The following is a 202,172-nucleotide window of genomic DNA, read 5'->3' as shown; positions in this document are numbered from 1 at the left end:
GCAACAGGAACATTGTCATCATGTGAAGGATAAAGTTTTTGTCCAAGAAGAAAGTATGATTTTTTTTTCTGTCATATTTTATGCTGGATCTTATTTGTAAAGCTTACAGTTTTTTTCTGCATTAAAGAATTATCCATCCACTCTGTATATTACAATGCTTCAGGGAGGAATCAGGACAAGGTATGTGTGAATGTCAAGTTAAATCATATTTATTAATTATTCAGCTTCGGTCAGTAAAGTGTTGAATAAGATTTGTTCAATAACTGTGCAAAGTTTAACTACAAAAAAATGTTAAATTCAGAAATAAGAAGCTTAGTATAGACTTTCATTATTCAGCACATTGTAAGCACTTTCTTTAATATTTTAAGAAATGTTGAAACTCAAAATTATCATATTTCTCCAAAAATATTTACAATATTTATTTTATTGGTCAACAATGTCTTTTTTTTTTTCTTCAGCAAGTCAGATTTAAGCATCAGGCTACAACAGAAACACACACAGGCTATAAACTGATATACAAAGCTCAATTAATAATTTACAGCTATAAGAAATATTTATATTTTTTAGATCAATTGTAAACTTTTTTTTTATTGTATGCATATAGTTTCCTTTAGACCTGAAAGTAACAAAAGCTATAATATATGTACTGCTGCAACAGTAATGAGTGAATCTTTTATCAGCAGCTCATTCTTTTTCTCTCTCCTCAGAAAAGTTACGATCACGAGAAAAGAGGGGAGAAATAAAATCATGTTTTTTGGGGGGCTTCTGTACAACTATGTCACTGAAATTATGACTCCTTATGAGATTTTTAAAAAGGAGAACAAAGATGATTTAATACAGAATAAAGTTATAAAATATTTATATCCTACACTCTTATATCATCTGTTCTGTTTCAACTTGTTACCTGACAAAGATAATTTCCCAAATCTGGCTTTCTGAAGTCCCTCAACTGTAAGAACATTTCAATTTATCCAGATCCTCTGTCAGAAGACTGACTTTGCCTTTTTTTTTTTTTTTTAAGTTTGGGTATTATACATTACATTAATAATAGAACACTGCACAGTATACACTTTACATTATTATTATTTGATCTCCTTACATTGCAGCAAGTGGAATCTATTACAGGATTCTCTAAATAAAAATGGTTTTATAAGATGGCTTTGTAAAACAAAAAACATTTGTTAATTTGTCTCCAAGTACCCTTTTTGTACCATTGTTTGAGGGAGCTGTTTATTGGTGCATATTGCAGAATGTTGGTTTGATGTTCCGTGCTGAAAATCCAATCCAACAGAAGAATTTTTAAGTAAAAGCTAAGTTCTTCGTTAAATGAAGTGCTAGATAGGCCTACTATAAAATACACAGCCCAACTAAGAATCAAAATAATGCACTCCACTGTGGAGAGAACCAGTTTTACCTGTTCATGCAAAGAGTGTGTTTACACAGGTGCCAGCAGCTTTAACACAGCCACTATGTAAAGAATGTCTTGGATAGTTCACCAAAAATGAAAATTTTATGTTTATCTGCTTACCCCCAGGGCATCCAAGATGAAGGTGACTTTGTTTCTTAGTAGAACACAAATTAAATTTTTTAACTTCAACTGTTAAAGAGAGCGATGATGACAGGGTGCAGGCAGCGATCGCGGAGTAGCAAGTTGATAGCCAAGCTGAGAGTCAAAAAAGCATACACAAACAAAATCAAATTAAACTCAACGGCTCATGACGATACATTGATGTGTAAAGACAAGAAACAGTCAGCTTGTGTAAGAAACTGAGAAGTATATATATGTATATATATATATATATACACTCTAAAAACTGCTGGGTTGAAAACAACCCAATTTGGGTTATTTTGACAACCCAGCGCTGGGTCAAAAAGGGACGAACCCAGCGCTGGGTTGTTTTAACCCAACCAGTTGGGTTATCATATTTAACCCAGCCTGCTGGGTTGCCTTTTTTATGGTTTAAAATGACTATATTGCAGGGTTTAAAAAAACAGAGCGGGTGTTTTTTTATCACTGTATTTCATAAGGAAAACTACTGTATTTAGAAAATGTTCGATATCATTTCGCATGTGCTTGATAAGGCAGCGTTTGTGAGCTCAGCACCGCTCTGCAGCCGTTACCGGAGAAACCTACCTCTCCCGCTCTTAGCGCCTCCTGCTGGCAGAACATAAACTCGCAGAGTGCAGCCATGTGGGGAAACAATGCATTTCTACGTTAAAATTAACCCAAATTGAGCTAGGCATTAAACCTACAAATGTTGTTCATTTTAAATATCACTTTTACACACAAATAATAATTACCAAAAGGAAAATATTTATTAAAAACAAGAGAAAAGTCAAAAAGTAACATGTTAGAAGAAATGCAGAAAAGGATGGCATTAACAGCTACAGAGTTCATAAACAAAGCATTGAACATTTGATGAATATAACTTAAGGTCAAATTGGACTTTGTTCAATTGTATATATTGTATAAAAATATACGAAAACACATACAATAAATTTACAATTAGTTAGTTTTTTTTCCAACTATTCTGGCATGACAGTACACAAATAAATCACAACATTAACTTTGATATTATAACCTTTAACAGACGCATGTGTGTGTGTGTGTGAAAGAATGTGAGCAGGTGTATGAATGACAGAGTGTAAACTTTTCTACTAAACAACACAGAAAAAGCATTTAACTTTTTTTTTTTTTTACAAATTATAGACTTACAGTTTGTTTCATAGTCCATGAATACAGATCATGCATCACGGTCAATTTTCATGATCTCTTTAGCATAACTGATGTAATCATGAAGAAACCCCATCAGCACAGCATCTGACATCTTCTACATCATCCAGGGCAGCGTCCTCCTTTAAAACCACCGCTGTTTAGGGAAAAGAAGATTCTCCTCTCTGACCAGCATTCATCCAGTCGCCGCCTGTTCTTCATCAGTGGCCTAAGAGAAACACATTTGAAAAAATTAAACATTTAATTAAACTATCCATTTTCAGGTAGAGGTGTATTCACATCCGTAAGGATAGGTAAATAATCGGTTTTAAAGTTTCAACACTTTGTGTGGTTGTTTAATGTCTGTCTATCACAGCTCTCATGAAGTCTATAATGGCAGCACTAGTGTGAGGACATGCGATATTGTTTGAATAAATATTGCTTTCAGAAAGCTTCTTTACTGAAACATTAAAACAGACATGACATTCACATACCTCACAATATTCATGTACATGGAGGGCTGCTCTTCAAACCGTTAGTTCACCAAATAATTAAAATGTTTATAATTTACTCTCCCCATGTTTTTCCAGACTCATACAAACTCTGTTCATTTTTTGGAAAACATATGAATATATTTAATATTCTCTTTTTGTGTCCTCCATTGCTGGTCTGGGAGACCAATATTTTATTTTGAACATACATGTTTGCTATCATATAATTTAAGATGTATTCATATATAAATATCAGAATTTACTTCTACAATAACTCTATATTTATGAAGCTTGAAAATACTGATTATCTAAACTATAAATGGATTAACAAATATTATGAGAAAACTAAAAATATATTAATTTATGTTGTAAAGACAGACAAAAGTCTTATAGGTTTGGAATGACTTGAGGGCAAGTAAATGATTTTTTGTGTGAACTTTACCTCTAAGAGCGAAGACCAAGAATAATGACTCTCCAAATCAGACAACTCCAAAGTTGGTTTGAGTTCTGTAATAAAAAACACAGACATCAATGGTCTTAATGAAATGAGCACATAATCACACTGTTGTTGCATCAAAATGTGAAGTAAACTGGCAGGAGACAACAGAAAAATTTATTTTCTAAAAATAACTTACATAAAATCTCAAGGGAATGATGATCTCCCATGTCTCTTGCTTTTAACATCTACAAAAACAAAAAACAAACATTATTTTACTCTTAGTAAAACACAACAACAACTGATAACATGAAATTATGAAGTTTACTTGCCTTAAACGATCTTTCCCTCTCTTCAGAAGAAGCTGAGAAAACCACCTCCTCACACAAGCACTTGTGTGTCCTTAACTCCAGTTAGTTTGAGTTCTGCAAAGAGGGACATCAATGGTTTCAATAAAATATTAACATATACATACATACATATATATATATAAAATCACACTGTTTTTGCATCAAAATGTGAAGTTAACAGGCAGGACACAACAGAAACATAAATTTTCTTAAAAAAAAAAGTAATAATAATTTAACTTACATCAGTCTCAAAAGAATGAAGTTATCTTGTCTCTGGATTTCAACATCTAAAAAAAACACACACATTATTTTAGTCTTAGTAAAAATAAAGATAACTTGATGTTATTCTGAAGTTTACTCTCCTTAAACCGTCTGTCCCTCTCTTCAGAAGAACACCTCCTCCTCATCCTCACACAGGTCTGTGACTCCTCACACAAACAGCTTCTGTGTCTTTAACTCTCAGCGCGAGGACAATGAAGACAGGAGCTGGACAAGTCTGAAATATTACATGTAAAACATACTTTTAACAGTTACCACTTCAACAGCCTCAAAATAATTATGCTAGTCTTTACTACACAATGCCGTTTCCTTTAGGAGACAAACATACATTCAGTTTAACCGCGAAAAAAAAAGACAAATTCACATGAGCGTAACCGTGACCATAACCGTCTGTTAACGCCTCAAAGAGAACAGATAATGTAAAATCTTATGTAAATATGACAAAATACATTCACAGACGTTATATTAAAAGTACATCCTCCGTTCAGTAACGTTACATGAGGCAGTTAAGACCTCCGTGTCCGAGGCGAAAACCGCGTCCGTTTTTTTTATATAACGTTAGATATAACGTTAAGCTCCTTTGTTTCCGCCTTTCATAAAACCTTCCGCCTTTCATACAACCGGGTAAACAATAAAAGATAACTTTACATTTTCAATATTTAACGTTACTTACCATAGTCTTTCACTCGCTTCTCGCTTCTATCACGCTGAGAAAATGGCGGCTGCTCGCACTGGAGAGACGTACGATTTTGACGTGACGTGCGTGCTCTCCTTCACGTCCGCGTCCTCAACCCACCCCCGCTGGGTTAAAAAAGATAGTTATTTTCAACCCAAACTTGGGTTAAAACATCCCAAAGTCCTATCCAACGGCCTCAACCCAGCAGTTGGGTTGAAAAAACAACCCAGCGTTTTTTAGAGTGTATATATATATATATATATATACATATAATTTTTTTTTTTAACCATCTCAATGTCCAAACTGTGCTGACAATCAAACATCAAATTAGAATTTTAGGGTGAACTATCCCTTTAATGGTTTAGTGTTTTATGGTTTTCTAAGGATGACCATTTAATGGGAAACTTTGCACATTGCGTTTATATTCTGGCTTCATCTGCTTGCCTGTAAAAAAATATACATAATCAATTAGGTGTTTACTAAATTGCACCTTTTCATATCTGTGTTTTACTACATTACATTACTACTTAATTCAAACTGTGTAAAAATAAAAGCTTAATTTTGCCCTCCAGGTGGGCGTTCCTATAAAGGAGTGAGAACTATATGTGAGGAACACAAAATATACAAAAGATTGTAATCATCCATAAATGAAAGGATCTTGTTTTGGCTTGCATAAATATTTTCAGTGTAGATAAGCCAGTTGTGTGAGACTGACATCATTCTTCTCTCTCACTGGATGTGTTTTCTTTTAGTTTCTCTCAGAAGAATGGCAGCGAGAAGTGGCTGTAAGTTCTCTTCAAATAATTCACATCTGCTTCCTTCATTGTTTTGTTCAGCTGTTAATCAAATGTGGACTGTGTGAATTGTGAAAGTTTAAAACATCTTATGTTGTTATAATTGTAGGTCATTCCTACAGTGTATGTGTGTGTGTTCTATAAACATACATCACAAATGATATTTTTAATCTCTCCGTGTCTCTTTTCCCTCACAGATGACTTTCAGCTTGTTATTCCTGAAAGTGGTAAAAGAGTAAAGATTAATTCGCGATCTACTCTCACTGTGTCATGTCACTTGTCTCCTGCACTCAGTGCCGTTGACATGGAGATTACTTGATTTAGTGAGAGGTCTTGTATTTGCACCTATAAGAACAGAGAGATGACAGCGGGTGTTGACTATGAGGGCAGAGCGAGTCTGTTCATTAATGACCTGAAGAAAGGGAATGTGTCCTTAAGAGTGGCAGACTTCAGAGAGTCAGAACTGGGAGTTTACATGTGCCGAGTCTCCAGTAGAAATGAAACACAGCAGATAACAGTAAATGTGGCCGAAGAAGGTGAGTAATTAATAACTGCACCCAGGATTAGGAATATGGTTGTGTGCATTTCCAAAGATACCTATATTAATAAATACATTTAATGAACTTCAGTGAATAGCATCTAATTAACAATCTTATTTGATGACATATGCAGTCTCTGCCATCTCTAAGGACCAGCGCTTCTTTACAGTGGTAAGATGACACCATTTTTTTTTTAAATAACATACTATATAGCATAAAATATACATGACAATGTAGAGGCAGAAACCTCTATGATCAAAAGGGACAAAACTGTCTGGAAGATACATTGTGTTACCTGATTCAATAGCCATAGCATTTGAGATGCATGTACACACAGTATATATATATATATATTACAAAGTTTAGATAAATTACAACCACTGGAGAAAGGAAATAAGGCCTTTCGTTTGGCCAGTTCATACTGTATGTCACCAATAGATGCATTGCAGCACATCATTAATGCATATTGTTAAATATTAAGGAAATATTAGTCAGTTGCAAGATTCAGAAGAAGAATTTTAAATAAGGTCGCACACTGTACAAGAAAAGCAGTGCTGTTTATAATCCTGCCATACCACTTATATAATTTTACATTAAATTACATTATATTTGTCTCACATTGTTAATGAACATAATGACTTCATCTTAGGTTAGAAGAGTGTGATTGAAAAGTGACATTGAAAAATGTGAAAAAGAAAAGGTCTAAATTTTCAATAGTAGGCTATATGCTACATACAGAGAGATAATAACCATTGCCCTTGCTGCGCTGCAAAACTCATCAACACATCAAGAGTTTCTTGTTTATTCATTCTTGACATTGTACCTGTATGGGGATTGATTTTGGATTGTTTCCTTGAACCTAAAACATGTGTCTGGTGTGTGGCACTGTCATGTGGAGGGTAAGGAGGAACTCACTTGCAGACAGGAATGCACAAAACACAGGTTTTATTCTCAACAAAAAGGGGAAATCAAAACCCACGAGGGGGAAAACAATGAATAGGGCAGATACTAAATAACAAGACTGGGTAGACACGATAAACGAAGACTCAAAACACAAGAACACTAACTACAAATAAACAATAACAGGTCTCACAACGTCTTCTTCCAAGAGCAACACCGAGTAACACTATATCACAGGAACATGTAGAAACACATATCACAATGTGGAACAATCACAAAGAACCGACAAAAGACACTGCACACTAGGGGATCTAAATAGGAGAACTAATCAAGACACAACAGGTGGCACAGGTAAGGCAATCACGACAACTAGGATAACAAGGGGGGCGGACAAGGGAACGAGACAACACAAGCACATGGCCCAAAGACAAGGCACAAGACACAAAACACGGGTCTGTCATGATCCTGCCTCAAGACTAGAGAAAAGTCAGGACATGAAGGCAGAATCATGACAGGCATAGGAAGGAAGAAACGGTATGTTTTGGAAATCATTTACTCATTGTAATTTTTAATGTTTACATTGCATATATAAAAACTAGCATTTAAAATAATATTTGTTTTTAAACTTTTTTTTATTTTATATTTTTCTGTTCATAGAATTAACACCACAGGTTGTGCCATCACATCAAAACCTTCAACACAACAGGCTGCCTGGGGTATGTGTGCACTTTAATAAACTACAGCATTATTTATGCATATTGTGTGTGTTTTGAGAGTAGGCTACATCAGTTAATAAAACTTAATTTGTTCTGATCTAAATTAGGATAACAGAACTGGCACCAAAAGCAGAAGTAAGCTACCTTGAAATCATTTGTGCATTGTTATTTAGAAAGTGTCAAAATTATTTTTGTCATATGGCGTTTTAAAAATTACTTTGTAAGATACAAAATAAGTTCTCTATAAATATAAATAATGTTGGTAATACTGTGTCTACTTTAAAAGAGCATTATTATAAATCTTTATTACTTGTCATAGATTACAATGTTCTCCCTTTATATGCATATTTACATACGGTATGGAGATTTAGATTGTTTTATTTTGCACACGTCTCTCATATTATGTTTAATGCATGAACTTTATTTTTGAAATAGCACTCTTTTTTCTCTTTCTTTATTTGCTGTGTAGTTTTTAGCCAAGCTTCATATAAAAATGAATCAAACAAGAGCCAGCAAGAGGTAACTGTACACATTAATAGTATATGTGACTAGTTAATGAATAAATAAATAAAGAAATAAATAAAAGTTTTATAATTTAATAAAGACTTTAAATATTAAACTTAGAAATGACAAAAAAATATTTGGGTATTTGCTTTCATCTCAATTTGGAATTCCAAGAAGGAAGACTTGAGAGACGGTAAGTTTAAAATCGTTTATATATTCATATATTTCTTTGGTGTCAATGTACAATAAGAATGAGTCAATCTTTCAATCTTTTCCTCACAGAGAATTTTCAGCTTTTAGTTCCCAGTACATCAGAAGAACCAGAGGTTTCTTTGGGGTCTGATTTGATCATTCCATGTTACTTGTCTCCTGAAATCAGTGCAGTTGACCTGGAGATCAGCTGGTCTACTGATACAGCTTGTGTTTGCCTGTATAAGGACAGGCAGGTGACTGAAGGGGTTTTGTTCAAGGACAGAGTGAGTCTGTTCACTCACAAGCTTAGAAAAGGAAATGTGTCCTTACGACTGAAAAACTTCAGGCCGTCAGATATCGGAAATTACCATTGTCAGGTCAGCAGTAAAGACAGAAGAGAGAAGGTAACAGTTAGAGGTTAGTAGTGTTGTGACACCGCCACAAAATAAATAAATAATGTCAATTTCAGATGTTTAAATCAATTCAAACATTTCTAATAATGCAGTGATAATTGTTTTGTTTTGTTAAGGTTATTTACATGTGTCTATATTATTTGTTTTGTGGATAGGGGAAGATGATATATTGAGTTGGAATATGAGGGACTTTTATTCTAAAAGGCCCGGGTGAAGGAAGAAAAGGGGTGGCCATTTTGGGGTTTTTTAAGGGGTGATGGCACATGGAGTGAGGGAGGGAGCTTGGAGAGGCTGACAAACAAAGGGTCTGGAAAATGGCTTGCTCTGACGAGGGCCAGCACCATGGCTTTAAGATATATCGGGTCATTGTTTGGAGGAGTACTTGGATTGAGGTTTTGAGGCCTAAATCTCAAAGAACAAGGATGTTTTCTCAGAAGGGGATAATTTGTGGATTATTTTTCCCTTTTCCTGGAGCCTTGCAGGTGGGATCTAGAGATCCTTAAAAAGAGAACTTGGATGAGACTGGACCAGTTTTTTGTCCTCTTTTACTCTTTCCTTTTTGTGGGGATTATAATATATTTTTTGACTATTTCTTTGTTGTGGACTAGATGGTATTGGGATATCTGTGCTTTGATAAGACTCTTGGACTGATATGCCTTTTTGGATTCAGATCAATTATGTACCTCATTGTAGTGTTTATTGGGCTGTGAGGTTGAACAATGTTTTTCGAAGAATACATGTTAAGTAATACATGCTTTCACCATCAAGAGTCTTATGGTTTGCACATTCTTTATTGAATTGATTGTGATTAAACTGTTTATACCAAGATTACCCTTCAAAAAATAACTCTGTGGTAACAATAGGTCTTAAAGTAAGACCGGTTTAATTTGTTACAGATGGTGGCCAGTATGTGGAAATCTTGTGAAATGTTAATTGATTTTCAGCTTTATTATTTCATTAAGGGCATATTGTTTTATATTCATAATGGAAACTGATCCTTCTAATCCAGAGGGTGAAGTACTTTCAGTAGATAAATGTGGGTGTAGCAGAGTCCCTTCCTGTGGAGCCTGCTCCATTTAGAGACACGTACCGACATCCATGATCTCCATCGGTAGTGGAGATAAGCTCCTTATTAAGTGGAATTTATATTGACAGTCCAACTGAAGACAATGAGGATGATGCTCCACCAGTTGTGACTCCTGTAGTGAGTAATATGGGAAGAAGGACTTCTGAAACATCAAGTCTAGCTCAGTCAGTCCAGGCATTATGCGCTGAAATCAATACCTTGAAAGAAAATCTTCGCACAACTAATGAGAGTGCATTGAACTATGAAGCTGTTTGCAGAGATGCAATGAATCAACGTTTTGAAGACGGTGGAAAATTTTATGCAAAGTTCTTTGGTTAAACATGAACAAGGAGTTATAGAGTGTCTTCGAAGGCAGGATGAGCAGTGGGAAAAGGTAGTTGCTCGCATCATGAACACCAGCACTCCCAAGGCCCGTTTTTCAATTGGAATGGTCCGTTCAAATAGTGAGAGAATGACTGTAGCTGTACCAGCGGCTTCCTATGCTAAACCTCCAATAAATTTAGAATTTCCTCGGTTTGGAGAAATTAGAGGAACACATGATGTAATGGAGTTTGTGGAGCATGGTGAACATTTTTTTGACACTCAGACTCTTGTCAGACATCGAACTGGTTGCCACTTTAAATGTGGTTCTTACTGGCCCTACCAGGAGTTGGTTGCTGGCAGAAAGGAACAAAACCATAATTGGGTTGAGTTTAAAAGGTTTTTTTGGGGGGCATTCCTTCCCACGGATTACCTCATTGAGGTGGAGGAACAGCTTAAAGATATGATCCAGGGTCCAGATCAATGCATTCGAGATTTTGCCTATGACTATAGGGCATTGTGCTTGAAGTGGAAAGCTGACCTTCAGGAAGAAGATGTGGTTCAAAAAATTCTGAATAACTGTAACCCTTTTCTTGTGGGAAGTTAAAGAGGTGCTGTGCATACTGTGGAGCAGTTAGTTAAAGTTGGATCAATGGTAGAAAGATTTCTTAAGTCAAACTGGAGTACGGTTTCAGGTGGGGGAACATAGTTACAAACTAGGTGTGAATGGACGAATGGCAGTGTTTCTCTTTCTACACCAGCCACTAGGAAGGCAATTGTGGAGCCAGCAGAGGGAAAAGGTAGCTAATGTGTATATGGCTTTACCCCTTGATTCAGAAGTGATTGAGCCACTAACTGGGTTGGTGTCATCAATCAAGGATGATGGGCTGCATAAATATCCTGAGGGGATACAACAGCTTTTGCAGGCATGGCCATATCTCTGTTCTGATAAGTTGGGGAAAACCAATGTGGCCACTCATCAGATCATAACCACAGATATTATTCCAGCAAGGTGCAGAGCTTATGGAGTCTCACCTCTAAAGAAGGAAGTCATGCGAGAAGAGATTGAAAGGATGCTCCAATATGGAGTTATTGAGCCTTCACAATCTTCTTGGGCTTCTCCAGTTGTGCTTGTGCCTAAACCAGATCAAAGCCTACAATTTTGTGTTGACTATAGGCGTTTAAATACCAAAACACCTCAAGATGCATATCATATGCCTCTTATTCATGATATTCTAGAATCTATGCATGGAGCCCAATATTTTAGCACTCTGGATTTGAAATTGGGATATTGACAAGTGGAAATGGAGAACTGTAGCCGGGACAAGACTGCATTTATTACCACCTTTGGCCTATATAATTTTTGTACTATACCTTTCGGCCTTAAAAATGCAGGAGCTACTTTCCAGAGGCTTATGGAGAGAGTATTGGGAGAGTTGAGAGGCAGTATATGTTTTGTGTACATTGATGATATCAATGTGTACTCACCATCTAAACAGCACATCTGCGAGATCTTGAAACATTCTTTTGTAGACTCCATAATGCAAACTTAACCCTGAATTTAAAAAAAAAAGCCATTTTCTCAAGACTGGGCTACGATTCTTAGGCCATGTGGTTTCAGGAAAAGGGGTAGAGGTGGACCCAGAAAAGACAGCTGCTATTACCACCTATCCCATTCCTTGTGCTCTTTCTTCATTACAGAGGTTCTTTGGCCTGATTCAATGGTACCATAAGTTAATTCCGCATTTAGCTGAGCTTGCAGCTCCTTTGTATCATTTGCAAAGAAAAAAATGTTGCCTGGACCCAAAATAACTCTTTGGTAACAATAGGTCTTAAAGTAAGACAGGTTTACTTTGTTACAGTGTATATAATAACAACTTACCACACCTCATATTCATACTCGTATACTTTTAAAACCTCTCACTAGAACATTCATTTGAAACGCTATTCTACACGAATAGTATGATTCTCTGAAAAACACAACCAGTAATCATCAGAATTATTTAAGATTTTTAATAGCAAAAGCACTTTGGAAATCATCAAAGGTCCATAAGGTTAAGTATCAAAGAATACATCTGCAAAAGGTAATGAGTAACACCTGTTCTCCTTAGTGAGGATAAATCCTGGTGTCCAAACTGTGAATCAATCACCAATATACCAAGATCGAAATGTTTCATCAAGTCAAGTCATGTCAATGCTACATGAGGTAAGAGAATATAACCTCTACCTTCACAATATTAGTAGTAAATTATCTTTTGATTTCAGTAATGTTAAACTAGACTTTTTGAATTCGGTTTTGAAAGAATCAAAAGACAAACTGCACTAATCAGCTCTCTTCTGATATTTCTTTAGATATCTCTTTCTCTTTAAAATACAAAATTGCTATAACATATTATTATGATTATTATGACTTAAAGGGTAGTTCACAACTAAAGGAAGATTAGCCCATAAATTACTCACCCTCAAGTCATCCTAGGTGTATATGACTTTCTTCTTTCAAACAAATATAGTCCGAATTATTTAAAAAAATTTGTCTTTGGTTTTTCAAGCTGTTTAATGGCACTCAGCGGGTTAAATAAAGTTAAATAAAAGCGCTCATCCATAAAAATAAAAAAAACTACTTGGAGTGAACAAATGCCTGCTAGAGTGAATCTACGCATTTTTTTGTAAGAGAAATATCCACATTCAAAACTTAATAATCACTTTAATGTAGCTTGCGCTCACTGTTGTACACGGAAGTAGCTCCGGGAGGATGACATATGAGGTTAGTGTTGAGCATGCGCCACTCAGAATTGCACAAGTGGAAACGCAGCAGAAAGATCGAATATAAAACAATGGTCACTAATTACAAGTACAAAATGAGGATTTGTAAAGAAGAATGTCGGAGGATTTTGTATAAGCCAAGAGGAGACTGGTTTTCCTTTGCTAAAGTAAGGAAACTTTGCACCTACATTTAGTAGACGTTTTAATCTAAAGCGACTTACAATGCATTCATATATATATATATATATATATATATATATATATATATATATATATATATATATATATTAGTGCTGTCAATCGATTAAAAAAAATTAACAAATTAATCGCACAATTTTTTTAAATTAATCGCGATTAATCGCAATTAAAAGACTGAAACTTTTTGGATATGTAAATGTAAAATCAAATGTAAATAATTAATGTAAACTCAAGACAAAGAAACTATTTAAATTCAAAATATGATTGTTTATTGGAATTTTTGTTTAACTTGTAACACAGATTTTCTCATGTAAACAACATACCTGCAATAAACCATCAATATCCTCCAAATTAACTGTTGGCTTGAAAGCCATATTTATTACAGAAATAAAAACACAGGCATGTAAGTACCATTTGAATTTCAAAACAATCAATGCCAATAATAGACAAAAATGATTTCCATGTTGAATTCTAAGTGGACTGCAAAAAAATTCCAAAGTATAGTCATTGCCCAACCCGTTCTCATCAGTCTGCGTATAAATAACACGACTTTACACTTTCTATTTGCGTGTAATGCATACGCCAAATGCCATTTTTGCGTGCATATGATACGCCAATCCTTCCCATTAATTTCGGTGGAGAGCAGATGCGTCCAAATAACACGCATCATCTTCAGCGGCAGTGACGTCACTAGCGAGGCTCGTTCAGTTCACCTGATGCGCGTACACCTTCAAACAGGTAAGCAAGGGTAAATATATTTTTGTATTCTTCTTTTTGTAATGATATCACGTGGTTAAGCGTATTGTTTTAATTATTTCAGTATTTCTGCATCACGTTAGACAGGGCCGTGTTTTTAAAGGGCAGTTTATGCTCCAATTATGGGTCAGTGGGCTGCTCAGCTAGCCTACCATTGTCATTAGCCTAAGCTAACCTGTACTGTTTATAGACCTGTTGCAGTTTTAAATACATTTATGATTTGACATATGGGTCTTCAGCTTTTAGACATGACTAATACAAGCACAACAAAGCACCCAACCCAATATCGCGTGATAATCGTGATCGTGTAAAAAGTCCACACATTTAGCATATTTTTACAATACTAGCCTAACTTTTGCTTGACCACGTCATGTGTAGCCAATACACACACAGTAACTACAGCATATTTACCATGCTTCTCCTACTGTAACCGTAGTTTTACTCTGGACTTTGTAACGCACATAACCACGACATTTACTATGGGTTTACCATAGTAACCATAGTTTTACTCTGGTATTTGTATTTACTAACACACAATAACCACAACATTTACTATGGGTTTACCATAGTAACCATAGTTTTACTCTGGTATTTGTATTTACTAACACACAATAACCACAACATTTACTATGGGTTTACCATAGTAACCATAGTTTTACTCTGGTATTTGTATTTACTAACACACAATAACCACGACATTTACTATGGGTTTACCATAGTAACCATAGTTTTACTCTGGTATTTGTATTTACTAACACACAATAACCACAACATTTACTATGGGTTTACCATAGTAACCATAGTTTTACTCTGGTATTTGTATTTACTAACACACAATAACCACAACATTTACTATGGGTTTACCATAGTAACCATAGTTTTACTCTGGTATTTGTATTTACTAACACACAATAACCACAACATTTACTATGGGTTTACCATAGTAACCATAGTTTTACTCTGGTATTTGTATTTACTAACACACAATAACCACAACATTTACTTTGGGTTTACCATAGTAACCATAGTTTTACTCTGGTATTTGTATTTACTAACACACAATAACCACGACATTTACTATGGGTTTACCATAGTAACCATAGTTTTACTCTGGTATTTGTAGTTACTAACACACAATAACCACGACATTTACTATGGGTTTACCATAGTAACCATAGTTTTACTCTGGTATTTGTATTTACTAACACACAATAACCACAGCACTTACCAGGATTTTACCACAGTAACTGTTTTTACTCTACACTATTTGTAAAGCACAGTAACCACTAAGTTTGCCATGCCTTTAATATCTTTTTGTGATGTAATTGTAATTCAGTGTTTTTTCTGTCTTGCAGTTACGTCGGATTACATACTCCACAACAACCTGTAATCCAGCAGATCTTTAAAGAAGCCATCTCTTGTAAAATCTCTCTCTCTCTCTCTCTCTCTCTCGCTCTGCTAGAATTAACAGGGAACTTCAACTCCACGCTCCCAATGCTGATATTGAAGAAGCTGTCAAGGGGGCTGAACAAGTCCTTCAAAGGATCAACCCTTCACAGGTAATGTTGAAGACTCTTAGTTATAACTGATTTGCTTTAATGAACGCATCCTTATATTATGTGTTAATCAAATATTTTGGTCACAGATCATTTTAACACACTGTCTCAACATGTTTATATTTCAGGAAGGCCTGTCATGAGATTTGAATTTGACCATCTTGTGCATTTATGAAGAAGACCAAAAGCTGCGAAGGCAAACACTTCCAATGGTACGTCAGATACATTTTTCTCAGCATTTGATGTTTCTTAAATTTTGGTTCACTTAGCCCATCAGGAAGAACACTCAACAAAGAGCATGTTGTAGTAGTAATAATTCATCCAATAATCATATTATATTGCACAAGCTTACTTGTACAAAATTCTACAACTTTTACTCCTACTGCTGTTATTGGCCATTACCACAGCTCCCATCAGATTGTGCCCATTTATATCATGAAGTTTAAATGAAGTCCATTGTATTCTTTATTAATCTTTACAAATTGGTGCCGCCTCTTCCTGTTTCAACAGTACATGATATCTGTCCACACCTCATAGTCTGCCTTTCTTTCTATGGTGATGTTACTGAACACATCTGTCTTAGAAGCAAGAGAATGGAAATCCTAGTTTAACTTTTCAAGTGCTACACATCAGATCTTCAATGAATTTGGGCAATCAGATCACTTAAAGTTGTTCACACAAAGACCAATAACTATAATGAGAAGTATTTTAGCATCCACACCAACAGACAATACTGTACAATTACTGCTATGCACACTGCAGTTACAGTATGTTGTATTCTGCCATTTGTTGTTGTCAGTGTTTTTGTTGTTCATAATGTGATAAATTATCTTTGTTTCTTCTTGCAGGATTTCTCACAGATTACTTAATCATTCTTCATCAACTCTTCACAATATCAGCCCATTCAAAAGCTTCCAGATCTTCCTCTCTTGTGTGACACATCTGCTCTCAGTCCTTTACTGCCAACCTCCAGTCTTAGCATTTCTGCTTGTATTCATTTTTCCTCTACATTCATCACTCCAATCTCTACTATAAGCACTCCTGTATATATATATATACTCATAATAATTATTATTATTATTAACCATTTATTTGTTTTGCATTTATTCACAATAGAAGCAAACAATGATTACAGGATATATGTTTTTAAAGGTGATAATTGTAAAATATTGGAGCATTGTTCTTAATCATTTTTGCCTATTTGGTTGATAAAGGGAAGAAAACAATATATTTTCAACTGTAGCCTTGATTATTCTTTGGCATCTTTTGTCAGGATTTCTGTAAACAAATTCCCTTTTTATTTTTGAATATTAAACTTATGTTTTTTGAAGGGAGTTTCTGTTGCAATTTTGTTTGTTTGTTTTCACTTAGTTACCTCTATGCATTTTTTTTTTTTTTTATCAACTTTTCTTTTTTTTCATAGTGGAATAAACTGGAGAGAGACTGTTCTGGGCACTATGTTTATCTGCGAAAAGTTTGACATATCAATAAACACTGTAAAATGACTAGACAATGAGTGATTGATGTCATGATGATGTTTGTTTGTTTGTTTTCTATTCCTATAGTTCAACTGGTGGATCTAAGAATGGCAAGTTTTTAGGGTCCATTTCCATGAAACGTAGATGTGATAAATTGTTTACCTTTAATACACTATAAATACATTGTAAATATTACAGAAGGAAAATTGAGTAGTAGAAAAATATTGTGTTTAAATAATCTTCAGAGGTGTTTTTTTAAGCAAATAAAACATTTTGACATTTATTTTTCACACAGTATATGCAAACTTTTGAGTTTAAGTACTGTACACTAATATTAGTGTAAACAATGTAGCCTATTCAATACAATGGGAATCATTATACCCTCGTTAAAACACAAAACAAAAAAACACCTTTAATCAACGTATTTCTTGCTGCATAAGGGTAACTGCAGCTTCTGTCCATTCACTACAGGAACCCGGAAGCTCCCGGCATAAATGACCATATATGTACAAGTTAGTGTGACGCCTCTGCTCAACTGGGTTGCCATTGGCTTTGACGTTCCCTTGGCTCGAGAGGGGGTTCAGCGAAAAATCGGCAGCTGTCAGCAGGAAGTGGCTGTCACTGGCAGCAGGAAGTGGCTGCCAATAAAACCGGATGGCAGCTGTCGCTAATACCCGGAAATTGGAGGAGGCTGCCGGCGGCAACAAGACAAATAAATAATTATATACGCTTATGATTATGTTTAATACTTTTTAAAATAAGTATAAAGGTCAGTATTGTATATTATTTGATTTAAAATATTGATCAAATATAAACAAAGAAATAAGATCATTTTGCTAAACGTTAATTTCCAGCTGAATGTTTATGCATGCATGTATCATTGTTTGTGTGAAATAAAACAATTTGTATTTATATTTATTTATATACGAGAGTGGCACTTACTGGGTGTATGTTGTATATTTATTATAGGCTATATACACAAATGACTGAAAAGAGAGAAGTCTCAGAGACCTTTATTTAAAATCATAATTTGCGGTTATATTTGTAGTATTTCAAGAAACAACTATATATATATATATATCTAGTATAAAGTAGCTTTTAAATTTGTAACTGGGTTAGTAAGTTGTCAAAGTCAGTGCTTTACAATGTAAACAGTATAAAATATATCCAGTAAGCAAGCAGACTAAAATATCAATCAGAATCACTAACAACAATCCGGAGGGATTTTCAAGACTCTTAGATCAGAACTGAGGAGTTCTGATGGAGTTACTTCTCCAGCATCTTGCACCAATCACTGTAAAACCCAGGGTGGATGTGCATCTCTCCTCATTTTCCTCTTGCAACATGGTCAAGTCAAGCATTGTTTATTTATATAGTGCTTTTAATAATACAGATCAAAGCAAAGCAACTTTACAGTATTAAATAGGAAAATAGTGTGTCAGTCAATAATGCAGAAGGACATTAGTAAACTCAGTTTGTAGTCAGTTTAAAAGGCAGTTTATCATTGAATTCAGTGAAGTCATCCTTCAGCTCGGTTCAGTTTAAATAGTATCTGTGGAATCATTTGCAATCATGTCAATGAGATCGCTGTAAATGAAGTGACCACAACAAAGCAAGCCAGAGGCGACAAGGAACCAAAACTCCACCGGTGACAAAATGGAGTAAAAACAAGGTCTTTACAGGGGATCTGTATCTGGGGCTCTAGTTGTCCTGGTCTCCGCTGTCTTTCAGGGCTGTAGAGGTCCTTTCTAGGTGCGATCCACCATCTGGTCTGGATACGTACTCGATCCGCGTGACTGCAGTGACCTCCGAATAAAAAAGAAACAGATTAATATAATTGAAGATGTTAATATCTATACGATGTTTGATAGGGAGCCAGTGCAGTGTTTACAGAACTGGGCTAATCCGGTCATACTTCCTGATTCTAGGAAGAACTCTAGCTGCTGCATTTTATTATTCATAAGAAAATGGTGACATTAATACCTAAATTGCTTTATTAACAGTAGACATGCATGCACAGCCATATTAATGATTATTCCCATTGCATCTTGTCATCATGTACAGAGCAGTGATTACATTTTCATGCATAATTTGCACACCTGGTAAGCAGTTGATGTAAACCTCGTCGCAGTGTCTGCAGGGTGTACATTTTGTTGAATTCCTGACATGGCTTAGACTTGTTCTCCATTTTGTTCCACCTGTATATTGAGATGAGGAGTATGAAAACAGCATTATTACAAAGATAAACATTCAGACATGGCAACTGAGAAATGTAATGTTATGGCACCTTTTTAAACCTCTAATCAAATATGTAAAAGAAAATACTCAGTCAAGCCAGCTGGATTGTGCCCTCTTTCGAAAGGAGTCTGTATACAGTACAGCAGACTTCTGAATTTGGAACAAACCAAAGACAGACTTAATATTGTAGCATCACCCTCCTCCAGGATCACGTAAAGAAGAATTTCCAACAGGACAGCATCTGGCAACTATTGGGTATTACAAAAAAAAAAAAAAGGTGTCAATGCCATGGTTTTGTCTCAAGATACACATCAGTAATGTTTTTTTTTTTTTCTTTTCTAGATGCATGTTTACAAAAGCTACTTCAATGTAAAAATTATAGTTAAAAAAAAAAAAAAAAAAAAAAAAATTAATTGTTGTGCATTCACATGCTTACAACTTCAACTGGTACACAGAACAGTTCTGCACATGCATAGTATTAGAGAAAACACACCTCAATAGTGTAAAAAAAAAAGGGATTCTTCTTTTAAGAACTCTTAAGTTAATGTATATCACACAATCTCCTGAAAGACTTAACATGCAAAAATATATGGTTAGTGTTGCACATTTATCTTCTATCATTCCAGTCAAACAACATTCTTTTATATTATTCAATAGACTGTTAACACGCTAACAAACGTTCAAATTTAATGGTAACTTACGTCAAACGGTAGGCCCCAAACAAGGTACACAAACAACGTTGCTACCACTAATTAGATTTTATTGAACAATTAAACCAAAGTAGGCACCAAGTCTACCAAGTCGTTCACCAAGATAACAATTAAAATCAAACTTACAACGCAAAAAAAAACATTAATTACTCCGATGACCAATTTCTGAACTTACCGTTTGATCAATCGCAACCATTACTGAAGCGTTTGGGTGCAGTTATATCTGATTGGTTGCGCCCACGTTGGTCGATACTGATTGGCTCCCACCGATCGGCAGGTCCCGCCTACCATCCGGCTGCCAGTTACTGCCTTCCGGCTGTCAGTTACTGCCTTCCGGCTGTCAATGGCAGCCACTTCCTGCTGCCAGCTGCCGATTTTTTATCTGAACCCCTGCTGCTTGGCTCTCGCAGAACTCGCTGTGACTGGACTATCTTTTAACCCAAATTATAAACCGCTTAATGTTGCAAAGTCCGTTTGACTGTAATTATTACGTCAGTAACACCTTCAGTTAACAATGCAGTGTTGCTATGTCGTGAGAAATTACCTCTTTACCGAAATCGTAACCCTAACCCTAAGCACAACTCCAATAAACTCCAAATACCAGCGCTAATATTACTCGCGTTCAAACGATAGAATGGCAGAGACTTATGGGTAATGTAGTTTAAAATGTTGAATAATTAAAAAAATGGGAAAATGCAATCTTGTTTAACAAAGGGTAATCTAAACATGTTCATTGTGCAAACATTAATGACATATTTAAGAGGCAGGCTGAAATTCGATATTTTACTAAGTGCACTTTTTTAAACACCTTTATACCACCTTTCCATATATGATTGAAAACTCTGTCCAACATTATTTAATTAGCATAGCATAAGTAGTTGTCCTGCCAATTTTTTCTTTGACACTATAATCAGACTTTGATTTACAGCCATTTGAAATTTAAATTTTTTTGCTCTTCTAGGGGACTCTACTGGGCCCTTGAAGATGGAAGGGCAGTAAAACATACACATACCTTTTCTCATCATGGACAACAGACTGTGCTGAGTCATAATTTTTAAGTTTTTCTTTTCAACAAATTGCCAATATGTAAGTTGTAAGTCATGTTTATCTTAGAATAAGAATAGAACCATAAAAATATACATCAGTGCCTATTTGGAATAGGCTCCAAATATTGAATTTGAATATTGAAGTAAACAAAGACACCAATTTAAACAACCAATACATACTGTGACACTTCATTGTACTTTCACAGTGTCAATGTGTCATTCATTAAGACAAGGTACAGAGAGTCTGTAGTTTATAGTGCAAAGCCATACAATTCATGCAATGCAAAGAATCATAATATTAAGAGCTAATTTGTGTCTCTGTGTAAAATACTCCTCATATTTGTCCTCCTCGGGTACTAAACATCAGTAATGTGCATGCTCATCTTGCTTATTATACAGTACTGGATTCATGTTGATCTTTCCCTTGTCCATCACCTTCAGTTGTACATGAAATTCCTGCAGCATTATAGTCCATGCAGTATCTTCTAATGCAGCTTTCAGCCTGCCCTTCATCTAACTGAATGTCATTAATGTAACCAAATGTTCATTTCTTAATTAAAACACATTTAACTATTGTTTACAAAATTAAATGGTGTATTTACCAAACACCATTCTTAATATAGAATATTCACCCTACTTTATTATCCAACACCATGTGCAGTACTTTACTGGAGGATACAACATAAAGACAACTAAAGTAGTGTATTAAGACAAATGATATACAATTTTTAACAATATTAAAAATGGGTTATGTTAAAACCATGTTTTTCTAATCAGATGAAACCATGCAAATGCATGCATGGTGAAATGTCTTGAGCCCCAAAGAATCACATCAAGTTTTTAGAGCTCTCCTGCTTTTCTTCCTCTTCTTGCTTGTCCATGTCCTGGACATATCATAATCTTCCATGTCATACATTTTTTTTTGCAGTTGTTATGCAGCACCCTACAGCACAACTGATGAACAAAAGACATGTAACTAATTTAAATCAAATATCTTTGTCAAAATACAATGAACACAAGTATACAGGTGATGAAAGTCTTGGGTGCAGACTGCAGCGTGACAGTATGGATGACAAATGAATTAATTCATGAATATATATGAAATACAAATTCTGAATATATATATATATATATGCAACACACATATATAAGGGACTCAATTCAGGTAGATAACAATATATGTTAAAAATTATGCTATACAAAGAGCATGAATTGAAAACAATAATAATCACAGTACACATACATCTCTGCAGTAAAGCACGGTATGAATTAGTGCAAACAGAATGTCAGGGTGCATAATAATATTGAGTCCAGTCAGCATAACTGATAAGAGTGCAGGGCATATGAGGTTGGTGGGGTGTGTATGGTTTTACTGGTATGAGTTCAGTTCAGTCTGATTGCCTGTGAAAGGAACTTGTCTCACTGTCTGCTGGTGTAGGTTCTGTGAAGTCTGCCTGATGGTAACAGTGAGAGCAATCCATGGCTCGGCTGGCTGGAGTCTCTGACGGTCCTCCTCACACTCCACCTGGTCTAGATGTCCTGGAGGGCCAAAACATGTATTTAGGTTATGGTAAATCAATAAACAATATATTGTATTTTTATTTATAAGTGTTGCACTGGACTTAACATTGATTCTTGTTGGGGATATTGGCCAAAAGAATCCCACCACAACTAGCTCTCGTTGTTTAGCTGTGATGTTTACTTTGCAGGCCGTAACATCTGAGCTGTCGCAGTAGAGCGGTTTGTGAATGCAGTCTTCACAGAAGATAACTGATGGGTTCAGGTAGCAGTGATGCACTCGGTGGCCATTCAATTGATATCTTCATCAATTGGCTTCATCTTAATTCAAACAAACAAACAAAACAATAAGTCAGCAATAACCATTCTAGAGTAATAGTGTTGGTGAATACAGTTGCAGGTGTCAGTACTCACCATATTCAGTCATTTCCTTCCCAAATTACAGAGATGATGCACAGCTTATTTGCTCATTTTAGGAGCTATAAAAAAGATGTATATGTGAAAAACTATAACTGCGGACTTGAAAAGTCTTTTGAGAGATCAACATCAATGTTGTACCACACATAACTGCATTGAATTCAGACATACAAATTGAAATGTGAAACTTTTCACCTTTCTGTCTTTTCTTTTGGGGCACAAGAAGTCCATGTTCATTCCTCATTTCTTTAGGACTGGTTTGACTGATTTTCTTTGCGTTTCTGGTCTTCAGCTGTAAAACAAGAAAATATTTATTGACCCCATGTTTAATCATTATTGTTGTTTAAAAATATAAATAAAGCAGATATCATTATATACTTCAAGCACAAGTTCCTTGGCAACTCTAGTAGGCTCCTGAGTTCATCTGTACACATCAGATTCAACGTCTGAGAAAATGCCATCATGCAAACTCTCAGTTTCTGCCTTACAACAGAGCATAAAAGAATGTGTGAGTGAGGGACTACAGCATGAAGATGAAGTGAAAAAGGCAGAGAAAGGCAGAATTTTGTGTATAAATTTAACAGAATGAGGGGAACATTTAAGAGATTTAAGAGAACAGTACTGTCTGTTGGTGTGGATGCTAAAATACTTCTCATTATAGTTATTGGTCTTTGTGTGAACAACTTTAAGTGATCTGATTGCCCAAATTCATTGAAGATCTGATGTGTAGCACTTGAAAAGTTAAACTAGGATTTCCATTCTCTTGCTTCTAAGACAGATGTGTTCAGTAACATCACCATAGAAAGAAAGGCAGACTATGAGGTGTGGACAGATATCATGTACTGTTGAAACAGGAAGAGGCGGCACCAATTTGTAAAGATTAATAAAGAATACAATGGACTTCATTTAAACTTCATGATATAAATGGGCACAATCTGATGGGAGCTGTGGTAATGGCCAATAACAGCAGTAGGAGTAAAAGTTGTAGAATTTTGTACAAGTAAGCTTGTGCAATATAATATGATTATTGGATGAATTATTACTACTACAACATGCTCTTTGTTGAGTGTTCTTCCTGATGGGCTAAGTGAACCAAAATTTAAGAAACATCAAATGCTGAGAAAAATGTATCTGACGTACCATTGGAAGTGTTTGCCTTCGCAGCTTTTGGTCTTCTTCATAAATGCACAAGATGGTCAAATTCAAATCTCATGACAGGCCTTCCTGAAATATAAACATGTTGAGACAGTGTGTTAAAATGATCTGTGACCAAAATATTTGATTAACACATAATATAAGGATGCGTTCATTAAAGCAAATCAGTTATAACTAAGAGTCTTCAACATTACCTGTGAAGGGTTGATCCTTTGAAGGACTTGTTCAGCCCCCTTGACAGCTTCTTCAATATCAGCATTGGGAGCGTGGAGTTGAAGTTCCCTGTTAATTCTAGCAGAGCGAGAGAGAGAGAGAGAGAGAGAGAGATTTTACAAGAGATGGCTTCTTTAAAGATCTGCTGGATTACAGGTTGTTGTGGAGTATGTAATCCGACGTAACTGCAAGACAGAAAAAACACTGAATTACAATTACATCACAAAAAGATATTAAAGGCATGGCAAACTTAGTGGTTACTGTGCTTTACAAATAGTGTAGAGTAAAAACAGTTACTGTGGTAAAATCCTGGTAAGTGCTGTGGTTATTGTGTGTTAGTAAATACAAATACCAGAGTAAAACTATGGTTACTATGGTAAACCCATAGTAAATGTCGTGGTTATTGTGTGTTAGTAACTACAAATACCAGAGTAAAACTATGGTTACTATGGTAAACCCATAGTAAATGTCGTGGTTATTGTGTGTTAGTAACTACAAATACCAGAGTAAAACTATGGTTACTATGGTAAACCCAAAGTAAATGTTGTGGTTATTGTGTGTTAGTAAATACAAATACCAGAGTAAAACTATGGTTACTATGGTAAACCCATAGTAAATGTTGTGGTTATTGTGTGTTAGTAAATACAAATACCAGAGTAAAACTATGGTTACTATGGTAAACCCATAGTAAATTTGTGGTTAATGTGTGTTAGTAAATACAAATACCAGAGTAAAACTATGGTTACTATGGTAAACCCATAGTAAATTTGTGGTTATTGTGTATTAGTAACTACAAATACCAGAGTAAAACTATGGTTACTATGGTAAACCCATAGTAAATGTTGTGGTTATTGTGTGTTAGTAAATACAAATACCAGAGTAAAACTATGGTTACTATGGTAAACCCATAGTAAATGTCGTGGTTATGTGCGTTACAAAGTCCAGAGTAAAACTACGGTTACAGTAGGAGAAGCATGGTAAATATGCTGTAGTTACTGTGTGTGTATTGGCTACACATGACGTGGTCAAGCAAAAGTTAGGCTAGTATTGTAAAAATATGCTAAATGTGTGGACTTTTTACACGATCACGATTATCACGCGATATTGGGTTGGGTGCTTTGTTGTGCTTGTATTAGTCATGTCTAAAAGCTGAAGACCCATATGTCAAATCATAAATGTATTTAAAACTGCAACAGGTCTATAAACAGTACAGGTTAGCTTAGGCTAATGACAATGGTAGGCTAGCTGAGCAGCCCACTGACCCATAATTGGAGCATAAACTGCCCTTTAAAAACACGGCCCTGTCTAACGTGATGCAGAAATACTGAAATAATTAAAACAATACGCTTAACCACGTGATATCATTACAAAAAGAAGAATACAAAAATATATTTACCCTTGCTTACCTGTTTGAAGGTGTACGCGCATCAGGTGAACTGAACGAGCCTCGCTAGTGACGTCACTGCCGCTGAAGATGATGCGTGTTATTTGGACGCATCTGCTCTCCACCGAAATTAATGGGAAGGATTGGCGTATCATATGCACGCAAAAATGGCATTTGGCGTATGCATTACACGCAAATAGAAAGTGTAAAGTCGTGTTATTTATACGCAGACTGATGAGAACGGGTTGGATTACAATAGGAGGTGAGTCCATTCTATCAAACCAGAGTGTGAATTAACATTTTTTTGTCAGAATGAAGTAAACTGAAACCACTGGATCATAGGATCCATTTTTAATGTTTTCTAGCAGTGCCGCTTAAAGAAGCCCAATACTAAATGACTTAGTGTAGTTGGGTGAGGTATCTAAAAACAGATTTTACACAAACCTATTCACGCTTGAGTTATCATCTTCTTAGTGAGGATAAAAACTGAAGTCCAACCTGTGAGTCAGTCACCAACATTTCAAGGCCAAACTATTCAGCTAATGCTGTTTGAGGTAAGAAAGCCTCGATGTTAATTCATTTAAAATGACCACACTGCTCCTTCAAATGTGGTTCGACTGGAATATATATTAATGAAGGCTGTCTGATATAGTTATCACCAGATATGTCAAGAATAAATATGGCTTAAACGTGACATTAATAAAACAATAGAATTAACATTATACATTTTAATTTGTTAAATAAAAAAATTATTATAAAAAATAAAGTTCATATTATGTCTTAGTCTCATAAAAGAACAAAAATAAAAATGAAATGAAGAAATTAGTTTTCAAATCTAGTTTGTATAACTCTTCACCTTACAGATAGACAAAATATGGATCGAAGAGGAGACAAACAAAATGGATAAATCTGCTCTAATGGCTGGTGAGTGCAATTAGAAAAAATGTTCATGAAAGGTTATACCCAAGAACAGATGATTCTGGCAGATACAGGAACAACTGAATATTAATACATGACTGTAAACATAATTTTTTTTTCTTCAGAGATGAACGTGAACACTGATCAGGAGCTTCAGGATATGTTGATTAAGGCTTACTTCGAAAAAGTCAGACGGCTGGAAAGAGCTGAGCAGGAGTTGAGAGAGACCAAAATGAACTTAAGACTCAACCCTCATCCTCAGTGCTTCGACAGAGACAAATCTAATCCCTTTTCATAACTAAAAAAAGTTATGAAATTTCAGGTTGATGCTAAATGTCATCTCCTAAATTCATCAGAGCTACAGTTAATATTTCAGATCTTTTTTCCCCTCATATTAAGTATTCTTTAAATAAGGCATATTATTATGAAGAAGATTACAATGAATTTACACTTTACCTAATATTTACTTCCACAAACTAAAATAAAGCAGATTAAATTCTCATTTATTTATAAATATTCATAAATGACCATGGCCTTATAATAGTAGAATCTCTTTAGTTGCCAGCTGATTAGCAACATATTCCTTTCAATCAACAATTCAGCAATACTGGTCAAACGTCATGTAACATATAATTCATATTTATGAGTAAAGTCTTTGCCTTGCAAATAACAGAGTACAGACTCTTGTCATAATTTTGAGGTAGTCATCTCTGTGCCATACTGACTCCCCACAGAGTTTTCAGTGTGGCTAGGCTAAGGTTTAAGTGTGAGACCAATAAAGTGAATTTACATTTATGTATTTAGTAGACTCCTTTTATCCAAAGCGATCCAAAGTGCATCAGAAAAAAGAAAAAAAAAAAAGAAAAAAAAAAAAAAAGAGGGTGGGGGTATTTGAGGTCAAAGGATCTTTATTTATTTATTTATTTATAGGCGAAATACAGTAACTGTTTAAATAAACATTATTGAGATCAAGATAATAGAACAGCAAATGCACTACATCCTCCTAATGGCTGATCATTGTTGAATTTAAATTATGTCGGTGGTGTTGGCATAGTGGTGTTGCCTTTTGTCCCGAGACCCGGGTCTGAATCCACTGTGAGACACCAATGTCTCCCTGAGCAAGACACTTAACCCCTAGTTGCTCCAGAGGCATGCGACCCCTGACATGTATATATAGCAGTTGTAAGTCGCTTTTATCCAAAGCGTCAGCTAAATGAATAAATGTAATGTTCATGACTGTTATGGGTTTTATTTTGTCTACTTCTAGCTACGCCTTGAACTGAAACAGGCAATAATATTACTATTCATTCTATAGCTTTACAATGCATGTCAACTGTACTTAATCATATAGTGTGTCTTAAACGCTAATTTAATTCTAAAATGAGGCTACAAGGCTCGATCGCATCATTATAACGGGACTGCAGCGCCCCCGCGTGGACACAGTGGTCTAGTGCAGCATCTCACACTCGTAATGGTAAGTGCACTGGATAAATGCGTATAAAATACTTAGTCTTGTCAGACTTCACTTCATGGCAAAATTATATCATAACCATTATCCAATTCGAGAGTTCGAATGTTGGAATATGATTTTAAAATGTGAGAATAAAACTAAAGTATTAACGTTTCTGGGAATAGGAAGTGTGTTTTCATGCATCCGTAATAAATAATGCGGTTATGAAGATCTTAAAGCAGACAAACTATTTAATCTATGTGTAGAGAAATCCTTATAAAGTGTCAGGAGGTAGGAGTAGCCTACCATAAAACGGCTCTTTAATGAAATCTCTCTCGAACTGATAAAATATGTAATAATGCCGACATTTAAAGTAGCATATTCTGTTTACACTAATATTTATTTACTATACGAATAGCATAACGTTCAAAAGATATCTGCAGCTGACCCTAGATCAGTGACAGTCACTCAAAGCTTTTCTTGACTTCCTTCACAGCTAGGTCGATCACCTCTGGTGTTTGTGGTGTCTGTCTCTCTGTGTGTGTGCGTGAGAGGCAGTGAGACAGAATGGAGGAGCTGGCAGAGTATCACGGGCACATCAGCAAGAGGCAAGCAGAAGAGATCCTGAGTAAAGCGGGCAGAGACGGCAGCTATCTGATCAGAGACAGCGCGAGCACAGCGGGGTCTTACTGCGTGTGTGTGCTGTGAGTAACATTACTGCATCTGTGTTCTCTGGACTGGTGTATAATCTGTAACATAGTGCCGTGGTGCACATCTGGTGGGTTATTGTGACCATAAATGTGTTACTGTCTGGTCTGATTTAGGCATAGAGGGCAAAAACAATGATAAATACAAATAATACAACGCAACTGACTGACAATTTTAGCACATTTTTTCACATTAAGGAGTCCCTCCAGGGTTTCGCGGAACTGTTTTTCAGATTTTTGCGTCCTAAAATAACTGATTTTGCTGTGGCTTTTTTCAAAATTTACATATACCACAGACAACACTCTTCTAACACTATCATGACTTGGAGAACCACTGTAGGTCTCCAGACTAACGTTTGAGGACGCCAGCTCTAGTGCCTTTAAGTTCTACAGAAGGTGGCTCCAGCACCTGACAGTAAAGCACTCACCCTAATCTCACATCTAATATCTGCATTTACATATGCAAGATGTATTTTTAAGAGTGCTTGTTCATCTACAGTACGTCTCTAAGATGTTTCCTGTCAGATGTCAAATAGACATTTATTAGAAAGCATGCAAAACTGCTTCTGAGGCGTTTATCAGAGTAGCTGCAGATGTTTCCCAGATCTTTAGCAGACGACTTACAGATGTAATAAACATTTTGATCTACATCTGATAAAATGTACTTTGTATTACTGCCATTCATAATTTCTAAATATAATTTAATGAATACAAAAATATATAGGCTATATTAGGTAGTGGAAATGGCCTACTACTTCTCTGCAGCCGTCTATAGTGGCCATGTAATATATATTTTTTATTTTTTAATAATTGTTTGCTTTCCTACATTATGAAATGTTTAGCTTTATTTATGGGTGAAACATATGAAGGATGAACAAAAATCGTCAAATTAAAAATAATTTTCAAATTGGGTAATACTTAAAGCTTTGAAGTGCTGGAGATTTGTGTTTATTGAACAATGTTTTTCATGGTTTCCACATCAGTGGTGTTTTTATTATATCTGTAGCTTTAGCAGAATTCTGCGCCGAATTTAAATAGTTCTCACAAGATTTCACAGAGATGTTACGGATCACGTGGCGAAGGCGACTGCATTCTTCACTGTATCTTCAGGCTCTGTGTGTATCAGTGTCGTGTGCCTCGAGATCAGCCCACGCCTCCGGCTCGAGCAGATAAACCAGTGCGCCTATATTACCTTTATTACACAGCTACTCATCAAATAAACAAATATGGACATAAGATACTGAACTGAGTTTTTTAATTATATAATCTTACATGATGTATAATGCCTAAAAACAATAGACCTAACAATAAGAGGAACTCTAGTACAAAAATACAGTAAAACCGATACTCAGACACTATGAGGTTACTTTTTTAATACAATAACTGAGACTCAAGATGGAGTAATGTGCATTTGTATGAAACGAGAGTAGTTGTAGTTAAGTAGATTTGTGTTGTTGTGATATGAAAGTAGTGCCGGATTCATCACCGGGATGAGCAGAGTGACCAGTCAGAATTATGCATATTGAATTAAAGATAATCCGTAGTTCTACAGTGTTTTTGTAAAATGTGAAATTTTTTAAAGATTGTTTTAATGATCTGCACTTATAAATTTAATACCAGGTGTCATTACAGAACTAATCTTTAAAAAATAAAAAAGATAAAACAGGTATCTCAAATAGTTTACTTTAGTCAGGGGTGTCCAAACAGGGGTCCACTGTCCTGCAGAGTTTAGCTCCAACTCTAATTAAACACACCTGAATCAGCCAATCAGTGTCTACTTGAAACTTCCAGGCAGGTGTGTTGAAGCAAGTTGGAGCTAAATTCTGCTGGACACCAGCCCTCCAGGACTGAGTTTGGAAACTCAAACAGGGTGGTTCCAAATTTAAATACTGTGCTGCGAATAACATTATGACTGTGTGTAAATCTTCAGGTGTGATGGATGGGTTTACACCTACAGAGTGTTCAAACGAAAGGATGGCCTCTGGACAATAGAGGTACGAATAGATTTTTGGACCTTTGTGCTTGAAACCTGAATATTAATGTCTTAATATAAATGCATACTTCTGTCTTGGCATATGTTTTGTTTGATGTTCGGAATACAGTACAGTATGTTTACTGTGACTACTTCTGGTAGTACATTAATGACTCTGATACTTTTGAAACAAGAAGAGAAGCACTAGACTATTTACTGTAGCAGTGCACAGCAGATTTTTTTTCTCTCTGTGGTCAGTGTGTTGCACGTATTTATAGCCGCACACCACACAAATGAACAGCCAGAGAATCGCCATATACATCTGTTATTTTTCAGCATCACCCACATCTCGTTTTGAACACACCAAGGAAATGGCAGGATGTGCAACTTGTAAACACACCCCAGAGATGTCGAGAAACATTTGCATTTTGGTTCATAACCCAAAATAGTTTAGACTGAAGTCCAATCATCCACAATAATTAAAGATCAAGTATCTTATAACATTAGAATGGCATCTTTAAACCGTTTTAAACGGGCATTGCCACAGTTTATATCAGTGTGGATAAGCTTTACATTTTGTTTTATCTGCCTTCATTGTGCTTCCTGTAAAAGATCAGCATCAACCACCAGCCACACCAGCAAAATATCTCACAAATATTTCTATAAAAAGAAACAAACTGGCTCAACGGAAATGGAAGAACCACCTTAACATTTTGCGTCATCATTATAACCATTATTAAATTGTACACTTTTACAGTAAAGCATATTGCCCTTTGCCTCTTTACAGGAAGAATATTTTTGAGAAATTCTGTTTTCTCTCTCTCTCTCTCTCTCTCTCTCTCTCTCTAGGTGGCTCCTGGGATGAAGGAAAGGCTCTTTAGGAAAGTTGGCAACCTTATTGCTGCCTTCAAGATCCCAGACCAAGGCATCTCTGTTCCACTTTTGTATCCTGTAAACAGAGTGAAATAATAGCACACAAGCCAAAACAAACACATCAGAGCAGTTTCACATGCCGTAGATGTGTGCAAGAGTATCTTCTCTGGGGTCTCTTTATACAAGGGGTAAACTGGAAATGTTATAAATGCTGTAAATTGTAAAAAATTTTAAAAGTATATTTAAGTGTATTAGATTCTTCTTTTGAAGCAATACGGCTGCTACATTTATAATCAAATGAATACAGAAGCAGTTGCAAATAATCTAGTATAAAGTGCCCCTATTATGGGTAATGAATTTTCAAAAATCCATAATAGGGGAACTTTAAATAATTGTCCACCTCTGTTACAGTACACACCTTGTATACTTCAGTTTTTATGTAGACTTTAATTTGAGATTTTTTCCTTTTTTTGTTGTTGTTTATGAATAATCGTCTCATGTTAACTATACATTCTGTAATCCTCACCTCAGATAGTATCAGCAACACAAATACAGCCAGTTACAGATCACTACAGATACAATGAACCCATGAGAGAAGTAGGCCTTGAACTAAATGTCAGATCTGTTCTTAGCTTGATTGCTATCTTGTTTTCAGTCTAGAAAAGGGTTTGCTAACCAAGTGTTTCTGTTTAAAAGTTGTTTTAGAAGATACGACTGGAAATTGAACAAGAAACAACTGTTTTGTGCTCACATTTTTTCATTAAACTTAATTGAGCATCACAATTCCTGCAATAATACTATCACATTAATAATAATAATTAAAAAAAAACATAAATTGGTCTTGCGTGTAAGGGAATTTAGAGCCCCTTTGATGTTGAAAATTTAACCAACAAAATTATATGCATAATTTACTTTTTCTTCCAAGAATATTGATATAAATTCTTCAGTGTTTGAATGCTCTGCTGGTTTGAGAAACAAATGAGAAGGGGAAAAAAAGGTGCAAATAATGCATATAAAGGAAATCATGTGCTTCATCCATCCTGTGCAAATACTCACACACAGAAGAAAGGGTTACATTTGTGGTTTTATTTATAAAAATGCCACTGGCCAAAGTACTTTGTTTTTAAATAGGCATGTTTAACAAACTGTGTACATAAAGCCTATCCGCCAAATATACACCACAGGAACTTGTTTGGCCAAGGAGAGGACACTGAAGTTTTTTAGTACTTGACTTTTGAGAGAGGAAGATGATTCAATCATGGAAAAAAAGTTACATATTCCTTTTCACTTCAGCAATGATTGTGAATATGACAAAGCTGCAAACTAAGATAAAAAGAAAAATATTTTCCGCCACAATTTATTTTCTTCGTGCAACATAATCATACTTCGATTGAAATGAACATCTGCAAAATGTTGGAAACGTAACGTGCCTTCAGAGCACCTCTCACACAAATTTGTTCATATTTGCACGCTCTTAAAATTCAGTCTAATGCATTTATCTCTTCACCTTTATGTGCAAATATATATATATCTCAGATTAAGATTACAAAGCTTGATGGTACAGCATATCCACAGAATTCACAAGAAAATACATTTACTCCTAATTCTCTCGAATGTCATGTATAAATAGTCCAGTATCTATAAACAGTCTACAATAGTCCATTAATGATATACAAGTCCATATCAAGAGTCCTACACACAGAACGTCTACCCACAGTGCTGCAGACTTTAATAGTTTGGAAAAGACAAAAATACCGTTCTTCAGTAGGTGATTCTTTCATTTCCTTATGTATCTTCCTCATCAGGCCTCCTACTAGTTTCGAGAGGGATCAGAAAAAAGCAAAAGAACCTGTCAAAGTACTGGAAAAATCCAAAACGTTGGTGCTTTGACACTTGTTTAGAAACCGAAATGACCAACACGTAATGTGTGTTTCACATTAAGTGTACAGCAAAAGCGAAAGCAACAGAAAAGAGTGGAATCACATGAGAACAAATAAAAAAAGAGCAGCATATTAACTGTAAACTGGGACAGGTTTATATCCTGGGGTTAATGAATTCACCTCGCAGGCATATTAGCATTCATGTCTTTGGCTCCTGCTAGCCAAACCCCTCCCCAGCAAAAATAAATAACAACTAAAATAAAAAAATAACTGCATGTAACTAAGGCTTGTGACGAATACTGAAGTTGAGTATGTACGATATGTCTAAGCCCGTTTCGTGTGATCGTTTCTAGCAGACCAGGAAGGCACAATTTCCACATACATAATTTTTTGATTTCTACATTTGAAACAAAAAAAGTTTAACTGTACACTTTTAGCAAAAAAGAACAAATTTGTCTTCCACAGCAGCTGCGTAATTCTCTCAGCTTCGTCAACACTGATTAAGCAGAAACAACACAAGATGGTGGTGAGCTCTTGCCAAGACTGCAAACACTGTGACTCTCTTGCAGCCCAGGGGTTAAGTTTGTGACAGTTTTGAGTCAGATGCTTCTCAAGGACTCCAGAAAGCTGTTGCGATATGACAGTTCTTAGAGTTCTGCTGAAAGGTCGGGTTTCTGGAAGGTCATTCGAACTTCCGAGGGCTTGAAAAACCATCTTTGTGAATCCTGGAATGCAGATCGACTGAAAATTTGGAGAGAAATGTTTAACACAGAGCTCACAAGGAAACCCCTTAGGTTTGCAAGAGTTAATGCCATAACCAGTTTGAATGATTACTGTACACGCTCAAGTGAGAGAATCAGCATGTGTAGAGATGAAGACTCTTTAATGTATGCCGAGAACAGTCACAGGTGAATGGTTCTCTGTGCCCTCCAATTGGCAAGAAAGGCTTGTTCTTCTGTAAGAACTGTTAAGCCACTGTAAAACAAGAAAGATTTTCAACAAAATCTACCTAACGAAACCGAAAAACAGGAATCCGAACTTGCTAAGAGTGCATAAATGAATGCAAAATCAAAAACAATACCATCATTTGTCACATTTTAAAGGCAATAGAGTCTTTCTCGCTTCGTTTGGTTGGGGTTCTAGAAAAAGCTGAAGAGATATGTGGTAGCTTGGAGTGTATAAAGGGGCGTGTAGGCATGTAGAGGTGTGCTGAGGTGCCGCTGTTACCTGCGACCAGTCTCCACATGTCTGATCAGGTGAATGTTGAAGGGGCTGTCTGCAAGCTCAGGGTGTTGTTCAACAGGTAGAGCGTAGAACCCATCATACCCTGAGACACGGCCCTCTGCAACCAGCTCATCCTTTTCTTTCTCAGTCCATGGCAAACTTCCGCTCTCCCCCTCCAGGACCCTCTTCTGCTCCCACAGCCACGCCCCCTGCACAGCTCGTATTCGTGCCGCCTCTAGAACGCGAGTACGCTCTTCTTCCTGCGTTGCTCCGTAACGAATGTTAAAGCTAAGTGCCCCCTGTTGGAGAACAATGTCAGCGAATCGCCGCATTTCCCCTCCGACCATAGCACTTATCTGGGACACAGAGACGTTTACGCCGTTCTCTAACACTCTGACTCCGCCTCCAGCTCCGCCCCCGGCCACTCCCAGATCTGCCTCCAGTGGGCCGGACTTGGTGAAATAGTGTGTGTCACGCCCCTCAACGGTGAAATGGAGGCCACGCAGGTATATAGCACCATTCAGTACGGCTGCGACGCGACGGCTGTCCTCGCTCGCCACGCCGATTATCTCAGTCGCCACCACTCCATCACTGATGGCAAATTTTACACCTTTGCCAAAGATCGAAGAAAGGGCAGAGAAAATTGGCCTGCGGCCTTGGCGACCTCCGATTTTCCCATTTGCTGGCGTCATGGGTAGGCGATCCAATGAAATGAAGTTTTTCAAGTGCTTCTGAAGGTCGCACTGGATGCCGAGTACAATCTGAGGTGAGGAGAGATGTTATGAAATAGTTACATTGAGTGTTGTTTGATGCACTAAAGGAATAGTTTATCAACAAATGTTGAGTCGGTGAGGTAAACCCGATAAATGTATTTGGGAACATTTCATTCAGGTTTTGTGACCTGAATCAATCAGTTAATTAAAAATATTTGTTAAATTTGTTCATTTGATTTATTCACCAGTCTGACATTGCCGACACTTTCATCAACGTGTCAAGAAGATGTCTATCATATGGCTTGAGAATAGTTGGAACATATAGCATAAGCATAACACATAGCATAATACTTTTAAGACACTTTTATGGTGCTTTTTGTTCATATTGGAACATGAAAGCCCTAACCCCGTTTAACAAATGATGATGAATCCTTTTTAAGAAAATATCTTTAACCCTTTAAGACTAGACTAAAAAGGAATTTTAAGTAATTGTGTTAGCAATAAAAACCATGTTGTGGGAAACCTCAGCTCACCTTGCTGGTATCCCAGGTCTGTGTGCGAATCTGTGTGGCCATCATCTCGTATGTTTGCTCGGTGTTCTCCACCTTTGGTTTGGGGAACCCTGGAACCACATTATGAAGCTGGAACCCAAAGAGCTGCAGCCAGCTACTGATATCTGCACAGAAACATGCAAAAATGTTATCATGAAAGTTTCAAGTTAAGTTTTAAACTTAGTCATGGTAAACAACTACATAAGGAAATATCCTGTTTGTGTAAAAAAAAAAGAAAAAAAAGGTGACAACTGCGTTTAATGCAGTGTGACTGTGATAAAAAAAAAACATTTAGCATGAGTTCCCTGTATTCAGTGAGACTTATGTAATGTGATATATGGAAAACATTGACATTAAACAATTATTTTTGTTTTGTGGCTCATTTTGCATTCAACAGTACACAAGTAATTTAACAGTTAAAAAGAGCAGGCCCACTCTAAAATGGAGTTGACCCTGTGTTATGGAGATCTTGGTGCAATGCCAACGTAGCCTTGAGCAATACACTTGACCCTAGTTAGCTTGAGGAAGACCACCCTAGTAATTAGTCTACAGCACGTTGCTTCGGCTCTAACTAATGAATCTCAGTTCTGCCATGTGCTATTTCTCTGCTGTTAATTTTACCTTAGGGAAGTGTTACTGGGACAAAAGCACAATCACAGCTCACAAAGCCAAACCAAAAGCATGACATTTGTTTCACCTGACTCACTGTGACTTCTACTTTCAACACAAACTAAAAGTGAATCTGTTGGACATGAGAGTGAGTAATTAATGACAGAATTTCAATTTTGGGTGAACTTTAATGGTCACAAAACAAAACTTACCAGTTGTGAACTTGGTTACATCCTGTAGCTCGCCCAGAGGATAGTTGTTCCTAAATGCATACAAATTAAATGGTTTCGGATTCACACTCAGCTCCGCCCACAATTCATGATTGGGTGTCGTCCATCTTCCAGCTACCACATCATAGTCACGTCGACCGAGATGCACCAACCGTGTGAAAGAGTCATAAAGGCCACCCTGAAATCCAAAGATGAGCGGAAAGGTGGGATTGGAATCTCTGTAAACGTCTCCGTAGGGTGTGTACCGAATTTCCTTCACCACATGGCCACGGCTACTGAAAATCGCAAGAGGCGTTCCGGCGTTGTCACATGCTATGTAGAATTCCTCACCGCTGCTCATCTCCATTGCGATGAGGTGTCCCTGAAGATCGTAATAGAGGGAGGTGATCTCCGAACTACTGTGGTTGTATAGGTGTGTCACCCGTGTTGGTTCCATCAAATCGGCATAGAAGAACTGCAGCTGTGATCCATCACTGTTGCGGCTGGCCACTCTCCTCCCGAGCCCATCGTAACGGTACCATACCCTCTGTCCACTGTCTCGGTCGTAGGCACCCAAAAGAAGTCCATTCGAACCATAATCAAAGAGCAGGTTGCCTCGGAGGCGCAAGAACCCATCCTCATCAGTGCGATACTGGATCTCTCCGAGGCGTGTGATCCGGTCGCGGAGATCGTAGCGTAGCGGTGTCAAACGGGCACTGTTACCATGACTTAGTAAGTTGATGTTTCCGTTAAGGTCGTAGCTGTAACGCCACTGTGGCCGGTCATTTATGGCGACTGTTTGCAACTGCCCATCTGCGTCATACTCGTACGCATACCTTGTGATGTTGTTGTCCACGCCGATGCGAATATCGCAATTTGTGACGCGTCCCATGCTGTCGTACTGCAGCGTCATCCAGTAGGCAATGGCTTTCAGAATCTCATACTGAACCTCGATCACTTGCCCGTCTGGGTTGAAGATTTTAGTGTGCTTCATTGCATGTGTGGTGATGACCTGGTTCAGGTCGTAGTTGATAACGCTGAACTTTCCAAACTGCTCAATTCGTCCTGACACATCCACGTAGCGGTAGAGGTCAATCGGAAGTGGCGTTTCGTTGATCATCGCTTGCATGCTGGTGACCCTGAAGTTGTTGTAGCTGTAGTCGAAGCGAGCATTTACCAGTCCTTCTTCACTGAAACGATATATTTGTCTACTCACCAGAGGACCTGAATCCAGAAAATAGAGAGAGAATGAGAAGTAAGCAGAGAGCCACAGAGGTAAGGTAAAACATGAGCCAGCTCTGCCACGATAGAATGAACTCTCCCACTGTCAGATGACTGATTGTGATTCAAAGCGCTTTTAGATCAGCCAAGCAGGAGGCGAGTGCAAGTGATGTGACAAAAGGAAGATTAAACGTCAGACTGTGTGTTTATTGGTGCAAGAGTATAACCTGTTTACCTGTCCAACTGCTCACCCATCTAACTTGTCTTTCTGTCTAATGGGATTATCAACTCACCTGTTTATTTGGGCAAAGATGCCATGGTGCTACCTGTCTCTCTGCTAAATGATCTAACCATTTTGCCTAGTTACTGGCTACAGCAAAACTTGTTAAATATGTGGAAAAAATCAAATTAGCTGGCTTTCTGTCAATTAGCGCTGACATTATGTATAATGTGATGGCAGAAACATTCCAGCCAGTAAAGATTGTACTACACCATTTACACTGTAGCAGATATATTTGATTAGCTATTAGTGTACTGTATGTCCTTTTTAATGTATTTCAACCAAAAAGGGCACCACATTGTTATTAAAATAAACAAAGAATTATTGTTGAATTTACTACGAAAATAATTATAGCATAATTAAGAATGGGAATTTTTAAAAATTAAATTTTATGAAATAAATATTTTGAGTAAAATTGTAATTCCATTAACCATATGACAGTTTCATTTGAATTAAAATTAAACAACCAGTCAGTTTGATTAACTAAAACAGAATCAACTCATAACAGTCATTTGTTTAGGAATCAAACTATATTGCCTTTTCTGCATGTTATTAATTCACTAAATGAATTAACTAAATTAATTATTGACCCAAAGTAGTCTTTGGTTGGTAACATTTGTGTACGTAAAAAAACAAAAAAACAACAACACTGATATTGATTGACAATGGTTCAAAATGATTTGTCAGACAAGAATCAGTTCTTGGTTTCCATGAGTTCTCTCATGATATACCATTATATAACATTTCTCACACTGTGATACAAGATTTTGGTCACCCAGCAGTAAAAGTGTTGTACCTGTCTGTCTGTAGCGGATGGTGCAAACGAATCCTTCATGCATCAGGTGGATGGTTTTAACAGCACCTGTTGCCTCGTCGTAAGTGAAGGTAACAAGTGTTGAGTCATAGAGGATCTCAGCCAGCCGGGCCACTCGGCTATATTTGTAGATCACATGCCTGCCTGTGCCCAAGTACAGACTCTGGAGCAGGCGCCCATCGTGGGCATAGTCCTGCGTGAAGCTGGAGGTGGGCGAGTCGGGTGGGGTGTAGGTGTTTCGGTAGTAGCCCACAGATAGCGAGGTCTGCAGGCTGTGTCTCACCATGCTGGGGAGGGTGACCGACAGCAGACAGTCTGTCTGATCGTACTCGAATGTATAGCGCCGCTGACTGTGTAACAACAGCTGGACAGACTGAAAGCAGGAGAAAAACCGGAGGAAAAAGACAGAGAGACCATTTAGAGATTAGATTTAAATGTACCAGTTGGCAGGTGAATCTCATAAAAACATGTCACATTAAATGGTTTTTGAATAGTAGAACCAGGGAAGAAAAGAGAAAAGAGAAAGACCACTGAGACTTAAACAAGTACCAGTTGGCTGGTGAATCTCACGAAAAATAAATTAACAATAAACCCCAAAATCAAAAGAACACATTCAATAAAAAGAAGAAACAAACAAAATCGAACTTTCTTTTGCTTAAAAAATAAAATCTTAACCATAAAGCATCTGTAAAATTTACATTTTCAATTAATACATAAATAGATGAATGAATTTATAATAGGATAAAATGAATTAATAATAATAATTCAAATCTAAATAAAACAAGTTGTTCTAAGAAAAATTATAAATTTTTTTTTTTTTTACAAATGTAAAATATTAACATTGATTATAAATGAATTAATAATCAAACAAACAATTAAGTTATGATTTCTTACATCCCATTTTTGGTGTCAAATATGACCTAGACATGTTCTAAATTTTGAGATTCACACAGGCGCAGATGCAGCTCTTACACACATGCAGTACTGTACACACCTTCTCCAGAAAGGTGTAGCTCCAGATCTTTCCATTGGCCCAGGTCCGTGTGATGATGCGTCCGTTATCATAGTCTCTGCGCTCGGTCCAGTTGCCTCTCTGTATGCTGGTGACCAGACCTTCGCTCGAGTACGTTACTCGCACCTGATTGTATTTACTGGGAGACCAGAGCAAAGGCCTGCCCTTGTCATCGTACTGAACCCGCAGGGTAAACTTGCGATGGTCATCGTATATCTTTCCAACCCGACTGTCTTGACTATAATCTATAGACAACACGTTCCTGTTGTGAGCCTAAGTGAAAAAAGGGGATGAGAAAGATGCCAAAACTTATGATCTTATTATAACGGAGTACAAAGAAACGTGTGTGCAATAAAACTGGCAATAAAAGAAGAAAATGTCTTTCTCAGGGGCACAGAGGGAGACAGGGTTGCTGTTAGAGCCAACGTTATTCAGCAGATACATCAATGAATTGACAACGAATCTGGAACAGCTTGAAGCTCCTGATTCCACTCTGTGATTCCGAGATCAAATTCCAGCTCTATGCAGATGAATCGCTTCGGCCGTCTCCCACTGAAAGAGGCTCCCGCAGAGTCTGGACCTTCAAGAAGATTTTGCTATCATAAAAAGATAATGTCCCGTAGAGATGCCTGTTAGAATTTGGCTGAATATATTTGAATCCGTAATTGAGCCAGCTGCCCTTTACAGCAGCGAGGTGTGGCGTCCACTAACAAATTAGAAATTAGGCTAATGGGAAAAACATCCAACTGAACCCTTGCATGCAATATTTGGTCAAAAAAATAGCTTAAAAGTAAATGGGAACACTGCTAGTTACACATGCTGGGTGGAATTAGGCCAATAACATTAATTCAGTGATCCCCATATTATTATAAAATCCAGAGCCCTCGCTGAGCTGGTCCTGAGCTTTACAATTAATTGTGCTAACATACACATGCCCCCTGCAACCGGAGTAATTCTGTGAGACTAATTGGAATAAACCAAATTACAAACACAAGCAAAATATGGTTATATCACATTTGGAAACCCAAACAAAGTAAAATGCAATGCTGTCTGTCCCTAAAAATACTGCACCGAGGCAGACTTTTTGTACTGCCTTCAACCCAACTAATAAAGTTAGAAATTCCAACTTGGAATAATCCATATCTGACTTTGAAAAGAAAGAAAGCACTGTCCACTGTGTCAGAAATATACTATATATTTATTATAAAAACACCTCAGGTCAGCGGCTGCACATTGTCTTTGCCTATCACCACATGAGGGACGGAAAGAAAAATGACAATTCTATTTTTAGATTTTTTTAATGACTTTTTAAATTTATTATTATTATTGCTATTAGCCTTATTTATAGTTACAACCAGAGTAATGGTTTCACTCTAATTTAAAACAATTAAATATATACTGTACATTTATACAGTATATAGATTTCTCTCTGAAATGAATGCTGCTTTTATAAAGGTTCTATTCATCAAAGAATCATGAAAAAAAAAACTTTCCCACAAAAAATGAGGATCGGTTTACAATGAAGACTAGAATATTATTAGTTTTCAGGATTCCTTGCAAATGAATGGAACTTTTGAAAAAGCAGCATTCGTCATCAGTTTGTTCTTGGATTTGGTCTGAAGTATACAGGGGCCTTTAGACTGTGCACTGCCTCTAACAGGGTGTATATTAGAGAGTGTAGGAGTGTAGCGTAGTCTATTTCTTCCATTCGCACTACAACAAAGTCCCTTTAAGGAAAGTCAGTTAACTCTGTAGCCATCTTGCTAACATCCTGGCAACTATTAGTACTCAGGAAAGTGTCCTTGAATGGAAAAAGACCAAAAGACAAAAGTATTTTTCAAGCTTAAGTTTCAATTACATTATAAATCACCAATAAAATAAATATCAAGTGTTTGACTTGTGTCAGAGCTTCCCCCCCACCTTTTTAGGAAGAATATAAAATAAATGAGGTTTGCTTTAATGTAGTTTATCAAACAAAATCATGCAATTAAAGCTTAAAGCGCATTGGTGTTAATTAAAGCTCGGTGTAGCACCATTATGAGAAATATGCAGAGGCAGAGATAAGATTAGTCCTCTTCATTTAGAACGACCCGGGTTCAATTCCAAAGCTGGAATAAATTAATTTATCTTTTAATAAATTAAGAAAGAACACAATACTTTGGAAGTAGATGAATAATGCGAGTCACGATCTCATTTGGTTCCATTTTAGTTGACTTGACCTCAGTGATGAATGCTGCATTTGCTGTGACAGCTCCACTTGAATCTAATCATGCGTTAACTACTACTGTTAACATAACCTAAAAAACCTGACTGTTCAGCACAAAGGTGAACACAAAATAATGACTGTATTTTAAGTCTAAGAACAATCCTAAATGAACAAGGATTTCTAAGTTTACTCGCTTGTTCTGTAAACACCTCACAGAACAATGTGTGATACACTTGGGCATCTTATGACATTTTGGATAAAAAATCATATTGCGCTCCTGTGCATTACATGCTATACCCTGGCCACTCCACCCAGAAAACACATAATTGTTCTCAGTCTATATTCATATGCTGCGTGTGTGTCTGTGAATTACCCTCAGTCTCCGTTCATATGCTGTGTAATTCCCTTTGGCCTGTTCGCGTCTCTGTCTCCACTCTATCAGGCTGTGAGCTGGTTCCCCCGGCAATGTGATGTTGCATCTTCCGACTGTGGGATGGACGAGGCCTGACGATGCTCCTGGCAAGAGCCCTGATGAGACGGTTGGTTCAGTACTGAGAGTAACGTCCATCCCGCTGGCATACGTCACCCACAAAGAGCCATCATCTCTAACGCCATACACACTAACAGAGTGAGCTAGACAGAGAGAAAAAGCTTCATAAGATTTAAATTCGCTACATTAATTATATAAAATTAGCGATGGCTAAAACCTTAAACACAATACAAGTCATTTTATTTCACGGTAACAATATATTTACATTTACATTTAGTCTTTTAGCAGACGCTTTTTAAAGCGACTTACAAATGAGGACAATGGAAGCAATCAAAAACAACAAAAGAGCAATGATATATAAGCCCTATAAAAAGTCTCAGTTAGCTTAAATGCAGAACACGTAGCAAGGGATTTTAAATAATATACATTAATAAATAGAAAAAAATCAGACTGATTAAAAAAAGGAACAGAGCAAGCTAGTGTTAGAGGTCTTTTTTATATAATAAATGAAAAGGAAATGGATAGAATACAAAAGATTACAAAGGTAGTTACATTTTTTTTTTAAAGAATTTAATTACAATAGTGAAAGTTAAAATTAGAGGCTCAAATAAAGATGGAAGAGTTAATATAGTTAATGTATAATATAGTTATTTTTGCTTTAAATACCATTTTTATGATGTCAACATTTTGTAAAAATTGTCACCAGTGTCAATGTCACAAAAAATTTGACAAAAACAAAAAACACTCACAGTGATTAAGATTAAGAAATGAATTAAAAGGAATAGGACAAAAGAACAAATCAATAAGAAATGCTTCATACATTGTATAAAGTATTCAAATGTATAAAACAATGCGTATTCTTCACTGTGTAAAGTCTTCTTATTTAAGCTACAAAAGTGATTTAGTCAAGAGCAGAGAAAAACTTCTCTCTTTGTTGTTTGATTGACATGAATGAGAGACAGCTGAAATAGTAGACTGCTGTCACTTTAAGAGCTTCCAGTAATATACTATTACACGTGTTTTTTTTCTCAGCTGTTTGCTTTCACTTAAGACCTAAAATTGCTGCGTTTATGAGGATACTTGCAAAGATGGGCATCTTGACACTTACAAGTGTCTGGATTTAACCGTTCAAGGCCTTTAAAGTGGCAAAAATAACTCCGTTCAATACTCCCGTGTTATGAGCACCGTCTTCACCTCAGACAGCGCTCACAGACATTATTGTACATATTGTGAAATTAGTTCTCTTTCACAGCTGATTGCATTTCAACAGTTTAAAATCACTTATTTTTAAACCGCAGTGCAAAGTGAAAAATGTATACCTAATCATGTCTACGAGCATATTGCCCAACCCTTCATGAAATAATGACATACATTTTTCAAATACTTTTTTGGCTACTGTATTTGACATTATGACAAACAAAGAATCTGTAGATTCTCACACATACACTCTCTCACCTTGTCTAAGTGTGTAGATGGTGTTATCTGCAGAGTGGTTTGTAATTATAATAAAGTTTTCTCTGTTCGAGGCAGTGGCTTCCACTCTGACAGCTTTCTCCATGTTTCCATGGAAACTGCTGACCTCTCCAGTCGGCAAGGTCACGTTGATGAGGTGTCCATCAGAGTTATACCTGCTCATAAAAACACTTTCTGTTAGTTTGTGTGTGTGTGTCTGAGAGAGAAAGACTGTATTAAAGTTTAAATAAATGAGCGTAAATGCATGTGCATGTAAGGGAGTTTAAAGGGGTCATATCATGCATTTTTTATCATTTTATTTCCCCTCGATGACATTTGAAACGCTAGTCAAGGTTTCGTGTGTCATAATTTAGTTTTTCATGACAATTTTCTATTCTCTCCCTGACCCTTACAACAGCAGTAAACAGGCTGTTTTTTGCTGCCGTGCCTTTAAGACCTCTTCGCATGTGAAATGAGAAACAAGGCTTGCTTCACTTGCATGCGGCCTGGGTTTGCTGTTGGGTCCAATATAGTTCATGTGCTGAATTCTTCAATAACGGCCTCTTTGCAAAGACTGAATTACATTGTGACAGGATCATAAAGCAATCCACTGAAATGTGCTGAACTGTGAAGGTGGAACTGAAATGATCAGAGACCTTGTTAAAAATAAACTTGAGTCACACTCTCCTGCAGTTACAAGCTAAAGGATGTTTTTATTGTTAGTTATACACAAATTGGAACATCAGTATCTTTTGTGTCTATTCTGCTTCTTCTTCTTTACCGTAGTTTGACTGTGTAGGACAAAAAATTTATAAAAAATAATAATGTATAATTAATGTACTAATGAGCAGTGTTGGGGGTAACGCATTACAAATAACATGGGTTGCGTAACCAGATAACTTTTTTAAAAGTAACTAGTTAGGTGACACATTACGTTTTAATTTAGAAGGAAATATCTGAGTTACTTTTTTCAATTAAGTAATGGCAGTTACTTTTTTCTATGTACATTATTCCTATGTATCCTCAAAATGAATAAAAACAGTCAAATGTAAACTCAGAATATTATACAAAACTGCATTAGTTATGTTAAATAAGACAAATATCGTTTATGTATTTAATCCTATTTTATTAACTAGTGTCTTTGCTACTGACCTTCGACGATCCAATTGAATCTTATTTAGCAAAAATTACACTTTTGTTTCAGAAGTGTTTTACAATTTTTTTCAGCTTTTACATTTGTAAAATAACTTTTTTATATTAAAAAACAAGCAAGCCCTGCCCAGATTTTAAAAAGTAACTCAAAAGTAATGAAGCACATTACTTTCCATAAAAAGTTACTTAAGTTACACAATTAGTTATTTTTTAGGGATTAACACAATATTGTAATGCATTACTTTTAAAAGTAACTTTCCCCAACACTGCTAATGACATTCTGACATATGTTTTTATTTGTCTAGTAAATGTTTTTATTGTGAATATTTATAAAAGATAATGCAGGAAAAAAAATATTTTTAGACTGAGAAGGAAATCTTGATGTTAGTTACATGTCACTTATTTCAAATGATTAAGGAAATGTCCTTTTTTATAGGGCATTTAGGGTAACACTTTTTAGGGTGCCCTTGTTACTTGTACTAACTATTATATGGACAATACATCATGCAAGTAATCCTAAGGCAAACCCTAAACATAATTCTAATGTAGTTAATGAATATTACAGTACTTAAATGTATAATTACACTGTAAAAAGGAAGCTTAAAATAAAGTGTAACCCACTTTAGTATATGGACCAATCCTCTATTAACTAGTTGCTTATTAGGATACTTATTAACATATTGGCTGTTTATTAGCACTTACAAAGCACATATACTACATGACTATATTCTACATCCTTAATCCTACCCAAATACTTAAACATAACAAATACCTTAATAACTATTAATTAGCAGCAAAGTAGGAGTTTGAGGCAAAAGTTGTAGTTAATAGTGAGAATTTGACCTTAAAAGTGTGACCATCACTTCAAATGCAGACGTTTCAAGAGAAGCTTCTTTATCTAATCCTGTTAATTATAAATGCAAACAAACAGTCAATTAACTCACTTCTGTGACAATTCTCCAGCATCCCACCAACCCTGAACTCCTCCTCTACCCTTATTCATTCATTAGTAACTTCATTATTAAGTAGTCCAAGGGTTCTTAAGAGCTTTATTCGAGTCTCAGGCTGCAGTCCTGTCTTTGACAGCATGCCAAATGTGTTTACCTTCATTATACGCTGGGATTAGTGAACTCATGAACACTGTGCTAAGCACACAGCACACAGTCCTATCCAACCGTAGTTTCCTTCGATTTACTTTGCCGTTTTAAAGAAAGTAAAGACTGAAATCACCTACAAACACTGCAGCTTAAACAGCTTATTAAATACAGTAAATGTCTCAATGACAATTACATAAAGGTAAGGATAGAAAATATCATTAACTCAGTGTAAAAGTCAATGAGAAATGACAGGAAGACAAATGTGTGGGGTGTGAGATACATTATAAAGGTGAGGAAGAGGACAGATCTGTGTGGACAGCGAGTCATGTGATATAACGAGTGGGTGAAGTACTTCTGACATGTTTCATTTCTCCATTTCTAGAGTCGTTTTAGAACGAAACAGCTCCAGCTCATTTTCTCTGCTCCTAATTTATTTATGTCTTGTCAATGTCAATGCCGATTTATTTCATATACTTGTGTCTGGCCACCCACACTGATGTATAGGAATAAAAGCTTTTCATTTGATGAAGCTCTTGAGCTTTCAAAGGCCTGCAGTTTAGATCAAGAGACATCAGCCGCCGTCGTCTTCTCTACATAAAATGTTGAGTCTGTATCTTCCTCATCTACTTAAACATCTTAGGGCCTCTTCCCTTCCTTTCCTTCCTCACTGGGGGGTTTTAAGCCACTATTTTTCTTTTGCTTTTATCTTCTTTATTTTTCTATTTTCTCTAAAGCTGCTTTGGAACAATGTGTATTGCAAAAAGCGCTATACAAATAAACCTTATTTGAAAAGGGACTAAATGGATTGACTGTGCAGGGATAAGCAGCTAATCCATGGTTTACATTACTGGATTCTCATTAAAACTCTACTGTAATCTTGTCCTAAAACTATATTTCTGCATTTTCTAAAGATAATACGAGCGGAGTAGTTACTATGCGGTTGCTAAGGGGTTTTGAGTGCTAGGAGCAACAGTGACAGTGATGCTCACCTTAGCAAGCACAATTAATATGGTTATGTGTCAAAACCTAATGAGCTGCCTACCGAAATGCATTTTTGGGCATCATAGGTGCATTTGAACATTTGAATTGATAATTTGAACGCCTTTGTCTCGCCTCACTGGTTGCCAGTTGCTTTCACCAAGACACAAAGGCATGCATATTGAGCAGCCTCTCACTTTTGCAAATCAAATCAACAGGCGCAAAATCACTTTCCCAAAATTTCATTATTCCTCAATGGTGGAATGATCTTTTGAACTCCCTCAAGTTCCTGGGCACATTCAAGAGTGTTTATATTAGAGGTCTCAAAATCAAAATGATTTTCAGGCGGAGGGTGAGATGAAAATGTTTTTAAAATCATATATTTTAACTAGAGAAATTCACCTTTTCCTTACATCTAGTGTAGACGTGCATGTTTAGTTGACTAATGATGCCTGAGTTTGTATTCCTGCAATTTTCTGTTCACAGATTAGTCAGATATCTCATTAAAAGACCAGAAACATTACAAGCTGGCATTGATTTTGCGTTTGACTCAATGCTATTTTCTGTTTTTAAAATTAAATAAAATAAATAATGATCTACTTGCTATTCTAACATTGCCTCTCCCGTTCATCTCTATTGTAGCTTGAATTTTTCAGTGCAATTCTAGACTTCTGAATTGCAGTACTTCTCATGCAATGATTCACTTTTGTTGAATTCCTCATTTGTAAATCACTTTGGAAAATGGCAAAAAGAAACAACCGCAAAATGTAAAATGCCTTTAAAACTGAAAGTTCCCCAAAACAATGTTTAGATAGGCAGCTAGGTTTTGAGACACAGCCCATCTGATCAGCAGAAAAAAAAAAAAACTTTTTATCTCAAGTCATTACTGCATGCATATCAGATCTAAGAAATTTCCCTGTACCAGGGGCGCTTGTTGACGAGTTTGCAACACCTACATTGGCGCATATTCTGCTTTGAGGTATGTTTCTGAAATATTCAGTACTTATTACTTCTGGATGAGGGAACTGATCAAAGTCAACACACCACTTCCTCTAATTCAGAGCTGTGTGCAGAACAGAATGTTGCAACATAATTTAAATAAGATTCCCCACTATTGCTGAATAAGCTACAGGCTTATGGAAATACATACGAACCCATTCAACAATGATAAACAAATAGATTATAAAAAAATCTAACACTATCTTACAATAAATGTAAATTAATAAACATTAGTTACTACACTGTTTACATGATCATGAACTAAAAAACTTTTGTGTGTGTGTGTTTTACTTCATCTTGACTTAATTAATGCTGTTAAATGTATTGTTTACTGTAAGCTCGTGATCCCTAATGCATTAACTAATATTAACGAACAGCAATTGTAAATTGTTATCACCCCCAAAATATCTTTAATGCATTTATTATTCTAGGTTAATGTTATTTTTTTTTTTTTACATTACATTTAAATCAATTAGTAATAACCTGCATTAATAAATGGTTGCTTATTGTTAGCTCATTTTATCTACTGAATTAAATTATGGTAATATATAAAGTATTACATTGCAAAATATACTGCTTTCCGTTTACTGCTTGTGCTTTTGGCTGTTATTAGGCTTTACAGAACAAACTATGATTTTTGAGTTTCTCCTGTGAACTTCAATGCTGATCAGTGTAACGCTTGAGTGTACACTAGTATGCACCAGCAGGGGGCAGTGTCTCACAACAGACTGAGCACAGGGAGCCAGGCATGTGATCTGCCTCAACACTACACCATGAGCTGCATGAGAACGTGTAGATGTGTGTGTATGTGTGTGTAAACACACTGTGTGAAAGGTCAGAGAGTTGATCAAACAAAAAGGAGAGAAAGAGAGAGAGGAAAAGAAGCCCCTGACATTTTCACACTAAATTAGAACTTGCAGCTCAGTCTCACAAATCCCTGAAAATGCCCATGCAAACAGTTTACACACACACACGCATGCGCACACACACTCGCAGGTACCCAGGCTCTTTCATAGTGATATTCAGAAGAGGATACAGAGTTCTTTTCTTTATTGGATAGATTAAGGCTGAGTGATTTTCATTGCAGCAGAAAAAACCCGCAGCTTGAGAAATCGAACTGCTGCACTCCTTCAAACGATCTCAGGTAACACCGTCGATCAGATTGTATTAGATTATTTTCCTTCTGATAAATTCTGATTTAGCATGATTAGATTAGACACAGGTAAAAAATAATCTATGCTTGGAGGTAATTTTGCTTTGTATACAGTATAGCAGAAACTTGCTACTCTTCGTGCTGATAAAACAGCTTTAGACTATCAGAGTATGCAAGTGAGGCTGTGTGGCAGCCGAAGTAGACTCTAAAGGAAGCAACGACAGGATATGACACACCCAAACGAAGACAGATCGTGCTATCACGCGCGCCTATAAATCAAGCGATGCAGTGCACTCTCCTGATGAGAGAGAGAGGCAGACAAAGAGAGAGTAAACGAAGGGCATCACTTACTCATAGACAGTAGTCCAGCCGTTCTCATTGCTGATGGTGGCGAGCAGCCCCGTGTTGCCGTAGTAACTGAGCTGCGCGAGGTCGTGCGCGAGAGCCGAGATGCGCTTCAGCATTCCTGCGTTGCTAATGGTCAGCCAGTAAACCTGACCGCCCGGGGCCACGAGCCACAGGGGCAGGCCATTAGCATCCCGCCGTAACTGCGCTATGGTGCCCTCTCTGTTTGCTATGCTGCTCAGGTGGCCCTCAGGGGTGTATGTGAAGTTAAGCAGGTAGTCCCCCGTCACAAGGCTACGGGTGAACAAGTGAGTACCGTTTGGACTAAATAGATAGAGCTCTTGGTCCGCAACCGAGGTGAGCTCGTACATCCCCTCGGGAGAGAGCTGAGGATGGTTGGCCGTGAGCCGGCGTATCCGCATGTTCCCGAGGTCAGCGATGTAGAGGGAGCCATTAGGAGAAACTGCCAGAGACGAGGGAGACTTCAGCTTGGCGTCACGAGCGTAACCTCCGTCACCTGGGAACAAATTTGTGGAGAGAATGAGAAAGAGGAGCAGAAAGAAATGGAAGTCTAGTTCATTAAGTATTCAGTGTTGAGCTTAACGATTAACCCTCAGAGACCCTCTGCAGTAAAAATGCAACACTTATCTACAGTAGTTAAAAAAGAAAGATTTTTCAATAATTAAACCTGCATGCAACAGCAGCTCAGACTCTTACATGTGTCATAGCAAGACGTTTGGCAGGGAGATATGTACAAATTGAATCTCCCAGCATGCTACAGTCACACAGCAAGCTGCCTACTGACACACTGCTGACTGGCTTGGATCAAATACAGCCAAAATGTAATTGGACCAAAAAAATGTAAAAAAAAAAAAAAATCACTGGATTTGTTATAGATATAAATAATATGTTGCATTTTTCATTTCACAACTGAACAGAATAATAATTATATATATATATATATATATATATATAATCTTTTTTTCTGTAATGTTTTTGACACACTCACCAAGGTTTAAAATAAAATATATATATATATAAATATAATAAAATTCAACTGTAAAAACAGTATTGTAAAATATTACTACAATTTAAACCAACTGTTTTCTTCTTAAATATATTTAAAATGTCATTTATTCCTGTGATGGCAAAGCTGAATTTTCTTGTCTTAAGTTCCATTAGAAATCATTCTAATTTTAATTTTGGAAATGTGATAGACCGTTCATTAAAGTCTTTTTTATAAATAGAAATCTTTTGTAACACTATGATGAATGCTAAATGTCTTTGCCACTTTTAATAAATTAATACTTTCCTTCAAAAGAAAAAAACATGAACATTCTGAACAGTAGTGTATGTAGCTACCGAAAGGAACCCATGATGTGGAACACTACATACACTAAACAGCATCATTTCTCCTTCATATAATTATATGAGTAGGGCAGTACACAATGTAACAATATTAGAATACAAAAATATATAGCGAAAGAGACAATTAAGTGGATCACGGATAAACTTTTCAACGTAGGCAAGTAAAACATTAGTGAGAGTAAGAGGGTCGCTCACAGACGAACATACTCAAGTTTCTAGCTTACTGGAAAGGCTTTTACAGAAGTCAATGCAACTGCACTGTAGGCTTGTATGCATTCAGAAGTAATTCTTCCAGGATTATGAAATTTAAGAGAGTGTCAGAGGACTGCTCTGAAATTAACATATCTGAAATTCAGCCTCCTAGCTTGCTGGGAAGGTTGCTCCAGAAAGCCAATTTGTATACTTTATTATAACAGTGGTGAAATTTTTCTACTTTCAAACCCCAGTGTTGCAATTTTTCAAAAACTCACCCAAGACAAAATCTGCATTAAAAATTCAGCATTTTTATAACCAGTGGCTTATTAAAAAAGGTTTGACATGGGAAAATAACAACATTAATATGAATAACCCACAGAAAAATCACTGCGTTTAGCAGTTTTTGTGCACATGTATCTCTCACCTGAGAAACACTCGCAGTTGGGGTCAATCTTGCAATCACATTCACTGGTCGCCCCCGCGATTATGACCATTTCTCCATTTGTGGACACCTCTTGCACACGGCTGTGCTTCCGGTCGTCGGTTTCGGCGATGTACAGAGCCCCCTGATGGCTGACAGCAATAGCTTTAGCTCCCTCCAGCACGGAGCGCACCGCTGTTTTCCCAAGAAGAACCGGTTCAATACTGGCCATGGGGCAATGGATGGGTCGTCCAGCAACCACACGCACCTGCTGGGACTCGCTCACCTGGAGCACAAGGTTATTATCGAGAACGTAGAGAGAGTTATCCAGCGGACTCACTGCCAGGTCTGTGGGCCACTCTAAACGCACCTGTGGATACACAAATGTACATTATTACCTGCTAGGAATGTAAAAAGTGTGATTTTCACCATGACAGATTTCACAGCCACTCTCATCTGCTCATGGCCCATTCAGACATACTCTCTCCAGCTGACGTGAAGGACAGCGAGTTATATCATTTTGACTATAATTATACTGATTTACATGTAACATCAGTGGGCAGGACTGTTTAACATGATATACACAGGGAAGAGATGAAACAGGGAGGAATGTGAAATTACCAAACAAGTGAAGAATTGATATCATACTGTGTCTTGAATTGTGTGGACTAGACTGGATTTACAAGATCTGAGAGCGAGCAGAAAAATATTCTCTGCAAACTGTGTCGCACGCTGGTCATCTGGAGGTGGAAACGCCAAAACTACTTTTCACCACTGGACGTGGAAAAACCTCTTTTACCAACAAAAAATAAATTATGCTACACTACGTGAGGCAAAAGATGCACCCTGCGTCCACTGATCCATTTAACAACATTAGTTGTGCTGCTTTGTTTTCGAAATCTAGTGATACATAATCAGGCTGTCTTTGTACTGACCCTTATGAAACAAACATATTGTAGTATATTGGAAAATATAATGTAATATATTAGGCATATATTCTTATATATGGGATTTAATGTTTATTTTTTCCAATATATTGCAATATATTGAAAGCGACAATCATTTGTATATTTTGCAATATATTATATAATATATGTATCATCAATATATTATTAAATGTATTCAAATATATAATATATTAGAAAATAAAAATTTTAAAATAATATATTACAATATATCACAATATATTTTAAGAAATATATTGGTAAATATATTTTCCTTCCGTAAGGGGATGCTAGACATATTTGTTATGAGTATACACCAAAATATAAAGAAACATATTATAGTGACATATTATCTCATCTATTATCTTATTATAGAACAATACAGTGATTATATATGTATATGTATCTTATTCATCATTCATAACATAATATATAACATTAAACACACAGTTACATATACAAAGTATATATATATATATATATATATATATATATATATATATATATAGTGATGTGCACCAATCAAACTGAAAATACATAGAACAAATGATCCTCAAATGTGAGAAATTGGTAACTTGATAGAGACAAATCCAAAGCAGCATTCTAAAACAATATTTTATAATTCATGAATTTTACAATTCAAGTGCACTATGAATAATTTTTGTTGCTTAAAACAAAAATTCAGTCACTCACAGTTAAGTCTATGGTCTACTATCATTAAAATAACATGTAGACTGCAGTCTAATCATGTAACGCAGGGGCAGGGAGCAGTAGCACTGTTCCAGTCTGGAGAAAAAAATACCCTCTTGGCTATCTACATCCATGATATTAACCATTTCCCTGTTAAATTTCCTGTGAAAATAACTGCATTGTGATATATACCATTACAGTGATAATATTTTAGTCATAGCACGCAGCGCTAATGTGCAGCCAGGTACAAAAACCACATCTTGGTTGTGTGTGTGTGTGTGTGTGTGTGTGTGTCCGCAGCTGCCCGACAGCCGGACAGTATTGAGTGTGAAGTGTGTCATATCCCAGGCATGCTGGGAATTATGCAGATCTCAGTGCTTCTTTTACCCAGTGGCCTGCGGCACCTCATTTCCCCTTCTCTCTCTCCCTCTCTCTCTCTATCTCTCCTCACTGTCTGATTCTTATTCACACACAACACACCCCGCCAGATGAACTGTGAAGAAGTGCAGTGTGTGTGTGTGTGTGTGTGTGTGTGTGTGTGTGTGTAGATGGCAGTGAGAGAGAGCGAGAAAGAATGAAAGAGAAATCAAGGGACAGTCTGCCAAAAATTGATGCTATTCAGAAGCGGAAAAGAATTGTGTCTGACTTTGAAGGGAGAGCGGTCCTGCAGATTTAATGAGGACACACTAAGTTAAACTGCACGGGGAGAGAGAGACAGAAAGAGAGAGAGAGAGTAAAATAGATTTTTAAGAGCACTTTAAAAGAAAGACGTGGAATTGCCTTATGTTTGAGAAAGGCTTTACGATTTTAGTGTCCGAAATGGATAGAACAAAAAAGGCGGAAACCTCAAAGGATGAAGAGTAGAAAGAGAGATAAAAGAAAAGTAAGGATGTTACTGCAAGCTGTATAATGTAACTCTGTAGCACCAGAGAGACCTTCAGTATCAGCACTTTCTCACTCTTGAGGTGAACAGTGAAAAGTGTGTGTGTGTGAATCCTGTGGAGCTGAAGGAAAAGGTTGAAAGAAAGAGCCAGGAGGAGAGAGAGAGTGAGAGAGACAGAGAGAGAGAGAGAGAGAGAGAGAGAGAGAGAGAGGGGGTTGGTCGAGACTCGCTGTGTGGGGTGTGTATGAAGGGTTTCCTTCATCTTTCATCTTTCAGCTTCTGTGTGCTGTTATTCACTTCATTTAAGCGAGTGTTTGAGAAGACATACTGACAGATCATTTTTCTGATGTCTGCACACAATCAGAAAGTTCAAAGCGGGTGTGACTGCCTTTAACAAGTTAAGTGCTTATTAAACTGACTGAGGTAGGCCATATCTAAGAAATATCTTATGTGCAAATAAATGATCTGTAAATTTGTGTGGGTATAAAATGTTAAGGGGCTGGGTAAAAGTCTCAAATTTCCAATGAATCTCAAACTTAATTTAAACAATCCTGATATTGATTCTTAAAATCAATATCTACCTTTTTTCAGATTTTGATGTTTTTCTACATTGTCCCAAAACATATTTGTATTGTGTTCTGTTCAGCTAACTCACAAAAATGCAGAGTTTGGGCCCTGTTGTCATATTTTAAAATAAATATCTTCATAAAGTTCCCTGCATTGTGTTTGCACTGTTTTCAGCTGCGGTGTTTAATCTTTTTTGCCATAGCAAAAGAAATCATAACTCTCCTGACTTGTGAACATGACATTGCAGTCTGTTTTCGAAAGTGCTGCAACAAAAACACCATGTAAATAATGGCAAGAATGTGTCTCTCTATTGAGTTGTCCTTATGGGCCAAAGACAGACATACCTGCACAACATCATCAGTGTAGCCTGATTAACAATATATAGTGTGATCAGTATGTTAATCTCATTAATGAACAAATTAATCTCATGAACAGATTTTTGCTAATCAAAAACATATTGCATGACCAGTGTAGCACAGTTCACAAAAAATATTTGTGTGAACTACATTTCTGAAGTTATTTTGCATTAACATACAGCTTGACCAGTGTAGCCCAAACCACAAACAATTATTTTTTGTGAATCAAAACATGCAGTGTAGTCTGATTCATGAACAAATGACTCTTCTGTGTTGGTTCATTCACAAAATCATTAACATACAGTGTAGCCCAAAACAAAAGTGTGTCAGTTCTTTTAAACAATAATGAATTTAACAAATTAACAGTTCAAAAACATGATAATGATGTTTTAATAAGATGGAAAATGGACATTTTAAGTGAAAAATATATACCCAAATATATTAAAATATAGTTGACAGCTTGTGAATTAAAAGTATATCAGGAATTATACAATGATACTCGGCCCTAAAAAGGTACAGTAAACATGTTTGAAATCTGCCATTTTTCTTGATACTGCTACTACAAAATAACCTTGGGAGCAGCTGATTAAAAGTAATTGCAAAAATATCTAAGAAAAATGAAGTTTGCTCATAGAAAAAGGTCAAGTATTACTTGTTTGCAGGAGACACTTGGCTTGATATTTTGTTTCTAATGCAATGACATTCATACATAATGTTTTATTCTAAATGTTTCATGGAGCCGCCGTATGTAAATCTGTACCAGTGTGTGTGTTTTGTTCACCTGGCTGATGTCCATTCGAGAGTCGCAGCTGATTGGCTGGGAGGATGTGAGTCCGTTTGACCCAATGATGGTTGTTATCACTCCTTTGTCATCAATCTTACGGATCGTTGATCCGTCAACAAAGTAAATGAACCCGTGTTTGTCCACTGCGATACCTGCAGGACAACAGGATACACACACAGTCATTTCTCTCCATCTCTTTCAGTTTTAATGCGCTTTATTGGCGTAACAAATAACATTACATTTGAACTGCCGATGCAGTCACAGCTTTACGGCAGATGATGAAGAACGGTGCAATGAAAGAAAGACGAGTTTCACCGTCTCAGGCAATATATTCCTCTTCTGTTCACATTATCTTAAATATATGCAAATTACCTTATACATGCAGATTTATGTGAAATAACATCAGATATGCACAAAAATCCGGTATTTCGTTTCATTGTTCATTCAATTTCTCTCTTTCATTTGTCTTGTTCTATTCGAATGCTTGCAAATCACCTTGAGCTGTGCAAGGCAACTCGGTTTTACATTTAAATCGAACAATGCACAAACATACATTGTTACAGTTTAATTAAAACTGATCTTTAGCACAAATACACCTCCAGGCCATTAACATCAGGAAACAAACGCCGCCCTCATTGCTGTCAAAGACTTCATTGTGCTTTATTGTTATTGTTTCTTTAAAGATGTCTGTTCCACAGATCGAGCAAAGCATACAGTTTTTGTAAGTAGCAAAATATGCTCTGAAGGGAATATTAAATGTATACTTAATACCACTTATGACCACATCATTTTTATTAAGAGCAAGCTAGACATTATTTCACAGTAAACTTAATGGCATGTAAAAATTCAACGAAGTCCTCATGCAAAAAATTGAAATGGTTACTTAGTTGTAATCAATTTTTGCGTCTTAACATTTGGCACTCTGATCAAATAATGAAGCCAAGAAACATGTTATAAAAACCACAGCTGATATTATTTCTGGCTAATTTATAACACTGGAAACTAAAGGTCAAGTTGAGTGCATTGCACTATGAGATACAGTATTTCGTACAATGTCCTCTGGTTGTACACTGCTAATTTTGGCAAATCCATGTATTCTGTGCATATCTGCATCTTCTGCACAGTATAGATAGAGGTAAGAGTAGGGCTGTATACTATTTGGAACACCTCCACACAAATAAGCATAGAGGTTATTATTTATTTTTTTTGTTCTGTGGCGCTTACTGATATTTTTGTCCTCTACAGGGATTTCACTCTGAAGTGGGAACGGGCTTATATAACCATCTCTTTCCCACACACACACATCAGAGTTTGTTGTGGCAAATAGCACTGTGTGTGTGTGTGTGTGTGTATGTGTGCGTGTTTGCGGCTTTCCTTTCCCTTCTCTAATTTGCTCTCTTTATTCTCGCTCTCTTCCTCTAATGAGAATCAGAGAGATAAGCAGACATATTGGTCTGTTCTCACCACGTTTGATTTACTCTGGGAGATTGAGTCACACGTGTAGCCATACACACACACACACACACACACATATACATGCATGCAGTGGCAGATGTTTTAAATGCTTTATGTGAATTATCAATTTAGATAATACTAACAGGATCCACATATTTTCGGAGACAGTATATGGCAAGAAAATCTTCCCAGAGAGTGCATCTCAACACAGCTCCAGTAAATGACAGCTCACACACGTCAGTATGGATAGCGGTAACAGCATCTTCTCCATATGGATAAACTGCTGACTATAATAGCTGACACAGAGCAGTACTTCACTAGTGGCATCGCCTGTTTCTTTCCCAACCCATACTGAAAAAACTGAATATGTGCAGTTGCTCCCTTGAGGAGCTTTTTTCTACCTGCCATGACCCTTAAAATGATTTAAACTAATGTACCTGTAGTTGGGCTGACTCAATCATATTTAAACAATATTTTTACTTATATTTTTGGAGTAAATATGGATGGATCATCTATGTTCTGTAACTCGAAAATGACCCAAAATCAATGCAACAGTTGCACGTTTACAACCAAACACCAATTTGGCAGAAAAACAATCCTCTATATACAAATCTACATTTACGGCAAACTTCCAGAATGAAATCTGTTTTTATTAATTGTTATTTTGCTTGCTGGCAAGCTGTCAGAATAGATTGTTTATGTGATCTAGACCAGTCCATTTGATCAGTTTCATTGCTTTATAGTGGAGACCTGCCTATTGTCACAAGGGCAATCATAAAACATGTTTTATGTCATAATTATGACAATTGTTATAATTTGCTATTATTTGGACTTAACCTACATATATAATTGTAACATCTCAATTCCCACTTGTCATATGTGACTGTTTATGTCATAAAATCATAACCTAAAAATTTGAAACTGAAAAACTATTGAAAATTATGAAAACATTATTATTATGATGTGTAGTTATAACTATTATTTACAGTACTAAATTTTTATAAAACCAATTATTGGAAGTTATCATGCGTTTTATATATTATAATCTTAATGTAGTTATTATCAATTCATTTTTTTTCATTGGCAAAATAATTTTTTAATGAATTATGTGCTGCATTATTGTCTTACAGTTTAAATTTAGTTGGGAAGCCATCAAATAGCCTCTAATAGGGTATGTGCAGTGGCAGCCTGCCATTATGAAAACTGATCTGTATCATTTTTCCTGTGCAATAACAGTGGAAATGTTCAATAGTTTTTTTGTGGCCAAGACTTTGATGCATGTCCCTATACAGCAACTGACTTTGAAAAGTAAATCACTTCTGAGAAATGTTGACTAGAGTAGCCCCAGTCTCGTTGTACAGTTTTCAGTACTTTTAATCTACTATTCAGTCATGATGAGTGGCGTACAGCTTTTGAAATGCTGAGCATCCATTCAGACTTGCGTGCAGAAAACAATACACATCATGTTGTGCTGTTAACCAGACAGAAATACATATGAAGACATGAAGAGACACACACACACACACACACGCACACACACTACCCTTGTTGCAGAAATTCTATCCGCCTCAATAAGCCTGTTTACAAATGCATCTTGTTATGGGTGCTAATTACGAAGCATATTACTCACTTAATGAGCATAACGAGCTTAATTATTTATTCTGCATTCAGAGGGGTATACCTCCCTCTGCCCTTCAAAGGGTCCTGAAGACCCCCAGGTCCAGATCCCCTGTTTCTTACTTATCTTCTAAAATGCTGGTTAGATTGAAAATGATCAGAGGAGCAGCTAATCATCACACATATACAGTTCGTAACAGACCACTTTAATTTAGACTTCAGGAGTTTTTCTCTGATCGGAGCATGCCTGTCTGTTCACTCCTCACCTCTCTCTCTCTATTTCTCTTAAACTCTCGGCTGGCATCCGGCCAGACATCGAGCACCCTATCCTTCAGGGACCTGTGAATTAATGTGCCCTTTTCTCCTTCTATCTCTCTCCACCCTGAATCCAAGATTTCAGTGAATCAGAGAGCTGCATCTGTACCACACACTCTGAGCTTGTTCAGCACATATACACAGCACACACTGACACACACATACACTGTGGACACATACATATATAATACATGAACCCCAGAGAAGCTGCTCAGCGGTTGCTCCATCAAGAGACTTAATGGAGTAGCAGACTTAAAGGATTACAATGTTTTTCCTAAAATGTTTTAACCATCTCATTGTTTATTAAACTGAAAAAATAAGATGAAATATAATACATTATGTAAAGAGTTTCTATATATATATATATATATATATATATATATATATATATATATATATATATATATATATATATATATATATATATATATTTTTTTTTTTTTTTTTTTTTTTACAAACAATGGTGCATTTTTTCATTCATTAAAAAAAATGTTTTTGTTTTTTAAAGGATGTCACAATTGTCTCAAGATGTCTTAAAATAGGACAAAACAAACACTGAAATAAGCCAAAACAGCTAAAGGTAGGATATTACTTACATTACCCTAGTAAAAAAGTAATATAATTACAATTATTACATATTTACTAATATATATTATTGAGATTTACCAATATAAAAATTCTAATAAAATTTTCTGAAGTACTACTTACTGTACACACGATGCACATTTCTTAATATTAAGCCTAAAATGTGTTTTATAATTAATAAGGATTGTATGATCCTTGAATAATATCACTAAAAGTACAATTGCATGGTATTTTTTTATTAAGTACATATATATGTAAATGTATAAGTTGTATATTAAGTATGAAAAAAATGCATTGCAAATACATTTAAGTATATTAACTTTTCATTATGGAATTCACACATTGAACAACTTTCGTTTTTCGTTAAAGAATGGGGATTCCCACTGTCTTGGAAAACCTGAGTACAAGAGGTAGCCTAATTTTATAAGATTGATTTTGTAGACCTGAAAAAGTCATGTCAAATAATAAAATCTTATAACTCTTATTCTTATACCTTATATTTTGGACTAATTATTAGTAAAATTTGACTATCAATGGATAATAATAATAAAAGAGTCAATCCTGCCAGTATATTTCCCTGTAATGTTCCATTAAATCTGCTTTTTAAAACAAACGGGTATCTCTCTGTGCATGAAGCTCTGGGCCTTCGGTAGATGAGGCTAGCCGAAGACTATCAGTTTTTACCGCACTAAAGAGATCATAGTCATGGAAGATGCTGCCGTGGTGCAGAGATCAATACTGCATCATTCTGAGTTTCTATGAGTATAAAGAGATATTGATTATAAAAACATTCTGTATATTGAGATTAATTGAATCAACAGCAAGCCAAAGTCAAGCCACACACCAGCGTACAGAACTGTCAAACTCATATGCAAGTGACATATTTCAGCATTACGAGTCAGTTTAGCAGAATTAAACAGAAAAAAAGTCATCATGCAGAGATGTTAATGCTTTGGTTGCAGTCTATTTGTGTGGACCCCCTCACGGACCGAGAACATAGAAGGTCGGATTGCAGTTATTGAAGCCCTCAGCATTTCGGTCAGAGCCTGTTATAGATAATAGACTTCAGTAAAAACACTTTAACAAAGGGAGAACCGGGTATTCCACACCAACGTGCACAATGGAAGACTTTTATACATCAACTTGCCAAAAAAAAAAAATGCACATGGATCATTGAAGTGAGGGTAAAAAGGCTTAAATCCGTTTTAAATGTGATTTATGTTTTGATCTGAAACACAGCCCTTTGCAGAACAGTCCGAAATCAAAGCGTGCACACACACACACGCATACATAACATTCCTGCTCTGGGATTCTTTATGAATTCTATCCTCAGGGGTTTACAAGTAAGTGGAGGCTTTTAACTGCGACAGTTGAGTGAGTGAGTTTCTCTGTGAGAGAGAAAGTGCACAATGAGGCTTGAAGGATAAGAGAACATGCGTGCCCGTTAGCCACGCCCCCGTCTGTCCGTCAGTCTGACTGACGGGTTTAAAGAGACAGTGGCAGTGATGGATAGGCGGGACTAATAGCCGCTCTGCCTGATTTAGCAAAGAGGGAAGGCATCTTTCATTTATCTTACGTTTTCTGCTTTTGCCATTTCTCTGGCTGAAACATGCAGTTATTTTTCAATAACCACTCCACCTCTCACTCGCTCTTTCTCTTTGAATTGTGTGTGCACTGGATTCTCACCCCTGGGGTTGCTGAGCGCCGCTTCAGTGGCCTTGCCTCCATCGCCGCACTGGTTCGGGTGAAAGGGTGTGCACTGCTCCCCGCTGCCAGCCACCACCTCCACGTTCCTGCTGAGATCTTTGGGTTCAGTCAGAGTCTTCAGGCGGTACAGCTTCCCGCTGCTGGTATCCGACAGGTAGAGCGACTCACGCACAGGATCCACAGACAAGTAGTACTTATGAGCCGGGCTGGAGCTGGAGAAAGAGAATTTTAACAAGCAGGGCTACACACATGTCGGCAACATTCTTATGTTTAAACTATTTCATAAAGTCGGAATCTGTGCCGAAAAACAACTGCACGCAGACTGGTGCACACACAAGGTTAGAGTAAAAAGAAAAACCTCCAGGTCTTAGCGGCATGCAGAAATTTAATTCATTCTGAACCCCGCCAGCGCCTCGGACCCCTGCCAGTCTATAATCTTCTTTTCCTTCCATCCACATCTGCCCTAAGAGCAGATCTACCTGCTGCCTCTTTCTCAACTGTTCCTTAAGAAAAAATTGATTTCCTGAAAGGGCAAAACATTGTCCTGCATAAAAGAATTTATGAGGGCTTTTTTTTTGTCTTTTGACAAGAGAAACATGTTTTTGAGGTTGTCCTCTTTTTGTCCAAGTGAAACACGTCCACTGACACATCACCTGTGGCGTCTAAGTTTGGTGCTTTAAGATTACGAGGCGTTCTGCTGCTCTGACATTTGAGGGAAGTTGATTCACTCTTTTGGGTTTGAGGATTAGAATTGTGTAAGGGCTGTGAGGTCATGTTGCTCAACCGCCAGCAACACCTGATAAAGTGTACACCTAAGAACTTACTTTGCGTTCAAACACAAATGTGACCCTGGACCACAAAACCAGCCTTAAGTCACTGGGGTATATTTTTAGTAATAGCCAAAAAAAGAAAACATTGTATGTCAAAATTATATATTTTTTCTTTTATGCCAAAAATCATTAGGATATTAAGTAAAGATCATGTTCCATCTAGTAAATTTCCTTCTGTAAATATATCTAAACATAATTTTTGATAAGTAATATGCATTGCTAAGAACTTCATTTGGAAACCTTTAAAGGTGATTTTCTCAGTACTTAAGATTTATTTGAAATCCATCCAATTATTGTCCTATCCTAACAAACCATACATCAATGGAAAGCTTATTTATTCAGCTTTTAGATGATGTATAAATCTCAATATCAAGAAATTGACCCGTATGACGGTGGTTTTGTGGTCCAGGGTCACAAATGTGAACAGTTAGCAAAAATAGTCCCCCAAAGCCAGACAAATTCAAATCAATATTGAAATGGTAAAATAAAACATTACTATTTCTCTCAAAGCTGTTCTTGTTATAATAAAGGGGAACAGTGTATTTATAGCTTAACTGCTAACAACACCAAGGTCACGGGTTCAGTTCCTAAAAATGCATAGACTGACAAAGTGTGCACTGCTGTTAGATGCTCTCGAGAAGGGTCTCACATATGTAAATAGTTACTCAACAAAGCCATTAAGCAAATTTACATGAAAAACATCAACATTTCTTTAATTTCTTGCTGTTTCATTATGATAAATGGGAATAGTTTCTGTAGTTCAAAGGTCATGTTTCAATTCCATGACAAAGCACAGACTTTTAATGCAAAATGTTACTTCATAAACCCATTAACCAATTTACAACCATAGTGAAATAGTAAAAGAGATTCACGTTTCTCTCAAAGCGTTTTTCGATATACAGGAATAAAGGGAAAAAGCCACCTAGTCAAGCTATCTGTGTTTACTGACAGATTGATGAAATTGAAAATGTTAATACTATGAGTTTCTTTTGAGTCGTTGCAAGGTCGAATTAGACTTCGGTTTGATCAGAAGTGTTATCTCCAAAAGAAGGCTGAAGGTAGGATTTCCCCCTTGCTGTGGGATGTAATACTGTGCGCAAACACACATGCGCACGCAAAGATAAAGGATTACAGTGCGCTTGTCAGTGTTAGTCTGTGGGGCAGAGGTCTATCCCACACTCTAACTCCCTCTCTATGGGGGGCGCCGTTTCTAAATTCACATGAAACGAGGAAGATCCAGACGATAAACGGGAGACTGTGGTGTGACGCTGCCAGTGGTTTGCTGAGAAAAGCTGTAAGTGTTCATTCCATCGACCAGAAAAATGCTTCAGATGGATTCCTGACCACACACAGAAGATTACAGGCAACAGTTGCCACTGTGTGGCTTCATAACACACGCCGACACAAAAACACACACCTGTGTATGGGTTCATGCACATAGAAATAAAAAAATAGAACAATTGCAAACATACACACACTGAGATACCATGAATTAGAATGTAAAAATTAAATGATAAAACATGGTTTCTATTAAAATGTGATATGCTCAATAGAAATTAAAAGGTAAACTATAAATGGATAAAAAAAAAAATGAAAAGGGAAAAAAAAACAACAACAACCCATGCAATAAAAGAGGGGAGTTAAAGGCTTGGAAGGAAAAGGTTGTAGTCATTAAAGCTAAGGGTTAATGGGATGTATTGACTAAAGTTTTGGGGCAACTAATAATTTTATCACTAATGTTAATGTGCATAGGAATATTTATGTTTAGAGCATTAGTGTAGTGTAGTGTATCAGTATATTATTAAATATACTAATCTTATTTAGAGCTTTCTCATGAGAAAATATCCAGTTTTGAGAATTTGATTCGGCTGACTTACTATAGGAGCTGCTGCCTCTAAATGAGTTGTTTTGCATTTGAGACTCGAGTCACTTAACCTCTATAGCTACTCCAAGGTTGATGCATGGATGAATGGAGATTCAAAATAAAAATAATGAATTCAAGCACAGGTGCAGTGTATAAACGACTGAGAGACTAAATGGTGATATCGGTTCTGAAAAGAAACATACCTGTGTCTAATATCACGATTTCTGGATGCGTAACATGGAAAAACAAAATTTAAGTCAACAATTAAAAACAGATATTCCTCAGATGATTATCACAATTACAAGTTTTTTAAGCTCAAAAGAGCGGATATGAATATATTTTACCTCAAGTGCAATTTCTACTTGATCTAATAATTAAATAATTTAAATAAAACTTTAATTTAAATGTCACAGTATGATTTTATTTATTTAAATATTTCAGGAGGGTATATGATTCAACCTTTTTGCAATAATAAAAATAATTACAAATGATTTAAAAACGTACAAAAAATTAATTTATTATAATTAAACAACTAATTAAAAATAAACAAAAACATAACATCACTATTCCTACATAACCAAATAACAACTATTAGTTTAAAATAATAGAAATTACATACAACTGTTACTTATACAATAATAAAACAACAACAACAACAAAAAACAATCAAACAAAAAACAACACTATTCAGAAATAACCGATAGTTTGCTGATGGAAGATGGCAGACCTGAGCTCCAGGATGGTGATGGCGAATCCGTTGGGAAGAATCCTGCGGATGTAGTTGAAATCACCTACATACACACTTCCATCCGAACCGCAGGCCAGAGCGATGGGAGCAAACAGTTTCTGCTCCACAGCCGGGCCGTTGCAGTTTGGACACGGGATTGTGCGGACCGCCCCTGTCCCCATCACTGTGGAGATGACCAGAGGCTGCTGGGAAATAAAGACATTCTCTCCATTACCTTTATGAAGGATACCTGCAGAAGAGAAAAGAAACAGAATATTAGATTGAAGAATGATGAAATGTGATGGTGCTATAAGACCCTAAAGAAAGGAATGGTACAAACTGCCATCCAGGGAGCTCTCAGGAGCCAACAGGATTTATTGACTGGGAGGATGTTAGATTTAAACATGCTCCACATTTGGACTCTGTTATGCTGCTGTCTGAAGCTCATAGTTTAAGCTCATTTTTCCTAGAGCACATGAAGGTCCAAGGTATCAACTTTTAATTTTAAAACTTTGATTTGACTATTTTGCTCTTATGAATGGATTATTTTAGCTTTTAGGCTCTCAATCTCAAAACAGAAATTAATCATAAAACAATTCTCCTAAGACTATATACATCTATGATAATGTAAAATAGACTTTTGTGGTGTGAAAATGGCTTGTTACACAAATGATTATTATCCAACAGTGATGTCATTTAACCTGCGGCCAGTAATCTTGTAATAATAACATTTGATCAAAAGTTAGTGTATTTAGTTTCAAATGAGACAGCTGTGTTGGTGAAAAGCATGCTTGAAATAAAATACAAGACAATAAGGTAATATTTTATGTATCGTCTCTTACTAAGCAGTTATGCCAAAACTGGGAAAATATGAATTATGTGTATTTAGGATAAAAGGATACATAGCCTGCCATTTTATTCCAAAAATGTTTCCAATTTAATTTTCTTAATTCCCACCTAAAACTGAATGTTGATTGGAGATTTTAGGGCAAAAAAAAAAAAAAAAAAAAAAAACTGAAATTTGACAATTCTCATGTAATACGGTCTTACTTTTTCAGCATTTCACAAGGAAAATTGAATAATCTTATGATTTTGAAAAGTGTTTAAGTTTATAGAAGTACACAGGGCCAAAAGTGTCCACAGTTGAAGAAAATACCAGTGTGTATGAGTGTGTGTGTGTGTGATGATCCCTCACCACTCTCCAGATTGAGGATGTGGTGGTGGTTCAGTGTCCATCCGCCCAGGTTTGATGGCATCAGCTCAAAGCCCTGCAGCTGAGCAACTCTCTTCTCCCAGAGCACAACGTCCAGACAGGATTCATACTCGTATCCAACAGAGACTGCCATTAATTCACAAACACACACACGTAAGTGTACTGTACGTGCCAGAAATAGCCCATTATATATCACCATCATCATCAAAATCCAAAAGAGACAAACCATCACCAGCATCAGAATAAACAAATGTACCTACTCGTGCACAATTTCATTGGCGATTCTTCATTCATTTAGTGAACCTGCATAATTTTAATGCATAAATTACTCAGAATAGCCAATAATTACGGTCATTTTACAAGATTAATTAGACTGAGGTGAATTTACGGAACAACATCTCCAAATACCTTACTCTACATAAATGTGTAGCATCATAGGAAACTGCTTAAAGAGCTGAATCCAGTTAAAGTGAGCAGCAGGTTGCTACAGTCTATGTGCAGAAATGAAATTTGCTTCAGATACAGTTGTGTTGCCATGGTGTTACAGTGAACTTAATTAGACAGATGCTTCAAAATAGCAACGCTTGAGCTGTAGCCAACATAAACAGAGTTAGGAGGATGAATAATAATTATTAACCAGTAATTATATTTGCCTATGTAAAGAGTGAGGATTTGTATGTATTGTATTTCTACCGTTGAATAATATATTACTGTCAAAATGTTACACTATAGATATATTAGCATCATGTAATTTGTGGATAAGTAATTTCTTTTTGTGAAAAAAAAAAAAAAAACAGCTGTTCACACATTTCACACATTTGTTTATTGTGACTACGGACTGTTTTTGCTTAATTCTTTCTAATTATCACTTGAAAACAGGAGTTAATTTCTTCCATAATAGCCAGTAATTACTCATTTTTAGCCATTATTCAGTAGGTGCGCAAGTGTGCCGTTAAACAGAATGCTTTTCAATGAGAAAAAGATGATGGATTCAGGCTCTCCGCAGTGTCTGATTGCTGTCATTGTGATGGATCTCGAAATAATGACGAAGGAGAAGGAGCTGCGATCATACAACAGAAGGATACAGTTGTCAGTCCTGTTTGGAGCACTAAATACGGTCGTTCATAAAAGACAGTGACAACCGCATTCAAGTTAGTTCCTTACATTTTCCAGGGGTCACAACTAAATTTTAAAAGCGAGTTCGATCGACTTGAATGGAACCACACTTGACAAACAGTTGTCAGTCACATCATTGATATACCCAGGACATAAGTGTGAGCTTTGTAGGTTATTTTCTTGCTGTCAATCATTAATATTAGCTAGCTGTCAATCTCAGTTTATGAAAAAGGACAGAAAGAGGGGTATTTTGAGGTAGAATACAGTTGTCAGTCTTGTTTGGAGTTCTAAACAGTTGTTCAAACAGTTCAGTTATGAAAGAGACTAAACTGCACTACTGATGTACCTTCAATCCAGTTGCTCTGCTTAATCTTCAACTGTATATTGACATTTTATTCCATGTGTAATGGTTATAATGACATTTAAAGGTTTAGGGGTGGTAGGAGCATTATGCGCACCAAGGATGCATTTATTTGATCAAAAATACAATAAAAACAGTATGACTGTGAAATACTATTACAATTAAGTTTCTATGTCAATACATAGTAAAATGTAATTTATTCTTGTGATTAATTTTCAGCATTTATTCAGTGTCACATGATCCTTCAGAAATCATTCTAATATACTAATTTGATGTTTAAGAAAGAGGTTGCACTTTATTTTACAGTACGTGTACTAACATGTACTTATAGTGTACTTACAGTGTATTTACCTAAGAAAGTTCTGGTAATACAAGGTAACTACATGGGGTAGGGTTAGGTTTAGGGGTAGGTTCAGGGGTAGTACCTAGTTATTACATAGTTATTGTAATTACTATAATAAGTACATAGTATGTACATGAGGAACAGGACTGTAAAATAAAGTGCTACCAAGAAAGATTTGTTGAAAACAGCTGCTCAATATTTTTTTTTTATATAATAATATGTGATGATTTTTCAGGATTCTTTGATGAATAGAAAGTTCAAAAGAACAGCAATTATTTAAAACAGATCAAATTGATGCATCCTTGCTCTATTCAAGTTTTCAGTTAAAAACTGACCTTTTGAACTAGGATTTCGTGATTAATTTATTACGTAAAAACTGAATTAAAGGCTTATCTTAAAAACAAAAGTTTGCTTTCTCACACATGTCCAGAGACCCTCACCGTGTGCCTGCACCAGCCCCATGACCTGCTGGCCATAGATGTCGGTTTTATTCCAGGAGAAAACATATATGAGGTTTGGAGCTGCAGGAAATGATTTCAGAAGCTGCCGGCCTTGGACGGCCACAGACAGATGGACTTTGGCCAAGCCCGGCGGGAGAGAGGAGTGGGTCAGAACCACTCTCAGGAGAGAGCGATAGCCCGGAGCTCTGGAAGAGAGGTAGCTTAACTTCAGAATAGTAGCAGGGATAACCACCTCCTCCTGGACCGCCTACAGAGAAAAAGAGACAAGGAAAAAGAACAAGGATGAATTAGGCAGAGGCACAGTTAGAGTAAGAAAAATTAATTGTATTTCTATTTACTGCATGCACTTTCCATACGGAACAAAACGCGAGCCAGTGGCTGTAATGCTGCCAAATAAATGTCCCATAAACACAGGTTGCAGTTCTTACAGCCTACAGACACACACACACACAAGCTTCGTTCCAAAACTGAGTGAGCTGTCTCGCTGTCTACTGCCTACATAGGCTACTGCCCAATGAAATGAATTCTCATAAGGGACTGATTTGAAACGCTCTACATGAGCAGAAGGACTGCGTGAAAATGACAAAAATTTCTTGATTTCCCTTGATATTGCAATCATGATTATTAATACTCCAAGTTAAAATAGTGGTTTTGTGTGGGCAAAATGTTATTTTGTTACTGTGGGCTATGCATCTATATTTAGCTGAGAACTGTGTTCCTCAATTACTTGCTGTTTAATTCATCAGTCAACTTCAGAGAGACTGTTTTCTTCAAACGTTGAGTAAATTATACACTCAAAGTGAGCAACGCATCAATATTAGAACGTTCTCATTACATTATAATCAACATAGTTGTCAAGTTTCACGCAACTGAGATTTGGGCTCTTAAAAATGCGCACTTTATAATTGAAAAAAATGTCAGCACTGCAGAAATCGTATTTTTACGCTGTGTTTATGGCTTGTTGATTATAATAGGAACATTCTTCTTTCTCTAGCATCAGCTCGCAGTGTATATCAGGTATTACACGTCTAACACTGCAAGCGAGCAGTTTCATGTGTCACATAAATAGAGCTGAAGTATACAAGAGACTTGAGTAACACTGATTCTGGTATAGTCTCATTGCAGGTGTTTAGGATATTGCATCCAGTGTTTTCTCAGAGTGATTGAGTCTTGCACCTGTAGTTCAGGTAAGACAGTTCCTCTTTCCTCACAGTCGGCGGCGAATCGAGGGAGAGGAGCAGACAGAACAATGGCATGTGGACTGATCAGGTTTTTCAGGTCACAGACAGGTGGTTTGGATTCAGCTCTTTCCATAAAAACGCGGTCCAGGACCATGAACTGGTTCCATGGAAGCCAGACAGACCGAATCTGGGACAAAAATGGGGAGCGCTGGAACAGTAGAGTCACAGAGATTCCGCCCACCGCCAGAAGATCAAAGCTAGTAGGGGAAACAAAAATATGAACACACTTAAAAACAAAGGTTCACAATTTTTCCATAAACCAAATAAACAAGACAGTGTGCTATAAATACATAGCATTCATATTTAAAAGATTGTTGTTGTTCAAATGAGTTAAAAGAAGTAATCAAAAATACAGTCTTATGTGTCACATAATCCTTCAAAAATCTGCTTAGTATTTTTGTGGAACCCTATTTTTTTCAGGATTCTTGGGAAAATGACTGGAAATAGAACAGCATGTATTTGAAACAGAGATCTTTTGTAATAGTAAATGTCTTAACTGTCACTTCTAAGCAATCTAATGTAGCCTTATTAAATTCTCTAAAAAATCTAACTTGAACAAATTTTGTTTAGTTGAACAGTGTATTTACGTGTTTGTGGTTGAATGGTATATTTATGTGTCCGTGTTTGTCCGCATTAAATATCTGAGATTTCAAATTCAATTAGAATATGATAATAAACTTTTGGAGTTTTTTAAGTATAGGAAAACAAAAGCATTAAGCCATAAAATGTAATGTAAATATTATGTTCACTGTTTAAATAACAGAATGTTATTTAAAGGGGGGGTGAAATGCTATTTTATGCATACTGAGTTTTTTACACTGTTAAAGAGTTGGATTCCCATGCTAAACATGGACAAAGTTTCAAAAATTAAGTTGTACGTTTGAAGGAGTATTTTTGTTCCAAAAATACTCCTTCCGGTTTGTCACAAGTTTCGGAAAGTTTTTTTCGAGTATGGCTCTGTGTGACGTTAGATGGAGCGGAGTTTCCTTATATGGGTCCTGAGGGCACTTCTCCCGGAAGAACGCACGCTCCCGTATAGCAGAGCACTGAGAGCACAACAGACTTCACTGATCAGAGCGAGAGCGTCGCGAAATGTCACAAAAGAAGTGTGTTTTTGGTTGCCAGGGCAAGACAACCCTGCACAGATTACCTAAAGAGAAACAGCATTAAGGAACCAGTGGATGGAGTTTATTTTTACAGAGCATCAACGGAGTTGTGCAAGTGTTTTTGTTTGTTCACTGCATTTCGAAGATGCTTGTTTTACAAACAACGCCCAGTTTGACGACAGATTTGCGTATCGTTTACTTCTTAAGGATAATGCAGTCCCAACGAAAAAGGGTCACGATTGTGTGCTGGAACCGCAGGCGGTGAGTAAAACTGCTTCAAATATCTCTGCCTCCTTGTTAGTGCGTCCCCAGAACAAGCAGAACATACACAATATCTTCATATATATAAATGAAATATATAGGATGGGTTAATACAATGTCTAGGGTGTGTGTGTGTGTGTGTGTTAGTGCATGTTCCATTGGATTTCTTTCTTTAAAAAAATATTTAAGAGTGTGTGTTACCTGCCGTCCTGTCGGCTGAGCGTGTATCCATATTCAGGGTTATGCTGAAACGTGACGTTCACACCAACTAGAGGAGTTCCATCAGTGGCCAAAACCTGACCTCGAATTACACACACTCGACTGCACAGAGAGAGAGAGAGAGAGAGAGAGAGAGAGAGAGACAGCGGATCTGTCAGGAGAGATCGAAACTGAGAGAGGCGCACTCTCTTTTCAGTCATCAGAGAAAAATACAATACATGCTTCAATCGATTTTTAAACTTCCTCAAACTAGACAATGACTGCAAAAATCATTTTGGGAGATTATTTTTGGTTTGAGTTTCACTGCTCATAGCAGCTAGCTGTTACTGTATCAGCATATGAGAGCCTGAGGAACAGTTCACACAAGCTAACCAAATGCTTGAACATATTTATCAGTGTATGGACATATTTTTGCCATTATCATATTAACACTATGTCTTGGTTTCTGTGAGGAGGATACAAATTTGATATGCAAAATAAATATCTCAGAAATCAGAATTACCTGCATAAATTACCATTATGATTGTACTATCAAAATAATTTTCAATGAGCAGTCCATGACCTCTTTCTCTCAAATTACTCCAGGCACTTTGACCTTATTTTCCCCCCGTTTCCAGCCAAAACATTGGCAACATTGGCATGCAAGTGGATGCTTGGGTTTGTGCGTATCATTTCAATTTCGCATGTGAATGAGGATATCCGAATGGATTTGTGTTGCTGGCTTAAACGGCCAGTCAGTGCTGTCAATCGTGACCAAAGTCTGAAATAAGATGTCTATTGCAGTCTGACAAAAAAGAGAGTTGATGTCGTATGTGTGTTGGCTCAGCGTGCTTGTGCTAATATTTACAGGTGTGTGTTTATCACCTGCTGTCAAATGGCAGGTCTCCTGGCAGTATGTGTGTGCTGTCCCGTCCAATGAGGAATCGCACACGGTCGTAGAACTGCCGTGAAGGGCGTGTCTCAAAAGGGGCGTGGCTTTGCTGGATGATGTCACGAGGGTCAGGCGAGCCTTGGCACAGCGGGGCGCTCACACACACCTGCTGACTACAACAGTCTGGGTCGACACAGTCCATGAGACCATCTGAAACACACACACACACACACACACTTTACATGCAGACATGTAGCCTTGATGCAGCTTGCCCTTGCTCTGCATGTGTCTGTGTGCGCGTGATCTCATTTGTCAGCTCCATTAAAGAGGATCTGTGTTTTTAACCTCCCACAGGAGAAAATCTCTGAGAGAATAACCCAGAAACCTCTCTCTCACACACACTCACACATATGTTTAAACAATGGCCTTAAAGAGGACACATGTATTTATTGTTTTAATAAAAAGCTAATGCTTATCACTACAGACTCACCTTAATCGTTACTTCTTCTTTTTTTTTTGCACTTTTAAAATTCTTCTACATTTTAAAAAAAAGTGATTATGATTTATTTAGATTTTTTATTTTTTAACTGAGGGTGCCCCTAAGGGAGGTTTGGCCAGATTTAGCCAGATTTTATTTTAACGATAAAGTATTATACTATATTTATGTACTAAATATATAGCTAACTAAACCCACTCACACAATTTGAGACATGAGCCAAAGTGTTTTATTATACAACAAGGTTTTGTTGTGCATTCTTGCACATATAGTACCATTCAAATACTTTTATTTGATTTATATGATCACGAATACAGTAAAACAGTAAAACTATGAAATATTATACCAATTTATAAAAGAGCTATTTTCTATTTTATATATTTTAAAATGCAATCTATTCCTGTGATGGCAAAGCTAAATTTATACTCCATTACTCAGATCATGTCGGATGATTCCTTTCAGGAATCATTGTAATGTAATATGCAGATTTAGATTTTTTCAAGAAATATTACTTATCAATGTTGAAAATATTGGTCAGAAACATAATACATTTTAAAGGTTCTTTGATAAATATACGGTAAAGTTCAACACAATTTTTTTTTATTACATTATAAAAGTCTTCACTGTCACTTTTAATCAACTGAATGAATTACTGCTGAATAAAATGATTCATGTCTTTTTTAATTTTTTCTAACTAAACTTACACTTTTGAACAGTAGTTTAGCTAGTCATGCCTTAACAATACCTTTGTGAGTATGTGCCTGCTAACCTAAAGCTAAATTCATCTGTGCTATATCTGTCATCCACACATCTCGTCTTATATAGGGTTCTTTACCGCTGTCATTATCTTTACTGTCATTGCACTCGGTTTCCATGACAACATTACAGCCCGGCCCACTCCATCCTGACTGGCACACACAATGCCAACCGCTCTGCTCCAGCGTACAGCGTCCATTACCGTTACACAACCCCGGACACGCATCTAAGGGAAAGAGGGACAGCACATCTATAATCACAGTGTTCTTTCTACAGACCTTGAGTAAAATTGTTCATACAAAAGACACATACAATTACCTTTATCAAACAGATCCAGGTAATGTGCTGCTGAAAGAGTTACAAAATGAAAGACAGAGAGAACAAAGAGGAGAATTACATTGGAGACATACTTCAGAGGAGCTCTGTGTGTGCGTGTACGTGCACTGCTGTTTTTTTTTTAAGTGTCCCTGTCGTTTGCTGCCTTAAGCGTATATTTGTCCCCTGAGTTTCACAGACTGCTCTCATCATGAGCGCCACAATTAAAGGAACGCGCTTTGACTCGGAGGAGGAGGGAGAGAGACTTTAGTTTATACATCATCTGCAAGGCAAAAACCATGTTGGTTCAGTGTCAGTTGATTTACATGTTTCATAAGAAATGCACAAAGCTTGTCAAATTACTGCCGAAAACTGGCTGAAAAGGCAAATAATCATCAAGATATGATATTTACAAAGTGTCTAGAGCATGATTTCTAAAAGCTTGCTAGTCTTGCTAACGTGTTAATCAAATGTGACACCCTGCTGTCAAAGGGTTGGTGAAATGTCAAGTAAATATCAAGACTGAAATAAGATGTTACAAAAAAAAAAAGGGTGTTAGAGCCTATTCACAGAAAGAACAACATAAAAAAGTATTGTGAAACACAAACTATTCACAGAGTAGTGCCACTGATTCCACATGCAACCTAACCGCTTTAAATTATTGTATAATTATACATTTAATACTGTATGTGTGCATATGTATATATATATATATATATATATATATATATATATATATATATATATAGTTTGGTGTTGGACAATGAAAGGTCAGGCAACTGAAATTCTCTAATGCACACATTTCTTTAAAAAAAAAAAAATGCAGTTAAAACAGTAATATTGTAAACTACTATTACAATTTAAAATGTTATATTTTAATATATTTTAAAATGTCAAGCTGAATGTACAGTGTCACATTACCATTCATAGAACTCATTTTCAATTTGGTGCTCAAGAGACATTTCTTCATCTATTATCATAAAACTACAGCATTTATTTCAAATTGAAATCTAACTTCTAACTTCAAACTTTTGAATTGTATAACAGTATATATAATATTGTCACATAATCATTCGGACATACCAATAGTGCAGTGCTCTCCCTCCCAACCGGGCTGACAGACACACTGTCCATCTCTGCACTCTCCATGCTCTTCACAGATTGGATGGCAAGCCTGTTTGTCACAGGTGGTCCCCTCCCACCCCTCCTCACACTGGCAACGTCCAGCAACACACACACTATGGGCGCTGCAGGGAACGGGGCAAACCTCTGAAATAAATGACAGAAAGCGACAGAGAGAAAAATACATTTTTTACCATTCATCACAATCAACACAATAAAATCTTTGTATGTTTTTGTTTACGCTGCTGCATCTTTTTCATCTTGGATTTTAATACTGACACCTACTGAATGCACGACATACTGCATGTTGACTAACTCACACATACTGCTTCACATCACAGTTTTCTTTTTGTCTGTTTTCCTCCATCTCGTACGAAACGTACAGTATATGGGCATTCTTGAAATCAATCCAGTGATTTTCTGTGTGTTGTTGGTGGATCATGCTGGTTCACAGCTGGCTGCTGCACTGCACCATGACTGCCGACAGCTCACTTCCTGCTGTGGTTATATCTTGAACGGAGGAATTTAGTGGTGTGGTCATGTGTTCGCACTCTGCACTTGACTTCCCCGCATTTTTGCCTCAATCTGTGGCACGGATGCTGCCGTTCGTCACGGTTTGTTTCATCGCTCCAGTAGGGACTGCTCATTTGGAGTTTTTCACTCATTCTGTTTGGACTGTCTGACAGTATACTATATAAACAACTTTTTATTCTTTGTCATATAGAAGTGCCTTTTTCTAGAAGACTTTTGACAAGTTATTTACAGCTGAGTGCACCTTTAATTGTGAGAAATGAGTATAAAGACAGCAGCAATTCACACACATCTACAGCCTGCTTTTTCACACCAGCCGAAACTGTTCCAGTGTTACCGTGGTTCTGAATTCAAGACGGAGTTTAGCACGGTTTCATGACAAAAACAATTTCCCTGAACGAGTAAGATATCTCTGCTCTCTGGCCCTCAGACAGAATGGCTTTGTCTTCACGCGTACTTACAGGATTCGTGACGGGTCAAACTGAGATGACAGTTTTTCATATCTTAAAAGTCACTTAAAATCAGCTGCCACATTTCTCCTCTGTAACTGCAGCACTGAGCGTTGAGTTTGGACAGCCTCTCCTCTGTCTTTCTCGCTCCTATCGCCCTCCACGTCTCGTACCGTTCAAAACAAATTATCCTTGCTGTTCCAGAACGCACATCAGACGAGAGCTCTTCCTCTCAATCACACACAAGACATAAATGTCTGGAAATGACAGGAAGGGCATTAAATGGAATGTTTATTAATACACACATTATCAATTTAACTGCTTGGACAGTTTCAAGCTGTAATATTCATGCATTTTGATAATCTAATATTTAAGAAATGCTTTCATATTCTAGCCAGTGGCCAAAAGGCAATGAGTTACAAAATCCTGCCGATCTTCCAGAAGAGCCATCTCTATGTAATAAAAAAGTGTTCTTATTTAAATATCATCATTGTTAACCAGGAAATGATGAAACTGGTAGCTCGTTCCATGAATAGATTACAAAATAAGACCTGAATCTATCAAGAAGTACCATTTTCAACAACTGGCACAATGGAAGGAGCAGTTTAACCTTCAGAATATATCGATTGTCTACCTCAGGAGAGGCCAGACTAAATATTACAATGTTGTTTTATTTTCTATTCATTTTATTTGAGAACTAAAATTTTTGCAACCTTGTAACACAAATTTGGAACATGTTTAATACAGTTTGTTACATTTTATAGCACTAAACATTAAATAAACACCTATGGTGGCAATTTTACCTGAAATTAAGTTATCTCTTAGTTGAGGATAGCAAGTCTAGGACAAAATGTTTGCTTGTAGTTATTTTTAAACTTGCGTGCCTCATGGAAATATATATATATATATATATATTTACAATAACTTGTGTAACAGGGTTAAATCGTTGTGCTTGAGACTGTTTAGTTGTCCTCCTGTCCCACTCTAGAAAGGGATGAAAACACATAAAAAAATAATAATAATAAAAAAAGGACCTCTAAAGCTTTTAAAATAGTAATGAGATACCATAGTGTACTGCATTTGTGGAAAGTGCCCGGTATATATCATGTATTTAACGGCAAACCTCTTTCTCCATCTGTAAAACAGGAAATTCCACAGTCCAGCAGGTTTCATTTACGAGATGCACAATCAATCAGACAATAAGAACGAATCCGTTTTCTCCCTATTAAAGAAAGTACATTCCCCTTTTGCAGTGTATATCAAATTACAATTAAGAGCCGATCCATACTCCTGCACACAGGGCCCTGCTTTACTCTGTCAGACAGGAACGGAACCGGATTTGGAGTTTTGGGGTCAATGCTAACTGAATCAAACTAAAACCAGAAACTTCTGAGTGAGAGACGCATGACCAAATGATGAAAAAGCACTTTCAAGACTATAATTACAAATGATAAGATGAAAGGAAAAAGCTGTGTGTTTTGACTGATACTCACCTACAGAGCAGTCGTCACCGCTCCATCCCTGTTCACACACACACCCCCCTGTTTGGGCTTGGTACGTTCCATGACCTGAACATTGTTCTTTACAGGCAGGAAGTGCCGTCTCACAGCTCTCACCTCCCCAGCCTGCCGAACACACACACTCACCACGCACACACACACCACGACCTGAGCACAAGGGGTCCACGCAATCCACTGTAGACACACACACACAGAAATAACAAGTTAGTCCATGAGCATTTAATTACAGGTGCATATAAAGCCATATGCAGACAGAACTAGTTTTCCCTGAGGAAGTTCAGAAAATTGGGGCTTCAGCGACGTACTTCATGATTTAAATCCTGTTCGAATCGAGTTTTTCTTCAAACTAACTCGGGTAGAAATTGCGGTGCAAATTAGCTCTGAGACATCTAATCCCATCCGGATCGGAAAGCGTGTGATTGCAGTATATTATTATTTCCACGATGCATCTTCTCATATATTCTGACCTACGTCAAACACTTTAATTACATCTGAATTTCTTGTGCCGTCTAGTGCATTTGCATTATGGATTTGGACCAGTTTGCACTTGATCTGGGTAGAGTAACACTTGAGCTTAGCATAATGGTTGTACTGGTAAGCGAGAAAGAATATTCACTGAATAAAAAAAACAAATAATTTAAATACTACTACAAAAATAATTTTATTTATTTTGATGAAGATTACGTTTAGCACTGTTATTATATAGACGACCAAGATACACAGAAGAGGCACAATTTAATATTTAGTATCAATTGACATATACTTATATAAAATATTCATGCAATTTTTTCCTGTTATTTATTATCGGTGCCCAACTATTAATGAGTGTTCTTTTTGCTATCAATGTTTAAACAGATTTTGCTGCTAAATACTTTTTTTTTTAACTGTAAATACAATTTACAGTATTTCTAAATACAAATATTTTACACAATTATAAATGTCTATACTGACTCTTAATTATTTTAATGCATTGTTGTTGAATTAAACCACAAACATTGAAAGGCAATGCTGTATTATGATATCCACAAGAATATTAAGCAGCAAAAACATAATAAATAAAAAAAAAATCAGATCAGATCAGCATATTAATATGACTGCTGATGGACCATGTAACACTGAAGACCTAAGTAATAGCTATTGAAAATTCAACTGTGCACTCACAGGAATACAATAAAATTCAATGAAGGTATTTACACAGTTTACTCATTTGTTCCCTGTAGTAAATTGTGGCCACATTGGACTAATTCACTCTCTCGTTTTCATTTACTAAATCATGGAAATTAACTAGAGGATCATGGACATGATATATAATCCCCCCCACCACACACACACACACACATTTACAGGGCTCTGTACTGTGATACCTATTTATTGTACATCCACCATAGCAATAATTGCTTGTGAAAGTATGAATAAATGTAAACATATTAAAAGAATCAGGTATTAACTTCAATGTTTTCCTTACTCATATATATTGTATTTAGATTAAATGATCTATATTCGGTCCATCAATACATTAAATCATGGGAGTCCTCTGTTAATAATCGTAACTCAAATGTTTAGAAAATGAATTCTGTCTGAATAGCTGAATAGCTTTAGACAGAGGCAGAGAAGGTGAAACATGAAAACATTACAATTAGAGAGAGTGCATAACAAAAAAGAACAAGATACAAATACATGTAAATTACAATTACAACTGCAACATTATGTTCAGTTCAGTTCAGTGTGTGTGTGTGTTCGTGTGTGTGTAGAGGGGGAAGGTGTCTGATGGAAAAGCTAATTTGGCGGATGGATATCCATGGGATTAAATTGGAGTCTCTCTCTCTAACTCTCTCTGTCTCTCTCTCTATCACTAAAATGGCGGCAATGAATTTCCAGCTTAATGGTTAGGGGAGAAAGTGTGTTTAAAATCCAATTACAGGACATTCATCATAAACAAGGCGTGGAGATAGACTAGTAGCTCTGTACGCACACACACGCTCGCACGCATCATGATGGTCACGTTGCAGATGAGGGTTATTTGTGCTTCAAACTCAATCTTTCTATCTAAAAATGAATCTAGTCCATCAAAAGCTGAAAATGTTTTAATGAAAGTGTGTGTGTGGGGGTGACAGAGAGCTGTACCTTGCTCACAGTTATCGCCCTTGAAAGAAGGAGCGCACACACAGATTCCGTTGACACATTCTCCATTGTTGGAGCAGGTGGGATCGATACACTGGCCTTCCTCCACTTCACACTCCGCCCCCTTCCATCCAGCGTGACACACACACACACCTTTCTCGTAGTCGCCGTTACCACTACACAGCACTGGGCAAGAGTCTGAAATATAGATAGTGAAATATACATTGTGTACTGTAAGAAGTAATACTTTGTAATAGTGTTGTCTGCTTCTTTGCATGATGGATTCTGATTGGCTATCAATGTTTTCGACGCTTATTAGCTTCACAAGCAATCGTTCTGCAAGCGATTCCAAATATATTGTTTCTCTGTGCCATCAACCTTATAGTTGTGGTGTGGATTCTTGCTATTTTTAAACTATATTTATTCTTATAGTCATCATGCTTGGTGTGAGTATGCCTTTAGGCTTATAGTTCGACTGCTGCATGAAACTCTTGTTTCATGGCTTTACTGTACAGATAAAATGTTGACTATGTCATTTGTATTTGTGCAAAACTGATCATGTTGTGTATAATTACATAAGGTGTTACTTTTTGAATATGTATATTATTGTGATATTACTGTGTATCATTGTGTGATTAATATGATGTCTGTTCAGATGTACCTTTTGAACAATCTGGCCCCAGGAAGCCGGTGAAACAGTGACAGTGTCCGGCGACACACTCTCCGTTACCGTTACAGTTAGTGGAGCAACCATCTATTGTTTCTGAACACACAGACACAATACAATTAAATAATTCAGTCTATTTTGTGTATTGTTACCAAGCATTTTTATAATAAAAAGAAAATAAATCAAATAACTGTTGGTCTCTCACCTATGGGTGTGCTGTACACCACCACATGTTCCATCTTTCGACCGTCATTATAGAAGGCCAGGTACCAGGTGCCCACATCAAGGTATTCCACAAAGCCCGTCTCCTGCAGAGCCGACACCAGCAGACTTCGCGGAGGAGGGTTTGGAATTTTGACATTCCGGGAATCCTGTTTAATCAGCTGTCTCCCATCCAGCAACTTCACAAAGTCAAACTGGAGAGAAAGGACATAGTTATTTGTGAATCTAATCTAAATTGTTGTAAAAAAAGAACATAGCAGAGACCGACAGCTGAATTCATGCCCTTGGCACTGACTGTCCGTAACTTGGTGCTCTGTGTCTCAGCATCGCCCTGTACTATACCCAATGCGTCTGATGTTGATGCTGCCAACCTTGGCATAGTCTCTGAGGAAAACAAGCTCCTATTTATATGCCCAATACATGCATCCTACAGAACTGGAAAAAGTAAATCAAGTATATCCACCCAACACTGGAAACAACCACGCTTCACTGCATTCATCTAGGGAATGTGTCTGACAAACCCTCTGAATGCCTTCATGTCTGGCAATCTATTTTTAGATAGAATTTAAAATCATGATACCAAACAAATTCATTATCTGCACCTACAGGAAGTCTCCACGGGGTTAATGCATGGCACCCCGTATATCTTTCTGTTCGTTTAATGAAACTGAAAGTGTGAGTGGATAATTAAAAAAGAAAAAGAAAAAGAAATTAAGGAAGCATCAATTAATAATTGGAAACATGAAGTAATACATAGTACAAGGTAAAATTAAGTAAAACTGTGTGAACAAATACACAAAAAATGTATAATTAAATAAACAAGGATTATTAAGAAATAAAATGAGACACCAGTAGTACAAAAAAAACATCAAAAACAAATACTATGAACAACATTTTTATTAATGTAAAATAAAATAAAAATACAGCAAACCAAGAAAGCAGCCAATAACAAGTGCCAACAAAACAGTGATAGATTTAACAATGTCAAATGAGGTAAAATGAATATACAAAATAAAACCAAGTATTTTTAATGCAAAAAGAAATAAAAACAGCAACAGTGCAGAGTAAACCAAGAAAGTAGCAACTAACCTAATTAAATTTAAAGGGGGGGTGAAATGCTCGTTTTCACTCAATATCCTGTTAATCTTGAGTACCTATAGAGTAGTACTGCATCCTTCATAACTCCAAAAAGTCTTTAGTTTTATTATATTCATAAGAGAAAGATAGTCTGTATCGATTTTTCCCGGAAAAACACGACCGGCTGGAGACGTGACGTGTGGGCGGAGCTAAATAATCACGAGCGCCAGTAGGCTTTTGCGTTGAGAGCGTTTGGAAGCTGTGACATTACCGTGAGGAAAAAAACATCCAAAACAAACCATGGCTTACAGTCAGATTCAGCCGTTTATTTATGATCCAGAATCAGATCCCGAGGCTGAAACTGAACGAGAGCAGCAGCAGCAACGACTCGCTCCGAAGCGGGGCTCGAACCCGGGTCTCTGGCAGGGGAGGCGGACGCACTAGCAAGGAGGCAGAGATATTTGAAGCAGTTTTACTCACCGCCTGCAGTTCCAACACACGATCGTGACCCTTTTTCGTTGGGACTGCATTATCCTTAAGAATGTGCAAATCCGGCGTCAAACTGGGCCTTGTTTGTAAAACAAGCATCTTCGAAATGCAGGGAACAAACACAAACACTTGCACAACTCGGTTGATGCTCTGTAAAAATAAACTCCATCCACTGGTCCCTTAATGCTGTTTTTTTTTGGTAATCTGTGCAGAACTCTGTGCAAACTCACTCCTTTTGTGACATTTCGCGACGCTCTGGCTCTGATCAGTGAATGTCTGTTGTGTTCTCAGTGCTCTGCTATACGGGAGCACGCGCTCTTCCGGGAGAAGTGCCCTCAGCACCCATATAAGGAAATTCCGCTCCATCTAACGTCACACAGAGCCATACTCGAAAAAAACTTTCCGAAACTTGTGACAAACCGGAAGGAGGATTTTTGCAACAGAAATACTCTTTCAAACGTACAACTTAATTTTTGAAACTTTGTCCATGTTTAGCATGGGAATCCAACTCTTTAACAGTGTAAAAAACTCAGTATGCATGAAATAGCATTTCACCCCCCCTTTAAACAAAGGAATACATTACACAATGACAATTTACTGTTAAGACATAAAATGAAACATCTGTAGTGCAAAAAAAAGTAATAAAACAACAGCAAAAAATAAACTTGGAGGGGAAGAAATAATAGAGGGTTCCAGTAAAGAAGCAATAAAACAAGTAACAACTAAGAAAGATAAACTAACAATGAAAACTAAGACTTGATTGTGCTGAAGGGTTCTAAGCACAATATGTAACATTATTTTATATGATATGGTTCACTAATGATGGCAAAGTTCTATATATCTGTTATCTGTTAATGGCATTAATCATGAGTATCTTCCGCTCCCTCATCTGCTCCCCATCGTGACTGGCATGTGTTACTGGTGGGCATAAACTAAGAACCTTCGCCTTCAAATGCTACAAAATCCACACACACACACAGGCCTGCAGTTTGAGCAAACACGGCCAGACACGCTGACATTCACACACAAAGAGTCCAGATCAAGTCAAGAGTTGCTGCAGATTCGAGACATTCACATCCAAGCGTTTACAGCTCACCATCTGCGCTCGTTTGACTCAGCCTGCGATCAGTATATCTGTGTTCAGCGTCTGTCTCATCACCTCACACACTGTGTCACTTCCATCCCGTAAGTGGGATAAATCTATCTCCAAGGAAACTGGAAAAGATACGTGGCGTGTGTGTGTGTGTGTCTGTCTGTCTGTATTTGGGGGGGGATTGCCAGTGTTTAGACAGAGCTGTTACAAACATCAGAAACATCAATGAGCGGCATTCTCCGAGGCACTACAGAACCCTCTGGCTATAATGAGTCCCTCTCCTCCTCCGGAGTCACTCTGGAAGCAGTGGAGGCACTGAAGCCCTATCGACTGTAATGACTCTCACGCTGACAGGCAGGAGCCAGCAGGGCAGCAGTTGCACCAGAGCCCCACTGCTTTTAATGACAGCCAGAGAAACTGAGGAACGATCGTGGGAGCCGCAATGGAGTTGACAGTCTCAGTGCAGTAGCGATCTGTCAGGCCTCAGTGAACACAAACACACACGTGAGCACAAGCGCGAGCTCTCACTCGTGCGCGCCGAAGTAGACCCGCAGAAGCTGTGGCAGTGTAAACATCTCTATTCTGATATGCATGCACAAAAGAAGGCTTTTCATTAAGCAGGAACAATTAACCAGTCTCCTTGCCCTGCCTCCGCCTACATGCGAGCGCATATGCAAATGAGGCAAAAACGAGAAGGCTTAAATTGAATTACATCGGGCTCTAATTTCTTGAGCAAAGTGAACAGTTAATCTCGGATGATATCCTGAATAATGAGATGTAATTAACATGTTGGGGTCGTCTATAGTACCTTGTTAGATACGCTCCTGATCATCCTTGTTATTATCTGCCAGTCATAACAATATGTACTTAGAAAACGGTTACCAACATGAGGAATCGTGACTAAACCTGGGCATGAATGCACAACACACACTCTCTTTTAAACACACTAACACACTCTCTCACATGCCGTCTGATACAAACGCATAATTATTTATTATAAAGCAGTATTACTTTATATAAAAACTTCTGGCTTTGTGCACATTTTTCACACAATAGAACAAAAGAATACAAACACAGGGGTCTCGAGATATGGTTTTTAAAGTTGAACTACTTTAAACTTCACACGCGCAGGTGATTAATGTTTAATAATCTGTAAATAAAATAAGGAATATCTTGAAAGCCAAAATAAGGAATATATTTTATAATGCCACTTTCATGTATTTTTTTTTTACTGTCAAGTCATTTAAAAGCTGCATCACATTAATAAACAGGAAACCAGTGTTAATGTTGTAAAATTAATCAATGGCAATGACAAGGAACTCTTTAAACGATCTTTCTTTAGGGATTTTTATTTGCAAATATCAATATGTGACTAATTCATTTTATATTAATTTTTAATAGATTGACATATATATTACTAATATAGAGCACATGAAACAATGTGCAACACTGTTAATGAAAGAACTTGTGTTTGCATGTGTTTACCTGCGTGTGAGTAGGTGGTATATTCCTCCTGCCGTAGATGCCCAGCAGAGCATCCCTTGTGAGTGAGATGTTGAACTTCATATATTCAGGGTGGTGAACCGTAATGTGAAACCTCCAGAAGAGTCCAGGAGGAATCACCTGGACCAGCTGTGTCCCGACAGCCACCTCTCCCCTCTCTATCACCCTGCCTCGCTGAATCACCTCTTTATCTGTCAAGCAAAAAAAAAAAAAAAAAAAACACATACAATTTTCTTGATTTATCCAGAGGGACAGACACTGAAAGGAAGGATGATTGGACCAAGTGTTTTCCATGTGGATCTGTAACATAAGCTTTATAGTATACGTTTATGCCATGTATTCATGTCATTACAAACCTGACTATCTTTCTTCCACAGAACACAAAGGGAGTGATTTTCAAAGATATTCGGGTTGTTCTTTTGTATGCATTTACATTGAACAGGCTTTCAGGCTTCAAAATGAGCACAAAAGCCCCATACTATAAAAGCCTCATCAAAGTAGTCTATATGACTCATTTACACTATTTCCAGTCTCACATTCCATATGATAGCTTTGTGTGAGAAATAGATTGAAATATTGTTCAGGTGACTTGGTGATTTTGCTTTTTTTAAAGGGGTCATATGATGCGATTTCAATTTTCCCTTTCTCTTTGGAATTTTACAAGCCCTTGGTGCATGAAGAAGATCTGTAAAGTTGCAAAGACTAAAGTCTCAAATCCAATGTGATATTTTCTTTATCAAATTTAAACAAGACCCCACATGTCTACGTCACTATTTGGAAATATTTGTGTAATGCCACCCAAATGTTCACGCAAAGAAAGAAGGTGTGGTTTCAGTAACCGGAGTTAGAGAGCAGTCATGTCAGGGAGATGTTGTGTGTATCTAAGCAAAAGAAAAGTCACTTTATTGGGCCTTCTGAAAATATATGCATTTAGTAATGTTTAAGATTACGTACAACAGAACAGCAAAGCATTTTATGGACGACGGATGTTCAAATGTGGAGTTTTGCGCATCACGTGTGTATGTGTGTGTGTGTGTGTATGAGCATGTGTGTGTGTGACAGAGAGAGAGAGACGGACACACAGTGGAGTCAGCTGTCATAACCGTCCATGGCTTGTGTACTGCAAACACATTCAAGCTTCATCACTGAGTCTGTGCCTCGACTCTGTTCTTCTTTCGGTCATAAACTGAAGGTAAAACTAAGTACATTATTAACTGTCTTTAAATTTAATTTTTAAGATAAAGCTTGTGATTATGGAAAGGGGTGTTACATTTCCGACGAGCGGTAGCAGTGTTCGGCAAATCAAAATGCACTGGGTAAGTTGGCCAATCAGAGCAGACTGCGCTCATCGGAAGGAGGGACTTTGTAGAAAATGACAAATTTGAGAGAGGCGGGCCATAGAAGACCTGTATATAGTATTTTAAAATAATGTGTTTTTTAAACATTAGAGCATCAACATATTCTGTTACACCAAATACACAAAATAATGATCTTTAAAAAAAGCATCATATGACCCCTTTAAGCTTAACTGGTGTAGTCCTCATTCACTTTCAGTATGTGAAATATCATTGCTAGAATATTCTTTATTAATTAACCATTTGCATTGCACAGAAGCCAGAAAGTGGTACAGTTTGGAACAACATGAGACAAAATAAATAATTCATATATTTTTAAAATGAGCTATTCATTAAAATTGATGTAATCAAGTAAAAAAAAATCTTATACAGCTAGATGACAAAAGCTTCCTCTTAGTCTTTTTTAGCTACTGTATATAGGGTGACAGTTGTTAAAGACTGAACATGATGCAACCGAGCTCAAGATCTCTGATGGACGCTCACAGGAAGGCTGTAGATTTGAAAAGTACAAAAAAACGGTGCCCGAGGGCTTTTGAATGAATCCTGCCTCTGATGCTATCAACACAGACATCTCCATATCTTCTTTAGTGTCAAGAAGAATGATGTATTTTTCAGAGGTTCAGGAGATGTGAATCAAAAGTGATCATCTGCAGCACTCTTTGAAAAGCTCTGCTGTCTAGAGTTAAATTCAGGTGACGGCAAAGATGAAACGCCACCTGCTGTATCCAGACACCGCTTTAGGAGCAGGTTATTTACATTAGCTTTGACAGAACAGGCACGCCTGTACATTAATGCATACATGGACAGAAAAACTGGGTTAGTGCAGCCAATAGTCTAAGATCTGTGCTAGACCAAAAAAATTGCAGGTCTGAGCCCTGTAAGGGCTACGATCACTGTGCCCCTGAGCAAGACGCTTAACACCTGACGAAAGTTGCTCCAGGGGGAACATCTTTGCATCATAACATGAAGACATCAGGTAGAAGTCGCTGAAACAATGTCGGCTAAAGAGCCCCTACAACAAAACCTGTCTACTTTCTTGTCATAAAATATGACTACCAAAAAACTGACTGTATTTTATTTCATTAAATATTAATGGAACATCATAATGTGTAAAAACAAAAAGGAAAAAGGCTATACTGATAGAGAAGATTTAGAGGAAAGAAAACAGTAAGTGAAGACAAGGAGATAGTTACAGTATAAAGCAAATTTGTCACAATTTACAAATACATTTTAATATAGCAATAAATAAATAAATAATGATGTTCTCTTACTAAACATTTTAATAATCGATGCTTATAATAAGAAACATTTCCTGAGTGCCAAATTAACACATCTGAATGATTACTGAAGGATCATGTGACACAGAAGACTACAGCATTGCAATCACATTAATAAATTACATTTTAAAATATATTAATATAATACTTACAAAAAAAAAATATATATATATATATTTTTAAATTGTAATAATATTAATAACTAACCACTTCAGGACTTCAGTATTACTTTTGGCATTTTTGAACTTCCTGTAATATTTATATTTTAGTATATGAATGCACATCTTGGAGCTAGAATTTAAACACAGGCATAATTCCCATGTACTGTATATACTCTGCCCTACCACTTGATCGAAATGTCAGATAATGTGCAGATAAATATTCTATTCTGCTTGATTCTATTCTACGTACATGGCAAAACAAACTCAAATAAATAAGGGCCCTTTTTTAAATTCACACTTTATCAAATTATACAAATAAAAACACACCTCACGCTTAAAAAATGACCTCATAATCTCAGCGGTTATCTGAGAGAAAATAATTTACTGTTGTGTACTGCCATTAATTATAAATGGCAAATGAACTCTGATTGAACACACACACACACACACGCACGCATGCACACATACATCCTCTTGTTTCCTGCTTTAGGCAAAGACCTGACATTTAGACACATTGTGTGAAACACTGAACTGATATCACACTGTATAGAAACCTTGTGTGAAATGACTTCGGTAGCACACACACACACACACACGCACACACACACACACACACACCTGGCTGTGTGGTGTTGAATCCTGGCAGGTGGACGGGAGTGAAGGTGAAATCGGCTCCCGGTAGAGGCTGATCATCTTTACTCATACCATTCTCATAAAGCTCTCCTTCCACTCGCTTCAGATGCCACGGCAGCCCCAGCAGATGAACGACTGCAAAACAACAGAATGATAGATAAACGGAACCAGATAGACAGATAGATATAGATAGATAAATACATAAAATAAAGACACAATTGCATGTTAATTGTGCACCGAAAATTAGAATTGGAATATCGTATTACACATTATTCAATGTACTACTTGCTTGTCTCCAGCTATGGTCTTTATTTTTTTTACATTTATGTGAACGAGTGTGTGCGCACACATACATTTAAGGTCTTCTCTTATCCCCCCATCTCTTGAATGTGTGTGAAACGCTGCAGAGGATTCTGGGAGTGGAATATAAATCGCTCAGGTGGCATTTTATGATCTCCCAGCAGTGAAAGGCCTTTGGCGCATGGTAATGACCTCATCCTAATTACAGCCAATAAAAAGGACAAACTCTCATTCTGCTCACCTCAGGGCCCCCGATACCAGCTATCTCATCACACAGTTTCCCTCTCTCTCTTTCTCCTGAGCGTGTGTGTGTGGGATTTTAGTCGATCAGGGAAATGAGGTGAGAAGATATACTGACGACAAGTTCTGGAACGGCGAGTGAGAATCAGGTTATTCTCCCTCTCATTCCCTCCCGTTCCTCAGGCGTATAGGAAGTCGCGTGTGGGTTCGTGTGCACGTCGGGCTCTGCTGTGAGGAGGCGTCTTTACGAGCCATAAAGAGGGATTGGTGTCTCAGCGGGGAGCTGGATCTACATGATCCTCTCCTTTATCTCCCCCTATTCGCCCTCATCTCTCTCACTCACACACACACACACACACACACACACTGTAGCTGCCATTGGCTAAATGACAGATCACCCCAAGCACTGCGGATCAGCTTTAACTCAGAAACGCACCGGGTCCAGAGTTCAGTATGAGAATTTGACACAAGATATTACTCTATGGTCACATTCACATTTGAAATGAACATGTTTTGGGAGATAGGCACACAGCTGGGCAGCACATTGTGACTGATACCAATTTTAGAGGTGGTCAAGGACAGATCCTAAAGGACATTACTAAAGTAATACAGATGTTGCACAGCAAATAACCTGGCACTCTGATGGTCTGGGATATAATGTTTTGTGCAGTTTTCTCCATCCATAAAATATTAGAACACTTTGTATCTTTAATGTGACATTGATATCATAACGTCTGTGGTAAAAGCTCTTTTAGCCTTACCAGGTGATGTGTTGCACCTTTTTCTTTTTATTTAGCTCTCAAAATGTGAAAAAGACAACAGATACTGCACTCTTGCAATCTGCTCTCCCAATTGAGTGAACAATATTCCATGAATTATTTCTCTGAGCTACACTCAAAATCACTTGTTTCTCTCCTCAGATCCTTACTCATGTCTCTCCTCCTGGTGCAAGGGCACTTAAACACCTTTTCTCCCCTTTTCTTCACTTGTTAATCTCTATTTAACATCCCTTAGTGTGAAAATGATTCTGAAGTATAACAGTGCCCAAACATACATTATGAATTCTGTCAGGTTTCCTTTTTTGTGAAAGTAATAGAGATTCCCACCACAGTGTCATTTTCACCAACTCCAATTATGTTCTGGGTTTGATTGCAGTCAATGTGGTGGAACTGACACCACAAAATAAATGAATAAATGAATAAATACAATTCACACAATCAATTTTAAAATGGTAAAATGTTAAAATTAAATTCCTAAATAGTTTTCAATTATTTTACTATGTTCCGATCGGTATAATTTTATGTGGGATTTTCATATTTTAAGAATGTCTGACTAATTTGAACAAGGTGAAAAATAATAAAACACTGTAAAAAACTTCCAATATTTTTTACAATTTAAAAGATTAAGTGAAAGTTGAGTGAAATATTTACTCAGATTATTATAAGAAAATAATGTATTTTCACACAACAAATTTATAATTTTTCTAATACAGTGTAATAATTATATTACGTATAATATTTTAAATATAATATAAACATTTTTTTTTTTCATTGCTTAGATTATCCCATTTGTCAACAGGTAATTATATGTTTTTCAGAAATGTTCATATTTTAAGAATAAAAGTCTTGGTCTTTGGCAAGGGTTAATCATTTAAACATGGTAAGAGCTTTCAAAACTGTTTTTATGTGACATTCATAAAGCAAAGAAAAAAAAATCATTATTTACCCAATTTGTTAGAGTTTACTTCTCCGATTAGAAAAAAAGAAGAGCGCTTCACACAGGACAAGAGAAAGAAGGTGGGTGAGATTGACAGAAAAGAAATTGATAGATGGACAGATCGATGACATCCCAAAGCTTTCCAGAGGTGTGTGTGCTTGAGCGAGAGCTGTCCTGTGTGCATGTGTGTGTATGGGATCACAAAGCTCTTTAAAGGTGCACGTCTGGAAGGTCTCATAAATTCCACGGAGGCCACATTTCTTTCCTCAACAGGACTCCGAGCCTTGAACGGCAAACATCGATCCCTTAAAACCTCTAACCTCTCCGCTAGTTCTCTCTTTACAACCGCTAATGAAGAGAAAAATCTCTGTCTCTCCCCTTCTCTCTCTCTGCCATTTTTCTCTCTGACCCTTCTCTCCCACTTTTCTTTCGACAAGATGGACTATCGGGAAGGATTCAGCACTCTTGAAAGTGAGCGAGAAATAGAAAGCAAGAAGGACACCATTTATCAAGGCTTTTGTTAAATCAACAGATTTTAACATGATTTGTAGAGCTGGAAACATACAACACTGACTACGAGACGTGTCGCTTGCGTGTGCCCGTGCATGAGAATAAAAAGGGAGAGAGAGATAAAGAGAAAGACAAAGAGATGCATTTGACAGGAAAGGACTGAGAGCTGTTCACTAGACAAAAGTCCCACATACATCAAAGCCGACTTTAACCTTGATGCTGAATAGCAGACTGCCCTGAGACTGAGCAATGGTTAAGCTCTCTGAGTTTACCGTCACGACACAGTTTGTTAATATCCTCAGCTAGAAAGCTGGCCTAAAAGAAATGGATTCGTTTATTGTTTGTCCTGGCTATCGGTCAATGAGAACAATGAGCTTTTGTGGGCTGGCTGAAGTGGCGGCGAGTCAATGTTGAAAAAGGCACAAGCTCTGCATCCGGGCAAAAACCCGATCCCCCACAGGACATCTAGAGAGAATGGTCGGGAAGATATTGAATTAGGGGATGTAACGGGCAGGAGGCGGACGTTTTCGCATCCAGGTGCTGTTCAGAGATGATGGAAATGTTGTTTAGATGAGTAATGCTGTAGACGGGCGGCTCAGGTTAAATTAATAGAGCAGTTATGAGGCTTGGGCGGACAGCATCTGAGGGAGGGGCTTACTGCCAATGACAGGAGAGGAGAGTTTGTGTGAATTGATCGTCGCTTGTTGAAATGATGTAAAAATGCTTCGCATTGAACATTCCACTGGCTCGTATTTCCAGAGGACGCCACCGTAGCCTGACCTCGACACTTTGCCCAACGGAGATAACTCCTTGACTTTAAAGTGAAGACACAAGACAAATGTTTTAAGGAAAAGATAAGGCCCTTCTCCTCCAGAGGAGAAGATAAACCCTCCCTTTTAGTAAGGAGAGAACATAGACTCCTCTTTTTTGAAGGAAAGGGGGGAAAAATGCTACCTATCTTTAACCCTTGACTGAGATGATTGCTAGTATAAATCTCTCATTTTCTTTGTATTCATGGAAAACTTGTATGGAGGAGACTGAATGCAAAAAAAAAGGACAATCTTTGATGACTGGAAAGACTGTCAGTTTAATGTATCTTGCTATCAGACAAACATATTTTAGACCTCTTCCTTTTCTTATGTAAGACAGCTTCACTAAACCATTTGAAAGTATAAATAAACATGGAAAGAAGGAAAAAATAAAACAGTAAATGGCTAAAAAATAAATCATAAATAAAACATAGTTGTCATTGTAACCTGGTTAAGTATTACAAGAAATATGCATGGAGAAAAACTACTGAAATCGAAGACTTACACGACACAAGAAATACCTTAAAAAGCCACACACAGACCTCAGGCTAACACTCAATTAAATTGTGGTTTTAAGTCGAAGAACAGAAAATCAAAGTCTGAAATCAAAAAAACATCTACTTACCAAACATGATACGAACACAATCAATAACAACAATGTAAATAAAACTGGCAAACAAATGCAATTATATTAATTATTTATACCCCAGTGCATGCTGGGAAGAGGGCAAATGGGCAAACCACAAAACCCTTTTCCCGTGTAGGCCTATTCTAGTGTTTCAGGTTTAAGAGGGGCTCAGATAGCTATCTGAACTGGTTCAGTAAAAAAAACATCTGTGTTTAGTGTGAGAAATCACAAGTGTTCGACTGACGAAAAAATAAATAAATGAAACTACATCTGTGAGTCAATTTACAGTATGTATATCAGTTAACAGTGGTACATTGTATTTTGTGAATTCAGTGAAACAGAGCCACTCTCAGCGCCGTCAAAATAAAAGTCTGGCGCGCAGTCAAAATAAAAGTTGAACACATCGGCCAAGCAGAAAAACTAATCGGCCGATGCCAATATTTGCAAATGTTACATTCAATAATTTTAACAAAAATATGTGGGATCATAACAATTGCATGATGTTATTACAATTTACAATTGCGTTAACTGAATTTTTTGTAGTTAATTATGTAAGCCAGAAACACAACCATCTAAACCCAGGGTGAGAAGCAAAGCAGAGGAGAGATCCTAAACTGTGGGTTTCTTCAGCAGGACTGTTTGTGCACCCAGAGCACTGTACATCACCCTGGTTCAAAGGAGCCTGCTAAATGACAAGTGACTGCTGCTGATAAAAGCTGACTGCGAACTGACGAATGCAAATGAAGTGGAATTAATCTGCGAACGCATACTCTCATTCAGTTGCACACACTGTGCAGAAGCTGGCAGATAAAAGGAGAAAAATACACAAAATGGGGATGAGATGCCTGTCAAAAGGTGCATCAAATGATGATGCATGTCATTATTTTGATGCTAAAACGCCTTCTATCCCAGCTTGATCTACAGATTCCATGAATTATAATTTAATTATTATGCAGAATTTACACACTTCACTCTCGAGTAGAACTGAAACCTCTTTAAATTAAACCCTTTCCTGTTCAGGCATGCAACACAACTCCATGCCAAAGCTCACATGATCGGACTACTGTAATGCTCTTTCAGCCACAATCAAACCTCTGCGAATGATTCAGAATGCAGCAGTGCATCTGGTTTTCAATGAACCCAAGAGATCACATGTTATGTCTCTCCATGTCTCACTCCACAAGCTGTCAGTTGCTGCCTGCATCAAGTTCAAGACGCTCACCGGATCTGCACCTTCCTACCTCCTCTCACTTCTGTAAATCAATGTTCCCTCCAGAAATCTGCAGTCGATGAGAGAGAGTCACGGTACCAGCACAAAGAGGTGGAGAACAACTCTCTCGAACCTTCACATTCAATATACCTTGATGGTGGAATGATCGTCTCCACCTGACACCATCAGAAGAGCTAAATCCCTCTCTACCTCCAAAGAAACAACTCACAACTGTTAATGGAAAAAAACTCTCCATTCTCTACCTTCTTACTTATATCTCTGTAATAGCTTGTACTTTGTAGTCTTCTGAGCAATTTTGAAACTTTTTATTGTGGCACTTTTCAATTACTGTACTGCTAGGATGAATTGCTTTTGTATAAGTATTCCTCATTTGCGAGTCGCTTTGGATAAAAGCGTCTATTAAATGAATATATGCAAATCTCAATTGTTTCTCCTAGAAGTAATTAGATTAAATGGAAAGCAAAAAGAGAGAGAAAGAGTGGTTTATTTGGAGAGAAAGTAAAAAGTACCCTCTTAATCTTGTACGTCTATCACTTGAGATTCAGATTTGCCAAGATCCCAAAATCTGCAATTGGGAGCCAGATTTCAACTGAGATTTCAGTAAGAACTCAAAATGTTTTATCTAATTCTTCCAGACCAAATATTCTGAGCTGTGCAATTCAACTATCTTGCTTTTTATTCATTATTTTGTTAAAGCTGTATATCTGTATATACTTTAGTTGGATTTCAGCACTATTTCCACACTATTAAAGTACATTAAGAACAAAAAAAAATCTATTTAGCAAATTTTTAGAATGACACAAGTACAATTACAGGCTATTTTGGTTGCACTTTATTTTACAGTACGTGTACTAACATGTACTTATAGTGTACTTACAGTGTATTTATCTAAGAAAGTTCTGGTAACACAAGGTAACTACATGGGGTAGGGTTAGGTTTAGTGGTAGGTTCAGGGGTAGTACCTAGTTATTACATAGTTATTGTAATTACTATAATAAGTACATAGTATGTACATGAGGAACAGGACTGTAAAATAAAGTGCTACCGGTATTTTTATTAAGTAAGTAATATGTACAGTAAATGTATTTGTAGTATACTTAGCATGAAACAAATGTATTTCAAATACATATTCATTTTGAGATTTGCTAAAGATTATATTTAACAATCATTTTAAATTATTAGAGTTTTGAGAACTTTTTTTTACATGTTGCCTAAGGTCATCAAAGCATAAATATAAGGGGAAATGAGCAGGCAAAATATACTAAATAAACAATATAGTATTGCAATAGTGTTAGTGCCTATTAAAAATGCAGAAAACATCTGCAGTTAAATATGCAGAAACATTCCAAAGCAGAAAGAATGAAGCAGAGATTAAGCTTTATCTGATTAAACTTCTCTCATCTTGTTTCCTTACACACAGACTAACATATTACTGAAGTCATCCAATCACTCTAAATGAGCTGTAACCAAAAGACCTTAAAACAGCTTCACCTCTCAACCTGTTTAATTTTTTTAAGTACAGCCTTTAAAATGCCGGTTTATTTGGATAGATCCCTGTGGCAACTGGCATTCCACTCACAAAGACAATCACATATAAATGCAAGGGAATACGTGTTCTCTGAACAACATGTCTTCCTATCCATCAGTTAAACCCCCCACTGCTTAGCCTAAGGGTGTGTCTTTCTCCTCTGGAAACAATCATGCAAACACACACAGATACACAGAAAAAGCAACTGTTTGATTTCTTCCCTTTTAAAGGAAATGGCAGAAAGCCGCTCTGCTGAGTGGGGGCTTGTGGGTTCCAGAGGGTTTTTTTTCCATTGATCTAATGTTTTGATCATAAAAGACACATGATGATCCATAAACATGCATCCATTTTCAACTGCTTTTGAAGCCATTAAGTCCTTTTCACATCTCCAAATTAGCAAAATAGCAAAAGATCATTAGTGAGCCTGTGTGTGTGTGCGTGTGTGTGTGAAAACTAGGACAGTCACTAATTAATCAAATTATTTGTATATATCTATATTTGCTGTGAAAATCCTTTAAAAAGGCTGATTAAAATACATTACATTATTATGAAAGATGAAAGAACTGAATAGCACTGAAGCATTTAATAGAGACTGACAGCTCTAGTTGAAAGATGTATATGCGTGTGCACATATAGATCACATATGTGGCTGCTGTATTATGCATGTGTCAGGTAGAAGGAAACATCAGAAACAGAATGTGTGTATAAAGTGAAAATGAATAATACAGCAGCAGATGCTAGATTCACCAGAGTGAGAACTACTCGCACACACGCACTCATATGTCTACTGCTTCCTGCTGCATGGCATTGTTTGCTTTTAATGTTGTGTATAGTCTGCCCCGCCTTCTTTTATAATGCCACGCCCAGTCTAAGCTTGCCACGCCCATCAACATCCTGCCTCACCTCATTCAGTCCAGCCAAGGTCCATCTACTCCAGTCCTGCACTGCTCCATCATTAACCAGCAGATTTTTAGCACTATTAGATTCAGTAAATCCACATCCATTCAAAATAATTTGTGGAATAAATGAGGTTGTCCAGTTAATCTCTAAAGCCAGTCGTTTAGTCACATAAGCCAGGGGGTTTTCAAAGTTTGATGCCAAGGACCCTTTTGGAGACTCAAGTGGAGGAGAGTTCACTTTATTTTTCTCTATTGTTTATTTTATGAAGCAGGTTTAAAGGAATCACATAAAGAGAGATCGAATTTTCCTTGAGCTTTTGAAATAAGAGTTCAGTGCACTGTAATAAAATAAAAAAGAAACTTTTAGAACTCAAAACTCAAAAATACCATATATTGTAATTCAGCGATAAAAATGGCTTATCCTGAAATCTCTGTATGTGATGGCAGACACATTAACATATAACCACCCACCTTTAATCACCAATGCCTATTGGTGTATATACAGTATTATGCCAAATGAAAATCATTACAGCAACAAGATCTGCTCATTTCTTTCTGTCGTGTTACAATGTAATGTAGGCTTTGCTAAATGGCTGTCAAAAAATGCTTCCTTATAATTAAAACTAAATTATGACTCACACACATACACATACACAGACAAATTTGAAACTACAATATTATCTTTGATTTCTGACATCTCTTCTGACAGATTTTGAAGTCACTTTAGCACAATAAATCAGGATAATTAAAGCCTAGCTGATGTGGCTGTACATTTTACCTTTTGTGCTGACATTCTTAGTTTGGATGGATGGAGGTTCTTCTCGCTGAAAGCATCTTACTTAGTCCCCTGGATACTATCAGCTATCTGGGTCATTGCACTCATACAAAAACACCTCCCATTTATCCCTCCAAAGTGAGCAACGCTCACCGCAGACACCTACCTTTGACACACACCCAAAAGACTCACACACAAAATGAAATCTTTTGTGCGTCGCTCTGTTATTATGGGGCAAGGCATCATGACGTTCAGAAAATAAGTATAATGTCTAAAAGTCTAAAAGCCACACACACAAACACACACACATAGATTCACTCAATGCCTTTGATACATTTTCATCAACAATTATTGATTGCCTCTCTCTCACTCTCTCTGTCCCTGCAGGGTCCTTGACTCAATTAGGGCATAACAAAAACACACACACATTCACACCCTACTTAATGTCTTCATAGAGTGTGCAAGTCTGGTAGCTAACGTGTGCTTGTTAAAGTAAAAATGGTGGTGGGGCCAGACGATACAGCCTCATTAAATTCATTCAATTAAACATACACACAGACCAATTAAAACCCTTCTCTTAGGATAAACACTCTATTAAAACATCTGACCTTAATCTAAACGGTGAACTCCATACTGTCACTTATTCTTTCTCTAATAATTATATACTCACACCTGAACAGAATTCAGCAAAAAGCTCTTATGATTTAACTCCATTAAACTTCATTTAAAGCCCATCATCCATAAAATTACACACATCTCACCCTCTGTTTTTTTTTTTATATTAAGACTAATTTGATAATGTTTGTAGCTACCTACAGTATATTAGACACAGCTCCAATTAACAATACTGTTTCTGTACTGTGTATAAAGGAATATTGCAAGCACTACCACAAAACATAGATGCAAAAAATATATATTTTAATAAAATAAAATAAGGTTTTTGTTTTTGCTCCCATTCCACAGATTTTATAACCCAATAACCAATGTAGAAAGCCATAGCCTGAAGATTTAGTGGAGAATTATATTCCCCTGATGCTAACCTTAACCCAACCCTAACATTAACCTAATAGACAATGGGACGTTTCGGATTGGTTATTTACGATACGCCTGCTGGCCAGTTAAATTAGACTTCATCACCTGCACACAACACAGTCACGTTTTCAGTCACCATGTTTTATGGATCCTTTTCTTCTCATCGTTGATGCTTTTACTCGACAGGACAAAAGTTTTTGTTCAGTATGCGGATTCATTCGTTCTTTATGTTCCTCTTTATCTTTATTCCCTTTAGTCCTTTGCTTCCCTTCATTTGCCCAGAAAATGAACTGAGAACACATTTAGATTGTTAGATAAGAATGAAAGCCAAGAGACAAATAGACGGATTGCATCTGTTTAGACAGGGTGCCACTAACGATGGGGTGAAAGACGGCCATACGATCATTAACGGCTCATCTCCAGAGCACACACACACACACACACACACACATACATCTAGCAAACCATTGCTCTGGCATAATTAATGGAATAGTTCACCTAAATACTAAAATGTGCCATCTTGAGGCTAAAGTTGTCATAACAGAAAAAAAAATAAAAATTAAAAGTTGTGAATAACATGACTAATTTTTTAACATTTAAAAAACTGACATCATCTGCAGAATGTATGCAAACACAAATTCACTTAAAAAATACTGTGTTCGATATTCATCTGCTGACCTGCAGTGCAATTTCTGTTTAGCAAAATAATTATAATACACATCATTCAAAAGTTTGGATGAGAATATTTTTTTAAAGAAATTAATACTTTTTTTTAAAAAGGTTGCATCAAACTGATCAGATAGGACAGTTTAACATTTATATTTCAAATAAAAATTTTTTTTATATTTATTAAGGAATCCTGATGGTTTTCACACAAATATTAGGCAGTACAATGTTTTTTGTTGTTGTTGTCAGCATTGATAACAACCATTGAAAATAATTCCATTTACGCTTTGTTATTGTATAAAAAATTAAGTTGTTCTGTGGGAAGCCATAATTCCAAATGGAATGTGTTCAGAACAGATATACACATTGTAGAACAGAAATGAACATCATAAATGTCAGATTGTCAAGAAGTCATTATAACGTGTTTGGGAATTGCAGAGGTCCTCGTTTCATTAGCGAGAAACAAACTCCCAGACACATGATTAGTGTTTAAGAGGCTGCCGTGTGAACTTCTGACCAGAAACTTTATTAACTGCAGCCTTTCAAACATTAATGGATGAAACCTTTTACCCTAATGTTTTTCTGTAAAACACATATCATTTTTTTAGTGAGATTTTCAAGAGAAATGCCTGTGAGAGGGAGAAAGCCGGAGAAAATCAAGTCAGTACACTAAGGTGCATAAGCACCTCTCTCTCTTTCACACACACATATGGTGACTTGGCTAAACAAAACTTTAACACCATTAACCTCTGAACGGCCTTGTGGGATATTTACTCTTTCATCTCTCGTTCTCCCTCATCCCTCGTTCATAAATATTCATCCCTCTAATAGAGTTTTTCACAGTGTGAGTTCTGCTAATTCCATATGACCCCAACCAGCACGACAGCAGCCAGAGATAGAGAGAGAGAGAGAGAGACATAGAGGTGGAGAGATAAGACACTCACCGATGATGTACGTCAGCAGAAGAGCGAGAGTCAGCGTAATTGCGCTGGCGCTCAAAGCCGTACACTTCCAGTTACAGCAGCGGTAGGGCTTGCTGAACGAGAAGAGCGGTCTGGAGAGGGTGGTTCTGGGTAGAGGCCTCGGAGGCGGCGAATACACCGTGCTGGATGTCAGAGGGTAATTCTGATTGGCCGCGTTGAAAATGGTAGACGAACCTGAACTATGCTTGAACAGGAAGTGCCTAGAAAGGAAAGACAGTTGATTTATCAGTCAATTTCATTACGAATACCTCAGAAAAACAAATCACACCTGAGAGACAGAGAGAGAGCAAATAGAGTGAAAAAAAAGAGAAAGGTGCGATCGGAGTGTGTGATCACTCTCACTTGCTTTGGTTACTAATTGGAGTCATTTGCTCTCACGTGCATTTAATTACAGATATTTAGCACCAGAGATTAATGAGCCATTATTAATAGATAACATCCTTTAGATTAATTATGATATTAATTACACAGAGGAGTCCATTCTTAGAGTAATTAAAAGGTGCCTACTTAAAAACAATTCACTCAGAGATGCACAGTCCTATCAGTAACGTTACGATGGTGGGCGGTTACCAAATAAAAACAAACTACCTCAATGAATTCTATATTAAGATTTCAAGTTGAAATTTATATAAATATAGGGGTAATATTTTTCTATTTTAGGTGTATGCTGTACATACTCTACCATCTCTCTACCATTTGAACCATATCTTTGCTTTTTTGAAATTCACTAAAACAGTCTGTTGGTGTGTAAAAAATAAAGGAATTAATTTTATATCTTAATTAATGTGATTAAAAAAACTGCATACATAATAATTTAAATTTTTAATTTTTAATTGCAGGACACCCGAGTTCTTGTAGTTATTCTTTCATTTTAAAACCAAAAGTTTTTTTTTTTTATCCTGACATGTGACTAGTTCAGTTAGTCTGTGAGGCTAACACATGGGCACAGACACATGGCCGTTTAGTCATGTCATAACGATGACAGACAGATTGACAGATAGCCATGGGAAAATTGGTTACAGCTTTTAGCTTAAAAGCCCAAAGGCAACAGAAGACAGATCTTCAAATTCCCAAGATACACATGGATTCTCTACAGCAATTGATGTCTTTGCAACATCAGCTAGAGCTGGACAACTCTTCCAAAGACACAAAGGGTCAATCGATAAAAAGGACTAAAATCATTGAAAGGTAGATCAGTCTAAACACATTTACAAGTTCATATGCTGATGAGACAAAAAAAAGCATGATGACATCGATACTGACTGAAGATGATGACTGAACACACACACACACACACACACACACACACACACACAGACACACACAGATGCGTCTTTGTTTATATTATAATGGAGGCTACCCATCTGTTGTTCTTTAAAATTAAGTTAATTACTACCCCCAGAACAAAACTGCACCCCAACACACAGCTTTTGGCATTTTTGGATTTTTATTGAAACGCTGTTTAGTCCATTTATGGTGCTGTTTTCATTGTTGTGTCTTCCCAAAGGTCCCCACAAAATAGGTCGTTTCAGGTTTTACTATATTTCTGGGGACATTTGGGCCCTACAAAGTTAGCAAAACCTGACCGCTCTTACATGAGGAGACTCACAAAACCACTGTACATAAAAATACAATTATGGCTGACAACAGATGAACAATTTTAATAAAATGTAATACATTTTGTGCAGATGGGACAATTAATTGGATAGATCATGAAAAATATTGGATTCGTCAATTAATAGGATATATTAAAATTAATTGGAAATAAAATTTTGTTGAGGTATTGCAAAAAGTGCCAGTAGATGGACATATATTGTCTATTTTTTCCATATCAATCACTTTAGCAAAATTCAGTTTGTCAGCATCAAATAAGTGTATTTTTTATTTATTTATAGTTCTATATGATTAATTGTATGAAAAGAATGTGTTAAATTAGCAATCCTAATTAAAAAATATTTTCTGCCAAGGGATACAAAAGAAAAGAACAGATACTGTTTCAGGGTCATATATAAAGAAAGTCAAGTAGTTCCTTTGGCTCAGGGGTAGAGCATTACATTAACAGCGCAAAAGATTGTGGGTTCAATTCTCAGGTAACTCACATACTGGTGAAAAATGTATATACTGAATGCACTGTAAGTTGCTTTTGATAAAAGTGTCTGCTAAATACATAAAATGTAAGTACTAAAGGTGAGAATACACCCAGAAACACAGATGCAAGTTTTGGTTATTTGTTTAGAGTGTCTTACAGGAATGCCATACAAAGCCCTGAAACGAGGTTAAAACGAGCATGCAATGGTAAAATGAGGCTTGAGACTGAGAGAAAAATGACAGTTTACCTCAGCCATTAAAAAGAGAAAGTTAATTTCACACTTAGACACGCAGAACTAATCCTGTCTTTATTTACTGTAGAATAAATAAATAACAATTAACACGCAGAAAACAAGAGAATGAAGGTAAACAAGACAAAAAGAGAGAAAGAAAAGAGCAGGTGTGAACATGGGGGATCACAGTTTTACAAATCAGATTTCTACAGTCTCAAAATAAATTCTATTCCACTGGCTGCTTTTCTAAATGAAATCTCAGAGCCTTGAATTCGCATGGCCAGTGTGTGGCTGATTTTAATATCAAACACTTTGGAAAACTGTGAAACAATCTCAGATTAAAATAAATCTTTAGTGACAACATGGCTAATGCAAGATAAGGCATAAAAAAGTACTTTTAATTGATTATCATGCATCTCCATTGTATATAAAAAAGAGCATATTCAACTTGATTCAAAAAACATTAATGTTTCAATATATATTATATATTAAAATACTTACTTAAGCCATATTTTAATATATGAAACATATTTTATATTAAATATCAATATTAATTTCAATGTATTTTTTGTGTGAAAAATATCAAAAAGGTGTGCACATCTAAAATCAAGTTGGGTACAGGTATAGTACATGCATTTAGAAAAATACATTATTTCATATATTATTTTATGCATAATAACTGGACAACTTTTTTTGGGGGAGGGGGTCATTTAAAATCAATTAAGCACAATTGCATATGAATGACAAAAAAAAAAACTGACATATACAATGCATATGCAGCATATGGCGACTGAATCAGTGAGTGTTCGGAGTAATATGCTGATGGGAGTGATTCTCCTCTGTGCATTAATGTTGGTCTATTGATCCAGATTTAATTGAGAAAGTTCATTTGGGAGAGAGCAACATGTCAGCAGGTATAGCCATCACTATGACGATGACACAACGCCAATGTCATCGGGCGCCGGGCTCAAACTGCTGTTTAAAATCGGCCAGAATCATTCACGCAACCCTTTAACCTGAGGACTGTCCTGCAGCAGTTGGCAGGATTTTTCGAACCACTCTACAAAATTGGTAAATCTGCTTTTCTTTAACCCCCAAAATCTCAAAGACAACATCCGAATAGGCGACATTCACTCTGTGCCCTGTTTCAAGCTAAGTGCACAGCCACGGAAACTGTAAGCAAGTGAGGTTACATGTCTACACTCCTACTGCCGGCTTCTTTCAGACGCTTCAGTCTCCTTTCAACAGCAATTAAGTGATGTTTGAAAAACAGGACAGGAGCTGCTGGAATAATACGGAAGGGCTAAATTACCCAGCATTCCTCTAATAGCCACAAGCATAAATATTCTATTGCTGCCTGCTGCTTGTGGAGAGTTTAGAAAAGGTGCCGCGGTGCTTAGTGTAGTTGAGAACACTTAAAATCTGTTATTAGGTGTTGTTTGTATAATGGTGGCTTTATTTCATCACACCGTGACAAAGAGCCTTACATGCTTAACCAACGTGGCAAATCTTCAGAAAACAATAAACTTCTCTTAAGCTATCGGCATCAGAGCGGATATGTGACTCAGCGGTTGTTTGTTCAAGTTCTCAGTCGAAATAAGTTTGACCGCTACTGCCAAACTCACCTTGCTGGAAATCTAGGAAAGCCGTTGTACACGCGCTCATATGTATGCACACGCACGCCGCTTTCATTTTCATCAATATCTTTGGGGTTTGTGTGTGTGTAAGACAATCACCCCAGGAAGACAGCTTCATTCCTCCCTCAAAGCAGACATGTCTATCCTTCATCATTTATTTACTCTTCCATTTCTCTTTTTCAGAAGAGAATGTCAACCCTCAATCTTCATCTTCTTCATCATCATCATCATCATAATATCTCTCCATCTGTTGTCCACAGACAAACACATATACTCATGCATATTCTCTTTCTCTTGAAGATTTAGTCCTTCCTTTGACTGTTTTGTTATCCAGGCTTAACATTAAAAAATTACTTGGGTTTTTCTTTTGAAAGTTGTTTAACTTGGTTGCTTGAGGTTAAAAAATAGAGTCTGTGTGTGTGTGTGCCAATTTTTGCACACCAAGTGGATGTCAATGAAGAACCGGGGAAAAATGTTTTTACAAAACACTAAATGTCTTAATGAAAATGTTCAAATGCAGATGTAGTTTAATGGGACACAAAACATAATTTCCTCAGTATAAAACAATAGAAGTCCGATGGAAAGAGCCCACTACTATGGAAAAAACAATGTGCGTGTGTGTTTGTATTTCACCTGGTCTCTAGTGGTATGTTGCTGTTCAGTGCCCATGTATTGTGTGTCTGCCCGTTGTCATCCTGTCCAGCTTTGTTCCCAGAATCCAGCGGTTGGCACCGGGCGGGAAGCGTGCTCCTCTGCACCACCTCTGGAAGGGGAGCCGGTGCTGGACGAGCGCAGGTGCACGCGTGGGGCGGCGGAGGAGGAGGGGGCAGCGGACGAAAGCTGAACTGTGCCACAGGGCTGGAAGGCAAATCTTGAAAGGGAAAGATAAGAAAGAGAGAAAGAGCAGGAGGAAAAGAGATGTAATTATAATATTTAATGATAGTCTTCAAAGCGTCCATTTCCTGAAAGAGAAATGGATTCTTTTAAAAAATCGTTCAGACTCTATTTTCTTGTCAAACTCAAAAAACCTTTGGTAACACTTCACTTTTCAGCATAAATGTATAATGATTATAAAGCCATTCTTAATGCATGTCAATGTCCTACAGTTTGTAATCATTTGTGTAGCCTCATAACTATATAAAAGTATAATGCATTAAAATGCAAAATCAGCATCCAATTTCCTGAGTTATTTAATGTGTTATCATGCGCATTATGCTGAATTGTACTCTTAATATACATTACTTATACATTATAAGATGCACTGGTGAATGGATACTGAAAGTGTCAACGAATAGAGTACACATCTCTGTCCTTTTCCTTTACCTTTTCTTATATATGTTGGATAAACTATTATTTAACAGAAAGACAGAACAAAGATTACCAGAGTATGTGAAATTGTAAATAAGTTATCACAACCTGTGATTTTGGCCTGTGCCACCACACTTGTCTAGCGGTTTTTAAGTCTATCCAACTACAAAAATAATACAACAACATCAATCTGTTAAAATTGTCACACCGAGAAAGTTACATTATTTGGGACCTTTCTAAAACACAACAAAAAAACAAATAAACTCTCATTTCATTTTCTCAATTTTTACACAAATATGAGCGCACTGAGCACATTTGCTGAGCTCAATCATTGTCTATACTGTCAATAAATATGATGGAAATTACTCAAGCAAATACTTTTCTTTTATTCATGGGAAATATAAGCTCATCAGCAACCTAAATTACAATGGACTAGTTTATGTGACCCATTAAAAATAAATGTTTTTCTTTTCAGTTGCTTAGTTTTGTATGCGTATAAACAACAGGAGAAAAAACGAATAAAATGACATGAAAGGAATAAAATAAATAAGTCTACACAAAATATGTTTCAGTGAAATAATTAACAAATTAACAAAGCAAAAAGAAATAACAGTCTGTTTTGCTTCATTTTTACGGCCAAGCCAGAGATGGCTGAAAGTGCCTTCTGTGTTTTTTTCTTTATTTTACAATGGCGTTTTGTTCTTATTGTGAGTACGCATAAAAATAAACCCTTTACAGTTTCAAGTAATGTCTTACTCCATCTTCTTTTTGTTTTTTTGTTGCTATGTTCATACAGGAGCCTCTCACATACACAGTATGTCATTAATAACACTGTTAGATGTTTATAGGCCTATGTTGTTAATAATGCATGCTATTATAATCAATGTTTTATGTTCTATGTTTTATTTTATACATGTATATATATTTTGTACTTTAATTTTATAGCTACTTATTTTTTCAGAATTGTATCTTATACTGTTCTATTAGAATAAGTAGAAATTTTTATCCATTTTTTTATTGCTTTGTGGGAAGAAAATTTAATTCGGCCTATATGTAAATTGGGCAATATTGCATTGAAATATATATATATATATAAATATATATATATATATATATATATATATATATATATATATATATATATATATATATATATATAAAAAGGCCAACATACACTTTCCCACTCACCCTCCCCCTCAAAACTAATTCACATAAATGTAAAAATGTTTTCAACCATTTCAAGCTTTTGAAGCAAGACTGAAAAAATAAAATAAAATAAATCAAGCACATAGAACATTTGGCATACAACATTCTGTCAAGCTTCTGGTACTTTCTAGCAACACAAAAATCTGTTATTGACGTGGAATTTATGACTGGCTTTTACTGAAAGTAGCAATTACTATGCTATACAGTGTATACTATAAGAACTGCATTATAGCTATAAAAAGACAATTATATTAGGACATAGCATTCAGAAATATACAAGATTCAATTAATTATATAACACATTTTACTTTAGGATACTTAAGTTTAATACTTCTACTTGAATTACAACAAGTTGAATGGTTTTTAAAAGCATCACAAAAAGCATCTACAAGTGTCTGCATCTGTCTCCACCGAGATCACAGAAACTCATCTGATGTTGCAGCACCTGCGCACATGCTGTGTTTTTCCATCATTTTCTCTTCTCTTTCATTTAAAATGAGGCTCAGGGTCTTACACCTACTGCTAAACTATAAATACACACAAACACAAATGCGCACAAAAGCGTTTGATCCTTACCTTCTAATTCCATTCCAGGGTTATCTATCTGTTTTAGTGAGCAAGAGATTCTTTCTTTATTATTTTATTACTTTCTGTCCTTTCACTTCATGCCTTTCACCTAATCTCTTCTGAGAGCCAAAATGACTTCCTAATCTGAGAAGAACACTTTCTATTTGGAGATTTGACAAAGACGCACACACAAACACACACACACGTCTACACAAAGCTCTAAATCTCAATCTGAATGAATGGACCCAGACACAAAGAGAGCAGCCGAACAAATTCAATTAGGAAACCTCACTCTTAAAGCTCTGGGATTGCATTACACCAGAGCTCTTTTACTCTCTCCATCACCTCAGAAACGAGATCAAATCAACTCAAATTAACACTCTTTAAAAACTATTTTGCACTTTCTAATGCAAAGCCACAATGGCAATACAAGCTGATGTGATTGTGGGCAAAAGAAACGGAATCCACACAAATAAGCACATATACGACACAAAAAATCTCCCAAAAGTCTGCACTGGATTTAAGATCACCCTGCAAACACCCTTCTCTTCTTGAGATCACTTTTCCATTTTCTAATGCACTTAGAAATACATTGTATTTCACTTGGCTGTGGAGTTGAGAGCGAACAGCATTGATTTAGATTGGATTTGCTGATTAAATTAGGCTGTCTCTGATCTATGAGAATGTATGATGTTTTAGACAGTGTAAATGCACAACGGTTTGAATGGGAATAGACCTCTGAAGATAATATAATCAAAGCACCATTCTTCATCGATCCAGCAGCGAATAAAACACAGAGACATTTCCCTCTGATACACCAGCATGCACAAATACACACATCCGTCTATCTACTGTCTACCCATCTACCCATCCATCCATCTATCTATGCACAGTATTACTCATTTTTATTACAATGAAGTCATTTCAGAAGTTGCAACAAGTGTGACTTAAATTTAGACACCATAATACTATAGAGTAAAAAAAATAGATATGGAATGTTGAATATATATTTCATGGAAGAAGAAAAAAAAATGCTTCAGTTAGAGTATAGAGCTTTGAGAGTTTTTAATTTATAATTTGATTGGCTATTATATAACAATAATGAAACAGTTTGTGCATGGTCTCAGTATTTTGAATAAATAGTAATGCACATACTGTGAACATATGCAGTTCTGAGATTAAAACAGGAGTAGGCCTAATATTTTACAAGTGAGTCTAAACGAAAAGGAATTATTTAAAACCGAAAAAGAAAACGAACCCCCTTATGGCTAATTATTTATTGATTATGCACTTCAGAGTATCGTTAGTCAAGATTAAGTAAACTTACCCCCCTCTAAAATAGTTCACTTAAACTGTTCATTTTAATGCATGACTGCATACAGCTGGCTCTGCTATCATTACATCCACAGTCGCCGTATGTTAGTCAATCCGACATGCACTGAAAGGAAAGAGATCTTCAAGCAAAGCCGATTTACATGGAAAGTGCTTTTCAAGAGTTACATTTCTTAGTTACTGATGCTGATACATTTTAAAAAAAATGTGGTTAACAATATATTGTGCATCCCTAATTACAACATAAACCATTGCACAATCATAATGAGCTTTACAAGAATGAAACAAAACTATAATCACTCTTGCAGAGGTGCAGCGCAGTGTATGTGTGTGTGTGTGTGTGTGTGCTGTGTGTCGGTGTCACAACTGTTTTTTCACCCTAGTCATTTTGAGAAGCAGTGTCATGTACAGAGCAGCGCTAAAACTGCTGCAAACATACACATCGACATAAACAAAGAAAACCCAGCATTCACATCTAACAAACACACATAAGCACTATAACACATGAGATCACACACATGTACACGCACACAGTAAAGGACCATTAACCTGGCTGGTCTCCATGGCAACAGAGCTTGGCCCTCATAATCCAGTGCAGAAACCTTTGACTGAACGAGGCAAGCATGGAAACACACACACACACACATTTAAATGTGTGTATGACACTGATTGCACTGAAGACGCCTGAATACATAGCTATATAATTCATCCTCACCCTAAGAGCGCTCTCCACCTTTTTCTCGAACTATCTAATCCTTTCTCTCTCGCTCTTATTATGCACTACTCTCTCCTTACAGATACAAAAACCAAGAGAGGATCAACTTATCAAAAAATAATGCATGGTAATGTGTGTGTATGCGGGAGAGAGATGGTGGAAACCTTATAGCCATTAAACCGTTATTAAATATCCCTCTTACTACAAAATTACTTTAAGAAAATCAATCTGTTTCACTTATGGAAATTTACAGTTCCATCTCGCCCACAGCCGTCTCCTCGGATACATGACACCCCCCACCACCACCTTCACATCCTCAAATCTTCATCTGTCAGAGAAGACACCTTATTATGACACATGCTCGATAGATCCAAGGCAAATTCTGACAAACATCCCTCGTTTCACTTTACACGCCACAAGACGGATTGGGCACTTGAAATTATACCCCCATTTAAAACTCCAATCGATGGCTTATACCCAAGACTCAGCCGTATATTTTTAAGTAATATGTTACAAGACTTGCACACACAAATTTAGAATTTTTTCCATCATAGCTCAGCCACAATTGGCCTCTAAAAGCACAGCTTTAATCTTGTTTGTGTACAGTACTATAAAAATACAATGCAAATATCTCTTCTATGAAATGCAGATCACATACAGTAACTTTTAGCGGGGTTAACCTTTTCAAAGGAATCTATCTATTACGGTCAAATATTATTTTAAGGCACAGTTCTCACTATTAACACTCTATTAAGTTCAACTTTTGCCTCATTAAAAACTCCCATACACGACTAAAATAAAAAAACTGTGCTGTGAAAATGAGTTAAGACCGCTCATTTGTGTACCGACATGGTGGACACAGCTGTTACCACAGCTGTTCAAATCGACAAACTGCAATACTGTATAAGATTTATATTCGGACTGAAAACATAAATTTAGGCTATCCACTGGCGTTTTCATTTACTGATGCTATTCAGTTGGCAGTGCAAAACCCAGCAGTGCATATACGTACTTACTGGCAACCCACCAAAATAAAAGCTTGCTGATTTGAAGTTAAAAAAAAATTATTTAAATTTTTAAAGTAAGTAATTATTAGCATTTCATTTTTACGTTTATTATAAAATATTTTAATACTCCCTTTTTACTTTAAAATATAATAGTAGCCAATAATCAAACTTTATTATGATATTTTACAAAAAATAAATAAATAAATTGCAATAACATTATTATCACTATTATTAATTTATTTTTATTAAATGGGTCACACTATGTGCCGTTTGAGATTCTCCAGGTGCTATTATGAGAACCATGCAGAAAACGTTATGTGCACCCCAGCTCATCATAAGTAACTAGTTAGTGAGAACTGGTCTATATACTAAAGTGTAACAATTATTGAGGTTCTTCTCACGCAATTCAAATTTTATATTTGGGGTACAGTACACCAAACAGCAACTACTTTAGTGACATACTTGCATTTAAATCTATAGAGAAGCAATATATAATTGCAGTCCTTACATTCAACTTTCAATTGCTTTCAGTTTTAACATAATATGCTAAAATTGTACTTGTATTTTTATTGTTTTGTCTAGGGGTTTAAAACTTAAAGGAAAAGTGCATCCAAAAATTACAATTACATCACCATTTACACGTTGTTAAAAACCCACATAATTTTCTTTTATTTTTACATAAAAAATGTGTACACTTAAATTTATTATTAAAGTGGTCCATACAACTTGCGCACTATACTGTTAAGTCTAAAATCATTCATAGCTTCATGTGACAACATGAACTACATTTGGTAACTTACTGAATGGAGAAATGCAACCAGCAAAATGTAGTTTAAGTAAAAAATTTAATTTAAAACGAGAGTGAGTAAATAAATAGATTTTGTTATCTCTTTAATTAACTTGAGCTGTTATTTATAATTACTACTACAGTATTTGCAAGAATTGTAAATTTAAAAAACAAGAAGATAAAGGATTTTTTTCACTATTAGCACAAAGTTTCATGAAGTGTAACATTCAATTCACTCACTCACTTCCTCTCAGTCAGGCTCAACAGGGACACATTTCAAGGGCGCACCGCTGGCTTTAACTGAGCTTTCATCTTTGTTTACCCTTACCAGCTGGTCTTGTTCACACATCATAAAACACACACACACACACACACATAAAAACACTCCACCCCCAATTTACTCACAATGATTATTTTGTGTTTAATTATTTTCAGATTGATTGACACCACTGATCTGCGTGCACAACCACACTTGCAGCTCTGGCATATTAGCAACTTGAGGAAAACTGCTAAACAAAGAAACATCTGCTGTGAATCCCAGTGCAGGGTCTCTGTGATGGGTTTCAGCGAGACATCTGCTGCAGCTGTGACTCATGCGCCAATGCCTCTTTGACTCTACCTTTGCCGCCGTGACTCATGCCGCGAAACCTTAAGGATATTCTCCCACTGCCGGCATGGTACCTCAGAGATAGGGCCTGCCTCGATTTTATACGTGCTGATGTGTCACCTACCCACCAGCCTGTTGCATCATACTCGCTCGGCTGCTCTTCTTTTGTTCTTAAGTCGCATCTGCTTTCATGCACCTCTGCAGTCTAACAACCGGCCCCTGGAGCGGGAGGCCCCCAGAGGACCCTACGCTTCCCAAACTCTCCCACAATAAAACTTTACAACTCAACATCCCTCCTATTTTATTTACATCAGCCCTGTGTTTTATTTTCGCACCTTGTATCTGTCTTGTATCCTTCCGTTTTTTTCTTTCTTTGTCGCAGTTGTTTTTCTTTATCAAAAAACCATGTCTGCTCCAATTATAGGCAGATCTCTCATTGAAAAACGTTCCTGAGCTCTAGAGAGTAAATAAACTAAAAAGAAAAAAAAAAGAATGAAAGCGGGACAATATGTGTGTGTGTCTATAAATTTCTGGCTAGATTCATTGCTCTGTTTTATAGCCCTCTATTCATTGAGCTTATCAGATACGACACAGTCTATTTACAACAGACTTTATCACATGCGCACACAGCCCATACAGTAAATCTTCTGCCAGTTATTCGCTTCCCTGCCATATGTAGAACTCTAAATGTCTCACGAAAAGAAATCTTGATGGTACAAGAGCTCGTTATACACACCACCCCATGTCCCTTCCTCTCTCATTAAATTCAGCATTCTTTAATGCCATTTCTCTCATCTTTGTATATGTACGTGTGTGTGTGTATATACCAGTCCAGCCGTCAGTCCACAAGCTAATCCATTAATTAGTTGCATGACTAACTCACCAACCTCGGGAGGCATCAATCAAACACAAACACACATGCACATGTGGACAGACACAAACACCCAGAGGGATGAAAAATGAGAGGTGAAAAATGTATGTGGGAGCACGCAGATCAATTTGCAAGCTATTTACACATCTGCTTGAAAGAGACAGTGCATGTGTGTGTGTTTGCACATTGTCCCACAGTCATATTAAGTATTCCAAACACCCCCCGCCCCCACACCCCCAAATTTCCCATAATGCTTCAGGGCAGGTGACGCTCCACCAGCCCCCCACCCTGCCACTGAAGGACAGAATGTTGAGTGTTTGTGACTTTCACTCGTCACACCCTTTGAGAAGGCTTAACAGATGTGAACGTACATAGCAAGGATGCCCACACTTGTTGCACATGGTAGCCCACCGATTCATAACATATGCGCAGAAACCCAGCTGACCTACATTTCCATATTTCTCTGGGTTCCCGTAGCTCATCCTAGATGTTGTTTATTTTGCGGTGCTTATAAAACACCTCCTCATTGGCGACTCGCAAACGTGACCTCAAAGATGTCTCAAATGCTAGTGATTCCCTATAAGTAGTGAGTGTCAGCACCGGGAAACGAAGCCAACGGCGTTTACCGACTTGGAGCTGTCAGTTGTGCGACATACATATGCATTAGGTCTACTGCAGTGTCAAAACACCTTATCACAATGACATCCAACAGGGTGACCTGGAGGAGCACTTGGAGAAATCTGCGTTTGTGTGTGTGTGTGTGTGTGTGTTTGTTTGGTGTAAAGTAACACACTTTGATGACAGGACATTTAATGAGGTGACAGGAAAATGACAAGCATTATAAAAACAGAGATGGGACGGGCGCTGACATGCATGCACCCACGCAAATGCGCACGGAGGAGTTTTTCTGAACCTCGGGAGAGAATACGACAATCACGGTTTGTCAAATAACCTTTTTACTCCATTTTTTTTTTTACCTTTTTGCTAAATTGACAGATTTTACAGTGTGAGTGAAAGCGATGGTCTGGTTATTTTGTGTGATTTACCTGTGACAATAATGACCTTTAATGGTTTAAAAGGAATGCATCATGTAAATGGCAAAAAATGCACTTAAAAAAAAAATAAATAAAAAACACAAAATCGCTTTGTAATTACTCAGGAAAGCGCACCTGCATTTTCGGTGGCTGACTAAAATGATTTTGATGGAAACCTGCGTCTGCAAAGATTTCTTTCTTGTGGGCGAGTTATAAAAGCAAGAAATAAAGCGAATAATTTGGGTTTATGTCTGAGTGCGTCTCGCATATTTAAAACATTACGATGCAAATAAGTTCATAAGCTTTGAGGATGAGTCACTTGAGCTTGTTGAGCGCTGGCAAATATTCTAATAGTGTGTTGTTTAAAAGGAAAGTACGAAGGGAGTATTTTTAGCTAATCCAACCACCATCCTTCAAATCGGCTCTTTAAAATCCAAGCTACACTGTACCCTTTCACATTACCTTCAAAGTACCTCTCTGACAACACTGCCAAAACTCTCACACACACACACACACACACACACACACACATAAATGAAGTGAATTTATGACATTTAGTTCTTACTGATTAACCAACAGGAGAGAGAGGCAGAGGTAAAGAAACACACACAGTCATGTCTGAGAGCATTAAACCTTATTAATAGCTGTGTAGTTTGAGCTAAATAATGCACTTGGCCTTTCACAGTCACTCAATTTATGATATGACGTGCAACCCACACCTGCCATATTTCAGTCTTTATACACACACACAAGCACACTCTCACTCATTCACTGAGCCAATGAATGTACCCTTATGAAAAACTCTCAATACTGGATAATAAATAATGATTTATTTTGCCACACACTCATAATCTACATGAATTAAAGTCGCTGTCTGCAATGCAATTTTATTTACAAATTAAATAGTGATTCTGCTAATATTATTATTACAACAATAAACGTAATAAGTAATATAGTTTCATTTATGATGTGAAGTGCAACTGTCAGGAAAAAAGCTCATTAAGAATTTAAATATGAATACGGTCTCACTTTAATAAAAATACATGTACAAAAAATGAACAAATTACCCACATTAATACTTAAGAAAAAGACCTGACACACTGTGTGAGGTCGTTTCTCTCTCAAACGTAACACGTCAGCTGAATACTTACCCCTGACATTAATTAATCAAACCATCAATCAATTAACACAATAGGATTAACAAGCCTTGGGAAGGGATTTACACATGAATATATAATGACTCTCTCTCCCTTGTGCTGTCTTTCTGTTGCATGCTGGGAGTGGGTGTGTTCAAGTCTGACATGTGTGGGAGGGCAGTATGCTGGGCTTTCATGCAACTGCATGATTTTTCTCATTTCTTCTTCTTTCTACTCATCACTTGCTACATATTCATATTCCTTTTTTTCAGTTGAGTGGCAGGTTGAGCCCTGCCAAGTGCTTCTGAGGTTTTATGCGTGGCATCTGTCCCTATGGTGCGGGGGGGTACCACCTCCCCCCCAGTAACAGTTCACGTTTGTGCTGCAGGCAAGTTCCACAGGAGGACATGCCCTCAGCTGTCTGTTATCAGAACATGAATTTGGCATCAGTTATGGGGAAAAAAATCTATTTTTGAAAAATGAATCGCTGGATAGCCCACACAACATGCCCATCACAATATCGAGCCCAGCAGTTTCTTATTGGGAACCAAGCTGTAGTGAGAGCCGTATGATTTCGGGGAAAAAAAAAGCAGTCAAAATAATTCTTGGAGTCTCTGAAAATGCAGCAGTTTCTTTTTTGAGAACGATTCTATATTCAATAAGACTGTCAATGTTAACATGTTACTTCGTGTAATTGATTAAATATGATTAAATTCTTTTCAATGCCATTAACACATTTATTCAATTTGACATTATAACTGTTTCATTTCTAAAGACTGATCAGAACCTGCAGGGCTGATTGGAGCTGATGGGAGTGCGCACACAGACCAAAATCCCTAGCGGACCACCCGTTTATCTCTAAATGATGGAAAACCATTCTATGGGTGATTTATATATAAATCAAACCCAGATGGTACATTTAACAAAAGAAAAACAAGTGTCCCTCTTTTTATGGTGGAATTTAATCATCATCAAAGCGCAACATGTGAAATATTCATTCACGAGTGAACCACAGCGGTTTGTAGTACAGGCTTAATTATTTTGTGTTCTTGGAATTGAATATGTTAGCTACGAAAATTATGTGATCAATTAAACACTGTAATCGACTGACAGCCCCGGTATTTATGTTTTGGACTATGAGGAATACAGAGAAAAACATTTTTAAAAAACCAATTAGAAATGTTTCCTTCAAACAGCAATTACTTTTAGGATATTGGTTTGAAAAAAGCAGGTAGGGTCGTGCATGGGTTACATGGAAATCCATGTATTACATGGTTTAAATGCCATTTAAAAAATGGCTTCTGTCATTCATTTTAATAGTTTACTGTTGATGAGCCAGCTGTGTATGTGTTAGGATCGTCTACAACACTGGCAGCATAAATAGGGATCGTCTACAACATCAGCAGCATGTTAAACTTAACTTGTCACATTTTGAAAGTATTGGCATATTTCTACCATAGCAATGTCCGATGTAACTAAGCCTCCTCATGCATGTGCACACAGTCGCTGCCAATAATGACCTAAAGTCATGTTGACTGATGTTTATTTATGAAGCACTCTGGGTCAGAAGTTGAACTCTCACAAAACCCAGAAGCAAATTTAAATCAAGTGTGATTTAAAACCAAGGAAGTGTGATCATGCTCACTGGTTATTTTTTCAGTGCTGGGAACGCTAGAATGCATCTTTGATATCTCCTGTTGCATCATTAAAAATGGTGAGAAAGGCAAAAAGTGGGAAGAAGCAGCAGTGATGATGCTGCTATTTAGAATAATAGCTCCATTAGGAGATGCTCTTTTACATGCCGCATAACACCCTCTGGCCACATGTGCTAATGTTTCATGCTGATTATCCTCCAGACCACGGCGCAATGATATTAACGCACACTTTGTGATATAAAAAAAGCCTTTAGGAAAGTGTTGCTGGACTTGGACTAACACACACACAAGGGTGGGTGTGCTTGTGTGTGTTTTCCAGAATGGACCACCTTGCCAAGCATCTGCTATGGAAAGAAGCCAGAGTAAAATCTGGGCCATGGTGCATCTCGCTCTCTCTCTCCCTCCTTCAAGTGTCAGCTGTACGGAGCAGACACCGAGCGTGTTTTCTGTGATCAAAACAATGGGAACACGTGTTCTGTCTCTCCCTCTGTGAAAGGGAAGATCTTCTCCATCAAATGTCCTTCCAAGTACGGGTGACAGACGGAGCAAATGTGAAGGCTAAAAAGAGGGAGGAAAGATGTTCTGATAAGGAGGGAGAGACACGAGAAAAGACGGATGGATCTGGAATAGCTAAAGTGACGACTTCAGAATGTTAAAACAACACCAGTGATGTTTCTTTAAAGGGATAGTGCACCCAAAAATTAAGAAACTTTTTTGTCATTTTCTCACCCTCATGTCTTTTGGAACCTCAGTGACTTTCACTTGTCTGTATAACACAAAATAAAATATTTAGAGCAGACCATGCTGTCCAAGTGAATGGTGACCATAGCTATCAAACAAGTGAATAAAATGTTAACATTAAATTTCAGTCTATTCATCCCACAAAACCATCAAATAGCATCATAAAACTTGAAATATAGTGCAAATATAATAAATTGTAGAATGCAATAGTTTTATGATGCTTTCATTGTGCTTTTTTGTCCTTGGTGGCAGCCTCTAGTCCCCATCCACTTTCACTGGACATTCACACTGCTTCAAGCTTCTCAACCGGGGCAATTATGACTTTATCAGGGGTTAAAGCAAAAAAAAAAAAAAAATCCTGAGCCTGAACTTTTTTCTGCGGGCGGGGCAGGGGCAGGGAAGGGCAGGGTGGTGTTGGGGTTGGTAGGTGGCAGCACATACAAAGCATGCAATGATTGTGGCAACTTTATCATTTGAAAGGATACTATGGCAAAGTTATTGCTTTCCTTATTCAAACTGGTTTTATTTTTCCATGAATATATGGTTGACCTGAAGAATGAAAGCTATATCAAACACTTGGAAAATTATGAGCTATATGACAGCTTATCGACACTAGGGGTGTGACAATACACTTAGCTCAAAAGATGAGACAAAATATAGAAACTTGGTTCACTAGAAAAAGATGATATTTTAATACTATTTTTAAGAAATTTCCAATACCTGCAAGGGCGCCAAAGGTGGTGACATTTTAATTTATAGCATGATCCATTAAATAAATCCATTAAATATTGCAAATATAACTTTTATTTTGAAATCCAACTACGTTAGTGAGAAACTGCACATTGATTTTCCTGATGAACGTTAAGCAATTTAAAATCACAACATATACTGTACAGAGGAAGAGTTTAGCTCCTTTCACACTTACTGATAAATTACTGGTAAGTTACCATTAAGAGATCATGTGTGAATAGGACCTTTTTAAAAATCCCGGTAAATTTGTTCTGGGAATCATATCGTTCTTATGGAGATGACATGATTACTAGATGTTTACAAAGCTCCATTGCTTTTTAATTATCTTTTGTATGTAAATATGCGCTAGAATCTTTGACCATTTCGCATCAGCACACAAATACGAGCTTCATCACTGTAACTGTCACTCAACTCTGTTCCTCTTTCGGGCTTTAACTAATGGTAAAACTAAGGACATTAACTGTCTTTACATTTATTTTCAAAGATGAAGCTCGTGATTATGGAAAGGGGAAGTACATTTCCAATGAGTGCTTGCTGTGTTTGACCAATCACAATGCACTGATGTGTTTTTTGAACATTTAAGCATGTCCACATATTCTGTTACACCAAATACACAAAATAATGATCTTTAAAAAAAAAAAGCATCATATGACACCTTTAATTGATTATAATTATTTTGTTTACTTTTATTAATTATAGAAACTAAAAGTGTCCATAATTAATTATACTTCAGTATATCTTTAGCTGGACTTAAGCACTAAAGTTAATTAATTAATTAAATTAATTAATTAAAGTGCATTAAGTACAAAACTAGTTTAGTATAGTTTAGACCTTAAGTATAGTAGTTCAGTAAAAGTACAATTGCAGGGTATTTCTATTAAGTACATAAATATGTAAATGTATTTGTAGCATACTTAACATGAAATAAATGTATTTCAAATACATTTTAGTATATTTATAATACATTCTTTTGTGTAAAACGGGGACTTGTATAAAGCTGAAAACCACTGTATTAAACTACTACATAGAAAAAAGTAACTCATAAGTTTAGAACAACATGAGTCTAAATAAATTATGTCTGAGTCTTTATTTTCATGTGAATTATCATTTTCAGAGGGAAATGTGATAGGGTTTAAAAACGGGGAGAAAATCAAAAACAATTCTGTGGAGTACTTAAAGGAAAGCAGTGAAAATGAAGGAAATGAAAGTATGTTTGAAGAGAGAAGGAAAGAGGTTGAACTTTCTAGAGTCTTTCAAGAGTTTGGTGAAGGGAATTTTGACACAGACTATTACACAAGAGAGATGAATAATGCTGTGAAAAACAAATATATACACAAACGCAGAGATGAACTGGGACTAAAACAGCTCTCATGCTGGCCTTTCACAAATCTGATTTTATAATCCCCCACTATACTGTACATCTCACATGAATGTAATGCAGACTATTGCTTGTTGAATTATCCAAATCATACAGTATATAATGATTTTCACTGCACTTTTGTGTGTTTGTGTGTGTGTGTTTTCCTTAAATTGAAACTCAACAGTGTGAAATGTTTAGGTCTAAAAGTAAGATTCTCTCAATGACATTATAGTTTTAAATCCCAGATTATAACGCAATTATACATTCCAGTTCCCTAAGCAGCAGGGTGCCTTCGATTGGATTTATTTTTTATTATTGTACAGACTTGATTAACTAGACCTGTACTGTATGTAGCTATATATAACACCCAACTTGCACATGTTTGCTTTAGCAGGTGAGGAGATTCACTTGCAGAAGAAGTGGAATGGCACAGGCAGAAGTGGGGAGGTAAGTACAACAAAGGGAGCTGCTTTTTGGAGCGCTGTCTACCACCTGCAAACGGCAGCATTTGCAGCTTTAATGATGGCTATACTTTTCTTCCTTTAAATCAAAGAACTGCATAACTAATCCAAAAAGAGACTGCAATTAAGACTGCCGTACTTAAGACTTTCGTGAACGTGTCAATTGCAGCATTCCATTTAAGTCTACTCCTGTTATGTCAAAACGTTTCATTTAAGTGATTTTTTGCAGTTGAATATTATAACCAATTATAGACATATCTTGTGCTCTTGAATGCAGCAGTGAATCAGAAGTCTTTACATTTCTCGAAAGCCTCATGACACACCAAAACCACATCAAACACAACTGTGTTGTTGCCTCGTGTTGTCTAGGCCAAAAAGTTGTGCTTGAACACACTGCAAAAACTATAGCCAGTGGCCAAATATCACATACGTTCTGCATTTTATGTGGGAGGAACTGTCTATACCAGCAGGCATTTTTCTTCTGGCGCACTGCTTTGCTAAGATGAACAGCCAATCGTTAACAATGGTCTCTCTCACCGACTGCCCAACATGATTCAAAATGCTCAATTTGCCAAAAAGCCACCAACGGGGTCTGACTAGAGCCGACAGTGCAGCACACTGAGAAAACTAGGCTGAAAGACCCTCAATGTCGGCCTTGCTTTATACAACACTTGTTGTTCTTTGGATTTGTGTGTAACAGTACTAAGAGTATCAATAACAACACCTGGTCCTAATGAGTGACGTTTAAACAATCCAGTCCAGAGAAGCACATTGAATATGTCAGTTATGTGAAGGCACACAAAAATGAGTGTTAAATAAACACTTTTCATTATCTTTTAAATTCCATTAATCACCTTTTTTCATCAAAAAAGAAACTTTAGAAGCAAATAATTTGGAATAATTATGTATTTGCATTTTTAAATTCATATTATTTTAAACATAATTTCACTAACTTCTAGATACACTGATATATATATACAGACACATCAAAATGTTCCCATTATAATCAGCATGTTGTAGACAGAGCAAATTAGAGGTTTAATGTGGAGCACATACTGTAGCTCTAGTTATTATAGGAACATTAGCAGGAGTCCAAAACTCAGAGCATGGATGGTCAGCAGGAGTCAAAGAGCCTGTGTAATGTGGATCTATGTAAATCTGCAGTGACTGACAGCTTCAGTGATTATAATGGAAGAGCAATAGAATTTTATATTGCTCACCCCATGTGTATAATTTATTGAAAATTTTTATTTTTCATGCTGCAAAGTAGTCTAATGTGACGTCTTGATTTACTGGTGAATAAAAAAGCCATTCCACAACACAGTTCTCATCTGGTCTTGTAAATGTTGTTTATGTTGCACATAGTCACCCCACACAAGATAAGTCTTTTACTGTAAATTTGATCAATTGAAACCAATAATTGGTAAAATAACAATATTTCAAAACATTTTATCATGAAGCCATATGTATACTGTGTAATATTAAACACACAAATCCCTACACAAATTGACAAACGCATGCATACAGAGCAGACACACAGTGTATGCGTTACACACATTAAAAGAAAAAGAGACAAGTAGAGAGAACAGGGGTCTCAAGAGCTGATAATGAAAGACTCCCACCTACCAGTGCTCTGCCTTCTGCCTTCTAGGGTCTATGGTGAATAAAATTTGCATCTTACTTTATCTTGATTCACATTCACTCATATGTATAACTCGCATTTACGATTGCTGTGATTTTTGTTATATTAATATTATTCTGTGTATGTATTCCTATTCACACATATGCATCACTTTTATTTATTACTGTTATCATTCCCCCTAATAACGCTTTTTGCATTGTTTTTTTATTGTAACTAGTGCTTTGGCAAAACAAATATGCCATCATTTGTCACGCCAATAAAACACATCGTAACACTGAAAGGAAGGCAGAGAGAGAGGTAAGCAGAAAGACATAGAAAAAGGAGCCTCGGGGAGAGTGAAAAATGCTAATGTAAAAAGTACAAACTGTACCAGTGGCAGATGCTGAGAGGGAAAGGATAGAATAAGAGAAAGAGAGGGAGAGATAACTAAGCAGCGTCTGAATGGAAATGGACAGAATGCAGAGCAGAGGGACGATGTGGAGAGAAACACCGATAAACAGATTGTGTGAGCGAATAAAGGGAGCATTTTTAAAACCGGTGTCTTAAAACACACACATATGTGTGACAGAGGGAGAGGGAGGAAAAGAAAGATGGAAAATCTCATCCCTTTTCTCCTCTCGATTTATTACATTTCCTCCTTCTGAAATGACAGGAGTAATTTTGAAATGTCTCATCGTGCCACCCTTCAGCACACATACACCTACACGCACGCCGAAGAGAACAGTTCAAAAGGGATTGTTTCAGAGACTGTTCTCAAGATTTAAACCGCAAAAAACCTCATTAAATCCGACACTAAATGAGACTTCAAGTAGAAGCGTCGGCCGTGTAAACATCAGCCAAATTATACCGGTACCAAAACCCTACTTCTAAAATAGTTCACAGCTTCATATCTCCTCTATAATAATAAAAGTTCTTCTCCTCAGCAAACACGCTCGGCGTACGGGTTTGAGCGGCGAGCGCGCTCAGAAAGATCATTACAGGTGCCGGATGATTAAAGCCGGCGTCATTAGGAAAGATATCATTAAAACAGAGAGGACGGGCTGCTATAAACCACATGTGTTCAATTATTGGGCTGAAGAGGTGCAGTGCTACAAACACACTCGCTGAAGGTTCAACTCAATCTTCTGTTTTTAATCATGAAAGCTTCGGTGGAGCTCAGACAGCCCTCCAGGCTGGAAAAACACCTATCAAACTTTCACAATTCCACTTTTTTTCTGAAGAAGGTAATAAAGTCTTGATGTATATGTGAGGAAAACTGCATTAACTGTGGCCCGGCACCCCGGAGCAAATAAATGCAAGAGTATAACATGTTTGGACAGCTCAAGTGGCATCCGATTAGGCACGTTTGGTGTTGCCACTAAGAGCCGTCGCTTCTTCATCCTCCTCCTCCTTCATGTATAAATAAGCTCACCTGAAGCGCAAGTAAACAAGAAAACTACTTAGTGCCTTCATTATCGTACACTAAACTGTCTATTCTGTGGTTTTGCTTTATTAAATTGAGAGTAGTCTATAAAACGAAGTGATGAAAAACAGAAACCTCCCTAACGTCAAAAACGGAAAGAGCCGGCTAATCCGCTCTTGTACCGTGTATCTTATGTAAGGAACAATCATACTACTTGAAAATTTGATTTGAAACAATTTTCATTTTTAAATTCATCTGTTCTATCTCTTTTTTTTATTAAACTCACTGGTAATTGTGTTATGAGCCCAGATGCTTAACTGTAAGTATGCCACCATCCGTTCTATTCGAAAATCCTTTTAATGGTTCTCAGACTTTAGCCCTCTCATAAATCTCTGTGTACCCAAGAGATTATTCTCCAGACTGGAGCGTTAGATTGTCTGCTGCAGGCCTTGTCATCGCTTGGAGTTAAATTAATAAAAAATATATAAATAGCAAAAAACAAAAAACAAAAAAAAAACACACTAAGGAGGTTTTCAATCCATTATTAAGCACCTACAAGACAGAACTATGAGCAATTCGGCTCTTAACGTATTTTATTAGTATTTCATTAATGGACCTTCGACTGTAGCCAGCGAGCACAAGCAGATCTCATTCCGTGGTGGACACCTTGTAACCCACTAGGGATGTAACGATATCAAAATCTCACGGTACGATACAATTTCGATATTGACCTCACGGTACGATATTTATTGCGATATTGTGTAAAAGCTCACGGTATTGTTAAATAGCTCACGATAGTGTTTGTGATGATAATAGCGAAAAAATACTGACATTTATTCTGCTTTTGCCAGTCAACAGGTAATTTATTGTTGTATTTATGGATCCATGACAACATAAACCCCTGATCACATAGTGCTTTTAAAGTGCAAGTTGTAGTCAGGAACATCAATATTCTGTATTGTAATATTTGGTTGCATAACTGATTCTTCTGTGCAATGTTCAAGTTAAGAAGCACCTAGAACAATTGTAAACAATAGGGAATTCACTTAAAGTGCAAACAAAGAACAAGTTAAGTCAGGTTTAAATGTGCAAGGCAAATAAAAGCAGTCTTTTAAAACTGGTATTTAGGAACATAACTTAAACTTAAATAAAATAGTCAGTCAAAAAGCCTTTTAAAAAAACACTGACCTATCATTTAGCTTATGTTCACGTTTTTCATCAGAAAGATCAAAATATCTACATTGCAAGGGAGAAGAAAAAAAACAGTAAAAAAAAATCCTTAACAGTCTGGCAAAAAGCCTTCAGAAAAATACTGTACTATCCTTTAGCTAATGTTCAAGTTTTTCTTTAGAAACTTTCTTTTCCGCTACGAACTCCCAAACTGACTCAAATGATTCGCGAACCCGCTTTGAACTCCCGAACTGACTCAAATGATTCGCGATCCCGCTCCGAACTCCCGAACTGATTCAAATGATTTGCGATTCCCAAACTGACTCAAATGATTCGCGAACCCGCTTTGAACTCCCGAACTGACTCAAATGATTCGCGAACCCGCTACGAACTCCCGAACTGATTCAAATGATTCGGGATCCCCAAACTGACTCATGTTGCTTGTGTTTCCTGTGTTGTATCGCAGTTTACTGTGGCAGTGCTTGCACATAGTCCATTGTCTGTCCACCACCTTCTCTCCTTTTGCATTTTTTTGACACGGCGAAACCAAAATGTTTCCAGATATCTGATTTAAAAGCTGCAGGGGCTGGCACGATCTCAACTTAGGTTTTGTTGTTTTCATCCAGTATCGCTGTCGGCCATGCTGTGAGCTTGTGTGGACAGCGTGCAATCCTATTGGCTTAACAACGGTTGCCGTGACGACGAAGCGCAAAGGATCATGGTATATGTAGTTAACAATGATTTGTTCCGCGGGACTGTGTTTATTCCTCTTGCTTTTTGGCGGAGACCTGTCCTTTTAATATTGTAACCCAACCACGACGATATCGTGACACGTTTACCTCCGCGATAGCGCGATATCGTCAATATCGTTACATCCCTATAACCCACATCATCTCATCTGTTGCTTTTATGAGTGGTTCTGGGGCAAGTGACCCAGAATGTCTAGAAAGAAAAAAAATGATCCATTTCCTGCTCCTCTGAAGGGCATATAGATTAATAATGTCAGCCGCATCAGATGGGGCCACTCAGACTATCTTTTCAGTTATAGAGGAATAAATTCTCTGACATACATTTCTTCCACTACATAAAGAGCTACAGGTGTTCTGAAAGCATCTAATAATGCATTCATAATAACACCGCAACTGTTACCTCTTAAATACACGCACGTAGTCCGAGTTTTATCGGCCATCTCTCAGAGGAGCAGGAAACATCACATCTTCTTCGCAACCGTAAACTCCTGCTCCTCATACACCCATCTCTCTCTCTCTCTTTCCGATGGTACGACAGCTCTGATGGCTGAACTTTAAATGACAGAGATGAAATTAATTCATAGGTGAAAATCCATCATTTCAGATCCAGATTCTGTGCCACCTACAAGCATAAAGAATTAATAGAGTAATCTTACTGCGAGGCAGAGAGGAAGAGAAAGAGAGCGAGGATGAGAGACAGGGAGGAAGGGAGAGAGGTCATTTTATTCTAATTTGTACCTCTGACAATTTCCTGTCAGAGGATAAAGCAACACAAATAAATAAATAAACAAATACAAAAAAAAAATTAAAGAATGGAACAAATAAAAGCATATTTCTGTCTGAATATGAAATGAAGGCCTATTCCACTGCTATTAAATGAGAAGATGAAAAGAGAGAGAGAGAGAAAGTGTTTTTTTTTCTATCTGTGTTTTCTGTATTCATAAGCGTTAGTGTGAGCCATAATTCAGTACAGAGGGGAGATGTGATTGTGGTGTGGGGGGCATGACTACGTGGGCAGCGTATAGATATACATCCACTTTGCTGAGATATGTGTGTGTGTGTGTGTGTGTGCGTGTGTGTGTGTGTTGCTGTAACCAAAGCCACTATGGCAGAACAACTGCTCTGTTAGTGTCGTATAGTTAAAAATAATTACTGTTAAAGTTGCATAGAGCAAGTGGTTCAGTGGCTTCACATATACAGAGACAGACACACACACACAAACACAAACACACAAATGCTGTGGAATGACAGTGTTGGTAAGACACTAAAGTGCCTGCTTTGAGACTTGAAAGCCCAATGCATTTACACACTGCTGTCTTGAGGATTGTCTGTTACATGAGCTAATCTATCTCTCACAAGAAACACACACGCGCACAAAAAAGTGTGATGAACGGCTGCTCTCTCATGCTCAATTTGTACCACAGATGTATAGTTTTTCAATTCCTCCAGACATTCATTGGATTAATTGTATTATTGTCTGATAATCGTACATCCTGCTTTTACCGCCGCGTGTCTGTCTCAATTCTGTCACCTTTGACTTTCATTATAATCTCATCTTACCATTTCAAGACTCTGTAAATTAAAAACCTTTAGCATGATAATGAATTTACTGCGGCGGTGTGATCTGCAGTCTGCCGTTATTTGAAGACGAACAAACTGCGGCATTTATCGGCACTGGAGCCGTGACACTGGCTGAACTGTGAAGGCGGGAGTCTGCGCTGAGATGAGAGACCTCGTGGCTCGGGACAGGAAAAGACTCTTTTAGCACCTGCGATGGCTGGCGATCTCAAGAGACCTGGAAATACAGGTGCTGCAAGCTCTTATAAAAGCCGTCTCGAATCTACAGTATACAGCCAGCTAACATGCGAGCGGATGGTGTGAAATGCAGGGAGACTGTTGAGACGCCACGTGAGTGTTGAAGCTAAATTAGTAAATTAGCATGTCTTACCGTGGTGTTCCTCTCTGGAAACATTTTGGGGAAAATGTGACAGGCAATGCAACAGAATAACTGAAAATATGCGTGCATGCTTTCCCAGTTATTATTTTTTAGAAAAGAGGAACCTGATTTATTCTGCTTTCACGTGGCTGTCTACACCTCATAAGAAACAGTGTAATTGGCTTCATGAGCTCAGTCTGACCAGCTACAGTGCATTTCTTTGACAGCATCAATGAGGAAGCTTGATATTAAAAACCCTCTGAACTGACCCAGGATTTTGAGATGTTTAAATAAAGTAAGCTCCCTTCTCCTACCAGTTACGCACACACAGAGGCACACACACAATGCAGTCTGGCCTTAATGCGACTGTCCAGCCTTTGCAGTTAATTTTCATTTGCATCTATTGGATCAGGAGAAATTAATTAGATCTCTCTGGACACAAAGATGTTATCCATACCACATCCATCTTTCTGTGTGAGAGCATGTTCCCTGCCCACTCAAAAGGAAGCCAAACATGATTCACTTGAAAAGATTCTTTGAGGCCGATGTAAGTCTACATGAAAAAAAAAGAAAAATTGTGAAGGTTCTTCTAATTCAAAACACCAGTCTTTTCTTAAGGGAGCCATATCATGTAACAGTTTTGTGCTTTTATAACATTAGTCAAGGTTTTCTTTTTCAGTACATTTAGTTTAGCATTTGCAAATCAGTTATAATTGGTTAAACTGCATGTGCAATAAGTAACTTAAGGGTTGCAGATTTCGCAGTCTGGTCTAATATAGTTGACACTGCCCTATCTTTCAATCCCAGTCTTTTTGTAAAGTCTGCATTACATTTTTGCATGTTCAGGAAACAATCTATGCAGACGGTTGGTGATAGATGCAATAGACTGGTAAAAATTCCCTACAGCTAGTATAAATTTTGAATGGTCTCTATTGCAATCACACTACTTGTCTTCAATATGCTTGCTAGCTATATGCATTTGTGGCATTAGTTTTCGTAACAAGCTTATTTCCTAAAAATAACTATACTGTGATATATATCATTAACGTGAAATAAAATTACTCACATCAAACTTTATTCATATCACCAACACTACATGCAGAAATGTGCTGCTTAAAATATTTAAAGGACAATTCCCCCTAGACACGATTAACTGGTAGAAATTTATCAGTACAGATTTTCATCTATCGTCATGAAAACATAGCACTTTTAAACGGTTTAATACATTTAAAGCATTGGCGTTTAAAAAAAGGCTTATGGCGTTTAAGCTGTTGAAATGCCATCAGCAGCAAAAGAGAACTAATTGTGCTATATACGCACACTGTCAGAGACGTGCACATGTGAAGACTGTGCTCATTGAGCACTTTATAGGCCTTGAACGGTTAAATACACACGCTTGTATTGGATGCCCATCGTAAACACAGTAATTTAGGTATTAAGGGAAAGCAAACAGCTGAGAAAGAAAATACATATGTAACGATATATTGGATCCAGGTAACTCTTAAAGTGACAGCAGTTTAATATTCCTGCTGTCTGTCATTCATGTTAATCAAACAACAAAGAGGACTAAGGGCCCTATCTTGCACCCAGCGCAATTGACTTTGTACACCGACGCATGTGTCATTACTATTTTGCACCCGCGCAAAGCGCGCTTTTCCCTCCACAGAAGCACGTCGCTAAACTAGTGAATGAACTTGCGCTCCCTGGGCGGTTCAGCGCAAAAAAAGAGGTGTGTTCCGGCGCAAACAATCCCTGGTGCTATTTTGCTGTTCCATTAAACAATTGTGCCACTGACCAGAAAAAAACTAGTCTAAAGTCAGTGGCGCGTTGCGCGTTGTTCATTATGCTATTTTAAAAAGGGCGCATGCTTGACCATAATGTATAGCGTGCACAACGCGCATACATTTGCTCATGTAATCTACACAGATGCAACAGTTATTTTTGCAAATCATAAATTGTTACACTAAAAAAATATTAACACATGAGATGACGGAAATCATTGTGGTGTGCCACGAAGATGTGAACAAAATAGGCATAAATCTAGCTTACAAATTATTCAGGCTTATTATTCTCCCATCCCCATACAACACAACTTCTCTGTCTTTCACTGCTCTTACAAGAACATCAGCCTCCTCGGCTGTGAACCGCCATAATGTAAATACGCCATAATAATAGCAATCCATAATGGAACTTGCGCACCTGCTTTTAAAGGGAATGTTGGATGACGCTCTGATTGGTTTATTTCACGTTACGCCCAAACCACACCTATGAATAATGAAGCTGCTTCAGACCAACCCATTTTAGATTTGCGCCGGGCGCAAGAGCCATTTATCCCGCCGGGAAAATAGCAACAGCGCCGAGACCCGCCCACAAACTTACTTGCGCTTCGCGCTTTGACACTTGCGTTTCAGATCGTTAAAATAGGGCCCAAAATCTCTTAGTGCTCATGACTAAATCACTTTTGTAACTTTAATAAGAAGAAATATATATTTAATTTCACAGTGAAGAAAGATTTTTTTTTTTTGTCCTATTGCTTAATTGCTGACAGGTTATTTGTCTTCAGTGTGCTTGAGTGTTTTTTTTTTTTTAGGCTAGTATTATTATACACCAATGGGCTGGTGTTGGCGCAATGGATAAGACACATGCCTTTGATGTGAAAGACCCGGGTTCAAATCCACTGTGAGACACCAATGTGTCCCTGAGCAAGACACTTAACCCCTAGTTGCTCCAGAAGCGTGTGACCTCTGACATATTGTATATAGCAATTGTAAGTTGCTTTGGATAAAAGCGTCAGCTAAATGAATAAATGTTTTATTTTTGTGATATTGACAGTGTTAACAATAATTCTTAAATATCTATGGTATAAAAATTTAGTACACAAAGACCTTATTTAAAGGAAAATATACATACAACTATATCATTCTATATGTTGTACATTGAAATAAAATAACCTGTTTCATAATATAAGATTCTGGTCATATCGTCCACCTCTAGTTCACCCTAAAATTAAAATTCAGTTTTTCACCCTGATGTCGTTCAAAACCTTAACTGACCATTTACACATTCCAAGATGATGTATGCATTTACGAAAAAAAGATTTATTTTCAAGTGAACCATCCCTTTAAGATCTAACTTAAACGACTGGAGACCATGTTCAATTGAACCTCCAGACCCTTTTTCTTGATGTTGGGAATGCTACTCGAGCAGAGTGTAACTCTTTAATTACAAAAAAAGTAAGTAGCTCCATGTTTTCCATGATATGGCAATTATTTGAGACTTAACTAACTGATATAACACTGTTTTAGCGTTATCATACTGTCGGCATTTATATTCTCGGCAGGCACTTTCTTATCAAAGCGACTTTGATAAGACACAGCATACATTATGTGCGTGAAAGAGAGATGCAGAGCAAAAAAGCAGATAGTGGATCCAAGTCAAGTATTATAGTTGAAGACAAAAACACTATAAGCACCAACCCTGGTGTGTGAGGAAGGACTGTGGAGAAAACTCCAGATCTGAAGAAGTAGGAACCCTTTGTGTGGAGATATGAAAGCACTACATGACCAGATGAACCAAATCATCACCAACACAATGGTCTGTTCCCACAGAGGTCAATCAAATACAACCTAATGTAAGTGTGTTTAACAAGAGCATAACCTTAATGTGTGTGAGAGTATGAGTGTGAGATAATGGCAGTGTAGTTTACAGACCGAAGTAGTTATTAGTGCACCGCATAAATATTGCATCACTGAGTAGCGTAGAGAAAGTGGTGTGTGTGTGAGTGTGTGTGCGCAGCAAGACTAGGAAGTCTGTTTAACTGCATGTGTATCTCCCTCTGCGGCAGCTCTCATTAAAATTGTAAAGTCATACACTGATGAGGGCACACTAGAGTAACCCGCACACATGCACGCACAAGAATGAAATATTATTGAACATCATCATCACCACCATAATCTGGCTGACCTACAAAAAGTGTGTAATAATATGATATGTTATAATATCAAATAATCTTGTACCGTTCTCTGGCTCAGACTTGCGCTCTTGTTCCGTGTCGGTGAGGGACAGGACAGAGTTTGCTCGGCTTGACAGACAGGAACTGTGCTCTGACTTCACTTCCTGCATCCACAACCGCAGGGCGTGGTCAGGGGAGGCACCACCCTCGGATTCGGGATCGGAAGGGACACCCGCAGACATGCCTCCAGGGTAAGCAAGCTCCTGATTGGCCGCGTGAAGCTCGGTCTGGAAATTAGGGAACCCAGTCTGGGAGGGGTCAGAGAAATCTGTGAAAATCAGAAAGAGAAAGGAATAAATTAATGAAATGTACTGCACAAATCAAAGTTTAGTACACTCACACATAGGCTAGTGGATTAGAGTTCAGTGCTGGATCTGTGTACTGACGGCTGAGATTTTTTGGAGCTTGGCTGAGAAACAATTTTGTTCTCTCTTTGGAGATGGAGAATGGCTTATAAACCCTCAAATAAATATTTAACAAAAAAGATTTCTGCTTTTAACTGCACAAAATGTGAAAACCATTTAAATTCCCCCAAGATTCTCAGAGTGTAGGACACATGGGTTTACACACATGCACACTCATACACAGAAACTCAATGTGTGTGCGTACTAGCACTACTTTTCTCTCATTTTTAGGCTTACAGTAAATCAACTGACTCTAGAGTGCACAAACCACATTCTCTAAAGATTCTTAGAAGGTAAAAAAAAAAAAAAAAAAAAAAAAAGTTTTATATTGTCAAAGCATTGATTACATTTAGCGACAAACATACAATACAATTTCAAAATGTATGTTTTTATATATAACAGTGTTATTTACTAGTTATTTATTTAATAGTTATCTACTTTTATGCTTTTTTTATCAAAAGAACAGTAAAAACTATTTTGTGAAATATTATTACACTTCAAAATAACTGTTTTCTATTTGAATATATTTTAAAATGTGGTTGTAAAGCTGCATTTTCAGCATCATTACTCCAGTCTTCAGTGTCACATGATCCTGCTGAAATTATTCTTTCTTAACATTATCCAATTAAAGAGAACAAATTTAAAATGCATACATTTATTTGAAGAATATTTTTGTAACATTATAAAGGTCCCTTAAGATCAATTTATTATTTATTTATCTATTTAGAAATTTATTTATTTAGACTTTTGAATGGTAGTGCACATATTTTTTTTTTTTTAGGAAACAAAACAAAAACTTTTGCTTTCATTCTTTTCTGTTTTCATCTCATCTGTTTCTATTTACATATTGCATCATTCAGTCTCTTACTCTCTTTTCTCTCAGTTTCTTTTTCATTTTGTGCTGCTTCTTCTTATTTTATGTCATTTCTTTTCTTCGTACCTCACTTTATCCCTTCATCTCATCTTATCTAATTTCTTCTCTTGGACTTAAATATTTTCTTCTTTCACATTTCTTCTCATCATTTGTTCAGGTAAAGGTGATGGGCTTTTGATGGGTGATTTTTCAGACCTGTGTATGCGTGTGAGAAGTGAGCTCTTAACTCAAGTGTCCTTAAGATTCCTCTCCTCCACCTCTCTGACTCCTGTCTCCGTGGCGACCCCTCTCACTTCTCTCCCTGCTCTAATCATCTCAGTACTAATTGCCCACGATGCACTTCTCCGTCCTTCACTGAGAACATGACCCCCTGATTCTCGGCCTGACCCACACACACATACACACTCGTCCACGAGCAGACATGGATGGAAAAAGCTAGGGTAAGAGGAATTGGTGAAAGAGCTTTATTTGCATCTCTTTCAATTTCTCCTCCTTTCTCTCTCTCTATCCCTCTCTCTCTTTATAAAGCTGTTTCCGTGGTAACTGGAGCGAATTGTTTTGTTCTGCATGTAGCATTTTAATAATTACACTGAGTAACTTCCAACCACCGCCTTATGTGTGTATATAAATATTTTTTATATACTGTATGTATGTATGTATGTATGTATGTATGTATGTATGTATATAGACATACATACGATGTTGGGCCCCTACAGCTGAGAAGTAAAATTCAGTGCTTAGGGTAGTCTAAAAAATATGTTCAAAACAGCTTGACATTTCTTGAATCAAAACGAAATGAATGTGCAGCTTTTCAACTTTCAGTAAACCCACAGAGGCCATGCGTTATTATTTTTAACAAGTAAACAAATAAAATGTATGTCTTTAGGATAACATCATTTATTAGTAAGTATATATTTTTATGAATTATCTATAATTAAATCATACATATTAATGATGTATATAATACATACTAGATAATCATTCAGGAGGTTTATTATTATTATTATTCATGTAATTTAGATTTTTAATCAAAAACAATTTACACATACCCCAAATGTATCTGTTTAGGAGTCTGAAGGGTTCAACAGAACTAAGTTCTATTCAGCACGAATAAAATTGAAAGGGAACATTGCTTGTGTGTGTTCTTTAGTTGTGGGGAATCCTTTAATTAATGGAAATATTCCAGCCTTGGGACACAGACAAGAAGAAAATGCCTCCATGAATGTAGAATATCAAAGGCAGAAGAATAAAGGGTGAAAAATGTATATTATTACAATTATTTTCAAATTTAAATTGTAAATCATTTTTCAAAAGTAAAACACACATCCCATTATTATTTAATGACAATAGTGTTTGATGTTTGGTGTGTGTGTGTGTGTGTGTGTGTCATTTGATGGCTCATTTAAATTTACAGTGAGTGTTTCCACGAATCCTGTTCCTCACTAAGAAATGATGCCATATAATCACTTTCACTAAAGCAACCATCAACAACAACAAACAAAACAACTCTGGGACTATGATCTCTTTTAGATAATGCAGCCTTTCATGCGATGTCAGATGCTTGTGATAACAGCTCCAGTACCCATCTACTAAATGGGACATTAATTATGGGTCATCATTTAATGCCATCTCTCTTACTCAAACACAAGCAAGCATGCACACACATCCTTGTGGAAATTTAGTTTGACATCCATTACACGTTATATGAGTTGATTACTTTATATGAAAATAGCTTTTCTACATATTAAATTAAATTATATACCGCAACAATTATAGTCTTATCTTTTTGTGTGCTTTTAAAATGTAAAATAATTAAGCATTACTATATACTTTTAAAAAAATTGTGATTGCCTTTTTTTTTTTAGATTACCGTAAGAATATTTATCTTAATGTATATTGTAAAATTTATTTTAACATTTACATAATGTTGAAAACTTCATGTGTGGTGCACTTGGAATAGAATTTTCTTTAACTAGAGGGCTAATAAAGAAAAAGTTACTTGAATCATGTTTTATTTACGTTTTGAAGTTGACTAGTTAAAAACATTTTTAAAAAAATTGTGTATTGGTCAAATGTTTTTTTTTTTTTTTTTTTTTTTTTTTTTTGCCATATCGCCCAGCCCTAGAATACAGTTACTCTAAATTGTAATAGCATTTCACGATGTTATAATGTTTACTGAAATTATTTGATAAAATATATAAAGCTTTGGTGAACGTAATATATTATATATATATATATATATATATATATATATATATATATATATATATATATATATATATATATATATATATACATATATATATATATATTTTTTTTTTTTACTCTTTGTTTTTATTTTGTTTAAAAACATTTGTACAATTTACTTAAAAAAACAACAGCATTATATTCAGAATAGCACACAATCCTGACACACACAAACAGAAGCCCCTACCTTTCTGGGGCTGCTCCATGGGTTTTCTGCGGACTTTGTGGCTGTTGTAGGTGAATCTGCGGTCAGGCTCATAATCGGTGTGGGTGTGCGCCTCCCTGTAGTGTTTGTGATGAAGGCTGGTCCCATCCTCTTCTTCAGATGAGCTGGAGTAACTGAGCTCCAGGCCGGGGTGGGGCCGAGCCAGAGATTGGTACAGCTTCTCATCCATCTCTGCTTACTTTCACAATATCACACACACACACACACTCAGTAATCTCAAAAACTCACTCAAAGCACACTGCACACACACAAAGAAGAAAAAAAAGAGAAGAGAACAGAGGCGATGAAACAAAACAAACAACAGCAGTTCAAATGTACTCTAAACTTTCATTTCAGTGGTGCAATTTTTTTGTAACACGATACATGAAACAGCTTGAGAACAAACGGCTGCTCAGTAGAAATACATTTAAAGAGACATGAAGGACAAAACAAAACAAACACTTTCTAAAACCGCCCCCATGTTTTAGCCAAACATTCATCGACCACCAAGAAAAGAGAGAAGGCCTCAGAGGACAAATGAAAGAGAAGAAGGAGAGATAGAGAGAATGATAGATGGAGAGTGAGATGAAGAGATAAAGAGATGCTTAGATAGAGGAAAAAAAGAGGAGATAAAAAAAAGGTGAAAGACCAGGGAAAAAAGAAACAAACTCAAAAGAGTTATACAACCGTCTGGTAATGAAGCCAATTAAATCATGAAATTAACTTGTCTCACTATACACCAGTCAATAGTTTCAAATAATTCATTAAGATTCATTTCTTTTTTGTTGCAGTTAACCCAATCAATCTTACATTCTGAATGAGCTGAAATTTAGCTCTTAATAAATCTATATGGATTCATTTGACAGTGTAGTGCATCCAGTTTTAATGCATTCAGTAATTCATAAAAAAAAAAAGAAAAAAAAAATGATTTCTAACAAATTTGATTTAATGGTCATAACAGTCATCTGGAGCTCCTCTCATTAAAACCATTATTGCTTTTTCATGACCAATCTAGATTATCAGGGCTGCAACAAACAAGTGATACTGAAAATAATAACGTCAATAACGTGGTGTAAAAATTGGTAATCAATACAATAATGAAAACAAATAAGGACTTATTATAGAACTTATAAATAAGTCAGTTCTGTGTGCCTGAATCAAACGGCAATGTCAATTTACGATGGTAAAAAAAATATTAAAAAAAAACACCCTTGGTGAGAAAACCACTAAGAATACACCAGCCTCTGCATAAAGACTCATCCAGACAGTGTGTCAACCTGACAAAGGGCAGCAAAGAATATCAGTGGAATAATATTGAACAAAATATTCATTTCTGAAATATTTGTTGTTTGACATTTAATATGAAATTTTAAACTGACATTGTTTAATTAAAATGTACATGTAACACGTTATTTATTTGTTTTTGTTTTTTTAATTCACAGAAAATAGGGTTGCATCTAATAGGTGGGTAGATGCCACATTCCACTGCTCCAGACATGTCGACACATCCGCCCTCTTGCAACAGTCAGTATCGTCACTTGACATAAAAATCTAAAACATCCCACAACATTACACATTCTCTGGTTGAAAAAAACATCCCAATTTAAATTCCTGAAGTAATGGGACAAACTTTCACAGGAAAAAATGTTTTGGTTTGTGTTTTTAATATGTATTGGATCAATATTAATGGTTTTTAAAGAATGTTTTGAATGTTGAATTAGCTAACGGAGTTGTCTTGTTGTATTGTATTAGTTCAGCGAAATCATCTGCTCTCTTGCAGATACAGATATGTATATAAATAGATTTGCAGACAAACAGTCAACTTTCTAGAGTGTTCAAAGAGCGTTTTTGAGCATTCCAATATGGCGGATGGTTGACGTATAGCGGCTGATAGAAAAAGTCGCTAACAGGTCATATACATATCTATGGTTGGTGCATGTTGCAATTTGACGAACTCTTTTGAGCCGCTGCAATGAGCCAAAGCATGCTAAATTAATTTGAATTAAAAGTGGGCTGTGCGGGCCATTCTTCTGGGCCAATGGACGGATATAGGCTGCATAGCCTACATTCACTTTATTCCATTCTTTATATTTATGCAATGGGCCGGCCCACATTGTACAGTGGCCCACTGGGAAAACTCCCGATGCTCCAGATGGCCAGTCCGCAACTAGTTGTAAATTCATTGTTGTTGCTTTTGTTAGTTCTATTTTGTTTAATAATATTTGTTTACAGATAGATAGGTAGATATACAGATCCGATAGATATACAGATCCTATAGACAGACAGATCCTATAGACAGACAGACAGACAGACAGACAGATAGATAGATAGATAGATAGATCTATAAGAAGAGGGATTAATAGGAAACTAATATTGGATTCAGACAAGATTGTGCTTGAATTGCCCTGCATACATCTTATTCAGTCTCTCTCTCTCCAGAGAGCATGGCTCCCTTTCAGCTTTTACTTCCCAGAATCTAAACGCTAACCATGACCTTTCAATGACCTTTGAGCCTGAAAAGAACATTCTGCATTCAACAGAGGAGCGCGCAGGTAGGGGAGGGCCACTGGAAAACAAGATGCGGTTAGACAGAGAGAGAGAGAAAGGAGAGATGCAGCCGAAAGGAGACAGATGAAAAGGAGAGGTGGAACGGATGAACACGGGATGAAAGAGAACCGATGGACCGTACAGGGTAGAAGAGGAGTCAAACGAAGATGAAGACGGGGATGGATAGGAACAGAGGCATGGCTGAAAAATGAAAGAGTGAAGGATGAGAGTGGACAGATGAAGGAATGAGGAAGGATAGAAGGAGCTTGCAAAATGACCAGACAGGTTAAAGACTTTGTGGAAAGCAGACAGGAGAGAGACAGACAGAGACATCCTGACACTGATGAAATACAAGTTAAATATTACCATCAAATGCTCGTTAGCGTGTATACTCTGTGTGGCTTTGGTAACGGGTTACTAATTGGCTGATGCGGAAACGCCCGGCATGACTAAGTGATGTGGGAGGGGTGTGTGACTTAAATCCTTGATTGGATGTTGTGCCAGAGCGAGAGCCAATTGGAGGTGTTGGTGACTTTGCAGACTGGATGCAACATCTTCACACAGAAACACAATTAATAGTCTGTTAGTTAACAGCGGTGGTGTTGAACGCTTCTTTTATCTGTCTCTCTCGCTCTACTCTCATGAGGCTCTAGCCATGTGAAGTCTAGTGGAGGAAGCAGATCGAAAGCTATTACTAGCATTTTTTATCAAAACGGAACTTACTGTAGCACGTAAAGAGGGTTTAAGGCCACTAGGAAAATCTGTGTGGGAATGAACGGAAGTAGACGCACACGTACACTTTAAGCAGACAGATGGGGAGGGTTCTTTTGGGAGTGCTGAATAAGTCTTTGTAATCAGACGATTATGATGATTACAGTGTAGGAGAACAAATTGCCAAGAGGGGACACAAACATGGGCGCGAACCCAGTCATGTATGCACAATTGTGCTCCTAATTGGGTTTGTGCTCCAGACTACACAGTTTATGTTTGGAGATGCTGTTCTTGTAACATTTAGCAACAAGTAAAAAAATAAAGCCTTTTAAGTGGTCCTCTGCAACAAAGTGGTTTCAGAAAAACTCTCATTATTAGGAGCTATGTTTTGCAGTAGAGTCCTTGAGTTGGCTATATTATAAAAAAAACATTGATGTTACATTATAGGTGCTTTAGATAAGTATATTGGTTCTATGAATCATCCATTAATAGAAGAAATGGAATGCCCTTCCCAAGCTTTTGAAAAGAAGTACAATGTTTTACTTCTTTTAAAAAACATTAAATCAAACTGCAATCTCAGATACATTTTTTTTTTCAGGAATTGCCCAATATTGGATATTTTAACTTTTTCTGCCTACTTACAAATTCTCTTACATGATACCAAAATGGTGGCTTTTTGTTTTTTGTTTTTCCCTCAGGCACCATCTAAGCAGAACCCAAGAGGAGTTATTTTTTTGTATTCTTTTTTTTATTATTATATTATATTATGTTATATTATATTACATTATAGTGTTTTTTTTTTTTGTTTGTTTTGCCTTTTTATTTAATTTTCTCTATAGCACATTTTTTAAATAAAGGTATTGATCTCACTCTGCACCCACCTTACATTAAATAATGAAAATTAAAGAATAACAAAATCTATGATAAAAATACATTCTATAAATATAAAGTATTTGAGGGTAATATTTTTTTTTTTTTTTTTTTTTACCCCAAATCACCATATTACATTTTTTAAGGATCATGGGTCACTGAAGACTGTAATACTTAGCTTTGTAAATGCAGGAATAAATTATTATTAAATTATTATAAGTTATACGTTTTACTGTATCTTCTTTAGTCAAATAAATGCAGCCTTGGTTAGTATTAGAGACTTCTTTCAGAAAGATTAAAATCTTACCAAACACAGTAGTGTATACATATGTATACTATCAACCATTAGTACCATTATTAGTCATCAACAATAACATAATATTTGCAGCTCTATTCACAACCCATTTTACTTGCAAAATCTGATATACTTCAACCATCAGGAATCATCATCATCATCATCATCACCTTTATTTATATAGTGCTTTAAACAAAATACATTGCGCCAAAGCACTGAACAACATTCATTTGGAAAACAGTGTCTCAATAATGCAAAATGATAGTTAAAGGCAGTTCATCATTGAATTCATTGATGTCATCTCTGTTCAGTTGAACAGAGTCAGAATCAGTTGGATCAAGGCCTGAATGGAACTAACTCTGAATGAGAGGTTTGCAGTAGATTGTGAAGAACTGTTCCTCTCCTGAAACACTGTTGACACCCACTTAAACCGTGGAGGTTAAAGTCACGTTCACCGTTGAGAGCATCTTGAGATATTCTGATGGTAGCACTATGTTTCCCAATGGCGTCAGGCTTTAGAGATGTTTTTTAGCTTCTGATTTAAATGTTTATATTTGACTCTCAGGGTGGTGAAACTAATTCAATCTAGATTGATTTTCATACTCATACCGCTGATATACAACTGTGTATCTCTGCATTTGCATTGGCCATTTTAACCATATTGGCAGTTGTATATGTTTCGACAGCTCAATGCAGAGATGGATCAATGTATGGACAGTATTAACACTCTGTGTCACTGAACTTTCCCCAACTAAAGAAAGAGAAAATCGAAGGGCTGTTAGTCAGGGATAAAGGGCGGAAAGTGAAACTGTCTACAATGCGAAAATCCTCTCTTGAATACTAAGTCTCATGTTAAAATCCTCTGTGTATCGTTGTGCACAAATTTAAATTTTGAGGCCCACATCAGACGGGCCACTTAAACTGCTTTTTATCAGCTAAGAAACACAGTCCAAGCGCTTCTCTCTCGAGCAGATGCTGAGAGATTGATGCATGTCTGGACTGCTGCAATGCTCTCCGGTCTGCTTTTCCCCAGAATGCCTGGCTAGACTACAAATTAATGCTGCAGCACGAGCGCTGACAGAGAGCAGAATGAAAGCACACATTACGCATGTCTTAAAGTCCCTTCATTGGCCTCTCGTAAATTTTAGGATTGATTTCAAATTTCTGTTACCGGTGTACAGATCCCTTAATGGGTTTGCACCTAAATCCATACCTAATAAGCTTGCGAGGATCGTTTCAAACGGGTCTCTCTGGTCTCCTAACACTGGTGTCCCAGCAGTCAGTAGTAAAACTCATTGCTCTATGGCTGTTAGAAGAAATCACATTCTTGATCAGTTTGAACAAAACATGCATATTTTTAGCACAACATTTGATCTGTTTTCTTTAATCATATGGCTGACTTTATTTATTTGTAAACTTTATTTCATGTATTTATTGCATATATTTTAACTGCTGTGTTGTTTCTAATTTAATATATCATATTCTCTTTGATCTATGTGCATGTCTTCCTTATTTTATTCTGTAACTGCATTATTAGTTATATAATTTCCTGTTTAATTATGCACCAACCTTGCATTTAATCTTTCATGTTTGCCAACTGACAAATTAATGTCTTTGCATTGCATCATTTGCACAAAAATATGGTTTACGAATAAATCTAAACGGAATGACGTTTTTAATTAATTTAAAGGTAATAATGTAGGGTGGGGCTGCGCTATTCAAATGCCATGAGAATAGGACTGACACGCTAACAGTTTGAAGACTTTAAAATATTTGCTTCTAAATATTGTCAACAATAACATTAGCATGATTTGACTGCTGGGAATCGTACAGTATGACAGGCAGCCCGTAGAGACGTATCATATTTTCTTTCCGCACACACACAAACTGCATCTACACACAGAGGATAATATTCATTCATCCATCTTCAGATTATCGGTGCAGACTTCCTGCGCTGATTCTCTCTAAAATAGTCACACACACACACACACACACACACACACACAGCAAGAGTTGACTTTCCCTCATCCATCTCTCTCTATTGACAGAGTCACATCCTGCACTGAGCGATTCTCTCCCACACACACACACACACACACACAAACACGCAAATTCTTCTAAGGAGAATCAGATCTGCAGAAAGAGAAAGCTCTTGCCCTGAGCAACTGCACAAACGTGTCAAAGCCCCGATACAGCCTAAAATAAAAGCTAACAAGGCATGCACACACACACAAACAGAATCCGTAAACATGAAAGTCAAGCGCAGGTCAGCTAAGAATATTTCTTGCTGGTGGCATTTCTCAGTGCTCCCAAAATGGTAAACACACACTTTCCACGTGAACCTAAAGCTAGTCAGACATCTCTGGGGTCATATCTGACAAAGATCATCGCCATGGAGACCCAGACTGGAGGAGGGGTTAAGGAAATGGATGGTGATACCATCTACTTACGATACATAAATTCACATCAGTATTCTTTACATTTTTCATACAAATTACTCTTCCTCTCACTACTTAGCCTCCTATTTAATTTTGTTTGTACTGTGCACAACCTGTAGATAACAGTCACCTGGACAGGTTTAATTTGTTTGATTTTGCAGCAAGATACAGAAACTAATTACAGAGAGCAATAATTATAGAATAAAATTAAAAAATAAATATCCACGGTTACATGTGAAATTTACATAATTATTACTAGTGTCTTTAAACAAACAAAGATATAAAGATATGTATGTATATACAGTACAGTCCAAAAGTTTGGACACACCAAGTTTTCTTTATTTTCATGACTATGAAAATTGTAGATTCACACTGAAGGCATCAAAACTATGAATTAACACATGTGGAATTATATATGGAATTATATACATAACAAAAAAGTGTGAAACAACTGAAAATATGTCATATTGTAGGTTCTTCAAAGTAGCCATCTTTAGCTTTGATTACTGCTTTGCACACTCTTGGCATTCTCTTGATGAGCTTCAAGAGGTAGTCTCCTGAAATGGTCTTCCAACAGTCTTGAAGGAGTTCCCCGAGAGATGCTTAGCACTTGTTGGCCCTTTTGCCTTCTGTCTGCGGTCCAGCTCACCCCTAAACCATCTGGATTGGGTTCAGGTCCGGTGACTGTGGAGGCCAGGTCATCTGGAGCAGCACCCCATCACTCTCCTTCTTGGTCAAACGGCCCTTGATGCCTTCAGTGTGACTCTACAATTTTCATAGTCATGAAAATAAAGAAAACTCTTTGAATGAGAAGGTGTGTCCAAACTTTTGGTCTGTACTGTATATCGATCCTATAACCTAACTAGAAAAAATAATATTCAATAAAGATATTTCAATGTCTTCTCAATCAGGTCACAATATTCAAATATACTGATATACTCAGGCTTTCCAAGATCACGAGAATCCTGCCTAAATTAAGTTGCCAACTTAACTGCACTGAGGAAATCAATTAGAAAACCAACTGAACCTGATCATGATATTTATGCATTTAGCTGTTTTTCAAAAGCCTATTGAAAATCTTGACTGCTAAGTTGGCAGGGGTGCCGTTACCCACCGCAGCTGTTGAAGCTCTGCTATAGTTTGTTCATAAAGGTATTCAATAATTTGGAGAATGTGATAAGATTTGATCTGATTTAAGCTTCCCTAAAATATTTAATACTCTGTCAGAAGCCTTCTGTTGTCTACTGTCAAAGGATGAACTTCTAACCAGCTGTACTGGCTCCATTATGTGTTTGCTCTCTTACCGGTATGTGATTAACACATGACCTGGGAAGGTACACAGAACAACACAGGACATGGGGTGAGGCTACTCTCAGACGGCCCACTCACAGATCGTTCACTGGTCATCTGATGAACACTGCTTTACTCAAGCTCCAAGATTCTGGCTGGTGATCTGATGGCTGCAATATAGCGGGAGCCCTGGCAGCCAGACAACATGGAAACATGGACATGAGACATCCCATGCTGACACCAATGATCAATCATGAATACATTGAAGAGACAAAGATAAAAAGAGTCATAAAGGAGCTTTGTCTTTAACTTTCTGATTGGTAATTAAGGCTGAAGCGATTAGTCGACATTATCAGTAAAGTTGATAATAAAAAACAATGTAAGACCCTGCGATAATACAGTTTGACCAGTGTGGCGCTGTAGAGCAAGACTGTAATTCAGCCCTCCCAGATGAAATACAATAGAAGAAGGAAAGCAGTTGAACCTGGGTTGTGGCTAGAAGGGATACAACTATGTATCAGATGTTTTATTAACATCTGCACTTACTCCAAGCCTAAACCTACCCCTTACAATAATGCATTTTTTTTTGCATCATTAGATTCCAGATGTTCAAATAGTTGTATCTTGGTCAAATATAGTCAGATCCTAATAAACCATACATCAATAGAAAGCTTATTTATTAAACTTGAATGTGATGTATAAATCTCTCTTATCTGTGGTCCAGGGTCACATATATGTTGTACCCTTTCCACTCAATAACGAAAAAAGCAACAAAAAAAATGACAAAGATGACTGGACAAGCTATGCAGTTGAATATTCAATAAAATCAGTGAAATACTTGACTTTTGTTCAATTAATTGCTCCAATAATCGTTAGATAAATTGATTATCAAAATAGTCATCTGTTGCAGCTCTATTGGTAATAGAGTGATTTATCACAGTATCTTGAGGTCTGATTCAGACAGCAATTTACTCCAACATTGCACATGGTCAATTTCAGTTCAGTTCAGCAACATCTGTCAAGCGTGCAAACACACACACACACACACACACACACACACACCCAAACACACACACACACACATGCACACACACGGGATATGTTCTTCCTTGCTATCATCTAGAAAGCCTTGAAAAAACTTGATATTAACTTGATAAGCCATATTGAACATGCAATGCTACAGAGTATTTCTTTCACCAATTTGGCTATTGGTTATAAAATAATTTTGCTGTTTGTGTGCTTTATATATAGCAAAAAACCGAAGTCTGACACATACACACACAGACTAGTATATATATATAGTTCAAACCGTGTGTCAGACATACAGCAAGATTTGAAATTCCAAAAGGCACTTTAGGTCGAAGTGGTATTTTGAATGTACAATGATGTACTTTAAATGAATCACTCAAAAAGTCTAAAGTCTGAAACAGTCTCTATAATTATGAATCCAGAAAAGTTACAGAATCAATATATGACTCTCTTACTGAATGTTATGTTAACGGACCCACTTTATATTAAGTGGCCTTAACTACTATGTACTTACATTTTAATTAATAATTTAGTACAATGTATTTATTGTGTACATACATGTTTTTACATTGTACTTATATTTATAAAAAAAACTACATGTAATTATATCTGTTTTTAATTTCTGCAATAACATTTATAATTACACTGTTGACCCATACTTTACACCTTAACCCACCCTTAAACTTACCCATACCTCCAACCCTCTCCCTAACCTTACCCCTATCCCACCTCAATAGCAGCAAAAGTGTTTTACAATACAATATGAACACAATCAGTACATTGTACTTATTTTTTAATGTAAGTACAGAGTAGTTAAGGCCACCTAATATAAAGTGGGACCATGTTGGGTAGTTTAGGTTTGTGAACTTACATCATTACACAGTACTCACATTTGTAGTGTTCTTTGTACATTTTAGACATCATAAAATAAATATAGTTAATTTATATAATAAAATGTTTAATATATAGCCCATTGTATGAATAATCAACATAAATACATTTTGCTGTCCCATATGAACGTTTTACACTAAAATAATAATATAATATTATATATCTATATATCTATATATCTATATCTTTATCTAAATCTATATATTTATATATTTATAGATATATATATATATATATATATATATATATATAGATATAGATATATATATATATATATATATATATATATATATATATATATATATATATATATATCTATATATATATATATATATATATATATATAGATATAGATAGATATAGATAGATAGATAGATATAGATATACGTAGATTTAGATATATATATAGATATATATAGATGTTTGTGTACTAGCCTAAGTGAAAAGACTACACCTCTTTTTTTCAGTGTATTAAATTATGTTTCCACAAAAATAAAAAAACACTGTTGTCAACGGTGAAAAAGTTATTTTAAATTGTAATATATCACAATATTACTGTATTATATTTTAAAATAATTAGTTTGATGTTCTTATGTTCTTTGCTGTTCAGCAGATGAAAATGTGCTGCTTTATCATGAAAACCAGAACAGAAGTGCCAGAGATGGCATCAAATGATTCTAATATCAATAAAGGTACTCAGTATTCATGTTCACATTCATTACCTCTCCAACCATCTACTTCTCTCTCTCTCTCTCTCTCTCTCTCTCTCTTTCTCTCTCACTAATGGCATTCTATACTCTTGTGTATCTAAATGCTTTTGTCACCTCACCACCCCATCTCTCTCTTTCTATCTCTCTCTCTCAATCCTGTTAGGCTAAAGTATCTGGGTGTGCTCATTCTGGAGGGCTTTTCTGAAGTGTTTCTAATTCTGGCCTGCGACTCAAGTGAAAACGCTCCGTCACACACACACACACGCACACACACACACACACACACACACTGCAGTGGCACACAGCCCCATTTAGCTGATGTGCGTGTGTGTGTGTGTGTGTGTGAGTGAGTGATATGAGAGCTAAAAGCTTGTCCTTCAAAAACTGTCAGCTCTGCTCAAGCTCAAAACAAACGTTTCTCTTTTTAAGTGTGTGTGTACGTGAGTCTAAGAGAGAGAGTTTATCAAGCAGTTTATCAAAACTGATTTCATTATTCCTATTTATACATATAATAAATGGTTATTGCATCGTTGTTTTTGAGCAAAAACGAATCCAATGTTCCAATGACATTACGCAAATGTTGAATAAAGCCTGAACTAAAATAAATTGATATCCAGTGGAGAGTGAGCCGGACACATATGGAGAGTGTAGGTGTTTGGGTTTGCTGAGCATGAGGGTTAATCACGAATGTGGCGAGAGAAGCAGAGCGTGAGACACACAGAGAGAGAGGGGGACAGAAGCCAGTAAGACAGGTTTTTAAATACAAAAGAAAGGTCCTTCACAGTGAGTGATGCTGCTAACCGAGATTATGAATTATGAATCCCACACTCTGACAAAAGCATCAAGTGAAAGCACACACATACACACACACACAATGAGAGATGGCAAAGGACAGTTAACACATAAATAAAGAAAGAATACAATACAGATTGTTTTGTCCTATAAGAAATGACAAGTCCGGATATTTCAGTCACTGTGATAACACTTCACACAGTTGCTGGAATAATGTTCATCTAATATTTAGTTCTTCCTAAGAAAACCTTAAATAAATACAGTTTAACACATGTAGTCTATTAACAACACCACTACACTAATTTACTATAATGTCTTTAAAATGTTTAAAGGGGGGGGGGGGGGGGGGTGAAATGCTTGTTTTCACTCAATATCCTGTTAATCTTGAGTACCTATAGAGTAGTACTGCATCCTTCATAACTCCAAAAAGTCTTTAGTTTTATTATATTCATAAGAGAAAGATAGTCTGTACCGATTTTTCCCAGAAAAACACGACCGGCTGGAGGCGTGACGTGTGGGCGGAGCTAAAGAATCACGAGCACCAGTAGGCTTTTGCGTTGAGAGCTGGAAGCTGTGACATTACCGTGAGGACAAAACCAACCAAAACAAACCATGGCTAACAGTCAGATTCAGCATATATTTATGATCCAGAATCAGATCCAGAGGCTTTAATTTAACAAGAGCAGCAGCAGCAACGATGTCTCTATGTGGTATTTACTGAAACTGTATATATTTGCTTAGCGGTTTTGGAAAATGACTAAGTTCCACTTTGTCGTCTTTTTTTTTTTTTACATGTGGAAAGGGCAGTTTGATGACAACATCGCATGTTGTTTACTTGATGTGCTTACGTGCCGATAGCTAAGTTAACAACACAGAGATATTTGAAGCAGTTTTACTCACCGCCTGCGGTTCCAACACACGATCGTGACCCTTTTTGTTGGGATTGCATCATCCTTAAGAAATAAACGATGTGCAAATCTGTCGTCAAACTGGGCCTTGTTTGTAAAACAAGCATTTTCGAAATGCAGGGAACAAACAAAAACACTTGCACAACTCCGTTGATGCTCTGTAAAAATAAACTCCATCCACTGGTCCCTTAATGCTGTTTTTTTTTGGTAATCTGTGCAGGGTTGTCTTGCCCTGGCAACCAAAAACACACTTCTTTTGTGAAATTTCGCGATGCTCTCGCTCTGATCAGTGAAGTCTGTTGTGCTCTCAGTGCTCTGCTATACGGGAGCACACTCTCTTCCGGGAGAAGTGCCCTTAGGACCCATATAAGGAAATTCCGCTCCATCTAACGTCACACAGAGCCATACTCGAAAAAAACTTTCCGAAACTTGTGACAAACCGGAAGGAGTATTTTTGGAACAGAAATACTCCGTCAAACGTACAACTTAATTTTTGAAACTTTGTCCATGTTTAGCATGGGAATCCAACTCTTTAACAGTGTAAAAAAACTCAGTATGCATGAAATAGCATTTCACCCCCCCCCTTTAAAATGTTTATACACATACACAGGCCTTTATGACACACAAACAGACACACACACAACGCCTGTAAAGGCCCGTAAATGCTCTCAAAGGCAATGCTGCATTTATTTACTGCATTTAAAAACAAAAATAGTAATGAAATATTAATTAAATAATAATGAATTAATTTATTACATTTATTACACAACTTAAAATAGCTATTTTCTGTAATATATCTAAAATGTAATTTATATTCAATTAAATAATAATAATTATTATTATTATTATTGGCGCTCAATGATTTACAACGAAATCATTTCATCAAAAGGTACAGACATACTGTAAACATACACACACACACTCCTTTCAGATGAGGAACATCTGTTTGTTTGGCTACTGTTAAATCACTTATCATTTATCTAACACGCACTCGCACACACACATACACACAAAGACATTCATGTATACACACACCCCCTACAGGACTAATCCTGTAAACAGAGAATCCAGCATTCATCACTAGCCAAACATTATGATCAGAACTAGGCCAACACATGATGTGTGTGTGTGTGTGTGTGCCTTCTTAGTAGCCTATAATATATGCTGGCATCATTATGTTTGAATTAGAATAAATAATGAGCGGGGAAAACATTTTATACTGTCTCTGAGTGTTTGTTTGTAGCAGCAGGGGAGAGCACAGAAAGAGAAAAATATGTCTGAAAGGTATGCAAATTTGTATGTGTGTATGTTTGGAGGCCAGGCTTCAATGGTGTTTTGCGACTGGCTTTCATTTCTGGTCAGAAGGACACACGGCTCCATTTGTGCCACATTCCCCTTCAATCACCGGACGTCGGCCTCTGATCATTCTGAAGGCAGTCATGCCGATTCATACATGAAAGGGATGCAATGTGTGTCATACACACACGCACAAACACACACACATACTGTATAGAGTCCCCTGATGAGCAACAGACAAATAGGATTTTTTGCTTCCAATTGTGAAATTGCTGACAAGGTAAAAAATGTAGGAGTCAATGCTCAAACACACACACACACACACACACACACACTGTGCTCGGTTTAGGCAGCCATAAAGGCAACATCTAAAAAATGCTAATTTGTTAGGGCTAACAAAAGAAAAGCCACGGAGAGAGATGAAGTGACAGAGAGAGTGTGTTGATGTGTGTGAGTCATTCACACTGGAGACAGTCGCACACTTTTTGATCACTAAGAGACTTAATTAGACTCTATTCTTGCTGTCTGTCTCTCTGTGGGCTGAACGTAACACTTCAGTGCTGATAAGGAGCATGAGGAGAAAATCAGTCTCTCCCCCTTCTCTTGTTTTTTCCCCTCTCTTCGTCTACAGTGCGAGTATGAACTGAGAGAGTTTGCAGGTGTCGCTACTAATGACATAAATCCATAAACCTTTGCAATAATAAAAAGCCAATTTCCTTCATTGGCCCGCTGATAATGTTCGAGAGTAAATAAGCACAAAACATGCAAATCTCATTTCCACCAGAGAACCGATCACATCACTTGTGCCAATCTGATACTAAGCGGTAAGCAAATAACTATCGCAACCCAGACCTAGAATTATCGGAGCATTCCAGATTAATGAGACAATGCTTCTTCCGGCTTGTTTGAATCAGAGTGGCCTCATATTAAAAGCAGGTGGGGACGCGCACCTGCGGGCAGAGAATGCTGGGAGGAAACTCTTCTGCTCCCTGGGGTTTGACTTTTGCACATTATTATTAGATGTCGCTGGGTGTGATCTCCATCTTTACACTCTCATCCAGCAGGTGTGCATGTCAATAGAGTGATTTACTAAACAACGCAGCTCAAAGGAAACTGAGCCTGCTGCACTCTGATTGGTTACAAAAATGTACAATCACACAGAAATCCCTCAGAATGGGATTATAAAAAATACACAATAAAAATCAATTAAATCACACAAAAAATACTATAATACATATCGCAATAACATTTTTATTCTTTACCAAAAGCCTAGTAAAGATCAATGCCTAGTCATGATTAAACCTTGAAAAAAGATTTATGAATGTCTGCATCACATTTATAATTGAAAAAGCTTTATAAATGCATTATATAAAAAAATAAATGATAAGGCTCTGAAATGTTTGCTATATTCACAATGAAACAGTTATTTTCAATTTACATAATTTCAGAAAAAAAATATATATAAGTACATATAAAAAGCTTAATGATTAAATAGCAAAAAATAATAACAGTGATGAAATTATCCAAATTGTTGTTAACTTCACAGAACACGCATTTGCATGCACAATAAAATAATATTAAAAATCAGCATTTACATGCATGTATATCGTACTAAACCATACAATTTAAAATCTGTATAATAATATAATACACTTGATTCTGTGGCATTGAATTACAAATGGTTATTAATTCCAATAAGAAACACTTTAAAAATTACTGTAATATTCATGATATTGCAAAAAAAGTGTTAGGGTTAGGTAAAAAAATATCTATATTTATGTCCAGATCTGCATACAAAATGAATACACAGCTTGAAGCTTAAAGTACAATAATTACTCAAAAGTAATATTTCCAGAGAGATCAGATTAAAGAGGTTTTAAACAGGCATGCTTGTCTAAGTGAGTTGAAACACAGTTTGAGTTTTGACCCAGAGCCAAATCCTTCTCTCTTCCTCTGTATTCACTGTCTCTGTGCACTAAGTTCTTCTCCCTCGCTTGAGCGAGCACAAGACACAGCCATAATCGACAACCATAACAAGCCACAAACACTTGACAAAAAAACGGTCAGAATCTGTATGTGTGTTGAGAGAGATTGACCTATAGCCTATGTGCTTTTCCCTTAAACTTTTCTCAATTCCTGTTTTCATTGGGAGCCTTCAAGACAAAAGAGTGACTAAAGTCATACACACCTGACCAGTGATGATGAATATCAGCCCCAATACCACACACACACACACACACACACACACACACAGTTCTCTCTAGGGTTTGGATTCTATCATTATCTCTCACCTTGTCACGGTCAACCTGAAAAGCTTTCTCTCTCTCTTTCTTCCTCTCTTCCTATGACACTCTCCCTTTGTCTCCGATCATCGTTTCTTGCCATTTCTGTGCCAATACCTTTTCATTTCTTTCTCAATTGTTCTTTCATTACTTGTTTTGAATTGACTCTCACCAAGACTAGAGAGCAGAGGAGTGCAGCAATAACACCTTTTTTTATCTTTGCTGACTAATTAAAGGACACGGTGACATATACATCACATCTGGCTTCTCTGGAAAACCATCCTTCAAACTCGATTCTCCTTCATGAGATGTGGAATCTGAGGTGACCGTTATGCTTGGGGACAGACTGGGACAGCCTCTTTCATTCTGGTATTTATTCAGCTATGAACTCCTGCATTCTGAAATACTCAATAAATTGTCCTAATGAAACTCTGCCCCAAAACTGCTACCTTTCGAAAAACACATATCTGAAACACCCTGGCACAGTAGTGAATTTTTTAAACCAGGTAAAAAAAAAACACAAAACACGAATATGGAGTGATTTTCAATGTTGGAAAACAAAGTGTATCTTGGGCCTGGGGGAAGTCTGCTTTGGAAAAACTTTCAATGCGTCAATTAAAAAAAAGCTCCATATAGCGAGGTCTCAGTGCCATATGAAAGTCATTCTTATTACCAGATGTCTCCATTTTACTGATCTCAGACCAGCGTTTATCCCCTCTCCCCGAGAAGCCATTTCTCCCTCCTACGCACCCACTCTGACAGAACCAAAGAACGAGTGAGGGATAAATTAGCATTTCAGAAAGAGAGGGAGAGAGAAACAGTGAAAAACGGGAGAGACGAGCGATCAAGTTATTCTCAGGAGATTGGTTAAGATGAGCAAAAACAGTAGGGGGTTGCATACATACCTACACAAACAAGTCCAACCACCAAACGTACAAACAACATCAACATGAGAATACAAACGTACAAAATTACAAGTCTTTAGTGGAGAATGCAGAACACGGGAAGTGCATCTGCCTACAGGTTCACCAAGCAAAAAAACAGTTCATTATAGCACCCCACCCTGTGCAACTCGCATGCTTTTAACAGTGAAGAGAACAAACTCGCACCATTGTTTTGTTCAGTCATGCATCGAAGATATTACCCAGCTCCTTTTACTCAGAGCAGGATTCTCAGTTGTGTTGCTCATGTCAGACCATCTACCTGAACCGTTAACTAGAGATTTTTTATCTGAAGTGACAGTACACTAATTGCAGAGACAGTGCCTCTGGAGTTTCCATGGGTTTGGAGTCCTGCTCAAGGGCTCAATGGTAATAGAACAGCACTGTGATCTCAGTTACTCTCCACTTCATGGATCACACTCACCTGGGACCGAACCCTCATTCGCCACATTACCGGTGCGGATCAGTACCCGCTAAGCTAATCGCCAGCCCAATCGTGCCAGACCTGCATACTAATGTCACAACCGCAGCACCTCCTCCGAGTGGCGTATCTCTACGAGCTGGTGGACAGGAATAAATAAACTCGGTTGCAGCTGAGTCCGTTTATCTGAGAGCAACAGCATTCCGGCAAACTAATGGAATGTTTAGAATCCAGAGCCCGTGGGGATGTTCCGATTCAAATTCCAAATGCGTTTATTAATTCTGCTCATAAATGAAGTTCCCCTCCTTGCGGCGTATCGCAAATGAGATCCCTTTCCATAATTTGTCTTTGTTGAGTTTCACAGTTCTGCATTGATCTAAAAGACCCTGCGACAAAAGTCACTGACAGAGGCAGGAAGATGAGGGACCTCATATTTCTAATGCGTAAATCACCTTTGGAAACGCTCCTGTTTGACACCTTGGACATTTTCAAATGTTTGAATACAAGCTGCATTTACCACCGCCTGCAGCAAATCGCAGGTTTTTTCTTTTCTTTTTTTTTCTCCACATGTACTTCTACTCATATGATGGACTGGAAACCATCTACAACCTCTACAAATCACAGGCTTAGACATTTCGCTCTAGAAGTCTGGCCATAAATGCTTTCATAAATTCAGCCGTTCATATGTTACTGAGAAGCCAGAGGTTTTGGAATGAGAGTGGTTCAAGTTTAAGCATTTTTAACCTTCTAAACATTTTGAAACCAACTCATACTCCTTCACATTTGTGAATAACTTCTTTCTGCATGTAGCATAATGTTGCTGAATTTCATATAATGAGCCAATTCAATTAAGATTGAATTTCAGATCTATCTTACAGCATTGTCCTCTCAGCCTCGATCTCATGAGGTTCGAAATAAATATGTCAATAATTTCATAAACTGGAGTGAGTTTAGAGCTATTTTGGAAAAATATAATTTTCATCTCTGTTTTTATCCCAGTGGACACTTTGGAAGAAAACTCAATGTTAAATAATGTTATGAAACACATTTAAAACTAAAAGCTGTTGACAGATTCATTTGTATAAAAAGCTCATGTCAGCCTAAAAAGCTCTCTCACTGTGAGACTATATTTGCTTTCTATCTCTCTTTTTCCCTGTAGCATTCCCTCATGTTAAAGAAGATGAACGTTTTCATTTGAAAACTCATTATTTCTAGGAACGCACCAATATTAATTGAATTCTGGCAGATAAGCTACTAATTTTTGAATGTTATGGTGAATAAATGGTTGATATTAAAATTATAAACCATTTTGACTAAAATTCAAATTAAAAACAATTATTTAAAATGCTACTAGTGAATTCAGGCATCGCAATGTTATATATTGTACAGTAGAACTGGGGTACTCTGACTTGTGCTCAAAATTGGCACTCTGACATAACTGCGACAGTCAAATCATGTGTAGCATGAAAGATAAGTAACAACATAAAATTAAGTTAACAAGAAATTAATGAACAGGGCTTGAAATCAACTGGGACTAGACAAGGTGGACTTGAACTCAACACTGTAATACAATGTATAAAAAAAAAGTTATTCATTTTGGGATTTGCTAAATTTTACATTTAACAGTGTTGTCAAATCATTAGTGTTTTTAAAGATTATGTGTGTGTTAGAGGGCAGCAAAAGTAATGATAATGTACAAATAAATATTCAATGTAAGCTAACATATATATTACTCAGTATCAAACTACCGTTCAAAAGATTTTATGGTTTTGAAAGAGGTCTCTTATGCTCACCAAGGCTGCATTTATTTGATCAACAATACAGTAAAACAGCAATATTGTGAATTATTGTTACAAGGTTAAACAGTTTATTATTATTTTTTTAGTTTTTTTATTGTTACAATGTTAAACAGCAGCCATTTTTCAGTTCTTCTGTCACATGTTCCTTCAGACATCATTAAAAACATTTTATCATCATTAATATGGAAAAAAGTAACAATGCAAAAGTCTTTGCTTTCACATCCACAATTTAATGCACCCATGCTGAACAGAACTTTGTTTTATTTGATGTTTTTAAATGAACCTATATCAAAAACGAAATCTCTAATTTCAGCTAATAACTAATACTGTTCAAACCTAGATGTTTTATGCAAAGCTACTCACACTCTAATCAGAAGAAAGTCATGTTAAATCAAACTCTCTGTGCACCAATCAGAGAGCTCTTCCAGAACAGACACTCCATTAGCACCTTGGACAGCACCACAACACACAGCTGAAAACTGAAGACGCAGCACAGCTGGAGTCGATTCATGCTCGCTAGGCTAAGGCTACACAGGACGACAAGTACTGCCGCTCTCTTCCTCTCCTCCAATCTAACAGAAATGGATGAGGTCTAAGATGAGGCGTCCAAATACACAGTCTCTCAGAGACACTCCAAATTCTTGTTCCGCCTCCTCAACCCCCATCTCCTGGAGAACTCCTGACGAGTGTACAGACACACAAGGAGCTCCCATAGAGCACTATCAGTGCACTCTAGCAAGATAGAGACTGACCCATCGGCTACTCCAAAACCTCTTCAGTCTGATCGGTCTCTTAATACTAAATAAACACCTCTCTGCAGCGTTTCCACCGTGACCCTGATGTGCTTCATTCAGTGAATGTCCTCATTCCCGGCACACATTCATAATAATCTCTACAACAACAAAAACACTTAATGTCAAGCATGCAAATGGTGTCTCTGACAAAAATTCATAGACTAATAGAATTTCATGACGTGATATTTCAACACTGCCACATTTCTACAAAATAACATGCTGGATGAAGACAAAAAGAGCACTGTTTCATTAATTATGCAGCAGAATGTGAAAATATATATTTATTAAATAATACAAAATATGAAATTTAAATGAGCAGCTTTATGAGGCCAGTGACAAAATCAAGTGAACAATGTTTCAGCGAGATGGTTTTATATTTTCTCTTACAAAGACCCCTCATTTTTCACATTTTTTTTCACTGGCGACCCCTCTGATTAGGTGCGGTGAAATGACTTTTTAAATTATTCAGCTGTTTGCATTTTCTCAGCTTGATCACAGTGACATCGCTACTGATGTCATTGCCATAGAAACTGAGGGTGTCATTGTTGTGAGGTCACATCAATTCAAAGGGACCCAAACACAAAAGTGTCTTTATAATGCAGACTTTGCATTGAGCAAATTTGCTAATTTGTGAGAAGGAATACCGAAACTGCCAAACATTTTTGTGAGTGCATTGGGAAAACTGACTTTAGCTAGAGGAAATGAAGCAAATTAAATGAAAAGAACTGTAATAAAATATTTGTTATGGTCCAGAAGGCTAAGCTTTCTTAACAGAAACCATGTCAGAAGCATTGAAGGGAAACAGAACGTCAGTGGAATCAGATCAGGTCTACGGGGCTTTGGATCTCACACACAAATCAGTCACAGATCTTTGGCTTAGCAGTTACAGGTGATTAGGTGAGGGCTTTACAGGCTTAAGGCTTCTTTAAACACACACACACACACACATACTTACAATTACCCCTAATCATTCCACAACAGGTGGCCAGTTGGAGTCCGGCCTTGAGGTGAGCTGTTCAAGTGCCCTTATTATAGGTTAACAAAGCACCTGCAGTGGCACAGATGAGAGCCTGACAGGGCCCGTTTTAAAGGCTGTCTCACTGATAGCAAACTCTTTCCCAAACGCCTAATCATCTCAACGCACTAAAACCCAATCATACTTAAATTACAGCTTGGCTCAAGAACTTCAGATTAGAGGACTGTGTTGTGACAAAAATCTGCCCATGTGCTTGATTAATCACTCAATGGGCTTCATCAATGCAGCCAGAGAGCTTTCTTTAAGAAATGGTTGTTGCAGCAAATGCTCGGCATTAGAAAATGACAAGTGTGAGTATCAGCTAAGAGAATCATCAAGGATTTAATATTTAGAATCACAGTGATAAATTACTTCAATATCACCTTAGTTATGCACACTAAACCAGATTTCAAAAGTACATATGGTGCCCTATTAATGCATTTACATACTCTGTGATGGTGCTTACATTGGAAGGCCATTAATAATTACGTTGAGTCATACTTGTATATTTTAATTATACATTTTTTTTAAGCATCTGCAACTTCTTAAAATTAGCTTTGTAAGGCTAGTCATTTATTCACCTGCATGTTCTTCCAAATCTGTAGGAATTTCTTTCTTTGGAGTTTTTTTTTTTCTCTGTATGCAATAAAGGGGTGCAAAACAACACTGGATCATACTGACTTCCATTTTACAGACAAGAAAGGATGCTACTAATATAGGTTTTGGAACAAAATGAGAATGAATAAGTGACAGATTTTTCATTTTAAACTGAACTATTTCTTAATCCCTTTTTATATATAAGATAAAACAATAATTGGCAGAGCCTAGCAGTGCCATCAAGGACCCCTAGGGGTCACAGACCCCCTGCTGAAAACTCCTGGTGTGTCATTAACAATTTGAAGTGATTGCCAGAGATACAGTACTACCTGAAGGGTTCAATCCATCTTTTGTCAGTTCCAGACACAATCCACCCACTTATTCCTATGATTTCCTGTCACCTCTCCACTGAGCTGGACAACCTGCTTACTGTAGATGGGCTGCAGGTTCACACCTCAGCAGGGGACAGCTTCACTCTCGAAGGTTACTGTGACCCATCGTCAGTGTGGTGCCCTTGAGCAAGACACCTGACCCCAGGTCGCTCCTGAAATTAGCGTTCTGTATGCAGCTTTGGATAAAAGCGTCTGATAAATGACAAGTAACCAGCCACGGCACCCTGCTGTATGATGTTTCTTACTTTGCAAATGAGTCTGCTGATTAGAATAAGAATATATTCTAAAATGTCTCATCAGTATGTAAATTACTCAAAACCTGCAATGTAAAATGTGTAATTAAATCAAGCTGTACGGCCATGTCTGCTGGGCACTGTTATGGGCGCTCGAGCTGGACAATGTGTCTTTTTTACCCATTGTGCTGAAAGGCAGCGTAACCTTTATAAAATGGATGGAAATGTGTAGCCTGACCTATGGAGTGAGATGACACTTTTTTGCCAACATATTATGCCTTTTTAATCCTTTAGAAATGTGTAAATTAACAGAAATAGATAGATAGATACATTACTGTTTCCAATTTGCCAACTATCAAAAACAGGCCGCACAATACAAAATGCAATACATTCACATAGTATGGGTAAAATGCACAGAAGGTTATACCAATAGAAAAAGCATTTTTACAGTCTGCTGTGACATATGTTAAATATCATTCAGACATAATATGTTTGTGCTGGAGGATAAAGCAGCGTAGACAGAGAATATTTGCTTTCCATCACGTAAAATAAAATGTGTTGTGGGTTTTCATGCATATCAAATATCCAGGAGTGAAAAATCTAAAAACATGAATATAATCATTCCACTGAGCGCGGCCGCTCGGTCAATCTGGTCATCGCTGAGACATGTTCTACATGCTCAATCTTACTCACATTATTCACATATTGGAGGAAGACAATGAGAATGATGAGGGTCCATGCTTCTCAACTCACACATATCGGAGACTTAATGAGGGTGCCTCAGAAACCTCATTTATCACACACTTCTAGGGCTTATTTTTAGAGGAAGACAGTTCGTATAATGAATTAGTCTAATTGAACAAGGTATGTAATGTTCTCTTAAAAAACATCAACAAATAAAAAATAAAAAAATAAAAACTAAATTGAGATTCTGTGTTCTGGAATTCTGAGAATGTTGTGCATTCAGAATGACATCAGTCTTCTCAAAAGTCTTTAGGACTATACAATGTTTACTACTATACTACTACCCTATACAAGGGTAGTGTAATAAGTTCACTTATTCCAAATTTTCAAATATAAAAACATGTAATACATTAATGCGTGTTATTTATATATATTTTATGTAGTTTGAAATGTTACACTCTAAACCATTGATGTTAGGGAAACACAATATTAAAATGCTAATTATAATTTCATGTTGTGGCTAATGAATAAAAAAAATATGTAAATTAATTTTCTAAATGTTGCAGGTGAATTGATTTAATTTTTACATGATTATAAAAATATTAACTAAGATATTTACTAAAGACTACATTAAGAAATGTTACAACATTACAAAGGCTTTTAAATATTAATCTTAAATGCAATCTAAATGTAAAAATGATGAGCAAACAATTATTTAGGATCAACCAATACAGACAAACAAACCAACATCTTTAATATTGGCTGAATCCAATATGTTAGTCACATGTCATGTATTCCTACTATAGACAGATGGTAATGGTTAGAGTACATTATGTTTTCTCAATGTTTATGTGTAGAAACATAATCATAATGGTATCATAATGGCACAGTAGCAGTAACATGTCTTGTGCTTTATACACATGTACAACTGCCTAGTAAAAGAGATCAATTAATAAAACATTGTATGGTACAAAGGTATGAAGTCACATATTGAGGTACACATCTTTGATATGCTGTATGCTTTTGAACTGAACGTATTCACCAGCTACAATGTCAAGTGATATCTCACTTATGACGTTAAGATTAACAGCCTGTGTAGTCCAGTTCACAGGGCACTACCCAGCTATTGGAAATAATCCTGTGATTAACAGTCACCACCAAAGCCAAGCCACAAAACTGTATGATAAAACACTCTGCATCTATTCTGACATTGCAGTTTTCTCTAGAGTCTCAGGGATAATATTAGTCCCAAGCTATAAGGCTGAGAACTATAATGAAGTAGAGACAGAAAGGAGGAAGAAAACAGATGGACATAAGAGGCATGTGAAGAAACAGAAAGAATAAGGTTGAGATGGTGGGATGTGAAAGGACTTTTAGCTCACCGTTACTGAGATAGAGTGTGTTTGGGAAGGGGAAGGGGGGTGGTCAAGACTGTGAAAATTACCACCTTTCTAAGAAAGACTACAATCTATATGAACGGCATAAAAGAAGGGGGGCTTACAAAGTAAAGAGTGTATAAGAGGAGGATAGGGGAAGTAAAGAGGGAGTGAGATTCAAACTGGTGTCTGATAATAGGATAAGAAAAGAGGAATGGGTGGGGGGCAGAAATATAATTAACCAAGACCAGAGCTCGGAGTCCCAGCATGCATCTATATTTAAGGAAAGGGTTACTGTACTGTGCTTCTGCATTTTCTACTAACTGTAAATAGTGTTTTTTTGTAAACACTGCTCTGTAAACCTCATTATTTTGAATAAATAATTCAAACAGTTTGAACATACTAATGAAGCTAATGAAAATACATGAACCAACAATAATGTCATTGCTGAGATTTTCAATCCATATAAAATTATAATTTATCCTTTCAACGTACAGCTACAAGCAAATAAACATCCTGCTGCTGCTGCTGAGCTTTTAGTGTAATAATAGGTTTCACAATTTAATTATAACCAAAATTTCCACTCCTCCTTGCTGAATCCATTGCCTTTTCTAACCTTAATAAGGCCCGAATAATCTTGAAGTATTTAGATATATGCAGCAAAACACACTGGCGATTGGTCCCCTGGTTATTGCTCATCAGCGCTTTAAACTGCACTGAAGTATTAAGCAAAAGACACTCTGCTGGTATAATTACCGGCTGTGTGACTGGCAGATCTGGGTTGGGAAAGTGCTGCTTAATCCCCTGTTTCCAGTACAGTATTAATCCAGACATGAGGGAGTAGTGCTAACATGCTAATGTCAAAGCTGAGGCCAGTTGACAACGGTGGCTAATCTGTAATGAGGTCCAATATATTCCCCCTTGTGACACTAAATCACTTGACAAAGCCTTATGTGAGTTTGTGATGGTCAGAGGGCAGTATTGTGGTATTAACTGACATATTTACATAGTTGCAGCTATGCAAACAAACTAATAACTAAATGCTAAATGAACACAGTTTATGAAGAACAGAGAGATTAAATGCTAAATGAAGATAGTTTACCTAATCTTTCCACTAGTCATTATATTTTGGGTAAAGAAAAGGTAGTTTTCTAGAACAGCGTAACACATCAAATCGGGGAAATTCTTAAATGCTTAACATGGCTTATTGTCCTAAAACAACAACCAGGGATTTTCTCACATATTTCTCATCATAAACACTATCTACTGCTAAAATCAAGGCATCATAATCAAAATGGAAAAACTATATTTTTACATTAAGCAGATTTTCACCCATAGAAAACCATTTTAAAGAAAATGTTAATGATTTGCATTCTTCTTCGAATTTGGTCTTTTAATATTTTTTAATAATATCTTATTCACACTTGGCATCTTTTTTGTCAAGAAAAAGTTGACAAAGGCTTTTTCAGTAAAATAAAAAGCTTGCAGCGTTTTGGTTGCAAGTAGCAGCAAAGGGCGTCTTTTGTTGCTATAACAGTTGCAACAGTAGATTAGTATGTGGTACAAAATTATTTTGAAAGTTGCCCCTTGCATAGGCTTTTGAAAGTTATCGGGGAGGAGAATATCGGTTCACAACGACGTTTGGGGGTGTGCAACATTATGCAAGGAAGGAAGCAGTATGGTGCATACAATAATTGAATACAGGAGCGGCATGTACGGTTTGCGGCATATTTTAGACTAGATCGAGTTTTGTGCTCATATCATACAACTCCTTGTGTTCTTAAACTAGAACAATCTATCTTTACCGGCCATATTCTTCATATTTTCTTGTTGTTTTTGTTGTTATGGAAACAACTCACTACTCGCTTGTCATTGGTCAGCTGTTGAAAAAAAGTGTTTGACGTCAAGGTTTTTTTTTTTTTACTTATTTCAACTTGAAAATACGCTCTGAGCTGAAGAAATAGATGGCAGTTTCAAAAAAGATACTAAGTGTGAGCATAGCCTTAAGTTTTGATAAGAGTTTTCTTTATAGCTGTTTTTGATGGAAGAGGAAACATACCATTAATTTATCACACATAACTTATTTAAAGATATGGTGCCCACACATATTATCAATAAAGCCACAACTGCTTCAGCTGTTAGTCAACAGCTTTGAGATAAAGTTAAAATTGGTTTTCTTTTGAAAAAGGTTTCCATTTCATAAACACAGAAATGCATTTACGAATGTAAAGTGTGTAGGAAAATATTTTCTAAATTGTGATTAAAATTGAAATCAAAATACTGAACCAAAAAAATGTTAACAGTATTTTTTGTCCATATCACACAGCTCTAATTTGAAGTTGTTCAATCATGTGTGTCGAGTGACAGCTGAACTCTCCTGTCCACATGAAACTGGACCTTTCACATGCACTTTTCAGCTGAATTTTGCATGAATTCAAATTTAAATGGGTTCAAAAGATATAAATGTGCATTACTTATATTCAAAAGTATAACAGCATTTGCCTTTCTATTATTAGACAGAACTGTTGAACAAGACAGTAAACTAATGAAGACATAGGATGGGTGCTCTTGTGTGTCTGCACATCGGCTGATAAATCGGACATCATTGGCCTTGGTGATATATTGGTCAAACACTACTACCAACACCTCACTAACTGACTTCAGGCATTTGTTAAATATGTATTCAGCATTGTTTAGATAATGGTTATTTTTTAACTGATAATCAATTGATTACTGTACCAACAAGTAGTTTTTTTTTTTTTCTACTAAAAAATGTTGGTTAATAAATGTTAAACGTCGAACAATAGTACCCCAGGGCTGAACTAGCTGCAAGCCTATGATGTATTAGCCTCCCAAGCCGGTGGAGCCTGTCAGAAAGCTAAGAACTCTCAGAATTCGCTCTCTCCCAGTGAGCGTGGCGTTAATGAAAGCTGAACGCAGTACTGTAGCATTTGCTGAGAATGGGAGAGCAGGCAGGAACCCCTCCGGGTCTTTACCTCTATTGTTAGAAGAGGGTGAGGCATAGCAGGGGGTTAATGCCAGCGTGGGTAGCTACCATTCCTGCTAAACCTCGACATCATAAGGAGAGAGAGAGACAAAGATAGGGACAGAGGGAAGGGTAAAAGAAAGGTGTGCTCTAGCGTATATTTTTAGACATACTGTAGATGAGAATATGAGTAGCATAAACATCTAATGCCAAATATGCCATTGCATTAATGTCTAAATGAGTCATCAACAGATACGTTAATAACTCTTAAATGCTCTGGACTGATGATCCCAATCCCAACAATCCCTACAAAATGAAGAAATTAGCTACCAGAACGCAAGTCAGACCCTTAATATCTGTTATCCCTGGTAATAGAAATTCACAAAATATGGAAAGGCATACATATTAATTAAAAGGTCAGGAGAGAAAAAGCAGCCAAATAATAAGGCATTTTATATTCAATTCAGTGGCATTTTCTAATAAAGTAGGCAGTGTCAGGATTTGCATTTCAGAGATATTTTACCATAATAACGAGACTTTAGAATAGGTCACAACAATTTCAGGCTAATTCACCTACGGCAGACTGACATATCAAACACACACTCTAACCATTTTCATATTTTTAAGTTATTTTTACACCTTTTTATTCACATAGGACAGTAGAGAGGTGACAGGAAATTACTGAGAGGGAAGCGGGATCAGCAAAGGACCTTGAGACAGGAATCAAACTTGAGTCACTGTGAGCACAGTTGCACTATATGTCAAAACACTAACCACGAGGCTATTGGCACCAACATGCTCACAATTTTCTAGCACATAAATACTGCATGTTCATAGTTGCCATTTAGCACCTGCTTTTCACAACCTACTGTTAGCCACTTGGTGAGATAATGCGCCTGGAGCGACCTGGGCTGTCTTCCTTGACGGCACATTAGTCTTACTGTGATTTCTGTAACCCAAAACTTGGATTTATGGATTTATGTTGTAATAAATAAAAAAAACTCTTATCCACTAATGCACTGGCACCAAGCTAAACATTATGTATTATACCTCCATCACACATACTGTTTTTAGACATGCTGTTTAGTATAAGTCAGAGTTCGAAGTGGGCTGTAACTCGCTGGTATGGATACTGGCAATGGACCTCAAATGCTACTCTCTCTTTATACCTGCTCAACCATATAGTGTGCCTTGTTCCTCTCACTTTAAACTGTTAGTATGACCAGCAAGAGAACATTAGCATTACATTTAGTGTATACTTAATCTGTTAAAAAAACCCTCAATTCAGAAAGGAATTGGCCATCTGAGCGACATATTAAACCACCAATCACGCTTCCCCTGATTTTATGTGACGTTCAGGGATGGGAAATATAGCAAACATATCTTGTTTACTTCCAACTATCTGCAGCAAGCAAATTGTTAGAAAATCTTAAAAATACAGCATAAAGATCAGTTTTCCTCAGCAAGCAAATAGAGAGCAATAGCCTATACATTAAGTAGCAAAATTGAACCAATTAATCATGTTTTTGGAGATTACTTGCACTATGTCTTCTATGTGCTGAAGCCTGCCTCTAAATATGCGTAAAAATATTTGTCCTTAATGCGGTGAGTTTTAATGCATACATTTTCTTTATAAAGAAAGACATAAAGTTTAAATAAATTACTACATTATTTATATATGCAAATAAATGTATATTTTCTGTGTGGTTTCTTAGTGTGTGTCTGTCAAATTTCTGAAAAATATTTAAAAGGGGGCCCTGCAAATGTTAAATTAGATTTTCATTTGCAGAAGGATAAAGCTGTAAAATAACAAGCAAAAGCTATATTAACAAATAACCTTTTTAATAAGCATTATTTAATTCACATTAAAATTATCTGTTAATCATTATAATTATATATGTTATAAGAATATATTTATGCAAATAAGGGGAGTGCCCTGGTATTTTTGCTTATAACGTCAAGAACACAAAATTATTTATTTGGTGTTCAGTTATAAGTACTACAGTACAAACACTTCTCCTCTGGTATAATCATAAAAAATAAATCAAAAGCATGGTCCCTTAAACTCTCGACAAACTCTCCCAGTGTTACCAGCGGTTTCTCTCCAGGGCACCTGAGTGAATAATGCACAGATATGTCGCAGAACACTCACACACACTGACGGAGAAGAGGAGAACAACACATGAATAACACCGGATTCGAGCAGCTGGTGGGGTGGGTCTGTATTCGAGACTAAATCTGAGAAAATCCCGTCAAATCTAAATATTTACCAGTACAATTGCCGAGACGTGCAGGTGACCCGGTCGTGCGCGAAACCGTTCTCGGTGAAATCTCCTCATTCAGACCCGTCCACTGTATTCTCGGACATAACTCGTTGAAATATCTATCACAATTAAAGAGTAAAAGACCGTAAAGGTCGCATTCAGTCAGTCAAGCTCACAAGCAGCGCGTAATTGGTGTCTCGTGCCCAGTCGATACTGTCAAGAATGATCTGCGCGCGGTGACGGCGGGAAAGCTCGACTCTAAAAACGAGAAAGTGTTTCGGCGGATGGATGGAAACCAAAGCCGTTTAACGGCTGCCTGATTGTGGATGTCTGGGCTGGGAGAGCCTCGGATCAGTTACACAGATGTGCTGCGCAGGAAAAAACGACAGAGCTTCTTCTCAGCCGCCTCATAACGGTTTCTCCGTTTCTTAAAGGTCTCCTTAAAGAAAAAGAGATGCGTTTCTTACGCAACGGACCGCAGTCATTCGTTTGAGAAACTGAATTCACGTCTGTATTCAGCGTATGACACCCACAAACACACGCAGTTACTGAGAACCGTTTCTGCTGCTTACCTTCGTCAACGCTGAGCATGATTCAGTGTAAAATCCTTCTTTTAATCTCTGCTAGATATGTGGGGAAAGGCTCCGGCACCGAATCCTGGCGTTTATCCTTCAGAAAGCAGAGCGCCTCGGTCGGAGAGACGGTGGCTCCGGTAAGGCGGCGGGAGCGCGGTGCTCGGTTACCGGGAAACGCGCGAGAGCGGATGCTGAGTGAAACGGGATGCGGCAGCTCATATACACAAGCGCACACGCACGCGGAGAGAGCGTCGTGTTCTGAACGGTTAGGATTCAAATTCAAGTATTCACGGATTTTTCACTGTCTGACACGTTCAGCATCACCGGGACGTACCATTCAGCGCTCGTGAGAAAGGGGGTGTGGCAGCAGGAACGGGGAACGGGTGGCGCGTGTCTACCGGCGCGAGCGGCCGACGCTGCGAGCACAATCTCAGTCCGACCAGAACGCGCGCCGCGGAAACATCCACAGAGTGTGACTGATTTCCTAATAACACCGCTGCTGCTCTGGATAAACACTGTCAATAATCGTTTAGGAATATGTTTTGCGGTCTACTTAGATAAACATCTACAGTAATACACATGTTATTGGAAAAATACCTCTAGTTATTTTAAAAACATATTGCAGTTATTTAGAGAGAGAGATTTGCTTCATGCATTTCGGTGTGCTTGAGCAGTTTGTGTCAAGGCCCTTGCTTTTCTCATATTGTCAGGGACCACATAGCTATTTTATCCCCACAAGCAAAAACCCAGTAAATCCCTAAATCGCCTCCAATGTGGGTACCAGCCATTGCACAAGAAAATGATTAATAAACATACTAAATAATTATGTTAATAAAAATGCAAAACTGCAGGACGGTTTGAGGTCAGGTTTGGGGAGAGAAAATATAATTAGCTTTGTATAAAAACAATGTCGATACAATGTCTCCACCATGAAACAAACAATGTGTGTGTGTGTGTGTCTATGTGTATTCAATTTCATATAGTACCTGTACATGAATAATTGGAATTTGATGATATTAGTGTGTGTGTGTGTGTGTGTGTGTGTGTGTGTGTGTGCGTGTGTGTGTGTGTGTGTGTGATTGCACTGGGAGATCAATATGCTCTAAGACTTAATGGAAACAAATCTGTTGTGTTTGGACATCAATACGTATGTCTATGACTCAACGGGAGCAATATGTCAGAGTAAATCATACTGTATACATAAACGCATTTTCCAATGTGTTGCATCTTTTTTAAGGTTCAAAATGCATTATTAAACAAACTCTTTGAAGTCAACAATAATAGGCTATCCCTCAAGCCTCATTCACACCACCAATGACAGCCACAAAGTGAGCTCGAACTCATTCATGTTCAATAAGAGCAGTATAAAAACTGATTTGATGTCAAACAGAATATCAGAATCAGAATGAGCTTTATTGTCAGGTATGTTTACACATACGAGGAATTTGTTTTCATGACAGAAGCTTCCGCAGTGCAACTGAATGACAACGATAGAACAAAAACACAGATAAAAAAATAAAAATAGAACAAGTAAATAAGGAATAACAATATACACATTTACAATTGTATGTGCAGGTATATTCAGATAGACAGTTTTGTATGTACAGGTATATTATGTGCAAATTTGAAGTGTGGACTATGTGTGTGCTAGATAAATAAGTGTATAAGTGATGTTTTATTGACAAATTTTGCAAGGATCACACGCAGATAATTAACATGGCCAGTCCATCATCAGTAATTACACAATCTATCCAATCAGCACAAGAGAGAACCCTTATAAATAATCAAAGCAGCCTTACCTTCATTATCTCTAGTCTTTCAGCATCCCTCCACCCCAGCACGGGGAGGAACACTTGGGGGGAGCGCTCTGGGTCCAGGCTAAAAGCAGACCTCGGATGCCTCTCCCCGGACAGCACGCCAAATACGCATAACCTTTACTGTTCATTATATGTAAGTGTGAACTCGTGAAATAGTGTTAGGTGTTCCACAGTTATTGTCAAGTGTTCATGAGATGGATTGCCTGAGGGAAGAAACTGTTTCTGTTTCTTTCAACCTTATGGACACCTAAGATGCTGTTTTATAATTATTACAGCACCAGAAGTAGGAATGTTGCAACAAACCAGTAATGAGTGGTGACAATGCATTGCTGGCAGTGTGAACAAGACTTTATGACATGCATTGCAAAGTAGTAATGTGTTCCTGACCATTTCTGCATCTTAGGCCAAATCCCTATTGATGTTATTTTGCTGACCTGTCATTTGTTTAAAAAATCAAAAAATTCTACACTGTAAAAAATAAGTGTAATTTTAACTGTAAAATTTTGTAAAAACGCTACGGAAAAAAACTGATAATAGGTTAACAGTAAGTTCCCGTACTATATACAGGGAAAAACTGTAAAAGATCTAACAAAGCATTTAATGTAAATTTACAGTAAAATTCTGTTAATTACACAGCTTTTAGAAGTAAAAAAAGAACAAATCAATGTATAATTTACAGTCTAAAACTGTAAACTGATATTCCCAGAATTCCCTGCGTGACACTCCACGTTTGAAAGTATTTTGTTTAAATAATCATGTTTTTAAATAGTTCTTGTTATCAGTTATGTACATTTGAGCTTTATGTTACATCTTCTGTTGCTTAATGAAAGTTTTTTGCATTATTTAAGTATCACGTGTGTTACCATGATGGTGTTTTGTGTTTCCATAAATGTGCACCTTCTATATGTTAATATATACTTCTGCTTGTGGTGAAGCTACTTGTGATGAGCTTTGATACTTCATGTGGCTTTCTCTTATACAGTACCATCTTTATTATTATGGTGGTTGTCAGTATTTTCAAGGTACAAAACAGATTTAATTTTGTGTGTTGTTGAATTTACTGGTTTATATTCACATTTTCTTGTTTGTAAATTACAGCTTTATATTGTAAAATTAACAGTTTTTGACGTAAATGTGTTTACAGTTTTCTGTATTTTTACAAAATTATTCTGGCAACCACAGCTGCCAAAAAGTTTTTGTAAAAACAACAAGAAATTTTTTACAGTGTAGGTCTACATATTTCTATTTCCAGTCAGTCTTTTTGATAACATTATAAAAGGAGTATTTTTATTCTAATATTCAGCTGCTTAAATCTGTTAAAATGCAGTGTTATTATGAGATGTGAAAAGGGGTGTTGGGTTGTTCATTGGCATCCTCCAGCATTTTCTTAGAAATGGCCCTGCCAGCACACTCAAGTGCTTTAGGTACCTGCTAGATCATCACAAAAATTCACACCTCTGTTTCAGATTAACATTCTAAACTTCTAACAAAAAGCCTCCAATTATTTTCATATTTTTCTCCGTATCCAACAAAGGAACAATATTACAGTATCTAGTACTTCAAAAGAAAGAATGATGGAAACCTAAAAAAAAAAATGCATCACAACATTACAAAGTACAGTAAGAAATATGGATAAATATCCCTTTTCTCTTAAAGGGTTAAATCTTTGCTATAATCATCACTTTAAAGGAACAGTTCACCTAAAAATTTAAATTTCCTTTGCTCTTCAGAATGACAGTTCAAACATCACATATTTCACAAGAAATCCATATAACTCCAGTCCATCAGTTAATAATATCTTTTGAAGTAGACAACTGTTTGTAAGTAACAAATCCATTATTTAAGCATTTTAACTTTAAACCATCCTTTCTGGCACTCCATATTCCATAATAATGTTTCCTCCAGTGAAAAAGTCCATCCCCTGTTGTCCTCAAACATCACAATCCCCAGACATATTTGTTTAGAACCGTTTTGTTTGAACGTGGTTCTCTTGTAAACACCGCTTGATTTGTTCTTATTTCTCTCCTGATTCAGACAAGATTACTTTTTCACTGGAGAAAGCAATATTATAACTGGTTTGAAGTTAAAAATGCTATTACAAACACAGCAGAAACATGTAGATTACTTGTGGATTTTTGTTTTGTTTTTATCAGCTGTTTGGACTTTTATTCTGATGGCACCCATTCACTGCAGAAGATCCATTGGTGAACAAGTAAACTCATCTTCATCTTGGATGGCCTGAGAAAAGTACATTTTCAGCAATTTTTTTGGACAAACTATTCCATGAAGTTAGATGATAAAGAAATAATTCTTAAATAGACAAATTAATAATTTATAACTGACTAAAGTATCACTATTCAACAGTGGCATCAGCGGAGACATTCAGAGGGAGGCAGCGTCTCTTCCGCTTTCCTTTGTTTCCACTGAGCTCCTAAAGTGTGCCATGAATATGAAGAGGGCAGCAACGAAATATACATTAAAGTCACATTAGAGGAAGCAGAGAGATTGGCTGATTGTTCTTTTAATTTGATAACCTTTCTATTATTTTTGCATGCCTATACTAAATAGTATGTTAGCACAAAAATATACCATTACTTCGTATGGTTACTTGTTGACAGGTACTAGGTAAATGCTGTTACAAGCCAAAATAAATAAATAAATAAAAAGCACTTCAAGAATCCATCAAGAGGCATTTTCGGTGATTTTCAAGTTGTTAGCACCTCGTCATGCTTTTACCTACCTCTTATTTGTGACTGGATGCTTTTGACCATGTTTGAAGAATTCGTAAGGTAATTTTATGCAGACGAGGACATTTCACAGATAGGGTAGAGTGCTTTAAAATGGGTTAAATGCATTTAGCAGTAACGCACACACGTGCCCCTTAAAATGCCCTCTGAAGTGAAAATGTGCATGTGCAAGATGTTGGACAATGCTTTTTTTTTTTCAGTGTTAATTGTGTTTTTTCGTGATGTGTACAGTATGTATGTGTGTGTATGCTGGCTAAATGGTCTAGGGGGAATAAGTTAACATTAGCATCTAAAAGAGTGAATCTGTGGCACTCTGAACACTTAGATCCATTATTTATGACAGGAAAATAACAGATGATTAGACTTCAGCCTGAAGATTAGAAGGCTGTGTGTATGTGTGTGTGTGTGTTGGCTTGTACTCTGACAACATGTAGTTGGTCTCTTATAACTGATTGTACACAGTAGATTTCCCAGCATGCACCTGTTCCTCTCTGATCTGCCAGTCGGTTTTTTTGGAGTGTTTATCTGTGTGAGGCTTGAGTGTACATATAATGAGAAAGACATCCATTTTTTTATTCTGGACCAGAGTCTCATCTTTGTTAGTATCTCTGCAGTAACCAGCCATAATGATTCAAAGCCATTCTTGATGCAATGTCTTCAGATATGTTCAGAGTTACATACTACTTTTACAACCATATATAAAGTATACAAAAAAATCAACCCATCTATTTTTTAAAGCAAATTATTAATTTTATGGTCAATGATTAACCCACTGTGAATGACTAATGATTTTTCCCACCTTTTTTCCTGATTTTAATTCAAAATGTCCATGTGAAACCACAGACTTCTCTCTGGTGATGTATGCTGGACTTCTCCAATCATTTTGTCCATATAAACTCTGCCCATTTCTTACCAATTCAGATCAGCCTCCATCCAGTCAACAAGCAATGAACTGAACCAAGTCCCTGCCACTCATTTTTTTCATTTTCAGTAATCCGCTTCACTTGGATAAATGTCACAATATTGTTACTGCTTATGTGATATTGCAACTTCTACACAGATAGCGACAGCAGCCAAATTAAAACTGCACTTTAAGTCCTGTATTCACAGTGCAATGCTCTACATCCATGTGATGCTATGAACAAGTGTTTTTATGTTACGTCGTCAACATAACATCCAGATTCAAAATAAATTGGCAGTAAGGTGTTTCTTTGGCATCTAGGTTAGGGTGTACCAAATAGGCACATAGGAGAAGGTTGTCCTGCAACCTTTAAAGTTCACACTTCAAGTGCTCTGCTCTCTGAGTAAGAATGGCATAGTGATGGTCAGTTTCAAATAAAAAAAAATCAGTGTATCGGTGCACTGGTGCAGTGTGCCTCCTAAGGAAACATTTACATTTTAAGGTTAAATTAAAATAAACAAACAAATAATACTCTTTAAGCTAAAATACAACAGTCTGCTAATGAGTGTCTAACTACACTTTGTCATATGAACAAAAAGTCTGTGAAGATATAGCTCTGTAAGCACTTGGCATCAACCACAACTACTCTTCTAATCAAATGCACTTTCTATAAATAAATTATATTAAAAAAAAACAATAGACTCCCTCCTATCACTTTTATTTTTTCTGCACTTTTACTTCTGCTCTAGATTCTGTTCTCCTATATACTCCTTAGTATTACAGGTGAACCTTACAGAACCTTGGCATTGCAATACTACAAGTATTGTTAGCTCTTACAATGCACTGCTGATGACGTTCCTCATCTGTATGTCACTATAGATAAAAGCATGAGCCAAAGGAAAAGATGTACATGTAGGTGTTTAAAATACACAAAACCCTTCTTCATTTAGAGGCAGACTTGCGGTTCTGTAAGATGTTAATTACATAATTATGACAGATTAATTGTTCCTGACGTGAAGGATACAACAGACTGCTTCAAATATGCAAATTTAAATAATGGCTCATGAGTACTTATTTGTGAATCAGACTAGAATCAGACTGGTTTTGCTATACTGTATTTTATTTTATTTTTAATGCAGACTGTGAAGACATAATCAAAAGACAAATACAGTACACAATCTCATCTAATTTAGTTTGGACCACATTACATGTTCACAGGTTTTTATTTTATTATTATTATTATTTTTTATTTATTTAAAAGTAGCAGGTCACTGTCATGAATTGTGGTACAGGAAACACTGTCAGATTGTGTCCACCTTTTTCCTACACCCCATTACACTTTTGCTAATTCTGGAAGTAACTTCTGTTACCCTTTAAACAATCAGCAAAATATTAATTCTCTAAACGCAATAATAAGCATTTTCAAAAACTGGGCACAATAAGGTATACTTACCCTTCAATTCAGCTACTGATTAAAAGGAAATATAAATGTGTAAAAGCATTAACAAATTACTTTCAGTTTTCAGTAAAGTACTTTCAGAATTAAATACCACTGCAGTAAAATATTTCTATATTAACATACGATGACTCTATCAAAAATGCTCATTAATATTAACACTGTGTAATAATATTTCAGAATGATATTTAAAGTGATTTCTGCGATTTTGACACATAGCAAGAATTCACCTGCTGTAGAAACATTTCAGTAAACGCTACTTATATGGATTAGAAGTGAAAACGGCAGACAATTAGATTTTAAAGCATCAGAGTGAAAACGATCATGGAAAGAGAGGTGAGGATTTGAGGAGTGAAAAAAACGAGAGATTCTTAGTGCATTCCAGTGAAGCATTCATGGTTTATCATGCATTAAATTGGGACAGCAGACCACAAATGCACAGTATATGTTATCTTTTTCACATTGTTACAGCAGAATACAAAGTAAAAGAGAAAACACAGTGGACCGAAAAGAGCTTTTGAGCTTTTAGATGTTCTTGTTATACCATATCACAGTAAAGTACCAAACATTACATTATTTTTCTGACATCTGAAAATTGAACATGAAGCAAAATTTACAGCTCATTTAGTCAAAGGACAGATAAGGAATATTTGTTGTGCAACTTTATGATTTGAAGTGATTTGTTTCAGTCTTTTTAAGTGGAACTTCCCCAAACCGGAAGTGAAAACATGGATACATTGCATAGGTAAAGGGTGTAATTATTATTATTATATAAAAAAAAAAAATCCTTGCAACAATTGTTGTGTGGGCTTGTGAGTTATTCAAAGTTATCCAGATGTCGACCCAATAAAATGTGTAAATATTGTCTAATTTTCATCTTTGGGAAACCTGTTATTTTTGAAATACCATTTGGTGCCAAAATTACACACTTCACCATAAATTAATACATAAATAAACAGGTTAACAGTTTGTATTGTGTCAATTCTTTAGAAAGAGATGTAACAGTGGATGATTACTATTCTGTAGCATGACAGTAAGAAGGAAGTGATGACAACATCTTTGGTTGACCAATCAGTGAAAAGGGGCTGCCCACATATGGAAATCAAATATATTTCAGCTGTTTTTTTCAATTTCCTACCCCTAAACTTTCATAAATAAATAAAGCTGAATGCTTATTTTTGTTCTCTCATTTTTCCAACCCAAAAACAAAGTACAAAGCATGTGTGTGTTAATATCTGTATATGAAGCAGAGCTGATATCTGGGTTCAGATATTGCCACCTGAATCTGAACTCTATAAGTGCATTAGTGCAGAGGGGTTGATCCGCGGTCAGATCTTGGCCCTGAGTCTGAACTCTGTAAGTGCATTAGAGCAGCAGAGCTGATCAGGGGTCACATGGTCCCTCTCCACTCATATGTGTGCTCGAATATATTTGCTATGCTGGTATGACTCTCCTGCCGAGATGTTACATGGACAAAGATCATAGACGTAAAGGGCAATGCAAACATAGCTGTGTGTTTGTCATGTGCTTAGACAGACAGTACAGGTCTTTGAAAGGGTTTTGGCATAGATATTTGCTGCAGCACTGCATGCAGGTCAAAAACAGATCATCTTCCTCTGAAATCTGGCCTGTCCCTCACCTATGAACTTTATTCATATAAATGTAAAATGCATACAAAGAAGGCTTAGATGAGCCTCCAGTGAGCTAGTGCATTGGGAGGAAAGACTCTTTTCCTATTCTGCAGCTTGTTAAGAATGAATGACACCTTGTCTCGCTGACACTGTGCGAGTGTGTGTGTGAGTGTGAGTGTGTGTTTGGGTCTGACATCACGCCCCACTACCTCTGAAATGAGGGGCTGCATTTTCTGATCCAATGAAGCTTGTGATTAGAATGAAACTTTATGACAACGAGAATGTCTTTTACCTATCACAGAGCTCTCTCTCTCTCTCTCTCTCTCTCTCTCTCTCTCTCTCTCAATAAACGAAAACAAAGTTTCAGGCTTGAAGAGAGTGTTTCTCTTTAGTAGTATCAGAATTTAATGGACCCAGTGAGATCATGTTGACCACATTGTTAAGCACTGCTCAACGACTCAGTGTCAATTATAGATATTTAGCATTAATCTTTGTGTACATGATCTTAGCAATAGGCTTCTGTTTACACAGAAGACCTGAGAAGACAGAGTGAATTACATGATAATTACAATCTAGAAATTGAGAATAATCTTTATATGTTTTTTTAGGGCTGTCCATTGAAAAAATTAGATGATGAATTTATGTGATGAAAACATTTAAAATGTATCAGGACTCTAAGAATTAACTATCATCAGAGCAATTCAACCAGTACCAGCTTAATGTTTGTGAATTTGGAGTCCCTCCAGCCCACCTGCTACTACAGGCAAAAAGCCTCACCAAATCTCAGTTACTGAGATCAGGAAGCACAGAACAAACAAAGAAACATTCATGCAGGACTTCTTGAAGATCTCAATACCAACACTGAACCAACGCCAAGAAAAACCTAAAACAACAGGGAAAGTAACTGAATAACAGATGACCCAACATACAACTTTTAATTCCTTTGAAAAACTTTGATACATTTATTACTTACAGAAACTGAATCTCTCCATTGTCCAGGATGTTCCTGCCTTGCCTTTTGAGCAGTTTATAATAAAATAAATAAATTCACCTGTGACCACACAGGTATATGGCCTAGGTATACTGTATAAACAGTTAATATTACCCTTAACTGCCTTCTCAAACTCCATTATTTAAAAAAGTCACAAAACAAATCACGCTCACTTCGCCTTTTAAGGACATGAGCTTTTTTCAGGTATAGTGGCACTCAAGTAAAAATTATTACAGAAATTGATTAATCAAATTTAAAAATAAAACACTTCATAATCTTCACTGAATGGATCAAGTATACACTAATTAAAACTACTAAAGTGGTTCAGTCAAGAGTAGTGAGAAATGTTCTCTTTTTCTTTTACTGTTTAATGAACATTAAATGAAAGTGACAGAAGCAGGTTGTTTAAAGCAGACTGTCCTCCGACAAAAAACGACCCTATAGGTAGTTTGTGCAAGCACCTTATTCTGATTATTATATTTTATTTATGTTTAAAGTTAAGTGCCCTTTAGCAGGTGTAAAAATAATGACAGTGCCGTGTTGCATCTGTATGACTGTCATCACCAATCAAAATGTGAGTGTATTTAAATGTAAAGACTTTTTACATGGTCCATACCCGATCTCATGGCAATTCGTACATATTTTACTACAGTAGGTGACTAATTCGCAATAATTCATATGAATGACCACACCTAACCCCTAAACCAACCCTCACAGAAATCATGATTTACAATGCATATACATTTAACAAGCATGTGCGTTCTCTGGGCTCAAACCCATGATTGCATGATCACATGATTATATATCGTCATATAACACAATACCAACTGAGCTATATGAATACCAAATTATGCCACAGATAAAAGAGTACAAAGCATTAACATGAAAGTGTACTGTTGTTGATGGGGCGCAATTGTAGTTATATGCTTTTACGGGTCGTATTTCAGGGATTTTGACTAATGACCTATACAGGTGTTTTGGTTGGAGGACATGTTGCTTTAAAGGGGTCTTAAACTGCCTTTGTTTCTTTTCTTTTTTTCTTTTGTACTGTTTTCTGAGGTCCACTTATAAATAATGTTATCAATATTTTTACATCAAAAAACATTGTAATTTAAAAGTAATAGGCTTCTACTGGGTTTCGCTAAACAACACAGTAACTTGACTGAATAAAGTATGCTTGGACACAGAAGAGCTTCAAACATGGTTTGTGGAATCTGTTGAAACTGCTCATTTTATATTCATTTAATTAATGTAATGTCCTAAAAGATTGGATTACTACTTTTCTTGAAACAATGAATACATATTGTGTGCATATTAAAGCTCATTTCAGACCGGAAAAAAAGTTAATTCAGTTAATTAAAATAGAGTTCTGAATAATACATTAGCACGTAGAAAAACGATATCTATCTTCTCATCTAGCAACTTATCGGTGAGAACTTTATTCCATTTTTGTTGTAATTCTGAACACATTCAGATTGATAAAAATAACATGACATACCTAGAGAAAAAGAGTTTGCTGTTGAACACATGTGTAGCATGTGATAACATTGCTCTGGCACGTGTGTGTGCTACGTATACGTAAGTACTTCCTCATCTCAAACACATCTGCATGTAAAACAGTCCCTATTATATAGCCAGGGGAGATGTTCAATGCCAGATCTCAGTGTGTGTGTGTGTAAGTGTTGATCTAAGCATGATCCCAAGAGAATATCAGGCAGAGAGTGTTTGTTAATCTCAATTCAAAGACATGCTCATGTTTGTGCGGGACCAGAACTCACAGCTCCAGAAAGGCTCCTCTGCTCCGGAGAGACTTCCTGCATGAGAACCTGCACACATAAAGATGCCTCTCTTTGCTTTGCAATGTTCTACTGATGTGAACAAGGAGCTCTGAGAGAATGTGTACAGTGTGCGTGTATGGGTGGGTGTGTGTGTGCATCTTTTGTAAGAGATAGCATTTCTCAACAATAGCACGGTGCCCTTGAAGGCACAGAGATCATTCTTTCAAAAGAACATGAGCCCGGCAGCAGATAAAGACAGACCTCTCTTTCAGCTCTTTCTCTCTCTTTTCCGACTTTCATTTCCCAAAGTCTCTTTTTTCCTATGCATTACTCTATGTGTGTGAGAGATTGTAAAAAGGGAACATCAGACTAAACATCAAAGCATTCAGATTACGTTCCTGTTTCCTCGCCGGCTGACTAATACACACGCAGACATGACACAGCAACCATCAGAAATCAGCTCCCAAATCTCTCAAATGCTCTTTCAGCCTTTCATTTTTAAAAGAACATCTATTTTTCTTCTTCCTGTGCATGACTGAGTTAGATTGTAAAGTAAACATCAAAGCATTTATATTATGTTTGTTTTATCTCTAGCTGTCAAACACACACGTATACCAGGGGTGTTTTCTCTGTTTTTTTCTATGTAGGCAAAAACAATATATATATATATATATATTTAAAATGATATTTTAGTTTTAAAATCATTTAAATAACGAACCATATCGGAGGGAAAAAGGGAGGGTCTCTTTTGTGCCTCCATATCACTGTGATTGGCCGCTTATCCTGTAAATGCAACAATCCGTGCTTGTTAATCTTCACAATCAGTGAACTAAATGGCCTGAATGGGTCAAACTGGTGAAAAAGGACAGGCTAATTACACTCAGACATCACGTTCGTTCACGTTTGAACTTAAAATGGTGTAAATCTGTAAGCGAGTCGATGTTTAACCAAAACTGAGCTCGGTTAAATTAAAGTGTCACCTCAGTGTCTGTGATCATCATGGCACCTGCTGTGTTCACAGAGGATTTGATGACTAATGGTCTGAAAAGAAGGTGAAAATTTACAATAATGCTGGCAAATGTTTTTTATATATAAGTTAGAAAGTCATAGATTTTTTCAGCATTTTTAAATTTAATGTTCTAAATTTCCTGAAATATTACAAGTTTTCCGACCATATATTTTTATGTATATATCTGGGTATCATATATACATACATATAAACTTGCATGGAAAGAACAAGATGCAGAATAACATTTCCAACATGTCCATTTAATTAAAGGGGGGGGGGGGGGGGGGGGTGAAATGCTTGTTTTCACTCAATATCCTGTTAATCTTGAGTACCTATAGAGTAGTACTGCATCATTCATAACTCCAATAAGTCTTTAGTTTTATTATATTCAAAAGAGAAAGATAGTCTGTACCGATTTTTCCCAGTAAAACATGAGCGCCTGGAGGCGTGACGTGTGGGCGGAGCTAAAGAATCACGAGCACCAGTAGGCTTTTGCATTGAGAGCGTGTGGAAGCAGTGACATTACCGTGAGGGAAAAACCATCATCCAAAACAAACCATGGATTGTAAGCAATCAACGACTTGCTCCAAGCGGGGCTCGAACCCGGGTCTCCGGCATGGGAGGCGGACGCACTAACAAGGAGGCAGAGATATTTGAAGCAGTTTTACTCACCGCCTGCGGTTCCAACACACGATCGTGACCCTTTTTCGTTGGGATTGCATCATCCTTAAGAAATAAACAATACGCAAATCCGGCGTCAAACTGGGCCTTGTTTGTAAAACAAGCATCTTCGAAATGCAGGGAACAAACAAAAACACTTGCACAACTCCGTTGATGCTCTGTAAAAATAAACTCCATCCACTGGTCCCTTAATGCTGTTTTTTTTGGTAATCTGTGCAGAGTTGTCTTGCCCTGGCAACCAAAAACACACTCCTTTTGTGACATTTCGCGACGCTCTCGCTCTGATCAGTGAATCGCTCTGATCAGTGAATGTCTGTTGTGCTCTCAGTGCTGTGCTATACGGGAGCGCGTGTTCTTCCGGCAGACGCGCCCTCAGGACCCATATAAGGAAATTTCGCTCCATCTAACGTCACACAGAGCCATACTCGAAAAAAACTTTCTGAAACTTGTGACAAACCGGAAGGAGTATTTTGGGAACAAAAATACTCCTTCAAACGTACAACTTAATTTTTGAAACTTTGTCCATGTTTAGCATGGGAATCCAACTCTTTAACAGTGTAAAAAACTCAGGATGCATGAAATAGCATTTCACCCCCCCTTTAATGTCAAGGCTCCCTTGAAGTGGATAATGATTTAGGTAATCTTATTCGGTAGTAATACAGTACATGCATGGGTCAAAGACATTAAGATGTCTGCATCAAAATAAATTTACAAAAGGGATTTAATGTCCATAGAAAGAAAGAGTAAAGTGTCTACGTTTAAGTTTTTGGTTGAAATAATGTAACATTGTCATTCAGTGTAGCACAATATGTAAAAATTCAAACAACATGCTTACTCTGACTTGTGCATATTAAAATATATAAAAGAAGAGAGCATATACAATTTTATTGTGTTTTAAATGAGTAAAAAAGTATTGCTGACAAACTGGCAAAACCTAGGATAGTGACAACGTTTTAAATTGTAAAATCACAACTAATTAGTATTTGGGTTGAAAGTAATTAGTCTTTTAATATGTCTTGTTTTGTTTTTGTTTTTTTGTTTTTGTTTTTTTGGTAAATATGCCTGACAATATTGTTACACTGAATGACATTTGTCTTATATATATCATGAGAAAATGCTTTTTTTATTTTTCTCAGAAAAATAAAAACAAAATTCAATTAAAAATACATTTGTTTTTGATAATTAAGAAAACAAAAGCAGTTTAAACCAGTATTACACGTTGTTTTTATGCTTAAACCGTTTTGGTCTTTGACCCACATACAAGCTTTGATAGAAGCAAATTTATCAAAGAAATATCTAAATGCATATAAAAAATTCAGCATGACTGAATAAATGGACTTTTGTTCATTTACATTTATTCACTTTAGCTGACGCTTTTTTCCAAAGAAGCTTACAATTGCTATACAGTGTATGTCAGAGGTCGCTCATCTCTGGAGCAACTAGGGGTTAAGTATCTTGCTCGGGGACACATTGGTGTCTCACAGTGGATTCAAACCCTGGTCTCTCACACTTAAGGCATGTGTCTTATCCACTGTGCCAACACCACCCTTTAAAATATTTAATACAATTTTAACTGATTCCTTCCAAGCTGTAAATTGAACTTATATGAGAAATCTGATGATAGCTAAAACAACAATAAAAATTAGCAATTTATACTAAGTTCTTATTTTCAAACAAATCAAATTTACAGCATGGATGGAAACATGGCTTTTGATGTAGGATTAGACTAAATAGTATGCTTATACTGTATAAACCTAAAAACATAGGTTGCTTGTTGGTAAGAGTATGGAATGCTGCTACTTCAACCTGGTAACTGTACATTTCAATTTATGCATCTATATGCATGCTTTTATCCACACACTGTACATTGAACCAGGTAATGCATTTCTTGGGGATTGAAATCATTACTTTGGTGTTGCTCGTGCCACGCTCCACTGTTTGTACTGCAGGAATGTGTATAAACATCAAACCGGAATATGCCAATGTACACTGGACTGAAAAAGCCAAAGGCAGAGAGAGGGCCGTGCCTCCATATGCTACCACACACACACACACACACACACACACACACACACATATATATATACACCCAGCATCATAAAAAAGTTCCCAAATGCCAGAGACACATGAATGTTTTAGAGTGACTCCTGTCTCATTCTTGTCTTTCCTACCTCTCACTCTCCAGTCTTCCTTTCATTCTTTTCCTGAGGTGCATTTCATTGAATTTCTAACAGCAGCTTGTCACTGCACCATATCGGAGTAAAAGGAACAGGTGCACATGTGCGTATGACTCTAAAATTTCAATTGCTTTTTTCATTTTGTTTGTTTCTCACCCCACTGTGATGCTGTGTTTGAATAGCCGCATGCAGCACATTGCTCAGGTTTGTAGCCTTTAGAGAGCCCCGTGCCTGCGCTCTGCTCTGTATTCCACCGCTGCCGTCCCCTGCTCTCCTCATGCTCCACTGAGAGAGATGGATCATTAAGGTCTGGCCGAGGAAAATCTCATTTATGAGAAGACACGGTTTCTTTGATCTGCGCGTGCACGTGTGAGTGCACGGAGCTCGGCATTCACGGGTGGATACATACGTGTTTATCTTTGTTTTTTAAAGTCTCACATCATTTACCAGGATTCTAGTTAAAAACAACAACTCAAAGGCACCATGTTACCCTGATGTCATACATATTTCAAGGAATCAATCAAATAGGAAAGTCTGCTCATCTTTCCATAACTTAGACTTTCTTTTGTGGAACATAAAATGAGTTATTTCCAAGCATGTCTGTGCTGCTCTGTTCTATAGAATGAAAGCACATTTTAATCTTCCAGTCCACTTATGAGACATGGAGTGCTACAGCCGTGATGTGAAAATCTGGAAGACTAATTTGCAATGGATTCCTTCGAGATTTTATCTCTTGTTGATTTTGATATCATGGTTGCAGAACTCTATTTGAAAACCGCGCAACATGCCATGGTTTTTGAATATGTCCATAGACAACTGATTATGTTGAGCATGTCTTAGAATGATGTCTTCTCTGGCAATATAAAAAGTCTCAGTTTCTTCTTTTGTGTTCCACAGAGGGGAAAAAAAGCATATGGATTTGGAACACCACGAGTGAGTAAATGATGACAGTATCTTCCCAAAGACGACCAGAGAGAGTGGAAACCATCTAATGAAGGGAACTGTGATGCTTAGGCTATTTCTGATGACACTGCATGTTGTTTTCTATGCCATGTTAGAATGTGATTTAGTGTGTTTGGGACTTTGTACAGCCTGGAAAAATTGTCACACAGAATAAAAATGATTAGCCATTAGTTTGGTGTATGTGTGTGTGTGTGATTCATAATTATTGAGCTTGGGATAATGGCTAAAACTGCTAAAAGCATATTTTAGACAAGCAGAGCGAGAGGCAGAAAAAGAGTTGCAGAGAGAGAGCGCGCGCGAGAGAGAAATGCCTAGCTCTGGGTTCATTTTAACACAAAATGACAGTAAAAACAAAGGAACCATGAGATCCAATAGTGCAGAATATTTGGAGAGGGAAGCACACTGTAGATAATGAAGGTCGCCAAGTTTATCTCGGTTTTGTTTTGCTTGAAACTTGGTTTGCCGTAACTTTATAGAGAATGACGAGGTTTTATGGCATAGAGAAGAGCGACACTGCAGTGTCACAATCCTCGTGTGTGGAAGACTGCTGCTCCTCATCCATCTTTCGCTCTCCCCTCTTTCTTCTTCACCTCGTGTCAACACAATTTCCTCTCACACAAGTCTCCTTCAGGCTTTCCTCTCTCTGAGAGAATGGGCAATCTCTCTTCCCTCTTAATGATTATCTCACAGTAATTTTAAGCTTAATAGTTTTCTGTCAGAATAAAGAAAAAAGATACAGGTTCTGTCATGATTATTCATAAACCTACCCATTGCATTTTTAATTTGCATTTCAGATTGGCTCTGAGATTCAGGGATGCATCAGAAGCCATTTTTACAGCTGATTAGCTATTTATAGTCCATTTGTCCTGCATCTATTTAAATACATACATAGTCCATGAATGCAGGGTCTATATATTGATTTAAGAACAGCCTATTCCACAGAATTATTCTCTAACCTTTCAAATACACCACATATTCTGGTAATCTCTTACTTTATTTATTGATCCAGCCATCTGTCCATCCTCTTGCTGGATATTACATATATATATCCAGGTTATACATATATCAAACATTCTGTACTACTGTAGATCACAACACACTCACGTTAAAAACAAAATTCAACATTAATGCGATTAACATTTCAAGTTATTACGGTCCAGAGCACTAAAGCATTCTAGCAATAGTAAAGTATCCTTTCTAGGGATGAACTAATATTAAACTTTTGGCTGATAACAATAAGCTATTTTTTTTCTACATGTAATGTCTAAATCAAATCAAATTCTATAGCCTACTATTTGGTCTAAATAAGTGTGAAAAAAAAAAAAAAAATATATATATATATATATATATATATATATATATATATATATATATATATATATATATATATACATATATATATATATATATATATATATACATATATATATATATATATATATATATATATATATATATATATACATATATATATATATATATATACATATATATATATATATATATATATATATATATATATATATATATATATATATATATATATATATATTTTTTTTTTTTTTTTTTTTTTTTTTTTTTACAGGTCACAAGTGAATTTAGGGAGCACAAAACTATAAATGCACAGTATATGTAAAATGGATAATAATTTTGAGATTTGTTAACTGATAACACATTCAATAATAATAATAATAACACAAATGATGAGTGTTATTATAAATGAGCATTAGATAAGACAATCCAGAGACAATTTTTAAGAGACATGCTAATTCCTCAATCCTCAATAATGATATATAAGGAAAACCAGTAACAGCAAAAATGGCGGTTGTATGAACATGTGTCGCCCCTCCCGCTGGAAACCCAATCATCTGCTTTTAACAGTCAAGCCGGGAAACATTTAAGCCTATCGTCTGTTTCCACTGACGTATGCGCACAGTTGAGGAACCCTTGCGCATGCATAGTAAAAGTATAACCTGTGGGGAAAAAGGCATTTTAAACCTTATTTTGGGGCAAAGTCATCAACATTTTTCAGCGATTTTTATCATATTTCACTGCTGTTTCTATACATGTAGTTTTTATGTCCCGGTGACCAGTGAAAGTGCAGTTCTGACTTTCTGCCCATTCATTTAGATAGGAGCTGGTCTTGTTAGTCTCAAATAGCTGCCCGGAGGCATTGCCAAGATGGCGGCCGAGTGGCACGACTTGCCTTAAAGGACTTTGGACAATCTAGACATTAGACAATCTTGAATATCTCCAATGTTTATTTTTTCAATCAGTCAGTAACCATGACACCAATATAAAATGCATCTCTAAAGTGTCCACTTGCACTCATACATAGTCCATATGCATGCATTACAAACTGGAAGTAACCATGAAATAAGTAGTGTTACAATCCAGCTATTCCGTTTATGCAGCAACATTGCATATCCCCTCAGAACAACTTTGCATTTAGGGTCAGTTAAAAGAGTAGTTCACCCCCCCCACCAAGAAAAAAACCCATCATTTACTCACTGACTGAAACACTCAAATTTATAAAATGATGGAAAAGAACCATAAATGTACAGTATCAATAAAGTACTTGCAGAATTTTCTTCTTTTATTTTTCTTCCTTTTTTCATCTATTCTTACCCATTTAAACACACCCATATTATTCCCACCGTGTTTGTTACTTTACCTCCCACGGTTAAAACTGCAGTAGCTCAGATTTTCTCATATAAACACACCACCAACTGGAGGGAACATGACTGTCAGTGTCACAAAGTGTCTTGCTGTTTTCATTATTTATAGACTCTAAATCCTGATAAACACAACCAGAATTATGAAACATCTCATATCTGCTTCCTAACCTCTTGAAACACATACAAATAAACTTGACACAATCACACACTGTTCTCCTAGCATGTCATGCGTGTAATCTCAAACTCCTCCATCTAATTAAAGACCATTAAGGGTGCTGCAGTTTGCGTTTCAGCTGATACACACACATACACAACTCACTCACTCAGAACTAATGGTAATGTGTGTGTGTGAGTGTGTGAGCGAGAGAGAGGACATTACAAGAGTTGATCAACAGTAGCAGTAGGAAAAAGTCTAAATGGAGACTGGCTTTAAATTAAACTGTGCTTAATATACAGAAGCCCTCCGCCTGCATGACCGACACCAAACGTTTGAGAAATGTACAATGTATGTGTGTGTGCTTGCTAACAGCATCATTTTGATGGAGTGAATAAACTGGAAGCCTGTCTGTGCCTTTTATATTTGGCCCACAGAAGAAATGTAACATCTCATCTTAAATGTCAGACCAAGTTTAAATCACCTTCTATGGTGGAACAGGAGAAGAGGACGAGAATCTAAAGAAATTAAAGACAGAGAAGACAGATATTAAATTTACCCTAGTGAGAGGCTGGAAATAACTCAAGCACATGGCATATAACTGGAAAGTTTTAAGTGATCTGATAAGAAAAATGAGAAAAAGATGGGAAGAGGGGCATGCAACAATATGTCAGTAGTGGAAAGAGTAAAGAAATACTTTGATAAATGTCCAGTAATGCAAAAATAGCTTGAACATCTAATATTGACTTCACATTATCCTCCAAATGTGGCACGTGCCCTGCACAGGCAATGCACAGGCATTTAAATGCAGACCGCATCCACACACGTTTTTAAACATTATATGCAGCCACTTTTTCAGAAAAAATCATATTTCACTTGTACGTAAAAGTATACAAATGCATAAAGGTTTCAAACAATGTTTTCAACTTGTATTCATTATTTTATTGTTATTATTATATTTTATTGTGTCTATGTCTATCATTTCATTATATATATATATATATATATATACATGGTTGCATATGTTTTATGTTTTTTTTTTTTTAATGTGACCTTTTATTATAGTATTTATATTTGTCAATACACATTTTGTTTTTCCTCATTTCTATATACTATATTCTATATTCTATATACAGAGACAGACTATATACTAAAATACATGATATATTAAGTTATTTTCACTTGTTTGCAAACTTGAATTATCAGTAAAGATCAATAGTAATCAGTCAATGACATGTATTTTTAGCAGGAGAACAATGTATATATAATTGCAAAATAAATAAACATTCAGAGCACATTGAAAACTGAGTACTTTTGTACTTTTACCCAAGCAAAACTGAAAAGGAATACTTAATACTTTTACTGGAGTAATATTTATTAGGGTAGCTGTACTTTTACCCAAGTACTTGATTTGTGTACTCTATCCACCTCTGATCACGTTTCATAGCATGTGAATATTTCTCCAGTTCAAAATGATGAGGAACGGCATGTTTTTAAGAAATGTAATGGAGTAAAAAAGTACAATATTATGATTTGGAAGGTAGTGAAGTAAAAGTAAGAGTTTCCCAAAATAAAAATAATCCAGTAAAGTATTTGAAAATTGTATTTAAAGGGATACTCCACCCTTAAAATTAAAAAATCGTCATTAATAATTTACCACCATGTCACACACAATTTCAGATATTTTGTATGAATCTCATGCAAATTTTGCTGTGTTCCACAGTTCAAGTTTGGTGAACTCTGACCTTTCATTTTTTTATATTTTCCTGTCGACATGACTGTAAATTATGGTCAATACCCAGGCAGCAATCATGTTCACACACACACACACAAAAGGTCCTAAAAAAAAAATGTGACAGGTTTTATAGAACGTTCATGTCTCCAATAAAGACATAGCACAGATTTTACACCATGACATGTTCTGTGGATATATTCAGAAACCTAACATTGAGGAAGCTGCGAGCAAAGCCTCCCAACAATTCTCTTTGGAATAAGCACCTGGTTTTGATGGCTTCCCCGCCAAGTTTTATAGGAATTTCTGGATAACAACAAGGCCTGACCTTCACAATGGTTTAGCAGTTTGTGTAAGCTTGGAACGGCCACAAAACAGCTGCACTCAAACAGTGACTGCAAAAAGAAAGGCAATCGTGAAGAACTGGAGGTCAGTGGCTTTACTCTGACTTGATTATAAAATACTTTCAGCATCTCTCCAATACACTGCAACCATCTATGAATACGCAAAAGGGACGGGATTTCATTCAGTGTTAAAGCTGCAGAAACCAAGGACACAAACTGTCTAGACAACTACAGAGTTTGACTATAGAGCTTCTATCATGTGGGAGGATTGATTGATCTGTACAGCCAGGTCAAGGTTTTCTGATTACTGCCTGCTCAGCAACTGTTAACAGTCACACACTGTTATAGACAGTGACAGTCTGTGCCTTCCCCAAGAACTTTGACTATGATAAACATTTGTTCTTGTTGAAGATCAATGAGGTAATTATCTGCCTATATCTCACAGTGGATAAAATAAATTATGTTCTTTTGTAATACTACAACTTATGACTTATGATAATGCATAAAAAAGCAGTGCATGCATTGCTACAGTCCCACAGAATCAGCACCAATGTATAAGGCATACGCTCCTGTATAAAGCTCCTATTAAAACATACACTGTCAATCTCCAGGGCAGAATCATTCATTACTTTGAAAATGTATCGTGGATGATACTTAGAATCGACCAAATCTGTTTGATGTGTGGTTTAGTGTAGAGTAGAGATATACATTTTTACAGACATACAGTACAAGTAAATAGGGGCAGTTACAGGAAAAAGCATATAAACCCTGAATGAAATTTGATCTTATCTTGGACAAATTATACACTTTCATGTCTTCAATGAACACACCATGTAAATGTTCACAGTGCAGGGCAGGAAAGGAGAGGAGAATCTCTTGGCTAAAGACTAATTGGTGTCAGGAGTCAGCTAGCCTGTGTCCAGTCAATAGGTGCGTTTTCATTACTCTTCAAATTGCGTAAATTTAAGTTGAAAATATGCCTAATGGAAACTTCTATTTTCTAATGGAATTTCACAAAAAACTAAAAATATCACAAAAAAGTTTTTTCTCGCATTAGGTGTTTTTTTAGGGAATGCGAAAAACAAATAATTTGCAAATCTGCAATGGAAACCTTTTTTTTTTTTTTTTTTTCATTTACAGGTCACATGGCATATGTAAAAAGTCATATGACCATTCTTCAATGTACTATTACCTCCAAGAAACACTTCATACATGGCTGCTCTCCAGTATAAAGGGCTTTACCTACCATTAATGCTTAGACAATTTACACAGCACACATCTGTGGCGCAGTGTGGCTCTGATACGACCACTGAAGCTGATTTTAGCCACTCTAATCAATGTTGTGTTTATCTATCTGTGCTGCGTCTGTAAAGATACAGGCGCATGTATTTCCCCTTTGAATAAACATAGCCAAAATCCATCAAAATCCCACTAAAATCTGTTGCCTTGACTTATCGCGAGAGGCAAAAGATTATGATTTAGTCACATAACATTGGTTAATGGAAACGGCATCATTTCACAATATCTTTTTATTGACATTTATGAAATATCGCAAAAGTTTTGCGGAAATCTGTAACGGAAACTTAGACAAATCCAATAAAATATTGTACTTCCTGAATATGAAACATCTCAAACTGAGATTGTCTAATATTGGCCAGACTTTTGATCTCTTGTGGGGGAAACATCCACATTATAAATATACATATATATATATACATAAAAATAAAAATATTTTTTTGGACACTGGGGATTTATGATGTCACAAATGTAAATTAATTTGCATATCACCACCTCCAGAGCAAGAGGTCAACGAATCATTAAACATCATTGTCACTTACAGCGTTGCCAGATTGGGTGTTCCCATCTAACTGGGTTGCTTTTGATCGGGTTGGACCAGATAAAAATATGTTGGTTGGACAAAATGTGGACTTGATTTTTTATTCACTGCATTTGAATGAGTTATTATGAAAGGGTTACAAGAAAGGGTTACAAAAACATATCTGAAACACTTGATGTTCAGTCTGTGCTAAGACAACTGGTCTATAAATGGATGAAGTTTAGTACTGTAGCTACTCTAACTAGGAGTGGGCGTCTTGCAAAAAGCACAGTGCAGAATGCTCAATCATGTTAGGAAGAAGCTTTAAATATCAGTCAAAGACTTCTAGAAATATCTAGTAGGCTGCATTCTTCTAACATCTCTGCTGACGAATCTACAAAATGTAAAACAAAGCCCTGACCTCCACCTGATTGAGATGATTTGGTGTGAGAGCGATTTACAGCTGGCCTACCAAGAAAGAGTATTATAAAATAAATCTGAGCCACAATTACAGTGGAGGTTACAGCTGTCAAAGGAGGGTCAATCAGTTATTATATACAGGGGTCACTTACGTTTTCCACTGTGACAAGTGACATGGTATGTTCAGTAAAACACGAAAATGTCTCATTTACGGTCTTGTTACATAAGCAGTCCACTGTTGTGATCAGATCAAATTTTAATGACAAATTCACGGCATGTTTTAATCCACATTATCTTTTCAGCAACTATAATTTGTATTTAAAGAAGCTTTAAACACTTAAAAAACTTCCATTTAGTCCATTATGCACGATTTCGTTCTTAAATTAAAAAATCATTTATCTGAACCAGGTGTTTTCTTTTTCTCTAATGCATGTATGTTTAAATAAAAACTAATCCAAACACACAGACACACACACACCCCAACCACCAGGCATTTCACAAACATATAAATGCATGATGCTCACTGCTGATTTCTAATGATAATTGCTGATAGAAATTACTTAGGTGGTACCCTGGGAGAAGTGTTTAAGCACTGCAGGCATTTCTTAGATTGAGTATTGAGAATAATGATAGTTGATGTGTTAATAATAACCATATAAAGTGGCATGGTCTAAAAATATTGCAGTATATGAGCAAAAGTGGCAAAGAAAGGGGACAAGCAAGAGACAGACAGAGATGAATGGGCCAAGTGGCCATTACTGTCCATGACACATAATTAGCTCTCTTATCACAACTGGTTGGCCTGTTTTTGACTGTGCGCGCGTTTGTGTCTGGACGACATCTTTTTAGAGAAATTGGTGTTCTTCCTGCCTTTAGCCCTGTCATGGCCTTCATCTTGATTATAATGATGGTTCTGTCATGTAGGATCTCATTAACAAATTGTGAGGTACAATGTTCCCTGTGTTTGCCATTCCATTAAACCACTTTCCTTCTATACAATGTGGCATTCAGAGTCATTCTTATCACCCGCAATCAAACAATGCTTTGCTTCAAAACTATTTTTTTCTCAGATAAAGATGTAATGGTTTTTAAATCATAAGAACAGTCTGTTTCACCCTGAGCTTGCCCTTTCTTCCTTTGCTAATCAGTGGAGATTGTTATATTACAAGCAAAACCAGCAATACCAGATTAGATATTTCACTGTTGCTATGGCTAATAAAATGAGCATTTTCATTTCTGCATAATCAAAACTGCACCAATTAAAAAGGTTGTGTTAATCCAAAGCTGAGGACATATAATACTTAATAAAAACTATTTTCCTATGTTCTTCACAATTCAGATTTTTTTCTTGCGCTTCTGAGGAGAAAATTCACCATTGGCAGATATACACTCAGAATTGTGAGATATTGGGCCATATTTTTGTATGATCTAAGCACATGGTCTAAAGCGTATGGGACAGGTGCACTCAGGGCATGTCCGAATCCACTTTTGGTAGTTTAATGAGAGGGAAACGGTTGGCGTGCCCAGGCACATGGTCTAAACGGGTTGTCCCTATTCTCCTAATGAGTAATGGGTGTTTTTTGGGCGTAACGTGCAACATACCAGTCAGAGTCTCATGTCCCATACCCTTTAGTTCATCTTCAGGTTTGAGTTGGTCTATGGTGCAGTGTATTTTCAGTTTCTCAAAATAGCAATGTGCCAACAATGGGCCTGAGCACACCTCTTTTTTTAGACCAACTAGGCCTGTGAGATCACAAATGGGTACAAATGCTTTTGATATTTAAACAATGCGGCACAGGGCGGGAAAATGAGAACTGCGTCTGGCCTGAAACTAGCAAAAACACTTGCGCTGGGTGTATAGGGCCCACAAACTCATAATTCAGGGGGAAAAGTGGGAACTGCAAAATGTTAACTTGCAATTGCGACTTTAAATCTTTTTTAAAACTCTAACAGATAGCAGAAACAATAAACAGATTTTTTTCGAGATGTAAGCTAAACAAAAGAAAAGTCTAAAATTTCGACATAAAAAAACAATGATGAACACTAAAGTATGGAAGCCTGTTTCCCCCACAGAATAAAATAATGAAAAGGGTAATTGCAGCTTGTTATCTCACAAACTTTGAGACCTCACAAGTCAGAATTGCGAAATAAACTGAGGTTTGCAAATAAAAATATCTCTGACTTGCGAAGTCTGTAAGTCTGAATTGTGAGATAAAAAGTTGCAATTAGCTTTTTTTTTTTTTTTTTTTGACAAGTAGAGCTCAATGTTTCTAGGTTTGCTCTCCTGCTTGTGTTGTATTCTTTCTAAAGGGCACTGGTGTGAAAATGTCATGTTCATCTCCTGCCAATAACGAATAGTAAGATGCATGATTCTGCGCCAGATGCTTCCTTATCTGCCTACGTCTGGAATGAGCTCCAATAAAATGCAAATAGAGACACACACTGTTCATATATATTCAAACAACATTCAAAGCCATTAGTCTAGGCGAGAAGATATCAGTTCCCTCAGAGTCACTGTGGCCTCAACAGACCAGCCATCGATCTTTGCTTTTCTCGACAGCCTTACATCCAACTTTGCTTGCCCGTACAGAAACTTTTAAGCAGTACATCTATTTTATTTCTAATGAACTTGTATTTGGGCCCATGAATAAATCACTTTAATGTGAAAACATCACACAGTCCCAATTCACAATACGCATTTAACAACTAAAGCATGGGCTGTAGACTGCCACATTCAGAAATAGACAGAAATCTACTGCTTGGACTTACTTCTTTTCTGTGTGCTCCTGTTTTCTTTTATATGTCTGTTGTTGAAATCCACCACAGGAGATCACCAGCCAGTTTTTATTTTTATTTTTTATTTTTATTTTTATTTTTTGGGGTGTAGGTCTATTCCTGATGCATGGAACATTCATAAAGAATGAAGTAGTACTTGGATATGCAAATGTTGTTTTATTTATTCAAAACACCACAAAATTTCAAGAAAGTGATCAGCTCATCATGTCCAAACTATCCAAGCTGCTTTTCTTGGCACAGGAGGAAAAAAATAATCCTCAACTATGAACCAATTAGTATTTTTTTTCCAATATCTGTATGGAATTAAATCTGTAATTTTGCACCAAAAAAAAAAGAAAGGAAAGGAAATGTACAACTTTACGAAATCCCATTGGAAAGTTCATGCATGATTTTTATTCTGGAAGTGAACAAATCCATTAAATAGCTTCATATTAAGTACATGATACATTGCTAAAAATAACACATTTTGTAGTGAAGCAAAAACAAACTGGCTAATTACTGGGCCAGCAGAAAACAGGCTTAATGTTGAGCCCTGCTCTACCTAGAGAATGTTTTCCTGTCAAGCCAATTGAATGTGACATAATTTACAATGCAGAACAAAAAGCATGAAGGAGAAACACTGTTCATAATAGGTTGTTCAATAGTAGTTTAGCTTTTATATGCATATTTACTTATTTCATCTATTACTGAGACCCTATCCAGCACAGTCAGATCTTAGACCAGAGTTCCATACTTCAGCTTTCTCTGGTAAAGATCCACACACTTAGGTAGGAATAACCATTTGACTGACAGGCAAAGTAATCATTTATAGTTCATTTTGTTCTTATGGGCCACTGAGGACTGGCATTATCAGAGGTATTTAATACTGCCATGGCACGAACAAAAATGTAATTTAAATAATGGCACAGCAATCTAAAAACTTTTTGTATAATGAGCTTATTAATGAATGAATAACCTTCCCTTAAAAGCACTTACTGCATCAGACAATTTTTTTGTATTTTCAGACAGACTGATAAAAAATACTTGCCCTCGCTCTCAGAAACTGTGTAGAACCAGCCAATCAGATTAGATCTTACTTTATCAAGAAAGCCTTTTCCATGTTGTGAGCAATTTGCATCAGACAGTTAGCGACTGGCCTGCAGAAGTGCCGTCTGAGACTATACTGAGATCTTGCTAAAGGATCTTGTACACAACCCATCTCCAGTGTGTCTGCAATAGAAGATCTTTGCTAAGATAGAAGTGACTTTTTTATTTATTTATCTGGACTAGACCTGGCCTACCCAGAACAAGATATTCAAAATAGTCATTTCTGATTGTGCTTAGGAAATATTTCTAATATTCATTAAAAAGGCAAAGCCATAGTCCTTAGGCTGGCTGCAAACAGTCTATGGTTGCTTCGTGTAGTATAACTTTTTTATGTTTTCCAGCAGTTCGCTTTGAGAGGTTCTGGAACAGTTCAGTTCTGTACAGAGAGAGTCTGATTCATCAACGGTATACAGGTCAGAATAATATTCAACAGTGAGCTTGTGCATAGCAGATGGAGATGACAATGCCTTCATTATTCTTCAGGCGCAGCATCTGCTTCTCCTAACCAGTCGCGCATTCCAAATTAAAGAAAAATGTTGTTGGCCTATCAATGTCTCTAACGTGGGTGAAGCGTGCCCTAACTACGACCCGCATCACTATATCTTCCAGTACAAGCCTGGCTAGTGCTTCCCTTCAACAAGAGCAGTCTGAAAAACAAGCCTGCAACAGCTTTTTGCCCTTGACTAGAAAAAAAGATAACTCCCATGACTCTTTATATTCATTTTCATACATGGTGTTTAATGAGGAGAATGCTGGAGACAAAACACAATACCTGAGCCTTCTCACTGTCATAGCTTATTTAGCTCGGTAGGAATTTTGCATTAACATGCCAAAAGGAGGTTTTATTATGCCGCATAATGCGTAATCAGCGGCGATCTTCTTATGATCCAAGAGAGGATCAGGAGTTATAGCAGCGCAACACACTTTATTTCTTGTGCTATATGGGGTATAAAATATGTCCAGCCTTGCAGCTCCACCCTCGGAGAATTTCACCCAGGTGAATTGCTTAACTGATTGGTTTTATCCCTTTGAAAATCTAGCAGTGCTGTAATGTTGGACAAAACAGATGCAGTCTTTTTTCCCTATCTGTAGCAGCGGTTCAATTCCAGTCAGCTCTCATTAGCGTAATGTCCTCTGATCGAAAGGTTCTTCAAACGTGGGCCAGTTTAGTAAATACCTAGATCCTAAAATAAAGTGAACATGGCAGCACCGCCCACAGTTCTAGTAAACGCCTGGGTTCAAATCATTCTTGGACACGATTTTCACCCTCAAAGCAGTGCAAAACAACAATGCTACACCTGTACTAATATAAGAGCCTTGTCGGAACCCCCCCCCCCCCCCATCCACACACACACACACCACAATCCCCAGTAAACCTCATTACTCTGATCACTGTGGGTTTCTTGCAGAAAAACTACTCCAACTTGCAGGAAAAGTATTCCATTTTAAATTAATGAGCTCTGAAACCAGAGCTCATTTGCTTCTGTCTCTGAGCCCATTTACGATTGCAGATCCTCCAAGTAAAACCGCCATGAGAAAAGGAATTGGTAGAATCAGAACAAAAGGGAAGAAAGAGAGGAAGGAAATAAAGCCAAGGTTAAGATTTAAATCCATAGTATATATTTGCTCTGTCGTTTATGACTGACTTGGTCTGTCGTTTATGATCATCTTATCGCTGTCAGATGTTTTTAAGTTTGTATATTGTTAAATGTAAAGAAATATTCATGTATTTAAATTATTACATGTATTTAAATTGTTGATGAATAATCTCACATTGTTCTCTTGAACAAATAAAGGAAAACATTACACAACATTTGAAATATACACTACTGAGAACCTCAAACTGCTATATCCAAGCCATACTACTCTGGAAGACTAATAAAATCCTTAAAGATGTTTAACAATATATGTCATTTATTAGGTCAGGAAAGCTACAATTCCTCATTACAGTAACATAAAATGTAGAAATGTACTATAAATATATTTACATATACATACATGCATACACACACACACACACACACACATTTGTCAAACCTGGATAAATAATTAAATGTTTTTAATTTTAAAAGGAAATAACTATATCTTCCCATTTTGGTTTGTTAAGAAAAAACATCATTCTCATCCACAGAAAACAACTCATCTTGCCCTCTTTTAGAAAGACATTTGTCATCCTCTCATCAGGCACCTGTAACAGCTTGTCATCAACACCCACATCTAACACATCCCACCCTACATCATTCTAACCAGGCTATTCTTCATCCATTAATTTCAGATGTTAAAGTGCACAAACACTCCTTTTTTCCCCTCTCCACCACATTGGCACGTGGGCCTGGCGTCTCATGTTTCGGACTCTGTTCCCTGTCATTATAACCGCAGACTCCCATTCCCCACGGTCCTCTAAACCCTGGCTAGCTGCTTGCTTGGACATCTTCATGGTGAGAAGACACGTCTGGTTTCTTATTTTCTGAGAAAAAAAAACTAAAATCTTTATCACAAAAGAGAGAATGTGTCTAATTGCTAATTTTTTTTTGTGATTTTTGTTGTTTGTTTGACTCATACGCAGAGGAATGAGTCAAAATGATTTTCTGTGGTAAGCGTGCCACAGATGCTGTTGATAGAGCTTAAATTGTATTTAACCCAGAACCTTTCTTCAGCGGTTTGTGTGGCACATTTCAGCACAGATTGTTTCGTGAACCTGACACACTGTGAAGCAGGCTCATCACAGAGGATGTTATTTAAGGATTGGGCATTGCACTGCAAACTCTATTCGATTCAACAGAAAACCCACAGGAGAAGCTTAATATACCTGCGAAAACTACAGTACATGAAGTAAGCAATCTGGAAGCCAGAAACATTACAAAATATTCCTTTATAAAAGTACACGAATGCAGGAATGAGTGCTTGGCCAATGAATGGTTTGGGTAAACATACTTAAAGTCGGCATGCAACCCTGACATATGCGTCTCTATTTTGTTGTGAAAGCATATCGAACGAGAAGAATGTGGAGCAGGACTTCATTTTGTCCATCAGAAATTGATTGGATTGATTGGAAAGTCTGGATTGATTGGAATTGATTGAGCATTGCAATCTAATGAACGATAGTTCCATGAGAGTGACAGGTTGCTGGAGGAGAAGGATTGAATTTAGTCCTATTGGCCAGCGATTTTCACTTAAATTAAAAAAAGTATAATACTGTGCACAGATAAATTGTTTATAATGTACTAACATAAAATAACTTCATGATTTCATGGTGACCTTAAAAATATATATAAGAGTTAACTACTGAAGCTAACCAGCCAAGACAATGTTGCTCATGTGACATATGAAGATTGCATTTGCACATGCAGTGCCAACCAAAAGTTTTTAAAGGATCTAGACAAAATGGGGTATAAAACAAAAGCAGCATAATTTTTATTATTATTTATTTATGACTTTGCACTGACAGCACAAACTAAAAAAACATAGTTTGTTAGTTAAAAAAATGAAAGACATCTAGCCTAAAACTGTATTCTAACTGGTCTGTTTTGTGCTTCTCTTAATTGGGCATTAATCAGTCAACCTATAAATGTTGAGCCAATAATTGTCAAAAATAAAGAAATACAAATGAATGAATAAATAAATAAAGTCTAAAATAAAATAAATGGTGAAATTTGATTCCGTTGCATGATCGCTGCAAATTGTGCATGTGTATATATTTCCATTATTAGATTATTAAAAAGAAAATATTGCATTATTTATTTAGTGACAGCTGCAACTTGCTATAAATGCATTTATGCCAAGAAAAAAAAAATTGTTGAGACAGTCCAAAATCTCACTTTTCCCAGGGTACTTCCCAACTTATATATTGTAGCAATAATAATTATAGCAATAATAATATTGATAGATTTCAGGAATGTACCTGATGACCATCCTACACCAACTGAGAACAGAGAAAAAACTGCATCATTCTTACAGTATGTTCTAACACCTTACTCAATTGCTACACCACTCCCAAATTAACCAAATTCTCACGGAAAGTCAATTACGAAAAAGCGCAGGCCAAGAGAGGAACAAAAGAGCCTAAAATCCCAGCACCCAGCAGGTAGAAAGCTCTTACACACCCACTCCCAGCGTGCGCTCCATCAGAGAAGAGAGAGAGTCACTCCGTGGACCCTCAGCAGGGTGGAACCATAACAAAGTTCATTTTTAATGACCGTTTTATCTCCTAATCAATTAACGTCTTTAATTAATGTGTTTACAACAGTGAGGAAAATCTACGAGGCGGTGATGTCCCGGCAGCTGGATGGAGAAAGAATGCCAATCTGTGTCTGTTTGTGAGTGTGTGTGTGTGTGTGTGTGTGTGTGTGTGTGTGTGTGTGTGTGTGTGTGTGTGTGTGTGTGTGTATGTGTGTGTGTATGTGTGTGTGACATTTTTGATAGCAGGTGTCTGTGACTGTCTGAAAGAGAGAAAGAGAGAGGAGAAAATTTAGAAGAAAAAAAAATCTCTCACAAATTCTCTCCTGCTGTTCCTCTTTTCATCATTTGATGCTTTATGAAGAGAAAATGTTTTTAATGGAGCCAAGAGTGACAGTAAGACTCTTTTAGAACATAACATGTAAACCCATTAAAACTTCCTCTAAGCAAAAATCTTGCCTACACTTTGAAGTTCCATTTTACTCAGTTCAGTTCTATTGAATTATAGAGAGCTGTTCTAGAGTGAATACCATAATCACTTTTCCTGTGAGCCACACTGTAATTATTAAGTCAAGTACATGCTCATCTCTAAAATGCCAGAGAAACAGGTGAGCATGTCCACATCTTCCTGAGCATTTCAGATTCGTTAGCTATGGCTATAGGTTGAGTGCTGAGGGTGCACAATGTCGTTTTGGAGGGTATGGACGCAGTCATCCGGCGTTTGTGAGCAGAGACCATGCTCTGTGCTTTTAGAGGACCCAAATTCTGCGTTTCCACCTGCAACCGGCACAGCTGCTCCAAAACCTGACACAGAAATAAATAAGCCACCGCTGCCATCACACTGCACAGATTTAGGACAAACCACTGGGTGTTGTTATAATTCCTCACAGTGTGCTGTGCAACTTTGTTTGTTTATATTAAAAAGGGCTCTTATGCTCATATAGAAAAAAATCTGGGTTTTTATACAAAGTGTTTTTAAAGCACAAACCACTCTTTAAAAAGTTCAAAAATTGCTATAATGTTTTAAGTGTTGCAATGATGCTGGTACCCTGGTACCCATTTGCAATATTACCATCATTAATTAATGCCAAAGCTTCTCTCTCTCTTTCTTTTTCTCTTTCTTTTCAGCCCTAGAGAGATAAATGAACATTGAACATCATTAAATTTCTTTTTTTTTTCTTCAGAATTAGGCCATATGTAAATGACCACTCCCTGAGAGTGAGCGAGAGAGAAAGAGAGCAGGAAAGAAAGAAAGGAAAGGTCAGATCTAAAGAGTTTAAGTAAAATAAATATCCATATTCAACGTTCAGGGAATCAGGCACGTGTTGTAAACACATACATCAGCTGTTACACCCCCCCCCCCCCCCCCCCCCCCGATGCAGGATTGTGTGTGTGTGTGTGTGTGTGTGTGTGCGTGCAAATGGGAGAGATAGCTACATGTCCTTATTGATCATGTATTGGTTGACATTGACCACTGTGCTCTGTGGGAAAGACACTTGAGTGGCCACAGGATTCAGATAGAGAGATACCAGACAGGAGAGTACAAATAAAGAGAAAAGAAGAGACAAGACGAGGACAAACAGAAAAACACAAGGCGAGAAAGAGAAGAAACAAGAGAAGGAGTAAGACACCAGATATCAAAGAGAAAAGACAAGATCAAGAGGTGAGACCAGAAGACAGGAGAGAAGAGGTCAGATGAGACAAGATGAAATTAGATCACAGAACAACCAAGAAGATGAGAAAGAAGAAGAAGAAGAGGAGGGAGAGATGAGGAAGACCAGGAAAAAAGAAAAACAAATGAAAAAAGAAGAGTGTTGAAATGGTAGCAGAAGAGGAGAATGACGACAAAATAAAAGCATTTAAAGAGAAAATAAAGAGGAAGCTCAAAAGAGAAAGCAGTAAAAGAAGAAAAGAGAAGAGAAGAGAAGAGAAGAGAAGAGAAGAGAAGAGAAGAGAAGAGAAGAGAAGAGAAGAGAAGAGAAGAGAAGAGAAGAAATATGAAGTATGAAATAACACAGATCTGAGCAGTGCTTTAAATGTGTTTGTCTTTGTAAAAAGTGAAGTAGTGTCCACATTCTCGCTGATGCATTACAACAGTGCCTTAGTCTCACTCTAATTTATTCTAATAATGCCATAACACACTGCCGTATCCTGTCTGCAATATATTACTTTTCAACCTCCCCCGTAAACTGTAAATGTGATAGTCAAACAGGGTTTATTGCGGTTCAGGTATATTTACTGTAAATTGTATACAGTACAGTGAGAGTAAACAGCAGTAAAAGCAAGAGACTTTTAGTTGCATATGCCAGACAAAAAAAGAGAGAGAAAGTGTCGACTACACTAAGCACATTCAACAGATGAAATATGACAAGACCGGCCTCTCGTCAGCTCAAATGGATGTTAGATGTTAAACTAAAACCATTAGAATATTTAACTGAAGTAGAATTCATCTGCACAGCCTATTGAAAGAAAGCATGAACATTTTTGTTGTATTTTCTCCCTGGCTTTCTCAATTCTCTCAATCAACTCTCCTCCTCTCCCTCTCTTCTTTCGCCAATTGAAGCTCAGTGAAACAGAGGCAAGGAAGTCTGGCCTCAGCGGCTAACAAGAAAGGAACATTTCCCATCGCTTCTCACTCACTTTTTCACCCATATGAATATTTTCAGAATTCATCAACTATTTATCTCAACAATCTCCCACTCTTTCGCAGTCTACTGTATCTGTCTGCCAAAACCTGGAGCAAAACCTCCAAACATGTGGGAAAAAACTGCAAAAAATCCTGGAAACCTTCTTTGTTTGGCTGTTTCACGTCTGAAGCTGAATCTGGACAGGTTTTTCCCATCTCGTTATCGCTCCCATGTCTCTATTGTAAGATTCCGTCTTGTTAAGTTTCCGTTCTCTTATTGTGAGCTAAAGCACCTACTGCAAAGTAATTACTGCAGAGATCTGGGGCAGCATTCGCTGGGTAACAGTAAAAAGTGTGGCCCACAGCACTGACATAAACATCTCAGCATGTTGGAGGAAGCATCCCTTCCACTAAATAGAGCTGACGCAAGCTAAAGACAGAAAAACGCATTAGGAAAACAGCTAGGTCCATGTAACAATGAGACATCGTTCTGTGCATTACAGACACATGGTGAAAATCATTTTAAACCAGTCATTTTGTCTTGTCATCATACATGTAAAAAAATACCACGCATTAATTCTATTAAATGAGTTTTGTGCTTAAATCAAGAGGACTCTGTCAACAGAGCAAGACAAAAATAGTTATATTGAACAAAGTGAAACAGAGTCTTTTAAAAGTCTGATTTTTAGAAAATGTAGCCTTGTAGAACAAGGTTATTGCAGGTTTTTTTAAGTTAAATTGAAGACATTTTAAGACCAATTAAAAAAATGAAGGAATGAATTGAATGGAACACAATATGTCAATATCATTTCTAATTGTAAATGTCTTCTATTAGCAATGCTACAAAAGTCGGCACCCAACTACAAGAATATTGAAATAACTTTCACTGTATCTCCGAATCACAATGAAAAACTGATTCTCTTCTTCAACATGTTTCTCTTGTTTTCCAAAGCAAATGTCTAAAGATAATTGTCTTGAGAAGCAAAATGACATAAATAAGAAGTCTTGCTTTATGAGAAATTGATTATGTCTGCCAATGGGCTCATGAAAAACAACTTAATTCAAAGAGAAAACAAGTTTTCATACCCCACTGAAAGATGTTTGTTCTTGTTTTATGCTTAAACCCAATTTTGTTCAATTTCTTTTTAAAGATGAAATTAAGACTTTTTAAAGACACACAAACAGTTGTTTTTAATTGTTTTTAATGAAGAAACAAACATAAAAGACTAGGATCAAAATAGCAAGTATACTATGTGAATAATGTTTTTTTTTTCATATATTTCAAAAGTTTTAATTAATACACACTACTTTTCCCAAAATTTGCACCATAGAACAGAGCATACTGCATAGACTACTAAATCCCACAATTCATGAGCCTCATTCACTAATAGCTGCATTCAGTTTGGCCATTTATGTGCTCAAAAACATTAATGCAAAATTGCGACAGGTTCCTATGCGCATCAATTTGTTCTTACACTCATTGCATGCTGATGAATCTGGGTTATTCTAAATGTGGGAGGGCGTGACAACAGAATTTGCATGAAAACACACCTAAACCATTTCTATGTAAGTGCTTTCACAAAATCTTGCCTCTTTCTCTCTCACACATGCACCCTTAAAGCCAGTTTAAAATATATTTTATAGCGACTAAACTATACAAAATTTTGTTTTGGACCGGAACAGTATAGGCTTATTCTATGCATCACATATCCAAGACAAAGTTATAACTAAAAGTAATAGTACTTTTTGGCAAAGTTTCTGACTTTAGGATTTCATTATGACAGCTGTGTGGCAGCACTCTCAAACAGATTTATACACAAATATTTGCATATGCATTATTAGTGAGGGAAGTCAATGTGTTTACTTTTCATTTCCTCAGGAACAAATTAACTGGAAGTAATATCAGCCTTGTCCTTCTTGACATATTACTTTATTGTCTGCCAAGGGTTAAGAGGGTCATTCCTGTAATGCAGCACATCCTGAACTCTGTAACTTTTCAACAAAAAGACATACTTGTGTAATTTAAGAATGCTCAATTAAACATGCAATCTAATGGAGTCATGTGACAAACAATACTGTAGCGTATTCAAGTTTTGAAATTAATATTGTTGCAAAATGAGTATCGTTTCTATAAAATAAAAATGCTACTTCAGAAAAAGAATAGGCAATTAGTAGTCCATTCAATCACGGAAAATAAGTACTGCAATACAGTATAAAAATTATTGGAACACAACACAGTGTGACAGTCTTTTCTTTCTCAATTTTTTGTATATTCAAGTGAAGTGGCTTCTCAAAAAAGGATAAATATGTAGGACAGTGGCTGACTTTGTCCACTGAGCATTGATTGGATCATTGGATTGTTGTGGTTTAGGATCTCTCATGATTGACAAATCATGGGGAGGGATTTATTGTCCCGCCCCCACCCTGGTGCACAAGTCAAGTCGAATCACCTTTATTTATATACCGCTTTAAACAAAAAATATTGTATCAAAGCAACTGAACAACATTAATTAGGAAAACAGTGTGTTAATAATGCAAAATTATAATTAAAGGCAGTTCATCACTGAATTCAGTGATGTCATCATTCAGCTCAGTTCAGTTTAAATAGTATCTGTGCAATCATTCAATCAACTAAGCAAGCCAGAGGTGACAGCCGTAAGGAATTAAAACTCCATCGGTGACAGAATGGAAAAAAAACTTGGGAGAAACCAGGCTCAGTTGGGTGTCCAGTTCTCCTCTGACTAGACGAAACCAGCAGTTCAATTCCAGGCTGCAGCAAAGTCAGATTGTGCAGAAGAATCATCTGGTTCCTGTGGTCTTGTCCCGGGGGTCATCTGAGACAAGGTCTTAACAAGGGATCTGTATCTGGGGCTCTAGTTGTCCTGGTCTCTGCTGTCATTCAGGGCTGTAGAGGTCCTTTCTAGTTGCTGATCCACCATCTGGGCTAGATACGTACTGGATCTGGGTGACTGCAGTGACCATCTGATCTGGATACAGACTGGATCAGGTGGCTACGGTGACTTCGGAATCAGAGAGAAACAGACTAATATTAGCGTAGATGCCATTCTTCTAATGATGTAGCAAGTACATAGGGTGTTATGGGAAGTGTTCCAATTCAGGTTTACCTAATTAATGCAGCCTAAAAATGTCTAAGCCAAGTTGAAGAGATAGGTCTTTAATCTAGAATTAAACTGCAAACTTAAGGTTATTCCAGAGTTAAGGCTGTTAAAAAGTTGATTTTGATATTCTAGGAATTATAATATAGAGTTTTCAGAATGCAGTGGATGTGGAGGACTATAATATAAGAAGAGCTCGTTCAAATACTGAGGTGCTAAAAAATTCAGAGCTTCATAAGTAATAAGCAAGATTTTAAAATCTATACAATGTTTGATAGGTAGCCAGTGCAATGTTGACAGAACCAGGCTAATATGGTCATACTTCCTGGTTTTAGTAAGAACTCTTGCTGCTGCATTTTGGACTAGCTGTAGTTTGTTTATTAAGCGTGCAGAACAAACACCCAATAAAGCATTACAATTATCTAACCTTGAGGTCATAAACTTATGAATGAACATTTCTTCATTCGTGAAGAGTAAAGGCCCTAGTACTGAGCCTTGAGGTACTCCATACTGCACTTCGATATGATACCCCTTCATTCACTGCTACAAATTGATATTGGTCATATAACTATGATTTAAACCATGCTAATGCACTTCCATTAATGACAACAAAGTTTTCTAGTCTATGCAAAAGAATGTTGTGGTCAATAGTGTCGAACACAGCTCTAAGATCCAATTGCACTAATAGAGAGATACAATTACGATCAGATGATAAGAGCAGGTCATTTGTAACTCCAAGGAAAGCAGTCTCAGTATTATGATACAGTCTAAATCCTGACTGGAAATACTCACAAATACTATTTTTCTCTAAGAAGGAATATAATTATGAGTATACTACCTTTTCTAGTATCTTGGACAGAAAAGGGAGATTCGAGATCAGTCTGTAATTAACTAGTTCTTTGGGGTCAAGTCACATCATCAGCTGTCATTGTCAGGTGGAAGTTGATGTTTTTGATTAAAAAATATAAGATATGCAAGTGTACACCATTTAAGTCAATAAAAAATAAGACTTGTCCATTTTGATTTCATTGCGACTTCAAGCTAGATAGCTGAAGACGTTCTTTGTAGCATAAA

At 36.8% G+C, this 202,172-nt stretch overlaps 2 protein-coding genes, 4 long non-coding RNA genes and 1 pseudogene across 9 annotated transcripts; 3 read left to right on the top strand and 4 right to left on the bottom strand.

Annotated features, from left to right (window-relative positions):
* Positions 1-2,234: 2,234 nt before the first annotated feature.
* LOC127957176 (uncharacterized) lies at positions 2,235-3,894 on the bottom strand. The gene is made up of 3 exons (XR_008153728.1): positions 3,840-3,894; positions 3,647-3,711; positions 2,235-2,942 (listed from the first exon to the last, which is right to left on the bottom strand). It is a non-coding gene; the product is annotated as an uncharacterized LOC127957176 (long non-coding RNA).
* A 78-nt stretch (positions 3,895-3,972) lies between these two features.
* LOC127957175 (uncharacterized) lies at positions 3,973-5,184 on the bottom strand. The gene is made up of 3 exons (XR_008153727.1): positions 4,943-5,184; positions 4,232-4,486; positions 3,973-4,065 (listed from the first exon to the last, which is right to left on the bottom strand). It is a non-coding gene; the product is annotated as an uncharacterized LOC127957175 (long non-coding RNA).
* A 527-nt stretch (positions 5,185-5,711) lies between these two features.
* LOC127958202 (butyrophilin-like protein 2) lies at positions 5,712-27,242 on the top strand (annotated as a pseudogene).
* Positions 13,593-17,173, top strand: LOC127957604 (uncharacterized). 2 transcript variants are annotated; one of them, XR_008153818.1, is made up of 4 exons: positions 13,593-14,089; positions 15,463-15,666; positions 15,792-15,875; positions 16,512-17,173. It is a non-coding gene; the product is annotated as an uncharacterized LOC127957604 (long non-coding RNA). The 2 variants fall into 2 exon arrangements; XR_008153819.1 differs by having other exon boundaries at positions 13,593-14,099.
* LOC127957605 (uncharacterized) lies at positions 22,584-23,552 on the bottom strand. The gene is made up of 5 exons (XR_008153820.1): positions 23,449-23,552; positions 23,266-23,362; positions 23,068-23,132; positions 22,763-22,974; positions 22,584-22,674 (listed from the first exon to the last, which is right to left on the bottom strand). It is a non-coding gene; the product is annotated as an uncharacterized LOC127957605 (long non-coding RNA).
* A 1,404-nt stretch (positions 27,243-28,646) lies between the features above and the next one.
* sh2d1aa (SH2 domain containing 1A duplicate a) lies at positions 28,647-32,668 on the top strand. Its single transcript, XM_052556224.1, has 3 exons — positions 28,647-28,894; positions 30,828-30,891; positions 31,719-32,668. The coding sequence occupies exons 1-3, from the start codon at positions 28,758-28,760 to the stop codon at positions 31,836-31,838; spliced, it is 321 nt and encodes a 106-aa protein (XP_052412184.1). The 5' UTR covers positions 28,647-28,757; the 3' UTR covers positions 31,839-32,668.
* A 145-nt stretch (positions 32,669-32,813) lies between these two features.
* LOC127957601 (teneurin-1) lies at positions 32,814-164,415 on the bottom strand. Of its 3 annotated transcripts, none has more exons than XM_052556221.1 (33): positions 164,001-164,415; positions 133,850-134,126; positions 130,142-130,405; positions 104,323-104,560; positions 99,693-99,931; positions 88,400-88,549; positions 84,971-85,179; positions 80,810-81,020; positions 80,599-80,700; positions 79,941-80,135; positions 77,790-77,990; positions 75,278-75,463; positions 74,198-74,227; positions 73,959-74,105; positions 72,621-72,837; positions 71,739-71,858; positions 70,106-70,367; positions 68,909-69,176; positions 66,631-66,774; positions 65,436-65,685; positions 64,912-64,932; positions 61,994-62,226; positions 56,333-56,487; positions 52,115-52,481; positions 50,134-50,644; positions 44,407-44,579; positions 42,835-43,094; positions 40,238-40,528; positions 39,226-39,616; positions 36,932-38,152; positions 36,093-36,235; positions 34,850-35,607; positions 32,814-34,597 (listed from the first exon to the last, which is right to left on the bottom strand). In XM_052556221.1, exons 2-33 carry the CDS (start codon positions 134,055-134,057, stop codon positions 34,525-34,527), a joined length of 8,238 nt encoding a protein of 2,745 aa, XP_052412181.1. In that variant the 5' UTR covers positions 134,058-134,126; positions 164,001-164,415; the 3' UTR covers positions 32,814-34,524. The 3 variants fall into 3 exon arrangements, with proteins under 3 accessions (XP_052412181.1, XP_052412182.1, XP_052412183.1); XM_052556222.1 differs by having other exon boundaries at positions 74,198-74,224; XM_052556223.1 differs by having other exon boundaries at positions 32,814-35,607; positions 74,198-74,224; positions 164,001-164,411.
* Positions 164,416-202,172: the final 37,757 nt, after the last annotated feature.

The sequence above is a fragment of the Carassius gibelio genome, chromosome B5 (assembly GCF_023724105.1).
Source record: "Carassius gibelio isolate Cgi1373 ecotype wild population from Czech Republic chromosome B5, carGib1.2-hapl.c, whole genome shotgun sequence".
Classification (NCBI taxonomy): Eukaryota; Metazoa; Chordata; class Actinopteri; order Cypriniformes; family Cyprinidae; genus Carassius; species Carassius gibelio.
Note: the sequence above shows the minus strand (reverse complement) of the source record. Positions and strands in the feature narration are given on the sequence as shown.

What these genes read in the sequence shown, in the direction of transcription:
- sh2d1aa (XM_052556224.1), top strand. Translation starts at nt 28,758, where the DNA reads ATGGAGGAGCTGGCAGAGTATCACGGGCACATCAGCAAGAGGCAAGCA. An exon ending in TCTTACTGCGTGTGTGTGCT is followed by an intron (nt 28,895 to 30,827) that starts GTGAGTAACATT and finishes GTAAATCTTCAG; the next exon opens with GTGTGATGGATGGGTTTACA. An exon ending in ATGGCCTCTGGACAATAGAG is followed by an intron (nt 30,892 to 31,718) that starts GTACGAATAGAT and finishes CTCTCTCTCTAG; the next exon opens with GTGGCTCCTGGGATGAAGGA.
- LOC127957601 (XM_052556221.1), bottom strand. Translation starts at nt 134,057, where the DNA reads ATGGATGAGAAGCTGTACCAATCTCTGGCTCGGCCCCACCCCGGCCTG. An exon ending in TCTGCTGACGTACATCATCG is followed by an intron (nt 88,550 to 99,692) that starts GTGAGTGTCTTA and finishes GTTGTTTTGCAG; the next exon opens with TCGTTCATCTGCTGGGGCTG. An exon ending in GGTGTACAGCACACCCATAG is followed by an intron (nt 80,701 to 80,809) that starts GTGAGAGACCAA and finishes CTGTGTGTTCAG; the next exon opens with AAACAATAGATGGTTGCTCC.